The sequence below is a fragment of the Lotus japonicus genome, chromosome 1, assembly GCF_012489685.1.
Source record: "Lotus japonicus ecotype B-129 chromosome 1, LjGifu_v1.2".
In the NCBI taxonomy this organism is placed as follows: Eukaryota; Viridiplantae; Streptophyta; class Magnoliopsida; order Fabales; family Fabaceae; genus Lotus; species Lotus japonicus.
Genome location: NC_080041.1, coordinates 45,666,535 through 45,954,892, shown reverse-complemented (window position 1 = coordinate 45,954,892; position 288,358 = coordinate 45,666,535). Strand labels below are relative to the sequence as shown.

At 38.6% G+C, this 288,358-nt stretch overlaps 18 protein-coding genes, 1 long non-coding RNA gene and 1 pseudogene across 33 annotated transcripts; 10 read left to right on the top strand and 10 right to left on the bottom strand.

Annotated features, from left to right (window-relative positions):
- The first annotated feature begins 2,968 nt into the window (after positions 1 to 2,968).
- On the top strand, positions 2,969 to 4,222 carry LOC130736778 (protein BREAKING OF ASYMMETRY IN THE STOMATAL LINEAGE-like). Its single transcript, XM_057588569.1, has 5 exons — positions 2,969 to 2,999; positions 3,112 to 3,469; positions 3,551 to 3,581; positions 3,768 to 3,874; positions 4,009 to 4,222. The coding sequence occupies exons 1-5, from the start codon at positions 2,969 to 2,971 to the stop codon at positions 4,115 to 4,117; spliced, it is 636 nt and encodes a 211-aa protein (XP_057444552.1). The 3' UTR covers positions 4,118 to 4,222.
- Positions 4,223 to 4,464: 242 nt separating this feature from the next.
- LOC130736770 (uncharacterized) lies at positions 4,465 to 5,905 on the top strand. The gene is given in 5 exon segments (XM_057588561.1): positions 4,465 to 4,468; positions 4,578 to 4,879; positions 4,881 to 5,539; positions 5,541 to 5,663; positions 5,665 to 5,905. Coding segments are annotated over 5 exon segments (1,176 nt in total). The 3' UTR covers positions 5,753 to 5,905.
- Positions 5,906 to 6,030: 125 nt separating this feature from the next.
- On the bottom strand, positions 6,031 to 10,123 carry LOC130731867 (protein MICROTUBULE BINDING PROTEIN 2C-like). The gene is made up of 5 exons (XM_057584059.1): positions 9,914 to 10,123; positions 9,595 to 9,678; positions 7,663 to 7,944; positions 6,733 to 6,954; positions 6,031 to 6,310 (listed from the first exon to the last, which is right to left on the bottom strand). Exons 1-5 carry the CDS (start codon positions 10,031 to 10,033, stop codon positions 6,140 to 6,142), a joined length of 879 nt encoding a protein of 292 aa, XP_057440042.1. The 5' UTR covers positions 10,034 to 10,123; the 3' UTR covers positions 6,031 to 6,139.
- Positions 10,124 to 18,531: 8,408 nt separating this feature from the next.
- Positions 18,532 to 23,692, bottom strand: LOC130731866 (uncharacterized). The gene is made up of 11 exons (XM_057584058.1): positions 23,370 to 23,692; positions 22,672 to 22,836; positions 22,471 to 22,589; positions 21,864 to 21,938; positions 21,482 to 21,575; positions 21,335 to 21,394; positions 20,988 to 21,053; positions 20,798 to 20,896; positions 19,763 to 19,807; positions 19,230 to 19,332; positions 18,532 to 19,094 (listed from the first exon to the last, which is right to left on the bottom strand). Exons 1-11 carry the CDS (start codon positions 23,676 to 23,678, stop codon positions 19,012 to 19,014), a joined length of 1,218 nt encoding a protein of 405 aa, XP_057440041.1. The 5' UTR covers positions 23,679 to 23,692; the 3' UTR covers positions 18,532 to 19,011.
- Positions 23,693 to 46,961: 23,269 nt separating this feature from the next.
- Positions 46,962 to 48,237, top strand: LOC130736743 (uncharacterized). The gene is made up of 2 exons (XM_057588536.1): positions 46,962 to 47,138; positions 47,947 to 48,237. Exons 1-2 carry the CDS (start codon positions 46,962 to 46,964, stop codon positions 48,235 to 48,237), a joined length of 468 nt encoding a protein of 155 aa, XP_057444519.1.
- A 767-nt stretch (positions 48,238 to 49,004) lies between these two features.
- On the top strand, positions 49,005 to 52,926 carry LOC130731865 (uncharacterized). Of its 2 annotated transcripts, XM_057584056.1 has the most exons (5): positions 49,005 to 49,304; positions 49,820 to 49,977; positions 50,419 to 50,900; positions 51,841 to 52,172; positions 52,464 to 52,926. In XM_057584056.1, the coding sequence occupies exons 3-5, from the start codon at positions 50,442 to 50,444 to the stop codon at positions 52,567 to 52,569; spliced, it is 897 nt and encodes a 298-aa protein (XP_057440039.1). In that variant the 5' UTR covers positions 49,005 to 49,304; positions 49,820 to 49,977; positions 50,419 to 50,441; the 3' UTR covers positions 52,570 to 52,926. The 2 variants fall into 2 exon arrangements, with proteins under 2 accessions (XP_057440039.1, XP_057440040.1); XM_057584057.1 differs by lacking the exon at positions 49,005 to 49,304 and having other exon boundaries at positions 49,499 to 49,977.
- A 5,592-nt stretch (positions 52,927 to 58,518) lies between these two features.
- On the bottom strand, positions 58,519 to 59,537 carry LOC130732867 (dof zinc finger protein DOF5.4-like). The gene has a single exon (XM_057584903.1). The coding sequence runs from the start codon at positions 59,346 to 59,348 to the stop codon at positions 58,692 to 58,694; it is 657 nt and encodes a 218-aa protein (XP_057440886.1). The 5' UTR covers positions 59,349 to 59,537; the 3' UTR covers positions 58,519 to 58,691.
- A 20,556-nt stretch (positions 59,538 to 80,093) lies between these two features.
- Positions 80,094 to 83,403, bottom strand: LOC130732438 (uncharacterized). 13 transcript variants are annotated; one of them, XR_009017076.1, is made up of 7 exons: positions 83,044 to 83,144; positions 82,830 to 82,931; positions 82,577 to 82,685; positions 82,333 to 82,423; positions 80,999 to 82,111; positions 80,713 to 80,851; positions 80,094 to 80,591 (listed from the first exon to the last, which is right to left on the bottom strand). It is a non-coding gene; the product is annotated as an uncharacterized LOC130732438 (long non-coding RNA). The 13 variants fall into 13 exon arrangements; XR_009017154.1 differs by having other exon boundaries at positions 80,999 to 81,317; XR_009017102.1 differs by adding an exon at positions 83,229 to 83,403 and having other exon boundaries at positions 80,999 to 82,685; positions 82,830 to 82,928; positions 83,044 to 83,139.
- Positions 83,404 to 114,303: 30,900 nt separating this feature from the next.
- LOC130732335 (rhamnogalacturonan I rhamnosyltransferase 1-like) lies at positions 114,304 to 119,435 on the top strand. The gene is made up of 8 exons (XM_057584430.1): positions 114,304 to 115,166; positions 115,514 to 115,581; positions 115,690 to 115,778; positions 115,895 to 116,060; positions 117,353 to 117,642; positions 117,760 to 117,964; positions 118,060 to 118,217; positions 118,565 to 119,435. The coding sequence occupies exons 1-8, from the start codon at positions 114,851 to 114,853 to the stop codon at positions 118,812 to 118,814; spliced, it is 1,542 nt and encodes a 513-aa protein (XP_057440413.1). The 5' UTR covers positions 114,304 to 114,850; the 3' UTR covers positions 118,815 to 119,435.
- An 8,147-nt stretch (positions 119,436 to 127,582) lies between these two features.
- On the top strand, positions 127,583 to 129,873 carry LOC130732234 (pentatricopeptide repeat-containing protein At1g59720, chloroplastic/mitochondrial). Its single transcript, XM_057584355.1, has one exon. The coding sequence runs from the start codon at positions 127,696 to 127,698 to the stop codon at positions 129,517 to 129,519; it is 1,824 nt and encodes a 607-aa protein (XP_057440338.1). The 5' UTR covers positions 127,583 to 127,695; the 3' UTR covers positions 129,520 to 129,873.
- Positions 129,874 to 130,213: 340 nt separating this feature from the next.
- LOC130732134 (flavonol 3-O-glucosyltransferase UGT89B1) lies at positions 130,214 to 132,057 on the bottom strand. Its single transcript, XM_057584273.1, has one exon. The coding sequence runs from the start codon at positions 131,900 to 131,902 to the stop codon at positions 130,460 to 130,462; it is 1,443 nt and encodes a 480-aa protein (XP_057440256.1). The 5' UTR covers positions 131,903 to 132,057; the 3' UTR covers positions 130,214 to 130,459.
- Positions 132,058 to 145,509: 13,452 nt separating this feature from the next.
- On the top strand, positions 145,510 to 164,746 carry LOC130731863 (uncharacterized). The gene is made up of 5 exons (XM_057584054.1): positions 145,510 to 145,699; positions 145,784 to 146,350; positions 146,393 to 146,437; positions 164,088 to 164,116; positions 164,195 to 164,746. Exons 1-5 carry the CDS (start codon positions 145,510 to 145,512, stop codon positions 164,708 to 164,710), a joined length of 1,347 nt encoding a protein of 448 aa, XP_057440037.1. The 3' UTR covers positions 164,711 to 164,746.
- Positions 149,108 to 151,186, top strand: LOC130731864 (uncharacterized). Its single transcript, XM_057584055.1, has 2 exons — positions 149,108 to 149,201; positions 150,511 to 151,186. The coding sequence occupies exon 2, from the start codon at positions 150,511 to 150,513 to the stop codon at positions 151,174 to 151,176; it is 666 nt and encodes a 221-aa protein (XP_057440038.1). The 5' UTR covers positions 149,108 to 149,201; the 3' UTR covers positions 151,177 to 151,186.
- Positions 164,747 to 165,250: 504 nt separating the features above from the next.
- LOC130731929 (protein ENHANCER OF LHP1 1) lies at positions 165,251 to 170,664 on the top strand. Its single transcript, XM_057584115.1, has 12 exons — positions 165,251 to 165,680; positions 166,230 to 167,335; positions 167,475 to 167,651; positions 167,844 to 167,957; positions 168,197 to 168,301; positions 168,530 to 168,664; positions 168,784 to 168,839; positions 168,937 to 169,039; positions 169,128 to 169,244; positions 169,420 to 169,546; positions 169,749 to 169,879; positions 169,981 to 170,664. Exons 1-12 carry the CDS (start codon positions 165,404 to 165,406, stop codon positions 170,365 to 170,367), a joined length of 2,835 nt encoding a protein of 944 aa, XP_057440098.1. The 5' UTR covers positions 165,251 to 165,403; the 3' UTR covers positions 170,368 to 170,664.
- A 346-nt stretch (positions 170,665 to 171,010) lies between these two features.
- On the top strand, positions 171,011 to 172,872 carry LOC130732033 (uncharacterized; annotated as a pseudogene).
- Positions 172,873 to 184,862: 11,990 nt separating this feature from the next.
- On the bottom strand, positions 184,863 to 188,500 carry LOC130731827 (uncharacterized). Its single transcript, XM_057584052.1, has 5 exons — positions 188,283 to 188,500; positions 188,121 to 188,191; positions 186,018 to 186,118; positions 185,329 to 185,383; positions 184,863 to 185,228 (listed from the first exon to the last, which is right to left on the bottom strand). Exons 1-5 carry the CDS (start codon positions 188,376 to 188,378, stop codon positions 185,099 to 185,101), a joined length of 453 nt encoding a protein of 150 aa, XP_057440035.1. The 5' UTR covers positions 188,379 to 188,500; the 3' UTR covers positions 184,863 to 185,098.
- A 3,532-nt stretch (positions 188,501 to 192,032) lies between these two features.
- Positions 192,033 to 196,070, bottom strand: LOC130731547 (pentatricopeptide repeat-containing protein At1g18485). The gene is made up of 2 exons (XM_057583861.1): positions 192,564 to 196,070; positions 192,033 to 192,438 (listed from the first exon to the last, which is right to left on the bottom strand). The coding sequence occupies exon 1, from the start codon at positions 195,999 to 196,001 to the stop codon at positions 193,122 to 193,124; it is 2,880 nt and encodes a 959-aa protein (XP_057439844.1). The 5' UTR covers positions 196,002 to 196,070; the 3' UTR covers positions 192,033 to 192,438; positions 192,564 to 193,121.
- Positions 196,071 to 200,629: 4,559 nt separating this feature from the next.
- On the bottom strand, positions 200,630 to 203,044 carry LOC130731650 (probable inactive shikimate kinase like 1, chloroplastic). 2 transcript variants are annotated; one of them, XM_057583944.1, is made up of 10 exons: positions 202,781 to 203,044; positions 202,553 to 202,599; positions 202,326 to 202,380; positions 202,172 to 202,244; positions 201,995 to 202,082; positions 201,686 to 201,768; positions 201,470 to 201,569; positions 201,262 to 201,340; positions 201,081 to 201,145; positions 200,630 to 200,820 (listed from the first exon to the last, which is right to left on the bottom strand). In XM_057583944.1, the coding sequence occupies exons 1-10, from the start codon at positions 202,962 to 202,964 to the stop codon at positions 200,752 to 200,754; spliced, it is 843 nt and encodes a 280-aa protein (XP_057439927.1). In that variant the 5' UTR covers positions 202,965 to 203,044; the 3' UTR covers positions 200,630 to 200,751. The 2 variants fall into 2 exon arrangements, with proteins under 2 accessions (XP_057439927.1, XP_057439971.1); XM_057583988.1 differs by having other exon boundaries at positions 202,326 to 202,377.
- Positions 203,045 to 207,249: 4,205 nt separating this feature from the next.
- Positions 207,250 to 224,745, bottom strand: LOC130731455 (serine protease SPPA, chloroplastic-like). The gene is made up of 13 exons (XM_057583793.1): positions 224,147 to 224,745; positions 223,834 to 224,017; positions 223,118 to 223,255; positions 222,240 to 222,410; positions 222,060 to 222,163; positions 221,642 to 221,709; positions 216,120 to 216,286; positions 214,892 to 214,961; positions 213,260 to 213,414; positions 212,373 to 212,478; positions 208,493 to 208,580; positions 207,837 to 207,980; positions 207,250 to 207,739 (listed from the first exon to the last, which is right to left on the bottom strand). Exons 1-13 carry the CDS (start codon positions 224,561 to 224,563, stop codon positions 207,509 to 207,511), a joined length of 2,043 nt encoding a protein of 680 aa, XP_057439776.1. The 5' UTR covers positions 224,564 to 224,745; the 3' UTR covers positions 207,250 to 207,508.
- Positions 224,746 to 243,090: 18,345 nt separating this feature from the next.
- On the bottom strand, positions 243,091 to 243,698 carry LOC130731862 (protein SOB FIVE-LIKE 4-like). The gene has a single exon (XM_057584053.1). The coding sequence runs from the start codon at positions 243,683 to 243,685 to the stop codon at positions 243,308 to 243,310; it is 378 nt and encodes a 125-aa protein (XP_057440036.1). The 5' UTR covers positions 243,686 to 243,698; the 3' UTR covers positions 243,091 to 243,307.
- Between the last annotated feature and the right edge of the window lie 44,660 nt (positions 243,699 to 288,358).

The window sequence follows — 288,358 nt, the reverse complement described above, 5'->3', positions numbered from 1 at the left end:
ACCAAATCAATAAACACCACATAAGATAATTGAATCAAAATTATGGTAGAGATTTACACATACCCTTCCTGTTCAATTTCTAGTGTGATCCTCTTTTTCACTTTACCATGCTTCTCAAACTCCTGCTCACCAGAGGAGCCAGTCAAGATACCTATGACATCTGGAAAAAATAAAACTTTTAGAGGGCCATAACAACGTTTATATAATGTAAAAAAAAACATAATAACAACAAAATCACAACGATTCTATATATAAATATATTAACAGAAAAAACAAAAATTGAAATAACAAAAAAATTACGTATAAAGATAACAAAAAGAGCAATAATCAAATTAAGGGGTGAATAATTTATAGATTGAAAGAAGAATGAATCAAAAAATAAACAGATAAAATATCAAAAAATAAATAAACAGATAAAATCTACCTATGAGGAAGGATGTGTCAGGATCCTTGAAGACAACATCAGATAGAGGCATGAAGGTAAAAGGTTTTCCTGTGATGGGGTGTTAGCCATAAGCCTAACACTGGTATGCATTTGAAAATTAACCTTGTATGGATGAGAGGTCGTCCTGAAATCACCGCCGTTCTCACAAACACCAAAAAATGATATCTGGTATACACGACCCTCAAGCACCTGATTCTTGAATCGGTAGACTAAAGTACGCCGGATTGAAGCATGTATTTTGCAACCCTAAATAAAAATAAAAAAGGACGTTAAAAAAAGATTCTCAAAACATAAACCCATAAACATTGAGGAATATAGGGTAAAAATGAAACCTTGGAGTCCATCAAAACCATCTCCAACGATGAAGGTAGCTTAGATCCAGAGTAGCTTGGAGTTAACCACAACCTTACAACCTTCACAACAATGGCCCAAGTTTCTTTGGAAGCATCAATCTTGGACACATCATCAACTCGGAGAGACATTTCAAGAGGGGATGAAGAACAAATTATGAAGAAGATAAACTCTTAATTCAGAAGGGATTGTGGATGAGGACATCACAACACAACTACTTATATAGAAGACTCTACATGGGTTGAAACCTTTGAATTTTCATTTCAAAATAAGAATTGGAAACAACAAAATAAGGGGGGATGAACAAACAATTATTGGGCACATATAGAGAAAATCAAAACACAAAGTCTCAATATTCATTAAAGGGGCGTGAAAAAAAAATCAGGGAATGGAGAATGGAATGTTGAGCCAATAAATGGAGGATGATGAATTTGAAATATATTGTGTTAATAAGGAATAGGGGTTCATGTGTATAAACGTGAAGACATAATGGGAGAAAGAGAATAAAAGAAAGGAGATAAAATAGATGAAATTAAAATTAAATATTCTTTATTTTAATTACTTAGTGGGCGGTTTAAATAATACATAGGGAATGTAGAAATACAAATAAAGGAGGCCGAATAATTAAATCATTTTCGAATATAAATGAAAAAGGGACCGGATTCATAATCTCTTTTTCAACAACATGAGAAAAGGGAGGATAAAGAGAGATAAAATCAATGAAGATTAATGTTAATTGTACATTGAAATTTGACCAACAATAAACACTCAATGATTCTATGCTTATGCCGAGATAATGGGGGAGACCAAATTAATGGAGATAGTGGAAGAAGAAGGAAAATGAAGGTTGGAGGAATAAAAATGAATATAATATTCATGGAGGGACACGTGTCACGTTGTGATGCAAAGGGGAGGGAATAAAATATTACAAAATATTCAGGAGCTGAGGTTTTTGATAATGACATGCTTAGAGTGTTACTGCTTTAATATATATATATAGATTAATATATCAACATAATTTTTTACTTTCATGAGACAATAGAATTTCACTGAAATTTTCACCAAATTATTGGTTGATTTCAATATAAGATTTGTAGACGTTTTTCCTAGCTTTCTAATGGCGTAAAATTTGCCTCATCATTTAAATCAGTGTAGCTTTTAATAACTAGTAGGTTTTTTTTTACGGGAATATATAGTAGTTCAAAAAAAAAAACTTTTAATAAATATCTACATAATATTTCTTCAAAATTAACACGTCTTTTAATTACCGCTTTCAAATTCAAAGAAATAGAGTGAGAATGAATTTTACAAATTTTTGTTATTCTTTTTCGTTACAAAACTTTTAATTCAACCATAGAAATTTTAATGTAACAAAAAAAACATTGAAATTATAAAATTATAATTTCAATATTAAATTAAAAGTTTTGTAAAAAAAACCTAAAATCATTGAAATTATAAAATTAGTATTTATGAGAAGTTATTTTTTTGGTGCATTTTATGAGAAGTTATAATAGCACATACATATGATTTAACTTCTGAAATTATCTAGAACTTTTAATTTGTTAAATTCATGAATCAAACCAACTAGAACCGGGTCACAATAGTTAAAAGTTGTCGTTAAGTTGAGAGTTCAATTCTTAAGAACCACATTATCAAAGAGACATTTGCTCTTCACACTCCCGTGAAATTAAAAAACCATAATCAAATCACGCATAGCCTCGGAGTGATGGATTCATCGTAAGCTCTCTTCCTAATCCCAATTAATTTTTTTAATTAAAAACATTCACCTATCATGTCATGTCCCTATAATTAAAATGAACGGCCCCTTAAACAAGTTATTAAGAATGCAAGTTTTATTGAAATAGACAATAAATATTTTTCGTTCTAATAAAAAAATTAAATCTCCACAAATGTTAATTAATACTATAAGTAAACGAATTTCTAGAAAAATTTGTAGACCGTTGTCAAATTAAATCTCCACAAATTTCTCATATTTTCGATAGAATCACAAATGGACTCATTACTCATTGAGGTTGTGTAACTCCCTTAAATGCACATTTTCAAATTTAAATCCTAAATTCCCTGATTTGCTCTCTTACATTTCCTTTCTCTACCACAATATTCTCCCCCAAAGGCCAATAAAGATAATCAATCAAATAATATTACAATGACATGGCAGATCAGATGCAGTTCATGTCTTTAGGTAAACTTATTCATGTGAAGATTTGATTTCTCTCTTCTTCTTCTTCTCTTGTTGATTAACATTTTAGATTTTCAAAGTTATAATCATTTACTCTAAACAATCGTATATGCAGATGATCATGATTTGGCTTCATCGTCTCAAAACATGGCATTTGACAAGAGAAATGACAGTAGTAGCAGCACCAATCCTATCCATAACCAGAATTTGCCACTTCCAAGCCCAAAATGCAACAGTAATAGAAAGCTAAACAATACAGTGGACAACAAGGATAAAGAAGGGTTTTCTGCTGGAAATGAATCAAGTTGGTCCCTTTCAGCAGATGAAGAAGATTATATAGTGTTCAGTTTTAGAGAAGATGGAACATTAGATGTTGTCGAAGATCGTAACGATGGTGGTGTTGATAGAAAGCATAAGAACTCAAGGCCTGTGAGTAGAAAGGTACACAATTCTCAAATTTTGATCTACACATAGTTGGCTTGGTTAGATACTAAAAATGTATATAATGTTTTGAATTTTGAAATTTTATGTTTTCTTATGGGAATGAAAAGCAGCTTGAATATTGTGAGGATGCAGAACAAGTTGGTGATAACATGTTTGAGAAAAGATTAAATTCAAACCAATTGGATATTGATCAAGATTGCATGACCCCTTCAAGAGAGGCAAGCTATCACCACTAACTTTTTTTTTTCTTTTTCTGTTTTTGTGCTTGTTAGTTGCATTAGTATAGCCAAGCTATTTCTTATTTCTTTGTTTTCCACTTCCTTGTAGGCTGAGGAAAAAGAGATTGTGGATACTGAAGAACCTGAGATGGTGCCTTCAGATTTAAGGGACTCAAATAAATCTGAAGGAAGCAGAGGTTCTTTTGCATTCCCTGTGTAAGTCAATTCTGTTTTATTATCTTATAATTCTATGTTATTATTATTATTATTATTATTATTATTATTATTATTATTATTATTATTATGATTGTTATTTTTATTATTATTATTATTGTGTGTGAATATTACAGGTTAGGCTTGGAATGGATTGGAAGCCCTGTGCAAATGCCAAGGTCAGAAGATGTGCATCTAAGGAAGCAGAAGATTCGGTCTCTGAGATTTCTGTGTTGTAAATTCTGATATCTGCTGCATATTCTTTTTCCCCTAGGATCAATTATTAAGAAAAGAATTTTTTTTTTTACTTTGATTTTAAGTCCACATAGGTTGCCCATTTGAGCCTGACATCACATGTTCTTAATTAATTTTTTTTTGTCATTAAGTCATGCAAAAAATTTCTAGAAATAATAGTATTTAGATTTTACTTTCTATGTCAGGGAACTCAAATGTAACACAAAATATTATTTAGCCCACATATCCCGGGCAAAAGAAAGACGCTTATGATTGCAATAATTGGTTAGGACTAAACGTCGTACTCTTTTTTTCTTGTGGCAATGTAAAATCAAAATTATTTTAATTTTTTTTTTAACATGGGTCAAAATGTTATTAAAATGCGAGCATTGAAGCCAATAAGTCATCATGCAGTAAAGCTAAAAGACCCGGAGGCCCTTCCTCCACCCAAACAACATCATTGAGTGAGGAGGCACTCCGAGCCATATAATCTCCACAATTTATAAGGAGGAATCCCGTGATGAAATTATTTCAGGCCTTCAGAAAGATGTTAAGGGTCTGAATTCATCTGCAATACAGACAACTTCTTCATACTTTTATGGGAAATTGATTGCAAGGGCAGCGAGGTTGGCGTTGATAGCTGAAGAGGCTTGTTTCCTTGATGTGATTCAAGCTGTTAGGAAGTATTTAAAGCAAACCATTGAGCCCTGGCTGGATGGAACTTTTAATGGGAATGGATTTCTATATGATAGGAAGTGGGGAGGCATCATTACCAAAAAAAGGTTCTACTGATACTGGTGCTGATTTTGGGTTTGGACTTTATAATGACCATCATTATCATTTGGGGTACTTTGTTTATGGAATTGCAGTGCTTGCAAGGATTGACCCAGTTTGGGGTAGGAAGTACAAGCCTCAAGCCTATTCACTCATGGAAGATTTTATGACCTTGAGCAGAAATTCAAACTCGAATTACACACGTCTAAGGTGTTTTGACCTTTATAAATTGCACTCTTGGGCGGGAGGCTTAACTGAGTTTGCAGATGGAAGAAATCAAGAGAGCACGAGTGAAGCTGTGAATGCATATTATTCTGCAGCCTTGATGGGTCTGGCATATGGTGACACCCATCTTGTTGAGATTGGATCGACACTTGCAGCATTGGAAATTCATGCAGCTCAAATGTGGTGGCATGTGAGAGAGGAAGATAAGCTGTATGAAGCAGATTTTACCAAAGGGAACAAGGTAGTTGGTGTACTATGGGCTAACAAGAGAGACAGTGGACTGTGGTTTGCTCCTCCTGATTGGAGAGAATGTAGGCTTGGTATTCAAGTCTTGCCCATATTGCCTATTTCTGAAGCTCTGTTCTCAAATGTTGGTTTTGTGAAGGAGCTTGTGAAGTGGACATTACCTGCTTTGCATACGGAAAAATGGAAGGGTTGCCTATGCACTGCAAGGACTTTATGACAACAAAGGTGCATTGCAGAAGATAAGAAGGTTAAATGGTTTTGATGATGGAAACTCATTGACTAATCTCTTATGGTGGATTCACAGTAGAGGACAGAGGTGATGAATATGGTCATGAAAAACACTGCTGTTTTGGTCTGTTAAGTGGAATTTTGAATTCATTGTCTGTCTTTACTGTGTCATGATGATCTAGTGGTTTAGTTTTGTGCACTTTTGGTATCCTAAATAAAAATGTCTGTTAGTTAATGGATGGTATCCTAAAATCTGGAGATGGTAACTACAATTAATGAAGCATTTGAAAGCAGCAAAAACCTGTGGATTTACTCTTCTATAGTGAATTGTGCACTTTAAAGGGTAAATTGAGAGTTACAACTGTTGGTTGATGAAATGCCAACACATATCGAAGTTTGGTTACAAAAGGTATACGAGAGCAAATAAAATGAGAGAATAGAACCAAAGAGAGTGAAAAATTAGTGGCTCTGTGAATTTATATGTTTGCTCATGTCAAACAACAAGCATGTGTAGAGGCGTAGAGTGTAACAGTAAACAATTTATAGGCAACACAAGTAAAACTACAAAGAGGAAATTTTGGGTTTGAAAAGAATTGATTGAAGATGTAACCTAGCATTGGCAGCAGCAGCAATAGATTCTTGATCCTGTTTTTCTTTCGCATAAGCAACAGCAACATTATAAGCTTTTCTTGCTTCTTCGATTTTATGCATTTCCATCTCGTCCAAATCATCCTATTGAACAAAACAGAAAAGTTTACTATTCTGAAAATAAACATAAAGTATTTTATAATTGCGGATACACACAAGACTGTTTTGAATAATAATGGTACTCAGAAATTATACAAATGTGTAGTCTAATAAAATGCCACTGTATACTGTATATACTAATTTTACCCCGACAGAATTGTGTAATCTGTTAAGTCCTAATATTGCACCCATTACGTGCTTCTCAGGAAAAAATACACACAAATCTTCCATTATGTATGCATGGTTGCATTACTGCAAGATGTACATATTGGTTGACAAGAGATAAATCTATCTTGTTACCAAGAAGATGATCAAAATTAGTATTTTGTTGCAATCATGACAGCATATACAGAAATTTGCAAAACAAATGCAGCGCGTACTGGTCAGAGAAGTATGAATCAACTCACAATGCTAGGAAGGTGATTGGAGTGAACATAAGGCTTAATATCATAATCATCAATGTATTCAGCATTGTCTGTTATTGTCAGGCCTTCAAGTAGCAATGTAAATGATGAAAGATCTCCTTGCATGGAACCTATCTCTTCTTGAAGTTTCTCTGCTTTCTTGTTGGATATCATTGATTCCCACTGTATCTTTTCAAGAGCAGCTTGATTGTCTGCAAGCATCATCTGTGGAAAACGATACCTGTTGTGTAAGAACTGTCAAGAAATTTCAAAACAATGCTCCAAATGAGCATTTTGCTTCCCTTATAATATCACAGTTTTGAATTTTGATGCACTTTGAATTTTTGATCTCACAGGATTAAGGTTTCACAAAATCCGAAATGGACTTTCACTAACAATTTCAGTGGTGACACAGTCCAAATTCTAAACAATACTTATATGAGAATGGTACAGTAGAATGGAAAAAAGGAAAACTGTGAAACCTTCCCATGTTCATATGCCTAATAAATCCATAAAAATTTTAGATGACATTTGGTATACTAGTTAAAATACAAGGGCAAACGTGATACTATAAAGCTCCATCAATGCACAAGCTCTTGGGAGGGGTCGAACCCACTTTGTGGATCTACTCTAGGCAGCCTTACCTTGCATTTTTCCAAGAGACTGATTCTACGCCATTGAGAAGCTGGAACCCAAAAAAACTAGACTTTGCATTTTGTTTTGGCCATATGCCAAAAACTACTTTTGGATCCAATTTTCAGCACTCATCACCGCAGTTATGGTTGTCATGTTCAAGAGATGTGAAGTGGATGCATTAAGTGAAAATCTTCATGAATAGCATAAGGTATGAAGTATGAACCCTCATCACAGTCTAAAAAACTTTGCAACTAATTTTGCCAAATTATAAATCAAAGAATATAAATAGACCAGTACCTTCACATCAAAGAGTTGTTGTTGTGTAGACTTCAGCAAAGAGTCCTTTTGTGCAGCCTGGTGTTTCAGTTCATCAAGTTTCTCATTAACAGAACTCATCTGATTTCTTGAGTTTTCTGCTGACTTTAAAAGTTCATCTTTCTCCAATAACTTCATCTGCAGTTCCTCCACCTGTTCTTTCACTAAGAAGTACTCTTCTTTTATTTGTCCTTTTTCTCCATGATCTTTTTTCTTTTTAGCAGGAAAAGATTGACCTATGCTCCTGACTTTTAAATATTTCATCTAGAAGGGGATGAAAAATATTTAATATGATGATTGATGATAGTGACAAAGGAATATCAGTTGTGAATTGTAATGTGATGCTCTAAGCATAGCATATGCTTTGTGGCTTTTAAAAAATTTGTACATAAACAATCTGAATTTCTTCGTTCATAAATAATGAGATGCTGTTATATTTTGTTCTTAAATGAGTTGGTATATTTTGTTGTTAAGTTTTCATTTTCTGTATTGAAAGATCTCTCCATATCTTCCAAGTATTTTCAGCACTGCTAGATTCAAATCATTATTAGGTATGTTTTCAATTTTTGTAGGTAGAATTTACTGCCATTTTCTTAGAATGAGCTATCTCCTTCTTTTCATAGTTAATTTTCATATCTCTTATTCTAATCATTTATAATTAAGAGCACTAAGTCACTGATTATTCTCCAAGTACAGAGTACAGTGTTAGCACTCTTATGAGTAGTGAGAGTGGTAAAGCATTATGTTTTCCACAGCCAAGATTTCTGGTGGTGTTGTAGTGCTAAAGGTATGCTTGCCTGTTTTCATGATGGTTGTTAATGATTTTTTGGCTCACTTATATCTTCATTATATACTGTTATTTCAGGCTTCATCCATATGTAGCTTATGCTTTGTGGCTTTTAAAAAATTTGTTAGTGTGCAATAGCATTAGCACCTAAAGTGATAGAGAGATGTTTCAATTTTCATGTGGCAGGGAAAGTTGGCTGTGGTTGGATTTTAGATATAGCTCAGAAACCTCATGTCTGGCAGGTCAAGAAATTGGTTTGCAGTCAAAATTTGGTGGTATCCATATAATTCTTGATGGTTAAGTTGCAATTTTTAATTCCCTAAATTCACTGAATTTGTTTGATCTCCTTGCTACTATTTCACTATACCTTCATCACTTAGAAATTTTGTTGTTACTTCAGCCTATCATAGTAGAACAACATATTTCAAGCCATTTGCTGGCTACTATTTCAGTGGTGATTGCTGCACCAGGTTAGTGATCTCTTTGCTAGTATAGGATGTGTTCTATTGGTATGTTTTACTAAGCTAAGTGGTATCAATTAGTCTTTAAATAACAGGAAAGATTGGATTGAGTTTGGTCCTTGAAGGATATGTGATATCAATTTAAGGATATGTGATATTCTATGTTTTACCGAGTTAGAAACTTAGAAGTCTTCTCAAAAAAAAAATTGCAGATGGCATGAGCAGGAAAAATTATGAAAACCAAAGTAATAACATATTAAAAGTAACTACAAGATTAGTCCAAAAATCTGGTAACGTTATCCAAAAGATTATACTTAATTAACATTGGACAAATAGCATATAGCAGTCAGCCCTCACAGCGCGCCCTATGCGCTATTCGACAACCCTGGTAACAACACCCCGTACTCAATTTGCTTCTTTATCTCTCTTCATATCACAATCATTATATATCATATCAATTACTTATTTATCTTCTCTTCCTTTCTCTCTCATTATTATTTGGGTGTCCAGACACCCAGAGACGAAACATTACTCATCCGCATATAAATGCTCCGACGATTCAAAACAAAGCCATATTATATTGATGACAATCATAACAAACTTAACAAGAATGAAAAGGATAAGTGAACAAAATTCAAATCAAAGGGAGGGAACAAGAGTCTTTACTCTTTCCAACCACGACTCTTTTGAAGGTGCCTTAGTGTAGATCATCGAACCTCGACGCGCAAACGAACTGCTTGCTTTCTTATCCTAATCAAATTTCAAGAAAACTAAATCAAAATTGCTTAAAAATTTGAACTAGAAATCCATCCAAAAGAATTAAAATTGTTTTGATCCCTCATTGAACCAAAAAACTTACTAGCATTAGCATTTTGCATGAATGTATTATAATCTCTGAGCGTGTATGATTCAAAAGTATGTGGTTGGTTTTGTTAAAAAATGGAGATGCGAAATTGAAGGCGAGGGAGTGAGAGAGATTACATACAGTAGTGAGGGAGTGAACAAGAGGCACAATCTGGACGAGGTCATCGAAGAGGACACGATCGAATTTGAAGGACGAGTTGTCTAGGTCTCGCTCGGAAGAAAGACAAGTGTTCAAATCCATTTTTCCTTCCAAACGCTGCTTCTCATCGCAAACAAAGCAGGACTGGAAGGCGAGAAACGAGGGAGGGAAAGACTGGGCTTGAAATATAACTGCTCTAAGAATTTGAAAAGAAAAAAAATATAAGTCTAAAGTACTCCTTTGGTATGCCTTATATTATAAGATCCAAGGTTATTAAAACCGGACCGGTGATCAAACCGGTGAGGGCATTGGTTCAAGGTTCATTGGTTCAGCCGTATTTGAACCGTGGTCTAACCGGTATTACCGTAATAAATTAAATAATACTATTTTAAAATAAATATATAATATATGTAGTAAAAAAATATTGATTTCAATGTATAATAAGAAGGAAATATTGAATTAAAAAATATATTCATAGCTTCATAATATTTTTTTATACTTATTTTAAATTTATAAGTAACATTTACAAATTAAATATACCTTCAATTTTTTAAACTAGGCTTAATTACAACTTTGGTCCCTGACATTTACCAATTCCACAATTTTAGTCCCCCACCTAATTTAATTACACAGATGGTCCCTGACTTTGCTGGCAGTCTGCAACGTTGGTCATACCGTTTGTTTGTTAATGGAGGAGGTTTACGTGGATGGTCACTTAGCTGATGTGGAAGTTGAATTGGAGAGAGAAAGAGACCAGCAACTGTTTCAACCTTCTTCCTCGCCTCTAGGGACTCGTTCGTTCTTTATCTCTTCCCTTTTCGCTAAATCTCAAGCTTCGAAACATCTTCCTCACGGAGCTCTGTTTTTTAAGGAGGAAGAGGGTAGAAGATGACCGTTGCAGGTCTCACGTGCAACTCACGTGTTTCCCTCTCTCTTTAGTTTTTCTTTCTCTCTCCAATTGGACATCCACGTAAGCATCCTCCGTTAACAAATAAACGACAGGACCAACATTGCAGACGGGCAGCAAAGTCAGGGACCATCCATGTAATTAAATTAGGTGGGGGACTAAAATTGTGGAATTAGTAAACGTCAGGGACCAAAGTTGCAATTAAACCTTTAAATTATTATTAGAAAATTTCCTCTAATAACAAATATACTCGCATCATGGTCTTTTATTGTGAATATTAATTTTCTAAAATGAAATTGATATTGGTTTCTTTTTTTGATTAACCAAATTGATATTGGTTTAAAAGCAGCCGCACAAACACAAAACAATAAAATAAAGGAAAGTATGAAGAATTGAAGATATAACTTAAAAGGCACAAACCAGCCCACTAGCATGTTTGAAGCAAAAAAAGCCCAGGTGGAGAGTTATTTAGAAATAGAACACAAACCCTAGTATTCACCCATCCAAGTGACAATACAGCCGCACATCACATCTATGCAACCTTTTATCATTTTTTTAAACAACCTTTATCATCTTCTCATCGTAAACCAGGTAAAAAATCAGTGAAGCAGCATAGGGGAAAAAGCATGATTTCCAATACACAAAGTTGTGAACTGCATAGAAGCAGTAGTTGGTACAGTGTTGTGAACTCGTACAGATCTGAGTGGCTGCCGGCTGGTACTGGTGGATCAGAGCTCGGGACGGCGTGTAACAGTGGCGCACGATGGTTCTGTGGTGTTTCGTGGGTGCAAAGAAGTAACCGGTCTAAACCAGTGAACCACCGGTTTTACGGTTTTTAATCGGTTTTCACGGTTCTTTACCGGTTTTATTGCCATCCGGTTTTTCAAACGTTTTGTACCGGTCGGACCGTCCGGTCCGGTCCGGTTTTAACAACCATGATAAGACCTGATAGTATAAGACCTGGTTGTATTAAGTTTGATAGAATTTTAATATTATACAACATTTGGTCATACACTGTATAATTTGGTGCAGTCAGTGGTGATGGTGGTATTCAGAGGTGATGATGGTGGTAGTGGTGGAGGGTGGTGGCGATAGTGGTGGTGGAGGGTGGTGGTGGTGGTGGTGGAGGGTGGTGATGACGGTGGTGGTGGTGGTGGTAGTGGCGATAATGATGACAACATAAACAATGGTGGCAGTGGTGGAGCGTGGTGATGGTGGCGGCGAGCCGACCACGATGGTGGTAGCGGTGGATATGGTAAAGGGTAGTGGAGGGTGGCGTCGGCGGTGGAGGGTGGCGATGGAGGGTGGTGGCGACAGTGGAGGTAGCGGTGATGGAGGTGGTGGTGGAGGGTGGTGGTGACGGTGGAGGAGGTGGAGGGTGGTGGTGGTGGCGGCGGTGGTGGTAGTAGTGGTGATAACTATGACAGTATCAACGATGGTGGCAGTGGTGCAACATGGAGGTGGTGACAGCGACGGTGGTGGTGGTGGCGGCAGCAGTGGTGGTGATGGTGGTGGAAGCAGTGGTGGTGGTGGTGGCGGAGGTGGTGGTTGAGAGTGGTGGCGATGGCGGTTGATTAAATATATTCAAGTAGTTTATACATCACACTCTTATCATGCCTTATCCATCATCTATAGGGTGAATAAAATAATTCATAATTTTAATGTATAAAAGGGGATTGATGTATAAGCTTTTACAATACAATGTGAGCACCAAACAATGGATAAGTCCATAATGTATTGTATAAGCTTATATTATCATGCCTAATACAGTGTACCAAACGAGCCTAATTCACATTGGATTTATCTTTTTTTGGTTGACATATGTGTCCTCTTTCGGAGGCAATCTTGTTCGAGCCGGAACATCCACATCATGGTGGGTAGGGGTGGAAATAGGTCGGGCCGAGCCAAGCTTTGCGTGGCCCAAGCCTGGCCTGCATTCTCTTTTCATAGCCCAAGTCTGGCCTATCAATAGGCTAAACTTTAGGGCTTGGTCTGGCCTTTTATAAGGCCTGATCTGACCTACAAGCCTACTTAAAAGCTTATTTAACAGAAAATTTCACCAAAAGAAGGTCATTAGGTCAGCGGGCTAATAGGCCTTTTATATATCATTGCATTTTCTTTTCAAATAAATAAACATGTATATCATTGCATTTCAAAGAACAAAATCTCAATTATTTAAAACAAACACAACTAAAATTAAATTATATATATTTATATTATTAATGAAAATAATAGATGTGTAGGCCGGCATATTAGGCCAAATAGGCTTTTTTAATTGTTTGGGCTTGACCTTTTTAGTTAGACATGTCTTTTAAAAAGCCTAAGCCTTGCATTTTTAATAAACGAGCAGGGCCGGGCCGAGCCTCAGACGAGCCGAGCCATAGGCGCCTGACGAGCCGCCTGACCTATTTTCACCCCTAATGGTGGGGCTAACTCTCTCAGTGAAGGTTTTTCTCATCAACAAGACTCGAACCCGAGACCTTACTTAGGGAGAATCAAGCATGTACCACTTGAACCAACCACCCGTTGGTACATTGGACTTATCTGAATGGAATAAAGGCACAAAGCTTTCTTAATGTATAATTCTTTAAAAAAGAATATATATTTCTTTTATTTTTTGAACATGTTTCCTTTTCAAGAGATTACTTGAACACCTTACTTCAACAACAATCAAGTTTTTTTTTCCACTTAAATTGATAGGTGTTAGGTGTTGATATTGAGTGTAATGGTTTGATTCATTAGTTCTTGAGATGAAATAATAAGGTTGTTTTCATAAATGATTAAAATTTTAGGTGAGTTCAATTCTGGTTACCATCACAGTTAGTTGGTTAGGAATTGCCTCCAAAAACTACATGTCACTTATAAAAATTTTTACAGATCATTCATCATCACAACCCTTACATTAACAATGAAAATCAAACATACAATTTTCTGAAAAGAAATAATAAAATATATATAAACGTGAGATGAGTTTACTTATCAAGCGCCTTTGCTTATAATTTTTTTATTATCAAGCACCACTATTTTCATCGTGTATCATTTTTAAAGCACCTCTGTAAGCAAGACTAGTCAAATAAATTATAAATTAGATTATATATTACCAAACACTCTATTTTATTTTTCACCAACATAATAACCTTCAAAGATTGATTTAATTCTAATCCCTATAAACTAAAGGCCAGTTTGATTTCATAAATTATTTGGTATTATCATTTTTAATACCAAATACAATTTCTCAAGGCAAGTTTCAAAGTCTGATTTTTTCTTGGCTTAATACTCATATTAGTCCCTGTCTTTGTGTTGCCGTCTGAACCAGGTCCCTGATCGGAAAAATTTGTGGATTAAATCCCTCTCTTTTAAAAACGTATGGAGCAAGTCCTCGCCGGAGCTCGAAGCTCCGGCGAGTGATGATTTAGCGTGCTGACTATGTAAATGATGCTTACGTGGATTTTAAAAAAAATAAAAAATAAAAAACAAATTACATATCAGAAAATTAAATTAAATTAATAAAATTAAAACCCCAATTTTTTTAAAACAATTCAACCCTCTCAATTTTTTACTTCAGGGTACTTTAATTAACAAATTTTCTCCACCTTCTCATCTTTCTCCCTCTCCCATCATACCCACCCACCATATCATCTTCAACAACATATCATCTGAAATCATCCATCTTCATCTTTGTCTCATCACCCTTCATCAATTTTGGCCAGACATCATCAACTCAACCTCCACCATCAAACCCCACAACCAGATAAGGTAAAATCAATAATTAAAAATACCCTAAATTCTTCATATATCTAAAATAAAGGTACTGGCATAAGGGAAAAACCAGAAGATAAATATTCAAAGCTAGTGGGAGATGAAGGCGTAAGGGCAAAACCCAATTTTGCTAAGTTTGACTTTAAAGTTGCAAGCTTTATTTCCATGGGCATAAAAAATAGTGGGAGAGGAGATGAAGGAAACCCAGAACTAGCATTAAGAACCCAGAACAGTGCACAAACCAACAGAGGAAACCCAGAACAAGGATTCAAAACCCAGACACACATGGGTATTGCTGCAGCCTGCTCAATCTTCTACCCACCTCACTACAACCCCATCCACCGCAACCCAGAATTGTTTTGTTCTTTCCAGCCTTGCACAAATCTAGGTTCATCTTCGATGAAGACGCAGCTCACGACAGAGGTCTGGGTGTTGGTCGCGACTGTTGGCGCAGCGGTGCACAGGTCCTAGGTCTCTTCGATTTGGGTCCGAATGGTGGGGCGTGGGTGCGATGGTACCTGAAGGCGAAGGGAAGAGAAACGGGATACCACGCTTTTCTGAGGGCTCCGATCTGCCTCCATGAAACCAAACCCATAAGCTACCTCCGCCGCTCCTTGCCCAGATTTGACGATTCACCACCACCGCGAAGTCGCCAACCAACACCACTCGCCATTTCCTTTCACTTTTTCCTTTTTTCTCTCACAGACAATCAGTTGCAGTCGGTTGCAGGTATTCAGGGGTAGAAGGTGGGGGTTGCAGGTGGTGGTGGTGTCGTTTTCATGGGTCTTTGATGATGTTGATGGTGAAGAAGAAGATTAAAAAGATGAAGGAGGAGGAGATGAATTTGGGGGTTCTGGATGAATTAGGAAATTAGGTTTTTCTTTTTTTGAGAAGATGAAGGAGGAGATGAATTTCTAGGAAATGAATTGCTTAATTTTGGGTTTTTTAATTAATTCGGGATTAGATTTTTTTAATTAATTTTGGGTTTTTAAATTAATTTATTTTCCTTATGTGTAATTTTTTTATTTTTTTTAAAATCCACGTAAGCATCATTTACACAGTCAGCACGCTAAATCATAACTCGCCGGAGCTAGCTCCGGCGAGGACTTGCTCCATACGTTTTTAAAAGAGAGGGATTTAAACCACAATTTTTTCCGGTCAGGGACCTGGTTCAGACGGCGACACAAAGACAGGGACTAATATGAGGATTAAGCCTTTTTTCTTTATCAAATTGGTGCTTGTTTGTTTCTTTCTATTGTTTCCTTTTGGTTCAGAAACACCAAAATGATTAAAGAGTTCCTCATATAGCAATTTTTTTTTACAAATTCCGTAATTTAACCTTGGCAAGATTATTTGAGTCATTCCCTTATATTAAACACATCATCCCAAAAGAGCAAAGTTACATTAACCCTTATTATTAAAATAAAAAATCTGAATCTCTCTCCAAAAAAAAACAACTCCCCCACCATCTCCCTCCCTCTCTCTCTTTCACGGTTCATCTTCATCTTTCTCTCAACCCATCAAAAACAAAAACAAAAACTAACCCTTTGCATTTCTGAACAAAGAGAAAGGGAGAGGAAAGAAGGTGCAGGAAGAAGAAGCAAGGAGGAAGAAGAAGTAAAGGAAGAAGAAAGGAGGAAGATGAAGAACCAAGTTAAACTACCATTTTCCTTGTATTTGGTAAATGTGAACATTTGCATTTGTTCAAGTTTTCATATCCTTTTGACTTTGCATTGTGTTGAATCTGGTATTTGTTCTTTGAAATATTCATATTCATTGTGTCTGGTTCGATCCGCACTTTAAATTGCTACAACTAGCGCAGTTTAAACTGGTATGATATTGTCAAATTTGAAACTTGAAACATACCGTACTTTAAATTGCTACAACTAAGGAATCAGAGTCACTAACATCCCCGCTTTTTAAATTGCTACAGCTTTCAAAATCATCTTTTAAACCTACCGCAGTTAAAACTGCTATGATATTGTCAAATTTGAAACTTGAAACTTGTCGCACTTTAAATTGCTACAACTACCGCACTTTAAATTGCGGTACGAACTAGTACGTCGAAAATCACGAAAAACATAAAAATGTTCAAAATCATACCTTTTTTGAGCTTCTATTCTTCTTTTGATCTCACCAAACTGTCTTTAAGACCAAGTTGGAGCTCAAAATACCTCTAGAGTGTATGATGTTTTGATTTAGAAAGAGGAGGAAGGGATGAGGAAAGTGAGAGTGGAAGAGGAAGAAGGGATGGGTTAGGAAATTACTTTTTTTTAAGTTTTTTATGTTTTGTATGTTAGGGGTATTTTTGAAATTAAAAAGTTTGGGGATGGTGGGTTTAGTAAAAGGGGATGACTCAAATAGTCTCACCCTATAACCTTCTTTTGATTTGGACCCGAAAAAAAAAACTTCTGATTATTTTTGTTCTGCTACAAGGTTCCATTAACATGTTCTGCTCATTTGCTGGGATAAAAACAGACATGCAGCTCCAAATAGTTTTTATATATAAGTTGTTGTTTCAGTTTTTCAGATCAATGTTGCTTTTTTCAAAGAAAAAGAACAAAAATTTACATTTGTAGCTCGATCAGTTCAATGCAACATTCTTCGTTGATGCCTTCAATTTTATTTGTATTACAGACACATATTTTTCATAGACTCATGGACCTTCCAAGTTCCAACACATGTTTCTCACAAACAGCAAACATGATTCATGTAGAATACAAAATCATAGTTGTGAAAGTCTGAGATTTACATGGAATCTGAGAGGGAGTACAAAATCGTGGATCATAAAATCGTAAATTGGATCGTAAAATTCTACCATTGATGTAAAAATACACTTAAAACATTACATATTCATAAAAAATAGCATAGATAGAGAAAATATCATGTAAATCTTATCATGATACTAAAGTTGTAATAAAAATTCCTAAGGTTAACACCCTAATAAGAGTCAAACTAAATCCATAGCCATAGGATTTACGCTAACATGAAAGTAAAGCACAAAAGAAGAAAATAAAACAATAGATTTCTAGTAAGAGTCACCAAGTTTTCACCAACAGAGGGAAAAACTTCCAACTCTTGTAAAAGCTCTCTGTCCATATCCCATGAGAAAGAGATCACGCACCCGATTATGCAACCGATTCAGCTTGAAATATTTTAGAAGTCTCACATTGGTTAGAGATGTGGCCAACCAAGTGCTTATAAAGGGTAGAGCAAACCTCAACTCTTGAGCTAGCTTTTTGGTTGAGTTAGGTCTCCCTAATTCTAACATGGTATCAGAGCACGGAACCGAAAAAAAAAAAACTTGAGAAGTGCCCCCTGTGGCATTTTCAAAAACTGAAGATGCTCCATGAATGGGCTAGAGCTATGAAGAGGTCGTTGAGAGGCCAGACGGAAGTGGAGTTTCATTGATGGAACCATAGCAAAGCTCCATATCATACTTGGAAACAGTCAAGGAGATGTGGGATGATCTTGCAACCCACGAACCTGCAATCACTTGTACCTGCAGCGGGTGCAACTGTGGTGTTGCAGCGAGGCTTGAGAAACGTAAGGAAGAAGAAAGGCGTCACACTTTTTTAATGGGTCTTGACGACGCAACCTATGGACCGATTCGTTCAAATCTGCTTGCAACAGACCCATTGCCTTCATTAAACAAGGTGTATTCCATCCTTATACAGGAGGAGCGTGTTCGCAACATCACCCAAGGAAGAGACGTGCGACCCGAGGCCATGGCTCTTGCCGTTCAAGCGAGTGCAAAGGTGAGGGGCCGTGACAACAGCAAGGCGGTCTGCACTCACTGCAACCGAATTGGTCATGAAAAAGCAGGTTGCTTCCTGCTTGCACATAATGGGAGCGAAGGAGGAAGCTCAGCGTCTCGCACCTCTAAAGGACATGTCCGTGCCAACATTGTGCATAGTGCAGGGAGCAATCTTGGTGATGATATGGATCATGGAGGTTTGAGCAAGGAACAATGGAAAACTCTGGTCAAATTGCTATCACCATGGTGTGCAAATTGCGAAAATCATTGTTTAAATACACAAAGTTGTTTCTAAAAACTCTCGTGAGTTCTATCAGCTCTATCAAATAAAATAAAACTTAATCAACTCTAACAGATAACAAAACTAAATCTGCTCTATCAGATAACAAAACTAAATCTAAATTGAATAGATATAACAAACTCTAATAACAAACTCTATTAACTCAGATAGAGTTTGTTACTACGACATTAAAATAGGAATACGGAAGTGTAAAATCGTGGGATCGTACGACCTGAATCTAAGATCCTACCAGATTCCACTGGAAAAAGATTTTGCATCAGATTCAGATCGGAATGAGGGTGCTAAAGCGTAAAATAGTGGGATTTTAAGATTTTGCTATAGATTTTGCTAACAATGCATGAAAACCTAGTATCAAATTAGCTTTGGATGTACATCGATACTCTTTCGATTTCCTTGATGATAAGCTCCTTCTCCTCCTCAAATTGTTCATCTACTGAACCTGCAAGTGGCCAAGAGCTCAGACGAATGACTCAAAATATTATACTTCAATTCTTGAGTACCAGAGAATGGAAATTCAGAGCATTAATGTGTAATTGCAAGTTTTAAATCAACCCATTACTGAAAGTATAATAACCTTTTCCCGGAGACAGATTATGAAGCAACTCTAGCAGCTTCTCCTTGTTCTTCCCCAGAATAATTTTGATTTCTTGGGGCTTATTCGGATTAGCAACGAAAACCTGGATAAATGTGTGGGAGAATATTGAACAGATATAGATTATCATCTCCAATACGAAGTGTTATGTTGTAGGGTATATTTTAAAAAATAAAACCAATGAAATCCTTGAATTAGAAAGTATAGAATGTCAAGCAGTCAATATTTTGAAAGAAGTGCACAATAGCATTCAGAAAGTTTCTGCATTTCAGACTCTTTTGTAAATTAGATTATCCATTAAAAGAATTCATAATGTAACCTGCTATAACAAAATTTTCAATTAATGGTGGCCATGTAATAAGTCAAGGCAGATTAGGTCTCTTAAGGATGCTAAACTTTGCAAAGAATGAGATACTCCCAAATACTTTTGAATGGAAGGCATAATCGGGTTGAATATTTTGTGCATCCAAAAATTAATGAGCTCAATATATAAAAGCATGAAAGGGGAAATTCACCTTGAATATGTGGAAAGCTGATAACTGAATGTTTTTACTTGAATCCTGCTCAGCCCAAAATATAACAATTAAACATATGGAGTTAATAGATAGAGAAGGTAAAATAAAAGCAATACCTCTTGTCTGTGAAAACTAGAAAAAGCATGTATAACAAGAGTTTAGATGCTTATCATTGCATTAAACATTGATATTAGCAATTAGTGTTTGTGATGCCATGCAGATAGAGTACAGCAACAATAATCACCGAACCTTATCCTAATAGTATAGTGAAGTTAGCTACGTGGATCAATTGATGTCATTGAGTTCTATAAAAACCAGCATTTCAGCAAAACCATTTACAGCAAGGTCTGTTTCATTTGTTTCTCCTCATATTTTCTTAGATCTGAGTCTACCCCTTTTAACTGAACTATATTCAATTTGCATTATTGGTGATCTTCCCACACCCCTGGCAAGTTTTTATCATCTTCTCCTAAATCGGTGCTACTTCAACTTTCTCCTGTGTACATTCTCATCTCTAATCTCTATTACACTTAAGTTTTGCTTTGATTGGCACCTCATTGCCAAATATTCACAACCAAAGAGCATCCATAAGCAACGACGTTTGTGCCCTCGAGGGGCTGTGACATATATCACAAACTTCACACTAATAACATTACATGTAACTTAACTGACCAGATCATTAATTATGAAATCATCTAAAAGCCATGAAATATCTAAAGAGAATGTGTTCAAAGAGTTGCTTCGCTTCCTTACAAACCAATTAAGTTACAGAACACCATAATAAACAAGAACTTCTAAAAATAAGTGTCCTTTGCTGTTCATGTAGTGATGCAATACACAAAATTAAAACAGAGACAAGAGAAAGTAGTCCTTTATATGAAAATTTAAACAAACAGAGAAACCAAGATATACAACACTAAAAGGAAACATGAACATGTTCCGTTATGCATACTGCGTGTAATAACAGGAAAAGCAAGTCCACTAGTCAAGGGGGAAAACATAATACACAACTAACAAGATTAAGAGGAGTCATACCCTCAATAATGTCATGATGAATTTCAGATGATAAACTTCTAAGATGTAGTGCTTCATTATCTTAGAGTTGGGAGATTCCAGAAGAAATTCCGAGAGAAGCTAGAATCCATATAAATTCAATTGTTCATTAGCATGGATATCAAAAAGAAGTTCAGAAAGCAAAAACATTGAAATTGTTGCTAGTACAAACCTTCAAAGACTGGCTCCTTGTGACATAATTAGAAGATGTCAAAAGTTTCTCGTATTGATCAAAGAACTGGGAACAAGAAGTCATATTAGAAAAAGATGGACTATATATAGGAGATAAAACCACCCCAATCAATTAGTTTCTAGCATGCCCGCGCGCATGTTTAAAGATGAGGGTAGGCACACTTAACTATCCAATTAGGAAGGATAACATATATGCTTAAATTATTTCCCAAGAGATTTGATCTCCTGGGTAAATATTCAACCGACATTCATAAATTTTGCTCAAGCAGTATTTTGTGCTGGCTTGATATGCTCAAATCTGTTAAACATGCCAAAAAGGAAGCAAACCTCGTCATAGTGAGCTGTCAAAAATTCAGAGACCACATCTCCATGTTTAGTAAGAAGGTCCTGCAAGGCATATATTAAGGGGCATATAGAACTCTACAACCAGTAAGATAAGTGATGGGAATTAAAGGGGGAAAATTCAGATCTAACCTTAAACGTAGAAAATGCGTCAGATGCAACATCAAAGTTACGCAACTCTACAAATTTAAAGAAGAGCTCAAAGCTTGCAGATTCCAATATGTATCTGATAATGCCCAAAAGTAAAAAAAGAAAAAGTTAGAGAAGCATAACCGACTTGCCATCTTGATAGATTGCATGACAAGCACCAGCCACAACATGCAAGTTTATAGTGATAATAATCTGTTAGTTTTTACAATATAATAAGTCCCACTAAAGCATGAGTACAGAAGCAGATCCTTTTACAAAAATGCACATCAAAATCTTGGCAGGACCGATATGAGTCTACAATGAACATGAAAATATCAGAAAAATTAGGAAAAAGAAAAAATAGTGACAACCCAAAATAACTTACTTTGCAAGTGTCGGAAATTTGATGCAATCCCGCAACATTAAGCCACAGCTCAAGGCAATATCGCTGTTATCATAGCTGCTTGGAAATGGATACAGAAATGTTGTGAGAAACTATTTATAACTATATATAGTTGTTTACTTAAGTATATAGTGAAACTAAACATGTTTCACATTGCTGTAATATTAGATATCTGATTTTGGAAAAATCACCTTGGCAATTATTGATAGCAATATACTGTAAGACTAGTATTAATAGCAATATACTGCATGTTGAATCTTATACTCCAAATATAGAGGAAAGGTCACTCATTTATGGCATTCACAGCATTGCGGTGTATGTTCATCACTGTCATAAAACTAAAATAAATCCAAATGTCCTTCACCAACTTTTTCCCAGACCAGACAAGTTACAAGGATACAAAAGATGTTGAAATTAAGAAAAACCAAAATCTCTCATGTTTTCAATCTGGCATGGAGCATTAGTTTCATTCACCCAACTTGAATACCATCAAGAAAGATAAAGATCCCTCATTGGAAAAGGAGTGAAGGAAGGCAGCAGAAATCAGTTCAAGTTGGTGAGAGAAAAGGTGATGCAGTGAAAAACTTACCATGCAACAAGAAAGTCCAGTAACTCAGTGTGTTGTTCAATGTATTCTACACAGCAGTATTTGAAGTCAACAGTTTGTTTCAATAATATGGACCAACAGTGGACTAAATCCTTTCTAGCCTGTATCAAAATCCACACTCAAACAATGAGTATCCAATAAGTCAACTCCACATGGTAATGCTTGGTATCAATCAGAACTTACTTTCCATTGAAGTGCAGGAAGCTTGTGAATTACAAGAGTGAGAACATCCTCCTTGCAGATTTCCTCCACTAGCTGTGAAACCTGGTCCAGATTTGGTTCTGACTCTCCATCTCCAGAAAGTATTGTTCTCATTGTTACGAAATTCTTTTCAACTTTCTCAAAAGCCTACAATAAAGTGAAAGAAAGGCTTAATATCTGTGTAGATATTATTTTGCTTCTTGTCCACAATAAATATCTTCAACAAAATGGTGACAATTAGAAGCATGCAAATAAACGAATAATTATATCTGCACACCTCATTTTTTAGGTGTGGAGAGGTGGAGGGAGAAAGTTCGGAAGAAAGGAGAGAGAAAGGTAAAGAAGTGATAGGTAATTTGATTGATAGAGAAAAGATAAATAAATAAAAAATGAAGGTGCAAAATGAGTGGAGAAATGTGTATATATCATAACTCCAAAGAAACAGTGCCGGAATGACTTCTCCGACATAATCTTCTTAGGTGATTAACATGGCATACAAAATAGTTGTTTAACAAGAAACCCGGTTTGTACTTTTAATATGCATGATCTTCTTGTTTGTTTAACAAGAAACCCGGTTTAGAGAATTATAAGACACCCACGATTCAAGACCGAAAATTTAACTGAAAAAAGTACAAATACCCAGATAGAGCATTGAGGATTTGAATCAAAAGGGGTGCTACCTTCTTGAGGGATTTAACTTCAGCAACGGTTTTGGTATCGAGGGCCATGAGGCTTTCCTTGATGGACTTGGCCACCTCAGGCGGCGTTTTCGGCCTCGAACCCTTGAAGAATGAAAAACACATGATGATCGTGAATCTTCGAGATTGCTGGAAGCGGAGGAGACAGCGGAACTGGGTAGTTCTCGGCGGTGACGGCGGGGGTGTTTCCGGAACAATGCTTTCGTTCGTTCGCCTTGGCGGGAACTTGACATGGCTACACGCACACGGGCCGATCCAACTCGCTTGCTTCAGTGTTGGACTTGGACCCATGCGTTTTCCTCAGCTTCTCATGAATCAAAATATTTGTGAAGCCATCCACCCTAAAATAATATATATATATATATATATATATATATATATATATATATATTTTGAAAGATAAAGGTATAAATATTGGATTTCACAAAAAATCCCTAAGGACAGGACCCTCAGGGGGCGAAGATCACCTCACTAAAAACAAGGTACCTCGACGAACAAAAAGAAAACCCGTTAAACCGAACAGGAACTAAAACGGGCAAAAAACAAGAGCGCTATGAACCAAACTGGCCTCCAAGGGCACAAGCCACAAAGAACACCCTACAAATTCACAGACACAACCAGGATATACAAGCACGACTCAAGTCTTAAAATGATCCTCATAGACCTTTTCCAAACCACGAATAGCCTCTATGTCGCTACCCTCGAACTCTAACCCCAAGACTTTGCCAAGCAACCACGTCTTTTTCAAGCGCGTGAAGTAAGGACCACCACTACCAGTAGTAGCGCCATCTTCCTAAAAAACAACCCGCTGCTCCACACAAGCCACAGTCGGAGCACTCTGGCAAGAAGGAGGAACCTTTTTGGGACTCCCACGCCTACGTGGTAGCTGAACTTGCTTCTGCACGACGCAACCCTCCTCAAGCGTAGAACCAGCGGCAGCCGATCCCCCATCAAAAGGAACCATAGCCGAGAAAGGAGAGGACACTGGCAGAACCTCTGAGCCCACCTGCATCGGATGAACAACAGCAGCAACTGCAAAAGAACCAGAGGAGACCAAATCCAAGGACTTGGTGCTCTCCAACACCCCAGAACCACGTCTCAAACCTGCAAGGAACAAATTCAAAGGAATAAAAGTCCTCAAAGCACTCCTAACACCCACAGACACCGACAGAAGAGAGGGAGCAACAGACAGGATAAGATCCCGGTGCCAACACCCATCCGAGGACCCTTTGAGAAGAAAGGAAAAGCCGTTCATCCAAAACCCCCTCGAGGCAAACCGAGTGCCAAACGAGTTCTCACCTCCCTGCACAACCTCTGCAACCGCCGCCTCACCATCAACTAAACCGCCTCTGAAACACCGTGCCTTCCGGACCGAACCTAGGGCAAGACACCCACTGGTTTCACCACCTCTCCCTTCTGCTCCTCTCGCACCACAAGCCACATCAAGAACCGCCCTTGAAATCTCTGGAAATAGGACCTGAACCGGAACTCTCGTCCCCTCCTCAATCGAATAACCAACTCCATCAAGCATCCTAACCTCATCCTCGGAAAAATAAGGCACATCTCTGCCTTTCCTAAGTCCCACGACAACATCACGCCAGGAAGGGGAAAAAGGGGGAGAAGAATCATCCCCCCAATGAAGAACTGGAGCAGAAAATCGCTTCCCCTGAACAGAAGCGTTCTGGAGACCCAAATCAGAATTGCACGGAGAAGAAACACTAACCCGTGGGGATCTGGCCATGGCAACCGACAGTGAGGCATTTCCCAGCATAACGCCATTGAGACCCTGAATCGCCTTCACCGCCTGGTCTCGAAGCCCATACCGAACAAAACCGAATCGGAAAAGTCGCCCAATCTTTCTTTGTCTCTGGACAAAGAGATTGAGAACCTTACCAAACTTTGAACACAAGTTGCGAAGATGGAGATAATCAGCCTTCTCTTCAATTCCGTCAATGAAAACAGAGAAACACTTCCTCCCTCCGCCGTTTCTTCCACCGGACCCACCGTCTGCATCACCGTCCTTCTCACCACCTTCTGCCTCGCCGTCCACGATGCCCTCACCGCGAGCAGTCGACGAGCCCTCCTGAATTGCCACCGCCGCCCTTGGGATGTTTTGCCCAGAAACCCTAGCAGAGTGGTTACTTGGAAAACTCATTTCAATTTTTTATATATATATATATATATATATATATATATATATATTTATTTGTGAAGTAATTAAAATTTAAAAATTATACTTGCCATAAATTATTTTTTTGTGTCATGAAAATGTGATAATTATTACATGTGTTTGCTTATTATGAAATGTCATTTTAACTTAGGAACCTTCAGCTTTTGAGTGTGTATCAACACACTTCAGATGTTCATCACGTTGAAGTTCCTTGAATGCTTCTTTCTCAACGACTTCTTCAATTTTGATTTCTATGAGAACGATTTGTCTTTAGCATGAGTTTCTCCTTTAGAATTAGATGTTGTTTCCACTTTTGAGTGTAGGAAGATCTTCTTCTTTATGAGCTTTATGTCGGATCTTCTCAGCGCCATGATGACTACTTTGTAGTTGCTTTCTTCTTATGTCATTACATCTCTGCTTCTAACGAATGCTCTCTGTATCTAACCAACTTCTTTGAGATTTTAATATAGCGAGTAGTCGATTTAGATCCTTTCTCCATCAGAGTTGATTCTTCATAGAGACATGGATGTGTTAGCTTTGATTGATGTTTTTCCCTGTATGTTACAACATCTCTTTGTTTGCATATCTTCTTCTCTGTGAGCTGTAATCTGATACTCGTCTTTATGTCAGGGCCAAGTATAGACATTTTGGAGCCTAAGGTCAAAATGTTAAAGTAATTGTCTTTTGACAAGATTCTTAGAGAAACTTAATATATTATATAAATTATGTATTTTTATATTAGTCTTCTAGATCTTTTAGCTGCTAAATCATTTATCAGAGTTTCATAATCAAGCAAGTCTAACATTTCACTTTCAATAAATAAGATATCAAATTGATTCAATCTATCTTATAACATTGTTGACTTTAGATATTATTTAAGTAATGTTAATTTTGAAAATTTTCTTTCGGCAGTAGCAATCGTTAATGGATTGTCAATAAAATTCTATAAGCAATATATAAATTTGGAAAAGAATCTAAAGTTACAATACCACTCAATATTTCTATTTGATTTATTTTTTTAACACTTCTTTTTGTTAAAAGTTAAAACCATCAATGTCAAAATATTCATTAAATATTAAAAACTTTTCAAGGTTAATACAATGTTTTTTTTCAATTCATCCTCATCTACTTTAAGTTTTTTTTGAATCCAGTAAAAAACCAAAAATAACCTCATATTGTAAAACATGTTGATCTAATATATATATATATATAAAATACTCAATATGAAAACGTGCTCAGATGAATGTGTGATCTCATTACTAATATTTTCATCAAAATGAGTTTTCTTTAAACTTTACTTCTTATGAAATTTTAGCTCTCTCAAAATAGTTTCATAACCTTTCTCAAGTCTCAATAGTATATACTATATATCGATCGTATTTTAATAAAGATTTCTGCTTTCTAAATAAAATAGTATATACTATATATATATAGGTTCTAATTATTTGGGGGCCTAAGGACATTGCATATATTTCCTTAGGCAATACAAGACCCTACTTTTGTCAATTTAGGGTTGGCAACTGGCCACGTGGGTGCGGGTCTTACCATTTCCACACTCGAACCCGAACTTAACACCCAAACCCAAACCTAATATGGATGCAAAAGTTAAACCCAAACCCAAACCCTTGGGTTTCGGGTTACCCAAAACCCCCGAAAACAACATGTACAGAAGATAACAACATGAACCTAAGCTGATTAAACCTCATCATTATTCCAATACAAAGGAAAAAAATATAGTTCATGAACATAAGCAGATAAACAACATATATCATGGATTTTTTACGTTAAAGAAAATCCTACTTAGTAACTTTAATAATATATATAAGGGCTGGTAATTACATGCATAAGGCTTTAAGTTTGGGTTTGGGTGCGGGTGCGGGTTTAATCAATCTCACACCCGAACCCAAACAGGTTTTAAAATTTGGATGAAACTCAAACCCAAACCCAAAGAAATCGGGTTTCGCCTGAAATTTCTGGTTGAGTTCGGGTCGGGCCCCGCGAGTGTAAGTTTTCCTGCCATATTCTGTCAATGTGGATGAGTTTCTATAGAAATTCCTTTGGGATCTGCTTCACTGTTAGTCTTTTTCTGAAAAGGATTTCAACACTAAGTTTTCCTTTCAACAAGGACCTTATTGGGTTTTGATGGGTGATTCCTTCTGAGTTGTTTCTTTGTCAATTAATGTGATCAACTCTGAAGTGCTTCAACATCTGATGTGCTTGATATTTGAACTTCTGAACTCTAATAAGTTCTTTCGGCGAGGTCTTGTTCTGAATCTGAGAGTTTTTGTCGGTTAGATTTACTGTTTGGAGCGCACATCAAATTTCAAGCATTATATGGGTGCTATGAAGCACGGACTGTGACACGAACACCTGGACACGACACGACATCGGCACCGCGACACGACTAAAATCTAAAAAGCAAGACACGGGGACACAGTATATATAGTGTAGAGGGAGTATCTAGGGAGTTGACTTATTTCTATGTGAGAGTGAGAGGAGCTAATTTTAACCACTTGATTAAAACCAATGGTTGAGATTAAACATTTTTTTTAAAATGCTCACGTGCCTTCTTAGAACCTCTTCTCGTGATTTTTTACTTTTGAGGTATCTCCTTTTCTCTTGTTCCACCGCCATCCTCACCTTGTTCAAAGAGTTGATGAAAAATCGAAGAGGCAAATGATTAGCCAATCCCCTGTTTTGATTAATTGATTTAATCTTGCAATCGTTGCATAGTTTAGTATGGTTTATCAGAGAATTTTCCAATTGAATGGCCCTTATGGTAAATTATTGTGTTGTGTTGTTGTCCCCAATTGACCAATTGAATGTGTCCTTGACTCCTTGTGCGAAGCCGCGGCACAAAATCATAACAGAGAGTCAGAGATTTATAATACTCTCTCCGTTCTAGAAAGTTTGTTGTTTTGCACCATTTTTTAATATTCTAAAATGTTTGTTGTTTTAGAAAACCAATTATTTTTTGCTAATTTTTTCCACCTCTACCATCATTTAATACATTTTCTCTCACTTATCACCTTTCATATTAACCAACCACAACTCTTCTCTATTAATTATATTCTTCTCTATCTAAGTATAATTTAATAGTTGCACGTCATACTAGTAAAATTAAATAAGGGTAATCTAGTCAAATTATGCTATCAATAATTATTTTCTTACTTTTTGTGTCACAACCTTAAACTACAAACTTTCTAGAACGGATGGAGTAGGAGATAAGAAATCATCGTGAAGACAGGTAGAAGAATAGAAGAAGATGACATTCAAATGAAGAGAAGAACGGCAACTACAGTTTGGACCTCCACGGTGGAACAAGAGAAAACAAGGGTTCCAAAGTGGCACGTGAGCGTTTTTAAAAAATGTTTAATCTCAACCATTGGTTTTAATCAAGTGGTCAAAATTAGCTCCTCCCACTCTCATATACTCCCTCCGGTTCTATTTATAAGCAACAAAAAAAATTCACATAGTTTAAGAAATGTAGTTAAACTCAGTGTTATCAGACTCGGACCGGTGATCGACTCGGTCGAGACACTGGGTCAATGAGTCAATGGTTCAACCACTGGGTCATTAGTTCGATTGTTTGACTCGATTTATATTAAAAAATTATAATAATTTAAAATATTTAGTATATCATATATATAAAATAATATGCATTCTTCCTAACAACAAGCAAAGTGGTGTAGTGGAAATTTGGATTAGCATTCTTCCCTCCAGGTCCTGTGTTCAAGTCCTAGATATGACAATTTTTTTAAATAACTCTCAATTGAATATCATTTGACCAAATAATTAACATTAAATATAAATTAATTACAGTTTGACCATTAAAAACAGTTTTGAAAAAAAAAAGGCAAAAAAAAAAAAAAACTGACCGGTTCATAAAAAACCGGTCGAGTCGCCGGTTTATTCTCTGAACCGGCCGGTCCAAATCGGTTCATACCGGTTGAATTGCATGGCTGATCCATTAAATGGCTCGGACCGGTCAGGGGTTCGGTTCCCGGTTCAACCGGTCGAACCGGCCGGTCCGGTCCGAGTTTTATAACACTGGTTAAACTAGATAAAATGCATTAAATTTTTCTTAAATCAAAATAAACTTCCAAAATTACCCTTTGTTATTAGTGTTGGAAAGTGGGAAAGAGAGAGAATAATTAATGAGACACATTTTACAAGTTAGAATTAATAAGGGTATCATTGGAAAAAAATTAATTAATATAGCTCAAACTTTTATTTGGTTCTTATAAAAAGGACCAAGGTTTTTCTTCTCTTTCATGCTTATAAATAGGAACGGAGGGAGTAAAAACAAGCCCTCTCACTAGATACTCCATATATATATATATATATATATATATGTGTGTGTGTGTGTGTGTGTGAAACTGAAACTTTATAAAGCTTAGGAAATTGCTTTGATGTTTTCTTTATAAAAATGCTAACTTGTATGCAAAAAGAACTAATATATTTACCGGTTTTCACTTTCTTATTAATCATCATCATTGAAAATGTATTTAACTATGGTTCTTCAAGTGATAAATAAGTAATTTTTTCATGCTTTACTCTTAAAAATAATATGCTTTTTAAGCATACAAGTGCCCTAGAGGTGTCTAGCTAAGAAGAGGTGTCGGCTCAAGTGTCAGAGCCACAAAAAATACATTTTTAATTTGACACCGCAAAGAAGTGTCTGACACGTGTCGTGTAGGTGTCGTACAGGTATCGGTGTCCGACAACGGGACACTCCATATGTGAGAGGTGTCCGTGCTTCATAGAGTGTTGACTGTTGAGTATGAACTTGAAGAACTGAGCTTCCATTTGATGAGGCTTCCTTCAAATAACCTTGTTTCTGATCACCAACTTTTGATTTGTTTTACTTGTACTTTCACTTCTTTCAAAAGGCACATATTCTGAAGTCTTTGTTATTTGCTTTGCTGGATGTTATGCTTGCTCTGTAATCTTCTGATAATTATCCACATGTTAATATTTCTTTGATAAGTTAACTGGATAATGGTTAAAAACAACTTCCACAAAATCTTTTATATTACTGGGTTGTGAAACATCAAAACCTATAGGTTGATCTTTCAGGATTTAAAATTCTCCCCATTTTTGTTGATGACAACTCCATGAAACCTTTTATTATAATCTTTGAAACTCAAGAAACTGTCAATAACTTCAAATCAATGAAGCATTTTTCTTCTCCCCCTATCTGAGTGAGAAGAATAATCAATAGCACGTATAAAGTTATTATATATAGATGTAGATATGCAATAAAATAATAACAACATGAAGAATTGTGTATAGCAAACTGAAAACATACTTCATTAGAAATATGAATCATTACAAAAAAAAAACTTGTCTCTTTTCTCTCCACTTGGCATTGAAAAATAGATTAGGGTAGAGAGTTGAGAGTGGAGAACATGATTTAGGGTGAAAGGTTTTGCAGAAGGTCTTTATGAATATAAATCGTTATCTTGGTGAAGGCATCCTCGAGATATTGATGAAGGTCATCCCTAAGGCTTCGAATATTCTCATCAATTTCTTCAATAAGAGTCACATTTGACTTCTTCTTCGAATATTCTCACCAGTTTCTCAATCTTTTGATCTTCTCTTTCCAATCCATCGTTTTCCTCTCTCCTTCTTTTTCTCTTATTTTCTTTTACTTCTTCAAAGAAACTCAGTAGAATTCAGTGGAGACTAGAGACATATAGACATTCTTGTCTATCAAACTAATTCCACCTTTTGAATGGGTGAATAGACTTTTTTATTAGAAGGAGAGTGATCAGAAATCGATACGAAATGGCAGAAGTAATTACAGTAAAGATTTCAAAATGTATTTTTTGTGGTAATTGTATTGAGAGGATCAGAAGACGGTTAGGGTGGCAAGGCAACCTCTCTGCTAAGACAGGAATAAGCTCCATCAGCTAGAGGGACTTCAAGGATAAAAGCTAAAAGCATATAAAAACAAAATCAGAGCTGCATTGCCAATCCTTTTATGCGATCTGATCTTTGTATGGAGTCCCAAATTATGTGTTTGATGGACTTGATCTATTTTTAGCTTCATCAAGGCATGATAGATGATGAACGTCTAAGGACCTTTGTCTAGTAGTGGCGGCATGTGCTAAATTCTCAAGCACGGATGAACCCCAATTGTATGTGGCGGCATGTGCTAAATTCACTAGTAGTAGAAGATATCTTAGAGGCACATGAGATCCCGTGTGTTCGGGTTATAAGAAACAACCAATCAGGCGCAAAGTGAATGCTCTTGCAACAAATGTCGTTTCTGCCAGGTCAATTGCACCTAGTTGCTCAAAATTAAACTGCTCATTTAACCATTTCAAGTTTAAACTGCTTCCTTTGATAACACCTTCCGGTAGAATTACTCCTTACGCACGATGTACGAGATCGGGCCAGTCACACCATGTAACCCCGATGACAGGGTTCCCATCAATGTTTAGTCCTAGATGAACGGCAACATCTTGCAAAGTGATTGTGTCTCGGGCCGCCAACGCTCCATAGTGCTGATATCAACACTTTGTCCAGTTTAATAGAACCAGCTAAAGCGACCTCATAAAATCCGGTAAGACGAACATCTGCTTCAATTTGGGGAGGGACACCATTCAAAGTAGTTCCATACCGATCCCGACACATGTTTTTCTTGCTTGACCAACAACGTCGTATTTCTCGGGTTGGGAGTTACCACTCCTTCATCTGCCATTTATAAAACCTTCAGGGACAGTTTGAGACTTTAATTAACAATTGAGAGTGAGACAAATATAAGGAAGATATTACATGCAACAAAAAATTAAGCATTATAGAGAGTTTGAGACTTAAATACAAATGATAAACAAAAAGAATTGAAAGGTAAGATTGAGAGAGTTAGAAATAATTACCAACAATTGAGAGACTGAGACTTGAGAGAGTCTGAGGGTAGATAGAGCTTGAGAGGGAAGTATGGGAAATGAGAGTTGAAAGATGGGAATTGAGGGAAATGAACAGGTGAGGTCGTGAGTTGAAGAGGGTTGAAGAGGTGTGTTGGTTTCTGGTGGTCCATTTATAGTGGTTTAGGACCACCAGAAACCAACACACCTAGGTTTGGATTTGGGTTTGTCCACTTCTTCTCTAGGTCTCTTGCAGAGGCGGCACTGGCAAAGCTCAATAGAGCAAAGATTGGCATGTTTCACCTTTCTGTGACGGTGGCAAGGTTCCCCCAGAAGATTGATTCAAAGACTCAGAGACAAGGCTCGGCTAGGATGGTTATCAGTCAAAGGAAGGGGCTCTCTGGTTCATGAAAAAAAGAGGTTATGGGTGCTGTGAAGGCTCCTAACTTTTTTTCGTGGCGCGATGTGGTTCTTGGTAAGAGTAATGTGAGTCAGCAAGCGGTTTGTGCGTCAGTTAAAGATTGCTTGTTTTCTGCTTCCTGGAGATGTAGCGAGGAGATAGTGAGGCTTCCGGAGGTGGTCCTTTTCCCTGAAATTTTGTCTGGTTTGCGAGAGGAAGAGTGTAAGACCCCAGTTTTTAAGATAGGTTAAATAATTATTTTCTTATTTACGCTTAGGTTTCCGATGTAACGTGAAAAGAACTCGATTAAGTATCTGCTGTATTGGACGACTTTATGAAGAAGAAAGTTCAAGAAATGACTAAGGATGGTACCATAGAAAGTTTAAGTTATAGTTCGAGCCATTTCAACACCCTGCTTATGTCGAGAGTGTCAGAAAAAGGCTATTTCTGCTTCTAGAGCACTATTTACGCGAACTTCAAAATCGTTAGAAGAATAAGAACCTCCGAGTATTTTTCCCATGACCAGTGTTTCGCTACGGAACTCTGGACTGTTCACACGATAGGTTAGGCTTCCCGGAAGTCCGTCGAAGCTAGGCTTTAATCTCTCGAGGACTTTAATTAAGACCCTTAATGAAACGTTTTTCTATTCGAAGCTTTTAACGAAGTTTCCATCCGCGTGGTCACAATTCTTTCAACAATTGCGACATTTCTTCAGAAGGAAGTTTCTTCAACCGACGTCAACTGCAAAAAGTAGTTTTCCGGCGTATTTTGGCGAATTCTGCGTTTATATCATTTTCTTCAATTCTGAGAACTTCATTTTGAGTTTTGGAATTTTGTCGCCAAATATTCACTTCTTATCGTCCGACAAAGGTACTAGAACGACCGGTTTCGGAAAACCTCGAAGTTTGCTTTTTCAACGACCGCTATAAAAGGGCGGGAAATGAGAAAATATTTCATTTCCCACCATTATAGAGAGAGAGCCGCGAGTTGTAGAGAGAGAGGGAGAGGATTTCTTCGCCGATTCTTGTCCGATCGTTCCGATTTCAGTTTCTATGGATCGACAGCGAGGTATTCTTGCTATTCCATAACTTTGTTTCTACTTTCTGTAGCTTTAAACTATGTCTTTATGTGCTCAAAGTTTTGAGCATTTTCCAAAAATATCTTTTTAATCCGATTTTTTCTTTCAATCATCTTCTATACCCTTCTTGTGTTCCATATTCACCGCCGGTGCGCACGGATTTTCTCTGAGTCGTCGTAGATCTGAAATGAGATGCAATAAAGTAACACAAGAAATGGGGGTTTGAATTGTGTTCTTGAAAATTACTTTTTAAAACTTTGTTTTATGAAAAGAATATTAGTTCTTAGGCAAAACGTTTAAGAGTGACTTTTCACAAACTGTTTAGTGCAGCGGAAGTAAAACAGTAAACAGAACAGAACGATCAGCACACAGAGATTTATACTGGTTCACCCTAAACGATTGGGCTACGTCCAGTACTTGGCCACCACCAAGATTTTCACTAGCAAGTATCAAGGACTTCTCCAATACAAGTATTATCCAGGACTTCTCCAAGTATTATCACGGACTTCTCCAAGTATTATGCAGGACTCCTCCTATAAGTATTGTACAAGACTTCTCCTAAATCTTTACAAAGATTTATGATACTCTACAATGGTTCTCTTCTTTCAAGAGTGAGGGTAGAGACTTTATGGCACTGGAACTCTAAGTGTTTGGGTTCAGATTTGACTATTGAATTCACTTCAGAGTTACTACAATAGTGTGAAGAGAATAAAAGATGTGACTCTTTTAAGGTACGGGGTTTTCTCTTCCACTGGGCAGAATTTATGACTGGTGTTTGACACTTGGGAATATCTGCTCAAGCTTTGAATGCTGTTGAGAAGTTTGAATATGAATGCTTGAATGCTTGGATTCTCAGAGTTAATTCTTCTTTTCTTCAGATCTTCAAGGATCCCTTAAATACTTGCTTTCTAGTGTTGTAGCCGTTGTGAGATACAATCCAACCGTTGAGATAGCCGTTGAGTTTTGATATCGGACCGTTGATTCAATTGGCTTGGTTGGTAGCTTCATTAAATGTTACTTCTGAAGCAAGTCTATCCTTTAACTTGAAAGGTGATGTTTGTCAGCTAGTAGGTGGTGATAGACTTTGGGCTACTTTTCAGATAAGAGACAATTTGGCAATTTGATGTTGACGGCTTGTACTTTTCCTCATTGGTCAGCGTGCCTTTTGCTAAAGCAAGTTTGTCTTCATCTGATTTAGTTTGAATGAAATTCAAGTGATTGTCATAAGATTTGAATGTGAGACAACTGGTTGAAATCAAACTGAATCTTTTGTAAGATCAAGATTTGGTCATGTGGTACAACTCTATGTTTTGATGATAACAAGTATTTATTTGTGGATGAACAACTATGATACTCTAATGTTTGTCTTGAGTGTTTTGACAAACAGGTTCTGATTCTGACACCAGAAGATATATTCGTCAGAAGTTCTGAAGATCAGAGGATCAGAGGATCAGAAGATCAGAGGATCAGAAGATCTGAAGATCAGAGGATCTGAAGATCAGAGGATCTGAAGATCAGAGGATCTGAGGATCAGAGGATCAGAGGATCAGAAGATCAGAGGATCAGAAGATCTGAGGATCAGAAGATCTGAAGACCAGAAGCTCTGAGGGACCAGAGGCTCTGAAGGTCCAGAAGCAGAAGTTACGAAGGTCAGAGGATCCAAGCATCCCTCTGACTCTGATCACCAAGCTTCACAAGTTCCAACACGAAGCATAACTCTGATCAGAAGTCAATGGTTAAAGGCAAATGTCTCTATCGAGAAGTACAAGAGAAGTGTACTATTCTGAAAAGCCTACCTACCAAGGTTCAGCCACAGCAGGTTCTGGAAGTTCCAGAAATGCCCTCCAACGGTCATATTCTCTCAACAGAAATATCCTTTGCACCTTGGACTATAAAAGGCTGAAGAAAAGAAGAAAGCAGTGTGAGAGAAATCAAGAGCTGCAATACAAGAAAAGATTCAAGCCTCTACTTTCTTCATCTATTCTTATTTGGTTTACACTCAGCTTATTTAGAAGCAAACCTTTGTAAACACCAACCTCAAACAGTTGTTTGATTTTCCTTAAGGGACCGGGTAGGTCAGTATCCTTAAGAAGACTAAGAGAGTGAATCTTAGTGGTGATTCCTTTAGGAGATCAAGGTTGATCGGATCCTAGAGAAGACTAAGAGAGTGAATCTTAGTGATAGCTAAGTCAGTGTATTGTTAGTCACTTGTAGGTTTCAAGTGCAGTTGTAACAATTATCTGATTAGTGGATTGCCTTCATTCTAAGAAGGAAGAAATCACCTTAACGGGTGGACTGGATTAGCTTGAGGGATTTATCAAGTGAACCAGGATAAAATACTTGTGTGCTTCTCTCTTCTCTCTATCTTTATCCGCTGCACCATCTATCTTAGAGAAACCGAAAAGATTTACTTTAAATCTTAAGGGGAAAGTTTTTATATTAAAAACGTTATTCAACCCCCCCTTCTAGTCGTTTTTCACACCTTCATCTTTGGCGCTCAAAATATTGCTTGAAATATATGACTGATGATGTGTTATTGAACGATCAGAATTTTCAGCTAGGGTACAGTAGTTGCAAGGTTCCTTCTTTTCCTGGAGAAAAAAATTTCTTCTTAATAAGTGACAGAACGTTGAGGCGTGTGATATAGAGCCAAGTTTCTCCTGTAATTAAGAATGTTGTCAATGAATAAATTTTTCAAGGAAACTTCTATTATAAAATTGTTATGATCAAAATAAGATTTTAAAAATGTTATGATGCGTTTGAACTTAACATGAAATACTGTGGAAATACCCATATTCACCAAAGTTCCGCTTTTTGAACCAAAAATTCACGAATTAACCTAGTGCCTTTAGAATTAGTTGCTATAAATGCTACAATCTACGACCCTATGAAATTTGTTTTCAAAAGTTTTAACTTTGAGTTTTTAGCTTAAAGTTTTATCCCAAAAGCAACTAATAGCATAGCAATTTCTAAAAAAATTTCGAGCATTGATTTACCCTAGTTATACCCCTAGATTACCAGAAATTTAATTAGATCGAAGAAAAAGCGCCAAAACGCAATTTCAAGAGGGAGTGGCCGAGAGCTCTATGTGGGTTTGGGGGAGATTTTATTTTTTGTAAAAACTTGTCTTTTTTCGTAGATTCTCATACTCTGAAACTTCTAAAGTTTTGTCGGACGTTAGTTGAAATTGTTTAAGTTGTTTTGATTGATTCTGACTGAGTAATGTTTTTTTTTCTCAAAGGTTTCAGTTTGGGAACTTTTGGAGCTGCTGAGGAATCGCTTGAGGAACTCGTGGAGTGTGAAGCTGGAAGAGATAGAGGTGAGGGAAACTTACTATACTAGATAATGATTTAGGCTCGATAACTTCGACTTGTTTATTTGGCTGTTGATATTGATTGAACTGAGTTAGAAAATGTTTTCTGAGGCTTCGACCGTTGTTAAAACTTGAGACTTGTGTCTCCGATTTCTGGGGCTTCGGCCGACATATGTGTATAAGCTTTAACTTTTCTATGATTGATGTTGACTGAATCACATGCTTTATGTGCTAAGAGGCTAATTGTAGAATATGATGATATGTTTGAATATGCGTTATAGGATTGTGCTAACTGATTATGCAATTATTTATTCGTATATTGTGATATCGTCGGAGTGTGGGTAACGAGAGTTTATGCCATGCTAGTGACAGATACTGTTAAGAGAATGATCATTAGGTCGGACCAAGGTCTGAACCTTTGCTATTTTAGGAGATCGAGACCTTCTCGGGGAATTACACGGGTTTAAGGGAAACCTTAGAACTTATACAATTATAAACCATTTCATAAATAAAAATCATAACACGCTAAACAACATTCAAACACTTTAAAGTATCGATAAATTATTGAAGAAGACTTAGAGCTTGAATAAGAATTCGGGAATACGAGAAGTGTCGATGATCCTAGTTTAGGGGAAACCTTGAGTGCTTCTGCACCTTTTGCCAATCGGCAGTTAACATTTAGGCTACCTAAGGGATAAGTCTGGGAAACCAATAAGTTTCTAAGTATGATGAGTTCTTTTTCTCTAAGAGCAGTTCGACCATCCGAGTGATGAGTCAGATGATTCGAGTAATCATCAAGAGTGTTTGCACTCTATCGTTGTGGGAATTCGAGGTCGATAATTCGACAATTACCTTAGGAAATCTTAGAGACAATATTCTTAGCCAGACACTTACGTTTGTGAGGACGATTCGATGTTTGGCTAACCATATTGCACCATTCATTCATGTTTGAGGATACACGACAGAATGTTGGACCTCGGTGGAGCCGGTGGGATTGAAAGATCGGGTTTCCACGTAGATGACCAAGAGTGACTACATATTTATGTTGTAAGAGACATCGAGTCTTATGGTTAACACAAAGGCCGATGAAAAGACCGACTCGTACATACGTGTCCAGCCTGTCCGGAGCATTATTTTCGCATAACATTCCATTTCATACCATTCATTGATGAGTTGATGTTGATAAACAACGTTATGTATTTTGCTGAATCGATGATTTATGCATGCTGATGTAGTAATTGAGGATATGATAATATATGCCATGATAACATTTATCGAACGTATATATATATATATATACATACCCCTATGCTTTACTTGATCTCTGTATTATCTACCCTATTCTATGAGTTGACCCTCGCACCTTGCCTTGTTTGTATCGTTGTGTTTGGGCGGTCGGCAAACTGCCAGATGTCACTAGGAGAGTAGTTCATTTTGGTTCACTCGTCTGGGGGAATCAGGTACGAGATGATTGACAGAGTTGACCCTGCCGCTTGGGAGTTGGACCCCGCCAACCACCGAGCGACGTACCGAGGGAGAGTGATGGAGGACGTGATTGATAACCATGGAGATCTGACTACTGGAGTTCTGCAGAAGTACACTGTTGCCTTTGACCTGCCACCGATGGTTCGTTTCAGACCTGGCTCTGGATTGCGACCACCTACGCCATCATCGTCATCTGATGAGGAGGATCCTTCCAAGATCGATGTTGTTGTTGTGACACCGTCTGGACCGACACCACCTGCTACTGTGGACCCTACGGACGTGGCGTCTTCTTCTAGGCTCGTTGAGCCAAAGAAGGAACCTGTCGCCACGACTCCGACTCGTTTTGGAGTATCTGCTTTCTCTCGTGGTTACCGCATGGAACCTTTGGTTAGCATTGTTGAGGAGGAGATCGTTACAGACGTAGTCGACCTGGAGACCGGTTTGATTAGGGTGGCACGGAAGACAGTGAGGAGGGAGGTTCTAGACTTGGATGTCGATGTGCTTGCTGTGGACTCGGATACGGAGGACGACTACACGAGCGAGGAGGAGGAAGAGGGTTGGGAGACCCGCTTCTTTGCATGACTTGTGTTTAGGGTGTATATACAGCAGTAGCTCTGATTAGTCATTTGTACATTTGGGACAGGGTAGGTTCCCGACATTTTACTTTTTGTGTGATTCTCAAACTGAGAATCACAGAGAGTAGTCGGACGGTAGGAGGTCTGAGGAGGCTGTTTTGGGCTGACTCTTACATATTTTTAGGACTGTAATTATTACACTACTTTGATCATTGTTGCGTACACTTGCCTTCTGGCATACTTTCTGTTACCGTCAGGTTCTGGTGACGTTTATGGTACAGCGTGGACTGTATCTGTTTTATATATATTTAGTTCATCGGGGTATGTATGGAGTTTTTACTTATATCCTCGTTGGACAAGTCTTTCACATTATTTTATTATTATTTTAAAAAAATACCTTCATTTTTCGATGTTAGTTTTTAATTGGTTACTAAAGTGACACTCCGAGAGTCGGGGTGTTACAAAGAGTCAGGGTGCGATGGGTTCGAGAGCAATAGGCTTTCCGTGGATGCTCTGTTTCTAGAGTGGCGGTTTGAAGGTACCATAATGGTGGGTTGCGTGGCTCAGATTGATGAAGACCTGTTGATCCACCGGGATCCCGAGTTTTTCCTGAGGTTGCAGATTCCTTGATTGAAGTCTTTTCTTCCTCCGAGCGGTGGCTAGCCTAGGTGAACCCGTCCGCTATCCTAGTTTGCTCCGATCAGCGTTGTCTTGCCTTGGTCGATCTTCTTTCTGTTGGTCTCGACTGCTCTTGGAAGTTGGAGGATCCCTGCTTGTGGGGTTGTGTCCAGCAGAGTGTTTTCTTGCCCGGGTTCCCTACTGGTATTTCCGGTTCTTCCTCTATTGTTGCTGAAAGGTGCTCTGGCCCCTTGCTTTGTGAGGGGTTTGACAGACTTCTCGTATAGTATACAAGTTTTCAGAGGCCTCTGGCCCCCAGAAAATGTTTTCTGAGGCTTCCGCCGTTGTTAAAACTTGAGACTTGTGTCTCCGATTTCCAGAAATAGTCACTACTTTCAATGATAGATACACTCGTAAAAAAAGTCACTTTAGAACTTTTATTTTATATTTATATCATTTTTTATTTCAATTATTGTATATTCCTTCTCTCCTAATTAATTTATCAAAAAAAAGAAAAAAATACATATATTAAGAAATGCAATTAATTTTTTGTAATTTTCAAAGAAATATTATTTACTTTCTTTTTTATCATTTAGATTGTACTAGTATTGAACACGTGTCATCCACGTATGAAATACATAGCGCAGGACTGTATAATTTAAAGATGAATGTACACATAAAACATTCAAAATTAATTAAATCAAAGAAATCCTTAAATCAAATCCTAGTAAAAACATCTTTGTATGCCGAAATGCAGTCTAGGGGGGTGTCGCCGGTGGCGGAGGGATGGTTTTGTGGTGTTTATTGATGGCATTGAGGATGTTGTCACCTATCACCAAATAAGGAATGTATTCAGACGTTTTGGCACAGTGGTTGGCGTCTATTTGCCATCGCGACGAAAGCCAGGCCGGCGATCACGTTTTGCTTTTGTCAGATTCGAGCAGGAACGAGATGCCGTGGCAGCGGTACGGTGTATGGATGGTGCTTTCGTCTTGCAATCTGTGTTGCGGGTCAATAAGGCGAGGTATGAATCACGAAGCACTCCCAAGAAGGTGTGGCAGGCGAAGTTTCCTACGAGGTCTCCAGAATGGGAATGGCGACCTAAGCAAGGGGGAGCACATGAAGAAGTGAAGGTGGCAGGTCACACTCATAAGCCAGTGGCGACGCAGGATATGATTCATAACACCTCTCAAGAGTTAAAAGATAGGATGGATTGCTGTGCTGAGGGTATTGTGCGATAGGTTTATACCATTGAGGTGCTACAAGCATTTGTAAATGAATTCCAATCCTTTGCGATTCGTGTGAAGCTACTAGGTGCTAGAGAAGTTTTGTTAGAGTTCCAAACTGCAGATGACATGAGGGTGGTGTTGCAGGAAGGGAAGGAGTTCTTGAAACAGAAGTTCATGGTGATTACATCGTGCACACGACAGACGCGTTCGCGAAGTTCTTTAGTCTGGCTCAAGATGCATCGGGTGCCAGCCTATGCGTGGTCTTATGAGTTCTTTGATGCGGTTGTGAGCACCTTTTCAAGGCTGGTGTGCCTAGATAATCCAACATCATCTCGAGTCCGGTTTGATGTGGCACGTGTTCTCGTTGATGCTCCGAACCTCTAGTGGAGGCGCGGGAGATTTCAATTTTGCTGGATGGCGAGATGGTTACGGTGGTAGTGGAGCCTGATCATGCTCAAGGATGTTATCCAGGTTTTCATCAACAGCGGTTGAATCCGTAGACGGAGTCGGACGTTTCAGATTCCGATAGTGAAGAGACGACAGAACCAGAGCCTTATGAGGATGAGATGGTGGAGGTTTCCACGCCGGAGACAGTGCAGGAGGAAATCCCAGCGGAATTATTGGGAGCGGGCACCGATCAGCTTCCGATTGAGCAGTTACAAGGTAATGATCTTTTAGGGGAACCGTTTTAGCACTTACTGTCGCCGGTGGTGGTTTCTGGTAGTCGGCCGGAGTGTTTGATGGTGGAGGAGCCTTTCACGTTAACACCATCAGCAGAGTTTCAAAATTTGAATTCTAACGTGAATAACGAAACGTTAGGAGAGGAAGCAGGGAATCAGTTACAAGTTTTAATTGATTCAGGATATTCAGTGGAGGAAATTAAGGATTGGAAAAAATCTTTGAGGGCCCAGGAGAAATCAGAGGAGGAAATTCAAATCTTCAGTAAACAGAAACAGAATCCTGCCACGGATTGTGCTAAAAAAATATGTTGTTACAGGATATTCCTTTAATGCACAAGATTTATTTTTGAAATCAAATTATTTTTTGCAGCCTTATTATTATATATGGCACTCATGTAATTTCCATCATCAGTTAGGTGGAGGGACGTGTTTATTTTCTCCTAATCAAAACACGTTTTGCTTTAATCAGGGGGAGCCGCGTTTGGTTTTTTCTAATTTGCCAGTTAATGAGCTTCACAACCATCATCAAAGTGACGATTCTCAGGTTTTTGTTCACACTTCTCCTCATCAAATTGTTAGACAAGACACGTTTGCATATTTTTTTCCCTTCTCCTGTGAGCAATTCACGCCTTGCAACAGTGATACAACAACAACGTTTGTTCCCTGTTTGTGAAGAAACTCCTGCTTCTGGGTCACTGTCTACCCCGCTAACCAGTTCTTTATAGAAAAGCTCTCAACGGGGACGTCCTAAAGGTAGTAAGAACAAGCCAAAACCGCTGCCATATGATTTTTTGGAACCTGTTCCGGGGGAGGACGGAGTGTCGACTCGTGCACAACGAACGTGGCTTTTGGGGAAGAAGCTAGGTTTGAAGCCAAGAGGGTCTGAAGCCTTGATGCTTAGAGGTTTAGAGGCTCAAATACGACAAAATCATCCTCATCTCAGGTGACATGCTTGGTCTTTGGCTATTTGAAATAGGAGCGGGCTTATGCATATGTCTTGATTTATTAATGTTGAGATGTTGCTCATAAGGGGAGGTGTTGGGCTACTGATGCATGAATTCTTGAGGCTTTGATTTTTTTGAGTTTGAACATATGTTCTTAGATATAGTGCAGATGGTGCTTTGAGTCTTGCATCATGGTGATTTTTTGCAGCGGTTTTATGCAAGGACTTTAAGTGGATGGGTGGAGGATTTTTATACAGCATTAAAGTGGTATTGTGGATAGGCGTCGAAGATGTTATTGATTTTGGACAGCAACAGGTGTTGTATTTTATCTAATGCAACATGACCTCAAGTAGTGTGTGCTGGTTTGATATTTCATGGGTCATAGTTGAAATTGATTTTGGGTGAAGTGGAGATTTTGTTGGTACAAATATGGTATGTGAAGATAGTTATGCTTTGCTGGTGTGGTACTAATTTTTTGCTGCTGTTTGGACGTTTGGAATGTGGGTAGGAGCATAACGGGGCAATGTATTTGGTGTTTTTGTTTCTTGTTTAATCACAAATTTGGTTTCTTAGGGGTGGGGTACTCTTTTTCCTTGCTTGGTTTTTTCCCATTGGGTTTTCCTAGCAAGGTTTTAATGAGGCTCTCCCCTAAGATTTTGTTATACCATTTTGTGTGGCCTATCTCTTGGTGTCATTAGTTTCTTTTGTTTTGCTGGTTGTCTGCTGTACTTGGCCATGAGTTCTTTTTCCTCATGATTTTCATTATTAATACTATTTTCATTTTCAAAAATAAAAATCTTTGTAAACTACATTCGTTGTTGTTGAACATGTATTATCTTCATCATCAATTACAAGAGTCTTCAACCCTTGTGTAACTTTTGAAAGCGCCACATACAATTGGTCATGAAAAAAAGTAAAAGAGAGTGTCAAAACAACATTCGCATCAAGTAGAAGCACCTCTATAATATGAGACATTGGGATCCTTGAAACTTGGAATAGACCAATGATTGTTGCTATAGTTTCACATCCTTCCCAGGTGTGATGCTTTTTATATTTTCACACAAAGAAACTATTGTTAGTGTTTTTTGAAAAACCAAGTTTCAAAGAACGTTTGAGAAAATAAATACGTGAAAGAAAACTTGTTGGATGATTACCCTAATTATATGGGTGTTTATAATTTCAAAGTTTGACTTTTTATGTGTCTAAAATAGAGGCTTGAATATTAATGAAAAAATATCAACTTAATATACCTTCTCCAATACGTTTTCAAAAGAATAAACTGAACCGAATCACATTCCATACGTTAAACATTGATAGAAATTTAATATTTGAATTTTTTAATTTTTAATTCCAAAACCATTACATTAAGACCATTATTGTTTTGATGCCTTTTGAACTCAAAAAAAAATTGTCGATGAGTTTTTTTTTTATATGCAAATGTTAGTGGTTAGTTGTTAGTAAGTTAGAAAATCTCTTCAAATTTCCCTACCAGGGTTCGAACCCTGGACCTTCCCCCCCAACCCTTATGTCCCCTAGCTCTTACCACTTGAGCTAACCCATACCTCAAAAATATTTTTTGGACATTTAATACCAAAGAAAACAAGACATTATTGTTTTGTTGCCTTTTGATCTAAAAAAATAGGCATTTAAATTCAAATTAGACTTCATACTGATATTGATTCTAATATATCCTTTGAATTTTTAATTTTTTTCATTTAACTTATATTAAAGTTAATAATTAAAATGCCCAGATTTTAGGTGAAAATTTAATAATTTTCTATAATAGTAACGACTTAGATCAATTATTATTGGTTGTAACAATTTGTATCATGATTTAAGAAAAGTAATTTTGAATTTTATTATTAATTATAAATGTAAATAATATCTGAAAAATTAGAATTATTTATGAGGTAAAAAGTACTAAAAAATTCAAAAATAAAATATGACATCATCTACATACTAAGAATAATGCGAGAGAGATAGAGAGAAAAAAAGTCAAGAACGAGAACACTTATAGGAGTTACTATTTTATTCTTCTGAAAATAGTATATATTATAAGTTTCTATCTTTCCTCATTTATTGTTCTCACAAAGGAATTACTTGAAAAAATATCAAATAATGGTCTCTTAAAATTTTAAGTAGACATGTATATAGTTACATATTATTTTCTTCTACAGTTAATACTCCCTCCGTTCCTAAATATAAGACCTAATACAAAAAATTGCGCTTATTAAGAAAACATTAAATATGTCCAATTAGTGTATTGGTTTTTTAAAAATGCATACATTCCTCCATATTTACCCTTTGTCATTTTCTCTCACTAATTAATGGTAAGTGGTAATCAAAACTTGGGAATTGAAAACACACAATAAATGTGAGGGTATATATGGGAGAGTAGAATACTTTTTACTAGATTATTGTTAAAGGTCTTATATTTAGGAACATGAAAAATTTAAAACTAGGTTCTATAATTAGGAACGGAGGGAGTACAATTTTAGGAAAAACAATTATATTTAAGTTATCTAACCACATTGTTCTTGAATTCTCTAGCAATAACATACTCTTGATAATTATAACTAGAGTAAAGGTTGGTTTGGTATATTGCATCGTATAAGGACAGATAGTATAAGACTTGATAGTATTAAGCCTGATAGGATAAAATCGGATAATTTTTTTTACACTATCCAACATTTCGTCATACACTGTATAACTTACCATGTCATTTGAATTAATTCAATCAAATATTGAATAGTGACAAATAGTATAAAAATCAAATTTGGAGGTGGTTGTAGTGGTGGTGGCCGTGACAACAACAGTAGTGGTTGTGGGGACAATGGCAGTGGTTGTGGTTGTGGTTGTGGTTGTAGTTGTAGTACTAGTGATGAAGGGTGATGGTGAGTTGGTGGTGTGGTAGTAGTGGTGCCAGTGGTGGTGGAAGTTGCTATGATGGCAGTGGTGATGGTGGCGACCGTTGTGGCAGCAGCATTAGTGGTGGTGTGGTGATGGCGATTGCGGGCTAGTTATGGTGGATCGTGTGGTAGTGGTAGTGACGGTAGCGTTTTTTAAGGAAGGTGGTGGCGTTGTTGGAGGGTGGTGATGGGTGGTGATGGAAACGATGGTTGAAGTTGTGGTGGCGGCAGTGGTGGTGGTAGTTGTGTCGATAACAGTGGTGGTGTGGGGTGTTGGTAGTGGGGACCGTGATGGTAGCAGTGGTGGATGGTGGTGATTGTGGTGTTGGAGACCGTAGTGGCGGCGGCGGCGGTAGCGGTGGTGATAGCAATGGAGGGTGGTGTGGTAGTTGTTGTAGTATTGCATATGGAGGGTGATGGAGAGTTGGTGGTGTGGCAGTGGTGGTGGAAGTTACTATGATGGTAGTGGTGGCGACCGTTGTAGAGACGCCATTGGTGGTGGTGTCGATTGCGGGGTGGTTATGGTGGATCGTGTGGTAGTGGTTGTGGCAGTAGCGTTTTTGAAAGGAGGTGGTGGCGTTGTTGAAGGGTGGTGATGATGACAATAAAGGTGGTGATAGGTGGTGATGGAGGAGGGTTTGATAGTGGCGGTGTCGGTAGCATTGTTCAAGGGTGGTGATGGCGGTGGCGTTGTTGAATTGTGGTGGTGACGATGGTGGAGGTGGTGGATGGTGGTGATGGCACCGGTAGTTGAAATTGCGATAGTGCAGGGTGGTAAGGTGGTGGTGTCGTTGGTAGTAGCAATGGCGGGGATGGTGGTGGGGTGTTGGTGGTGGCGATATAGTTGATTATAACGTTTGTGGTGGTGGCGGTGTAGGATGGTGTTTGTGGTGATAGAGGCAATGGGGGAGGTGGCAACAATGGATGGTGGTGGTGATTGTGGTGTTGTCAATAGTGCTCGTGGTGCCGCTTGTGATGGTGGGTGTTGGTGGTGGCGATGGACGAAGTTATAGCGGTGGTGCTGGTGATTGTGGTGGTGGAGGTAATGGTGTTTGTCGTGATAGGGTGGTGGTTGCGATGGCTTTGGTGGTACGGAAGTAGTGGGGGTTGAGGGTGTGGTGGTGGTGTCTCTAATGGTGACAATGGCGGTGGTCAAGGGTGGTGGTGGTGGTAGTGATTGGTGGAGGGTGGCGGCAGCCGGTGGTAGTAGCAATGGCTTTTTTTGGTGGTGGCGATAAAGTTGATTAGAACGTTTGTGGTGGATGCGGTGGAAGGTGGTGTTTGTGGTGGTGGTGACAATAATGGGTGGCGGTGGTGATAGCGGTGTGTCAATAGCGTTGGGGGTACCGCTGGTGGTGGTGGGTGTTGGTGGTGGCAATGGAGATGGTTATAACGGTGGTGATGGTGGTTGTGGTGGTGGAGGCAGTGGTGCTAGTGGCGGTAGGGTGGTGGTTGCGATGGAAGTGGTGGTGGCAGAGGTGGATGGTGATGGTGATGGTGGTTGAGGGTGAGGTGGTGGTGTCGCTAATGGCGGTTGTGAAGGGTGATGGTGGTGGTGGTAATGACTAGTGGCAGTGGTGGGGGCGGCGGTAGTGTGGTGGCGTTGTTATATGTCAGTGAAACTAAAAACCTGGGTTGAAATTTTTTATATAACTTATATGTCAGAAATTTATGAGGTCATATCCCACATCCATATACCATATTAGATAATTCATCATTTTGATGTATAAGAGTGGATTGATGGACAAACATACAATACAATGTTAGCACCAAACAATGAATAAATTTGTAATGTTGTATAAACTTATACTATTATTCCTAATACGATGTACCAAATGAACCCGATTGATTCATTCATACTCATGTAACGATAAAACTACAAGTTTGAATTCTAGGGGGCCGTTTGGTAAGCTATATAGTATAAAGCCTCATAATATTAGGTCTGATAGGATAAGACTTGATATTTTACAATGTTTGGTCATACATTGTATAACTTATCATATCATTTAAAATTATACAAGTTATATATTTGATGGAGGGTGGTGATAGTGGAGACTAGTGGTGGTGTTGGCGGTGGTAAAAATGTAGGTCGTAGTGGCGGCGGTGTAATGTGGTAGTTGTGGCGGTAGTGGTTGAAGCGACAGTGGCAATGATGGGTGGTATGGTGGATGTGGTGGTAGTGGTGGTAGTGGTGAGGGTGGTGGTGGAGGGAATTGTGAGGGGATGGTGGAGATGGTTGTGGTGGTGGCGGTGGTTGTAGTGATGGTGGTGGTAGCAATGTTGTAGGGAGATGGTTGCGGCAATGATGGTGGCGTAGGGAGACGGTGGTGGTGGCAATGGGTGGTGTTGGTAGGTGGTGGCGGTAGTAGTAGCGATGGCGGTGATGGAGGTGGTGATGAGGGTGGTAGTAGAGTTGGTTGTGGTGTTCATAGTGGTGGCAGTGTTGTAGGGCAGTGGCGAAGGATGGTGGTGGCGGTGGATGATGGTGGTGTTGGAGGTGGTGGTGTTGATGATAGAAGTGGCGGTGACGACGGCACAACGACGACAGTGGTGGTGGTGGTTGTGGCAGTGTATTAAGTAATTTTAAGTAGCTTATACGTCAGAATTTTATCAGACCTTAATCATCATCTATATGCTGAATTAAATAATTCATCATTGTAATGTAGAAGAGTTGATTGATGGATAAACCTATACAATTCAACGTTAACACCAAACAATAGAAAAACTCATAATGTATTGTATAAATTTATACTATCATACTTATACAGCGTACCAAATGAACCATATGAAATACGTTTATTGGGAAATACATTTGACTGTATCCGAAAAAATTATGATATATAATTAAAGATAATTATTTGTCTATTTATATTCTAAAATAATAATTAAAATGTTAAAAAAATTGCTATAACGTGATATCCCCAAATGAAACGTTTTTTCATATATAAAATCGTACGTATTGAACGAAACCTTCCCTCTTAGACAGCAATCCTTTTCTGGAAAGCTAGTTAATGCTTTGAACTGATTTCAAATTCCTAATTGATTCTTAAGGAAATGAATATTAACTAGTAAGTCTCCTCATCTTATTAAGGTATGAGAATCAAGAAAAAAATCCAGAAAATCAATATATTACCATATATACTCAAAAAGTGAAAAATCTCATCATTATTTTTTTCATTGAAAAGATGAATTACACTCTCTAGAAATTGATGCCTAGACTTTTTCATCCTCAACTCATAAGTCAATCAACTCTGACCACTTGAGCTATCATTAGGAAATTCATTTCTTCTTCTTGTTCTCATGCAAATTTAATTTAATTTCTCCATCACAAAACAAAAAGAGTGTGTTTCAGGTTCAGGGAAATTCTCACACACAGACAGAACCATACATCAAAATTCAAAAACATGTACGGTGCATGACAGGGGAGATGCAATGCAATCAACATTTGCGTTTGCACCTGAATGTTTGGTATCTGTTTCAATGATATTAATTGGACTGAACCGTCCATTTATTGTTCTTCACTATTTGTTACTAACTGTTCCTCTCTTGCATTCTTTGAAACCACTGTTAGAGTTTCTTTCACTGGAGTTGCAAGTGATTCATAAATCAAGCAGAGCCAGTTTTGAATTTTGAATTGTGTAAAGGTAATTGGAGCTGAATTTCACTTTGTTTATGAATTACTATGACTGTTTCATTTGTTTGTGAAATTCTTCTGCTTTGTCATTTTGGTGTTTTTGTTTATTTATTTTCAAAATATCTAGGAAAACAATCTCATTAATGATTCTAATTAACTTGTAAATCTATTAAAATTTATGTCACTGTTGGTGAAAACAAAACAGCATTTTCTGCCAGCCTCTTTCCTCCCTCAACAGTGCTATGATTTCTGGGAATTTTTTCTTTCTGTCACCCAGGAAATTTTGCTTCTGAATGTTTATCACTTTATCTTGCTATATGTTAGATGCATATATTGGATCATGCAATTTGAAAATCCACATAATAATCTCTCACTCATTATCCTGTCTTGTTTGAATTCAAATGTTAGTTTTCACACCTTCATATGCCTTTGTTCAATCTGCAAATTTTCTCTTTGTTTGCTTAGATCTTCCTCTTCTTCCTATAATCAGTTCTCATTACTTTCTAACGTGTTCTAATTAAATAGGTTTTTCTCCACTCAAGTTGCTGGAATAGAAGATTAGATAAAGAGAGGAAATTAAAGTGAGTGCCTAGTTTGTTTGTACCCCAAAAAGAAAAAAGATTGCCCTGTGAACTGAAGGTGATTTCCAACCCTTTAGCCCCTTGACTTGGACAATTACAAAGGTACTAATCATTTTCCGCCTGCGTTCATATCCCCTTAAAATTATAGATAAAAGTGTTTCAGAATTTAGTTTCCAAAACATCTTGTGTATAAATTTATTCCTGAATTTTCCACCAGCATTTTTAAAGGAACACCAAACTGACACAGGGTCAATTTTCCACCTAAAATGAAGTAATTTTCTTCTTTCCTCTCCTTTTAAATGTCTACATTACTTCTTTGTTTGTAACTGGAATCTTGCATATTCTAAGTTCATTACAGCCAAATATTCAAGTGTGGTGTCACATTTTGTATATAAGTTTTCCTGATCAATAGATGACCATCATGTTTTTCAATCTTGCTTAGCACTGGGATTTCATCTTTGTACTTGTTGTGTTAAAGGTGTGAACTGTAATTTTCAACCCAATTCTAGCTTACAAACCTGATCAACATTTTTTTTTATCCAGTGACAAGTGATACTTTGGACAGGATGAGAAATTCAAAAATATGCAGCACAAAACAAACACATTTATTCTGTTGTGAAGATCATAAGAAAATTGTCCGGGATGAACTTGAGGGTAGTAATTTTGGGATAAGAGAGTTTCCAATGCAGAGGTTATTCAATGAAGGGTGCCGTAATACCAATGCTTCCGGTGGGTCGTCCGATTTTAGCAAAGGAAAGAATTGTGCGCCCGGAATGAATGTCATGGACCATGATATGCCTGAGCTGGTTGTTTTTATCCAAGAGGATCACCAGCAATTTGTGAAGGACATTTGCATTGATAAGGTAGTATCACCAGAAGGCAAGTGTCAGTCAGAAGAATATGAATTAGATCATGAAATAGTAACATGTGAAGGAGAAGAAGCGGAGGAGCTTGATTCAACAAACAATCACAAGATTTCAATTGATCACCCCATAAAAAAGACAGCATCAGAGACACTTAGAGAGGTTAGACATTTTAATCTTGAGTTTGTACATTTTATCTCTTTGGACAGAGAAATTGATTAATTTTTTTATATTGCCACCTTAGACCAAAACAAAATACTTTTATATATTAATATCTTGTATTGTCTTCTCTTTTAGCATGGCTAGTTAAACCATGTATATCATTGTATATCTTGTATGTCTTCACTTTTAGTTCATACTTTTATATATGAACTAAGTGCTTATCTGAATTTCCTTTACTTGATAATGAATAATAAGACATATTTTAGAAGTTACTGCAGATAGTTCTAGACTCTACATTAATAAGTGAACCTGGAACCTGGTGATTGTTAACCTTTAGATACTTCATTATACTAAGATATAAATAATGAACTCATGATATATACATGGATTGTAAACCTAGAAATAAACAAATAACCAGTAGATAAAATTATAGAACTAGATAGGAGACACATGAATTGTGGACCAACAAATACACAAGGACTGTTGAAATCTAATACCTCTTCATTTTCCATAGAACAAAATTGATATTTTCAGCCTGTACCGTGTAAAAATTACTGTAGTAGGCTTATGTGGAAGGATTCTGCGCCTGATTGCTTTAAGTTCATCGCAGCTGTAGTGAATGAAATATTACAAGACTTAAAGATTGGTTTCAATATAAAGAAGAGTTAGAAAGCGGATCGGTTACAATTGTGTTCATCCATGTTAAGCACATGAAATGAAGAGAATGGATCAATGGAAACCCTTATGTGCTTTTATGAAAAGAAGCAGAATGAGATATACTCTTTTTCACTCTTTTGTTGTGTTTCTGTTCTATCTCATCTTGTTCTATTTGACTTATATCTTGTCATTAACTTGCATAGAAACATGTGGGGGTTTACAGCTTTGAATGAAAATGCTACCTATGAATTTTCTGAACCATTTTTTCTTAAACATCTCTCAGGCTTTCAGAAAGGAAACAGACTTTTCTAGATCTTTCAAGAACTGGCAGATAAATTCATTTTTAGCAGCAATTGGCAGCAAAGTGGAGTTTCCACATTGTGCAGAATGTCCACAAGTTACTCAGGAAAGCATGTCCAGAACCGAGACGAGTAACGCACATAGCATAACAGGTTCAGGCAAAAGACAAGTTGATTATCCTCATGAGACATCTTCCATTGCCTTAGCCTCTCAATCTGGTCCAACACCACATACTACTCCTGCAACAACCTCTCACAATGCCTCTCACAAATCTAATGATAGCATGAGCAGCACACATTCATTTGCTTTTCCCATGTAAGTTTCAAGTTTATTCATACTTGAAGATTTTCTTTGACATCTCAAAAATCAATGGTTATAGATTGTCAGGGACAGAACCAGGTTAAGGCAAACCAGGCAGCCCCTCGCCAAGATTATTTTTTTTCTCACTAATAGAGTACTATTCAAATGTTAAATTAGCCTCCTAAATTTGTATGTTACCTCCTTCAATCCGGCATTGTTGATTTTTCTCAGTGAGTTAAATTTTCAACCCATTACCGATTTTTTCTGGTTCCATCGCTGATAGTTAGGCTTGTGCATGAATTACAGATTACCTGTAGAATGGAATGGAAGCCCAGTGAGAATGTTGGAAGCTGATAAAATTCAATCAAGGAAGCACTGGTGGGAGAAGATATTGTTTCCCTGTTGCAAATGATGATAGCTGAAATTTGCAGTTTAGCAGACACTGGGAGTAAAGAGTTTTATCAAATCCTTTTTGGCCTGGAGATTTCTTTTTGTGCAGCGTGTGACATGCAGAAACTTTACTATGCCATGTTTACTTTCATAGTGTTATAGGATACATATGGCCTCATACCAATTCTTTTGGGATTTACATGCATATTAAATATTCATTAGTTAAGGATTCTATATGTAATTGTTCATACTTGTCAGTCTATTCTGTCCTCTCTTTTTTTATTGCAATATAAACAATTGAGAAGATAACTTCTCTCCAAGATGTGATTATAGTTAGGAACATAATTTGTAGTTTGAATTAAACAGGGAAACCATATCTACTGAGTTTTAAGTTCTAGTTTGTCGTTTCTGCCTGAAATGTTTTAAATTATAACTGTTGTTATTTGATGGAGTAGCAGTATTATTGTATTAAATAGGGTTATTCCCAACTATGTGTGAAGCTGGTTTTATTCCTGGCATAAGGTATTCTCTCCTTTTTGACCATACAAAATGCACAGGGAATAGAGAGCAAGTCAAGGAGCATAAAAATATTCTCTCCTTCTCTCCTTGATAATTTTCTTAACCTTATCTCTAGTTAGTTGTTACATTAACCTAAGGGAGGTTATGAAAAGTACTTCACTATATTCGATTTTGAAAAACTCTACAAGTTGTTTGGCGTCAGTGCAATCCATCTAACTGATCTAAGATAAGAACCACAGACAATACATGGTTTTTTAACTTATCTCCATCCATAAATTCTAACAAACTGTTAAGTTCTAGTTAGCTCAGTATTTAACTATTTATTATGTGTTACACATGTGTTAGTGAGATGAAGATGAAGATGAAGATGATGAGGGAGATGAAGAGAGATATTTTTCTGGGCTTTTTTATTTTTTTTGCTTAATTACATATTTATTCTCGGAACCGTTAGTTTTTGGATGGAAAATTGGTGGGGACCAAAAGTGTTGGCGGAGTCTAACGTCGGCGTAGAAAAATGCTATTTTTAAAGTTAAGGGATCTCATTTGCACACTTCAGAAACTTGGGGGACCAAAAGTGTTAATAAGCCTTGGTAGAATAAAGAGTGGAAAGAGAGAAGATTACTTTTGTATTAAATAACAATTTTAACCCCAAAATATAAATATTTATAAATAAATATAATAATGAAAAAGGGATAAAATGAGAAAGTTTGACAAAATGTTAAACTCTCCCCGAAAACTCTTCAAATATCGAAGTGAGCAAAAAGTGGATGGACCTCCCTCTCCCTCTTCTCTTTTTCTCTTGTAACACACAAAGTGATATTGTAAATAAAATATGAGTTAGCTTAGATTCTGTTAGGCTGAGTCAACCTATGTTATGTTGAATCAACACTGTTATAACTGAAGACAAGGTTTTAGTATAAGCTTCATCTTCTATAAGTTTAACTGATGATTCATATTGTTAATACTTAATTATTTTACAGACCCTGGTTCCTCTTCTAACATGGTATCCAAAGTGTTCCGGGAAGTACTGAGACCGGTCGAGTCCGATCGATAGCTCTACCCTTATAGCTCAAGCTCCACAATCCTTGTGGATCAGAGCTAGGGGGTCTACTGTACTGGAAAGCACTGAGACTGGTCGACCCTGAAGTCGATAGCTCTACCCTTATAGCTCAAGCTCCACAATCCTTGTAGACCAAAGCTATTCACTTAACTTAGATTTTCCATAAATGGCTCATTCACTGACTTAGGCATCATATTGTCTTTACAGAGACCTCTCCCGGACTCATCGACGGTGCTCGGACCCTCTACCCACGCCCAGGCTCCTCTCCAAGGTTTCACCGCTTCCTCCTCAATCAACACCTCTCGGGGTGATTTGATCGGCTTACCCTTATCACAAAGCTTCTTGAAGCCATGAGCATGGCGTCCTATCCAAGGATTTGTGAATCCTTCTCCATGATTCACCACTCCTTCTTCAGGATTCGTCAATCTTGAACCAGTGTTTGTGCCTGAACCACCGCATCGTTCCTCATCACTGCATATGTGACCTCCTCCGGTGTTTTCTTCATCTTTTCTGGTTCATTTTGTGAAAACTCCGACTCTTGCGAGCAATGTTCAACCTTCTCTTGCGTTGATAACGGTTTTACCGTTTGTGATCTCGTAAAAGTTACACGATCAAAATTTTCTGCTCCAGAAATAACAGTCTGAACCTATTATCAAATGACATATAGCTTGCATTGTATCTTCTTAAACCCTCAATTCTACCATGATTCACGTCCGTTGTTGATATTATTTCAAAAAATAGAATCTTATTCCCGAAAATAGTCTTGATCTCATTGGCATCAATGTTTATTGCTAATATTGTTGAACAACAACCTTCTTAGTTTTCTTCTGAGGTCAATTGGTTCAACAACAATTGTCTCAAGTTTCTTCTCAAGCACATTTTTCACATCATTCGGCACCAGGTGGAGCTCCACCTTAGTTTCCTCAATATTTTGGTAATGGAGGTTTTTATTTTCGTGACTGTAATGGTCTTTTTGGTATAGGAAGATGTTGTGGTGATCACTATACTCTTCAATGTTAAGTATGTCTTAAAGTAGGTAATGAAGCCTCTTTATGTTACAATAGGTTTAATCCTAAATTTGTATCTCAGCGTGGAACTTCACAAAATTCATCATTCTCTACTTCGCTATACTATATCCTACTTCTTCTCAGCAGTACTCTCTTTACCATCATTACTCTTCACACAAAAAAAACGTATACCGGTTTCAACAAAAAAAAAACATGTACTTGTTGGACTATGAGGAACATAGGTGAATGCAGTCTTGAAAGACACATTTCACCTTAATGCTTAAAATTTGGTGTCTTGGATGCTTGTGTGGATAGTGTGAGATCTCATCAATGAGCGACATAATTTGATCATTATAGGTGAGCTCGTTAGATTAGAAGGACAACCTATTCTTTTATATATTCTTTAGTCGAATTATTCTTTATGTACTTTAGGCAATCAACAATGCTTATGAGTATTTTTATGGTTGAATGAGTCAAAACCTTGATTCAAGCACGAGGACACTTGTAGTAATGTGGTGATGAGCTCTTACATGATAATTTTAGTTTTGTTAATGTATATATAATAGAAGGAAAGTTTGGAAGAGGACTGTTGGGCCAAAGAAAGACACAAACAAAGGAGATGGTCTAAAATTGAGGAAGAAACCTTCACATTGAGCTTTGAGCAAACCGTAAGTGGATCAGACACCACATCTTTCACCCAAAACCTTAAGGCAATGGGTGTATGGGTCATCACACTTATAAACTACTCAAACTTATCCTTATCTTCCAATGTGGGACTTACTCACACTTGAATTCCCAACATTCTCCCCCTCAAGTGTGAATCCATCTCAAACGAAAGTTGGGCTTGTACTCATCCAGAACCTCAGAGGCCATTATTCTGAGCTTGTGTTCCTGAGTATCAGAGGCCCAGACCCATGGTCAAACAACCATCGGCTCTGATACCACTTGTTGGGAATTGAGTGGTGCAGCGGAAAAATTTTCACTTATGAGAACTGAACAACCTTCTTTTAATGTATCATATTTCCACCTTTTATTAGTGTAGTTTTTCCCTTTTTATTTTGGGGTTTATTTCCACCTTTTTTTGGTGAAGCTTTTGATGTCATGTTACATTATTTGTAACCATTATCTTTCTTATAGTGGATTACTTTGTGGTTGTTTACTTCTCATATTGAGAAGGTTTTTCCACGTTAAAATTCTTGTGTCTCTACTTTATTTTTATTGTCTCGGTGGTGGGGGGGTCATGATAATGTGGTGGTGACTCGCACTTGAGGGGAAGATTGTTGAGAATTCAAGTGCGGAGTTGGAGTCTCACATTGGTTAAGTTTGGGTGTGGAGAAGACTTTATAAGGAGATGGACCCATAAACCTAATGCCTTAAGGTTTTGGGTTAAGATGTGGCGTCGAGATCTCTTGGTGTCTTGCTCCTCGGCCCATGGGCTCCCCTGTCTCTCCCAACAAGGACATGTTCACTTTTTACTTTCAGAAGATTAGGCTTAAAAGTCTATCTACAATCAAACCAATCACAATCAATTTTAATCTGTTTGGTTTGATTCAAATTTGCTAAAAGAAATTTAAAGGCTTAATTGTACTTTTGGTCCCCCAATTTTACCCTTCCTGCGAAAATCGTCATCAAACTTTAAAATTAGCAAAAAAAACAAACCTGAAGTTTACATCCGGTTGCAAAATTGGTTTTCCGTTAAATTCCGTCTGAAAACTAACAGAATATTCCGTTAAAAATGAATTAAAAAATAAAGAAAAAATAAAATTGAGAAAGTAAAAGTATTTTAATTGAAATCCATAAATACCCAGAATATTACATCAATTCATGAGAGCATTCGAAGTCAAATGATCACAAACTGAAATTTTAATCCAAAAAAAATTGTTCAAATTAAAATGAAACCAAATATAGGAAAAACAAATCCTGGAAAACTGAAGAGGTGGGTTTTATCGTTTCTTGTTCGTTATCCCTTTCAACCTCAACCTGCATTTTCTCTCTTCTTCTTCAATCGAAGCCAAAATTCACCATTGCGGTCTAAGCAATTGAAGTAGAAGATCAATTGACCCCCCTTCAAATCTAGTACTCAAACCATAAACAACCATAAAACCCATAACTTGAAAATGTAAGTGTGTTGGTGTTCCAAAATTGGTGGGTTTTCTAGGTTCTGGGGTGAAGAAAGGGGGATTTTTATGAGTTTTGGAGAGGAAGGAGTCGTGGAGGGAGGAGATCTGAAATGAGAGAGACCTAGAATCAACAGAGACCAGATCTGAAGAAGAAAGGTGGTGGCTTGAATCTGCCTCCTTCACCGTCACCCACCACCGTCGCCGAACCATTGACCGAATCAGCAACCTCGACTCCGTCTGCAAGTTATGGGTATCTTCGTTCGCCTCTTTCTCCATCTCTACCACCTTTCACCGCTTCTTCTTTCGCTCCTCTTTGCAGCGATGGAACTCAAAGTTTGGATCTCTTGTTCGGTGTGGGTTTGGTGGTGGTGGTGGGTGGGTGAGGAAGAAGGTAATTGTTTGAGGGTATTGGGTTTGTTGGTTGGGGGTGGTTTAATGGGGAGCTGGGATTGGGAATGAGAATGGGTTCGGAGTGAGGGTGCGAAGGAGAAGCAATGTCATCGTCGCTTGGGCTACAGAGGGAGACACTCGAAGCTCCTTTCTCTCCCGGACCCAAACCTACGCTCTTTTGAAGCACCAAATGGAAGTTGCTGCTAGATCTTAGGTTTGTTTATTACTGCTTTTAGTTTTTTCTCCAGTAGAATTTTGAATCGGAATAGAAGAATTGAGGATGATGAGGGATGAAAATGAGAGGGATGAAAATGAAGAAGAAGATGTTTGAAGAAAATGAATAATGAATGAAGGTTGTTGGGTTTCATTTTTTATTTTTTAATTCATTTTTTAACCCAGAATCCGTTAAGTTTTGGATGGTTTTGGACAACTGACCAGTTTTGCAACGGAATGTAAACATTGAGGATGGTTTTTACTAATTTCATAGTTTGGGGATGATTTTCACCAGAAGGGCAAAGTTGAGGGACCAAAAGTGCAATTAAGTCAAATTTAAAAACTTTTACCAAACCAAACAAATTTAATTTGATATGTTTATTTTTTATTATACCTTAAACTCAAACCAACCCAACTGTTTTTGCGGATGCTGCCGCAGCGGCTCAAAAATAACTAAAGCATTTATAAAATTGATCAAGCACTCTTTCATTGACCAATTTCAACCATTGGATATTAAATCTAGTAGTTTTGGAAACATACTAATCAGCAGCAGAGGATCCAAATTGGTGATTAGAAGACCACTTACCTCAACTGGTCAGATTAACCAGCCCCGTCTGATTTGTAGAAGTAGAACTATGAATATGAATAAAAAAGACAAGAGAGAAACTAACGTGGATGTGCAACATCCACAACCACATCATTAACACTATCATTTTATCAACTTAAAAAATGCCGATAAAGGAGAAATTTATATATATCCTAATACTGATAATTATAAAATATCCTTCAAGCTTCTCTTAAAAAAGTAAAAGACAAATTTGTTGAGTAATTTCATTCAGGGAAGATGAAAGAGAGCAGGATTGTCTTGATAAGTCCAGTGAGTGTGGGTCCAGTAAAGCTGATCATCATCTTCAACACTGTAATTAGAAAGATCAATCAAACCTTGATCATCACCACTCCCTTGCCAATCCAACGATCCAAATTCTCCATCCCAAAACGACGACGTATCTGGTATGTCTGGTATGTTACTACTACTATTCCCAAACCCAAACGCCTGATCTATTGCCTCGTTGGTTGAACTCATGCTGCTCGTCGTGAAGCTCTCCGCCTCGTTGAAAACGCCACCGCCGCCGCCGCTTTGGTCCGCCGCGAACATCTTCGATGTCGATTCGGTTAGTGTGGAGCTTCCTCCGCTGCTGGATTGAGGCTCCGGTGGTGGTGGTGGTGGTGGAGCAGACGGAACAGTGTTTTTGTTGATGGAGCGCTTTGGTTTCCGGGAACCGCTGCCGACGGTGATGTTGCGGAGGAGGCCGCCTTTGGTCCAGTACCTACGGCAGCCTTTGCAGAAATGGCGCGGCTGAGAGAGGTTGTAGTTGTTGTAGTAGCAGAACTTGGTGTTCAGTGACTCACAGCGAGGGCATTTCAAGATCTGGTGGTGGTGCGGCCTTGGTACCTTCCTCTCCGTCATGGAATGATCATGTATTTCTTGCATTTCGAGGAGAGAAAACAAGAATCTAAAAATCACTTTGCACTTAGAAAAATAAATCAGGACTAGATTTGATGCAATTTGTTTGTGTTTGGGTGAAAGCCGCGGGAGGGGTTAAGAAGGTTTGTGGGATATGAGAAGGTGGGTGAGTGGAGGAGAAAAAGGACATTCTCACTGACAAATATCCTGCTCAGTGCTGATCTAACCGACCCTTCTTGAGTAGGATGTGGACCCCCGACAATTTGAAAACACGAACCATCCCCCACATAAAAATATCTTCCAACATGCTTTGCATTTGTTTACTAGATATTTTCATTATTGACCAAACAAAAAGATATTTTTATTTATATAAAAAAACAGAAGATATTTTCATTGATATAATTAGTGTCGATCACAGTGGTTAAACGTAACAGTTGCTTGTTTGAACAAATGAACCCTTTGGATCTTAGATCCATAGGATTGAATTCGATCATGGAGATGTTCTATTCAGAAGACTCAGTGTCTTTACCTCGTCGAACAAAATTGTCTCAATAAATAGTACAGATTGTTAAACCCAAAAAAGAAGAAGATATTTCAATATTTTTTATGCATAGGAGATATTTTATATAAATATCAAAAGTATATGATATTTATATAATATAATAAGTATAGTGATGTGGGAGTCGGATACGTTGTATGTTTACTTAACTCTTTTTTTAGACTTATATGTTTATTTAACTCATAACCACCAAAAACTCATAACTACAATTATATTAAAAAGTTTATATATAACTTTCAAAACAAAGTTTATTTACAATCACGGATACAAATATGAAGAGATAATATTTCTTTTAAAATTAAAAAAATTCATCATCAAATTTTAGTTTCTACTAATTTACTTTTAAGAGAAAAATGTTTACATCTGAATTTTCAATTTTAAAAGTATTTTTGAAAAAAAATATGTTAATATACATTATTTACTATTAATCAACTTTGTAAAGGTCACAATGACAAAGCCATCACAATGACAAAGCCATTGTGGGCGAAGGCACCGATGGCTGGCAAGGTCAAGGGGAGGAGGTTGTGTCTAAGCCATCTTCCAACCCGGTGTGGAAGAACTGTAACGTCTCAGTTTTCAAGGGTTACAATTGTGTAATAATGACATCGACAACGTTAATAAACAAAGAATATATTTTTTCTTTTTCCAAAATCAAAGCGTATGACAATTCTCGGTAAAAATATAGTAATTAGTACCCACACTACAACAAAAATGGCCTTTAGCAACAAATTTTTAGCGGCAGTAACATTTTTGCCAGCAATTTATTTAAAAAATTAAAAAAAAAATTGTGAGAATGAGAAGGTATTTAGTAATAAACTAATAATTTTTTATTACCGTCAATTAACGATAAAAGCCACAAAAAGATACAGTCACACACGTGACCTTTGTTCTCTCTTCAACTATGTGATGCTCGTTCTCAGTTTTGTTCCTCTCTCCCACTCATTTTCGATCTCTGGTTCTCCCTGTGACTGGCTTCACTCTCGATCTCCGATTCTAACTCTCTCTTGCATCAGGAATTCTTCTCTTCTTCGATCGTGTCACTAATGACATTACGAATCCCATTTCTTGTCCACGAAAAATTGTTAAAGCGTTTAGAGGGATTGGAGTCAGTGAAGGCTAGGCTTGAATTTTAGGCTTCTATCAAAGTTGTAGTGATGCAGAATTTCTGTGATTCAATTTGCAGTCTGAGATGGAGTTCTTGCTAACAATGAATTGACATTGCTTTTTCAATTGAACATTGTCATCCCGAGGCGAGGAAGGAACCACAACCACTTGGTCGGGAACAAGAAGCAATTGAATGGGGTTATCTTCTTCTCCCACTTCGCTTGAATTCCTAGGTTCTTGTGATTCATAGTTTTTAATTTCTATAAAGTTTTGTTTGCTAATTATTGTTGTATCTGTGGATTTGAACTAACATATGCATAATTGCATGCGCCCAAGTCAGAGTTGGTTACCCGCTTATTACTTCTTAATGATGTGCCTTCAAGGTATTTGATACATTGCTATATGGTATAGGAACATATAAAATGAAGGTTCTTCAGGTTTTTGCTTATGATGTCATCAACCTTAAGACTTGTTTGGTATGTTGTATAGTATAAGGCCTCATAGTATAATACGTTATAGTATTAGGCTTGATACGATAAAGTTTGATAAAAGTTTAATACTATACATCGTTTGATCATACACTGCATAACTTATCATATCGTTTAGATTAATATAATAATATGTTTTGTGAAATATTGAATAACAATAGATAATACAGAACTTATGATGGTGTTAGTCGGTAACGAAGTTGGTGGTGATGGACGGTGGCGGCGATGGCGATGGTGATGACAACGGTAGTACTGGTGGTGTTTGTGCTGGAGGGTGGTGGTTATAGCGGTGGCGGTAGAGGTGGCAGTCATGATGCTGAGCGATTTTGCATCGATGGAGGGATGTACTTGTGGTGGAGTTGACGATGGTGACGACCGCGGAAGGTGGTTGTGGTGGTGATGGTAGTACTAGTGGTGGTGGATGATGTTGGTCGAGAGAATTGTGGTGGTGGCAGAAATGGCAGTGACGATGGCAGTGGCGGTGTTGGAACTTGGAAGGTGGTGGTGGTTGCAGTAGTAGTGGTGGAGGGGGAGGTGGTGGCAATGATGGTGACAGTGGCAATAGAGACTGCGGCATGACGGTGGTGGTGAAGGCGACATTAGTGGTGTAACACCCCATTTTATGATTAGTAGAATATTTATTAATTTATTTTAATTATTATTAGGTTATATAGTGATTTGAATAAATAGGTGATTTTACTATATAATAAAGTGATTATGAGATTTTATGATACAATAAGGTAATTAAGTGATTTTATTAGATAATTAAGTGATTATGTGATATAGATAAATAAGGTTGTTAGGTTTTGGTGGGAGTAGTTAGGAGTGGAGCCCACTAGTATCACTATATAAGGGGTTAGGAGTGAAATAGAAAAAAGGAGAAAAGAAAAATAAGGATTTGAGGAGCGGACTCAAGAATACGTGAAAGAAGGGAAGGAGGGGAGAAAAGTGGAGAAAACCTAGAGTTGATCTACAAGAGGTAAGAGTTTGAATTGGTATGATAGTGGATAATGATAGAAAGTCTGATTTAGGAACCCTAGGATGCAATATTTTCTAAACTGAAGGTGGATAGTTGAATTTAGGGTTATGAATTGTGGGTGGAAGAGAGGGGGTAGCGCACCGCGCATGAAGGCTGCAGAAATTTACGAGCTCTTGAACCCTATTTTTAGTTGTGTTAATGACCTTATTTGAAGAAGTATTCTTCATAAAAGTTGTAGTACTTTCTGTTATAAAACTTTTACCGCTGGTTTCACATCACTCCGACGTCTGTAGCTCGAGTTAAATGCGTTTTAGTGAGGATAGGTTAAGCTGTCTCGTTTCTCACGAACTACTGCTAGTGTTAAATTTTTCCTGAATTTTGTACTTTGAATTTCGAATTGAAAATTTACAAGGATTTACAAAACGTGTATAGGGAACCATGATAAAAATATTAGATTTTTCTGAGTGTATTTGAGGTATTTAAAAATTCTCCTAGGTTGATGTACAGTTTATAAACGTTGTGAATAAAATGAGTCATTTTAGGTGCAAATGTTGTTTTCGAAAAAAGATGTGGTGCGCGCACGTGGTGATGCGCAAGGCGCAGTGGCGCGCGGCCAGGCCGAGGGTTGTGCGCGAGAGAGGTGGCGCATGTAGGTAGTGGTGCGCGCGGTAGTGCGTGCATGTGGGGTTGGTGCAGGATATGGCGAGTTTTTGGGGAAAATTAGAAAGAATACAGTTTTTGTATAATAGTTGCTGAACTTGTTATATATGAATTATATTTAAATTATATATGTTTAATAGTTCATCATATGATGTTTCTGAATTGATGTTATGTGTTAAGTTACTAAGTTACTGTAATTGCAAGTTGTGTGATTGATAACATGTAAGTGTGTGTTTTGTTAAATTGGAGATGATGGGAATTTTTGAGTTGGTTATGAATATGCTAAAATAATTAAGATTTGGAGATGGTCTGAATATGCATATGTTAGTTGAGTTTTGCACAATACACTACATAGTTGTCAAGAGGCAATGTTTGCTAGTTCTCGTGGAGGCTAGTGACTTGTCCCAAAACTAGAGTGGTTTTGAAAGCCTAGAGCGAGGGCTTTATTGGTGATTATCTGTCTGGAGTGGACACGGTGATACCGCTAAGGATAACAACTTTGGTACCAAAGGCATTTGCACGGGTCTCACTTGAGTCATATGTGTTAGGGAGTTGTTGATGCTAATTAATGATAATTGTGATATTTTTTGAGATTTGATGTTGTGGTAATTGGAGACAATAATATTTGCTTACTTGATGCTATGAATTATGAAGTATTGTCATAACGGTGAAATTGATTGATTATATTAAATTACATAATTTATTATTTGTTAGTGGAGTGTGAAGAATTTATGTGGAACATAGATAAGCTTTTACATTATTTATTATTATGCTTATCCATATGATATGAGTTCTCACCCTTCTGTTGGAATGATGTTCTATGCGACATCGCTCAGGTACCGAGGATAGTGGAGTTTCTCGCGAGATTTAGTTGGAGGAGCTAGTCTTTCATTTATGGTTTAGTTAGGGGAGTCATGTTTTGTTATGTAACACGGGGAGACGTTTAGTATTGTACCTGGATGTTAGAAGATAATTTATGAACTCTCTTTATTTATTTTTGAATTATGTTAAATTTAGGAGTTGAAATAAATCTGTTGTGTTATGCATATGATGATGAGACATCAAAGTTGAAAATTTATATATTTATTTTGAGCATGACACGTGTTTTGATTTATGTTTCTGGAGAATAAGTGTGACACTCTCTGAGTTATACATTTTACTCTAATTTAAGCTATAATATTTACGCGGGGTTTAGAGGGTGTTACAAGTGGCGGCGGTAGAAGCGATGGTGGCGGTAGAGGTAGAGCGTGGTGAGGGCGGTGGTGGTTGTAGGGGTGGCAACATTGTGACAGTGGCGATAGCGATGGGACATCAGCGGTGGTGGTAGTAGTGGAGGGCCGGCGGTGGTGGCAGAGGTGGATGTGGTGGTGGTGGAGGTGGAGAGAAGTGGTGGTTTTGTGGGTGGCAATGATGGTGGTCGTGGCGATAGGAATGGAAACATCGGCGGTGGTGGCAATGGGGGAGGGTGGTGGTGGAGGTAGTGGAGGCAGTAAAAGCGATGGTGTTGGCGGAGGTGGAGGGTGGTGGTTATGGATGTGGATTAAGTATTTTCATGTAAGTTATGCATCAAAATCTTAGTATAAGTTAGCACCAAAAAATGGATAAGTGCACAATATATTGTATAAAATTACGGTGTGCCAAACAAGCCCTAAAGACCTTTTGCTTCTTAATCCTTTAGCTTTACATTATTATAAAATTTATGTATTCATTTAAATCAAATTGTTCATCAGTTTGGGTATCTTTTGTTGCACACGACTAATTCGATGGATTGACGTATCTTGGGAGAGGAACGCATCAAAGTTCAATGTCATCAGTGTAGTTGGTGTTTTGTCTCTAAGGACAACGTTGTTCGCGTGGTTCAACCCATGATTTTCTGAACTCATTCTCTTGTTGTTTTAATTATAGACATGTATTGACTGTTAATTTTGCATTGTTTACCTACTTGCCTTGTCTGCTGGTTTTCACGTATGAAATTTTATTTGTTGCATTATTTCTATCATTCTTAGAGAGAAAGTTATCCTTGTGTTCTATTTTGTTCAAAATTTTAAGGTTATGTCCAGTAAGCCTAAAAAATTCACTAGTGAAATTTTCTATTGTTGGTAACAACAAATGAAATTTTGGCTTACTGAACTAAGTCTGTTCTCTATGATTTCTAGCTCTAAAACTGAAAAGAAAACAACTCATCCCCTAAAGAGGTTGTTGAAATTGATGGTACTAAAACCTATGCAATACTAAAGAGGATGCTAAAGATGATGCAACAAAAAGATATTATGTCATGATGGTAGTTTGAGTGCACTGTGTGATAATATTTCTAAAATATTTTTCCATACCAAAACTATTGTTAAGTGATATCGGAAAAAGTAACACAAGAAAGGGGGGTTTGAATTGTGTTCAAATAAAACTTGAGTTTTTCAAACGATTATAAGTTTATGAAATATTTTCGCAATCGTGGTGCAACGGATATAAAAGTAAGATAATAGATGATAGGCACACAACAATATATCATGGTTCACCCACAAACGATGAGGCTACATCTAGTCATTGGCTGCACTAAGATTTCACTAATCAAGTTTCAAGGACTTCTGCTAAAACAAGTATTCGACAAGACTCCTCCAACTACAAGTATTAGACATAACTTCTCCCAACCAAGTATTCTACAGGACTTCTCCTAACAAGTATTAGACAAGACTTCTCCCAACAAGTATTGTTCAAGACTTCTCCTAAGATTCTTTTCAAGATCGCTTGGTTCTACAGGATTCTCTTCTCACAGTAGGGATAGTAGAAATTGCTTAGCACGGGAACTACAAAGTGTTTGAGAGAATTTGACTTTGTGTTCTTGATCTAGAGAGATTTGAGTATGAGGATTTGACTCTTAGTTTTTCTCTCAGACGATGGGGACTTTTCTTTCTTGCTTGCTTTAAGAAGATTTTGGACTTAGATAAAAATTCTAGCTCATTTTCTTGCTTCTGAAAATCACCATGTTCTCTTTTTATGCTTCAAGAGCTTCTAGGGTTTCTTGAGAGTCGTTGGAGCGTGTAGAGCATCTTGAGTACTAGTCGTTGGATCAAACGATCTTCTCGTCTGGTGCATTGAATGCACTTTGTCCTTTGCTGAGGCAAAATGCTACAAAGTGTATCTTGTCAGTTGGTTGGTAGCATAAGCAGCAACGTCTCAGTCCTTTGGTGAGAGAAAGAGGAAATTTTGATGGTGACAACGTTGTACTTGTTTCCTTGTTCAATCTGCTTTATGAAATATCACATGATTCCTTGCACTTGACTTTCTCCTAAAAAATGTCAGAGAGCTTTCAATTTGAATATGCCCTACTTTCTCTAGACATTACTTCCATTGGTTAGCTTTCGATATAGACGATGAATGTCTTCATGAGTGTGGTCTTCTCTTCTGACGAACGATCAAATTGTTTGGACGTTTCTTGCATAGTTTGTCTTGAAGCTTTGATTGTACTTGTATAGATGATTTTTAATTCTTATCTTGTACGGACTGTCTTTTATCTTGATCGATCTTCTCTTCTCTTGCTCAGACGATCTGGCTGGTTTGACTTTCTTTTCTTGTATAGTGTATCTTGAGCGTCTTCTTGCTTTGATCTATCTAGTACATAACTAGTACGTCTTCTGTCATTGTCTTGTACATTGTCATCAGACGATGGTGATGTGAAGCATAGTTCCTGAAATATAATTTACATGAAATATTTAACCACTTCACTATACTCTTGAAAATTATTATCATTCAAAATATGATAAACGATGTATCTAGCATTTGAGCTTAACATTAAGTTATAGGAAGCTCTTGAAAAGAAATATGGTTATACTGAAAAGGGGTTAAGTCGTCATTCTTGTGAAAAAATGATTGAATTTTAAATTTTTGATAAGAAGTCTATGTCAGATCAAATCCATGAGTTTGAAAATATTGTTATGACATGAAATTGAAAGGAATTGGTTTTCCTGATTCATGCTTGAGACTTTCATGATTTCAAAATTGCCTCTTTCTTGGTATGATTTTGCTAGAATGTTGAAACATATGCCAGAAGGTTTTTACTTTGGATGATTTGCTATATGTCTACGCATAGAAGAAAAGATCGTCTTTCTCACAAGAATTTGTAAACATCTAATTTTCAAGCTAATGTCCATCTAGTTGAAGGTTCTAGTAAAGCTTTCTCAAAGTCTTTTAATAGGCATGGGCCAAACAAAAATAAGTCTTTTAGAAAATAAGCATTTTCTAAAATAAGAACAATGCTCCTAATAACAACAATAGGCCTATGGCTAAAACTCAAGGAATGAGACTTTTTACTTCGTATGTGGGCGAGCGAATTATATTACGAAAAACTGTTTTCAACATCCTCGTCAACCAATGTCTACCCAGAGTTAAACTTTGTTTTTAACTCACATGATTGGTTTTTAGACTTTGGAGCTAATGTTCATGTGTGTGCTAATAAAAAATTATTTTCTTTATACCAAGCATCAAGCACACGAATTGTGAGCATGGGAAATTGGAGTTTAGCACATTTTATTAGAGAAGGCCAAGTTAGCTTAGAGTTGTCTTCCGGAAAGTGTCTTGTTTTCAATGTTCTGAAAATCGAACTTGTCGGTTCAACTGGGAACTGGACATGAAGCCAGTCCGAAACAGTGCAGAAACCGCTGAGTGATAAGACCAAAATTGAACCGCTCAAATCGGTCTGAAACCGATAAAAATCGATCGACCGATGGTTAAACCGGTTCAGTTTTAAAACATGCTTTTCTCTCTTTTTAAATTTTGTCTCATTCAATTTCTGTGCATGTTGCCAGCTTTTAGGACTTTCCTTGCAACGTTGCTCAATGGTCATCCCACTCATTAATCTTTTTCCAAACAATTCCATTCATTATTAAACTTGAAAAGTGGGGAAATATTAAATATTTTTAAACATTCTGTACCTTTCCAATATAAAATACATGTTCAAAAAATATATAATATACATGTCATTTACCAGAGTTTTTTTTTGGGTACAAACTTAACATGGATTTGAATTTCATCCTTCCAACATATGTTTCGTTGCTTTATTTGAAATATGTACTAAAACATATATTGTTAACTTTATAAAAGTTTTTTTTTCTGTTCAAAAAAAAAACTTTATAAAAGTTTTCTTTTAAAAAAATTATTTTATAAAACATTAACATTCCGTAACATTGCCCCCGTATGATAGCTCAAGTGGTAGGAGCTGAGGACATATGGGTTGGGTAGGGGGAGATCAGGGATCGATTCCTGACGAATGTAATTTATCTTTCCGATGTACAAAAAAAAACATTCCGTAACATCATTCTATTTTCTTGATTCTCACTCTTACACTACCGCATGAAACTTAAATTTTGGTTAGATAAATATTAGTATTAAATAACATTTAGTATATTTTATTTATTAAAATATTATTTTATTAGTAATGGTTCGACCTTTAAACCAGTGTCTCGACCGATTCAATGACCGATCCAGTTTTCAGAACATTGATTGTTTTAAATGGAGTTTATCATGTTTCTAATCTTAGGAGAAATTTAATAAGTACTTCCTTGTTAGTCCAACAAGGTTACAAATTTGTATTTAAGTCCAATAGAGTTGTTATTTCTAGATTTGGTGTTTTTATTGGTAAATGATACATTTATGATGGTTTATTTAAGTTAAATGTTATGCCTTTTTTATCTCATAAAAATTCTATAAATTCTTCTTTGATTTTCTCAAATGTAGAATGCTCTAATTCTTGGCATATATGGTAGGCTTGGATGTGTTAATTTAAATTCTGTTAGAAGAATGATGCTTCTTGATTTTATTCCTATGTTGATTTAAAACAAAAATGTGATATATGTATACATGCGAAGAAATCTAGAAAGCCCTTTAATAAATGTGTTGAAAAGGATACTAACTTGCTTGAATTAATTCATAGTGATATATGTGATAGCAATGATGTTTTGAATCGCGATGGTAAAAGATATTTCATCACTTTTATATATATTTTTTCTATATATTTCTATATGTATTTAATTAATCAAAGGTTGAAAATCATTTAGGAAGAAAAATTAAAAATCTTAGATTTGATAGAGGTGGAGAATATTCTTCTACTAAAATGAGTGAATATTTCAAAATGTATGGTATTGTTCAAAATCCTCCTTATGCTCCTCAATCTAATGGTGTAGCTGAAAGAAAATATCAAACAACACTTGATGATGGTGAATGTGTTATTTTGTACTTGTATGTGGATGACATATTGATCTTTGGGAGTAACTTGCATATCATTGAATATGTGAAATCCTTCTTGTCTAGAAATTTTGATATGAAGGACCTTAGTCCTGTAGATGTTATTTTAGGCATTAAATTGATAAAGAAAGATGATGGTATTGTTTTAAATCAATCGCATTATGTTGAAAACTTGTTTAAAGAAGCTCAATTTTTTTTGAAGTAAAACCAATCTACACTTTATGACCTTGCTGTAAAACTAAAGAAAAATACAAAAGAAGGTGTTTCACAACCTATATATGCTCAAATTATTGGTTCCTTGTTGCATTTGACAAATTTCTCTAGACATGACATTGCATATGTTGTTGGTAAATTGGGGAGATATACTCACAATCCTAATGAATCTCATTGGACAGCATTAGAAAGAGTTTTTAGCTATCTCAAGGGAACTATTAATTATGACATTCATTATGCTAGTTTTCCAAGTGTTATAGAGAGATTTAGTGATGCAAATTGAATTTCTGATTCTAATGAAACTAAATCAACAAGTGGTTTTGTTCTTACTTTGGCTGCAAGGTGCAGTATCTTGAAAATATGCAAAGCAAACTATTATTTTACGTTCTACTATGGAAACTGAAATTATTAGTATAGAAACTGGTACTAATGGGACTGAATTTCTTAAAAATTTGTTATGTGATTTTCCTTTGTTAAATAATCCTATACCCCAATTTCAATGCATTGTGATGGCCAATCTGCTATAGCTAAAGTTATTAGAAAAAAGTTTCAATGAAAAGAGAAGACACCTTAGAGTGAGACACAAATCTATTAGGAATTTGATATTTCATGGTGTTATTTCTCTTGATTTTGTCAGGTCAGAGAATAGTTTTACGGATCCGCTTACAAAAGGACTGACACGTCAACAAGTAATTGAAACGTCGAGGAGAATGAGACTAAAGCCCATAAACTAGTCGCAACAAAGGACACCCGTCTCCAAATTAATGTCGATTCCATGAAAGGAGTTCAATGAGTAAGAGCGAAGTTGTTTGTTGAAAAATAACACAACACGCTTCTCTTGTTCAATTCACTCTTTTCCATTAATTTTCATTCAAAGGGGAGACAGGTGTCTGTTGTTGTGACTAATTTATGGGTTTTAATCTCATTCCCCTTGACATTTCAAGTACTTGTTGACGTTTCAGTCCTTTTGTAAGCGGATCCGCAATATTATTTTCTGACCTGACAAAATCAAGATAAATAACACTATGAGATATTAAATTTCTAATAGATTTGTGTCTCATTCTAAGGTTCTTCTCTTGTCATTAGAATTTTTGCTAGTCACTTTAGCTATAACAGATTGGCTATCACAAGACATTGAAATTTGAGGTATAGGCTTATTTAACAATGACAAATCACATAACAATTTTTTAAGAAATCCAACCTCATTAATAGCAGTATCTAAACTAATAATTTCAGCTTCCATAGTAAAACGTGAAATAATAGTTTGTTTTACATATTTTTAAGATACTACACCTCCTCGCAAAGTAAATCCATAACCAGTTGCTAATTTAGTTGATTAGAATCAGAAATCCAATTTGCATCAGTAAATCTCTCTACAAGGGAAACTAGCATAATAAATGCATAAATAATGGTTCCCTTAAGATATCTAAAAACTGAAACTCTGTCTAATGCAGTCCAATTAGATTCATTAGGATTGTGAGTCTATCTTTTAATCTACCAACAACATATGCAATGCTATCATATGGCAAGAGTTTGAGTGAAGTAGGTAAAAAGGAGAGAAGAGGGATGTTGTTAAATAGGAATGGCTGGTTGCAATAGAAGGGAGAGAGCTTATTGCTGGGAAAAATTAGAGAGCTTCTAAGAAAAGTGTTGAGGTGACTTCTTCCTTTTTGAGAGCAAGACATGGGAGAGGGGTCTTATTCAGAAACTCGCAGGATTCATCATGCAAACACTAGAAACAAGAAGAGAAGTAAGAGGAAAAGAAACAGAAATAAGAAGCAGGTTGGGAGAGTTTAGGACTGAGATTTAAGTTTCTTCAATCAAGTAAATTTTCTAACTCTTTGATCATTGTTATGTAAATCTTTGTTTATCCTGCTACTATTGAAAATTGAAAGTGAATAAAAAGGGGAGATAACCCAATCATTCACAACAGTGGAATTGAAAATCCAAAATACAAATGGTTTAATGTAAGAATTAGAACATGAGAAACAAATCAGAACCTGCATCCCCACAGAACCGAATCCATCACCATAACCAGGCTAGACCGTGTCGCTCCTCCTCTATCGTTCCATCTTCTCTTGCACTCGTGACTCGTCCTCTCTCACTCTTTTTCTCTGTTTTCCTATTGAAGCGATTCCACTTTTTCTCTGTTGCACTGAATCGTGTGTGTTTGTGGGGAAGAAATAGTATGTGTTGGTAAATTAGAATGAGGTGTGTGATTGGGCTGATTGGCCCAAGATGTGCTATGTAAATTTGTGTGTTAATTTGATATAGTTGGTTTTATTTGATTTTTTTGTTTCAATGGATAGAGATTTTCTTTGATTTTAATTTGTTTGTTATGTTTTTAGCTTTGATTTGATATATATATTGTTATTTTATTTTTATTTTTGAGAACTTAAATGGATTTCATTGAAATCAATTGGCATAGAAGTCATTACATCACGGTCTAGAAATTTCTGCAATCCCGGAGGACCCTCCTCCAACCAAACCAAATATGACAGAGAAGGAGCATTCCTTGTCAAGAAATTGGCAGCGGAATTTCCTTCTCTGCGAACAAAAGATAAGTCTACATAATCGAATAAATGCAAAAGCGAAAAACAATCCTCAATGATAGAAAATAAAGTAGAAGAGCCCCTTCTCTTCTTCCAAGCCTGGTGTAGAAGCAAGCTGTCCGTCTCAAATTGAACCTTACGGAAACCAAGCTGAGAAGTAAGAATCATAGCCCATCTCAAGCAAAGAGCTTCGCCAATAGTTGCTGTCAAAACAACCACGGGGTAGAGGGAGACTGCTGCAAGTATTTCACCATTCCTGTTGCGAGCTACATAGACATAACCTGCCATCTTCCCCCTATCCAAAGCCACATCCACGTTCACCTTTACAATACCATGTCGTGGCCTTCTCCAAACAGCAGCAACAGCTGGGATCGTGCGCTGGCCACCCGACGCTTGATGCGCTTCTTCCGGCAGGATGCGAAGAGAACGGGCACGAGCCACCATGTCGTCCCACCGTCCATGGTATTCATCAAACGCAACCTTGTTCCTCGTCTCCTATATTTCATAAATCAAGTTCTGCACCACAACAATTGTGTCACCATCATGGTCCCTCAAGACTTCCTGTAAGAAGCTATGCACCGTTTCATGATCAGCCACTCAAACACCCAGTTCAGAACCGAACCAAATTGCTCGCGCCATATCACACTTCAGGAACAAATCGGTGGTTGTCTCGTCGTCTACGCCACAAATGGGACAGCTAGGGTCCAAATCGATGCCTCGCCTTCGAATGGAATCACGAACCGGGATCGTTGAAGACCAAACTCTCCAAGTCACTTCCCTACAATGAGGTAGTGCTGGAGATTTCCAGAATTTCTTCCATTGTGCTTAAGACAAGGACAGCTCGGTAGAGGGAGAAGCAATGCTTCTATTGGCTTCCTGCTGCAAAAAAGAATAGCCTGTTTTGACACAGTAAAATCCATCTTGAGCATTTGCCCAGAACAAAGTATCATCCACAGGCTGTAAAGGGAGAGGAATTGCAAGAATTCTCTCCGCAGTCGCCGGGCAAAAGTCCACTCAATAAGCTCCTTGTTCCATAGCCTACCCGAAGGTAAGAGGAGATCTGCCACCATACGTAAGTTAAACTCATCTACCACATCATGATGAAAGTTAATGGGAGGGCCATGGGGTAGCCAATTATCCTCACATATACGAACAGTTTTCCCATTGCCAATCCTCTAGTGCCCACCTTTTTCAAACATCCAAGATGTTTTTAGAATATATACTTTGACCAAGCATAACTTGGTCTATATTCCCTTTTTGCATTCATAAGAGGGGCAGCCGGGAAGTACACAATCTTGAATACCCTACCAAGGAGGGACTCAGGATTACAATAAATTCACCACCAATTCTTTGCTACTAGAGCAAGATTAAAAGATTTAAAATCTCTAAAGCCGAGACCACCCTCTACCTTGGGCCGACAAAGTTTTTCTCATTTCATCCAATGAATTCCTCTCTTAGAGGCATCACCTCCCCAAAAGAACCTTGCTATCATACCTTCAATCTCCTGGCATAAGCCATCACGAAGAATAAAACAAGACATAACATATGCTGGTATTGCCTGAGCCACAACTTTTATAAGAACCTCACGCCCTGCCCTGGATAAAGATTTCTCTTTCCACCCTTTGAGTTTCTTCCAGACTCTTTCTTTGACAAACCTAAAAATTTGAGTCTTAGACCTACCAATGATAGTAGGAAGACCCAGGTATCTGTCATATCTACAGCCTTTATTTCTAGCAACTGTTGCAAATCATGAAAACAATTCTCTAGCACATATCGGCTAACTATTGTTATTGTTACTAGGTGAATTAAATTGAATTGTATTTTTTTTGATAATAATTGTATTTGTTTTTGGTACATTGGAAAAGAAAATGAATTGAATTTTGTTTGGTACATCGAAAATATAAATTGCACCCACCAGGAATTGATCCTGGACCTCCCCTACTCGACCTACATGTCTCCTAGCTCTTACCACTACCTTGTTTTATTTATTTTTTATTCAGTATTAATCTAAATAGTAGTAAGTATTTGTTCAACTATTTTTTTTTAACGTTTGTTTAACTATGTTAAGTATAAATATTTGTTCATTTGTTGAGATCATCTCCTAATATGCGATTCCTTGGGGTCAAAAGTCAAAACTGTATTACTGGAAAGAAAATTATTTTTTATTTTCGATTCAGTTTTGATTTAAATAGAAGTAGTAAGGGCTCTGCAGGTTCTTCGTCTTCAAGCTCGCAATTACAACCAAGCCTTTGGTCCTTATGAAACATTACTTGATTTGATTTTTCACAGATCAGAAATTTCACAAATGGATGGGAGAGGTAATAATACAAGTTAGAAGATGGAAGGATGGAGAGAAAAGAGAAAATGATAGGGAGAGACTTGAAGATGGAGGGATGGAGAAGAGGAGAAGAAGACATTGAATTTTTTTTCTCTCTAATTTGAAGATAGGGTTATAGTTTGAAGATTTAATTTAGGTTTGATTTGGATTAGGTTAATTAGTGAATTAGTGTTAGGATAGGGTTAGTTTAAAAGAATTTGGGGTTAATTTGTGGTAAAAATGTGATTTTAAGGAAAAAAGGAAAAACATTTACAACTAAGCTTTATTAAATATGTGGCATAGTCACATAGGATCGGTAAAGTCATTTCGCAAGGTCATCGGACCACCACCTCTAACAGGGACTAAAACCAAGTAGTTTCTGAAATAGTAGGGACTATATTCAAATTTTGCTCAGGGGAGAGACTATTTTCAAACTAAACGTATTATATAGGTAGTGGTGGAGGCACGATATTTACTTGAGGGTGATCAAAATTAAAGTGTTGTGATGTTTAAGAAAAATCAATTTTTACAAGCAAAATTGTGTAACTTGATAACATTTTTATGAAAAGAATAAATACATATTAGGTAAATTGAATACAAATCATACGAATCAGTATATATGTCTCACTCTCACTAGACCGAAAACAAAATATGTCAAAAGAAATTAGAAAAAGCAATAGCATTATCTTAAAAAGTAGTAGAAAAGTAACATTATATGACAAATAAAAGAGAAGAATAACAACAATTTACCTCTCCAAATAAAAATTAGCACTCTTAACTAAAAAGAGTGGGTAGAGCACCACGCAAAAACCCAAAAAGTGTGCTCAAATATGTTTCAAATATAAATGTGATAGTGAAAGAGATAAAAACTTCTAAATAAAGCTATATCTTAAAATGTCACTTTGAACTTATCTAAAAAAATTAAAATTATATTGTAAATAAAATAGTGAAAATGAGTTACCGTGACGGTAAACAATACTTCCTCTGTTTCTTTTTAAGTGTCGTTTTAGCATAAAGCTCTCCAACCAAGATAGTGAATTATTAGAGTTGTTTTTTCCATTCTACCCTCTCACATCCCAATCATAAAGTCATAAAGCTCTCCAACCAAGATAGTTGATTGTTAGTTTTTTTCCACTCTCTCATATCATTAAACCATCTACCACTCTCAACCAATCATAAAGTCATAAAGGTCTTCATAGTTATTAAGAAAGAAGAATTTTATGGGAAATGTGAAGTGAAGTTATTGAAAAAGTAAGGGTATAATTGACAAAATGGAACCTAAAACATCAAAACGACAGTTAAATAGGAACAAAAAAATTGTTCTAGAACGACACTTAAAAAGGAACGGAGGGAGTAGTTAATATTAACAATTTGACAGATATAATATCTTTATAATTTTAGAGTGGTGCATAAAATTATACATAGTATTAGTAAAGAAAACCAAGATTTTGGAGGTGACTATTGTTGGGGTTGATTGCAATGTAAGTCTCACATTGCTAATGAAGGAGGAAAAAAAGATCAAGGAATGTATCTTGGAGAAGTCCCACATTGCTTAAAATAGTGAAGAATGAGGGAGTCCAAGGCTATATATAGGGATCTCATGCTCCTTGTTTCAACACACCAAAAACACCAAAACAGTAGCACCTGAAACACACTTTAAGTTTATATTTGTGTTTTCTTTTTCTCTTATGCTCTTGTTTAAGAGTATTGTGAGATGTAGTTCAAATATTTACTTTGGAGAGTGTGGGTGTACTGGGGTCATGGGGTAGTTGAGAGCGAATTTTATGTGTTGTAACAATTTTCACATTGTGTTTATTCTCTGGTTGTCGGTTTTGACAACGGTCATGGTTTTTCTCCGGTTTTGGAGTTTCCACATTATATTCTTGTTGTTGATTGCGCTCCTAATTTATTTTACTTCTTCAATTGTGTTATTTTCTAACATTGGTAAAAGAGCTTCCGGTTTGATGGATATCACTTTGTATGGTATTGCGAAGGTGCTGAAGAAGTGTGACATTGTGAAGTGCTGTTTTGGGAGGTTTTTACTGGGAACCAACCTGGTGTTTACAGTCGGTCTATAGCTGCGATGAAGCTGTGATGGAGGAGTTGATGCAATCGTGATTACACAAGGCGTTCTGGGCATAAAATTGTCCAGGTGGCACACATACATTGGTTGATATAGATGCAAGGTGTGTGATGGTAGCGTGCGGGCATTGGTTGTCATTGATGCAAAGTACGTGGTTATGTCGATAACTGATGAACTTCCGAAGAAAGACAACATGGAAGTTGCACCATAAAGTTTCAGCAAGGTTTCGACATGTGAAAATTCTTGGAATTGTTTAGTTCCAAGTGAAGAAATTTTTTGGGATGATTTAGTTTCAAGTGTAGTGTACTCTTTATGGTGGAGTATGATAATTTAATTTGTCGGTATATAGGCAATGAAAATTGTATATGTTTGTCGGTGAAGGCAATGATTATCAGTGTAGACAATGAAGACTGAAAACCATTACAATTAAGGTGGAGATTGTTGGGGTTTATTGCAATGTATGTCTCACATTGCTAATAAAGGAGCAAAAAAGATCAAGGAATGTATCTTAGAGAAGTCTCACATTGCTTAAAATAGTGAAGAGACCAAGGTTATATATAGGGATCTCAAGCTTCTTGTTTCAACACACCAAAAACATCAAAGCAGTAGCACCTGAAAACACTTTAAGTTTATCTTTGTGTTCTTTGGTTTTCGGTTTTGACAATGGTCGTGGATTTTCTCCGATTTTGGAGTTTCGGATTTGGATTCTCTCCAACTGCTGGAGGGTCCAGCAATGTATACCACCTTTAGAAAAATTTAGTGTTTAAATTACTTTTTCACCCCAACACATCTCAACCATTAATTATTTTCATCTATGGCGATAAATGAGCCGTAGAGGCTGGACAGGATTTTGGGCCGGAGAGAATCTCAATCCTAGAGTTTCCACGTTATATTCTTGTGTTGTTGATTGCGCTCCAGATTTATTTTACTTCTTCAGCTGTGTTATTTCCTAACAACTATGGCATGGGCTAGCCACTTCCTAAATCCGCCACTGTATACTTATATACATACAGAGACCAAAATCTTATTTAACCCAATTTAATTTAATATTATAAAAACTATTTGTCTATTTTTTTCTTGGTGCGGATACAATAATCAAACTTGATACGTCAATGGAATTGTACCTTCGATCAAATTTAATAGGCTTAAATACTTTAAGGGTCCCTGAAATTGTACCCCGTATCAAAATAAGTCCCTGAAAAAAAAATTCCGATTCCGGATCCCTGGAATTGTTTTTTAAATCAGAATAAGTCCCTACGTCGGAGAAGACGGTGGTTGACGACGGCGGTCATGGCGGCGCTACGACCAGGGTGTTGGGCCGGCTTCGTCTCGTCCTCAGGAACTCAGTGGTGGTGGTCTCGTGGGCTGGGTCGTCACAGTTGAAGAGAAAAGGTCAGTCGCAAGTTGATTTCTTCTCGCCGGAATTTATGGAGCTTCTCGGTTTCTTCGTTTTAGCTTTGTTTCTTGCGATTTCTTCGCCCAGATCAGATATATGAAGGTCTAGGAGTGTTTTAAACATGTTATTTCATGGTTTGTGGAAACAATGAGGAGGCAACCACTGTCTTCTCCGGCGTAGGGACTTATTTTGATCAAACAAATTTTTCTAGGGACCCGGAATCGGAAAAAAAAATTTCAGGGACTTATTTTGATACGGGGTACAATTTCAGGGACCTACAGAGTATTTAAGCCAATTTAATAAGTCAATAGAGAAAGCGTATCTTGCTTGGTATTACTTTACTAGTACTTTTACCCGTGCGATGCACGGGGATATTAATTTTTATTTATTGGGTATGTCTTTTCTAAATTTGTGTTGTTTTTTTTATGTTTATTGAAAGAACAACGTAATTATAAGCTAACATAATTTTGTAAGGTTCTTTTCCGCGACGAATGTGTTTGTTTTTATTTTGTTCAAGTATAATTATTTTATTTATTTGTGGGTTTTTTATGAGTTTTGGTTAAAAATGAGCTCACCATTACATTACATAAGAAGTCTTTCTCTATACAAAATATCAAACAAATACTGCCCTTGGAAGCTGATATGATAAAAGAAAAATAGCAAAAAGTGTTCTAAAACTGTTTGCAGTACCCTAATGCAAAACTTCAATTTGCTCATCAATATATTCTTTATCATCTTCAAGTAAGTCATTCGTATAGTACATGTTCTAAAATGTGTCATATGCAACTTCATATGTGTGCCCTTTGGAATTCTCCAACTCATCTGGGCCAAATAATAATATTGATGTAAGGATTGAAACCGTAAATATAATTTCAAGGGGAAAATGATAGTGTAAAAGTTATTTTTTTTCATCGATATCATATTTAATATTAAAACAGTCACCTTCAAATTTTAATGATTAATATTTTTTTTCGAGAGCAAAAAGGAATGCATTGATAAGAAAGAAAAATCATGATGAGAACAATCCTCTCATGATTAATATTAATTATTATTTAATCTATAAATCAAAACTAATTATGTGTGTCCTATGTAATTCCGTAACTGATATTAGCATCATTATTTGGTGTGTAAATAATACTTAACTATGATCTTAAAAACAAAATTTGGTGAAGGTGAAAGGGTTAGTCCAATATTTTTTTTTGGCATCCATATCAAATTTAATGTTAAAACATTCTATAAATAAAAAATAATTTGCATGTCCCACATGGAGTTCTATAACTAATACTAACTTTTTTTATTTAGTGTGTAACTAATATTAAATAAACACAAAATTAAAAAAAATCATAGGTGTAAGGGCAAAGATTAATATTAATTAATATATTATATGAATACAAAATATATATTCATCCCTGCTCACTAACACAACCCTGTTTCTCTATGTTTTTGTTGTTGTTACACATATTTTGTTATTCCCCTGCGTTATTTTTTAAGACATATTTTGTTCTTTCATGTACTGCGTCTGAAATCGCACCTTTTATTGCTTCACTATATGATTATAGTATGAAATCACACTTGTGTCTTGAAATAACTTGATAATATCATTTTTTGCAACGTTGTTGTTTAATTTATAATCAAAGCATAGCGGAGAAAGTTGTATTACATAACTTACTATGCTGTTCATGGGTTATTTCAATGCATTGTTGTGGGTTTCTAGCTAGTTTGTTTGTGTGGTGTCTTGTAGGCTGGCATATTGGCTTGTCTAGCTAGTTTGTTTTTGAGAGGGGTTCACATGATGGGTATCTGGTTGTTCACGTCTGGCTTCTAGGCTCACCTTTTCCCGGTTGTTCTTTTTTTTGTTTTATTCCTCTTATCTAGCTTATTTGTAATGAGTTGAAGTACCCCTTATACTTCCATTTATTCTAATATATTTGCTTATCTAAAACAACAAACCTTACTATGTATTTAATACTATTCATATTCTTAAACTAACGACTAAAGAGAACATTATAATTACCTAATAACTAACCATTGAAAAGTTTTAAAACAATCCCATTAGTTTTTCAGTTACTCAAATAAAACTATAAATTGGCATTTCAATATATTTTCATTTTCCCTAAAATGGTCGCTATAGCATTACAACTCAATTTTTTATGCTTGGACTGATAATAACAGTTAGAAGCACAAAAGGACAACCAAAAGGGTAAAGAGTTTATTTTGGACTAAAAATTTAATGTCTATAGGACAATGCCAATTTAAAAATCCAAAATCAAAATAACAGCCAACCCCAAAAATTTACCTATGAAAGTTCCAAACACGGAGTACATACTTCTTATGTATTAAACAAAATTGACATACCAAAAATTACATAAGACTTTCTCATTTATGGATTGAGTTGTACATGTGTGCCAAATGAAAGGGAGTACTATATGAGAAATTATGAAAGCTAAAATTTTTATGCATCGAGTAATGGACCTGAGTGAATTTTGATCTTTCTCTTTAGATGCACAAACTGTCTCCATTGAAGTATGTTCTGTTATATGGGCCATATTCCTGAAGTTACCTCAAGCTCGCCAACAATAACACCCTCAACAATCCCTTTGACCCCACAGTGAAGGAAAGCATACCACCTGCTCCTGAATTGCAAAAAGCTATCCAGAACCTCATACCAAGAAGTGTCAACAGCCACTGCAAAATACAATAGAAATAGAAATTGATAACCAAAATATGATAAGAACAAACATTCCAAATATTTTAATAAAACATGTTATGCAGAATCAATGGCTTAAACATAAAGGCTGGTACAAACCTGGTTTCCATAATTCCTTGGGTTTCAACTTGAGAAAGGAGACAACTCTGAATTCAGGAGATCAACAACTCTCTGAGATTCAATGGGATCCAAAGCAGAGTAACCTCCTCAAGCAGACTATGTTGCTTTGTGGCAAAGTCTGACAATGCAAAAATGAAGTGATTATGCAAGTAAAATGCAGAAATGATGTGGAAGTACACACATCATTTTAAGTCATTAATTGTAAGAACAGTTTCATGTGAAAATAAAATAGTAGTGAAACATGTTAAAATAATCTAGCATTTACCTTTGGGACTCCACAATAAACTGGTTGATACCTGCAGCTCCATATGCCATCTATTTGTACCTTATGGGGAAGGAAGAATGAGAATAGTCACTAAGATGTAAAATAAATTTGAGCAAAAAAGAAACACAGTGCACAAAGCATCATAGGTTGATAGTTGATTAAAAGTGGATTAAAAGTGAACTGCATTATCCCTATTTTCCATCACCCCACTTTGAGATTTCTCAATCAAGCAAACCTTCTGAAAACATGAAATCAGTTAAATCGATGGCAGTAGAGGTCTCCTCTGGCAAATACCATAAGAGTCACATCCGGAGAAGTACTGGAGAAAAAAAAATTTAAAACTTTAGAAGATAGTGCATATTATCTCACTGGTAAGAGATGGGAAAAAAATGTGCAATGCACCAATTGAGTTCCACATTTCGCTGAATAACCAACCCAGAATTGAGCTCTACATTTTGCAGAATAACCAACCCAGAATTGAGCTCTACATTTTGCAGAAGAACCAACCCATAAATCTTAATTAACTACAGTAGCTTCACCACTAATGAAGGGGAAGGTAATTAGCATATTTGCTAGGATTTATGGCTTCAGAAATAACACAACAACTGTTCTAAAATAAGAATCTTAAGCAGGAGTATTTATCATCTGAAAACCCAAAATTGCAACAATGATGGTAAAAAATAATTGCAGTAGGAATTGAAAACCATGAGCTTGAATAGAAAGATGATGAAGAGTTGAATGAGGTGGGATTGTCAAACTCCCTTCCTTTCATTTCCCCTCCCTGGAATACCCTTATAACCACCAAACCTGTCACTGTCACTTCTTCGCTTCATCACTTGAACAACAAATAATCAAACCCCATTGTTCAAGAACCACAAAACCCTCATTACTCCATTTCCTGTCCATATTATTGCTTGTGCACAACCTCAATCAGTTTCAATTTTTCTAATAATATAATGGTGTTACACAACTGCTAGTCAAAACAAAACAAAGAAACACAATATGAGCTTCATAATTCCACATCTCTATTTGGTGTTGCAAGCTCTTAGATTCCATGACAACCCATTTGTTAGTTTTGAAGCGAGGGATCTGATTTGGGTTCAGAGAAAGGTGCTGCTAAGATTAAACAGCACAAAAAAAAAACAATTAGACCAAAAGTAAGATCTACTCAGTTTTTAAAATTAGGCATACATTAGAAACCAATTATGTATTTGGGACATTAGTAACAAATTAGGACAAACATCCAAAGCTATGTATTTTTTTATGGAAATTCTTTGAGATAGACTATAGAGCAATTGATGAAAAAGTACCAAACACAGAGAGAGTATTCATACCTAAAGCGTAAAAGGGAAACCAAAAACAGCAAATTACCCATATCATATAGACATTCATGAATCTGAAATTCCAGAGACAGTTTGCCTCATGCTTCAACAAAAAAAGCAAAGGAAAACCAAGAAACCAATTATGTATTTGGGAGCAAACTGCTTTTTCTACAGGAAGAGAAATTTAAGACCAAATATACAAAAAAGTCTGGCCCTTTCAGGGATAATAAAGAGAGAGGGAGAGAAATTCCAATACCATTCCTTTGATTTCTGCAAAGCTAGCGAATAACAATCAAGATCAATTAAGAACAATCACATCAATGCACACACTGGATCCCCATAATCCCAGCAAAGGCGCACCAAATCTGCAGGACGCGAATCACATACAACAATTCAAACCAAACTTGTTTTGCCAAAAATCAAAAAAAAATCCAGAAGAACAAAAACAAAGGGAACGAATGGATGCTTGGAGGAAGAACGAATCACAGTCGTGAGAAAGAGAAACAAACCTGAAAATTTGCAGGAAAACCCAAATCGAGTATGAGCACCCAGCCAGCAGCCAGCAGCCACCATTTAAGGAACAATGTCCGGTGCCAAACATCAGCCATCTTCTACATAAGGATCAGGGAAGAAAAAAACAGAAGGGTAACGATATCAGATCAGGAAAAAAGGGGAACTATATCAGTTCTGAATCCTAGAGACCAACAGAGATGAAATACATACCCAAACGGAGTAGACCACCTTCCGTAGTCTGATTCGAACCCTCCAAAAAATCCCTTGTCTCCGTTTGTTTGCATAACTACTCATGAGATCATAACCCTACTCTGATTCGAAAGATCATAATTAATTCCCCAACTCAGTAAATAAACAAAACTGAAACGAAACAAAAATTTTAAAAATAAAAAAACCTGTGAGAAACCGAGCCTACATGTAAAAAAATACCGTTCTTACGGGATGGAAGATGGTTTTCTCAAATTTCCGGTTCTTCCTCTTCTCCCTGTATCTCAGAACCCTTGCCTCCCGATCCATCCCGCAGAGCTGCGTCGCCGGCTGGCTTCCGCCGCCGCCGGAAACCACCATCCCGCTCGAATCGGAGCTGTTCAAAATGTCTGAAACCGCGTTCCCATCTGGCACCACTCCAACATCAAGCGAAGACGATGAAACCTGCAGACCCAAATCAAATCAGTACAAAATTCTTCGATCTGAGAAAATTTCAGTCAATGGAAGTTAATTTGTATGTTGAGTAATCAACGACTTACGCTTTGGCTGAGAGCGGAGACTATTTGTGCATAATGGATAGGAAGAATGAAAGACGCAATGTGTATGCGTTTTCAAGTTCGTGAAACGGCTGAGAGAAAAGGAGAAAAGAAGAAGGTAAGGTGAAAGGGAAACTGATATGAATGAACGGCTGAGATTAAACCTGAGTGAAATAAAATGACTTTTTTACAAAAATACCCATACCCAACTATTATAGATATTGGAATAAATTGCTCAAGGACGTTTTTGCCCTCAAGGCTGCAAAACTTTGCTTTTATATATATTATAGATATAGATTATAGATTATAGATAGATTAGCTCCAATACTCTGAATTAAAATGTGTATCACTTTATAGGTTAAATGTCAATCTTATTCTATCTTTCTTTTCTATTTTTCCTACGGTTGCAGCAACGGAACATCTGCATTCTGCCATCTGCAATAAAAAGAACATGGACATGCATGTATATGTGCACGGTACACAAATTTTGAATATTTAAAAATAGGCTAAAAAACACTTTTGGCCCCTGATGTTTTAAGTTTGTGTAAATTCTGCCCCTACTCTATTTTTGTCGATGTTTCTACCCCTCATGTTTTCAAACAGTGCACCGTCGGAGGGGTAGACGGTGCACTGTTGGAAAACATGAGGGGTAGAAACATCGACAAAAATAGATAGGGGCAGAATTTGCACAAACTTAAAACATCAGAGGCTAAAAATGCTTTTTAGCCTTAAAAATATTACGTATAGTCAAAATTATGTGAAGATATATAACCTTCAAAATAAACTTATACAGTTAATTTGGCTATTTTTTATTAGAAATGATGATAAAATTCAGCTTCTTAACTTATTATTTAACTTAGGTGACTGTCATTTGTCTTAATTAGTTAATTAGTTAATTTATACAAAAAAACTATTTCATAGAATTTCACTTGATTTTTTTCTGCCTACGCTTTTCAATGAAATAAGGCCAATTTTCCAATGCATATTCCATAATACATTACATGCCTAAGATTTCACGTAATTGTTAAAAGTGACCATGTACTTTGTTTTAACCAGTTGAAAGAGGTAGATAGGACAGAATTCTCTCCTGTCCATGTATTCGAATCTCCTCTTAATTGATTATCATTTGTCTCCCTCTTACGAAATAAACACGTTTGGTGATTAATTCTTTTCGTTTGTATTTTAAGAGTACAAGTGGCATGTTTTAATTCTGTTTAAAGTATGTTTGGATCACGGAAAATATGTACGATGAGATGAGATATAATGAATTGAATGGAATGTGATTGAACTCATTCCATCCAATTTCATTACCTACTATCATTTTCCATACTCCCAATTTGGATGGAAGAGAATGGAACTTAACTAAGACTATGTTTGAATTGATGGAAGAGGGAATGGGATGGAATAGAAGAAGTTGTTCTTATGATCTATTGTTTTTTTTTTTTTTTGGTCAACGGTTATGATCTATTGTTTGATTTTGTTAAATGATAATGAAATAAGTTTGGACGGGCTAAATAGCTACGGGCTCAATAACATCTTAGTCAGCCCAAATGTCTCACAATTAAGTGAATACCATGACGGTTGGTCAAGACAACTAAGATAAGGAACATCTCGTCCAAAGCGTAGCCAAGCGGACAAAGTCGACTTGATTAATCGGACATCACAAGGTTATTCGAAGCCAACCACAGTCCTGAAAGTCTTTGACTAAGACTTCATAGACCTTGATTCAAAAAAAGTAACGATCACCATGTCAACAATACATGTTTAATTTGTCATTCATTTAAGTAAGCATTACTCATTTTGCTAACTAGTTATTCTTCTATGACTTTGCTCTCTCTATGCTCTCATATTGATTCGAGCATCATAGTACTTCTGCAAGTGCCTACCCCGTCGTTTGAACACAGCTCACTGTGATGGAGGAACCTTCTAGGCTTGTGAAGCACCACCGAAGATAAAGATATTTCCTCAATCCATATTTAGAAAGAACACCTGGCACTGTCCATGGGGAAGAACAAATAATACCCAACACAATTGGTCAAACACGTAGATGAAAATCGTCTGATGAGGAATCACCGCAAAATGAGCACTCTCTCAGAATGCCTCAGAAGGAACACACTGATGATCCAACTCCAAAAATTGATGTGTTCGTCCGATGAATAGAAAAGAAAATAAACGACTCAGAGAAATTTATCAACGTATCGCAAATCCCTACTCATAATCATCAAGAAGAAAATCTCTTGAGAATTCACGAGCGGACTAAGAAACAAGAGGACCTGGAATCTAGTTGTGTGAAACTTAATTTGAAGAAGAATCAAACCAAATTGGAGGCTTGTTGGCAAACATTAAAATTCCTTTTTTAGAGATGATTATGACAATAGATATCCCTAACGGATTTTGGAAGCTGGCCAAAATAGAACCATATATAGGAGATACTGATCCAACGAAACTTTTGGACGTTTTCATCACAAAAATTTCTTTCTTGGGAGCTTCAAGCACTCTAGTCTATAATACTTTTCTCCTTTACTGTGAGGAAAGCAGCTTTACGCTGATTTGAACCGCATCCTCCTAATTCCATTAGGAATTGAGAAGAATAATCGACTACATTTATTCATCATTTCATTTCAAGCAAGAGGTTGTAGACTTCCCAACTTTGGGAAATATAAAATAAGGGGGAAAATGAGTCATTGCGTCACTTTTTGACCAAATTTATAAGGAAACAACATTAGTCTCATGTTTGGATCCAAAGGCCAAGCTTCACCCGGTTCCCAAAGTAATTAGAGCCCGAAATCCTTTCCACACTTCATTGGAGAAGTTTTTGTCGTAAGACATGGCAGAATTCCGAAGAAGAGTAGCCAAACATCTCAACATGGAAGACATCTTGGCAGGATCAGTGGGGACGACAATAGTGATAACAAAAATCAAACCATAAAAGAACATCAATTTGAAAGGAAAAATAGAATGAAAACTATTCTTTGCTTAACAACTCATTCTGCCATTTACAAAGAAGTCATGAACACTGCCTGCTCTCAAAAATATCTTGATACTTCAAAATATTGTGAGTATCACAAGAGTAATGGTCGTAATACAGATGATTGTGTTCAGCTCAATGATACAATTGAGTAGATGATTAAAGAAGGAAAATTGAACAATTATGTTAATAAATGTCATGAGACCGGAGGCAAGTGGAACAACAGAGATCATAGAAGAAGGTCTCGGAGCACACGAAGTCCGGACCATAGGCGAGATGGTAATCAAAGTAGTTCTCTAATCAAGTTGAGATGAGATTACTCATCTCGTCATGATAAAACGATGCAAAAAGGAAGTTAAAAAAGGCGAAATAGTCCCTCTTTGTCTAAGAGTGGGGATGACGATTAAGCTGAAGGAGCAGCCTAACCATTTGTCCATTCAATTGTGACGGTCAGATAAACGAACTTGTTGCTACTTTCTATGAAAAGGATTTTGCAGGCCTTCTTGCTAATCATGACGATCCAACTATCATCTCGGCAACAATTGTCAAAGCAGAGGTGCGGAGGGTATTCGTTGCGTTGGGCAACTAGGCAGATGTCTTATTCTACAAGGGGTTTAAGGCTCTAGACTTTCTATCTGACGATTTGACCTCTTTCAACACAGATTTAGTCGAATTTACTGGGGATAAAATTTCTCCAAAAGGTTGTATTGAAACAATGATGACGCTCGAGAATGAACTATTGTGCAAAACTATTAAATTTCGCTTCTTGGTTGTTAATTGCCCTTCTGCATATAACATCCTATTATGTTGCTCGTGTCAAAATGGTCTAGGGGCAATAATTTCTACTCGACATCTTCTGATGAAATTTGTAAACAAGGATGAAGTAGTAATCACGATCACAGGAAACTAGGATAAGGAGGCAACTAGAAGCTTCTACAACATGAGTTTGAGGTTTTCAAGATAAAAGCAGCGAGAAAGAAAATTTGAGTGTACACAAAAAGGAAGGAAGAATAGTTAGGCGACTAGTGAAAAGCTAGTCCCAAACTATTGGCTACAAAACCCAATTTTTCAGGATCCATGATGTCAAGCGGAACTCCACCCCACATCCTTTCAACTTTTGTGCTGGAATATCAAAATATGTCACAAACAGTTACTTTTTCACCATTGCGATAAGTACCTTTTTTTTCTGGTTACATAAGGAATTAAAAACAAGAACAAAACAGAAAACAAAGCTATCCTACTGCATCTTGAGCCAACGCGGGTACGAGAAACGACAGAGGTTGACTCCACACCCGCCGCCCCTCACCGCCTCTCTAGCCAACAAATCTGCCGCTGCGTTGCGCTCCCTGGGAGTATGAGCTACCGTCACACGCCAGTCCCAATTCAGCATCCCTCTCACGCGGGTAACCTCCTCACGAGCCCAGTAGTGATCCACTGAACTTCCTGAACTCAGAGTGGCTACCACATTCAAGCAATCTGTAGAGCACATTATGTCTCAATGCCCAAGGTCTCAGCAATAACGTAACCCAAGTTCCACCGCCTGAACATCCGCCATGAAGGTTGACCCGGATCCGAACCTCTGCGAGATGCCCGATAACCAAATAGCGGCCCTGTTTCGCATGACTGCTTCGCCTCCCATTTCCCTTGTCACCGGACTCTAACTGCCATCTACCCAAATGCTAATCGTATGAAGCTAGTGATTCTGGCTTGCCGGCGTTGGTGAACTGGTTTGTTGTTGACGCCACATCAGTGTATCAAGGAGAATTTGCCTTAGTACATAAGCAATTGGCCACATATTGTCACTAAAAACACTATCATTGCGCCATTTCCACGCCCACCATAACGCTGCAACTGCTAGAGTATGATCAGTGTAAGACCCAGGATTTTAGAATTAAATAAATAATTAATTTCCAACTCACGCATAGGATTTTGTGTCAGCGTGAGAGGAACTTGACTTTCGTTTGATGGTTGGAGTAATATTATGGAGAAGAAAGTTCAGGAAATGACTAAGAATAGTATTATAGTCAATATAGTTTATAGCACAAGCAGTATTCGATTATACCTAGGACGAGAGCGTCAGTAAACGACTAATTCGCACTTAAAGACACGATGGAAACTAATTCCAAAAATCTTCAGAGAAATGTTAGAACTTCTCTAAATCCTTCAATGACAAGCGTTTCGATACGAAACCCTGAGATGTACGAACGTCCGATTCTAATTCTCAGAGGTTTGCCGAAACTAAAACCCTGATAGCTCAAGAAACCTAGAATAAACGGTTGATGAAGACTTTTTCTATTCGGAGCTTCAAACGAAGATTCCACATGCGTACACCTATTTCTCGTGATGTTTCCCATCTTTCTTCAGAGAGAAGTTTTCTCATCCGACATTCACTGCAAAAAGTAACTTTTCGGGTAAAATAGATTTACACCGACTTTGGATTGTTTACCTTAATTCCAAGAAATCTCTTTTGAGTTTTGGAATTCTGTCGCCAAAACCTATCTTAGAATTCACAGAGGAATGGGCAGGAAAAAAAAATCAGAATCGCTCTTATATTTTTATCTTAACTCTATGAGTTAAATCCTCCGATATCTAAACTAATCTGTACCGGTTTACAAAATATCTATTCATCCTTATCTGATCTTTACAAGTATCTATCCATCCTTATCTGATTTTTACAAATATCTATCCATCCTTATCCCTCCACCAAGTCATCCTTATCTAATCTTTACAAAATATCTTCCATTTCATTCACTATATATATGTTGTTGTAACTTGAAAAATGAAAAACAAAAATCTCACCAAACACCCACCCAAACCCGCGGCTTCAAGAGGAGGAGGAGGAGAAGAGTTTTTCGCCGATTCTTGCCTGATCGTTCCATAGTTCGTTGCTACGCGTAGGCCTCAAGGTTCACAACTTCCATGCCCAACTTCTACTCACGAAGGTAAGGGTAACTCAGTTTTAGAGCGTCTTTGAGTCTTGCCTGCTTTTATCGCACTGCCTGCGTTTGAGATGAAGATGTTTATATTGATTGGCATTGGATTATGATTATTATGCTTGCAATGTTGTATGCTTGCTTATATTGACTGTTTCTGAGGCTTGTGCCAAATGTTTTCTGAAGGCTTCGGCCGAGTGAACTTATTGAGACGTGTGTCTCCGTTTTCTAAGAGGCTTCAGCCGTTTATTGGTTTCTGTCATTGAGCTGAGTTGGTATGCAATTGAATTGAGTTATGTTCGTTGATAATAGGAATAACATGTGGTTACTCCGAATAAATCATTGGTTTGGGCATTGTTGTTAATTGACTTGGCATATAAGGCTTGGTCTTGAAGTGGCAATGTGGTGGTGATTGTCCCACGTGATTGTCCCGTCTTTTAAGGCGTTATAAAGTGGCGGTGTGGTGGTGATTGTCCCACGTGATCGTCCCATCTTTCGAGATGTCCTAAAGTGGCAGTGTGGTGGTGATTGTCCCACGTGACTGTCCCGTCTTTCATGGGCGTTATTAGGTGGCAGTGGAGTGGATATTTTCACAGGACTGTCCCGTCTTTCATGGGCGTTATTAAGTGGCATTCAGGGGAGTTCGTTCTCCGTCTGTCCCGTCTTTCATGGGCGCTATTTGGTGATAGTTCAGGGGAGTCCGTTTCCCGCTCTGTCCCGTCTTGTGAGACATTATTGATCGATCCATTTTGGTAGCAGCATATAGTTGCATTATAGGGAACTAACACTTGACCCTATGTTGTTGGATTTTAGTTATTGGTTTATTGGTATTATATTGTTGAGGTTGTTGCTATCTGAATTGATGTTATATTGTTGAGAGTTTTTGATATCTGATTTGATGTTATATGTTAAGTTGTTGATATATGAGTTTAGTTATGTTACTAGTTTATTTACCATGCTAGGTAATTAAATTCGAATAGCATGATTTTCTCTTTTGTACATGGTAGTTGCATGGAGTTAACCCTTTCTGTTTGTTACTTGTTGTTTGGGCGCTTAACGCTATTAGGCGATGGTGAGCCTTCCGCTGAAGCTTAGCTTTTCGAGTTGGAGATCGTGACCGTGGGCAGTCGAGTAAAGGTGGATGAAGCAGTTGCTTCTCCCTTTTTGGAGGACTATGTCTGAGTTTCTTTCTCCATCTGAAAACTCTGTTGTTTAAACTTTATCTCCGCCACTGTTCCAGTGAGCGTACTTATTTTGGAAACCTGCTTACGATATTGTATGACACTATTATTATATGTCGGGAACGGGTTGTTGAATAAAGTCTATGTTATGTATTCAATTATGTTCATTTGTATCGAAAAGGAAAAAAAATATATTGTGTTTTCTTAGGATTACGAAATAGTCCTTAGACTTTGTTAGGTAACTAATGTGACTCCTCAGTTGAGAAACCGGGGTGTTACAATCAGACCGTGAAATAAGCTTCCTAAACCAAACTTGAAACGGTTCTGCATTAGACAAGGAGGGGAGCAGCGAACCAAACTGACATTAAAGCTGGCGCGAGCGATTGCAGCACCGGAACAGATGATCGAGGTTCTCCTCCACAGCTGCGCAACACGGGCACGCCGACGACACACACAAGTGACTGTACCTTCGCTTCGCGTTAGTCGGCAGAGCGTCCTTAGCCACCAACCAGAGGAAAAACCGCACCCTTTCCGACACTTTGCTCCTCCATATGTTCTTCCAACACGGATGATAATCCTCTGCTCCATTCACTGATATTAAGTCGTACGCTAAGCTAGTTGTGTATGACCCATCAGGTGTTGCTACCCATCGAATTCTATCCCGAGTCGCACAAGGAGAAGGAATCCGGACACCTCTAAGTTCTGCCATGATCTCAGGAGGAAGCACAGTATATAACTCATGGAAAGCCCAAGAACCATTACGCCAGATATTAGAAATAAAAAGTGCAGTATCAGAAATATGAACGAAATCAACCCGAGAGCAGAGTTTCCTTGTGCCAAGCCAATTATCATACCAAAATGATGAATTCCTGTTACCCAAAAGAGCCCCACATCCATGGGCAATGCTATTCTTAGCTTGAATAATCCCTTTCCAAATGTACGAGTCCTCTGGTCTGTATTCCCCTACTAACACTGAGTCATTCCGGAGATGCTTCTGGGAAAGTGCCTTGACTCATGCTTTCCCATCATCCTTGACAAGATTGTCCACGAGCTTACCAAGGAGAGCCACATTATTGAGGTGTGAACTCCGTAACGCGAGCCCACCCTCAGTTTTAGCACGACTCACCTCCCTCCAAGGGACCAAATTCCATCCCCTAGCTTGCCCACCTTTGGCCCAAATGCAATTACAGACCTTTTTATCAATGTACTCGCATGTTGACTCCAGTAACCATAGGGCTTGCATTGTGTGGACGGGGAGAGAGGACAACACCGACTTTGCCAAGATAAGTACCCTTTGATAAACCGTCAGTATTTAACATTTTTACTCTAAAACTAAATCTTAAAATTAAACTATTTGAGTTTCATTGAAAAAAATTTGTTTGAGTAGAATGCACTTGTAAGACCCAAGTTTTAAGCTTAGAATAAGTGGAAGAGACTTCCATTTACGATTAGGCTTGATGTATCGCGAAGGAAAAACCTGAACAAGAGTTTATCGGATGAAATAAATTTATGAAGGAGAAAGTTCAGGAAAAGTCTAAGGATTGTATCAAAATCGATAAAAAGGTATAGCACGATCGATTCGCTTAAACCTAGGATAAGAACCTTAGGAAAAGACTATGTTCCACCCTTGGAACACTATAGTAATAAAATTTCCAACAATCTTCCACCCTTGGAACACTGTAGGAATTTAGTCCAAAAATCTTCAGAGAAATGTTAGAACTTCTCTTTTTCCATATATCACAATCGTTTCGAGGCGAAACTCTAGGATCTACGAACGTCCGATTCCAATCATCGGAAGTTTGCCGAAACTGAAACCCTGGTATTTCAAAACCCTAGAATCACCCGACAATGAAGACTTTTTCTATTCGGAGCTTCAAACGAAGATTCCACACGCATAGGCCCACTTTAATCGACGTTCCAAATCTTTCTTCAGAAGGAAGTTTCTGCATCCGAGGTCAAAATCAAAAAGTGCATAAAGTGCATTTTAAGCCAGTAAACATTAAAAACAAGCCTCGAAAACAAAAAATCATACTGATATTTCTTTGAAGAATTAGAAGATTCAGCGGGAAGAATATCGTGTCTAAAATACGTTGGAATCAGTAGGAAAAATCGGAATCGCGAAATAATCATTTTCTCGCGTTTTCAATTTCCTATATATAGGACTTCAGAAACTAAGAAAAAATCACACCTTCATTTTCTTTCTTCTTCTTCTGCAGACCACGTTCTCTGGTCTTTCTTTTCTTTTTCTTTTCATTTTCTTTGTTGGTTGTGGGTGAGCTTGAGGGAGAAAGGAGGAAGAGTTTTTTTCCGGTTCTTGCCTGATCGTCGTTCTGTTCGTTGCTACGCGTAGGCCTCGAGGTACTTATGTTATTTCTTTCTTCTGATCTTAAATTCCGTCGCTTTTTGTTATGTCTTTCTGTGCTCCAAGTTTTGAGCTTTTTGTAAAACTGTCCAAATAGGTTGATTTTAGTGTCTAAATATATTCTCTTCGTACCCAAGAGTACTTCTAGCGGATTACATTTTGCCGAATGTCGCCGAAATGCTGCCGGAATTCATTTCTGTAGGAAATACCCATTTTTGGCTAAAGTTCCGTCTTTGGGCTTAAAACTCTCGACTGAGCTTAGCGTTAGTAGGATTAGTCGTCATAATCGTCGTTGGTGTCGACCCCATCTAATTTGTTTTTCGAAATTCTGATTTTGAGTTTCCGAGCTAAAAATATTGACCAAAATACCCCTGTGACAGTTTTCGATCCGATAATTTTTCTGAGAGTTTCCCTGGCCTAGATATCGCCTAAGAATACCTAGGAATCGATTTAGATCGAAGGAAAAGTTCGGGAACCCTATTTTACATAGTGGCCGAAACCTATTGCTTAGGGTACCGTGTCCAAAAATAATTTTTGGGTCTCTATGACCTGAGCCATTGCGTAGCTCTTTCAATTGTCGAAATTTTGGCGCCGGTTTCGTGTCATTCTGAGTTCTGTAGCTCGAGTTATGCTCGTTTTAGCGAACGAAGTCTCCGTTGTCAATTTGTGCCTAAATAGGAACTCTGAAGCTTTAGAGGCTTTCTTTACGATTTCGATTAGTATTAGTAGATGGTGTTGCTCCTAGTGAAGCTTGTGTTGATGATTGTGTTTTATTTGTTCTAGGTTCGCAATTTCCATGCCCAACTTCTACTCACGAAGGTAAGGGTAACTCGGTTTTAGCGTGTCCTTGAGTCTTGCCTGCTTTTATCGCACTGCATGCGTTTGAGATGAAGATGTTTATATTGATTGGCATTGGATTATGATTATTATGCTTGCAATGTTGTATGCTTGCTTATATTGACTGTTTCTGAGGCTTGTGCCAAATGTTTTCTGAAGGCTTCAGCCGAGTAAACTTATTGAGACGTGTGTCTCCGTTTTCTGAGAGGCTTCGACCGTTTACTGGTTTCTGTCATTAAACTGAGTTGGTATGCAATTGAATTGAGTTATGTTCGTTGATAATAGGAATAACATGTGGTTACTCCGAATTAATCATTGGTTTGGGGATTGTTGTTGACTGACTTGGCATATAGGCTTTGGTCCTTAAGTGGCGATGAGGTGGGTGTGGTCCCACGTGATTGTCCCGTCTTTCGAGGCGTTATAAAGTGGCAATGAGGTGGGTGTGGTCCCGCGGGATTGTCTCATCTTTCGAGATGTTCTAAAGTGGCGATGAGGTGGGTGTGGTCCCACGCGATTGTCCCGTCTGGAGTGGCGTTAAGTGGCAATGAGGTGGGTGTTGTAACACCCCGATTTCCAGGTGTCACTTTAGTAACCAAAAATAATCTTTAAGCGGAAAACAGGTAATTTTTTTTCGTTTTCTTTCCTTTAAATCAAAACGATAAGGAAGTAAAGACAAAACCCAACTACTAAACTAACCGATATACAACATATATACATGTACAGCCTCAGCTGCACTCCATGTCACGCGCACTCGCAGTGACTCCAAAGCAGTGTGCCCGTAGGCAAATATATACAGACCCAGAAGTGTAAGTGAGAAAATTATAATTACAAACCACTAGGAGAAAGTCGGCCTCAATATGGCCTAAGCAAAGACCCATATGGTCCAACTGACTCACTGTGATCCCTCAGTAAGAGAACCACACGAAAAGTCATGCGTCGGAAACCTACCCGATCCCAAAAGCAAAACGAATCAGAGCTCTACACAAAACATGACGCCTGCCCAAACCTAACCTCCCAGTGCCAAACCCACAACGATCTGAAGTCGGCAAGTTGAAGCTCAACTCCATGCGCCATAGAACTCCTTTCGTCAGACTTCCACGCTCGTCACTCCGGTCCTCCATGACCCTTCCCCGATACGTCGCCCGGTGACCAGCAACATCGATCACCCAAGCGGTGAGGCATCCCGATCCTGCAGCTCATATCTGATCCCCCCCCCCCCCGAGGGAGAGACCACCGAGAACCAGTCGGCCATCGACATCTGGCAGCAGGCCGACCGCCCAAACACAAACATACAAACAAAGTCAAGGCGCTAGGGTCAACTCACAGCAATAAGTACATATACACTCAACATGTGACAGGGTATATATATAAGTTGTTATATAAGCATATAAGTAATCCTAGCATGATATGGCTCTAACATTGCTTCAATAAACAAACAGCACACAGTCTCAGTCAGCATGAATGTATGCGTGAAATGCACAATATGAATCCGGATTTGTGACGCGTTCCCGTTCGCCACAAGTGAAGCATTCCCGTTCTTCACTATGGATGGACCATTCCCGTTATCCATCCTGGATGAAATCCATCCTGGATGAACCATTCCCGTTATTCATCCTTGGTGAACCATTCCCGTTATTCACCATATGATGAACCATTCCCGTTATTCATCATTTATGCAAGGTGAACCATTCCCGTTATTCACCATGATATGCACAGGTGAACCATTCCCGTTATTCACCCGATTGAATGCAACGTGGTTAGCCAAACAACGAATCGCCCTTACCACGAAAGTGTTTAGCTCACAACCCAATCTCAACAAACCCATGAGTTAGTGTCGGTCTATACAACACAACTCGGAGTAAGTGTCGGTCAATACAACACAGCTCCACCAACAAGAATACACAAGGGTCTAGTGTCGGTCAATACAACACAGCCCAAACAACAAGAGCGCTAAGTGTCGGTCAATACAACACCGCTCCAACAACAAGAGAACCCAAGGGATTAGTGTCGGTCAATACAACACAACCCCATCAACTAGAGTACGTAAAGTACTCGGTGACTTTCAATCATCACCATAGCTCACCTTAGTGGCTTTCCCCAATTCCAATAACTCACAACAAAGGTCGACTTTTCCCCGTCTTTCGTAAATATTTTCCCCTTCAGTTTTCCTATACTTAAACATTAATAAAAATGATTTCAATTCAGATTAGTCAGGTTATGAGTTTATTTCTCAAAATCTAGGTTTCCCAAGTCTTTAGTTTTCGAAATTCTAATCCTTCTACGTTTTCCGAAAACCAACCACCCAAAAGAAGTTTCCCGGGGAAAGTCTAAGTAAACCAACAAATACCAACCAGGCTAGGTCTCAAACCCCTCATTTGGACTTGCCTAGGGTTGCTCATCCAACCCGAAATATCAAAGATCACCAGATCAATGAATCTCCACTCTGAAATCGCGTCAAAACGCACAATCCAACAATATCACAAGTTATGGAAAAGCATCATAACATCAACTCATCATCATAAACAACATCAGATAAAGCATAAGTCGAATTTATCGACGCCTATCATGCAATCATAGCTAATATGTAAGTTGCCCTAACCTCGAGCTGTTCCAGCTTCGCAAACAAAGTTCTCCTCAAACAATTGCTCTGAGTCTTCCAAAGTTCCCTCAACTGAACCTCGGAGAAAAACAAAGCATAATCCAAACAAAATCGATTAGTTCGATTGCAAAACAATACATAAACGATAGGCAAAGCATTAAAGCTTCAGAATAGGACAATCAGGTACGAAAAGACAAGTTTTCGAAACCGAAAAACTCCCCCCTAAAGGAAATAGTCCACGACCTCAAAGGAAAAAGGGCTTCGGCTCTTTTTCTTTGATCAAATCAATTCACAAGGTAGTTTTAGGATAAAACTAAGGCAAAGAAACTGTCGGAACAATTTTCGGACAATCGGGTCGAAATATGACTATCCAGGGGCATTTTGGTCCAAAATAAAGGCTCAAAACTTCAAAGTTATCAGTTCTGAAAACAAATTTGACAACAACGATCCTCATGACATCCGTGACAACAAATCCTAAAGGCACGAAGTCAGATTAAGTCTTTTCGACAATAAAGTTTCGAAATGTGAGCAAAAAGGGTTTTGAAACAGTTTTTCAGATCCTGGACAACTGGATCACAATCAGCGTTTACTGACAGAGGTTTTAGGCTCATGGGAACCTAGAGAACATAACCCAAGCAAGAAATCGAAGAAAACGGACAATTTTAGAAAAAGCTCAAAACTGTGAGCACAGAAACGACTTCAGAAACGCAACAGAAACAACAATCAGAGGTAGGAATCGTGTTAGTTACCTCGATACCTAGAAGTAGGGACGAACTGCACGAAGATTGGTCAAGGTTTCGCGAAAATCTCCTCCCCCCTTGCTCTCCACGAAATTCGGCCACAATAGGAAGAAAATGAAGGAATTTTTGCTTTTTGAGCTATTTATAGGCAGGCGAAATCGCGGAAAAATGAAAATTTCGCGATTCCGATTTTTGCAGCACGTTCACCAAGGAATTCTAAGAGAGATTCTGGCGTCGGAATTCCAGAACTCAAAACAATTATCTAAGATTTGGGAAAAACGATATCCAAAACGCCAAAAGCGGTGTAAGTTAGTCTGTCCCGAAAAACTACTTTTTGCTGTAATGCTCAGACGACAAAACTTCCAACAGAAGAAAGATTGGAAATGTCGAAACAAGTCTGACAACGCGGACGGAATCTTCATTAGAAGTCCCGAATAGAAAAAGTCTTCATCCTTCGCTCAAAACTAGGGTTTCGAAGCAAAGAAATTAGAGTCGTCGAGCTTCCGGAAAGTGAAACCTATCGTGCGTACAGTCCAGAGTTCCGAAATGAAACGCTGGTCGATGGAAAAATAAAGAGAATCTTTAAATTTTCCGAGAGTTCGAAATCTCACTCAAAACGTTGCTTTAAGAGCGAAATAGCCTATTCTGGACACGCTCGCCATAAGGCAGGTGTGCAGACGACTCGCACTAACTCCGAAAACAACTACGCAACATTCCTCAAGCAATTCCTGAGCTTTCTTCTTCATTAATCTTTCTCAAATGTCAAACTCCTGTCACGCTTACACTGATTCTACGTGTGAGTCGGAAACTTAACTTGTTCTGAAAATCCAGGTCTTACAATGCTCCCCTCCAAAAAGAAAGTTTCGTCCTCGAAACTCAGAGTTCTGCGAAAAGTCCGGAATACAGTTCCTCGATCTTATCTTCCAATTCTCATGTAGTAGTGCCTGTGTCATTGTTCCTCATAATCTTTACTTAAGCAATCTGCTTTCCCCTTAACTGTTTCACTCTTCTATCCCCACTGCTAACTGTCGGCGTCTCAAAAGACAAAACATCATTCAACCTCATGTCGTCTGACTCGATTACTTGCGTCGGACCTCTGCTTGAAATGATACCGGTTGGCACTCCGTGCAGTCGCACAACCTTAGCCACTTACTTCTTTACTTTCGGTCGTCCGGAATTCTTCTTAAACTCGGTGCCTCTCTGTCATCTTAAGGTAAATACTCAACTCGTCCTCGTGATCTTCATCTACAGTCCAAAACTCCACTTGTCCGTTCGATAACTCCTAGACGAAATATTGCGTTGGAATCTAATAGTCCATTAACGTCACATCCAACTTCGTAACTATCATCACTCGCACCATGAAATCAATCTCCTACTTAGTCACCATTCGAATTAAAACTCGACTTATGTCCTTATTTCTTGTCCTTCACTAATCTTATCCCCTTCAACATCAATTTATCAACAACTTATAAGATAATCCTCTTCTTAATATCTAACAATCCAGTATTATCGTCTTCTTCCTTAGAACTTCCCTCACTCAAACCTATTTACACTTACTGAAATCCCTAACACTTCGCACAAATCGAGACTTATCCTCTAGAAGATTAAATCATAACTATACCTCAAGGGACTTAACTAGCCATTTTATCATCCAATCCTTCAACATTCTGAGATTTAACTGTTATCGTAACCGCTAACACCACTAAATCTCTTATGTGTACATGAATCTCAGCTCATTAGGTCAACCTTAGCCCTAAGATTCTCATTCAACTTAGTAAAATTCACTTGTTAACCGTAATATGCATCATCAAAATCCATAACAAAGTTTCATCCACTCTTAAGCTCTAAGAAACTTGTCCAAACATAACAACTTCAAGTATTCATCTTAATACTAACACTTTCCTTTTTGTCACTCAATCACCATCTTGTCAATCAACCTCTTAATCCCTCAATCAAATTCTGACAAACTTCGAGTCGTACACACCTTAGATAGACATTCATAGATTTAAAACCTAAACCTTCACCAAGTTTGGTCCTCTAATGACCTTTAATCCTTCAATACTTCTTAAATGAATATCCGTTTCTTAAAAACTATAACTCCTTCACTTACCCAAACGACCTGATAAGTGTCGTCATGCTTCCACACTCACCACTTGGTCCTGCTATCCATAATCATAACCTATTATGCTAACATCATTCAAATCTTATCACATGGTCATTATGTCCGCAATCTCATAATCAACATCAATCGATCACCGACCTTAACACTCCACACAACCCAGAATTCCCTTACTTCAAGATCTCTCTTATACTACACCTCAATGGTCTTAACCCGAAACTCACCTTCAGGTCTTCAATCTTCTAAGATTCAACTCCTATTGTCACACCTACAACCATAAGATCTCCTACTCGTACGTGATTCTCGGCTCTCAAGATTCAATCTTAACCCTAAGATTTCAATCCAACTTAGTAAATCTCACTTAGTAATCTTAGCATATTTCCTTGGAATCCATATCACCAACCTCAAGTATTCAACTTATGCTAAAACTTTCTTTCTCCAACTTAATCATTAATTCAACACTTTTCAAATGAAAATTCATCTCTTAACACTATAATGTCTCCATATATTAATCAAACGCTTAGCAAAACTTATTCCTCGAACTCGACTATAACAATCTAGTTCAGAGCTAATTCTTCTCAATCTCGCTACCATCAAGGTATCATCTAAAACATGATTAAATCCAACTTATTTAGTCTCTAACAATTCCACTCAGCAATCACATAACCTATGACTTCATAACTTCCGAGAAACTACTTAATACTTTTCCAGCACTAAATCTCTTGACTTGGTCTACCTCTACTTGGAGTAATCACACGAACTAACCAATCAATGTCTATACGACACTCATCGACTTCCACAGATTCAAATCTTAATCTTTTACAATCAAATGCTTAACACGAACTTTCCTCCCAAATCCGACTAATCCTCAATCAATTCAAATTCATCTTACCCGTCCTTCTATCAAAGTCCATAACCAGCTGTGATTCCGAATATCACCCCCTCAATATTAGGTTGATCAGGCCTAATACATCGAAGGTGGAAATTTAGAAAAACCCACTGGAACAGACAATGAGTTCCTAACATCCAGTAACCACAAATATCCTGATATCAAGTTCCTAACGATTCTGCTACGGAACCACACACCCTCAATCCATGTAAAAGGTTAATCTTTCCTCGTCAGTTGAGCCAAAGGTCCAACAATCTTGGCAAATCCCTCAATGAAGCGTCTATAATATCCAGCTAAATCCACAAAACTTCTGATCTCTGTCACCATCTTCGGTTGCTCCCAAGCCAAAACAGTCTCCACTTTCGCCGGATCCACAGCTATGCCCTCCTTCGAGATAGCATGGCCTAAGAAATTGACTTCCTCCAGCCAGAATTCACACTTGGAAGGGTTCGCATACAGCTTTTTCTCTCTCAACAATTGTAAAACTTGGCGCAAATGTCCTTCATGTTTATTCGCGTCCTTCGAATAGATCAATATGTTCTCAATAAACACCACCACACGCCGATCTAAGAACTCCTGAAAGATGCGGTTCATGTAATCCATGAAAACAGCAGGTACATTCGTCCCTCCAAACGGCATCACTAGGTACTACCCACGATCTCGACCTTCCATCCTTCTTCTTGACTAACAACACTGGCGCTCCCCACGGTGATACACTTGGTCGAATGAATCCTTTTGCCGAAAGATCCTCCATCGAATCCGCTTCAAAACTAAACGCCCTAAAATCCTACGTATCGTACCCATAAGGAATTCCCCTGAGGTCCTAGCTTCCTTATCGACGCCTCGGTAAAACAACTCCCTAGCTCCGCGTGCTATTCTAGATCTCGTGTAACCTCTATAGTTAAATCACGAGCAACTTCGAATAAGGTCCTACTAGGGATAATAATCATAGAATCATAGTCTAAGTAGTAAATACAAGTTAGGCGCGTCACACTCGCTTGAATATAAAAGAGTAAGTTATTCTAGAATACGAGAACAGTTAAAATATTACCATCGTTCCCACGTTCTTCCTCGTTCGACTCCTCAACTCTTGCTCCTTCCTTGATATGAATCCTTTCCTCTGTAGCAAGTTGTTTCCCTTTCCCAACATTCCTTGATGATTCGCCCTTGAGTGCCTTACAATCTCTGGAGAAATGTCCCGGTTGGTTGCAATTAAAGCATAGTTTTCCCTTGATCTTGCACTTACTAGCATAGTGCCCTACTTCCCTGCACCTGTAACACGTCACTGCTCTTCCCGAAGTCTTGTTTCCTGTCCCTTCGGTAGCATCATTCCCTTTCATCTTACTATCAGACGTTTCCTCCTGGGGTGTCTTGCAGTTCACAGCTAGATGCCCCTCTCGGTTACACTTGAAGCATCTCCATCCAGTCACTGAGCACTTGTTAGCAAAATGCCCAAACTTTCCACAACGAGTACATGTCACACCTTTGTCACCAACTGGCTCCCCTCCAGTATCAGCAGTCGTTGGTTTGTAGACTCTTGAGATAAGATCTCTTCCCTTGAAACGCTGATACGGTCCCCACTGATGGTAGCTCTCCCTTCTGTTGTAGCCTTGAGATCCTGACCTTATTGGTCCCCCAGCTCCTGTTCGGTTCATTCCTCTTTGTTGATACATCGTCGTCGCCATCAGTCCTTGGTGATGCTCACGTGCAGCCTCTTCAGCGCGCATATAAGCGTCTTCCGCAGCCTGGTTCATCATTGCCTCGATCAGTGTAGCTATTGCCTCCGCCATCCGGTTAAGGTCCACCATCCTATATCTCATCAAACGTCCGATTAGTACTAGCCATACGGTAGCACTAGACAAACCACTCAATCCGATTAAGTAGTAACGCAAACAATTAGAGCGAAAATCGCTCTGCAGACAATCAATTTTCACTCTTTGCAGAGTCACACAACCTAGCACAGAAGACCTATTCCCCAAAGGCTCCCAAAAGACTCGACTAAGCTCTGATACCACAATGTAACACCCCGATTTCCAGGTGTCACTTTAGTAACCAAAAATAATCTTTAAGCGGAAAACAGGTACTTTTTTTTCGTTTTCTTTCCTTTAAATCAAAACGATAAGGAAGTAAAGACAAAACCCAACTACTAAACTAATCGATATACAACATATATACATGTACAGCCTCAGCTGCACTCCATGTCACGCGCACTCGCAGTGACTCCAAAGCAGTGTGCCCGTAGGCAAATATATACAGACCCATAAGTGTAAGTGAGAAAATTATAATTACAAACCACTAGGAGAAAGTCGGCCTCAATATGGCCTAAGCAAAGACCCATATGGTCCAACTGACTCACTGTGATCCCTCAGTAAGAGAACCACACGAAAAGTCATGCGTCGGAAACCTACCCGATCCCTAAAGCAAAACGAATCAGAGCTCTACACAAAACATGACGCCTGCCCAAACCTAACCTCCCAGTGCCAAACCCACAACGATCTGAAGTCGGCAAGTTGAAGCTCAACTCCATGCGCCATAGAACTCCTTTCGTCAGACGTCCACGCTCGTCAGTCCGGTCCTCCATGACCCTTCCCCGATACGTCGCCCGGTGACCAGCAACATCGATCACCCAAGCGGTGAGGCATCCCGATCCTGCAGCTCATATCTGATCCCCCCCCCCCCCCGAGGGAGAGACCACCGAGAACCAGTCGGCCATCGACATCTGGCAGCAGGCCGACCGCCCAAACACAAACATACAAACAAAGCCAAGGCGCTAGGGTCAACTCACAGCAATAAGTACATATACACTCAACATGTGACAGGGTATATATATAAGTTGTTATATAAGCATATAAGTAATCCTAGCATGTTATGGCTCTAACATTGCTTCAATAAACAAACAACACACAGTCTCAGTCAGCATGAATGTATGCGTGAAATGCACAATATGAATCCGGATTTGTGACGCGTTCCCGTTCGCCACAAGTGAAGCATTCCTGTTCTTCACTATGGATGGACCATTCCCGTTATCCATCCTGGATGAAATCCATCCTGGATGAACCATTCCCGTTATTCATCCTTGGTGAACCATTCCCGTTATTCACCATATGATGAACCATTCCCGTTATTCATCATTTATGCAAGGTGAACCATTCCCGTTATTCACCATGATATGCACAGGTGAACCATTCCCGTTATTCACCCGATTGAATGCAACGTGGTTAGCCAAACAACGAATCGCCCTTACCACGAAAGTGTTTAGCTCACAACCCAATCTCAACAAACCCATGAGTTAGTGTCGGTCAATACAACACAACTCGGAGTAAGTGTCGGTCAATACAACACAGCTCCACCAACAAGAATACACAAGGGTCTAGTGTCGGTCAATACAACACAGCCCAAACAACAAGAGCGCTAAGTGTCGGTCAATACAACACCGCTCCAACAACAAGAGAACCCAAGGGATTAGTGTCGGTCAATACAACACAACCCCATCAACAAGAGTACGTAAAGTACTCGGTGACTTTCAATCATCACCATAGCTCACCTTAGTGGCTTTCCCCAATTCCAATAACTCACAACAAAGGTCGACTTTTCCCCGTCTTTCGTAAATATTTTCCCCTTCAGTTTTCCTATACTTAAACATTAATAAAAATGATTTCAATTCAGATTAGTCAGGTTATGAGTTTATTTCTCAAAATCTAGGTTTCCCAAGTCTTTAGTTTTCGAAATTCTAATCCTTCTACGTTTTCCGAAAACCAACCACCCAAAAGAAGTTTCCCGGGGAAAGTCTAAGTAAACCAACAAATACCAACCAGGCTAGGTCTCAAACCCCTCATTTGGACTTGCCTAGGGTTGCTCATCCAACCCGAAATATCAAAGATCACCAGATCAATGAATCTCCACTCCGAAATCGCGTCAAAACGCACAATCCAACAATATCACAATATCACAAGTTATGGAAAAGCATCATAACATCAACTCATCATCATAAACAACATCAGATAAAGCATAAGTCGAATTTATCGACGCCTATCATGCAATCATAGCTAATATGTAAGTTGCCCTAACCTCGAGCTGTTCCAGCTTCGCAAACAAAGTTCTCCTCAAACAATTGCTCTGAGTCTTCCAAAGTTCCCTCAACTGAACCTCGGAGAAAAACAAAGCATAATCCAAACAAAATCGATTAGTTCGATCGCAAAACAATACATAAACGATAGACAAAGCATTAAAGCTTCAGAATAGGACAATCAGGTACGAAAAGACAAGTTTTCGAAACCGAAAAACTCCCCCCTAAAGGAAATAGTCCACGACCTCAAAGGAAAAAGGGCTTCGGCTCTTTTTCTTTGATCAAATCAATTCACAAGGTAGTTTTAGGATAAAACTAAGGCAAAGAAACTGTCGGAACAATTTTCGGACAATCGGGTCGAAATATGACTATCCAGGGGCATTTTGGTCCAAAATAAAGGCTCAAAACTTCAAAGTTATCAGTTCTGAAAACAAATTTGACAACAACGATCCTCATGACATCCGTGACAACAAATCCTAAAGGCACGAAGTCAGATTAAGTCTTTTCGACAATAAAGTTTCGAAATGTGAGCAAAAAGGGTTTTGAAACAGTTTTCAGATCCTGGACAACTGGATCACAATCAGCGTTTACTGACAGAGGTTTTAGGCTCATGGGAACCTAGAGAACATAACCCAAGCAAGAAATCGAAGAAAACGGACAATTTTAGAAAAAGCTCAAAACTGTGAGCACAGAAACGACTTCAGAAACGCAACAGAAACAACAATCAGAGGTAGGAATCGTGTTAGTTACCTCGATACCTAGAAGTAGGGACGAACTGCACGAAGATTGGTCAAGGTTTCGCGAAAATCTCCTCCCCCCTTGCTCTCCACGAAATTCGGCCACAATAGGAAGAAAATGAAGGAATTTTTGCTTTTTGAGCTATTTATAGGCAGGCGAAATCGCGGAAAAATGAAAATTTCGCGATTCCGATTTTTGCAGCACGTTCACCAAGGAATTCTAAGAGAGATTCTGGCGTCGGAATTCCAGAACTCAAAACAATTATCTAAGATTTGGGAAAAACGATATCCAAAACGCCAAAAGCGGTGTAAGTTAGTCTGTCCCGAAAAACTACTTTTTGCTGTGATGCTCAGACGACAAAACTTCCAACAGAATAAAGATTGGAAATGTCGAAACAAGTCTGGCATCGCGGACGGAATCTTCGTTAGAAGTCCCGAATAGAAAAAGTCTTCATCCTTCGCTCAAAACTAGGGTTTCGAAGCAAAGAAATTAGAGTCGTCGAGCTTCCGGAAAGTGAAACCTATCGTGCGTACAGTCCAGAGTTCCGAAATGAAACGCTGGTCGATGGAAAAATAAAGAGAATCTTTAAATTTTCCGAGAGTTCGAAATCTCACTCAAAACGTTGCTTTAAGAGCGAAATAGCCTATTCTGGACACGCTCGCCATAAGGCAGGTGTGCAGACGACTCGCACTAACTCCGAAAACAACTACGCAACATTCCTCAAGCAATTCCTGAGCTTTCTTCTTCATTAATCTTTCTCAAATGTCAAACTCCTGTCACGCTTACACTGATTCTACGTGTGAGTCGGAAACTTAACTTGTTCTGAAAATCCAGGTCTTACAGGTGTGGTCCCGCGTGATTGTCCCGTCTTGAGAGACGTTGCTGATCGATCCATTTTGGTAGAAGCATATAGTTGCATTATAGGGAACTAACACCTAACCCTATGTTGTTGGATTTTAGTTATTAGTTTATTGATATCTGATTTGATGTTATATGTTAGGTTGTCGATATTTGAATTGATGTTATATGTTAGGTTGTCGATATCTGAATTGATGTTATATAGTTGATATATGAGTTTAGTTATGTTGTTGGTTTATTTACCATGATAGGTAGTTAAATTTGAATAGCATGATTTTCTCTTTCATACATGGTAATTGTATGGAGTTAACCCTTTCTATTTACTACTTGTTGTTTGGGCGCTTAACGCTATTAGGCGATGGAGAGCCTTCCGCTGAAGCTTAGCTGTTCAAGTTGGAGACCGTGATCGTGGGCGGTCGAGTAGAGGTGGATGAAGCAGTTGCTTCTTCCTTTTGCTGGACTATGTCTGAGTTTCTTTCCCCCCATCTGAAAACTCTGTTGTTTAAACTTTATCTCCGCCACTATTCTAGTGAGCGTACTTATTTTGGAAACCTGCTTACGATATTGTATGACACTATTATTATATGTCGGGAACGGGTTGTTGAATAAAGTATATGTTAAGTATTCAATTATGTTCAGTTGTTTCGAAAAGGAAAAAAAAATATATATATTGTGTTTTCTCAGGATTACGAAATAGTCCTTAGACTTATTAGGTTACTAATGTGACTCCTCGGTTGAGAAATTGGGGCGTTACAATTGTGGTATCAGAGCTTTGGTCTAGAAAACCAGAGCTTTTGGGTAGAGTGTCTGCTTAAGATGTTTGAACTCTGAGACCGATTAATGTGGTGTCAATCGGAGGAAGAGTGTGCTTGATTACTGTTTATATAAATTATTCTTGAAGGTTGTTCGTAGGTGAATAACCTTATGCTAGTTATCGTTAATTATACATTTGATATAAGTATATACATAGTTAGTTATTATAGAGCCTCGTGTTGTTCTGGCCTGAGTATCTGTTGTGGTCTTTGACTGTTCATGAAAACAGGAACAGGAGGTTTCCACAACTGGACGAGACTCAAGGTTCAGACAACATGAATCCGATGGAGCAATCTATTGCTAACCTGACTGCCCTTATGGCACAACAAGTTACCAACTCCGCTGCAAGGGAGGAAGCTGAAGCTCAACGTGTTGCTACTGCTGCTTTGGTGGCTGCACAAAACCATGCTGAAGAAAATGCTCGTCGTGTTCAGCGTGAGGAGCGTGAACAAGCTGCTGCTCAGACCAGGGGTCTGAACGATTTCAAGCGTCAGGATCCGCCGAAGTTCTCTGGGGGCTTCGATCCGGAGGAAGCTGACTTATGGCTCCAGGAGTTGGAGAAGATCTTCACCTTTCTGCGTACCACTGCAGAGATGAAAGTGGATTATGCGACTTACCTGCTGACTGGTGAAGCTGAGTATTGGTGGCGCGGGGCTAGAGCTATGATGGAAGCCGACCATCAAGCTATCACTTGGGAGTGCTTCCGGGGAGCTTTCCTGGACAAGTACTTTCCTAATAGTGCTAGAGCCGCTAAGGAAGCACAATTTCTGAGACTCCGTCAAGGAGGCATGACCGTAGCTGAGTATGCTTCTAAGTTGGAGTCGTTGGCGAAACATTTCCGCTACTTTCGAGGACAGATAGATGAAGGCTATATGTGCGAGCGCTTCATTGATGGGCTGAGTTATGAGCTGCAGAGGGCGGTGCAACCGCTAGGACTGAATCGCTACCAAGTGCTGGTGGAGAAGACCAAGGGGATTGAGGCCATTGATAATGCAAGGGGAAAATTCCAAGGTCAGAACAAGCCTAACCAAGGAAATGGAGGTCCGACTAGGACTAATCAAGGAAGAAATGACAAGGGTAGGCATTACCAGAAGAAGCCGTATGTTCGTCCTCAGGGTCAGGGGACAGCTTCTGGTTCTTTTTATCCCACGGGTGGGAATGCTATTGCATCGAGACCTCTAGCAGTAAGTTTGGACGGTGTGACATGCTTCAAGTGTAACCAAAAGGGACATTATGCCAGCCACTGTCCCGAGGGTCCTCTGATGTGTTGGAACTGCAACAAGCCAGGCCATCTCGCTAGGGATTGCAGGATTCCTAAGGTTGAGGATGCTGCAAATGTTGCTGGGGCTAGGAGGCCCACTGCTGGTGGAAGGGTCTACTTCATTAGTGGAACTGAAGTTGATGAAGACGAGGGTCTAATCCACGGTAACCGCGAGATCCCGGGTAATTCCCTTATCGTACTATTTAAACTATGGTGCTACACCTTCTGTTATAGACTTAGCTTGTGCGACGTGGTTAAAACTAGATGTGACAGAATTACCATTCGACCTGATAGTATCTAATCTTGTTTCATAAGGATGAAACAGTAGAAGGAATAGAAGTTAAGAGACGGATTCTGATGAGAGGTCGTATGAGTTCCAGGAGTAGGGTAGTATCTTTTGCAAGGAGGAGTGTGAGAGAGCGAAAGGATAATAGAGGTCCAAACAAAGGTATAGTAGACCTTAAGTCTGAGAATTCTTGTCCTAAGTGGATAAAACCTGGAGACTGTCAGACTTTGGATAGTAAGCTAAGGATTTGATTGACATAGGAGTGACAAGGTTAAGAACGGAAAGTTCTAGCCTTGAGTTGCAGACTGAAGGTTGTTATTTGTGAGAGAGTCACCAAGAACCTAAGGGCAAACGAGACCTAGAGGATAACTTAGAAAATGTTATGTGAGGGAATGACACTCCCGAGTTCCTCTGACACCAAGTTTCGAGGACGAAACTTTCTTTTTGGGGGGTAGTATTGTAAGACCCAAGTTTTGAGCTTAGAATAAGTGGAAGAGACTTCCATTTACGATTAGGCTTGATGTATCGCGAAGGAAAAACCTGAACAAGAGTTTATCGGATGAAATAAATTTATGAAGGAGAAAGTTCAGGAAAAGTCTAAGGATTGTATCAAAATCGATAAAAAGGTATAGCACGATCGATTCGCTTAAACCTAGGATAAGAACCTTAGGAAAAGACTATGTTCCACCCTTGGAACACTATAGTAATAAAATTTCCAACAATCTTCCACCCTTGGAACACTGTAGGAATTTAGTCCAAAAATCTTCAGAGAAATGTTAGAACTTCTCTTTTTCCATATATCACAATCGTTTCGAGGCGAAACTCTAGGATCTACGAACGTCCGATTCCAATCATCGGAAGTTTGCCGAAACTAAAACCCTGGTATTTCAAAACCCTAGAATCACCCGACAATGAAGACTTTTTCTATTCGGAGCTTCAAACGAAGATTCCACACGCGTAGGCCCACTCTAATCGACGTTCCAAATCTTTCTTCAGAAGGAAGTTTCTGCATCCGAGGTCAAAATCAAAAAGTGCATAAAGTGCATTTTAAGCCAGTAAACATTAAAAACAAGCCTCGAAAACCAAAAATCATACTGATATTTCTTTGAAGAATTAGAAGATTCAGCGGGAAGAATATCGTGTCTAAAATACGTTGGAATCAGTAGGAAAAATCGGAATCGCGAAATAATCATTTTCTCGCGTTTTCAATTTCCTATATATAGGACTTCAGAAACTAAGAAAAAATCACACCTTCATTTTCTTTCTTCTTCTTCTGCAGACCACGTTCTCTGGTCTTTCTTTTCTTTTTCTTTTTCATTTTCTTTGTTGGTTGTGGGTGAGCTTGAGGGAGAAAGGAGGAAGAGTTTTTTTCCGGTTCTTGCCTGATCGTCGTTCTGTTCGTTGCTACGCGTAGGCCTCGAGGTACTGATGTTATTTCTTTCTTCTGATCTTAAATTCCGTCGCTTTTTGTTATGTCTTTCTGTGCTCCAAGTTTTGAGCTTTTTGTAAAACTGTCCAAATAGGTTGATTTTAGTGTCTAAATATATTCTCTTCGTACCCAAGAGTACTTCTAGCGGATTACATTTTGCCGAATGTCGCCGAAATGCTGCCGGAATTCATTTCTGTAGGAAATACCCATTTTTGGCTAAAGTTCCGTCCTTTGGGCTTAAAACTCTCGACTGAGCTTAGCGTTAGTAGGATTAGTCGTCATAATCGTCGTTGGTGTCGACCCCATCTAATTTGTTTTTCGAAATTCTGATTTTGAGTTTCCGAGCTAAAAATATTGACCAAAATACCCTTGTGACAGTTTTCGATCCGATAATTTTTCTGAGAGTTTCCCTGGCCTAGATATCGCCTAAGAATACCTAGGAATCGATTTAGATCGAAGGAAAAGTTCGGGAACCCTATTTTACATAGTGGCCGAAACCTATTGCTTAGGGTACCGTGTCCAAAAATAATTTTTGGGTCTCTATGACCTGAGCCATTGCGTAGCTCTTTCAATTGTCGAAATTTTGGCGCCGGTTTCGTGTCATTCTGAGTTCTGTAGCTCGAGTTATGCTCGTTTTAGCGAACGAAGTCTCCGTTGTCAATTTGTGCCTAAATAGGAACTCTGAAGCTTTAGAGGCTTTCTTTACGATTTCGATTAGTATTAGTAGATGGTGTTGCTCCTAGTGAAGCTTGTGTTGATGATTGTGTTTTATTTGTTCTAGGTTCGCAATTTCCATGCCCAACTTCTACTCACGAAGGTAAGGGTAACTCGGTTTTAGCGTGTCCTTGAGTCTTGCCTGCTTTTATCGCACTGCATGCGTTTGAGATGAAGATGTTTATATTGATTGGCATTGGATTATGATTATTATGCTTGCAATGTTGTATGCTTGCTTATATTGACTGTTTCTGAGGCTTGTGCCAAATGTTTTCTGAAGGCTTCGGCCGAGTAAACTTATTGAGACGTGTGTCTCCGTTTTCTGAGAGGCTTCGACCGTTTACTGGTTTCTGTCATTAAACTGAGTTGGTATGCAATTGAATTGAGTTATGTTCGTTGATAATAGGAATAACATGTGGTTACTCCGAATTAATCATTGGTTTGGGGATTGTTGTTGACTGACTTGGCATATAGGCTTTGGTCCTTAAGTGGCGATGAGGTGGGTGTGGTCCCACGTGATTGTCCCGTCTTTCGAGGCGTTATAAAGTGGCAATGAGGTGGGTGTGGTCCCGCGGGATTGTCCCATCTTTCGAGATGTTCTAAAGTGGCGATGAGGTGGGTGTGGTCCCACGCGATTGTCCCGTCCGGAGTGGCGTTAAGTGGCAATGAGGTGGGTGTGGTCCCGCGTGATTGTCCCGTCTTGAGAGACGTTGCTGATCGATCCATTTTGGTAGAAGCATATAGTTGCATTATAGGGAACTAACACCTAACCCTATGTTGTTGGATTTTAGTTATTAGTTTATTGATATCTGATTTGATGTTATATGTTAGGTTGTCGATATTTGAATTGATGTTATATGTTAGGTTGTCGATATCTGAATTGATGTTATATAGTTGATATATGAGTTTAGTTATGTTGTTGGTTTATTTACCATGATAGGTAGTTAAATTTGAATAGCATGATTTTCTCTTTCATACATGGTAATTGTATGGAGTTAACCCTTTCTATTTGCTACTTGTTGTTTGGGCGCTTAACGCTATTAGGCGATGGAGAGCCTTCCGCTGAAGCTTAGCTGTTCAAGTTGGAGACCGTGATCGTGGGCGGTCGAGTAGAGGTGGATGAAGCAGTTGCTTCTTCCTTTTGCTAGACTATGTCTGAGTTTCTTTCCCCCCATCTGAAAACTCTGTTGTTTAAACTTTATCTCCGCCACTGTTCTAGTGAGCGTACTTATTTTGGAAACCTGCTTACGATATTGTATGACACTATTATTATATGTCGGGAACGGGTTGTTGAATAAAGTATATGTTAAGTATTCAATTATGTTCAGTTGTTTCGAAAAGGAAAAAAAAAAATATATTGTGTTTTCTCAGGATTACGAAATAGTCCTTAGACTTATTAGGTTACTAATGTGACTCCTCGGTTGAGAAATTGGGGCGTTACAGCACTCACCTCCCTTAAGGTTTGCCAGAATGACACTCCACCCCATTCTTGTTTTAAATCTACACTTCACCTCACCTTCCTCTAACAAGTTAACATCATCTAAAAAGATGCTAACGAAATATTCTTTTCCTCATAAGAATAATAATAATAATTTAAAAAGTAATAAGTAAAATAACAAAATCATTTTTTAAAGTAACAACATTTTAACAATAAATATAAAGAACTTCAAATTAACTTATAGTAAAAATATTTTTAAAATGGTAAACTTCATTCGTTAAAAAATATAACTTATTTAGAACCCAAAAATGTATTCTCTTTTTAACTCAATTAATTATTTTAAATATTTAAAATAAAAATCATTTTTATTTTTTTATTTAGAGAATTTAAATACTATAAAAAATTATCAATAAATATAAAGAAATTTCAAATTAATTTATGATGAAAATATTTTTGTACTATTTTATGAATCTATGTTTTTGTAGTATATTGCTCTAAATAAGTTATATTTTACAGTAATGGATGCACTGGATCTCAAAGTTACTATAATAAAGAAGATATCCCGAAGAAGAAAAAAAAGTTTACAGACCCTATTAGACACTAGATAATTTGAAGATTAATTAAGATTAATTTATAGTTAGTCATATTTATTCTTAAAATCTGAAAAGTTTAGGACTATTCCATACATTTCACCCTTAATTTAAACTATAACAAAAATAAATTATTTTTCACTTTTTTAACGGATGAACAATAAGTTTTTTTTTTAACTTAACAATAACTTAATTTGAAGTTTCTTTGTTGAAAAGTTTTGTTACTCTAAATAAAAAATAAAAAAATGATTTTGTTAGTTTATTCATTAATTTTTTATTATTATTATGAGAAAAAGAATATTCTGTTAGCATCTTTTTAGATTGTGTTAACTTGTTAGATAGAGGTGGGGTGGAGTGTAGATTTAGGGCTCGTTTGGCACGCCGTATTAGGCATGATAGTATAAGCTTATACAATACATTATGAGTTTATCCATTGTTTGGTGATGACATTGTATTGTATAAGCTTATCCATCAAAGTCCCCTTATACGTTAAAATGACGTATTATTTAATCCATCATGTGAGTGATGGATAAGGCATAATAAGGTTGTGACGTATAAGTCACCATCACCACCACCCTCTATTGCTGCCAACTTACACCACTATTGGCACCACCACCACCACCACCATCCGATCACCGCCGCCGCCGCCACCACCGCCCTACCGTCACCACTGGTGTTGCCACCACCACCACCGTCGCCGCCCTACCGCCACCACCACCATAATCGCCGCCACCACAACCCTATCGCCACCACCACCATAATCGCCGCCACCACCGACACCACAACCACCACCCTATTGCCACCACCACCACCACCACCACCATTGCCTCCACCCTCCACCGTCACCACCACCCTACTAAGCCGCCACCGCCTTACTACCACCACCACACCCTATCGTCGCCAACACCACAACCACCATCGCTGCCACCACCGCCACCACCGATGTTGCCGCCACCCCCACCACCGCCGCCCTACCGCCACCACAACCACCACCCTATCGCCACCACCACCATAATCGTCGCCACCACTCTATTGCCACCACCGACACCACAACCACCACCCTATCGCCACCACCACCACCATTGCCTCCACCCTCCACTGTAGCCGCCACCGCCTTACCACCACCACCACTACCCTATCATCACCACCACCACAACCACCATCGCTGCCACCACCACCACCAACCTATCTCCACTGTCACCACCACCGCCACCAACACCAACCTACCACCATTGCCACCACCACCACCAACCTACCACTACTTCCATCACCACCGCCACCACCGTTATAATCACCTTCATATTTGATTTTTATTTTATATCATTATTCAATACTTTATTAAACATAAAATTGCATTAATTTAAACGATATGATAAATTATACAGTGTATGTCCAAACGCTGGATAGTATAAGAAAGTTATCAGGGCTTATACTATCAGGCCTAATACTATCAGGCCTTATACTATCAGGCCTTATACTATACGTCGCACCAAACGGACCCTTAAAAGAAGAATATGGTGGAGTGTCATTCTGACAAACCTTGAGGAGGTGAGTGTATTTTACTCAATTTGTTTTATTAAAGTGAGTAAGCGAGATCAAAAGGACAACACCACGAGTAATCATCGTTGTGAAAATCTCGCGATATAATGTCGGCGCGAGCTCCCGAAATGAAATGAAGCTAAGGGCTATAGCTAATGGCAATGCTACGGAGAAAAGCCCACAATCAAGGGTCGCCACGTATAGCATCTGCACACCTCCTCGATGGAGGACACGTACGTGGGTCCCACCCACCCACCCATCTTCTTCTTTTATTATTCTATTATTCTATTATTATATTATTATTACTCGCACTCGCACCCATTAGAATGAAGAAAATAAATTGAACTGAACCACCCCTTCCCTCTCTCTCTCTCTCTCTCTCTCTCTCTCTCTCACTACACCACGGTTCGGTTGTGACCAGCGGTGTACGGCTCGTGCTCTTTCACATTACACACTTTCTTTCTTCATCTCTCTCTCTCTCTCCTATTCTCGCATGTGTCACCAACCGTGAATGCGTTCATTGTTTGTGACTCTCTCTCTCTGGATTCTGCAACGCGTTTTATTTCATTATTCTCCTCTCTTTTTGTGTCCCCACTCCCTCCATATTAATAATTCTCTTCTTCTCCCGCTCCGTTACTCGCCGGCGACACCGTTCCGATTCTCTCATTCTCCGCCGGCACGGCGGGCGTGGCAGGAGATCTCGCCGTATCGGCTCCGATTCGAATTACTGCGCCGGTGGTGGTAATGCGCTTCAGAATTTGAGGTTTTCGAACTCGTTTCCACGGTGGTTTGCTTGAGGTTTGAATCTGCCGCCTTCTGTTGGCGTTTTGCGGATCGAGACGGAGGCGCAATTGAAGTGCCTGCGATTCTGAATCAGTGCGTTTGTTAGGGTTTGGAAGTGGGTGCATTGGGGAATGAAGAGAGGGAAGGTGGTTTGGGAAGGGTTGATGATGATGGGTTTGAAGGGGGAGAGTAACAACAACAGCAGCAAGGTTGAGAAGCTCAAGAACACGGTGGTGTCGGTGTCGTCGAAGTCGTCAAGGATGAAGCTGTGGATCATACGCGCCACCACATCGGTGTTACTGTGGACCTGCATCGTTCAGTTAACTGCTTTGGGTGACATGTGGGGGCCGAGAGTTTTGAAAGGATGGCCTTCTTGTTTCAACCATGAAACCGAATCCGCACTCCTCGAGTTGCCTTCTGTGCGCCCCAGAGTTCTACCACCTAAGAGTCAGTAGTTACTCCTTCTGTTTGGATCACTCTGTTTATTGCTTTCCGTGTTTGTGTTTTATGAATTTAATGCTTGTTTTTATCTAATCTAATTAGTAATTACAAATGGGTTCTCATCAAATAACGGTTTTATTACTCCTATTAATTTGTTCTATGTCTAATACTACTGATGCTGGAGGATTTTTAATGGATAGATAGGATAGAGTTTTTGCATTCTTAGGCATATGTTAATCCCTACCATTTTTTTAGGTACCCATTTGGGAGTTTCTTTGCTTAATTTGGTGAGTTTGTGTTTGGACTTTGGATTGTGTTGCTAGTGGGGTGATCTTTTTTGTGATTGTTGGCAGGGGTTTATAAAAACAACGGTTACCTGATGGTGTCGTGTAATGGAGGGTTGAACCAAATGAGATCAGCAGTAAGTGGTTGGCACATGTGTATGGCGTTTGCTTTTTGTGCAACTTGGCAGTGGTGTGTGTAGTCTATCATTTTGATTTGCTGATTCTGTGATGTAATAATGGTGCAGATATGTGACATGGTGGCCATTGCAAGATATTTAAATGTCACGCTTATAGTCCCTGAACTGGATAAAGCATCCTTTTGGGCTGACCCCAGGTTGGTTTTTCATTCCATCTGGTGTTTTGTGTTTTGATTGTGCGGAGAGATTTCTGCCCCTGTATTTGATTTTTCTTAACTAGGATCTCTTTGTCTGTTTATTGTTTTTGTGCCAGTGAGTTCCAAGACATATTTGATGTGGCTCATTTTATTACATCCTTGAGAGATGAGGTGCGGATACTGAAAGAGTTGCCTCCTAGACTCAAGCTGAAAATGGAAAGCGGGTTACTTTACAGCATGCCGCCTATTAGTTGGTCTGACATGTCTTACTATAAGAACCAGGTCAGTTTAGTTTTATAATCCTTGGGTTTACATGTTCAAGAGCTTAAAATCTGTGAAGCAAATGGACTCCAAACACTGTCCTGACACACCTACATGTGAATGCCTAAAATATATGACACCAGGACACCACATATTACCATTGTGCGTAATGCACATGTATACATAAATACATATGTGTATGTGCATGTGCATGTGCATGTGCATGTATGGGGAGCGTATTAGTTGAGAGTATGAGAGGAGTTCATCTTAGCCATTCAATACATGATAGATGGTCAAGATTAGCTCTTCTCATTTCTCTTGTTCCATAGTAGTCAATAGCGGCGCTATAGCGGCGTAGCGGAGCGGAGCGGCTCCCTGCCGCTATTGAGATGAAATAGCGGCCAACTTCACAATAGCGGTCGTAGCGGCGCGAATAGCGGCCAAAATAGCGGCAGATCGCGGCCAATAGCGGGAAATAGCGGCGCTATATGAACGAAGGAGAAAATGACTCAAGCCTCTTTGTTTTAAATCGTTGGGGAACCTTTTTATGGGCATGTTAGGACTTCTCAGGGCCATTATAGGTCAAAATTGAAAGAATTAAGCTTCATTCTTCATTCAGATTTGCAAATTCGACTTCTTTACCTTGCTTTTGAGAAGTTATTAGTTGTGTGTTATTGTTCAAGACTTATGATTTTTATTTCTATTATGAATGTTATGAATTTTAGGCAATATTTGACATTGTTTGCTATTTATATGTATATAGTATTAAACTATTAATGATATAAAATTACATAAAAAAATTCAGAATAGCGGCCATCCCGCTATGCGCTATCACGCTATCCCACTTTTGGGGCCGGCCGCTACGCGCCGCTATCCGGGATTGACTACTATGTCTTGTTCGCACTTGATATGCCCCCTATAGATATACATTATGTGGGTTGGAAGGGTGAACATATGAAGAAGGGACATTTCCAAATGAGTGTATGTGATGAGGACCTATTGCAACATTTTGCAGGTTTTAACCCCCCCCCCCCCCTGTTTTATAATTTAAGTTGTTTTTTTTCTTACAAGTTATTTTGAAACAATGAAATTTTTTAAGAGTTGTGTGATTCAAGTGTCATGCGTTTTTTGAATGTTGGCTAAGTGTCTAAGCCATGTCAAGTAGTGTCCTTACAGTGTTGGCTAAGCTTTAGTATTTCATAGACTTAAACAAGCTTTATCCTCCTATCAGCCCTTAGATATTAGCCTGTAATGTCAAGTCGCTTATGATGTCCATTAATAATGTTGTTTCTGTTCTCTGGTTATTCTTTCAGATTCTACCTTTGATACAAAAGCACAAAGTTCTCCATTTAAATCGAACAGATGCTCGGCTGGCCAATAACGGCCAATCTTTAGAGATTCAGAAGCTGCGTTGCCGAGTCAATTTCAGTGCTCTTAGATTTACTCCTCAGATTGAGGAGCTAGGCAGAAAGGTGATCGAGCTTCTGAGGCAAAATGGGCCGTTTCTTGTGCTTCATCTGAGGTATGAGATGGACATGTTGGCCTTTTCTGGCTGTACTCAAGGCTGCAACACTGACGAGGTTGATGAATTGACAAGGATGAGGTGAGTAATCTGCTTAGTTCAGCTGTTCAATAGTTTTCATAATTTTCAATCATGGTAGAGTTTGAAAGGAAATTAGATATGAATCTTTCTCAAATTTCCATTTCCTGTAATTGGCAGATATGCTTATCCATGGTGGAAAGAAAAAATAATCAATTCTGATTTGAAAAGAAAAGATGGTTTATGTCCTTTAACGCCCGAGGAGACTGCCCTCACGCTTAGGGCCCTTGACATTGATCAAAGCATTCAAATCTACATTGCAGCCGGGGAAATATATGGTGGGGACCGGAGAATGGCCAGTCTTGTGAAGAACTATCCAAATTTGGTAACTAGCTAATGGCTTAAGGAAACCTGTGAATTTTGATGCTTCCTGCTGATTAATTTCGTCTTACTGTTTGCCTTTGTGATTTTGTGGAACAGGTCAGAAAAGAAACGCTGTTGGAACCTTCTGACCTTCAGTTCTTCCAAAATCATTCCTCCCAGATGGCAGCATTGGATTATCTTGTCTCATTAGAGAGTGATATCTTTGTCCCTACATATGATGGCAATATGGCCAAAGTAGTTGAGGGCCATCGCAGGTAATGTATGGTTTTTAAGATATTAAAAAGTTTTGTCTACCTGATTTTCTGCCCTTCCCCTCCCGTGATTATCGATTTTTTCAAATTTTAATTTATCTCTACCAATAGTAATAATAAACTCGTTTTAATATATTTATTTGGTAGAAATTTTTGGCTGCACTTCTAAATAATTTGTGTAACCATTTTCTGAGAAAGGGTCTGGTTGTTGTTGATAAGAGATGTCGACCAGACATACAAATAGCAGTTTATGGCATTACTTAGAAGTCTAGGCCAGTTTTATTTGACTTTGAATTGTTATGGAATTCAGCGCCAAGTGATATGACTTGTACCTTTCAATGCTTCTGCAGATATCTTGGCTTCAAGAAGACAATTTTATTGAACAGAAAGGTCCTAGTTGATTTGATAGACCAATACAATTACGGGGTATTGAACTGGGATGAATTCTCTTCAGCTGTGAAGGAAGCTCATGCTGATCGCATGGGTAACCCAACTAAAAGATCAGTAATCCCAGACAGGCCGAAAGAAGAGGATTATTTCTATGCCAATCCAGAGGAGTGTTTAGGACTATCAGATGATCTGTTGAGTAGTGCAGAGTAATGTGTTTGGAAATAATGAAATTTTACCTGTGTTCTCTCCTGGCGCACTTGGTTTTCTACCACAGATACTAAGATAGGTCTCTATACAGTTTAAGAAAAGATGACAGCTTTTTGTATCAAAGAGGCAGTCGCAGCAGTGATTGTTAGATGAAATGGGAAGGGGGGATAGAGTTTTCGTCAAAGCTCGAGAGAAGGTCAAGCAAAAGTAGCCGGGGATACGTGTTATATATAAGATATGCAAAGTTGCAAACAACCTATCTCATTCATGTATAGAAGTTACCCTGCCATTGCAGGGTGAGAGACTGATAGCAGATCAAACTGCATTGTACACGGAGGGATTCATATACAAATTTGGATTTCTTGAACTGCAATTCTTGGAAGCACCTTTGATTTTTTTTCCCCCTTATCTTCTAAATATAAATATATCATAAATTGTTCTTTTCTTTGCCCTTTTTATCCATCATGAGCATTGTGACTTTCTGGACTACTCTCACTGTAAAATTTGTTTTTCATGTAGATTTCTTAGTCTTCTTGTTTCTTAGCTTGTGGCTATGATTCAGGGGCTTAGGATTTTTTTTCTTGTATTTTCTCTAATTATATTTATATTTTACTCTGAGCGCCATTTTTTCTTGATTGTTAATTGCTTATGCTATGCATCAACCCGTCCCCCAAATAGATCAGAACCAATAAACCTAATTGAACAAGGAGTTCGTCTTAGCGTGTTATATTGATTGGAGTTCTTATTTATAATAATTTAGGCAAATTGGAGTTGGTGTGGGTTTTCTCTTACAGAGAGAGTCTTTGTTCTGGAGCAAGACTGATGACAAACAGAGCCAATCAAAGCCAGTCAAAAGTGGTCCGTTGGGTTCTTTGGCCTATTCCTTCAGCAATGATTGTTCATATGATTATATTTACATGGTCGTTGGAGAACAGATATCATTTTCGTTTTTTTAATTGTTAATCCCTCTTGATGTTTGGCTGGTGTCAGTCTGTCAAGTTGGGGGTTCATTGCTAAGGATCATGCATTAAGATAATGGCAACCTTAATTGAATTTGAAAAATAAGATATGTCCCAATCTTCTCTCTCAAGTCTCAAGTCTTAACTAGAAACTGTAATCCCTACAGGGCCTTAAACATATTATCAAATAAAAAATTCTATTGATTGATTCTTTGACTAATATGCTTAAAATAAACTCATTGGCAATACTGAAATTGTAATAACACGAGTGAAAAAAAAGCTAAAACTTTTTATTATTTAAAATGAACTCAATAGTGTCAAATATTAATCATGCACTTTATTTATGGGCCATTAATCATAATGTCAAATAGTATCAAATGTTAATCATGTACTTTATCAATAATGATGATTATCATGATGGTGACTGACTAAGGGCCCTATAAATCTTGTGATTGATACTCCCTCCATCTTAAAATAGTTATTGTGTAAAGTTATACACACAATTTAAAAGCTCATTAAATTAATATATAATTTTTTTAATACATCAGAAAAATAAATTACACCCATCAGGGATTGATTTGAACCTTTCCCTTCTCAACCTATATGCCACTCAGCTCTAACGTCATTATTTAAAGTTGAGTTACATTAAGGAGAGTGAATGACAGTTATTGGTTAAGTAATTGGTGATAACTGTGATAGATGGAAATAAAATGTGATAGGTGAGAGATATGAGGATATAATGAAAGAAAATGAGATAAATAATCATGAATTTCTAAAACAACAACCATGTTGAAAATATGTAAAAGCTAAAACAATAACCAAAATAATAATAATAATAAAATACTAACTACTTGAATTGAACTCGTCCCATGCAAGGCTGGTTTATGAAAAGTATGAATTTTTAGTATAAAGATAAATAATTGAACACACATCTACGTCATAAAAATTATCAAATTTTAGTAAAAACATCCTTATAACATGTATTTATAATGAAAATTGAGGACATTTTTTGAATTTCAAAATCAAAACCGAAGATTTTTTGAAATTTCAAAATACTCTAAAGCAAGAAATTATGTAATTGCTTACAAAAATTATGAGCAAGAAAATAATATGGCTTAAATATGTTTTTGGTCCCTCTAAAATCAGGTTCTTTGGTTTAGGTCCCTCTAAATTTTTTTTCGGTAAACACCTCTAAATGAAAAATAATAATGAGGCTTCAGCCCTCGCCGTTACCTTCCGTCTTAGAAGGACCTAAACCAAATAACTATGATTTTAGAGGGACCTAAGACCAACGGTATAAATTGGGTTTTAGGTCCCTCTTAAATCATGGTTATTTGGTTTAGTCCCTCTAAAATTATGATTCTTTGGTTTAAGTTTCTCTGAAATCATGCCACATCAGCGTCTGTCAGGTGATTCAGTAGATAATGGACAGAAGGTGACGACAAAGTCTGAAACCTCATTATTATTTTCCATTTAGGATTGTGTTTTCAAAAAAAAAATAAAAAAAAAAATAGAGGGGCCTAAACCACATAACCCTGAATGAGGGACCAAAACATATTTAAGCCAAATAATATTAATGTTGATCTCAGACTATTACGTTTTGAATATCTAACTTATCACGATTTTTCCCAAACAATATTCACTATCTTTTGACATGTGTATTTCACTCATCAATAGACCATAATAATTTAAGAAATCAAATGTGAATTTTTCTTAATTTATAAATGAAATTGAATGATATTAGGAAACTTAATAATTGTAATGACCAATTTTTAGTATCGAATTTATTAAGTTTTTATAATAATAAATATTGAGATCAATGACTTTGTAATTGTATCAATCTATATCAACTTGTCGTCATCATTTTAGAAAAACATCATTTTCAAAAAAAAATTGAATTTATCTTAATTTATAAATGAGATTGAATAATGTTAGGAAACTTAATAATTGTAATGACCAAATTCTGAGACCAAATTTATTAATTTTCCATAATAATAAATATTGAGATCAATGATTTTGTAATGCATCTATTTATATCAATTTGTTATTATCATTTTAGGATATCATTATTTTCAAAAAAAAAATTGAATCATCTTAATAAATGTAATGGCCAAATTTTGAGACCAAACTTATTACTAAGTTTTTATTATAATAAATATTGAGATCAATGATTTTTTATTTGTATCAATTTATATCAATTTTTTATCGTCATTTTAGGAAATCACCATTTTCAAAATTTGAAATATTTATGACATTAAATAATATCTTCAAATATTTACATCATGTAAAAAATAGGCATAAAATTATATATGACATCATAAGGTTACTAATTATAGTATGAAAAAAGAGTAAAGTCAAACCAGACAAAGGTTAAGAGAGTGCAACCTAGAGGAGTTTTCACATTTTGGTTTTGAAAATAGATTATAGTATAAGATATATTTGAGTATTTTAACTAAGCTAGTTAGCCAATTTATTTAGTATTTTTACAAGCTTTCTTATTATGGTTAAGTCTTTAAATACGGTAACAAGCCAACATGACTTCCAAGAAGGTCAATGCATGCGTACAAAAACGCATATGATAGATAATAAGTCAGACTTAGACTGTAAGTTTTTAATTATGTAAGGTTCAGCTCAACTCAGTCTATTCGAACTTAATGATACATGTGATATATGATATGGTGCGATAAGAAAAGATAAAGCTAATAAGATTTTGAAAAAAAGTGTCAAATCAATCAAATAAATTGAATAAAAATGTTTTTTTTTCTCATATTTTTTAAATTTCATTAATTGGCTTATTTTTACTATTATCATTTATCATAGATATAGACCATAATAAGGGAAGAGAAGTTATGAATAATAATTGACAATAAATCAAACTATTGATTATTTATAATACATAAACAGAAATGCTTAAATTTTCCTGGATGGACAGTGGCGGAGCCACTTCATATTCAGGGGTTCATCTGAACCCCTGAGTTCAGATAAATCCCCTAAAAAAATAGAATCGCACTTAATCCTTTATATAAATTTTATTTCGAATCCTCTGAAAATTTTAAATTATACTAGGAGACTAAATTTTGCACTGATTTGTACCAAAGACCTACACTCACTTACTCCTCTCACTCTCTCACACACACGTGCACTCAGCCACTCACCCTCTTTCTCTTGCTACCCTACCCAACTGAGAAGTGAGAACTGACCCAGGCCAAGCACGTACGCAACGCAACGTACCCACCGGCGCCGGCCACCACCACGCCACCACCATTCCACCACACACCACTTGTGCAGCTGTGCCTGAAGAATTTGAACCCCTGACCCTGGGTCTTGAATCCGCCACTGATGAGGATGGATATAACATAAGAAAAATGATATTCCATAAATTCACTATCATTACAAGAATTTCTATAATCATAAGTGAACAATAATCAATTTAGTGGTTTTTCTCAGTACCTTTGAAAGTTTTGTCAGAATGACTGAAAGAATATCTAAAACAGAAGGTGAATACTTTGAAAGAAACCATTTTAACAAATATATTTTGAAAAATACCCATTTTATTAAATTAGTCACAGTATACCACAAACCTTCAACCTTCAAGAGTTTAAAATTAAAATACATGTCATCTCCTTAAAGCGAAATTTGGAGATGTTCCATCAAGCACCGCAAATTGTTGTCGGAACTGCCACCCTCTCTAATGGCGTCAACCGCCTTGGCCTGCAGTTGCAAGATCTTCTTCCTCATTTCCTCACCGGTTCCGCTAACCAACTCAGCCAGAACTCGACTCAGCAAGTTCGAGTTAGGAACGATTTTGTCACCTTCGCACACCTTCTTGGCCACCTTCAACTCCACCACGAGCAGCGTGGCATCCACAAACTGGTCCGCAGACATCGGCCACACAAGCACCGGCACACTAGCAACCACCGAGTTCCACCCGCAGTGAATCAAGAACGCGCCCACCGCCCTATGCCTCAATATCACCACCTGCGGGGCCCACCCCTAATCATGAGGCCACGGCTCTCATCAAACCTAAAATTATGGTTCTTGCCGAGGACAGATATCGAACGCGATGCTGGGACAACCGGTTCGACAACTGACTAACAGTAACAACTGATGTGCAGCACAGTATTAAATCAACAAAACTAATAAAGAACACAGAGAATTGTTAACCCAGTTCGGTGCAACATCACCTACATCTGGAGGGTTTCGCCCAAAGAAAGGAAATCCACTATATCAAGATTTAGGAACTACAGACACTCATGAACACCTCAGTTCATAGTTATTTTCCTAATCTACCCAGTGTTTTTCTACTTAGTATATCGACCTAAGTATGAGAGCTCCTCTCACTTTCTCTCAATCACTGCCACAGTGATTGGTAACAACAATCAACACATGTTTGAAGAGATTACAACTCAACTAAAACAAACCAACTCTATGCCATATGAAGATCAATGGAGGCAGTAGAGTGGTGTACAAAATAACAGAACAAGGACTCACAAAATACAATCCTAAAACCCAATCCTTGGGTGCCCAAGGCACACTTTGCAACTAGGGTTAAGCCTCCTTAAATAGCCATTCTTCTGGTCTTGATCTTCAATGGGCTTCCACGAAAATAGAGTCCATAAAACAGATCTGGAACAAATCTTTTAAACCAGTAACAAATCTTATCAAACAAGATTTGAACAAAAGATAACATCTTTCACAATTTAAACCAAATCAAATCTTCTTCAACAGATTTGATTCCACTATATTATATTCCAGATAACAAATAGAAGCTTTTTCAATAACCCTAACTTGATTATCACGAAATCAATCCAAAGCTTCTAGAAAAACCAGTCAAACACACAGCAGATCCGCATGGACAAATGTCACAGCACGATGTTACAACATCTGCTTCGACATCAGGTTGTTTTTGAAAAAATGCAGACAACCAAAAGTAACAACAAAACCCCGTTGCCCAATCATCGTCTTTGTTGTCCACGCGCTCCTGTATCGACCACACAAAGTGGACCCCACTCTTCACCAGCCCCGATGCAATCGTCGTCGTCTGTTCATCGCTGAGATACGTTTGGCTCCCGAAATAGACATACACCACTTCCCGTTCCCGTCGTTGGTCAAGCCACGAAACGACGTCGTCGGCGGAGAGAGTTGGATCCACCTCTCCCGACGGCGAACGAGTCGTTCAAAGGGAGCAAGGGTCCCACTACCCACACACGATCGTGACCCGGGGCCTTCTAATCAAAACTAAGGACTTGTTTTTAAAATTCAAAATCAAAACTGAAGACTTTTTAAATTTCAAAATACTCTAAAACAAGAAATTATGTGATTACTTACAAAAATTATGAGCACAAAAATAATATTAATGTTAATCCCAGACTATTAAGTTTTGAATATTTGACTTATCACAATCTTTTCCAAACAATATTTACTATCCTTTGACATGTGTATTTGACTCATCAATAGACACTAATAGTTTAAGAAATCAAATTTGAGTCTTTCTTAATTTATAAATGAAATTGAATGATTAGAGGAAACTTAATAATTGTAATGACTAATTTTTGGGATCGAATTTATCAAGTTTCTATGATAATAAAGATTGAGATCAATGATTTTGTAATTGCATCAATTTATATCAATTTGTTATCATCATTTTAGAAAATCATCATTTTCAAAAAAAATTAAATTTGTCTTAATTTATAAATGAGATTGAATAATGTTAGGAAACCCAAGAGGGGTAGCTCAGTTGGCAACACAGGTTGAGTGTGTGGGCAGAGTTCTCGGGTTCGATCCCCACACAATACACTTTGGGGAGGCATGCAGAGCCTTATCTGTGACTAAATCTCGAATCTGGCGGCATACAAAGGGTGACCGACATCAAATGTTTATACCGAAAAAAAATAATGTTAGGAAACTTGATAATTGTAATGACCAAATTTTGAGACCATACTTATTAAGTTTCTATAATAATAAATATTGAGATCAATGATTTTATAATTGTACCAATTTATTTCAATTTTTTATTATCATTTTAGAATATCATAATTTTCAAAAAAAAATTGAATTGCCTTAATAAATGTAATGACCAAATTTTGAGACCAAACTTATTAAGTTTCTATAATAATAAATATTGAGATTAATGATTTTGTAATTGTAGTATCAATTTACATCAATGTGTTATTATCATTTTAGGACATCATCATTTTAAAAAAAGTTGAATTGTCTTGATAAATGTAATGGACAAATTTTGAGATAGACTTATTAAGTTTCTATTATAATAAATATTGAGATGAATGATTTTATATTTGTATCAATTTATATCAATTTTTTATCATCATTTTATGAAATCATCATTTTCAAAACAAAATTGAGTTTGTCTTAATAATTGTAATGAATAAATTTTAAGACCAAAATTATTCAGTTTCTATAATAATAAAGATTGAGATCAATAATTTTATAATTGTATCAATTTATAATCCCCTCTCCATAGAAGTGGGGTGACACCAATAACAACTCCCAAATGTTACGGTGTGTTTGGTAGGAGAGAGGTTGAGAAGAGATTGAGGGAAGAGAGAGAGATAGGAGAGAGGTTGATGATGTACCTTTGTTTGGTAAGCATGTACCGTAGACAAGAGAGAGATAAAGAGAGAGATAGAGGGTGGGATTTTTTACCTTTTTGAGTTCTTCGCGTTTTGCGAAGAGAAAGTGACTATCTGCTTTTTTTTTTCTATTCTGTGCAGTTAATGGCGGTCGGCAATCTCTAACCAAATTTTATTTTCTTTGTATTTAAAAATGAATTTTTAATCAAAAGTTAACTTTTTCTCACTCTTCCACCTCATTATTACTCATCTCTCTCTTTTTTATCTCTACCATACCAAATAACTTACAAATCAACTATATTTCTCACCTATTTCTCTCTACTCAACTTCTCTCTTCTTTTCTCTACTCTCTCTTCTCTATCTCTCTCTTCCCTACCAAAGACAGCGTTAATGTCCTCTCTTCTTTAACCAAGCCTTCCTCGCAGAGACGGATGCAAGTAGATGGGGATGAGGGCAAATGCCCTCACTTGAATTTGTTAAAATACATTAGAAAAAAATTTGAGTAGTAAAAGTATATGGTTTTTTATGATTTCTTTGATAAAAATTGTCCTCACTAAATTTAAGTAGTAAAAGTATGTGATTTTTGATGACTCATTTGAAAAAAAATCGCCCTCACTTATGTGCCACATTGCTTAAAGTTGAAACTTTTGTACTTCGAGTATTTTTTTATTTGGTGTTTCTTGAATCTTGAGTAATGTCCATCAGATATTACACCATTCTTTCATTCTCATTTCTTTTGTCCAATGGTTATATCATGGCTCTTAAAATAACCCAAATCCTCAACCATTCTCCTTCTTTCATTCAACACTCGACATCATACAACAAACTGAACAAAGTAGAGAAAGAAGGAACCCTAACATTTTCTTTTTTTCTTCCACTCATCCTGCAATTAAAGGTATTGAGCTTCTACTTCCATTTATATTTGATGAATTACTGGATAACAGTTGAAAGAGCTTTCTCCGCTATTAATATGATCAAGAATCAGATAGGAAATTGTATGGGAGATGAATGGCTAAATGATTGCTTAGTTACTTATATAGAGAAAGATGTATTTGATAGTGTTGAGAATGAAAAATTTATGCAGAGTTTTCAAAATATGAAAACTTGTAGGGAACAATTATGATGTGCTTTAAAACTTCTAATAGTATATGTTAATTTTTTTTTGTTATGTATTTATATGTATATACCGTCTTCATAAGATCAAATTTCTAGATCCGTCGTCACTGCTTCCTCGGTTGCTCCTTATCCGCTTCACATGTGATGATTAACATGAATACAGGGTGTGTCTTCTTCACAGTTGATCCCATCCATTATTCTGAATAAATTCCTCATATAATGACTTTGGCCATTGCAGCAGCAACCCCACCTCCTCTAACCAATAACCATAACAACAGCCTTATCCACTTGTTGAATAACAACTCCACTGGCATCATCACCATGTCTCACCTTAAGCAAATACACGCCCAAACGCTACGCACCATTGACACCACCAACCATCCACAAGCTCTCTTCCTCTACAGCAGAATTCTCCACTATTACTCCTCTTTGGCTGATCTTAACTATGCTACTCGGCTATTTCACCACTTTGGGAAACCCAATTCCTTTATGTGGAACACTCTCATACGAGCCTACGCGCGTAGCGCCAACCACAAACACCAGGCCATTGAGCTTTACAAAGCTATGATGTTGATGATGGAAGAAGAAGTTGTACCTGATCACTACACATTCCCCTTTGTTCTGAAAGCGTGTGCTCACACTTTTTCTCTGTGTGAAGGAAAACAGGTTCATGCTCAGCTTCTGAAACTTGGGTATGAGTCAGATACTCGTATTTGCAACAGTTTGATTCATTTTTATGCCACGTGCGGGTGTTTGGACATGGCACTGAAAATATTTCAGAACATGTCTGAAAAGAGTGAGGTTTCGTGGAATGTCATGGTTGATTCTTATGTAAGGGCTGGAGAGTTTGACACTGCCCTGAAGGTGTTTGGTGAAATGCTCAAGTTACATGACCCTGATGGTTATACAATGCAGAGTGTTATCAGTGCTTGTGCTGGTTTGGGTGCTCTGTCTTTGGGTATGTGGGCTCACGCTTATGTTATGAAAAAGTGTGACAAGAATGTGGCTGCTGATGTTTTAGTCAACACTTGCTTGGTGGATATGTATTGCAAATGTGGATCATTGGAAATTGCTCAGCAGGTGTTCGAAAGAATGCCATATAGAGATGTAAACTCATGGAATTCAATAATCTTGGGATTTTCCATGCACGGGAAGGCTGAGGCAGCTTTGGATTATTTTTTCCGGATGGTGAAGATAGAGAAATTTGTGCCGAATTCTATCACTTTTGTTGGGGTCTTGAGTGCATGTAATCACAGGGGCATGGTTAATGAGGGGCTTATGTATTTTGACATGATGACTAAAGAGTACAATGTTGAGCCAAGATTAGAGCATTATGGGTGTCTTGTTGATCTTTTTGCTCGAGCTGGGCGCATCCAAGAGGCTCTGAACTTGGTTTCAGAAATGCCCATCAAACCAGATGCTGTAATCTGGAGGAGTCTTTTGGATGCTTGTTGCAAGCAAGATGCAAGTGTTGAGCTAGGTGAAGAAATGGCAAAACAAGTTTTTGAGATAGAGGGGAGTGTTTGTAGCGGTGCTTACGTGCTTTTGTCAAAACTCTATGCATCAGCTAGCAGGTGGAATGAAGTTGGTTTACTTAGGAAGCTAATGAGTGATAAGGGTGTGACTAAAAAACCTGGCTGTAGTTTAATAGAGATAGATGGAGTTGCTCATGAATTTTTTGCTGGGGACACAACTCATCCAAAAAGTGAAGATATATACAAGTTTTTGAATGAAATTGATGAGAAGCTAGAATCAATGGGGTATTTACCTGACTACTCAGGGGCACATTTGGTTGATGAGACTATAGATGGAAAGAAGAGCACTCTGAGGTTGCACAGTGAGAGATTGGCCATAGCTTTTGGGCTCTTGAACTCAAGACCGGGCATGCCAATAAGAGTATTTAAGAATCTAAGAGTGTGTAGTGATTGCCATAAGGTTACTAAATTAATATCCTCAATTTACAATGTGGAGATAATTGTAAGAGATCGTGCTCGATTCCATCACTTTAAAGATGGAACCTGTTCTTGTATGGATTATTGGTGATAGATGCTCATGCAATGGGTCATGAAATGTATAGTGGAAAATCTCTGGAGAACTTCATCGAAATGATATTCTGGGTGCAGTTGACCAATGGAAATCCATGTTTATGTATTACTATCTATTCTCTTTGCAAATCCTTGGATAAAAAGGAAGACATACTGCTTACTGTAGCAGACTAATGTTTCTACACCATGAGTCCTTGGATCTATAACTCATTTCCAATTACAATATTTCTGTAAATAGATTGTTAAAGATAATGAACAATTTTTCTTGCAGTTGCAAAAAAATTGTATCAATTTATTATCATCATTTTAGGAAATCATCCTTTCCTTGCAGACTACCAAGTGACAGATGCATTACTCAAACTCCTTCCTACAACTAGATTTCTAGAATTTAAAAGCAAGCTCATTGTGTGTGATATCTTTCTTTCTGTCTCTCCTCTCTTTATCACTCTGTTATGAGACATTGTGTTCAATAATTTTTTATGAACAAAAATAATTTGAACCGTAATGATCAAATGTGAATTTAATTTTGATGTAATGACAATGTAATTTTCTTACATAATCAACTAATAAGATTTTAAAAGTGTCAAATCATTCAAATAAACTAAATAAAAATGTATTTTTCTCATATTTTTTAAAATTTCATTGGCTAATTTTTACTATTATCATAGATATTGACCATAATAAGGGAAGAGAAGTTATGAATAATAGTTGACAATAAATCAAAATATTGATTTTTTTTTTGTCAACAGTGCAAATTAACATTTAAAAAATGTCCAACGGCAGGGTACATAAACAGTAATATGGTTAAACTTCCAGCATGACTGAAAGAATATCTAGAACAGAAGGTGAATATACTTTGAAAGAGACCATTTTAACAAATATATTTGGAGAAAGACCCATTTTATTAAATTAGTCAAACCTTCAACCTTCAAGTCTTTCTACGACACGTCATACTTAAGGGAAATCTGAAGATGTTCCATCAAGCACCCCAAATCTTTGTCGGAACTGCCACCCTCTCCAATGGCGTCAACGGCCTTGGCCTGCAGTTCCAACATCTTCTTCCTCGTTTCCTCACCGGTTCCGCCAACCGACTCAGCTAGAACTCGACTCAGCAGGTCCGAGTCAGGAACGGTTTTTTCACCTTCGCACACCTTCTCAGCCACCTTCAACTCCTCCACAAGCAACGTTGCATCCACAAACTGGTCCGCAGACATCGGCCACGCAAGCACCGGCACCCCAGCAACCACCGATTCCACCACCGAGTTCCACCCGCAGTGAGTCAAAAACGCGCCCACCGCCTTATGCCTCAGTATCATCACCTGCGGGGCCCACCCCCTAATCACCAGGCCGCGACTTTCATCTAACCCCGCCGACCAATCATCGCAACCGTCGTCGTCGCCGTCGTCTCCGTTGTTCACGTTCACGCGCTCCTTTATCGACCAGACAAAGTGAACCCCACTCTTCACCAGCCCCGATGCAATCGCCGCCGTCTGTTCATCCGTGAGAAACGTTTGGCTCCCGAAACAGACATACACCACTTCCCGTTCCCGTCGTTGGTCAAGCCACGAAACGACGTCGTCGACGGAGAGAGAGCTGGACCCACCTCTCCCGGCGGCGAACGTGTCGTTCACCGGGAGCAACGGTCCCACCGCCCACACACGATCATGCCCGAGCTCTTTCTTGAGGTAATCGAGATAAGGCTTCTCGAACTCCGAGAACGAGTTTACGACGAGTCCCCAACTCTTCATGTTACCGAGGTACCAATCCTTGACTAGCTTGGAGTCATGATCGCCGTCGACGTAACTTCGGAACAACGGCGAGACTTGCCACCAGGGATACTTAGGGGAATTCGGGAGGCCTTGATACGAAACGACCTCGTTTTCGTCTGTGGGGTTTACGCGTTTGGGGAGGTGGTTCCAGAGGTAGTAGAAGGTGGAGTAGGCGAAGGCGCCGGAAGGGGAGAAGACGATTCTGTGAATGTTTAGTTGTTCGGCGAGGTTTTGGGTCCAACCGCAGAACATGTCGGAGATGATGAATTGGGGAGGGGAAGGGTGGGAATTGAACCAGTGGAGGAGGGGTTGGTGGAGATTTGAGAAGGAGAGGAGGATGGTGCGTAAGGAGTTTGGCATGTCTTTGGCGTTTTCGATGCCGGGAGGGAGGGAGGGGTGGGAGGGGAAGGGGAGGAGCAAGGAGTGGATGGTGGAAGGGTGAGCTGAGAGGAGTGGGGTGAGGAAGGTTTGGTTCTTTGGGGTGGTGAGCACCGTGATGGTGAGGTTGCTGTCGGCGGCGGCGGCGAGCTTGTGGGTGAGGTCGAGGAGGGGTATCATGTGGCCTTGTGCTGGGAACGGAATCACCAGCACGTGTGGCCGAACCACCGTCATCGTGGGTGGTGTGGTGGCACTGAAAGGTTTGTTTGGGAATGGTCCAACGGAGGAGCCAAGATGGTTTTGAAAACCAATTAGAATAGGAAGGTTGGTGGGATACTTGGATGTGAATGAAGTAGGTGCGGTGGCGCACTGTTTTATTATATCTTTTTAACAACCCAGAATCGGTAATAATAATATACTTAATTTTATTCCTAACTATTTTTTAAATAATTTAATTTATTTTTTACCTTAATTCATTTGTTCTTCATTTGTCCAGTGGCTTAGAAGGTGTGGATGAATTTATAGAGATGGCTGAAGGTAGTTGTGGTAATGCCAAAAAGTGCTGAAGAACATTTACTGCAGCATGATTCAATTTTACAGGGAGGAAGGAAAATGATAAGGGTGCTGTCCATGATCTGGATTGCAACAGTGGGTGCCTTGTGGGTTGTAAGAAATGAAATGATCTTCAGGGGAAAGGAGGTGGATGTGGTTCGAATAACTGATGAGGTTCAATACAAAGTCTGGTTGTGGCTAAAGAGTAAAGGAGAGGAGGTTTAATGCTTCAATCTTTGAATGGATTAGGAATCCAAGGATCTGTGTTAATTCTCTTTAAAGTTGCTGCTGCTGGGCTTGGGTACGAGAATTGATGGATTGATTTAGCTCTAGCTAATAATGGATTGGACTATTGGAGGGTGGCTTTAAATATTTACTCTTGGGTGAGTGCTTCAGGCTTTTTTAGGGAATGTATTGTCTTGTTGATGATTACTGGAAGTGAATGGCTCCTGTCACAAGTGTGCAGCATTAGCCATTCTGCTGCATAATATATTCTATCCTTGCTCTTCCTATGTCTGTTGCAATTTGTGTAATATTTGTTCCCACGCATCCAGAAACTTTAAGGTGTGGGGGCAATAATATATATATTTCAAAATACATATTAATAATATAAAATATAAAATAATACCATGTAAATTAGAAAAATTTCACCAAATACAATATATGGTTTCAAAAATATATTACGGTTAATGGTCAAATTAGTTCTTGAGTTTGTAAGCGATTTTGATTTTAGTCCCTCTAAGGAAAAATTACGTTTAGCAACGGTCAAAAACCGTCAGTAATTGTAAAATGACCGCCACTAAACATCACTTTTTCTCAAAGGGACTAAAATCAAATTCGTTTACAAACTCAGAGACTAATTATTATTATTATTATTATTATTATTATTATTATTATTATTATTATTGATATTCACTCAAATGGACAATGTGCCCTAAAAATGGTTAATTTTACTAATTAATAGTTCTTTTTAAAACATAAGTATTCATGTAATATATGACTTCAAAATATATAATTTCTTTCAACATTTAACAACTTATTTGGACCATATGCAGTATATAATGAGATCAAGAAATATATTGAATTACTGTCAAAGAATAAAGAGAAGAAATAAAATATGGTTTTTGTTATGAATATTTGGATGCCCATCAGAGCTAAGAGTCAATGGGTCAGACCCACATGTATTCTTGTTCAACACTCTAAACCTAATATTATAAATACAATGGAGTCTGCACCTAGCAGTGCATCCTTATCACACTATTTCAGTATTTCTCTATCTCTTGTTCCTCTATTCTCTCACCTTATTCACTTGCTTACTCTTTATTCATAACACATTATCAGCACGATTCAAACTCATATATTTTACCAATTATTAATTGGTCATGAGAACAATATATATGAATTCATTATATTGAAGAATCTCCAGGCTCTTCGATTGGTACTCATATAAATTCATATACTTACGCATCATAAGACTCGGGATGATCTAACCGGTCGTGCCAATCACATTCAATTTGTTCCATATATAGGACTTTCTCATTCAAAATAGTACTTCAATGTTTGAAGTAAAATTTTCTGGCATTTTAAATCCTTCAAGGATTTTGATATTTTTCAACCCTTAGTTTATCGTTACATCAATTAGATGTAAATAAAGTCCTTCAAGACTTTCCAATTAATAAGGAATATGTGTACATGAAAGTTGTGTCACAAGATGAGTATTACATCTCATAATTTCCTTTAACTCATATCCATCGCAAGGAAAACGCAATAGGTTTGTCATCTTTACATGTCTGGATTACTACTGATCCAAGCAACATCTAACAATAGTGTTTATACTGCTCCTTATTTTCTATACTTTGATACCAACTTAGGGGGGATAAGGGGAGTAGAAAGCATGAGATCATGCGCCAATGTGAGACTATAACTCACACTTCAATTCTCAACATTCTCCCCCTAAGTGTGAGTCACAAACATATTATTATGCTCTCCCTTAGCAAGCTATTAGCAATTGCACTGCAATTCACTTCATCATCGTGCCAATAGGACACGTCGCATGACCACCACATTGTGTCAAGAAGACTTCCGATATAAGGAGTCATTATCGTGGTTAATACCATTTATAGGATTGCAACCACATCTTGGGTTGTTTCTTGAAAAAATATAAGATTATTGATCTATGGATCTTTTCAAGATTGTCAATGATCCCTTTTAAAATATTGCTTTGAAATTTCTTAGGCTTCTTCTAGAGAGCCACCACAAAATTTCATTTCATGAAGCAAATGAAACAATTTCAAATATACCATTTGATGTCCTTCAGGGACAATTACTCCTGTCTTAAAAGGATCACAACTTTTGTCATGTTTGTTGAAATATTCACTTTAGATAATATCTCAATCATTCCTTAATATAGCTACTTCAGTAGCTTACATCAACTTGATCATTTATAATGGTAACGATATAGTTCTTCAGGAACTATAATGAAGATATTGACAAAAGACTATAGGGTCTTCTTCTTTTGTTTATTTCAAATAGCTAAGTTTGTTTAAATATTCCTTTATGATACAAGAAGGAAGTCCAAATACATGTAAATAAATTTATTTATCATAAATAAAAGAATTATTCCTAAATATATTTTCTTCATGATCTCATGAATATTTACACAAATTAAAAAAATCTTTTAAGATTTAATAAAAATTTATGTACTAATTAAAATAAGCACATCAACATACAAATGTTTCTACGTGTATTTAAAATCAGTAATTAGTAATTACCTTTTAATTCTAATTTTACTAAGAGCCATAAAATTAATTGATATTAGATTACCTATTCCCCAAATTATCTAGCTATAAAAACAAGCGTTGCCATGTTTTGAACCTTTACTAAAAAAAATCAATTATTATAATGAAAAAGAACTGAAAAAAAGCTAATATATTGAAATAACACGGCCCAATATTTTGTTTAACAAACCAAAACAACTAGTTTTATACCCGTGCAAATGCACGGGGAAGTATGTTATATGTGAATATTTATTTATTATGCTTAAAAATGATCATTCAATAAACTAATGACAATGATAGTACAATTTTAACATGAAATTATTGGTAGGATGACCTCATTGGAACTTGATGGATCAAAACTTCCCAAGTCCATGATTCAAATTCTACTGGTAACAAATCTTTCAAAAAAAACACATGAAATTAAATTTTAAAAGTTGTGAATTTTTTTTTAAAAAATCTATTACTTTTATATGAAAGTATTTTCATGTAAAATATTTTTTTATGTGAGAAATTTTAACATATAATTTAAACATAAATAAATGTATACTACAAAATTATTAATGTTTTCTAATTTATGAACCTTCATTATCGAATTATCATACTTTTATATGTAATAACTTCTTAAATTCTTCAGTTCAAAAAGAAAACTTCTTAAATTCTTTAATTTTTTTCAAAAAAGCACTTATGTCATATTAATTTTATTTCTAAATTAACATAAATGATTTCGTCTAAAATATTTTGACTTATTGTGTTTTATTTAAATGGTTTACAGTATAATTGAAAAAAATTGTAACTATATTAATGTTTTTTGAACCACGTTAGAGACTATTTTACTATTAACTTTCATTCATGTATTTACTTATACAATTATAAATAAAAAAAATCAATGTCATGTTAATAATAACATGAAAGTATGTTCATGTAAAATATCTATCCTATCAGATAGTGAATCCAATTGCAGGATAAGGAAAAGCAGAGGAAGAATGGACATAAGCAATTGACAAAGAATAGTATAGTAAGGGAAGAAAATATCTCTCCCCGTAATAATTTTTTCTTTGTAATTTGCACAAATATGAAAATAGGCTATATTATTTTATAGTACACTTTTAACATAAAATTATGTAGTGTAATGATCCCCCGTGAGAGCTTTAACCTTGTAATTTAAACATAAATAAATATATACTATATTAATATTATATATATATATATAAAGATAAATAGTTATTTACAAATTCCAATTGCAAAAAGTCAATATATCGTATAGAAAATAACCCCAAAAAAGGTGCAAATTTTCATAATTTAATTTCCTTCTAAGCAAATTTTCATCAGTTAATATCCTTTTGTGGGACCATGAAGCATCGCCTAACAAATCCAACCTCATTGAGTGTCTCATCAAGCTGCGAATACATAAAAATATAGAACATAGGCACCAATTTGCTCATAGTTGGAAGTGTCCACTCTCACCATTCTCCTTGCATTTGTTTTTCTTTCTCTTCTCTGCTGAAAGTGAAGGAAGAGCTTCTCATCTCAATCAAACTCAATATATGATGCAGTAGAAGAATATGAAAAAGAAACAAAAGTCGAAGCAGCAGTTCAAAGAAAATAAAATGTAGTATATGACTTTTCAAAGAAATGTCTAATGAGTAATGACAGCTTGAAGAAAATAAAATGAGGAATACTCAAGTGTATAAACTTCTCTTCTTAAATTCTAATTGACCTTTTTTTTGTTTCTCTTATAAGTACTCTGAGGTTACTTTCTACAATGCTAGAACTTGAATTATCATAGAACACATAAATGAAACCCTTAACAAAGAATACTTCACGACACCATAGATTAGGTGCCTTTGTGTACCAAATATATTTGAATTTTAAAATTGAAGCAATCACTTCTTTGGTTTGAGGAAAAAAATATGTTTTGTGTGTTTTCTCCCTTTTTAATTTAAAACTAAACTTACACTTAAATTAATAATTCTAATTGAACTTGAGACTAATTAATCTACTACATGTTTAACATTCATTGAACGAAAAGCAATGTGAAAAAGCACCATAATTGCACCTTTTACCCTTAAACAATACTTATCATATTATAACCACACCAAACAATGTTGCTAACCTTTAAACAGTATAGAGGGAAAGGATCATTAGACAATATCGATGTAAGAGAAAATGGTAAGATCCAGAAGCTTGAGGTGATAGAGCTCAGAATCAAGAGAATTAACATTTACATGAATCAAATATTCCTATCCAATAGCAATATAATTATTCAATTTCAAATAATTTGACAGGTTAACAATGAATGAACAATATTGAGCTTTGAATTCAAGCCTGTATTTATTCAAAGTAATAAAAAATGAAGACCATAGCTCATCGAAAAAGATAAGGGAAGTGATTGAAACTTGAAAGCTCATGTCATGGATGTTTAAACTTTAAACTAATATTAGAAATCAAAGGACATGGTATGTCAAGCAAAACATTGGAGAGATGTCTTCAATCAGAAGCTATCAGTTTAAAAAGGTCAGAAAAAATCTTACCTCCAGCATGGCACCCTACAGGTACCAAACTGCTGCTAGTTTAAGTTCTATCCACCCTACAGTACAGTATAGTCCAATAAGTATAGTTGTTTAGTTGAATTGGAATATCCAGAGTAATTATCTTAACCCTCAGTCAAGTAAATTTATAGCTTCTCAAACTATTAAACTATCAAGAGCGAAAACCTGAAAGTACCTTAGATTTGATCCCTCCCAAATTTCTTGAACATGTCCTTTATTTTATATCTTCTGCGATTACATTTTTTACAACCATTTCCAAACTCCTCCCGATCAAGACACTTCAGAGAAGCTGATACTGAAATAGAATAAAAAACATAGATAGTCACCATGAAAATCAACATATAGAAGGTGAAACTGACAATACAATTCAAGTATTCAGTTATTTAGTTAGGTGGCTGACACTAATATTCAAAGAAGCATTTCCTTTCCATGTCCGTAATTGTTTATGACTAATAGATTTACAACTGCACTGATATTTAACTTTTATTTTCTATCCTGGGTATTCAGTTAACATATTTTTAGTAATTATATTTTATTCCTAGTATCTTATTTTAGTCCCTTTCTTCTAGATACATGAGAATCTTTAGTTTTAAAAATAAAACCCCTTCATAGTTATGTGTATCATGTATGTGTAGAGACAGATACCTGTTTATCAAAGTTCATGTCATCTTCATCACCACAATCTTCAGATTCTTGAAGCAACTGAGCATTTCTTTTTTATCCGTTTTCCTTTTCACTTCCAGAATTTTTTTTATACCTTAAAGCAACATAGGAAAAAATTAACAAAGCGCCCAAATATAATGAAAACATCTAAATCAGTATGAAATTTCAAAAGAAATAAAGAGCCTATAAAACTGGAACACACATTATACAGGAAAACTGGCAGTGGCCACAACAAACAGAGAAAGCAACATTTCTGCATTAGAGATAATGAAACAACAAACATACCATAAGCCAGATCAGCAAGCCACCGCCTTGCTAGATTCCTCTTCCACAAAATCTCTTTCTTTTCGATCATATGAACAATAGTCTCATCGTGTCCCTAACGTCAATGAATCCAATTCCCTGAAACAAAACATCACTAACAATAAAAGCAATGCCATTTTCCAACAAACTAACAACAACAAAACACAATCCCATTAGATTACAAACATGGCTATATGTCTATTATTAGCTCTTCAACGAAAGGAACTCTAAAATCTGACTTGGGGTCAGGTTGGCATTCAATACTGTAGCTGATATGTCTGTCTCTTTATAGTCAGTGTTTTACTGTTGCCACCATCACCACAAGAGATATGTAGGATTATATGTTAGAAAACACTATTGAGAAAGCCTCTATTTGGTTCACCAGTAAAGTAAATCCATTATAATTCTAGTGATGAATAATTTGGTTGATCCTATTTTGAAGCTTTAACATATTTGATTTTGATTTTATGCTTAGTAATTATTCAATCTTGTATTCAAATTTGAGCTTGAATTGTGTAGAACTGTTATACTAAGTTTGAATTTGAATTCAATAACGACATGTAACAACTGTGTGCCTATCTTAGATAACAACCATTTAAATATGCATTCCTTCCTATTAATTAGGATTTAGTTGTTTAGTGTTGTGTATATGTATAAGTGATGTAATGTAACACTCTGATTCAATCAAATTCAACACCATTACTCTTATAAATTGCAGGTCACAAATATCTTGGCTGATCACACTCCAATGCATAAGTGAGAAATTTAAGGAATAAATTAATTACATAAATTGAAGAGAAATTGAAGGGATAAATTAGTAAGACAAATTTAAGGGAGAAATTACCTAATTTAAAGAGAAATTTAAGGGATTATGGAGAAATTTGAGTTACATGAAGGAGTGAGTAAAAATATAGAAGGGAACGTATATTGGCCATTGTTAATCAAAAATCAAAATCATCAAAGCAAGAATTTTTATAAAAAAAAAGGAATGAATAGATTTAGCATGATCGTAATAAAAAATCAACTCATGTATGAAGCTTCAGCATGTATATTGGCCATTGATAATCAAAAATCCCTAAATGCTACCTGAGTGTCTTCATCCAGCAGTGCATTGGTGTGAAGACTAAAATTGAAGCAAGCATCTGAAGATGTGGACATCAGTGAACAAAACGACGATTGGAAAAACACGACGCTACGCTGTCAGAAAAATCGTAACTAAACAAAAGGGGTTTTAGAGTGCTCATAGAGAGAAAAAAAGCATCGAAGCAGTAAGAGAAGAGAGAAGAAAGCAAACCACAGTGTGACTTACAAACAAATATGGAATGAACCATGGTGAAATGGGAGATTACTGCAGAAAAAAAAAAACGCAGATTCGCGTGCTTGGAGATGTGTTCTATCTGGATCTGCTTTTTCTATCAGATTGGGGTTGAAGGAGAAAAGAAATTGTGGAGTTTGGGAGAAAGAGAGAGAAAAGCCTGATATATCGTTTGAAGGAGAGACGGGAATCACGGGATAGTTTGAGCAAAGAGAGAAAAAAATTAGAAAATGCTATGAAAATGCCACGTGGATTATGATGAAGAATGGGTAGTGAAATGCCACCTGGAATAGTGAGACCCTGAACTATTCCTGTTTCTATATATTATGGATATCCAATCATGATCATCTCTATATATCTACAATTTGAATTTAAACTGATTAGCAATAACAAAAAGAAACATGATGATCATATAAGTATAACATTTTATCTGGTTATTGTGAAGATAGACAAAAAAAAAATTGACATTGACACTAAACAAGAAAAAAAAAGTGATCTATTTAATTTAAAATATAAGTTATCACAATTTAACTTAATCAATTATCATAAAAAGATTTATGTAACAAACTATATAAAAAGTACTCAATTCAATAAAGAGATCAATTCAATTTAAATAATTTAAATATATTCTATTTTATGAATTTCATTCACGTCAAGAAATGAATGAAGAATGATCAATATTTCATAATATCTCGTTCTTCTAAAAATTTTCTTTGTTTATTCATGCTATGGTACTTCTGAACTCATAGCTCAAAGAGAATATATCTCAATACAATTCTTATGGACTTGTAGGATATGAATCTTCATGATAATAAAGAGTAAGCAAGTGAATAAGGTAGAAGAATAGAGGAACAAGAGGTAGAGAAATACTGAAATAGTGTGATGGGGATGCACTGCTAGGTGCAGACTCCCTTGCATTTATAATATTAGGTTTAGAGTGTTGAACAAGTATACATGTGGGTCTGGCCCATTGACTCTTAGCTCTGATGGGCATCCAAATATTCATAACAGTTTCCTCATGGATTGGAGTTTAATCAATTTTTCTATCACGAGCTCAAGTTGTTTCTAGTTTCTACCATTGGGCTAATGTTATTTGCTTCTTTACTACCCTAATTAACATCTTGTGGGCCTCTTTGAAAAAAGAATCACAACGTAACGAAACATTTTTTTCACAATGTAACAATGCAATTGGGCTAATGTTATTTGCTTCTTTACTACCCTAATAGTACACTTTTTTCAAACCAAATTCACTATGAAATATATCAGTGTGGCTGAAGATGATTATTGTAACATGGGGGCACGTGGGGACAATGGAATACAATGGTGTACTCCCATTCAGTGATATCTTCTATCCTTAATTTCTAAATCCTGGTTACTGTTCACGGACCCTTTTTTTTTGGGACAACTTCTTTTTTCCATTGTTCTCACACTAGTATCTAAACCCGTGCTTTGCACGGTGAGTATGTTACCAAATTTTTTTTCAAACAACATGTTTCCTATATATATAATATCACAACTCATTATTGTGAAATTATGGACAACAAACCGGATGATAAAGGAAATTGTCCAACACATGCCATCGCAACTTAATTAAAATAGCAACACTTGTCCAATACATGATAGAAAGCAAGAAATACAATCCAGGTCGTGAAAGAAAAACATGCATGCCATTCTATCACGGCTTAAGGTGGATTAAAACATTAATAACAACAAATTTTTCACTGGTAAAGAAAAAGTCAACACATCCCCTGCCTTCAATCCATGTGACGTGCAAAAGGCCCTCCAACCCCTACCAATCTCGAGAGCCTGAAAGATTACTTAATGTCTTGTCATGAATCAAGTCCAATGATACTTCATTTAAATATAAATCTCTCTTAATGGTTTGACTTCTAGTTTTCCCTATCTCCCTCTACCACCAAATATTGGATATCCATTTAGTCTACCATCTTTATTGGTGCTTCTATAAACCATATAGATCTTCTCAACACATGTCCAGACCATCTTCTCTCTAAGAAACATCATATGAAGAGGACATACTCCTAAAGCAGCAACATTGGTTGAGTATATTAGCTTTTCGGGCCAAAATGATCAGACTAACCTTGACATTACTATTTATTTCTTCATGAACATCTGTAGAGACCTCATCTTCATTATTAGAATCATGCCTACCACTGTAGTCTTCGTCACATTCAGGTCCAATGTGCTCTCTAACATTTCAAGAAGAATTGTCTTTACAATATACTAAGTCTCCTAAAACTACTTGTTCAGTTCCTGCACGTGGTAGAATCAAATTCAACTGAATAAATGAATATTTTGGCTTCAACTACCATAATAATAATTCAAGGTAAGGAGAGTGTATTGAATGAAGTAAGGATGTAAGGAGATGTAAGTTCATTAGAAGTTAATTGCCACACAAAGCAAGCAGATCTTGAAAACTATTGAAGATCACATTACCATATTTTTGCACCCTTGTACTTGCTGCATGGTTCCACAAATAGCTTTGGTAACTATGTACATACCTAAAAATACAGAAGCAATGGAATTATAAGATGAAGAAGATCAATATTATCCTTCAAATATTCCATCTCAAATAACATCTCTATTTGTTTTTATAGCACACTTGCCTTTGCACATCACAATAAAAGATCACCAGATAGACAACCTATATAGCCCACTATGAAACTCCATAGGAATTTCTTTCGTATTTTCCTAGCTTTCAAATTTTATTTATTCATTTGTGTGTTGACTTCACTGTTTTGTATTAACACACTAAAACATTTTATCATAAAGAAAAATAACCTAATGTAAGCAAGCTCAATGAATTTACTGTGAACTCAGATGTCTACCAAGATTTCAAATTTCAAATAAAATTATGTCAAATTCAAATTCAGTATGGTGGGGCATGGGTAGGGCCGCCTCCTCAGCCACAACATTCAATTATATCTTTAGTTTGAAATGGAAAGAAAAAAAAAAGATCAATATAAAAGAGAAGTTAAATATGCGAAAGAAAACATTTGTGATTCCTTAAGTAAGAAACAACTGAAATATAAGCACATAATTCAGTACCCAAATAAAAGATATTCATTACACAACAACAGATGATGCTAGAAACTGATGAGAGAAATGAACTTTGGCATCACAATTTACAAATATAATTACTCCAACTAAGAAAAATTACTACCAGTCACAATATAAACCCACTTTACCCAAATATTTACTACACAACATATTAACCTCTTCAGATAATTATAACTCACATCATTCTCAAACTTCGTGGAATAGCTTTCAGAGCCTGCAAGCAGTTTCCAGGACACTTTTTTAAACTTTGCAGCTGCAGAGGATGTCAATAAAAAACTTGGTTATGCATCATACATGGATGAATGGTAAACAATATATTAACGTCACTCTCACATCAACTGAAAGGAAACACAATGCAGAAATAATTTTCATTTGAAACTCACCACAGCCCTTTCAGCAACTAAGTAGCCAAGCAAGCAACAGAGTCTTTCTGCAGCCTCCATTTCTCGATACTTTCTTCGCTATTAGACGCTGCATTGATGCTAAGCCTAACAAATTTGCTTTTGTAGTTTATCGTCTTCCGGCTTCAAGCTCTTTTCTCTCTGTTGTTCTGATCTCTGTAGTTGGAGATAGAATAGAATGATTGGAATTATATCTGTCTGTCTACAAACCACTTATTATTGTCAATTTGTCATGCATGATGTGTAGTTCAAGAGCTTTGCTTGATATGAATCTCATTGTATGCTTCCTCTTCCCACGTCTTCTTGAAGGAAACTATAAATTTTTTTTCTTCTTCATTATCCTGATTGAGGTAAAAAGTCCACACAATACCAAACTGAAGAAGCACGAGGCAGTTTTTTAGGAAATTTTGCGGGTATTTGCCTAGATTTGATGAGTTAGATGAGGTTCAAAAGAATCTGTCTGACCTCAAATAAATCTTCCAAGGTCCTCTTAGATCATTAAATGCTCAAGTCCTAAACTACTTGTAATGCATTGTCAACTTGAAATCTTTCCAATATCTATGCAAAATTCTCAACCTGTTTTATCTTGATACATACATATATACTTTTTGATTCCTGCGTTTTATGCGGAGCAAGATCTTTTAATAGATCTTTTTCATCTGACACCAAATGGATTTGCTCATGATCCTAACTAAAATGTCTTAAATCTCAAGATATACGTCATGAGTGACTCTTTTTGGAACAAAATCTTATCTAATCCTACCAAAAAAAAAATCATCTTCAAGATAAGTGATGAGCAAATGGATGTGAAGAAGGTCACCCACCTGGATTCTTCAGTGTGGATATCCTTCCAATATCTCCAATCATCAATCCCGGTTATGGATAGTCCCTTGAATGATATGCACATGCAAATTTTCCCCGTGCTTTTATCCAACCAAACTTTCTGCAATAAAAAAAACCCAGATATTCAAACATTAATTCTTCCTCTTAAAAATGATTTAATCAAATAATTAATCAACCAAACCATTAACTAATTACCTTGGATTAAGAGCGGCGTAAGTGGCTCTTTTGCTCGAATCGGAGGGAAAATCGGTGAAGATTTCCCTGACAATCGCACGGTAATTGGCGGGGGAGCTTGGATTCCCAGACAAAATCGGCGGAGGAAGCATTGATTCAAGATCGCTAGCTGGCAGATCTGAGGAGGATCAAAGCGACGCAGCTCCCCGGCAATTCACCAAATGACGGCGAGACTTGGTGTGCGTGGCGGCGAGAGAAGACGATACCCATGACCATCAAACGGAGATCGGAAACGCGATTCAGTGTGGCAACTATCCATTTTTCTGCTCGATTTATAGACTCAGAATTCCCAATTACAACGGTGAAGGACTTTATAAATCGGAAATGGGTTGTTTGTGGATGGTTGTGGTTGATATGCATGTTTGGTGTTCAATTTATAGACCGGAAATTCGAACATTCATCCCGCCAAAGGATCCAGCGAATACGGGGATGGACAACCATCAATTATGTGGTTCAGCCAGTGCAAAATTATCAGAAACATGGGCTGATAACACATTGCGTTAAAAATTGACACTGGAGCAATGCTTACAGAGTGACAGAAGCAACTATGTGCCCTCCCCAAGAGAAAATGATACCGACCTATCTACCCTACTGAAGAGATAACGGGGAGATAACGGGTCCAGCTATTTGATCTTTTAAACTTACTACCTATAAGACCATACAATGGATGGTTTAATTGGTTGTTGAATTTTGTTGAGTGGTTTTAGTGGTTGTTGAAGTGTGTTGAAAGGGAGGAGAGAGAAGAAAATTGTTGAAGTTTTTCAACAAAATTTAAGTGTCTGCGGTGTGTCACGTGGCGCGAGGCCAGTGGCCACCGCTGGCGCGTGCGTCCCACGCGCAGACAAGGCGCATGACTGCAGGAAAGAGAAAGACTTTTTTTTTCCTTGCCACGTGTCAGCTTCTGATTCGTGGCTCCAGATTTCTTTTACCTTTATCTTTTGAACTCAATTATTTCATTAAAAAAAAATTCTGAAAAAAAAAATTATACCAAAATTCATGATTTTTTTTCCTCTATAAATAGAGACTTGGTTCGTTTGATTTGGACACAAAAAAAAAATCAAGTTTTTCACCCTCTTATTATCTCTCTCACCATCTTATTTATCTATCTATTAGCATTTGTTTTGAAATGGATCCCAACAATCACCATTTCAACACCCAGAATTCTTCAAACAACCCATTTTACAACCAAAATCACAACAACTATGAAGATCCAAATCAAATCTCTTACCAACGTCCTCAAAATCCCACCAATTATCAAGTCCCACATCAATTCTTCAACCAACATCCTCAAAATCCAAACTATTATCAAGTCCCACATCAAATCTTCAACCAACGTCCTCGAAATCCAAACTATTATCCAGATCCAAATCAATATTCGTACCAACCTCCTCAAAACATACAAAATTTTAACCAGTCATCAATTGTTCCAAACTCTCATCCATCTTATGGATCTGTGAGATATTCATCTCAAACACCCCAGTCTAGTGGGTATATGCCAGTGGTTCCTGAAAATTTTCCGAGTGTTGATGTACCGGAATTTCCGGAATTTTCAACACAAGTCAATCTTGGTGGCGGGTCAGCTGGTAATAAAGTCAATGAAATCACTCATAAGAGCAAAAAAGCCCATTCACCCGCATGGAACACTGCACAAAATCTAGTGCTAATTAGTGGGTGGATTAATTGTGGAACAAGCAGTGTTGTCGGAAGAAACCAGAAAGGAGAAACATTTTGGAGAGATATTGCTGAGTATTGTAATGAGCATTGCTCATTCGATCCTCCGCGTGATTGGGTTGCCTGCCGAAACCGTTGGAATTATATGAACACAAGACCGGGTAAATGGATTGGCGCTTATGATAGCGCTAAGCGTGAGCAACGAAGCGGTTGGTCGGAGGATGATGTTATCGCAAGAGCGCAGGAATTATTCGCAAGTGGGAAGATTGGTCAATTTACTTTGATGGAAGAATGGCGCGTTCTCCGTGATCAACCACGTTTTTGTAGTCAGGTAGGAGGAAATACTGGCTCGAGAAGTAGTGGATCTAAGAGATCACACGACAGTGATGCAAGTGGCTCAAACTCTATAGGATCAATTCCTCGTCCAATGGGTAGGGAGGCAGCTAAAAAAAAGAGTAAAAAGAAAATTAGAGAAGATGCCGACGAGGAGGTGGACAAAGAGTGGGATTCTTATATCCAATTCAAGGAGAAAGAGCTTGAACGATTGGACAAGATAGCATCGGTGCAAGCAGAGACTAACGAATTGATTAAAGAGAAGACTAATGCGATGAAAGAGAAGACTAATGCTAAGAAAATTAGTATGTATCTAAAGCTAACTTCGGAAGAGCATCTCAATGACCGTAAGAAAGAGCTGTTAGAGCAGTTGTCCAAAGAGCTATTTGGAAATTAATTTCAAGCGAGTCTTTGTCTGTATTCGGTCAAACTTGTCAGTGATGTGAAGTCTGTAGTGTTTGCTTTAATAATTTTCAAGTGGTGACAACTATGTAATGTTTGCTTTAATGTATGGGTAACTGTGTTTGAATATGTACCACTCAATTCGAATCTTGTCCTTTTCCGATAATTAACTCTGGTTGATAACTTATTTCAAATCCACCAGTGGTGTCAAGTCTGTAGTGTTTGCTTTAATAATTTGCCCGTGGTGTCAAGTCAGTAGTGTTTGGCTTTAATAATTCTCGGGTAACTGTGTTTGAATATGTACCACTCAATTCGAATCTTGTCCTTTTCCGATAATTAACTCTGGTTGATAACTTATTTCAAATCCGGCACTCAACCACCATTCAATGTACCTATATATATGGACTCATAGATCCATTGATGTACCAATATCCCAAATCTCTTCCAATCTACTTCAAATTTCACAAAAAATGGATCCATTTGATTGTCCTTTTGATCTTGCAGCATACATTCAAAATAGTCAAATTGAAGAAGCTTATGTACTCAACCGATTTAGAGAGCGTCGAAGAAAAATTCGAGAAGATACTGCACCTCGTAGTAGAAAATATCTCGGTAGAGATCATACAGCGGCAAACCAGAGGCTAATTGGCGACTACTTTGCCAATGAGCCTACATATGACGATGCAATGTTTCGTCGTCGGTACCGGATGCAAAAACATATTTTCCTTCGAATCGTTGATGACCTTTCAAGTAGTGATAACTACTTCACCCAACGCGTTGATGCAGCCAATAAACAAGGTATATCACCCTTAGCAAAATGTACCACAACAATGCTGTAAGACCTGGATTTTTAGAACAAGTTAATTTCCGACTCACGCGTAGAATCAGTGTAAGCGTGACAGGAGTTTGATATTTGAGAAAGATTAATGAAGAAGAAAGTTCAGGAATTGCTTGAGGAATGTTGCGTAGTTGCTTTCGGAGTTAGTGCGAGTCGTCTGCACACCTGCCTTATGGCGAGCGTGTCCAGAATAGGCTAATTTCGCTTTAAAGCAACGTTTTAAGTGAGATTTCGAATCCTTGGAAAATTTAAAGATTCTCTTTATTTTTCCTTCGACCAGCGTTTCATTTCGGAACTCTGGACTGTATGCACGATAGTATTCACTTTTCGGAAGTCCGCCGACGCTAATTTCTTTGCTTCGAAACCCTAGATTCGAGCAATGGATGAAGACTTTTTCTATTCGGGACTTCTAACGAAGTTTCCCTCCGCGTTGCCAGATTTGTTTCGACATTTCCAATCTTTTTCCAGTACAAAGTTTTGTCGTTTGAGCATCACAGCAAAAAGTAGTTTTTCGGGACAGATTAACTTACACCGCTTTTGGGATTTTAGATATCGTTTTTCCCAAATGTCAGAGATATGTTTTGAGTTCTGGAATTCTGACGCCAGAATCTCTCTTAGAATTCCTCGGTGAACGTGCTGCAAAAATCGGAATTGCGAAATTTTCATTTTCCCACGATTTCGCCTGCCTATAAATAGCCAAAGTTTCAAAAATATCTTCATTTTCATCCTCAAGGGCCGCGAGTTTCAAGGGAGCAAGGGAGAAGAAGATTTTCGCGAAAACTTGACCAATCTTCGTGCAGTTCGTCCCTACTTCTAGGTATTGAGGTAACTAGCATGATTCATACCTCTGATTACTGTTTCTGTTGCGTTTCTGAAGTCGTTTATGTGCTCACAGTTTTGAGCTTTTTCTAAAATTGTCCGATTTCTCTGATTTCTTGGTTGGGGTTTGTTCCCTAGGTTCCCAAGAGCCTAAAACCTCTGTCAGTAATCGCCGATTGTGATCCAGTTGACAGGGATCTGAAAAACTGATTCAAAACCCTTTTTGTCTCACATTTCGAAACTTTATTGTCGAAAAGCTGTAATCTGACTTCGTGCCTTTAGGATTTGTTGTCACGGATGTCGTTAGGATCAATGCTGTCAAATTTGTTTTCCGAACTGATAACTTTGAAGTTTTGAGCCCTTATTTTGTACCAAAATGCCCCTGGATAGCCGTATTTCGACCCGATTGTCCGAAAATTGTTCTGACAGTTTCTTTGCCTTATTTTTACCCTAAAACTATCTTGTAAACAGATTTGATCGAAGAAAAAGAGCCAAAGCCCTTTTTCCTTTGAGGCCGTGGGCTATTCCTTTAGGGGGGAAGTTTTTCGTTTTCGAAAACTTTTCTTTTCGTACCCGGATGTCGTATTCTGAAGCTTTAATGCTTTGTCTATCGTTTATGTATTGTATTGCGATCGAACTAATCGATTTTGTGTGGATTCTGCTTTGTTTTCTCCGAGGTTCAGTTGAAGGAACTTTGGAAGGTTCAGAGCACTTGAGTGAAGGTGCTTGTGATTTCGAAGCTGGATCAGCTCGAGGTTAGGGCAACTTACATATTTAGCTATGATTGCATGATAGGTGTCGATAAATTCGACTTATGATTTATCTGATATTGTTTATGATGATGAGTTGATGTTATGATGCTTTTCCATAACCTGTGATGTTGTGCTTTTGTTGGATTGAGCGTTTTGACGCGACTTCGGAGTGGAGATTCATTGATCTGGTGATCTTTGATATTTCGGGTTGGATGAACAACCCTAGGAAAGTTCAGATGTGGGGTCTGAGACTTAGCCATTTGTTGGTATTCGTTGGTTTACTTAGACTTTCCCCGGGAAACTTCTTTTGGGTGGTTGGTTTTCGGAAAACCTAGAATGAATAGAATTTCGAAAACTAGAGACTTTGGGAGACTTAGACTTTGAGAAATAAACTCATAACCTGACTAATTCAATTCAAAACGTTTTTACTAAACGAATAATTATAGGGAACCTAAAGGAGAAAATGATTGCGAAAGACGGGGAAAAGTCGACTTTGTTGTGGGTTTGGAGAGTTATTGGAATTGGGAAAGCCACTAAGGTGATCTATGGTGATGATTGAAAGTCACCGAGTACTCTAGTACTCTTGGGAGTGTTGTTCGAGCCGTGTTGTATTGACCGACACTTAGTGCTCTTGTTGTTTGGGCTGTGTTGTATTGACCGACACTAGACCCTTGTGTATTCTTGTTGGTGGAGTTGTGTTGTATTGACCGACACTTACTCCGAGTTGTGTTGTATTGACCGACACTAACTCTTGGGTTGTTGAGATTGGGTTGTGAGCTAAACACTTTCGTGGTAAGGACGATTCGTTGTTTGACTAACCATATTGCATCAATCGGGTGAATAACGGGAATGGTTCACCTGTGCATATCATGGTGAATAACGGGAATGGTTCACTTTGCATTTATGATGAATAACGGGAATGGTTCATCATATGGTGAATAATGGGAATGGTTCACCAAGGATGAATAACGAGAATGGTTCATCCAGGATGAATAACGGGAATGGTTCATCCATAGTGAAGAACGGGAATGCTTCACTTGTGGCGAACGGGAACGCGTCACAAATCCGGATCATGATTGCATTTCACGCATACATTCATTCTGACTTGAACTGTGTGCTGTTTGGTTATTGAAGCAATGTTAGAGCCATAACATGCTAGGATTGTTTATATATATATATATATATATATATATCAACATATATCTATACCCCATATCACATGTTGAGTGTATATCTACGTATTTCTGTGAGTTGACCCTAGCGCCTTGGCTTTGGTTGCATGTCTGTGTTTGGGCGGTCGGCCTGCTGCCAGATGTCGATGGCCGACTGGTTTTCGATGGTCTCTCCCTCGGGGGGGATCAGGTATGAGCTCGTCGATCGTGCTGCCCCCACCGCTTGGGTGATTGATGTCCCTGGTCACCGAGCGACGTACAGGGGAAGGGTCATGGAGGACCGGACGGATGAGCGGGGACGCCTGACGAGAGGAGTGCTACGGCGTATGGAGCTGAGTTCTGACTTGCCGCCCTCAGTTCATTGTGGACCAGGCACTGGTCATGGACCACCTGCACCACCTCCGACTTCACTTTCTGTTGAGGAGGACCCGGCGGAGACCGAGCCTGCTGTTGCTGCACCTGATGCGCCACCTCCTGCTACTGCCATCGATCCTACCGACGTGGCGTCGTCCTCTAGGCTTGTGCGGCCGAAGAGGGAGTCCGTCGTCCCATCTGCCTCACGTATATTTTCTTTCTCTTCACCGCACGGCTACCGTGTGGACCCCTTGATGAGGGTGGTGGAGGAGGATGTTCTTACAGGAGAGGTGGATGTGGAGACCGGCTCGACTAGGGCGGTGCGCAGGACAGTTAGGAGAGAGGTCGTGGATTTGGACACCGAGATGATTACGGTGGATTCCGATTCTGACTCCGAGAGCAGTGGGGAGAGCTACTCGCCGAGCAGCGATGAGGAGGAGGAGGAGCTATGAGCTGAGCTGGGAGGGTAGGTTAGGCTAGCGTCATTTTTGTGTAGAGCTCTGATCGTCAGTTTTTTTGGGACAGGGTAGGTTCCGATGTGGTGGCTTTTTGTGTGGTTCTTTTGAGGAGGATCATAGAGAGTCTGTCGGAGTATAGGGGTCTTTCTTTCAGGCCATTTTTGGGTGCCGACTTTCTCTGGATAACTGTATATTTGATACTTTTACTTACAGTTCTGGTTTGTATATATTTGCCTGCGGGTATACTACTTTGGAGTCACTGCGGGTTCGCGTGACGTGGAGTGCAGCTGAGGCTGTACATGTGTATATATTGTATATCGGTTAGTTTAGTTGTTGGGTTTTGTCTTTATTTCCTTTATCGCTTTTATTTAAAGGAATCAAACGAAAAAAAATTACCTGTTTTCCGCTTAAAGTTTATTTTTGGTTACTAAAGTGACACCTGGAAATCGGGGTGTTACAAATGCGAATGTTAGCATATGGTGTGGCAGCAGATGCGGTCGATGAGTACATCAAAATTGGAGGTACTACAGCATTGGAGTGTTTACGTAGATTCTGTAAAGGAATCATACGATTGTATGAGCAACAGCACCTGAGAGCACCAACCCAAGAAGACCTGCAAAGAATACTACATGCTAATGACATGCGGGGGTTCCCAGGCATGATCGGGAGTATTGACTGTAAGATCAAGTTTTAATCAGTGGTTGCATCTCTATGTTTTGACGATTACAATTAAGGTTTGTGATGATGAACAATTGTGGTACCCTAACGTTTGTCTTCTTAGTTGTGACAAACAGGTTCTGAATCTGACCCAAGACTATCTATTTAGAAGAAGAAGAACCAAGGGATACTAAAAAGAGAGCTCTAAAGCGTACCATGTTCGTTCAGAACAGTGGCAAATCCTTCAGAAGTTCTGAAGATACAAGCTCTCAAGAGGATCCGAAGAACCAGAGTCAGAAGTTCTGAAGACCAGATGTTCCAGTGGAACGGTCCAGAAGCAGAAGACTCAAGTTCTGAAGACCGGCAAGAAGTTGGTTCTGAAGACCCAAGCTATTCTAGCTCTGACGTTCAGAAGTTCTGAGGAACTTGTTCAGAAGCAGAAGTTGCAAGGTCAGAAGAATCGTAGCTTCAATCTGACGATGATCAGAAGCTTCACCAACGCTCATCTGAAGCTCCTTGATCACAACTCAACTGGTGAAAGGACAGGTCGCTGTCACCGTACAAGTCTCAGTCTGTCCGCCACCTACCTTGTACAGCCTAGCAGTCTGATATTACATAATTGCCACTCCAACGGATAAAACCCTAGCAACGGCTACATCACAAGTCTTGGAGTATATAAAGGCTGAAGAAAGAAGAAAGAAGTTAAGAAACTTTGCTGAAATCATTCAACATTTACAAGCCATTCTCTTAGCATTATTTCTTCACTGTTCTTAAACATCTGAGTTTACTATCAGCTTTTTAGAAGCACTCTTTGTAAACCCGAAACCTTTTACATCACATTGTAAAGTTCCTTAAGAGACCAAGGTTGGTCGGATCTTGAGAGGACTGAATCAAGGTTGATTCAGTGTTTAGCTAGTCTTAAGAGGATCGGTAGATCAGCTTCTTAAGAGGATACTAGTGAGAAAATCAGTGTATTGTTAGTCACTTAGCAGGTAGCAAAGTGCAGTTGTAACACTCATTGATTTTAGTGAATTACCTTCATCAGAAGAAGGAAGAAATCACCTTCACGGGTGGACTGGATTAGCTTGAGCTTTTATCTCAAGTGAACCAGGATAAAATACTTGTGTGCTTCACTTCTTATCCTTCAGCACCTAGTTCTTATCTTTGTGAGTTTGAAAAAGCTTTAAAAGTTTACCCTTTATTCAAAAACTCTATTCAAACCCCTCCTTTCTAGTGTTTTTCGCACCTTCAATTGGCATCAGAGCTCCGGTTCTGATTTAAACACCTAACAGTGTTCAGTGATCCAGAACCTTGTGTGAAAAACAAACGATGGCCCAAGCCAATACTTCCGCTGACAACAACAACAACAACAATCAACTCAGAGCACCAATCTTTGATGGTGAAAAGTTTGAGTACTGGTAAGATAGAATAGAATGTTATTTCCTTGGCACTGGCCCAGATCTCTGAGATATGGTCATTGAAGGCTATACTGATCCAGTAGATGCTTCAGGAGTGAAGATCCCTCGTTCTGAAATGACTGACGCTCAGAAGAAGCGGTTCAAGGATCATCACAAGTCGAAGTCTATGCTATTCAGCTCAATATCATATATTGAGTATGAGAAGAACTCTGACAAAGAAACAGCAAAATCCATCTTTGACTCCTTGGTCATGACGCATGAAGGAAATGAAGAGGTCAAGGAAACCAAGGATCTTGCTCTCATAAAACAATATGAGCAGTTTAAGATGGAATCTGGTGAAACCATTGAGGAGATGTACTCAAGGTTTCAAACTCTGATTGCTGGAATCAGAGTGCTAAACAAGGGCTACTCTACTGGTGATCATGTCAAGAAGATCATCAAAAGTTTGCCTAAGGAGTGGAGAGCTTTTGTCACTGCACTGAAACTCTCCAGGAATCTGAACTCATTGAAGTTAGAAGAACTCGTGAGTCATCTCAGAAGTCATGAGATTGAACTCAAAGAGGACAAGCCTCAGAAGAAAGACAAATCTATTGCTCTTAAGTCAAAGTCTGACAAAGCAAAAGCCTATCAGGCAGAAGAGGAAGATTCCTCTGAAGAGCTATCAGATGCGTCTGGTGATGAAGAGCTATCTCTTTTCACAAAGAGATTAAGCAAACTCTGGAAGAACAGACATAGCAAAGGCAAAGGACCAAAGAAGAGTTCAGGAAAATATGAATCTTCATCTGGTCAGAAGAAATCATCTGGGAAGGAAGTCACTTGCTTCGAGTGCAAGGAATCTGGGCACTACAAGAGTGACTGTCCCAAGCTAAAGAAGGACAAGAGACCAAGAAAAGTCTTCAAGAAGAAAGCTCTCATAACCTTTGATGCAACTGATTCTGATGAAGCTGAGTCAGAAGAAGATGAAGTTGTGGAGGCTCTGATGGCTACCACCAGCAGAGGTACTGAAGCTTCAAAAGATGACTCAGACTCTGAGAATGATGATGAGGTATTCTCTAATTTCTCTCCATCTGAACTAAGAACTGCTTTATCTGAAATAATGGAGAAACATGATGTTTTAGTAAGTAAATATAAAGAGCTTAAGAGAAAATATGCTGCCAAAAACAGTTCTTCAGAAGTTCATGAGAAGTCAGTCTCTGAACTCATGGAGGAAAACTATACTCTTGTTAATGACAACGCTGTTCTTCGTGCTAAAAATGATGTGTTAGAAGACCAACTTGCATCGTCTGATGTTAAGTATGAGACAAAGTATGAGAAAGCGTTTCAAAAGTTCCTTGCAAAGGGCATAGACAGAAGTCTTATGGCTTCAATGATCTATGGCATGAGCAGAAATGGGAACAGTGGCCTTGGCTACTTTCAATCCATGAGAGATGAGTCATCTGAGCCCAAATGCGAACCATTGCATAAACATTTCGTTCCCGCTGGCACTGTCATTCCAGAGAAGGTTACACCAAAGGTGGTGAAACCAAAGGGAAAGTTCAAACTTGACATGTCTAAATACTATAATCAAGTTCCTTTGCATTATCCTTCTGTTGGACCCAAAGTTCCAAGAACTTCTGGGAAAACTAACAAGAAAGGACCCAAGATATGGGTACCTAAGGCAAAAATTATTCCTGTTACAGATATCTTATGCAGCTCAGTTAAGACACCTATCATGGTACCTGGACAGTGGATGCTCGCGACACATGACGGGCACAAGGTCTATATTCCAAGAACTAACACCGCTTAAGTCAGGAGGGGACGTTGGCTTTGGAGGAAACCAGAAGGGAAAATCATTGGAAAAGGTTCTATAGGAGATGGAAAAATTCCAGTTATCAATGATGTACTTCTGGTGGAAGGACTATTTCACAACTTGCTCTCCATAAGCCAAATTGCTGACAAAGGATACGACGTAATCTTCAATCAAACAGGCTGCAAAGCTGTCAGTCAAACAAATGGATCCGTTCTGTTCTCTGGAAAAAGGAAAAATGATATTTACAAAATCAAATCTTCTGAACTGCTATCTCAGAAGGTTAAGTGTCTCATGTCAGTGAATAATGAGCAATGGATCTGGCACAGACGCCTAGGGCATGCCAGCCTCAGGAAAATTTCTCAACTTAGCAAGCTAAATCTCGTCAGAGGATTGCCTCGTCTGAAGTACTCATCAGAGGCTCTATGTGAAGCTTGTCAGAAGGGAAAATTCACCAAGAAGCCCTTTAAAGCAAAGAATGTGGTATCTACAACAAGACCCCTTGAGCTACTTCACATTGATCTCTTTGGACCAGTGAAAACTGAATCCATTGGAGGAAAGAAGTATGGGTTAGTCATTGTGGATGACTACAGCAGGTGGACATGGGTAAAGTTCTTAAGGCACAAGGATGAAACACACACTATGTTCACAAACTTCATTACCCAAGTTCAGAAGGAGTTCCAAACGTCAGTGATTACTGTCAGAAGTGATCATGGTGGAGAATTTGAGAACAAAGCTTTTGAAGAATTGTTCAACTCTCAAGGAATCTCACACAACTTCTCCTGTCCTCGCACTCCCCAACAAAATGGAGTTGTTGAAAGAAAGAACAGAACTCTTCAGGAGATGGCTCGCACCATGATGCAAGAATCAAGTATGGCCAAGCACTTCTGGGCAGAAGCAATCAACACTGCTTGCTATATCCAGAACAGAATCTCCATCAGACCTATTCTGGAGAAAACCCCTTATGAGCTATGCAAAGGAAGACAACCTGATATCTCTTACTTCCATCCATTCGGAAGTACTTGCTACATGCTCAACACTAAGGAGCAATTGGGTAAATTCGACTCTAAAGCCTTAAAATGCTATTTTCTTGGTTATTCTGAAAGATCTAAAGGTTTCAGAATTTATAATATTATTCATCAAACTGTTGAGGAGTCTATTCAAATTAGATTTGATGATAAGCTTGGCTCAGAAAAGTCAAAGCTGTTTGAAAGATTTGCAGATTTAAGCATTGATTGTTCAGAAGCAAATCAACCAAAGAACAGCTCAGAGGATGTTGCTCCAGAGGCAGAAGCATCTGAAGCTGCTCCAACAATTTCTGATCAGCTTCAGAAGAAGAAAAGAATAGTTGTCTCTCATCCAGAAGAACTGATTATTGGCAACAAAGATGCCCCCGTCAGAACCAGGTCAATGCTCAAACCTTCAGAAGAAACTCTTCTGAGTCTGAAGGGACTTGTTTCTCTCATTGAGCCCAAATCAGTTGATGAAGCTCTTGAAGACAAAGGCTGGATTCTGGCAATGCAAGAAGAGCTAGATCAGTTCACCAAGAATGATGTATGGACCTTAATGCCTAAACCCAAAGGGTTCCATGTCATAGGAACCAAGTAGGTGTTCAGAAACATGCTGAATGAAAAAGGAGAAGTAACAAGAAACAAGGCAAGACTGGTGGCTCAAGGCTACAGTCAACAAGAGGGAATTGATTACACTGAGACCTTTGCTCCTGTGGCAAGGCTTGAAGCTATAAGGCTACTGATCTCCTTTTCAGTAAATCACAACATCATTCTCCATCAGATGGATGTCAAGAGTGCCTTCCTGAATGGCTACATTTTTGAAGAAGTGTATGTCAAGCAACCTCCTGGCTTTGAAGATGACAAATATCCAGATCATGTCTACAAGCTCAAGAAGTCACTCTATGGACTGAAACAAGCTCCCAGAGCGTGGTACGAAAGGCTCAGCTCCTTTCTTCTACAGAATGAGTTTGTAAGGGGTAAAGGTGACAATACTCTTTTCTGCAGAACCTATAAGAATGATATTCTTATAGTTCAGATTTATGTTGATGACATCATTTTTGGTTCTGCTAATCCATCCTTGTGCAAGGAATTTTCTAAGTTGATGCAGGCTGAATTCGAAATGAGCATGATGGGAGAACTCAAATACTTCTTGGGAATTCAAATAGATCAACGACCAGGAGTCACCTATATCCATCAGAAGAAGTATACCTTGGAACTTCTGAAGAAGTTCAACATGAGTGACTGCAACATTTCTAAGACTCCAATGCACCCAACATGCATTCTTGAGAAAGAGGAAGTTTCCTCTAAGGTTTGTCAGAAGCTCTATCGTGGAATGATAGGCTCACTTCTTTACTTAACTGCCTCCAGACCTGATATATTATTTAGTGTGCATCTCTGTGCTAGATTCCAATCAGATCCTAGAGAGACTCACTTAACTGCTGTTAAGAGGATCCTCAAATATCTGAAAGGAACCACTAACCTTGGCTTGATGTATAGAAAAACATCAGAGTATACACTTTCAGGTTTTTGTGATGCTGACTTTGCTGGAGACAGAGTGGAAAGGAAAAGCACCTCTGGAAGCTGTCATTTTCTTGGAGCAAATCTTGTCACTTGGTCAAGCAAGAGACAGAACACAATTGCTCTATCAACTGCTGAAGCAGAATATGTCTCAGCTGCCACATGCTGTACACAAACCATATGGATCATCTGGAGGATTATGGCTTGTCTCTGAAGAAGGTTCCTATTTACTGTGACAACACAGCTGCTATCTCACTCAGCAAGAACCCTATCCTACACTCAAGAGCAAAGCATATAAAGGTAAAGTATCATTATATTCGTGATCATGTTCAGAAGGGCACTCTATCATTAGAGTATGTTGATACTGACCATCAGTGGGCAGATATTTTCACTAAGCCCTTAGCAGAAGATAGGTTTTTATTTATTCTTGAAAACCTGAACATGGACTTCTGTCCAGAGTAAGGTTCTCTTCAGAACTTCTGACCGTGGTACATCTGAAGTCATCAGATGCTACCCCCTTCAGAAGTTACCCGATCAGAAGCACTTAACCCACTGGTTAAACTTCTGTGGTTGGCAACAATACACGTGTCACTTCATTTGTGCCACAGTTCCTTGAGTCGCGTGGTATATCTGCTATAATTATGATGCCTACTCTCCTCTACTATGCTATTTTCAGACTATCTATTTTAAAACCGTTGATCTTGCTTTTAACTCTTTTATCTTCTTAAAATCTCAACGGATACCACTTAACCCACTATACGCACTCTTCACACACGATCTCCCATACACTTACACATACGGTTTTCAAACTCTTTGTGTGCATTGCATTCATCACTCTTCTCCTTCCATTTTTCTCTCCCTCTCTCTGAACCCTAAACCTCACTACCGGAGAATCATGGTGAAATCGAGGAAATCAAGAGCAAGTGCTACCTCTTCTTCTAAACAAACCACCACAGACCAAGAAACTCAGAGATTTGAAGAAGCTCAGAAGATTCTGGACACACCCAATGTGGTCACCTGTGTCAAGAATGCTGGAGATTTGGTTGTGTGCCACGAAGCAAGAGTGGACTTCAACAATCTGGCTGATCATGGGTTTGATATCAGGGATCAAGTCAATTTGCAAGGATGGTCTGGCTACTTCAACAGGCTCTGTGGACCGATTTACACCAAGCTGGTAATAGAATTCTGGAAAAATGCTGTTTGCAACAACTACTACGTCGTTTCCCATGTGCTGGATAGGAAGATAGTAATTTCAGAAGAATCCATTGCCAAGCTACTGGGTATGGAGTTTCAACAGGGAAAAAGGATCAAGAATGTTGATGCGAATATTGCTGGGATGAAGACTAAAGTGAATAAGGAAATTTATGACAATTGGTCGCAGACAAAGACCAAGTATGGGATAAAGGATCTGAAGCCATTAATGAAAATCTGGCAGAAGATCTTCATCTACTGCATTCACCCAAGAACTGGAGGAACTGATTACCTGAATGCAACTCAGAAGGTAATTATGTACTATATCTCTACGGGTGAACCCATATGTCTGCCATTTCTGCTATTCAACTATCTGAAGGAATGCATTGAAAAGTCATGGACTACAGCTTCTGAGAACAAGAGGTCCATCTCTTACATTCCTTATGGAAGGTTGCTATCTGACATCTTTGTTCAGAACAAACTTATCAAGACACTATCAGACCTTGGACTTCATGAAGATCTGACCATGTCAATTGGTGATGCTCTCAATGGAACCAAGCTGAAAAGGATGCAAATCATTGAGAAAGTCCAAGTTGAGCCCTCTGAAGATACATCTGAAGAGGTTCGTTAGAGGAACTATCCTGTTGATGATTTTCCTCTCTGGTCCAAGAAGGATAATCCTGCAAGCATTATGGAGTATGTAAGAATGCTCAGAAGAAATGGAGATAAAATCACTCTTGAAGAATTTGTCAGAACTCTTCCTGAGAGTCCTCCTGAGATGCCAACAAGGAGATCAAAGAAAGCAACCAGCAAGCCTTCAGATCCCAAGGGCAAAGAGATTCTGATAGAGGAACCTAAGAGGAAGAAAGCTGCATCCAAGTCAGTAGTCATCAGGGAATCAGCTCCAGAACCCTCTCCTGAAAGAACTCCAGAAGAGTCATATGAGGAGTCTCAATCTGCTGTCTCTGAAAGCTCTGAGAACTCCTTGGAAGAATCCTCAAGTGAGGAGACTGAAGATGATGATGTTCCTCTTGCCAAAAGGCGAAAAGTTATTTTTGAGGAAGAAGATGAGCAGGATGACCATGAGATCATCCAGAATGTGCTTCAGGTTATAAGGGAATCTTCAGAAGCTGAGGAATCCACAGATTCTGATGAAGTACCCTTAGTCAAGAGAAGGAAACTGCCTCTGAAGGGTCCACTTCAGCAGAAAGAGGCAGAATCACAGCAGGCATCTGACCCTGCTTCAGAAGCACAAAGGGAAAGAAGATCCAAAGGCACTTCTGATCCTGTAAGGGCTGCACAACTCACCAGAACCACTTCCATCAGAAGTCCAAGTAAGGTAATTACTGAAAGCATTAACTCTGATTCTGCTTTAGTAGTTATACCTGAACAACCCCTGCCTATATCTACCTCCATGCCTACCTTAACCCAAACAGCACCCTCACAACCTGAAACACAAGCTGAAACACAAGCTGCAACTATCCAAACAGCTACCACTACAATCCCTTCCTTTCCAATTCACACCTCCTCCACATCTACCACAACTGCACCTGTACATCCTTTCAATCCCTTCATCCAAGGTATTGTTCAAAATGAGGCTACTCTCAGAACCTTGGTTCAACACTTTACTCCCAAGCCTTCCTCCACTTCACACACCCTCCTCATAAACCAAACTGGTGAGATCCCTGCTGAGGCAGAAAAAGAGGATGATGATGTTCAAATTCTTGAACCGCCCTTCAATGTGAAGCCTCTTCAACAAGTGGCTTCCAACTCTGAGTCTTCCTATGTGTCTTTGTCCAACTATTCAGCAGTCAACTCACGAGATCTGAGTTTTACTTCACCTGAGAAGACTGCTACCTCAAGGCAAAGACAAGTGACAATCTCTGAAGCTGAGCACATGGATGATTCAGATCACTCAGGCATAGAGAAGGATCATGAGATTGATTCCATTCATTCTGAACAACCCAGACCTGTTCTGACCTTGGCCACCTCCTTCAGACCTCAAAATCTTACTCAACTCATTTAGGAGTTCTCTGAAGAGGCAACCCGAAGACTGAAATGGTTATATCAGGTGACTGATAACCAATTTGATGCCTCTTTTGTTGATGATCTATGGTCTGCCTTTGAAAGATGGTCAGAAGGCAAAGCTCATGAGCTTCGGAAGCAGCTTAGCAGAGAGAAACGACTAAGAGTTCATGATGCTTCTGAGAGAGCCTATGAGCAGAGGCAGAGAGTGCTGCAAAGAGTCTGTGCACCTCTGAGAAGAGCTATGGCTGAAAGACAATATGTTGTCTCTGAATGCACCTCAGAAGATGCTGAGATGATCCCAGCAGAGGTTGCTGAAGATAGTTCTGACGGTATAGTCATTCTGGAAGATGCAGATGCTAATGAAGTTGAGAAGCAAGGGCCAATTCAAATTGATAATGCAATGCCTTCAGAGGCTGAAGTTGCTACTCATACTCAAGCTCCAGAAGTTCCTACCTCAGCTCCAGCTCCAGAAGTTGAAATTCTTGCTGCCCGGATTGACAGAATTCAGGATGATCAGCTGCGGTTATTTCAGATGGTTGAGCAACAAGGCCGTGTTCAGAATGAGCAAAGCAAGCAAATTCAGGAGTCCTCAAGCAAAATGGAAGCAATCATGAAGTATCTGATGGAAAACCTTCCCTCCACTTCCAAGCCTTGAATCCCTCATTTCTATCCTGCATGCATTTATTTGTTATGACTGAATTTATTTTATGTTGACTGTGTTAATTTCTTATCCTATGATTCATGCACCGTCCTCTTCGTAACTCACATGCTTTTATGATTTGTTAAGTTTTATGCATGTTTTTCTGTTACTTTTCCTCCTTATAATCTCTGCAATCCTTCTTCTCCATCACACCGCAATTCACCTCACCCTCTATTCACTTCAATCTTCCCTTACTTCTAGTTCAAGAATGACTTCTGTCGACTTAATTTCTGAACTCAAGACTATGGTATTTGACCAAGTCTTTCCATGGAGCGTTAATCTATCTTCTTCTCAGATCTCTCAAGCTCTTGAGAAGATTGAGAATCTCCTGAAATGTTGGCTCACTTCTCATCAGACTCACTGTCTTCAGAACCTTCAAGAAGTTCTGAATGACCTCCTCCGTCTGACCAATCGCCGGAAGGACGTTGAAGATCAGCTCCAGGGCATTTGTATGCTTCTGGAATATGAAGAAGATCACAATGAAGCGGATCAAGAGGCTGTCCAGGAGAATGTTGCTTTGAAGGAAAAACTTGCTACTCAGTTAGCCTCAATTGATCTGGACATACGTCCCCTACAACTTCAACTTCTCTCCATGAAGAATTCTCGAGCCTTCCTATTTATCTAGGATTAGTCTTCTTCATTCCTCACAATCCTCTGTACTTTTTCTCCGTTCAGTAATAATAACATCTCTTATTTGCATCACCTTCTTGTTATTGTTATTGTTGGTTTTGTTTTTCACTCTTTTTGATTATGACAAAAAGGGGGAGTACATAAAATGGTTTTTGATAAACTTTTATATTATATAAAACCAGTAGAGGAGAACAAGTATCAAATACTTATAGCACATAGATATTGTCAAGCGTCTCAAATAAGGAATACATTTTGTTCATATCCTGAACCAATCTTGCCTCTGACGCCTTATTCCAATTATATCTGGACAAGACTCTATGTTATTGTGTGATATACGCTAAGTTCTGAACCATCACTTCTGATGAGTATACATCTCTTCAAGCGTAAATTCTGATCACATAACCAGACTCCAAATCTAGACTATTCACCAATTCATCAAGTCATAGATTCAGGGGGAGTCAGGGGGAGACCCTAGCTCAGAATCAGGTGTTATCCCAGATTCAGAAAGAGCAATGCAAACTGTTACACAAGGATAAGTTTAATCTCTGATCTTTTCTTTCCTGTGTATTCAGTTTATTGTGTAAAAATTGTTCATCAAAATACTTGTTTTGTCATCATCAAAAAGGGGGAGATTGTAAGATCAAGTTTTGATCAGTGGTAGCATCTCTATGTTTTGATGATTACAATTAAGGTTTGTGATGATGAACAATTGTGGTACCCTAACGTTTGTCTTCTTAGTTGTGACAAACAGGTTCTGAATCTGACCCAAGACTATCTATTCAGAAGAAGAAGAACCAAGGGATACTAAAAAGAGAGCTCTAAAGCGTACCATGTTCGTTCAGAACAGTGGCAAATCGTTCAGAAGTTCTGAAGATACAAGCTCTCAAGAGGATCTGAAGAACCAGAGTCAGAAGTTCTGAAGACCAAATGTTCCAGTGGAACGGTCCAGAAGCAGAAGACTCAAGTTCTGAAGACCGGCAAGAAGTTGGTTCTGAAGACCCAAGCTATTCTAGCTCTGACGTTCAGAAGTTCTGAGGAACTTGTTCAGAAGCAGAAGTTGCAAGGTCAGAAGAATCGTAGCTTCAATCTGAAGATGATCAGAAGCTTCACCAACGTTCATCTGAAGCTCCTTGATCACAAGTCAACTGGTGAAAGGACAGGTCGCTATCACCGTACAAGTCTCAGTCTGTCCGCCACCTACCTTGTACAGCCTAGCAGTCTGATATTACAGAATTGCCACTCCAACGGATAAAACCCTAGCAACGGCTACATCACAAGTCTTGGAGTATATAAAGGCTGAAGAAAGAAGAAAGAAGTTAAGAAACTTTGCTGAAATCATTCAACATTTACAAGCCATTCTCTTAGCATTATTTCTTCACTGTTCTTAAACATCTGAGTTTACTATCAGCTTTTTAGAAGCACTCTTTGTAAACCCGAAACCTTTTACATCACATTGTAAAGTTCCTTAAGAGACCAAGTTTGGTCGGATCTTGAGAGGACTGAATCAAGGTTGATTCAGTGTTTAGCTAGTCTTAAGAGGATCAGTAGATCAGCTTCTTAAGAGGATACTAGTGAGAAAATCAGTGTATTGTTAGTCACTTAGCAGGTAGCAAAGTGCAGTTGTAACACTCATTGATTTTAGTGAATTACCTTCATCAGAAGAAGGAAGAAATCACTTTCACGGGTGGACTGGATTAGCTTGAGCTTTTATCTCAAGTGAACCAGGATAAAATACTTGTGTGCTTCACTTCTTATCCTTCAGCACCTAGTTCTTATCTTTGTGAGTTTGAAAAAGCTTTAACAGTTTACCCTTTATTCAAAAACTCTATTCAAACCCCCCCCCCTTTCTAGTGTTTTTCGCACCTTCATTGACTGCATGCACTGGGAGTGAAAAAATTGTCCTAAAGCATGGGAAGGTCAATTTACTAGAGGGGATAAGGGAACCACAACAGTTATTCTTGAAGCAGTTGCAACTTATGACCTATGGATCTGGCATGCCTTTTTTGGATGTCCTGGAACGTTGAACGACATAAACGTTCTAGATCGGTCACCAGTGTTTGATGACGTGGAACAGGGAAAGACTCCAGCTGTGAATTTCTTTGTGAATCAACGTCCCTATAATATGGCATACTATCTAGCCGATGGTATCTATCCTTCTTATCCAACTTTCGTCAAAACGATTAGACTTCCTCAAAGTGAACCCGATAAGTTATTTGCAAAAGTTCAGGAGGGATGTCGGAAGGACATCAAACGTGCATTTGGAGTTCTTCAAGCTCGTTTTAAAATCATCCGTGAACCAGCTCACTTGTGGGACATAGATGACTTGAGTATCATTATGAGGTCATGCATCATATTACATAATATGATTGTTGAGGATGAACGAGATTCATATGCTCAACGTTGGACCGATTTTGAGCAATCTAGGGAAGGTGGATCTAGTACACAGCAACCATACTCGACCGAGGTGTTACCTGCTTTTGCAAATCATGTGCGTGCTAGATCCGAGTTGCGTGATTCAAATGTTCATCACGAACTGCAAGCAGATCTAGTGAAGCACATCTGGGCAAAGTTTGGAATGTCTCAGGATTGAAGATGATTTGTATCGTACTAATTACGTTATTTGTGTGTTGTGTGCTTAGTTTGTTGTCTTGCATTTTAAGATATTGTGTGCTTAGTTTGTTGTCTTGCATTTTATTTTAAGAAAATAAAATAAATTCTTGTATGCTTAGTTTGTTGTCTTGCATTTTAAGTTAAGAAAAAAAAATTATAGTCTATATTTTAAAAAAAAAATAAATTGTTAAGTGTTTATTGTTTTAATTTAATTTAAATCGATGATTGTAATTTTATGTAATTATAAAAACAAAAATATAAAATTAAATAAAAATGTGAAATAAAAAAGTGGTGGGGTAGGGTGAGTGGTGGGGTAGGGTGTTGAGAGTTAAGTAAAACCATTGGAGTGGGTAATTGTTGAAAGAGTGTTAAATTGGAGAGAGAAGATGATGTGGAGTGTTGGAAAGAGAAAAAGTGGGGTAGGAAAAGGGTAAACAAAACATTTTTTGCTTAAAAATCTAAAAATAAAAAAGAAAACCAAACATGAGGATCTCCCATCCATCCCCTCCCTAATCCCGCCAACTCCCGAAAACACAAACCCTCATTTGGCGCCCAAAACAATTGAGTTTCAAGTCTCAGATTTATAATTTTCCTCCACTATCGTTCACTCATTTCATCTCTTCAAAATCAAACCTCACTCCCATCCACTCTTCCCATTTTGGAAGCAGCCGCCATGAAAGCTCGGTCGCTCAAACTCAGGGAGGTCCACGCCCCCAAGGATGGCAGCCCCTCCTTCTGCTCCGTCGTGTGGGACCACCAAGCCCACCGTCTCGTCACGGCCTCCTCTTCCCACTCCGCTGTCTCCATTCACGACCCTCTTTTCCCCTCCGTCTCTCCCAAGATCCTCCGCCACCACCGTGAGGGTGTCACCGCCTTGGCTCTCAGCCCTAACTCCACTTGCCTCGCTTCCGGATCTGTCGATCACTCTGTCAAGCTCTACAAATTTCCCAGTATATTCATTTCTCTTTCTCTTACTCTTCAATGTTTACTTGAAAAACTTGAACAAAATTGGTGTTTTCTTGTTTTCATTTCTAATTACCTTATCTAATAGCATGTTAGGGTTTGAAACCCAAAATCAATTTTGAGAAAAACCTAGGTGATTAGCTTCTATGCTTGAGAATTGATTATGAGAGAAAGAGGACCGGATCCAAATATGCCATAAGGGATTTTATGCAGTTTCACACCCCTAATATGCTGCTTTTTATCTATATTTTTTTTCCTTCTGTAAGATGTAAATATTAGCTATGCCAAGTGGAATTGGCTAAAGGTTTTTCCAGAGTCCTGATTGTTTACTTTTCATTGAAGTGTTTTGGACTAGTACCTTGCCAATTTACTCTACCTCAAGTGAATACTTTTTAATTTTAACCATTTTTTTAAATCAATTTTCATCAAGAATGAGTTTGTCATTTTGATTTAAGCAGCAGTCTATAGCCAATTACATCTAGTGGGTATTAGTGTTTGTTTCGATTTGATTTGATTTTGGATTGATTCTTTTTCAGGTGGAGAGTTTGAGACAAATATTACCCGGTTTACACTTCCAATACGCTCACTAGCATTTAACAAGTCAGGGAGCATGTTGGGAGCGGCAGGTGATGATGAGGGTATCAAGCTCATAAACACGGTTGATGGTTCCATCGCGAGGGTCCTCAAGGGGCATAAAGGGACTGTCACATGCTTAGCTTTCGACCCGAATGGTGAATACTTAGCATCACTGGATTCAACTGGAACTGTTATTATCTGGGAACTCCACTCTGGGAGGATCATTCACAACCTCAAAGGCATCGCTCCTGACACTGGGGCGGATGTTTCAACCATGAATGTTCTTTGTTGGAGTCCTGATGGTGAGACCTTAGCTGTTCCCGGGTTGAGAAATGATGTGGTTATGTATGACAGGGACACGGCTGAGAAGTTGTTTTCTCTGAGAGGGGATCACACTAAGCCCATATGTTTCTTGTGTTGGTCACCCAATGGAAAGTACATGGCTACCTCTAGTTTAGACAAGCAGCTTCTGATATGGGATGTTAACAAGAAGCTGGACATTGATAGGCAGAAGTTTGATGAAAAAGTTTGTTGCATGGCGTGGAAGCCAATTGAGAATGCCTTAGCTGTTATTGATGTTATGGGAAAGTATGGTATCTGGGAGAATGTTATACCTTCATCCATGAAGTCTCCAACTGAGGATATACCTAAGCAGAACAGGACAAGCAATGGGCTTCTTTTGTTTGATGAGGAGGATCCAGAGAATAGTGCAAGTGGGAGCTTGAGTGATATTGGTGAAAATAGCAATGATGAGTCTGAGCCACCTTCCAGAAAAAGATTGCGTAAACAGTCTTTGAGCGAGGAGAATTTAGATGAGGATGGAGGTGATGAATTGGATTTGTTTCCCAAGGTTGAGTCTCACAAGAAGCGAAATCGCACAGACAAGGAAAATTTGGATAATGGGAATCTGGGAATTACAAGCACGATGGTAACAGCTAAGACAAAGATGCAGGAGGCATTTCAACCAGGGTCCACTCCTGTGCAGCCGGGGAAAGGGCGCTTCTTATGCTACAATATGCTTGGAAGTATAACAACTTTTGAACGTGATGGATACTCTCATATTGAGGTAATGTACTAGAACTACAGATAATTTAAGCTTAAATTTCATCCCGATTTACCACTTACCCATGTGGGTTTAAGTTAGTTCATAATTTATAGCATATAATGTTTCAATGAGTTGACATGTCACATGTTCACTGTTACAGATTGATTTTCATGATACTGGAAGCTGTCCACGAGTTCCATCAATGACTGACCATTTTGGATTTTCAATGGCCGCATTGAATGAGGAGGGGAGCGTCTTTGCGAATTCATGCAAAGGGGAGAAGAACATGAGCACCGTCATGTATCGCCCATTTAAGAGTTGGGCCAGTAATAGCGAGGTTAGATTGTGCGCTAATCCAACGTTGTTACAACGTTGTTAAAAAGCTCGATGCATTTTCTATAGAATTAAGGAGATATGTAATTCAACTGTTGTCCACCTTCATAAGGAAATGCAATATTTCAGTTCTTGTGGTTAAGATCTCATGATATAGAATGTTTGTGTATGCTCACTTAGTTAAAAAAAATTGCAGTGGTCTATGCGCTTTGAAGGAGAAGAAGTGAAGGCTGTTGCACTTGGTACTGCTTGGGTGGCTGCAATAACTAGTTTTAACTATCTTCGCATCTTTACCGAAGGTGGTTTGCAGGTTTGTCATATACTCGTAGGTTATTACATGTTTTTCCTTTTTTAATCCCTGAATCCTGGGCATCAGATACTTCTCCAAAGGTAAAATAACTATGGGTTTTAAAGGGTAGATAAGTGTGTACTTGCTACCTTCCATTTAAGTTTTAGACTATTTTGTGTTAATGTATGTGACAGAATCTGTTGATGTTAATGGTAGTTATCCTGAAGCATTTACACAGTTCTAAATCTATGTCATTGCAGAGGCATATTATTTCGCTAGATGGGCCAGTGGTGACTGCATCAGGTTTCAATGATAAGCTTGCAGTTGTGACTCATGCTTCTGATTGCCTCTCTACAAATGATCAGGTGGGTTCTTCATGGGTGGCTGTTGCTCCAGAGATTGGCAGCTCCAGCATGATTTTATTTAATATTAGTATTTAGGATAATGGATTCCTTCAAATATTCAAAATTTTCATTGTATTATTGCTACTTAATTTTTGACCATATTGAAAAAGGTTATCTTAGTTGAAAAGCATAATCATCTGGTTGAAAAACTATTCATGAAAAATGATGTGTTTCTTCTTAAGCATGCAGGTCTTGAAGTTTAGAGTATTTAATATACCTCATGGGACCCAACCCCTTCAGGGTAGCTTGCCATTAACCCCTGGTTCTACACTAAGTTGGTTTGGGTTTAGTGAAGAAGGGCAATTGTGTTCGTACGATTCCAAGGTATTAATTGTGTTTACAATTAAGGTTGACATTTGTGATTTATTTCAGTTTGTTACCAATGCATCTACACATACTAGACTAGCTAGCTGATTTGGTAAGTCTAAATGTCTAATATGTAGGGTGTGCTCAGATTATATACAAGCCAATTTGGTGGTAGCTGGCTCCCAGTATTCAGGTTCATTATTCGCTTTAACCATGTGTGCTTGTTTAAAGTGTCTTGTATTTCTCTTATGCCTGATCTTTGGTGATTTGTCTTATGTTAATTTCACTAGTGCTATGAAAGAGAAGAAGCCAGATGAAAACTATTGGGTGGTGGGGTTGAATTTAAGCAAGTTGTTTTGTGTGGTATGCAAGAAGCCTGACACCTTTCCAGAGGTATGAGTAAAGACAGTTTGATGCATTCAACTTTTCTCCTTTGTCTATGAATGACTAAACACCAATGGATTTTCACTTTCTTTATCAGGTGATGCCTAGACCAGTTTTTACTCTGCTGAATCTTTCATTTCCTCTTGCTTCCTCTGATTTGGGGTCCGAAGCCCTTGAAAATGAGTTTATCATGAACAGCATGTATCTCTATGAGGTTTGTTCTCGCACACATTTTAAATTTAATGGTCATTGTTCTTGATTCACAACAATCTAATTCATCACAGGAACCAAGAGTTTTATTTCTCTTATCAGTTGTTTTAGCTAGAACTTGAGTTTGAATTGATTTTTTCATTGCTGTTCAATAGCTGAGTGAAATATTTAACCTTCAGGTTCAGAAAAGAATGGAAGAAACGGCTATTGCTGGTTTGGACACGTCTTCGCTTGATGATGATGCTTTCAATTTAGAAGCAGCACAAGATAAATGCGTACTTAGGCTTATAGCATCCTGTTGTAACAGTGAGTTCTTACGCATTTCTATCTGAATCTCTCTCCTCACATTGTATAACTAAAGGGCAAACCTGATCTATAAAACTCGCAAGGTCCACAGATTGAACTTGTGACCACAAAGTCACACGGTTGAGGCTCGTCCTCTCCCACATTGTATAACTAAATTGTAGTAATGAATTCAGTCATGCCTCACACATAATGGATGTTTCAGGTGATAAGCTTGCTCGGGCTACTGAACTCATGAAGCTTTTGTCACTGGAAAAATCAATGAAAGGAGCAATAAAACTTGTTACTGCTCTGAAGCTTCCAAACTTGGCAGAAAAGTTCAGCAACATATTGGAGGTAAGCCTCCTATTACAAATTCTAACCAAGTATTACAGAGTACATAAAGGGTATCAAGTCACTGTCATATTTACCGTGCGATACCTGTGTGCTTTAAACAGGAAAGGTTACTAATTGAAGAGAAAAAAACTGTGGAAACCAACGTCAAAGAAAAGTGTCTTGCACCGATTACACCTGATGCTCAATTTAGCGGAAGCAAGTCCTCAACTCAGAATGAAACATTAAAACCAGTTACTCTGCAATCATCTCCAAAATTATCTGCTCCGTTGTTCACAAAGAAAGACAAAACACTAGAGGGGGCTAAAGCTGGAAAAAATAAAACAGCAACGGTGAATGAAGGTCTGAAGTTAAAGCCTATGCAAGCTCCTCAGCCACAGGATCCTTCTATAAAATTACCAAATAAACCTGGAGTTAACAAGTCATCAGAGGCTAGTTTGGAACCACCAAAAAGACCGTCCAATCCATTTTTGAAGTCTTCTATCAAGTGAAGAAATTGATTTACAACCATGATATAGACATGAAGTTTAGTTGAAATTCTAGATAGGGTGTTTGTTTTACATGAAAGAGGCTTGCTTCTCATTTACGATGGTGATCAATGTAAAAAAGCAAAAAAAAAAGCCTTGACGAAATGGAAAATCCTTTGTATATTCCCAAAAGGTCTTAATTGTAAGTCACAAATAATTGAATCTTCCTTCTTGATTGGATTGACATGCATGACCTCGTGTCAAACAGAAAATGCCCCATTTTGCTCCAATGCGTATTAATTATTTAATAAGGCAAACGCTTATTTTGCATATATTTTTCCTATTTTTATTCATATTTCTTATCTAATGATACGTGTACTATAAAATATACTATAAAATAGTGCACAGACGTTGGGATATCCCATTTTTTCTTTATTTCTCTTTTCCGTTCATATCATACTACACTCAAAAGGTATACACGAAACATTATTGTTTATCGTCTCATTTGTACCGGGAAGAAATTTTGTGAACATTCTTAATATTGTCTCCTCTTGTAAATATCAATGCTGTTTATTTTTTTAAGTTTCTTGTAAATATCATTGATTGTAGTTGGAAATTAGAACTTCACACTCTTGTGTATATATTCTCACGACTATTGTCCAAAATTAAACCATCTCTATTCTTCGTTGTTAGTATATCAGTTCATGAACAACTTGGTGCTAGCCAGTTAGCTAGCTTTCTGCTGAAAAATAGGGGTTGAGAAAAATGGTATTTTCCACAAATCATGGTGGAAGTGCTTGGCAAAACAGCAAAGGCTTCACCCTCCAAGTCCTCACAGGAAGATGATTCATGGTGTTTTCCTCACTCATGGTCATGTCAGTATCTGGAGCAAGCTACATGTTTGGCCTCTACTCCAGAGAAATCAAGTCAGTTTCGGGCTATGACCAATCCACCCTCAATCTCTAAAGCTTCTTCAAAGACTTAGGTGCCCACATAGGCATTCTCTCAGGCCTAGTCAATGAAATCACACCCTTTGGGTTGTCCTAACAATTGGTGGTGTTCTCAATTTCTTTGGCTTCTTCATGATCTGGCTTGCTGTGACAAAACAAATCACCAAACCCCAAGTGTGGAACATGTGCTTGTACATCTTCATTGGAGCCAATTCACACTGCTCAACCAACACTGGAGCTTTAGTAACTAGTGTGAAGAATTTCCCTGGAAGCAGAGGAATTGTCATAGGCCTTTTGAGTGGTTACCTGGGTCTAAGTGCAGCAATCATCACTCAACTTTACTATGCCTTCTATGGAAATGACTCAAAATCTTTGATTTTACTCATGGCTTGGCTTCCAACTGCAACAGCCTTTGTATTTTTGCCAGTTATCAAGCACGACAAGGGAGTACAAAAGGCAAATGATTCAAAAAATTTCTATAATTTCCTCTACTTGACTCTAGTCCTTGCAGGGTTCCTCTTGGTAATGATCATAGAGCAAAAAGTTTTCAACTTTACAAAAAATGGATACTATGTCACTTCCATTGTGATGCTTCTCTTGCTAATCCTGCCACTTACTGTTGTTATCATTGAAGAACAAAAGATTTGGAAGATGAAGCAAGAAAGCATCTATAGTGAAAATCCTCCTAACTTCAGAGATGCCAAATCTTCAGAAGCCAAATGCTTCCCAAGAGGAGAAACTACCCAAAACCAAAAGCAAGTTTCATGTTGGAGAGACATGCCTCACTGTGGTAAACAACTTGAGCCAAATTGGGTTATCTTTAGGGTACCCTGCACATAGCATAACAACATTTGTGTCCCTCTTGGCAATTTGGATCTACATGGGTAAAATTGTGCAAGGTGTTGTCTCAGAGTACATCATAGCCAAGTATAAAGTCCCTAGGCCTTCATACTCACATTAATCCTTGTGTTATCTTGTTTTGGTCATCTTCTAATTGCTTTTAATGTCCCCAGTGGTCTCTATGCAGCCTCAATTATTATTGTGTTCTGCTGTGGGGCAAATTGGCCATTGTTGTTTTCCATCATATCTGAACTTTTTGGGCTTAAATATTACTCAACTTTGTACAATGTTGGGTCAATTGTAAGCCCAGTTTGGTCATACTTGTTTAGTTTGAGGGTTGCAGGGTATTTGTATGACAAGGAAGGTAGAAGGCAATTAGAAGCATTGGGGTTGAAGAGGAAGCCAGGGGAAGAGTTGAATTGCAATGGGAGTGAGTGTTACAGAAAGGCTTTCATTATAATCACTGCAGTGACCTTGCTTGGGGCACTTGTGTCTCTCATTTAGGTGCACAGGACTAGAGAGTTTTATAAAAGTGAGTAAGTGACATATATACAAGAAGTTCAGAGAAGAAGCTAAAAGTGTTGAAACTGATATGAATGTGACTCAGTTTGAGGGCCTTCGATTCTTCAATAGCCTTCGATTCAACCTTAGCGTTCTTTGATTCAACCATGGCTTTCTTTGATGGCTTGCGATCAATCTCGCCCTCTTCCGCACTTCTGGTTCGCGTTCGTGTTCTATGGCTAAGAAAGAGAAAGAGATCAATCAATTTGGGGCAAGATTGAATCACATGTGCATCAAGTGATGTTTTTAAAAACTTACAGGGGTAAATTTTATTTTTATTAAGACATTGTGGCGGTAAAGTTGCAAAAATATTAGATACACATGTTTAATGAATGCCACATAATCCAACTCCATTACTTGTTGGATGGTAGATTAACATAAGCGTCCAACTTTCACATCTTGCGTCCAACTTTCACATCTTAAGACATGAGAGACAAAAGTCGCTCATTTAAAACATAGGGGAGCCAAATTGCACAATTGTGATTGATCAGGGACCTAAAGTACAATTTAGTCTATTTTAAAACACCTAATTTTCATCCATAAAACATGGTCATAGAGTAACTTTGGTCACTCACGTTGCATCCGTTTGCAGAAAGTATGACATGACTCATAGAGTTTCACCTGACACTTTAACATGTAATCAGGATTTGCAAAAAAAAAATCATACATGCTCATTTTCATCTTATGTGACTCTAGTTACAATAAAAATTTTAAAATCTAAATTTTCATCTCTAAACCCTTCATCCAACGAGATACTTTTTTCCCTCATCTTTTTATGCAGAACCCGCTCACTTCTCTGAACAACCCACTCCTTCCACCACCACCAACATTAATTACCTTTCTAACTCCACACTTAGTAGTGCCCCTGTCCACTATCGTATCACTTATCCATCTCATATTATTTCCCAGAACCATAACATACTATTCTTTCTCCACATTCCATGCCCAAGCAATCCAATTATCTGCAGTAAACTCCAAATTCCTCCTCTATTTTACCAAATCTAGAGAAATAATTGGCCCACCATGGCTCTTAGTCTTAGACCAAGTTACCAGCTCATGAAATTTCTCAGCATTAGCCAATGCCTGACATCTTAGACCAAGTAAGCAAATCATATGACACTCCAGCATCTTAGACCAATTATAAACTCATTTGATTTGCTTGCTTGGTCTATGATGTTAGGCACAAGATGATGCTGAGGAAGGTCATGAGCTGGTGACTGGGTCTAAGACTAAGCCATGGTGGTTCAATTATTTCTCTAGATATGGTAAAGTAGGGGAGGATTATGAAGTTTATTGTATATGATGGGAGTGTTTGGGCATGGAATGTGGAGAAAGCATAATATGTTATGGTTCTGGGAAATAACATGAGAAGGATAAGTGATATGATAGTGAACAGAGGCATTACTGAGTGTGGAGTTAAAAGGGAATTAATGTTGTTGGTGGTGGAAAGTGTGGGTTGTGCAGAAGTGATGGTGTTGTGCATAAAAGATGAGGAAAAAAAAGATCTTACTAGATGAAGGTCTTAGAGAAGAAAATTTAGGTTTTAGATTTTTTATTTTAACTAGAGTCACATATGATGAAAATGAACATGTATGATGCTTCATTATAAATCCTAATTGCGTGTAAAAGTGTTAGATGAAACTCTGCGGGCAATGTTAGATTTTTTGTAAACATGGTCAACACGAGTGACCAAAGTTCCTCTATTTTCTGTGTTTTATCACTGAATTCATGACATCAATTGCTTCAAACAGCGAGGAAAGAAGAAAGGGGATAAGATAAATGAGAATGAAGAGAAGGGAGGGACACCCAGACAGACACACACACACACACACACACACACACACACACACACACACACACACACCATGATAGAGAGAAATAGACTGAATGAAGTTGACAAGCAAGAGCGACGGTGCTCATGGCGACAATAGAGGCGTGACTTGATGGTTTTGGCGCTTTAGGGAGATTCAACGGCATCTTAGTGTTGGATCTACTCTGATTGGTGTGGGTACAACAATTTGTGGCTAAGGAGGGGTGGGTCTCAAATTTGGACATATAATACGAGGTGAAGTGCGAGAGTCTGGTGGCTGGATATCTAGTGCAATGGTTGTTGGTTTTCTTGTGGTGTGGAGGGTGTTGGTGTTGGTGTTGGTTTGGGTTTGGGGTGTTGGCAGCTTCGCGTATTAGAGGAGATATAGAATGACATCACAATGGATGAGAGGGCTGGTGCATAGAAGATATCACTCGTTATATTTATAGATTCTAAAAAATCCACATATATTCCTCATATTAATACACTTGGAAAAAAATTTATTTATAATATTAGTTACCTATAAAATATTCAGTCAACAAAAAATAACTAATTTTCCTTTTTGATAATATCTAAATTTCTACCCATAATATTATAAAAATTAAATTACTTATCAATTGTTTAAATATATATAAATAATAAATAATAATATTTGACTATTTTAAAAATTTTATCAACTTGTGATTTATAACAAAACTATATTAATATTAACCTAAATTTTAATATATGAAAAATTGATATAATTATTTATAAATATAAATATTAAAAAGTAGTAATTAAAATTGTTTTTAATGTACTGGTCCAGTCAATTTTACTTATTTTTAATATTATTTATACCATTCTTATTATTCTTATTATTAAATATTTAACTTTTGATTAATAATTAAGATTCAAATAATATTAATATGTAATATAAAAAATTGATTTTTTTTACCAATTAGTAATTAATAAAATTAAAAATATAAAAGGTTTTAATAAGCAATTAATATTTTGACTATTTTAAAAAGTTTATCAACTTGTGATTTATAATAAAATTAAGGGTTAATCCTCTACTTGGTCCCTGTGGTTGTGTCGCCGTCTGAAATTAGTCCCTCCCCGGAAAATTTAAAAATCTAAGTCCTCGCGTTTGGAAAGTGTGTGGAGCAGGTCCTCGCCGGAGTTGGAAGCTCCGGCGAGTGATGATTAGGCTTGCTGACTGGATAAATTTTTCTGACGTGGCATTAAAAAAAATTAAACAAAAAAAATTAAAACCTATTACTAATTCTAACCTAATCTAATATACAAAATTAATTTCTCCCCTAAATTAATCCAATTCTTTTTGAACTGTCCTTAGCTTCACCAATCTTCAGACCCAGAAATCATCAATCTTCATCAATCTTTTTGAAGTAAACTAAAATCATCAATCTTCATCTTCTACACTAAAAACCTCCAACTTCAAGGAAGAGGCATATAATCATCGTGTGGAATGCTAATTCTGCAGAGATGATGTTGTCCAATCTAATGACACTAGTCCAGAGATTCTCAATCGTACAACTTGGAATGCAGGATGTAGATTTGAACCTTGTATTATGCTAATTCCTATGAGTTGTCTATAAATTGCGTAACTGAAGTTATGTACAGAGGAAAAACCCAGATATCATTAATCTCCATCAATCTTCAGACCCATAAATCATCAATTTTCAAACCCAGAACCCCACATTCGAGTGAACAACTTCCTCAGCTTCCTCTTCTTCAACTCGATTGCTCCCCCCCTTACCCTCACCCACCTGCAACCTCACCCTCAAACTCTCACCCGCAAACCCCAAATCCCAACCTGCAACCTCACCCCCAAACCCCAAACCCCAAACCCTCACCCACCTGAAACCTGACCCTCAAACCCTCACCTGCAAACCCCAACCCGCAACCTCACCCATGGCCGCAGCAGCACTGTCAGATCCCGCAACCTCACCCATGGCCGCAGCAACACTGTCAATTCTGCAACCTCACCCCCACCCCTACCCGAAACGTGAATCTCAAAAACCCCAAATCCATACCAAACGAAAACCCCAACCTCCATAAGGAGAAGGCGAGCTCAGATCGAAATCGAAGAAAGAAGGCGAGTTGATGGTGGAAAGCGGTCGGTGATGGCGGCGAAACAGGAGCTTGGAAAACGCCGCCATCACCGGCATAACAGGAGCTTGGCGGTGTAACGAAGAAGAAGAGGGCATGGCCCAATTGAAGAAGTTGGAACATAAAGAAGAAGGTGATGCTGGAACAGGAAGAAGAAGAAGCTCCATGGTTGGTTATGATTTGGGGATTTTGGGGGTTGATTTTAATTTTGGGGTTTATTTTGATTTAGGGGTTAATTTCGGATTAAGGGTTGGTATTTTTATTTTAATTTCAGATTATAAGGGGTTAGTTTTATTAATTGGGTTTATTTTTACTAATTAAATTAAAAAATCTGATATGTTATTTACTTTTTATTTTTTATTTTGTTAATTTTTTTTAATGCCACGTCAGAAAAATTTATCTAGTCAGCAAGCCTAATCATCACTCGCCGGAGCTCCCAACTCCGGCGAGGACCTGCTCCACACACTTTCCAAACGCGAGGACTTAGATTTTTAAATTTTCCGAGGAGGGACTAATTTCAGACGGCGACACAACCACAGGGACCAAGTAGAGGATTAACCCTAAAATTAAATTAATATTAACCTTAATTTTAATTATGGCATCTTTGAGACTTGAGTACTCTTTTTCCTTCCCTAGGCTTTTTCCCATTGGATTTTTCCTAGGAAGGTTTTAATGAGGCTTAGTCTCAAGGTTTTCCTTGGCCATAAGGTGGGTTTTGTCTTCCCTTTTTGAATTAGACTTGTACTCTCTTTTTGCTGTGCTTTTGTAGCAATTTATTAATAATATCTATTCAGCTTCAAAAAAAAAACTTTAATTTCAATATATGAAAAATTGATATAATTATTTATAAATATAAATATTAAAAGTTAGTAATTAATATTGTTATTAATGTCAGGTCTAGTCAATTTTACTTATTTTTAATGTTATTTCTACCATTCTTATTATTATTATTATTAAATATTTAACTTTTAATTAATAATTAATATTTAAATAATATTAATATGTAATATAAAAAATTGATTGTTTTTACCAATTAGTAATTAATATAATTAGTAATATAAAAGGTTTTAATAACAAATTAATATTTTGATTATTCTCATTAATAATTTTACTATTTTTCCTCGAATTGTAATTAATGATTGATAAACTGAATGTACTTATATGCATTGATTGATGATTGGTATTGATATTGATTGATTTAATAAATATTTTAATTATTATACTATAATGGATAGAAATTTAAATATTATTTAAAAAGAAAAACTATTTATTTTATGTTGACTGAATAATTGATATTAATGTTGGTGTTGGTGGTGGAAGGAAAATGGTGTGCATCACGTGATGTTTTTAAAAACTTACAGGAGTATATTTTATTTTTATTAAGATATTATGGCGGTAAAGTTGCAAAAATATTAGATACACGTGTTTAATGAATGCCCCACATAATCCAGCTCCGTTACTTGTTGGATGACAGTAACAGAAGCGTCCAACTTTCACATCTTAAGATATGAGAGACAAAAGTCGTTCATTTAAAACATAGGGGAGCCAAATTGCACAATCGTGATTGATCAGGGACCTAAAGTGCAATTTAATCTATTTTAAAACACCTAATTTTCATCCATACAACATGGTCATAGAGTAACTTTGGTCACTCACGTTGGCTCTGTTTGCAAAAAAGTATGACATGGCTCATAGAATTTCACCTAACACTTTAACATGTAATCAGGATTTATAAAAAACCATCTTACATGCTCATTTTCATCTTATGTGACTCTAGTTACAATAAAAAATATAAAATCTAAATTTTCATCTCTAAACCCTTCATCGAACGATATACTTTTTTCCCTCATCTTTTTATGCATAACCCGCTCACTTCTGTACAACCTACTCCTTCCACCACCACCAACATTAATTAGCTTTCTAACCAGGGCCGGTCCTGACATTTTGGAGGCCCTGGGCAAATAATAAAAATGGACCCTTAATAATTTTTTTTTAAGGAACATTATCTATTTAAATTATTTAGTAAAGTAGGGTAGTTTTTTGAGAAAAGGCAACGAACGTGTGCCCCAGTCAAAAAACCGTGGCCAAAAATCTAAAAAGGCAACGGTTTCTAAGCTGTTGCATAAAAACTTTAGGCCACACTTTAGGAAGAAACTCAAGACAAAGCTGGAGAGTGGAGAATCAGGCTATAAGGTGCATCTTCTTCGGTTATGATCAGCAGAAGAAAAGGCAACAGTTTCAAAGCTGTTGCATAAAAACTTTAGGCCACACTTTAGAAACCGTAGCCTTTGGGAATTTTTTTTTGAGGCCCCTTTCTTTTTGGAGGCCCTGGGCTGTGGGCCTGCTTGCACAGGCCCAAGGCCGGCCCTGTTTCTAACTCCACACTCAGTAGTGTCTCTGTTCACTATCGTATCACTTATCCATCTCATATTATTTCCCAGAACCATATCATACTATTCTTTCTCCACATTCCATGCCCAAGCAATCCAATCATCTGCGGTAAACTCTAAATTCCTACCTTACTTTACCAAATTCAGAGAAATTATTGGCCTACCATGGCTCTTAGTCTAAGACAAAGTGACCAGCTCAAGAACTTTTTCAGGATTAGCCTATGCCTGTCTTCTTAGATCAAGCAAGCAAATCATATGACTCTCCAACATCTTAGACTAGTAATAAACTCATTTGATTTTCTTGCTTGGTCTATGATGTTAGGCACATGATGATGCTGAGAAAGGTCATGTGTTGGTGATTGGGTCTAAGACTAAGCCATGGTTGTTCAATTATTTCTCTACATTTGGTAAAGTAGGGGAGGATTATGGAGTTTATTGTATATGATGAGAGTGTTTGGGCATGGAATGTGGAGAAAAAAGAGTATGTTATATATGGTTCTGGGAAATAACATGAGAATGATAAGTGTTATGATAGTGAATAGAGGCATTACTGAGTGTGGAGTTAAAAGGGACTTAATGTTGGTGGTGGTGGAAAGAGTGGGTTGTGCAGAAGTGATGGTATTGTGCATAAAAGATGAGGAAAAAAAAAGATCTTGCTAGATGAAGGTCTTAGAGAAGAAAATTTAGGTTTTAGATTTTTTATTTTAACTAGAGTCACATATGATGAAAATGAACATGTATGATGCTTCATTATAAATCCTAATTGCGTGTAAAAGTGTTAGATGAAACTCTGCGGGCAATGTCAGATTTTTTGTAAACATGGTCAACACGAGTGACTTAAGTTCCTCTATTTTCTGTGTTTAATCACTGAATTCATGGCATCAATTGCTTCAAACAGCGAGGAAAGAAGGAAGGGGATAAGATAAATGAGAATGAAGAGAAGGGAGGGACACCCAGACACACACACACACACACACACCCATACACACACCCTGATAGAGAGAAATAGGCTGAATGAAGTTGACAAGTAAGAGCGACGGTGCTCATGGCGACAATAGAGGCGTGACTTGATGGTTTTGGCGCTTTAGGGAGATTCAATGGCATCATAGTGTTGGATCTACTGTGATTGGTGTGGGTTCAACAATTTGTGGCTAAGGAGGGGTGGGTCTCAAATTTGGACATATGATACGAGGTGAAGTGCGAGAGTCTGGTGGCTGGATATCTAGTGCAATGGTTGTTGGTTTTCTTGTGGTGTGGAGGGTGGTGGTGTTGGTTTGGGTTTGGGGTGTTGGCAACTTCGCGTATTAGAGGAGATATAGAATGACATCACAATGGATGAGAGGGCTGGTGCATAGAAGATATCACTCGTTATATATATAGATTCTAAAAATCCACATATATTCCTCATATTAATACACTTGGAAAAAAATTTATTTATAATATTAGTTACCTATAAAATATTCAGTCAACAAAAAATAACTAATTTTCCTTTTTGATAATATCTAAATTTCTACCCATAATATTATAAAAATTAAATTACTTATCAATTGTTTAAATATATATAAATAATATATAATAATATTTGACTATCTTAAAAAGTTTATCAACTTGTGATTTATAACAAAACTAAATTAATATTAACCTTAATTTGAATATATGAAAAATTGATATAATTATTTATAAATATAAATATTAAAAATTAGTAATTAATATTGTTTTTAATGCATTGGTCCAGTCAATTTTACTTATTTTTAATATTATTTCTACCATTCTTATTATTATTATTATTATTATTATTATTATTAAATATTTAACTTTTGATTACATTCTTGTTAAATATTTAACTTTTGATCAACGTAAGTGGAAAAAGTTACCACATTCTTAAGTTTTGGCCTTGAAAAATAGGTGTTTTGAAATATGAAGAACCGAACCAAATGACATTATACTTAAAGGATACCAAAAATATATTTGTTCTAGTTTGCTCAAAAGGCTATTAGGCGCAATATCGTCCAAGGCGGCTCAGAGGATCCACAACTAAATGAACTTCATGTTGGCTAGCAGAGACGACAAGAAGCGATTTCATCTTACCCAACTTACGGTCGAGCAAATTTAAGTCGACATGTTTATAACACTATTTCAAGGTTGCTTACAAGCAACCATTGTCTTGAAAAACTCACATAAAGACTTTATCAAGGCATAAAACCTCGTGTATGACCCATACGTCGCCTATGAATATAGGTTTGATAATTCATTTACATAAGCATTACTTATTTTGTCATTTTGAAATTTTGGCACACGTGGACATATATTCTACCAGATGTCTAAGACATCTTGTACAACATAACACAAAATACAATGTTCATATATGCAAGTCTAAGAACAAAAATAACAAACAAGACACAGAAGATTGTTAACCCAATTCGGTGTAATGTCACCTATGTCTGGAGGGTTTTCACCCGAGAAAGTTAATCCATTATTATAGAGAAATTGTGCACAAAAAGTCTTAGCTGAACTGCCCCAGTGCACTGCCTTTTCTACCTATCTCTACCCGTAGCTTATTACTTAGTTCTCCTCCTAAGTATGAGAACCCCTCTCACTTTCTCACACACAATCACTGCCATAGTCATTGATCTCTTTCTACAAGATTAAAGACTATCTCAAGATCAAACAACTCACAAAACAACTCTCAGCTTAGAACAATAACATAAAGTTGTTGAGAGAACAATACAAGTGTGAACTAACAAGAGTAAACCTAATTCACTCAACACGAAGCACACCTAACAACTAGGTTTTTGTCTTCATAAGTAGCAGTCGACCAGGTCTGTCTTCAATGGGCTTGAGCGAGCAAAATAGTCTACACTAAAATAGGAAGTTACTAAAAAATAAATCTGCAGAAGATCTTCAACAAACGCGTTTCAGTTGCAGATAACAACTTCCAAAAATACCTCAAATCAAATCTCTCAAAGTTGATTTGATCACACTAACAATACTCAATGAGCGACGCACATAAGCTTCCAACAAACCCTAACTTTCACATCACGTGATCAGTTCAAAGCTCCACAAATAACTTAGCCAACCATACATCACTTTCTCAGGAACACATGTCATAGTCAAGATGTTATGACATCGTGTCTGACATGTTGGCACACGACACACATTAGCTAAAATGCAGACAACCATAACAAAGGAACAACGCATCTCAGCGAAATACAAACAACTCTCAGCTAAACACAAGCGACTCTCAGCTAAACACAAGTGATTAAAGCTGCTGAGAGAGTTAGAAACACAGTGTGAACTCACAAGAATGAAACCCTAATCATACAACACGAAGCACACCTAGCAACTGGGTTTAGGTCTTCATAAATAGGAGTTGTTTAGGCCTTGTCTTCGATGGGCTTGAACGAACAAAGAGTCCACAACAGACACAAAGTTAATCTTTAACAAATCTGCAACAAATCTTATCACATAAGATTTGAACAAAAGATAAAAACTTCCACAGAATATCTTCAAATCAAATCCTCTGAAACAAATTTGATCACACTTATTCCTTGAGCGGCGCACAGAAGATTCTTCAACAACCCTAACTTGTTGATTACGTAAACAATTCAAAGCTTCTAGAATAAATCACCCAAACACACAACACGTTCTCAGGGACAAATGTCACAGTCACGATGTTACAACATCTGGTCCTACATCTTGTCATAGACAAATATACCTTAGCTGAAATGTAGACAATCATGATCAAAGGAACAATAATCTCCCCCTTTGTCAAATTTTAGTTAATACAAACATACTACCATAAATACTCTTCAGAGTAGAGCTGCTTGGACCATCACATCAAAGTAGTTAGAATATATCAAGGTAGCATAAACACAATCTTCCAGAAACATAGTTATTTTCAGCAGCTATGTACATATCCAATCGACACACACATACTTCATACACAACATACTTATGCAATAACACCACTAAGATCATCACAACAACCACCGTCATCAATAGCAGCAAGATGCTACTAACTTCAATCCAAATATACAAGCACAAAAACAACTACCAACAAATCGATCTAGTAACTTCATCACGATTGTAGCCAACCAAAGTGCAAGGGAAACATTGTCATAACTATTACAGACCAAGAGAGTAACAGTCAAAAGCCCACATGCTTGATCAAATACATCCAAAAGAAAAAGAACAAATTAAAGAGATTTACTGTGAGCAGCAGAGCTCTCAGAGCCACCCACATCTACATCTTCAGCTTCCTCCTCTCCTTCACTTTCAACATCTTCTTCTTCTTCTCCTTCAACTTCCTCAGCCTCCTCATCAACCTCTACAGTAGGAACATCAGTCATCATCTTGATGAGCTGATCCACATTGTGCTTCCTCACCTTGCTCTCCTGAATGGTGTCTTGCAAGGTCTTGAAAATCTCAATCAATTCAGCAAAAATATCCTCCTTGCTAGAACCAGGTGCTTTGGTCCCACTAGCACTTGCAGTTCCCTTAGTAGCAGACAACATAATGTCTGGAACATGTGTCCCAACAAACAAGCGATAATCAAACTTGAGAGGTAAAAGCTTCTTACCTTGAGGCTCATCAGCCTTCACAATGTCAGGATGTTGTTGCACATTCAGCTCAATCAGAAGGCAAGGAAACATAATAGGAAGCTTCACAGCAAACGAACCAGCATGCTTGGTAGTCTGCTCAAACACATGAATATTGATCTTTTACAAATAGATGAATTGTTCCTTTCAAGGAATGATGTTTCTAAAGAAACATGTCCATTGTCTCCTTTGGGATATGGTGATGTTTTCTTGAGAAAAACAATAGTCTTTCAATTGAAATATGTTACTTTCCTTTATGGAATTGATGTTATATGTGAAATGTGAAACATGCTTATGATCTTGTAGAGATTGATTGTGTTTTCTTGAGAATACACAATGTGGATCCCACACAGTAGCATGGAAAGGATTAAATATTGTGGTATGATTTGTACTGCACTTGCACAGTTACGTTTGTGATGATGCTGATAAAGTTGTTAGTTATATGGTCATTAGTGAACTAAACTTTAAATGGTTTGTCTTCACTCATGGCTCTTAGTTGATGACTTTGTTATGTGTATTGATTATGTTTTTGTGGTGATTGTTATTTAGTTATGTTAGTGGTCACATAATTGTTCAACCCAAGATTCGTTTTTAAAATGTTTTTTCAAAACAATGACACTCAATCAATATCGCTCAAGTGAGAGGATGTTAGAATTTTCTTTTGACTTCTATTGCTTGTGAATTTTTGATTTAAAATAAAACTGGTTGAAGGATTATTTGATATTTTCCCTAAAAGTTCATGCAATTATTTGATCTATTATGAGTTTAGGAATCATGTTTGTTGGGCTCAAACATAAATGTGTTGGATTGTGATGTAGGCCCAAAGTAACCTATGGTCCATGATAAATGGAAACTAGGGTTATTGTTTATTATAAATATATGGGCAAGATCCCCACTTGTCTCTAACGTTATTTAACAGCTCGGTGCTCCATCAAATAGTCCGTTTGTATGAGATGAGAGATCAAGTGAAAGATCATGTTGTGTGCGTCTACAAATCAAAACGGACTATGTATTCAAGAGGTAAGCAATTTATCCTAATTCTATCGGTGTTCTAAGTCCTAGAATAGATTCGATTAAATTATTCCTACAGAACCCATCCAAAGTTTTTATTTAACTGGAAAAAAAACTAAACGGTGCGAGGATTTCCGTTTGACACTAGAAAATATAAGCTGTGAGGCGCGTTCCACTCCAGCTGGTCTTCACTGATGATCGCAGCCACTGAGATTACGAAAGAATTTGGAAATTGAAAATGGATCAAGAATGGAAAATAAAACAATGGGTGTTATTTACTTTGTGATTAGTACAAACAGAATCATATGAATCGCAGAATCATATGAATCGCAAGATTTTACACATGATTACAACCAGATAAAAATCACGACCAGGAAATCCTTTTTAGGCAAATTGATGGTTTTGAGCCCATAACCATCTTTTCAGAGGTGTGGGTTCCAGAATTCCTGAAAATAGTTCCTTGATGCTTCTCCATGTAAAAAAAATTCAATTGTTCTTCACCATGTGTTTGCCATTAGGAATGTTAGCTTGTGTGTCCACTGGTGGGGATGATCCATTGCTGAATTGGTCTTCAAAACCTACAACAGGATCCGCATATGACCTTAAACAAGGCAACCTACAAAGATGTCCGTGCACGGATTAGTTTCTGGCATGTTAGAGAAAATTATTCACATTATTGGATGGAACATGCAAGATGGTTCATCCCCTATGCTTACCTGCTTGTCTTTATAATTTCACCACGTACTGTTATTTGCTCATAAATTATGTTGCCTGCGAAAAGTGATAATTACTATCAATTGAAACTGGATTTTTTTGTCTAAGTTAAAACTTATATCTCAACATACAAAACAAAGATTTAAACTCAATGTCAAGTGGGCAAGAAACAAAGCAAGAACTTATGCATCTCGTTTCTATCTGGACTCTGTAGCCAACAGTACAACACTACTCCATTAATTTTATGAGTTGTTGTCATGCACTTGTGTCAAAGAAGGGAGACAAATGCTAAACAAAATAGTCTAGACACTTGTTTTGTTAACCTTCAGCACTTTATATTCATTTTGATATTTTAAAAACATGAATGCTTTAATTAAATTCTGATGTTTAGGAAATAAGCACAAAACCAGTTGCAGTAGAGATCATGCAGTGCAGAATTATATTCTAATACATATAGGTTAATTATGTAGTGATGCTAAAATAATACTCCACAACTTAATGCAAGACATTATATGTATATCTTCATCCCTATATCAAAGAAACTGTAATACTAGTCACAAAATCTAGCATTGAAAGCAGCAACCATATAGTGCACAGAGAGAGAGAGAGAGAGAGAGAGAGAGAGAGAGAGAGAGAGAGAGAGAGAGAAAGAGAGACCAAACATATCCTATTAAATGGCTATTGTGCATACCTCCATTAATTTTTCCAGAGAAATATTTTTCCAACAGACGTCTACGGTATTCGTCATCATATTTACTGAACCTCTCAATGTACCGTGTGCCGTCCAGGTGACTGTAAAATGCATATGGTATTATGGTTAATCTTCACAAATAATTTGCAGCAAACAACACGTTGCATCCAAAGATTTTAGAGTTCTGTCATATAAAATGAGGTACATATTTTCTGAGCATTCCAGAATAGCTTCTTTCATACTGGAATATAAACAAATGAAAGGGAAGTTTAATTCTGTTGGAATGAATAGCTTCAAAGGGAGGTGGTGATTGCGATTGTGCATATTGTACAAACTATTGGCGCCGTAACCGACACTTTCAGATGAACATTTGCATTAATGTAAAGACATCCATGGGAGATTTCATTCTGTGCGATATGAGATACATAAATGACACAAGTTTCTCCAACCATTATGGTAAGGAGGAATTAGAATTAGACAATACAGGCAGGATAAACAGATAATAGAGAAATAAAAAAAATTGTATTTTCAGTTTAGAAACTAATACTCAGTGGAGGAAACTAAACTAGCAATTATATAAAACAAAACCAACCAAGAAGAGTCACTGCAAATTTTACTAAGAATAAGCCCACATGCACCAAAGACTAGAGTGTGACTAAGTTATAACCACAACATAAAAGGCAAACAGCTTAGTCACATGAACTAATATCATCAAAAGTATTTTGTTCCTATGTTTCATCATGGTCAAATCACAAATGGGCCTCCAACATAGTGCAATAAAGTTTTGGGTTGGCATCTGATGCGTTGGAATGCGTTTTTCCACGTTTGTGCGAACTGAAACGCTTATCCAAACAGCTTAGGAGTGTTATGCTTTCATTTAAGCTCACAGACTGCTAAAAAAAATAATGGGTTCCAATTAGATTTTCATTCTGCAGAAAGGAAGAAATGGAGTATATACATGAACTGTTTTGGTATACAGATAGCAGTGCCAGTTCCAACAGCAGGACTGTAATTTTGCATTTCATCAACACCTCAAAATTGGTTTGAACTACATCTACCATTGATCACACTATCACCATAGATAAGATAAAGTCATAAAGCCCTAGGAAAGAGAGGAAAAGTTGAGTCTCCTAAACTTGAGTAATTGACCTACAAGAACATTGCAGAACTGGAAATGAGGCAGTATGCAATTTCCCTGAATTCCTACTCTTATCTCCTGGTTATTCTCATTGGTATGCTCTTACATACCCTAATTTATATTACAAGGAGGTTACAAGTTTGAGTTGTGGAATCAGCCTGCCTCATGTAAATGCAACATAAGGCTGTCTACAATAGACCCACGATGGGTCCAACCCTTTTCAGAATCCTGCCGCAGCAGGAGCTATATAGCACCAGGTTGCTGTTTCTTACTTTTCGCATCTTTGTAATATTTGTTACAAGTATTGATACTTGTTCGGGTGCATCTATGTTGTTTAATTTCATCTTCTAAGGTCATGGTGTTAAGATCCTCTATAAAGGAACCACACAAGACAAACATGCTGTTAATATATATCCATTCTACATAAACTCTGAGAAATTCAGCCAGGGGATTCTGTTTTCTAGTTTATGATAAAAAGTCAACACTGCCCTCATAGAATGGCATTTTAGTCAAACCAACATGTATATATTTCTACTCTTAAATACTTTCCATATTGCATTTTGCATCACTGAAGGTCAGAAGAGAGTGCACTGTTTTCTTGACCAACCAACACCTACTATTAACAAATTACAGTAGTGCCTAGCCCTGTGTTCAAAAAACACACAGAAGACATCAAATACACAGATCCATTAACTGATGAACACAATATATATATAATGTGTGATTTGAAGCATGCCCATTGTAAAAACAGCTGTTGTCATTGCTGAAATACAAGTACCACTAGGTATTCAAGCTACTTAGAATTTCTAACAGCTATGAATTTTTTTTAATAAAAAAGATTTTTTCAGTTCATGATCTTCACAAAATTTGAAGCCAATAAACTTCTTAATATCTACAGTTACATAAGGGCAAGAGAGAGAGAGTGAAAAAAAAACAGCAGCAGAAGAAGAAGAAGAAGGAGTTACTCAAGAGCATCTGCAAAGTCAGGTTTCTTTTCATCTCCATGGAAAGCTCCATTGTTGGGAGCTACTTCCACCTGAGAAAACCCTCGAAACAATTAGTGAAGAAGAAGAAGAAGCATATAGAGAGAGAGAAAAGAAGAGAAGAGAAGGGTGAAGTAACCTCACCTGGTTCTTAGGGGAGTGAGCGGCGGTGGAGGTGGCGGAATCGGAGGCAGGTGGAGGCGCGCGGCGAGGTGGGGAAGGTGAAGGCACGCTTGCCATTTTCTTCTTCTTCTTCTTGTTTGATCACAATTGAATTGAATTTCCGAAACTCAACAACTTTGGAATCTGCTTTTAAGCTTTTGCATTTTTCCAATTGCCAATGCAATCACTCAATTTCAACCAACAACAACAAAATAAATAAGAGTTTATCACGATTTTCAGTTCCCACGTTATTTATTATTTAAAAATACCCCATATGTTACAAATTTGCTCATGTAGTAATTAGCTCAAGTAGTTTACATATTTCACTTCTCTTTCCTCTCATTTCCACACTTTTTTTATCGGTATTTTTTGTCATATCACAAATCATGTCATCAATTTCTCTTTTTTCTCTTTATCTTTAACTAAGAGAATCTTCAACCATGAGTTGCTAGTTTGATTCCTTAAAAATTATTCTGGTAGGCTCAAACTGCAACATAGGATCTAAGAAACTCATAAGCAACTTATGCATATTTCGCTTCAACCACGGTTTTTTATTTTACTTTTGGTTGGATTTTTCTATTACTCATATATTTGTATTATTTTAAGATGATAAAATATAATTTTTTTAGTAAAAAAACAAGTAGAAAATGGATCGTTAAGAAAGATTATTAAGATAAAAGGGGAAATAATGGTAAAGACGAGGGAAATAAATAAAATATAAAAGGATGTGGAGAAGAGTGCCAGCTGATAATCACAATGGTCTGGTTTAGAAAAATTAAACAAAAAATTAATCATTTAGTAAGAGTTAGAAGAAAAGGTTAAAAAGAGAAGAGGTAGGGTTTTCTTACTTCAATTGAGATGACTGATTATATTTGGATGGAAAAAATTTAAATAGAAATTTTAAGATAGGTTTGATTATGCATAAAAACAAATAAAGAACTTTCAGATGAGAGAAAATGCTACCAAAGGTGGAGTCAATATATAATTATAAGAGACCAAACAGTGCTTATAATTATTAGTGGTAAGTATTGTATAGCTCATTTTCATAAAATTCGGAATCTAAAAGATAGATAAGAGTGTAGTCAAGATATGGAATATATATGATGCTGTAAAAATATGGAACAGATAGCCTTAATTCTAAAAATCTAAGCTAAATCTTTTTTTTTTGGTACTAAGCTTAATCTAAACATGTGAATATTTAAATAAAATTATACCCCAAAAAACAATATTTACGTAAATTCACAAGAAAAAATACTACTTGAAATTCTGGTTCTCGCACAGGACAGATGTCGAACGCGATGCTGGGACAACCGGTTCGACAACTGACTAACAGTAACAACTGATGTGCAGCACAGCATTAAATCAACAAAAACAATAAAGAACACAGAGAATTGTTAACCCAGTTCGGTGCAACATCACCTACATCTGGAGGGCTTCGCCCAAAGAAAGGAAATCCACTATATAAGATTTAGGAACTACAGACACTCATGAACACCTCAGTTCATAGTTCTTTTCCTAATCTACCCAGTGTTTTTCTACTTAGTATATCGACCTAAGTATGAGAGCCCCTCTCACTTTCTCTCAATCACTGCCACAGTGATTGGTAACAACAATCAACACATGTTAGATTATGAGAGCCCCTCTCACTTTCTCTCAATCACTGCCACAGTGATGGGTAACAACAATCAACACATGTTTGAAGAGATTACAACTCAACTAAAACAAACCAACTCTATGCTATATGAAGATCAATGGAGGCAGTGGAGTGGTGTACAAAATAACATAACAAGGACTCACAAAATACGTTCTTCTGGTCTTGATCTTCAATGGGCTTGCACGAAAATAGAGTCCATAAAACAGATCTGGAACAAATCTTTTAAACCAGTAACAAATCTTATCAAATAAGATTTGAACAAAAGATAACATCTTTCACAATTTAAACCAAATCAAATCTTTTTCAACAGATTTGATTCCACTATATTATATTCCAGATAACAAATAGAAGCTTCTTCAATAACCCTAACTTGATTATCACGAAATCAATCCAAAGCTTCTAGAAAAACCGGTCAAACACACAGCAGATCCGCAGGGACAAATGTCACAGCACGATGTTACAACATCTGCTTCGACATCAGATTGTTTTTGAAAAAATGCAGACAACCAAAAGTAACAACACTACTTAGTACTACCGTCCAAAACAAAAATCATAAACATACGAAATGCATATAATAATAATTATAATATAAGTTTTATTTAAAAAAAATTATCTTAATTATATTCTTATGTTATGGAATTATTCATTTTTAAGGGAACATCTTTTCAAACGATGTGAACCAATTCCACAACTGGTAATTATGAGACTAATCACCGCCTTACAGTTACTGCACAATTATCGCACTAAGTAGTATGGGGCTGGTCAATGAGTTTTATCCATTCACAAGAATTAAAATTCAAACACCCAACTAATTATTTAAGGAATAAAGTATTGAACCACTGTGCAACAATTGTCATTAATTGACTGTTATAATTTCTTTTATTCTCTCATAGTAATATTATCTATATTGCATAATAGACCAAAATCAAATTCTTATATTCAAATTAAATGGGTTTATCACCTTTGAAAAAATGGGGTTATTTACATCACCTATAGGAAAAAAAATCACTCGGTCTAAGGTGGTTTAGTAACATTTTAACATGTATTGCGAATTAAATTTTTTTTAAGACATATGTCAAAATATTATTTCACTACCTAATATAGAGTGATTTTATCCAAAGTAAACCTTGAATGATTTAACAACCCATTGAAAAATTACACAATTTTTCTCTTCATTGAAATTAAGTATGTTTTGCGGGGAAAAAAAGTACGGATGTGAGGTTCTACCAACATGAATAAATAATTAAATGAGTTGTCAAAATCACCGAAGGTAAACATGGAGTAAAATCATCCTATCTTAGGTGATCAATAATATGTTAATATGTGCCTTAGGAAATTCTAGCTCATACTTATGACACATGTCAAAATATTATTGAATCACCTAAGACTAGGGTAATTTTACCCAATGTTTACTTTGGATGATTTAGACAGCTCCATATTATTTATTTATTTTACATTTAAACTGGAATTATCATCGAACTGAAAATTGAGGAAAAATTACGGTTAGCTAAGAAAATCGATCCTCTGAGGTTGAGTTTAAGGAAAATGAATCAAAATAAGTTGAAAAAAGTGTAAAATAAAGCTAGACCAAGTATCCAAATCAAATGTGTGAGAAAAGAATACTCTTACTTTGTTCGTGAGATGTGTAGTAGCCTTAGTGAGAAAAATTGGTTTTACCTCAGATCAAATGTCAATAAAGCAGAATAAAATATTAACAATTCTTAAACACTCTTTCACAGATATATCATTCAGTTTATATTATTTTAAATAATGAATTCACTTTTAATATTTTTATTTTACCTAACATGAAAAAACATTTTAAATGCTTATAGAGAGAGAGATTGATAAACTCAAAATTTCAATATGAAAGAACATGAGAATATCATAATCTGGTGTCAACATGTTTCATGAAAACCCAATAGAGTAGTTGATTGGTTTGCTGAAAGTCTCAAAAGCTAGATTTTGGTTTGCATGTATTGGATGAGATTTTGGTTTGCATGTATTGGATGATTCTTTTCGAGATGATATGTTCAAGAGTTTCATTCACAGACATTAACAATTAGGGATTTAGATTTGCTGCAAGTAGAAGTCTTGGAAACATATCGATAATTTTTAATAGTCAGTAATCAACCTATATGTAAGATCCTGAAAAAGATACCTCAAATGCAGAAAATTAACTCTGATCTTCAGTTACATCCCTAGCCACAATGTCTAGAGGCACATCTATCTAAAATTAAAGTTCTTAGGTCAAATAAGTTTGGCATATTATTTAATAAAAATAAGAGAAGTGTGCTCAAAGAGCATGCAATTATAAATCCATACAAATTAGTTGAACTCTGAACAGCACCATTTCCAACATAAACTACCAGTCAACCCATGGATGACAATTGCTTCAGTACTTCAGTCTGCAGCATTTGACATGTAAAACATAAGTACTTCATATTCTCATTCATCAGATAAGTAGTGGATATGAGCAACTTTATCCTGAAATTTAAGTGAAAAGAGCATGTCAAACCCAGGAAACTAAAAGCAATTAGCTTGTTATGCTCAAACTGTTCTGATACACAGACAATCTACCAATAGGAACTGCTACTAGAAAAATCACCCACCTCAGCTACTTTTCAATCTCATGGATATCATGTGAAATATTCAAGAGTATCCCAGTCTATGCATATGAACTCAACAAGAAGCTCACCTTCACAACAAGAGATAAATCCGTGGCAGATTTACCTGGACGTGACCATCATGAGCTTAAGGAAGAGGGAATTGGATCCCCTGCTCCTGCAATTTTAATTCAATGGTTGAAAAATTCTACAGATTTACCTCGATTGAAATTCTGGAGCCTTTTCTTTCCTTCTCCAGAAAAGGCTGTTCATATACAAAATCCAGTCACATGCTATTTAACATTGGAAAAAATTATTCAACAAGTTGACATTGGGGGTACTTGTTTGCATGTCAGAGACTGGGTCTTTTTTGTTTGGTTCATCTTTTATGTCACTAACAGCACAGAATATCTTGTTTGAAAGAATTAGATTGTATGTACAAAGTGTACAATGGGGAAGATAAGCAGAAGTGATTCGCTAGAATTCCATCGATTGATGTTTTATGGAATCCTTCACTAGTGCAAATTAATGATAAAATCATTAAAGACTAACATAAACCCTCAACTACCAGTAATCTCCACAGGTACAAGATCCATTTTTGAAATGATGAAAGCGCTTGTTGTCCCTTACAATAATCTCCCTTCCAACAACCCTTGATACTAATTTAATGGCATTGTGACAGTCTACACAAATACGTAGATTTTTGCAAACCCTCAGTGTAGTACCCTCAGCCGTATTTAATAAACCAAAAGAAATTGCAAGCTTCTCACTATGGTTCTTCAGTATCTTAATCTTTTCCTCTTCCTCCAGTTCATGAAGCACGCAACTAGTGTCTGGTTTATATCCAAACTTTCTTATTTTCTTCTCCAGTTTAATCCAACTCAGCTGAATTTTATTTGATTCCAAAAGAGATCCATCACCAACATGAAATCTATAAACCTTTCCTCCTATTTCAATCCAACTGCATCCAGCATCTTTCTGAAGGCCAATATCCTTCATCCTCTGCCGCACCTTTCTGACCTCATCCCATTTTCCTAATCCAGCATATAAGTTTGATATCAATACATAATTCTCAGCTTTGTCAGGCCCCAACTCTAATAACTTCTTGGAAACTTCCTCACCAATATCCAGATCCCCATAATTCCTACAGGAACTGAGCAATGAACTCCATATCCCTGAATCTGGTTCATCTGGTAGCTCATTTATAAGCTTCAAAGCTTCCTTCAGTTGTCCTGCCCGACCAAGCATATCGACAACGCAAGCATAATGCTCCAGTTTTGGCTTTAAACCATATAAACTTTGCATCTGACCAAGATAATTCAACCCTTCTGATACTAAGCCAGAATGGTTACAGGCTATTAGCAATCCTATAAACGTAAAAGAATCTGGTCTGCAGCCAGCACTTTGCATTAATTTAAACATCTCTATAGCCTTCTCTCCATGCCCATGAATTCCATATCCCGCAATTATAACATTCCATGATGCTTCATCTTTCACATTCAGCCCGTCAAAAATGTTCTGAGATTGTTCCATGCATCCACATTTCGCATACATGTCTATCAATGAACAAGTAACAAATGTGTCCTTCGTGAGATGAGCTTTTATTGCAAAGGAGTGAACTTCCTTCCCAAGCCGCAATGCCGACACCTGTGAACAAGCCCCCAAAACACCCATTATGGCGATCTCATGAGGCTGAGTTCCACTTGAAAGCATTTGACGAAATGTATCAAGGGCCTCAGAAGGAAACTCATTCTGGGAAAAGCCACTAATCATTGTATTCCAGCAAACTGAGCTTTTGTCTTTCATCTTATCAAAAAATAACTTGGCTGCGAATATTTTCCCGCAGTGAACATAAAGTGACAGCAATGATATCCCAATAAATTCGTCCAATTCTAAACCGTTTCGCAACATAAAACCATGAATCGCTTTCCCCTGGCGCAGGAATTTCAGGTGGGCACAAGCCAAAAGAAGGCTACCAATTGTAAAGCAATCAGGATCCAAGCCAGAATCTTTCATCACAAGATACAAGTCCAAAGCCTTTTCAGGTAAACCATTCTGCGCATGGGCACCAATCAGTGCATTCCAAGAACTCACTGTTTTTGCCTCTATACCATGGAACGCACGCTCAGCGTAATCCAATGAACCACACTTGGCATATCCAGCAACAAAAGCATTTGCCACTAATTCATCTCTCTGAATAAATCCATTCCTAAAAGCATAACCATGAAGCTCCTTCAAGGTCAACAACTGAACCTCTTCCGCACAAGCCGGCAAAACATTTAACAGTGTCACCCCATCCACCCTTATCTTCTCATCCATCTGCATCCTCCGCAGCAGCTCAAACGTTCCAAGAGAATCTCCCTTCTTAGAGTATGCCCCGATCATAGAATTCCAAGTAACAACATTCTTATCACCATTCATATCAAACAGAACCCGTGCTTCACGTAAGTAACCACATTTGGCATACATGTCCATGAGGGAATTATTCACCATTAGCTCTCCACAAAGCCCCAGTTTCAACGCCAAACCATGAAGCACCATCCCTATTTCCAATTCACCATGTGCTGCACACGCAGGCACCACCGTCACCACAGTAGCAACATCAGGTACAAAACCTTCTTCACCATTCAAGAGCCCCTTCAGCAAACCATAACTCGATTCAAAAATCCTATTCTCCGAATAAACACACATCATCGAGTTCCACGAAACCAAATTCTTCACCGGCATAGTCTCAAACACCTTGAGTGCACTATCCACAAACCCGAACTTCCCGTACATGGCAATCAACGCGTTACCCACAAACACGTCAAGGAAAAGACCCGTCTTCAAGGCAAAAGCGTGAACAGCTCCTCCAACCTCCGCCGCGTCGGAGAGCCCAGAACACGCCTTAATCACGCACGGCAGCGTGAAATTGTCCGGCGCGAGCTCCGCGGCGGAGAGAAGCTCGACGAAGAGGGAAACCGCGTCGAAGAAAAGCGTGTTCTTGGCGTAACCGCTGATAAGCGCGTTCCAGAGGAAGAGATTCTTCCTCTGCAGCGCGTCGAAGACGGAACGAGACTCCGACGGCGAACCGCACGTGGAGTACATGGTGACTATGCGGGTGTTGAGAACGACGTCGTTTCTGAACAGCGATGAGGCGGAGACCAATGCGTGCACTCTTCGGCCAACCTCGAGGTTTTTCTGGCGGCCGCAGGATTGTAGCAAGAGGCCGAAAGCTTCTTTGAGGTCGGAGGAGGAAACGGTGTCGCGGTGGAGCATGTTGAGGGCTTCATTGAGGTTGCCGGAGTCGCAGAGGCGTTGGAAGTGTTGTTGTGGTGAGAATGTGATTGAGGGAGTTATCGTGGTGGTGGCGTTCGTTGTCGTAGTGGTTGTTCTTTTATGAATGGCGAGTGTGTGGTGGAGGTGGTGATGGCATGATAGAGGTTGAAGCACAAGAGAAGCCATTGCTACCACACCAGACTTGAGTTTCAGGATAGAAATTCATTGATTCACATTAAGGAGGGAAGAAATAACTAACGGTTGCTTCTTAGAGCTTGTCATGTTTCTTTCTGTTGATTAAATTTTAATGTTCTTTTTTTGTTGAAATGGAATTTTTTTGTCATTTATCTAATAATAATTAGGAGTAACATTTGCCTATTAAAAAAAGTTTTATTTTCAATAATGCTAGCTATCATTTTTTGGATTAAATCACTCTGTGAACCTATGATATTTAAGATAAGTGAAATGAATGGTATTTTACACAAATTTTATTTAAAATAAATTTTTACGTTAAAATATGTTTTTTTGAATCATATTTTATCATTTACATTAAATATTGTTGGTCACTTATGACTAGGATGATTTAATCCAATTTTTGCTTATAATCAGTACACTTGGGCGTTTGGTAGAAGTTATGAAATTATATTCACAGGAATGCTATATTCTTAGTTATAATTTACACCTCGGTTAGTCGTGTAAATGTGTTTGGTAGTTTTTTTTTTACATTCCCGGGAAAATTTTTACATTTTGTTTAATTCAAAAAAATCTACAATTAAAAAAAATTGAAAACATGTGATGAAATTGTAGAAATGGGAAGTTATTTTCAAATGTAACTTTCATTCAATATAACATACCCATCTTTTACCTTAGGAATAGAAATGAGACAAAGTGTGTGTAATGAATTTGAAATAAGACCATATACAATGGTTGTTGGAAAATGATGTTGAGGATTGTTGAGAGAGTTTAATGGTTGTTGAGGATTGTTGAGAGGAGAAAGGGATGGCCGGTTTGTTGAAGGATTTCAACATTGTTGAGAGGAGAGAGGGACGCCACGTGGCGCCCTCTGAAAGGCCAAAACAGGCGCGTGCATTACACGCGCAGACAAGGCGCGTGAGAGAGAAACTGCATTTTCTCCTCCCCTGCCACGTGGCGTCCTCTGATTGGTGGCTCCAGATTTCGTTTTCTCTTATCTTTTGAACTCAATTATTTCATCAAAAAAAAATTTTTCTGGAAAAAAAATTTATACCAAAATTCATGATTTTTTTCCCTCTATAAATAGAGACTTGGTTCGTTTGATTTGGACACAGAAAAAAAAACCAAGTTTTTTCACTCTCTTATTATCTCTCTCACCATCTTATTTATCTATCTATTAGCATTTGTTTTGAAATGGATCCCAACAATCACCATTTCAACACCCAGAATTCTTCAAACAACCCATTTTACAACCAAAATCACAACAACTCTGAAGATCCAAATCAAATTTCTTACCAACGTCCTCAAAATCCCACCAATTATCAAGTCCCACATCAATTCTTCAACCAACGTCCTCAAAATCCAAACTATTATCAAGTCCCACATCAAATCTCCAACCAACGTCCTCGAAATCCAAACTATTATCCAGATCCAAATCAATATTCGAACCAACCTCCTCAAAACATACAAAATTTTAACCAGTCATCATTTGTTCCAAACTCTCATCCATCTTATGGATCTGTGAGATATTCATCTCAAACACCCCAGTCTAGTGGTTATATGCCAGTGGTTCCTGAAAATTTTCCGAGTGTTGATGTACCGGAATTTCCGGAATTTTCAACACAAGTCAATCTTGGTGGCGGGTCAGCTGATAATGAAGTAAATGAAGTCACTCCTAAGAGCAAAAAAGCCTCTTCACCCGCATGGAACACTGCACAAAATCTAGTGCTAATTAATGGGTGGATTAATTGTGGAACAAGCAGTGTTGTCGGAAGAAACTAGAAAGGAGAAACATTTTGGAGAGATATTGCTGAGTATTGTAATGAGCATTGCTCATTCGATCCTACGTGCGATTGGGTTGCCTGCCGAAACCGTTGGAATTATATGAACACAAGATGGTAAATGGATTGGCGCTTATGATAGCGCTAAGCGTGAGCAACGAAGCGGTTGGTCGGAGGATGATGTTATCGCAAGAGCGCAGGAATTAAACGTTCTAGATCGGTCACCAGTGTTTGATGACGTGGAACAGGGAAAGGCTCCAGCTGTGAATTTCTTTGTGAATCAACGTCCCTATAATATGGCATACTATCTAGCCGATGGTATCTATCCTTCTTATCCAACTTTCGTCAAAACGATTAGACTTCCTCAAAGTGAACCCGATAAGTTATTTGCAAAAGTTCAGGAGGGATGTCGGAAGGACATCGAACGTGCATTTGGAGTTCTTCAAGCTCGTTTTAAAATCATCCGTGAACCAGCTCGCTTGTGGGACATAGATGATTTGAGTATCATTATGAGATCATGCATCATATTACATAATATGATTGTTGAGGATGAACGAGATTCATATGCTCAACGTTGGACCGATTTTGAGCAATCTAGGGAAGGTGGATCTAGTACACAGCAACCATACTCGACCGAGGTGTTACCTGCTTTTGCAAATCATGTGCGTGCTAGATCCGAGTTGCGTGATTCAAATGTTCATCACGAACTGCAAGCAGATCTAGTGAAGCACATCTGGGCAAAGTTTGGAATGTCTCAGGATTGAAGATGATTTGTATCGTACTAATTACGTTATTTGTGTGTTGTGTGCTTAGTTTGTTGTCTTGCATTTTAAGTTATTGTGTGCTTAGTTTGTTGTCTTGCATTTTAAGTTAAGAAAAAAAATTATAGTCTATATTTAAAAAATAATTAAATTGTTATTGTTTTAATTTAATTTAAATCGATAATTGTAATTTTATGTAATCATAAAAACAAAAATATAAAATTAAATAAAAATGTGAAATAAAAAAGTGGTGGGATAGGGTGAGTGGTGAGTGGTGGGGTAGGGTGTTGAGAGTTAAGTAAAATCATTGGAGTGGGTAATTGTTGAGAGAGTGTTGAATTGGAGAGAGAAGATGATGTGGAGTGTTGGGAAGAGAAAAAGTGAGGTAGGAAAGGGGTAAACAAAACATTTTTTGTTGAACCATTGCTCATGGTCTAAATTATGCCCGGGAATATTTTTACAAAACATCTACCAAATACAAGAATACGACCTTCTCACATATACTTTCCCATAAATGTTATTAATACCTTCTACCAAACAACTTCTTAGGATGTTAAAATTATCCACACCCGCAAATATTTGTGGATAAAAACCCATTATGGGTAAAATTATCCGCAACCATGAATATCCATGTATTTCGACACACGCTCTTTGATCGTATGTATTATTTGGTGTTGTGTAATTGTAAGAGAGATAGGAAATCAAACTGAATGAAAATGAGAAGGAAGAGAAAGTAAGTGTATGTATATTAAAGTTGGAGGTAAATCATCCAGTCTCATTATAGACAACAGTAGGAGAAGCTGTAAAATGGAGTACTAGAGACAGTGGCGGAGCCAGGATTATTTTGAAGCCTGGGCAAAAAAAATTGAACCGCGAATAATTTATTCGATTATTTTTTTTAGAAAAAAGAATAATATATTAGATAAAAAGCAACCAAGAGAACAACCATCACAGGGTAGGGAAAAGGAAACTAGAGTCATCAACAAAAGATAAGTCTTCAACAGAAAAACAAGAGACAACTAGACAAACTAACAACAAAGCTTAAGGATAAAAGAACAAGAAAAAGAGGTAAACGAGGCACATAGTGATATACATTTAGATATATAATCTATAATGCAACATCTAAAATTGTTCTATAAGACACAACCAATAGACAATTAAATGTAAGGTTTGTGACTATAACACAATTATTAGCACTGAATGTTACAATTGCAAATAAGTTCCACCGGAAACAAGCTCATATCCCCTCTCACTCAAAGCTTGAAACATATTTAGTGTTAAAATACATGGAGTTATTCTCTTTTGTTATGCAAGGAGACCAACCCTTGTGTTGTATTCAAATACATGGAGTTAAAATACAAGGAGTTAATATGCAATACAAGGCTGATTCACTCTGCAACTATTAATCTGTAAAGCAACGCTAATTCATTTTTGACAATTAAATTAGCTCAAAATTCACATGCTTAACAATTTCCACTATTGAAATAGGCACATAGTATATTGAAATTGGATAGAACAACAACAAAAACACAAAAATCAGAATCACCAATGAAACACAGTAAATGAATGACAATACCCAATTAAGAATAAATGCTGAAAACTTCCTTATCATATAAAGCAAGTGAAATAGAACTAGGAAGAGACAAATCCAGAGAGAGGGGAAGAAGCAGAATCAATAGAGGAGACAAATCCAAAGACAGGGGAAGAAGAAAAATCAACATACCTAATAGAACAACTGAACAAGATAGAGAGAGAGGAAGAAGCAGGCACAAACAGGCACAACTGCAAGGCACAAATCAGGAACAAGCGACGAAGAAGAAGTAGGCACAAGGGAAGATTCAAGCCGTTTCAAAATTTCAGAGAAGGTTTTCCATGTGCGTGAGCGTGAGACTAAGAGAAGAGAGGAAAACTGTTGTGTGCAAGGGCCAAGGGCAGTGTCAATCAAATTTGTTTTTGCCCATCTGAAATTCTTTTTTTTTAAAAAAAGGGCCTATGGCCCAAGTAAAAAATTTTTTTTTTGGCAAGAAGCCTGGGCATGTGCCCAGCCTTGCCGGAGCCTAGCTCCGCCCCTGACTAGAGATACACACAAGAGTTTTTTTTTTTTTTTTTCAGAAATAACAGTCTAGTACGTTCAGCGGAATAAATAAGTAAAAAAGGAAACAAACTAGTTAATACAAAAATAACAGAGCATGCCATGGTTGCTTAAAATGGTCTTGCAGCCTCTTCCATCATCTTCTTTACTCTGGTCAACTTTTCAATCTCCCTAAGAGCCTGAAATTTGTTCAAAGTTATTAGAACAATAGTAATAAGAAGCCAAAAGAAAATGACAGAATTCAGTTAAAATTTGTCCAGATGATAATAGTTGGACAAGTCAACATGGTAGGAACTACTCCTCCATCCAAGAGTCAATAAAAATGCTACTAACTCAGTTTTTGCAAAACAATTATGCTTATCTGGCACTTTGCTAATATAAAAAATTAGTATACATGATTCAAATTAAAGCTACAAATTGCTTGACTAAAAATTATAACCTCCAAAGCCATATCTTCCTTTGTAATGTCATCTAAGTTATCATAACCCAGCCGAGAAGCAACCTCTGTAAAAAGAATCAAGCTGTTAGGACTAGAGGCAAAGGTGGTAAACCCACCCCACCCCCGGTTCCCCTTACTGGTGAAAAAAGTAAATAAAACAGCCAGGAAAGGTGAAATATACTTTGAAGTGAAATAATTGCATCAGCTGTAGCATATCCATCTTTGTATTTATTGTATAGAGCACCTAGTTCATTCACCTCCTAATATCATTGATCAGAGACATTAACAATTAGGGATTTAGATTTGCTGCAAGTAGAAGTCTTGGAAACATATCGATAAATTTTTAATAGTCAGTAATCAACCTATATGTAAGATCCTGAAAAAGATACCTCAAATGCAGCAAATTGACTCTGATCTTCAATTACATCCCTAGCCACAATGTCTAGAGGCACATCTATCCACAATGAAATCCCATGTCTCAGAAGTGCCCTAAGTGAATTTAAGAGAAAGTCAAAACAATATTAACGTTAACATGGAGTTTGGCATATTATTTAATAAAATATAAGAAAAGTGAGCTGCAAAAGCATGCAATTATAAATCCATACAAATTAGTTTTACTTTGAACAGCACCATTTCCAGCACAAACTACTAGTCGGCCCATGGAGGACAATTGCTTCAGTACTTCAGTCTGCAGCATTTGACATGTAAAACATAAGTACTTCATATTCTAATTCATAAAAAAGTGGTGGATATGAAGCAACTTTGTCCTGGAAATTTATGTGGAAAGAGCATTCCAGCTGAGAAAACTAAAAGAAATTAGCTTGTTATTCTCACATTGTTCTGATACACAGACAATGTACAAATATGCATCCAATGAAACACAGAGAAGCATGAAGCAAGTCTAAAACGATCACCTCAGACTCGGAGAAGCCCTTTTCATCACTCTGTCTAACAGAATTTGCGGCTGATACACCGCCTAAAGCTTCTTCCACCAAGCTATCGCTGAATAGAGTACATAAACATCAAGTTTAGCTAAAAATTAAAAGCTACTTTTTTCTCTTCGAACCTTTTATCTGAGAATAAACAGATACCTGTCAAAATAATAATACCGCAAAGCTTCAGCCAGCAGCTTTCCCAAACTGGTTTTAAGAGAGCCTTTCATACCTTCATCAAATAAATAAGCGGTTGACTCACGATAAGCCACAAACATCTAAAGCCATTAATTGCATTACAAGCTATTCTTACCAACCAGAAATATGGAGGTCCCTCTCAGCTCAGGGGACACATCTGCTGCTTTCTTCTGAGTCAAAACTTAAGAGTTAGAATAAGCAGTTTCTGGTTTCAGCTATTAGAAAAATCACTTTTCAATCTCATTGATATCATGTGAAACATTCAAGAAAGTCAATTATTTACAAGCATTAGTAACCCAATGTATTCATTCATATGAATTCAACAAGGGAATTGGATGTCACCTTCACCGCAAGAGATAAATCCGTGGCACCAACATTAGACACTGAAGCTATATGGGGCAGGAAGAAAAAACAACAAAAATTACAGAGTAAGAACATTAACTGCCAAAGATTAAATTTTGACAGCACCATTTGTTATTATTCAATCCAATTTGGATGCATTTTAAGCTTGAAAATTCAATTAAGAAACAAGAGATAAATAGAAACAAACTATAAATTCGAAAGGCTTACAGGGAATTGAGCAATTGGTAATGGGTGGTGGCCGGCGAAATTGAAGGGGGTTTGGACGAGCGTGCAGGGTAGGGAAGGTGAGGGTGGAAGTGTGGAGCTGAAATTGAAGGGGGCAACTGGGAGAGAGAAATGGTAGAAGAGGAGTGGAGGATGTATTGTTCAACCTTGTGCTTGCCCTCTCCATGGGATTGGGAAACCTCTATTCACTCTCACACTTCAAGTCAGATTATCTCTTTCTTCTACTCTTCTGCACACTTTCAACTATTCTATAATCCAAAATAATATTATTATTTTCATACTATTTTATTGACATTGTTTTTTGTTCTTTATTATCTTTTTCTTTTAAGGTGAGGACAAACCCTACAAGTATGAAAAGAGATAAAAACACCACAAAAACCACATGATACAAAAAATACTAACCCACCAAAAGAAAACAAGATGATGTGAAAATCACCCTAACAACGATTGAAACTTCGAAATACCTACCACAACCAATCTACCAAAGTGACGATCCTCAATTCTCCTTTAATTCCTCCTCAAGGCTAGGAATGGCTTCCTCATAAATGTCGAGGAATTCTAGCCCCACCATTTTTTCAACAAGTCATGCCTTCTTAGCGCGCTTAAAATAACCAGACAAAGGACCACCCAGAAACTTCCTTGCACGTGAAAATGGATCCCCAATAAAATCAACAAACGATGAAGAAGGATAAACAAGAGAGTAGACGCTCGTACTTTCCTACCAACAACACTCTTCAATTTCTTTGAACGCCCATAGGGTCTTCGAAGATTCTCGTTTAAACCCCGCTTTAACCGCTTGCTTTTTCTTGAGACGACCACTGGGTCATAGAGGAGAAAGCTCTAAAAAAAAGACTACCTAGAATTGTTATCCTCAATGACCCATGGAGATGACAAAGTTGAACTAGCCACCACACCACCAGGCTACTAGAGACAAGACACACCGTAAAAAACCAAGGAGGATAAGACAGACCAACAACTCCATCAACTTCTTCTTCACCATTCACACCCTATGGAATAAGCCCCAGGAGGGCATTGCGCATTGATCGAATGGAGGAAGAAGAAAAGCATAATGTAGGGTGCACACCGTAGTAAAAAGAAAAGCCCGAAAAATAAGGAGAAAATGCACAAAAGTTGGACGAACACTGCTCACCAAAACCACCTGTTCTTATGAGAATCTGGACTAGCCATTCTCCTTAAACTCTGCGGCGGTGCTCATCATTGATAAGCTTGAGACTGTAGTGGTGCTGGCTTCAAGCGTAGGGGTACGTGCAAAAGAGACTCTAACACTCAAGTCTATGTGTGAGCAAGGAGAGAATCATTAGTCTTAGAAGAACTCAAATAATGCTAAGAATGAATAATGTGTTATGTAAATGAATGATATAACTTGTATTTATAAGGTCGGTGTTTGTGTTTAGTGTCGTTGCAGATTTTTTTTGATAGGCAAATGTTAGTTGTTAGTAATGTTAGTAAATTAGTCATCCTCAGGGTTCGAACCCTGGACCCTTCACCCTTCATCTCACCCAACCCTTATGTCCCTAGCTCTTACCACTTGAGCTATCACTTCCAAGCACAAGGTTGGCTTAGTATCATCATGCTTTAAAAAGCCTCAACATTTTGTATCTCCTTTGTTCTTTGAGTAGGACAAAATTTTAACTGGATTTATACTAGGATTTAGAACATCAACGAAATCAATATGAATTATGTACCTCTTGAAGACACAATGAGAATAATCAAGGTAGCTTCAGGCTTCTACGTAGAATAAGATGTCATGCACAAATGTGCACTCCCGGGTTAGGATCTTTGTAACATCCCAGACTTTCATCTGCTTGAGAGCACGTCACGTGAACATCAAATAATTCAATTAGGTTTGTTTGGTTAACTTTTGATTTATGCTCTTTGGAGGTTGTGTGTCCCTTTTTTTCGTTGGTTTTTCATTCCCTCTCTTTTCATTGCGAAAGGTTACTCAGTTTTTTTATAATGTATAATATATAATCTTTATCTTTCAGAACAAAAATTCTAAACCATATATATTCTTATTAATCGATTAATTGTTATCCACATAATGTAAATAAAATATCTAACAATCTCTCACTTGGGTAACATTACTCAATTAACAGAAGTGTGAGAATTATTAAAATTGGAATATCAGTAATGAGCAAAGCGCATATCAATCAAAAGTAAAAATAAAGTTTTACACAAGAGGAGATAATATCCTATAGGGATATTTATCAAATATGTTAAGCAGCTCATATTTCATAAAAGAATAATGGATGTGGAAAAACATTGTGAAATTTAAGAGAAAAAAATGTAATTCCGAAGAATGGTCCAAGAATCTTAAAATGACTTTAATAATATTGATATATAGTTTAGTTAGGCTCCAATAAATTTTTTTCTATCAAATGAACTACAATCATTAATAATGTATTCAATTAGAGCCTGGAATTTTAGAATTTTTTCTCTCAAGCAAACCAGTGTTTTTAATGCATACAATTTGTTATTTTGAGAGAAAATGTATCACAAGGACAAGTTCTATATGTAGCACCAACCCACATAGATCTAAGTGCACTTAATAGCCCACTAGAACTAATTACACGTGGGTTAAACAAATATGCTCAATTGGGTTTGCCATATAATTAATTCAAGACTTAATAAATAAGTGACTATATATAAATCCATGTGAAAGAAGAATTTGGTAATAACATGGACAATGAACACTTGTTTAGTCAAAATATAATTATGTATTTGACCAACTTTGTAGTGATGAGAGGAAATTTAACGTGATTCTCAATATTTGGACCCAAAAGATATTGGCGCCGCGAAGGTTACAAGGAACCAACAATAAGGGCTGAGAAGCACCTGTCGTTCCTCTATAACCATGAGCTTTTCTAGCTACACCGACATCATCACTTGCAGAAGGAGAAGCACAACTCTAGAAATAGTCGGAGGAAGACATGACGAGAGGATTTTTTTAGCATTTCGACTTGGATGAGAGAATTGAAAGTGAGAAGAGCAAAGAAGGGCGTAGGTATATAGTGAAGCATTTGATTCAAATTGTACCTATGTTCTCGGAAGAAGGGTCTGAATGATTGCACTCTAGTGTTACCATATTATAGCCAAAATCGAGAATGCAGGAAGGCAATGTGTTGGCACGCAAAAATTCGTAATGACTACTTTAGAAGTCGAAAAGACAAGCTAGCTGTAGTATAGGAACTAGTTGTTGGATGAACAACCGAGGACCCTAGATTAGTCGTTGACACAACTGGTTGAGACGACTGAATGAAGGTAATCGTGTACTTGGACAAGGCTTGTGGACAAATTCAAAGGCTTGGCAAAAAAGGAAAAGATATTTCGGAGCTTCTAGAATATCTTCACATGCATAATAGCAATAGGTTCAGTTTGGAAGAGTAGTTCTTCCACTATTGAACTAGCCGATGTAAGGAAGATCAGTTTAGAATAACCTTCCAGAATGACTAGGTTCACTACACTTCAAACACAAACCAAATCAGTAGCAATTAGCTTAGTTCAAGTTCATATACTTTTAAACTATTGTATTATATCTCTTTTCTATTTTTCTATTATTTAAATCAATGTTAACTTTGTCGTCTAGGGTTATAAGTGTCTTTATTTATATTAATTTATTTTTATACCATATTTTAGGTAAATTTAATAAGTTAAATCAAATTTTAATTATAAAAAATTTAGTTCAAAGTAACATTAACATTTGCAAGGATTATTATTGTATAGAATTATTAGATTACAAGAACCTCTTTTTACTCAAAATTCAAAGTTTATATATATCATAAATAAAAACACATGTGCATAAGGTCCTTTTTTTTATTTGAAAGGATGAACTCTTTAAAAAGTTCTGAAGGTTAGATTAAGTGGTAAGAGTTAGGGGCATAAGGGTTTGGGAGGGTGAAGGGTGTAGGGTCCAGGGTTCGAACCTGAGGAGAATTAATTTACTAACATTACTAACAACTAACAACTAACATTTGCATATTAAAAAAAACCTTTGGCTGAACCGATACTCTTCAAATCGATTCAGATTTGGCTGAAATAGTTTCAAAAAACTAACCCAAACAAATCCAATTAAATATGATAAGATTTGGACTCTTATTTTACGCTAGACCGGAAACAAACCAACCATCAACACCTCCCCTACTATAAAATATAAAATAATACTCCTCTTGCTCATATTTTTCTTCTCTCACACATAACTAATCCTCTAATCTAAGGAGAACTCCTCTTGCTCTCCCACCACAGCAAATGGCTGAAAGAAAAATATTTCGATGTGTGACATTGGAGCATAAAATGTAATGGGGCAGAAAAAAAAAGGAAAAATGAAATCTAAAAACTAATCATTCCAAAGTACAGGAAAATTATACTACGGGAAAGTTTGGTTCAAGCACACTATATGGGATGTGACCCAAAAAAAAAAGCACACTATAGGATCCTCCGAAAAAACTCGAGACAACTGTAAAACATAATTTACAAATATATGTTTTAAACTATGCATAGCTGATGTGTAGAACTATGATTTCAGTGACGCTTTAACTTTCCACTTTACATTATGCATGTACAAGGATTGTGAGGGAGACATCTATGAAGACGACCCTCATCGTCTATTATACCTTTAGACACGCTCAAAAAAGAAAAATATAAGGAAAACTATATAAATAGGATAAAATGATTGTAATGAATTATAAACAACTACAGTGAACTAAGGTAATCTTTTATTATGGAAAAAATGGGATTGGTGTAAGGACTTCCTTCCAATGTCTGAAACATGATTCCATCCATTCGGGCTTGAACTCCATCTGAAAACGTCAAGCCCTGTAGCAATTCCTTCAATGTTCTATCCACTCCTACGAGGGAACTCCCTACGCCTAACAAAATCCCAGGTAGGGAAGGGCTGGTTCTGGAGATCTCCACCACAGTGACCTGGAAGAACTCGAGCACAGTCATTAATTTCACAACTGAACTTCTCAAGAACAAAATTGGTATTGCCAAACTAATAGAGGTGATCTAAGAAAAAAACCTGACTGTCTTGAGGAATATTGGCCTTCAATTTCGCTATGGCAATAGCACGTGAAAGCCCACCAAGAGCATCAACCAAACCATGTGAAGCTGCATCTTTACCAGTCCAAACCCTCCCTTGGGCCACCTCCTCCATCTTATCAACCTAGTTACAGAATAATAATCGTAAGCAAGGTTGTTAGACTCGCGAGTCTACATAGGAAAAACGAGTCGACTCGCTGTCAGACTCGTTTTCTGGCCTGACTCGGTCTGACTCGGTCTGACTCGGCCTGACTCGGCCTGACTCGGTCTGACTCGGTGACCGAGTCAAGTTTTTTTTTTTTTTAAGTTAAAAAATCCCAAATTTATTAAAAATCCCTAAAACTAAACCTATTTTCAACCTCTATCGCGTTCCTCTTGCTTCTTTGCTTCAAAAAATCTTGGATGCTCTTATAATTAGATTATATGTTTGTATTTATTCTTCATGTGACAAGGTTATACTTAGTAAATTTTCATTTCTGGTAGACTCGAGTCTCGTCGAGTCTACGAGTCGAGTCTACCTACCCAAAACGAGTCTGCTTAGACTCACGAGTCTGACAACCTTGATCGTAAGTAACAAAGATCTACAAGAAGAATGAACAAAAAGCACGGAATTGGCATATAAAATTTAAAACATACAGCCATTGATCTGGATAAAGCTGCCTTGTCTCGAAATTGTTTATAAGCATGTTGTGCAGATTTGGCAAATAGTGCTGCTTCATCTGGTCTACATCCAAAAATGAAGAAAGAAATTAAAAAATATTCACATTTGTCTGTCCCGCAAGTCAAATATGTACGGATAGTGTGAGACAATAGATACCAACCCTGTAAAGGGCAACTACTGAAAGATTTAATGCATAGATGGGTGCCGAAACTCTGGGATTCCTTATGTTATTCTTATGGTTCCTAGAGGGTCAAATAGATTGTTCATTGTTCATTGCTTAGTGGACTTACTTGCCACAGTCAGCTTTCATATATTGAGGAACTTTAAGTGATATTTGTGAAGAAGTACTCCAACATGGACTCTGGCTAAGTTTTTATGATAACACCGACAAAGAAGAAAAAGGAATAAGAATCTCAAGCTTGAAGTTGTAATAATTAGTTTAATTCTTGCAATTTTATGCTTTCTAGCATAGGTTTTCATTTAGCATAGAACACATCAAAATTTCATGGTAATAGCTCTCTAATCTCTATTTAAGTGTCTCTTAATATAGTGGAATGTTTTCAAACTTAAAAGAATTAGAAACCCTTAGGAAAAATGCTTTAAAAATTGAGTTTTAAAGGTTTTTTCATAGAAAAGACAGCAAGTTTGGTTAATAGATTAACAGGTTCTGGTATCCTGTTAACTCAACTTTAGTAAATCGATTAACACGGGCTGTGAATCAATTTACCCATACTGCTGTGTTCTTAAAACATGTGTTTTCAGCACTTGTGCGCGAAAGGGTTGTTTGTATGTTTTTTCTCAAACTTGGGTCTTTGATCTCAAATTTCATGGGCTTTCTAACACTCTTTAGAAGGTTTTCCACTAGTGCAAAGAGCAAAACAATATACAAACTTTTATTTTCAGATTGAGAGCAAGAGTTATCATGAGTCTATGTATTTTTTCATATGGTTTTCTACTCTCAAGTTTTTGGGAATTAGATCACCTTTGCTGCGAAAATTATTCTTCATCTTGATTCAATTCGTGGAATTGGGTTCACCAAAGGGTGTGGTGAGTGGTGTAAGTAGGGTTCTTGCATGGTTTGTATTGGGTTAGGAAATTCAAGAGTACTCGGTGTGAGCTGTGTATTTGAATTCTTATCATAGTGAACTCTAACCGCCATGACAGGGACTGGATGTAGCCTCCTACCAAACTGTTGGAGGTGAACCAGTATAAATCTCTGGCGTGATCTTCTTCAACCCTATCTCTTATATTCTTGCATGTTCCTGTTTTAGGGTTTGATCAATTTGGGGCTTTTTATTGAATTGGGGTAATTGGTACATAGTACTTGTTCTATAGCATTTGTATCATATTGTGGAATATGTTGCATGATTTCTGAGTTTTCTTGAAGTTTTTGTTTCTGGTTAGTAAATTAACTGGCTGGAACGATATTGTGATACCATTCTTATTTGGGTATGCCGGAGGAGGGGAGTGCTCCGTCTGTGGCCACTCCATTGCTTACAGGTGTGGATTCCACTGTGGCTATTTTACTAGAGCTAAAAAGGCTTGGCTAGTTGATAAGTTTTTGGGACTTGAGTATGCGCCATGATGATTAAAGGGCTGAAAGGGATCGTCTAGGAATTGGTCTTTGCCAGAAAAACTCAGAAAAGAAAGGAAGCTTTTGGTCCTGAAACGTGCTACTGCTGGAATTGGAAAGGAAGGTGTAGGTCTTGATGAAATGGAAGGTATAGCTGTCACACAAGAGATGGCAATCCTTTGCTAAGTCAGTTTTCTTGAATCACTCAAGAACCAAGAAAATTACTCTCAAGAATTGAATTTGAAAACTCAGAAAAACAATATTATTCATGAACAACGGTCACATGTGCCATTTAAAGCAGAATTTCCAGCCTAGAGCAAAATATGACTGAGTCTCACAAAGAGAGAATCCTAGGCTGTGTTATTAACACAAAATAAAAGAAAATTATGGCCCATTGGCAAGCTCTTGGGTGTGTGGAGGCTGAAAGCTTTTCATGTTGAATGCTCTTCATGACTAGGGAACCACACATTTAATGCTCTCCATGCCCTTTATTCCCTTTGTCTCTTGTAACTCCTCCTTTAGCCTTAAAAGCTCTTATTTCCTTTGTCTATTGCTGATTCAAATTCAACCTTTCAGCAATTGTTCAGCTTCAATCCTTCTTGGCAGCCATTGTTGATTTATTCAAACCCCAAGAGTTTTTAGAGAGGAATGACCCCTTGGCTTTTATGCGCCCCAAAAACCACTTAAAGTGAATTAAACACACCAAAAGAAAAACAATTCAGAAACTTAGTGCTTTTGAACCCAGCTAAATCAATTGGTCACCTGCACTTTTATTCAATTCAAATAAACTAAAAAACATGGAAGCCCTTAGACGTTGAATGGGGTTGGGGCCCATTCTTGTGCTTGAATGATCATCATGGGCTTTGGTACCGTCACATCTTCCAAATTGACTCCAACTTCAAGAATTGTTGCCAGCACTCGCTAAAGGGCCTTTTGGGCTTTTTGGTTCTAGCCCTCGTATTTTCAGTTTATTTGAACTGAATAAAAGTGCAGGTGACCAATGGATTTAGTTGGGTCCAAAAGCACTAAGTTTCTGAATTGTTTTTCTTTTGGTGTGTTTAATATACTCTAGTGGTGTTTGGGGAGCATAAGAGCCAAGGGGGGCCCATTTCTCACTAAAAACTCTTTGTGTGGTTTGAATTAGTCAACAATGACCGCCAAGAAGGATTGAAGGTGAACAACTGCTGAAGGTTTGAATTTGAATCAACAATAGACAAAGGAAATAAGAGCTTTCAAGGCTAAAGGAGGAGTTACAAGAGACAAAGGGAATAACGGGCATGAAGAGTGTGGTTCCCTAGTCATGAAGAACATTCAACATGGAAAGCTTTCAGCCTCCACACGTCCAAGAGCTGGTCAAAGGGCCATAATTTTCTTTTATTTTGTGTTAACACAGCCTAGGATTCTCTCTTTGTAAGACTTAATCATATTTTGCTCTAGGCTGGAAATTCTCCTGTAAAAGGCAAATGTGACCATTGTAATAATCAGTTTATAAATAATAGTTTTTCTGAGTTTTCAAATTCAATTCTTGAGAGTGATTCTCTTGGTTCTTGAGTGATTCAAGAAAACTGATTTACAAAGGATTGTCATCTCTTTTGTGTGACGTCTTCACCTTCCATTTCATCAAGACCTACACCTTCCTTTCCAATTCCAGCCTTAGCATGTTTCAGGACCAACACCTTCCTTTCTTTACTGAGTTTTTCTAGCAAAGACCAATTCCTAGACGATTCCTTTCAGCCCTTTAATCATCTTGGGGCATATTAGATTTAGAAGCTATTCATGGGTTGGAGGAAGAATTTAGGGAGGCTTTTACCTGCTAGCATCATGAGTTATTTGTGGGATGGAGTTTTGTGGTGATATTTCTTGGGGGTAATTTTAGAAAGTTGGTTTGTTTTGTCTGCTTTTTGGTTTTTGGTTCCCTTTTGTATTATATCTTGGTGGGACTTGTCTTTTTCTCTGATCCTGTTTGTTATCTGGTACTTTTTTGCTGGTTGGTTCTTTCTGGGGTGGTTTTCTGGTGCTCCGTTTTGTAATCAGGTGAGGTTGTGTCTTTTGATCTCTCATCTGGGGATTTGTCCCCAGCTTCTTTGAATAATAATTCAACTTTTGCTTTAAAAAAAAGGCATGCATTGCACGAAACTTACTAGTTAGAAAGTGACAGCAATGCCTTCTTTCTAAAAAGGGAGTGCCTAGAAACTGAGATATTCATTGGCATACTACACTGCCTAATATTCTCTCTTGATCTACTAGAATCTTTATACCTGAAAATAAAGAAATAGTATTACCTAAAAGGGCGTTGTTCAGCAGCAAGAACCTCAGCATATCTTCCTCTTGATATGATTTCTTTGTTAAAGCCAATCTTCTCATACAGTTTCTCTAGGTTAAATTTTCCTACAAGAAGAGATGTTATGTTATAAATTAACAAACTACAAAATCGAAGAACAAAACATTAAGAACCGACGGTTCACGGTTAATGTCTTGCCTAATTATTTCAACTATAATAAATAATTTTGATTTCAGCTACAATTTCCTTTGATTGCATACAATTTCCCATTTAATCTATAACACAAAGTCATACACTGTTATATCTTTCTTCATCATAACAACTTCAAAATACTATAGTATTATGTTGAAAATTAGAGTAAAAGTAGTAAAATAATTCCATTTACGCCTATCGACTTTTGTGTTATATAACAATTTCACTAGAATTAACTCCATTGTGTCGTTTCTTTGAGATTATGAATTTCAATGAGCTCAAATAAAATTTTGAACTCGAGAGGAAGTTATATATGAATTTTTCATGTGTCGCATAACTAATTGAGTTTTAGAAATCATGTCCTTAATTTCAGAAATTTTTGAAATTTCTACCAAGGGCATTGGGAATTAACGATTCACTAATACAAGTTTCTTACCTTATTCTATCAAACTCTACTCTAAGTCTATGCTAGTTCTGTCATTTTTTGCTTGGGGGCCTGCTTAGGAGTTTCCTAATTATTGAATTGAGCACTACCAATTAGATTGGCACATGGAACAGATGAGAACAGCTGTTTCAAATATTCCAACATGTGCATTCTTGTTATCAATAAATCTATATTTTTAGTTTCAGATATATTATCGTATCCACATGCTCTCCTCTTTTCGCCTAATGAAAAAGTAAAACACCTTGGTTTACCTGTGACAACTCCAATTGAACCAGTTAAGGTAAGACTTTCAGCGACAATAGCTTGAGCTCCCATTGCCATGTAGTATCCTCCACTTGCTGCCACGTCAGCCATTGAAGCAATGACTGGTTTTGACGCAGCCAAAAGTCGAATTTCTCTCCACATCCTGCAGACCATGAGCATGACATCAGATAATGACCATGATTCATGATACCAGAAAGTGATCAGGTAAACATGCAAACTCACCAAAATACGCATTACAATTCCATCCATCACAACAATTATGATGTAATCAAACTTACCTAGACCATAAAGGATATGATTCAGTCCTCTCAAGTCTTAAAGAATAATCTTAAAAAAATGCTTCACTTATGGATAAATCAATGACAAGATTCTAAATTGCAGTCACTATTGCAATCACATTACAGTTTCAGCACTTAAGGGTGTTTCCAAATTTGTGAAGTGGATTGTGGTGGCTGTTGGGTGATATATTTACAACAATGCTCAAATTATATTATCACACGAGATTAATCATGCCACACAATTTAAACTTATATCCTTTTTTTTTGAAAGCAAACTTCATTAATGAAATATGCCTCTCACTTCTCTTGCCTTCCTCCTTGCCTCTGACCTGTCTTGGCTTCATCAAAGTATGCCAATAGCCACCACCCAACTCAGCTGCAACCACAACCACCCACTAACCGGTACCATAGCCACCCATTTGAGAGTGGCATATGAAACAACTTAGACCGACCATGGGAGTGAGATTATGGGTCACCTTGCATTAGCTGATGAATAAAAGATTTGGAGAGGCTAAATCATGAATGGTAAATGATAAGAACCTTGGGAGAACCACACCACAAAACCTAGCTATTGTAGTTGGAGAGCCCAGGGTCTTATAAACCCCGCATTAGAATCTCATACTTCCAATTTGGGACTCAAGTCCCATACCTTGCAATTGGGACCCTAACATCCCACCATGCTTCGCAACCCCGGCACCCATGCAAAATGGCTGTGCACTAGCCCTTTGACTAGTCCCGGGCGAACACTGCAATGCCGGCGTCACCACCCGCGCCGCTCGTTTGCAGCTGAGAGACATGGTGGAAGGCTCTGTGGCGACCATGTTCTGTGATTTTCATTACTCCATTATTGTGGTATGTGTGGTTTTGTGGTTATGGTGCTTGGAGCTTGTGGTTTTCATGGAAGTATGATGAGGATGATGATGATGAATAAAAGAAAATCTGGATTTTGGTTGTTCTTGGAGGATGAAGATTAAGATGGTGAAGATGAAGACGAGAGATTATAAATTAATATTTCTTATTATTTTAATTTTTAATAATTAATAATTTGTTTATATGGAATTGAAAAAAATAAAAGGGAAAAGAGAAAAATTCCACATGTCTTCATTAAATGATGTGGCACTGCCATGTAGGCGTTGCTATGACACACAAGCACGGTGGTCAGCGCCACCCCTCCGAGAGGGACGAAAACCAAACGACGGCCATAGTCTGAGGCCCTAATCCGGAAGTTACATCGGCGAGGGACGAAAACCGGAATCCGGCCAAAGTTCAGGGACGAAAAACATATTTAACCCTTGTATTTTTAAGCATTTAATTCACAGACAGAAAATTACCAGAACTTACAGATCAGAAGCAAGAGCATCACCTCCAGGACTGTCAATTCTGATGATAGCAGCCTTAAATTTTTTTGACTCTGGAGAAACAAAACCATTGTGGTCAGTAAACAAACTGACATAAATATAACAAGTGAATCAAAATAGTAATCAATAAAAGTGTCAAGGTAGCAGGTTTGGCAAACAGCAACATAGATGAACATACAAATATGTCTCTGCTATGTTCTGAAAAGTGAATAGAAAAGTTATCTTGTCGTTACATACATAGCCAAATTAATCCCTTCTATTTACATCCTGGAATACATGAATTCAGCAAGTCATATGTTGACAGAACTGGCACCGGAAAAAAGAGAGATTTGTTTTGTTCCTTCGATGGAAATATCTCGGCACATACCCAGTGCAAGTAGCCTCAGACAACCCTCGATGATACAAGAAATGGTTGAGTGTCCAAGAGACATAGAAGCTCTCCTCAATTCCCATTCAGTACAAGTGATGCCTCTCACTTACTTCCTCTCATGTATTTATTCTATACTAAAGAACTGTAATGCTTTACAACTAACTCTACAATTGACTCTGTTAGGGTTCTAAATAATAGGGGTTTAGGTTTATTTTATTTCTATCTTTCATTTAAGATTCTATCTATTATTATAGGAATCTATCTTTTATTTAAGTAGTTTAACTTTTATTCTTGGTAGTTTATCTTTATTTCTTAGGGGTTAAGTCTATCTTTATTAGGATTAGTTTATTACAAATAAAAGCTTGGTCATTAGGTTAAGTCCGTTAGGAGTAGGATTTGATGTGTTGATGTGTTCGTCCATGTAGACTTGGGTTCGGCCATGAACTTGGATTTTACCATGTTAGCGAGGATGATGCTATGGGCCTTTACCATGTTGCCCAAGAGACCTCCTCCAATGTCGCCGGGCATGAACACTTGTGCATTTGCTGAGTTGAGCATTTACCCTGTTTTCCGCCTACAATGGGATCCTGAAGAGATTATTTTGTCCACAATGAAGCGTGCCAAATTTTATTAGCTTCCAACCTTGAGGACAAGGTCAGTTTTTTGAGGGTAGCGTTGTTAGGGTTCTAAATATTAGGGGTTTAGATTTATTTTATTTCTATCTTTTAGCTTAAGTGTCTATCTTTTATTTTAGAAGTCTATCTTTTTATTTAAGGAGTTTATCTTTTATTTTTGATGGTCTACATATAAATTTAAAACGGAAACTGAAGATCAAGTGTACCTCTGACTTTACGAATCTGCTCAATGAACTTCTCTGCAACGATGCCTGAGCTAGAGGCACTAAATTGACTCTCAACACGACTAATGCTTCCTGAGGCTCGGATGATGGCTATCAGATCTTTACCACCTGAAATACCAACTGTCCATTTCCTAACACGAGAGTATTTCCTGTATTTAATCAATGAAAGAAAATATCTTGATATTTTTAATATGGATTCTTTTGCACATGTTAGAAATAAAAGTCAGGTAAAAAGGAAGCAATAGTAAGTCATGTGAAAACTTAATTCATGTACATAAGCCACATAAAGATCCATGACAACAACAGTGAGGGGAGAGATTTAAAACAAAAAATAAATCAAATAATAATCTGTAATACATTACATATTCGTTGAAGTTGCCTCTTATGTTTGCATAAAATAACCGATATTTGTGTTCAAAAGTTTAACATTAAAATTAATCAATATAGTTAATACTTTGTATTTATGTGAAACTTGAGTTATTAAGTTAACTACATTTATGTATTTGGCATGTTAGTAATTAACAGGAAATTGTTACTTTCATTAATGAGCACTTGGCCTATGCCAAAGGAAATCCAAGGATTGAGAGGATTTCTAGGACTCACGGGATATTACTGAAGGTTTGTCCAAGGGTATGGCAAAATAGCCAAACCTCTAACTGAGTTGTTAAAAAAAGATGGCTTTCATTGGACTGAAGAGGCCACTGAAGCTTTTCTGCATTTGAAGAGAGCAATGACTGAACTACCATTGTTGGCAGTACCTGATTTCTATAAGGTTTTTGTAATAGAGACTGATGCTTCAAGTAAAGGGCTGGGGGCAATATTGATGCAAGATGGGAGACCCCTAGCTTATTGGAGTCAAGGTCTATCTCAAAGGGCTCAACAAAAATCAGTTTATGAGAGGGAATTAATGGCATTAGTGCAAGCTGTGCAAAGGTGGAAGCATTATTTGATGGGACATCACTTCATTATCAAAACAGATCAAAAGAGTCTTATATTCTTGACTGATCAAGGACTATTCAGTGAGGAACAATTTAAGTGGGCTGTCAAGTTGAATGGCTTAGATTTTGAGATTCAATTCAAACCTGGCAAGGAAAATTCAGTGGCAGATGCCCTCTCAAGGAGAGAAATGTATTTTGCCCTCTCTATAGTGAATTTGGCAGATGGGGAAGACTGGCTTCAGGAGGTCCAGGCAGATCCTAAGTGGCAACAAGTCATTCAAGACCTGCTACTTAATCCAGCAACACATTCTGCCTGATATTATGGCCCATATCAAGTGCTGGAGAAGATAGGAGAGGTATCAGTTGGATTTACCTGCCACTTCTAGCAGCCACCCTGTTTTCCATGTTTCTTTACTGAAGAAAGCTCTCAAGCCTCATGTCCAACCACAGCCTCTGCCTCCAATGCTGAGTGAGGAATTGGAATTGCAAGTCACACCAGCGGCCATCTTGCAGTGGAGGGAAGATCAGAAGGGTAACTTGGAGGTTTTGGTACACTGGGACAAGCTTCCTACTTGTGAAGACTCATGGGAGTTTGCTGCTCAACTTCAAGAAAGTTTTCCTAGTTTCCACTTGAGGACAAGTTAGCTCCCATAGGGGGGAGTATTGATAGAGCTGCTACTTTATCAAGGCCAGAGAAACCTCCTATTAAGCATGTGTATGTGAGGCGCCAAGCTGGCACTAGTGTGGTTAACTAACCGCAGTTGACAGTTAGTGTTAAATACAAGGGATTAGCTAACTGCACTTGACAGTTAGAGTTAGGATACACTATAAACAAGAGGATTAACTCCTCAGTTAGAATGATTCTGGTAGCTAGAGGTTGGTTAGAACCGATTGTGGAATCAGTTAGGGTTTTCTTCTTCCAGAAGTTTCTTGTCATTCTCTGTTATCTGTTCTCTCTCAAAACCAGAATCACCATTGTTACTGGTTGAGAGCTTTGAGTCAATTGTACAGTGTTTTTGTGAGAAATTGAAATACCAGTTCTAACTGTTAGATCATAAGGCCCAAGGCAAAACACTGAACAAAGGAAAAGGGCCTTACAAAAGTTAGTGGCAAGATATTTATTTTTCTGTTATTGTGGTAAGTCAATTTCTTAATTCTCTGTGTGAAGGGCATTGGGATGCTGTGATTCAACTACTGAAATATATTAAATGAGCTCCAGGAAAAGGTTTACTGTATGAAGACAAGGTCATACATGAGTTGTAGGGTACTCAGATGCAGATTGGGTAGGTTCTCCCTCTGATAGGAGATCCACTTCAGGTATTGTGTTTTCCTTGGTGATAACTTAATCTATTGGAAGATTAAGAAACAAAGTGTAGTGGCAAGATCAAGTGAAGAAGCAGAATATCGAGTCATGGATAAAGCTACTTGTGAACTTACATGGCTCAAACAGCTGCTTCAAGACCTGAGATTTGGGGATGTTTCACATAGGACACTTATTTGTTACAACCAGGCAGCAGCCTTACATATTGCCTCAAATCCAGTGTCCCATGAGAGGACCAACCATATTCAGATTGAGTGCCATTTTATAGGGAGAAGATTTTATCTAGAGATATCAACACTAGATTTGTCAATTCAAATGATCAATTGGCTGATGACTTCACTATGTCTTTGAGAGGTCCCTGAGTTAATTATACTTGAATTTGATAAAATATTACTTGTATTTCATTGATAATACTTGACTCAAAAACTACAATATATATAGACTAACAAAGAGATAAGAAGAAACTAAATCTATCTAAACTTATCTCTATTTAAATAGATATCATCTCTATTTAAATAGATACTAATCTAAGATATACTAATCTAAGATAGAGAAACAAATCTAAACTATATCTCAATGAGATAAGACTAATAATAAACTAAATCTTAACAGATATTCAACACTCCCCCTCAAGCTAAAGCTTACTTAGCTTTAAGCTTGTAACAAATCTAACCCAAGAAGAAAATTATCTTAATAGATATCCCTTGATAATGACAGTCTTGGCGAATCTCTGAATTGAATAACCTTTCAAACTTCTAGTAAATCCATGGCGGCAAAAACCAATTCTTCTGGAGTGTCGTAGGGTAGCTGAGCCAGCAAACAAGGGCGAAAAACCAGCAACAATACACCCGAAAACAAAACAAGGCTGAAGCAACAACTCACCAACAACAACCACACAGAAATAAAACATACTTGAGGTCGATCGATTGATGGCTTCTAAGACAAACAATGGTGTCAACTTTGACACAGACAACTCTCAAACATTAGAGAGTGGGCCAGCGCAACTCGCAGCTGAAGCCCTAAAACCAGAACCAATAACTCTCAACTAGAGAGTGGGCCAGATAGAACAAAGCAGCGGAGAGAGCCGTGCGTGGACTTCACATGCAGAGAGATGGGAGGCACGTGAGGGCGCGTGGCTTGAAATCCGACGGTGGTGGCTGACCGTAGTCTCTAATAACACTTCCCCTCAAGCTAGAGCATATATATCATATGCATAGCTTGTAACAAATATAATTAACTCGAGAAGAGAAGCTACTGCCACACAATGCAATGCGGTAATCAGAAATTGTAGATACTTGAAATTGCCCTTCACCGCTTACTCTGGTCGAATACTTCATCAATGTGAACACATGAATTATGGAAAACTGATTTTGAGAAATCACCACAGATGTAAGGATCGTTTTGTGGTTTCCACACCGAAAATTCAGCATCTGAAATCACACATTCCAACCCAACAAACAAGGACAACAACCAGGGGCTCAAATAAGAGCAGAAAAACAGCACCAAGCAAGACGAACAAACGTACAACTCTAATTGCAGTAATCGGAGAGCAGAAACAGAAATCTGAGGTGCAACTTCTTTCAATTCAGAAGCCACACATGCTTTAAATATATCTTCAATGGCATTACTCATGTAGGGCCGGAGTACATTTGATTCTTCTAGATCTTGAAAAACGTTAGTAACCTTAACTCCATACAGTGATATGGTGCTGCATATCATTGAGGCAACTTCATCACGGGAATAACTAGAATATTTTCCTTCTCCAGCTTTTTCTTCAATTTTATTTGAAGAAGTAACAAAAGAGATAACCTGAAATCACACGCTAAAGAGCAAGGGGCTCCAAAAACATCTAACAATATTCTGAATCTGGGCAAGGGCGGTGAAACAGACAAAATCACAGTGAGTGTGGCTGATAAGAACGCAAGAACCAAGAGAACATGACAAACCTTTATGTGGAAGCAGCGTCACGAACGACGGCTGGGAAGGCAGCACGTGGAAGGACGTTGATTTGATGGTTGAACATTACTAGGGTTCCAAGGCAAAGGGGACCATAACGAAACGAGGGAAACGAGGCCGTAAGAAAACGGCTAGAACTAACAAGCGCGGAAGCAAAGTACAGGGAAAATTAAATCCAAAGAGATTTGGAAAAGTCACCATGAGGGGGCTCACGGGGGAGGAGCCCCCTCACAGCTGTAGGATCGAAACTTGCTCTGATACCAACTTGAATTTGATAAAATATTACTTGTATTTCATTGATAATACTTGACTCAAAAACTACAATATATATAGACTAACAAAGAGATAAGAAGAAACTAAATCTATCTAAACCTATCTCTATTTAAATAGATATCATCTCTATTTAAATAGATACTAATCTAAGATATACTAATCTAAGATAGAGAAACAAATCTAAACTATATCTCAATGAGATAAGACTAATAATAAACTAAATCTTAACAGTATTGTGTTTTCCTTGGTGATAACTTAATCTATTGGAAGATTAAGAAACAAAGTGTAGTGGCAAGATCAAGTGAAGAAGCAGAATATCTAGTCATGGATAAAGCTACTTGTGAACTTACATGGCTCAAACAGTTGCTTCAAGACCTGAGATTTGGGGATGTTTCACATAGGACACTTATTTGTTACAACCAGGCAGCAGCCTTACATATTGCCTCAAATCCAGTGTCCCATGAGAGGACCAACCATATTCAGATTGAGTGCCATTTTATTAGGGAGAAGATTTTATCTAGAGATATCAACACTAGATTTGTCAATTCAAATGATCAATTGGCTGATGACTTCACTATGTCTTTGAGAGGTCCCTGAGTCAATTATATTTGTAACAAGCTTGGTGCATCTGACATATATGCTCCAGTTTGAGGGGGAGACTAATCTTGTACTTATTGCCATTAGGTAACGTTGTCATGTAAATAGGGAAACTAGGATATTATGAATTTATGATGCCTATTATATATAATGCACCCCATTGTGTAGTTGAGACAAACGAATTCAGTCCCATTTTTTGATAAGCGAATTCAGTCCCAATGCCTCTTGTTGTTTACTCATTTAACAAACATTAAATAAAGATTGGGATCTAAACTTTAAGCAGATAGATGGGTAGTTTTATGAGACAACGGATTTGAGAATTTCCCTAGTTAGACATTTCTAGAGTTGACTTTTATCTACTCTAAATAATTAGTAAAAACCATATAACTATCTTAAAAGCCTCAAGAATAAATTTCTACCTGTAATCTACCATAGGCAGATCTTTATCTGTTTTCACTCCAAGTCTCTCCTTCAACATGGCTATAACCTGCAAAACATTTAATGTTTCTTATCCTTTAACCCTCTTTGGTTGCAATGTATTTACATCTTCAAAACAATCAATTATAGTATTATACACATGAATACAACCTACTGTGAAATTTCAAAAAAAAACCTACTGTGAAGAATAGAGTACACAATTTAGTTAAATGAAGAAGCAACAGAAACAGCACTCTTTTTGAGCAGGACAAATTTCTATACCAGGAATTTTCCATTCAAACACATCCACCTAGCCACTACTGGAGATTCCTTCTTACTGTCGATATGATTTTATTAATAAAGTTGACAAACTACGCATGCATCTAGTATTTCATATAACACTGGCAAGTAATTATATACCTCATCATCATAAATTACATTTGATATGAGGCCCTCTTCTTTGAGCTTGTCAACTTGATAAACACCTTCATTTATGAAGCTCTCAATATCTTCTCTCCTCTTTCCTTCAGTGAATTTGCAGAAGACCTGAAGTAATTTTGTTGATTCAAGTATCAACTAAAACTTGAAATGCAAGTGTACCTTTGACAGAAGAGACTTTATCCAGCCAATTTGTATAGATGTTATCAAGCAATGCAGTCAACATCTCATAATTTTCTTCAGATATGCTTCTTCGAGCTAGTTGATCTCCTGCACTTTTGTATTTGCCAATCCTTTCCACTTGAGGTTCAATTCCTATGTTATCTAAAACTCCTGAAATGGATTAATAAATGATGTCAAAAACATTGTAGGTATATTTATAGCCATTCAATAAATTCCTGACATTCATCGGTAAAGTAACATCTGAGAATGACTCAAGACTTTCCCAGAAAAAGTTTGGCACTGATTTAACACATTAGCATAAGAATAATATCTGAGAAATTAACATATATCTCCATTGATATACTGGAAAGGTGTATCAGTACCAGACAATAATTCAGGTGTTATGTAAGTATCTTACAAGTATCGATCTGCATATCTAAAGGAACTGCAACTAGAAAAACCACCTTATACTTTCTTGGAGGTTTAATTCCCCTTCTATAGCCCCCCCCCCCCCCCGAATCCCCAGTTCGCCTCTGAAAAAAGAGAGAATGTCCAGTGGTCCTCCAAAAATGTGACTTATTCTCCATTTAATAGCCAATAACTAATGCCATCAATTTTGTCTTTTTAAGCGCCAATTTGACGTTACTTTAATAACCAATCGGATGAAAAAATATGACAAGAAGATTAAATGAAACTAATGACATTGATCATCATTGAGGACCAATATGACATTGCTGATAAATGTAGGACTGATGTGACGTTGAACATATGTTTGAGAGACCTAATTGAAGATTTACAACCAAACCGGAAAATAAATAAATTATAGGACAACTACTGTCAGGAAAATGCATAAAATTGCAAGAGAAAAATCAGCTCACCTCTGAGAAATGAGGCTTGAACAGACAATCCGAACAAAGAAAAGTAAGCACTTGGAGGGGCATATATCTCTTCACATGCACACGCAAGGTAATATTCTTTTTCTTGACAAAGAGGGACATAAGCCACAACAAATTTTCCTACAAGCACAATCAACTATCAAAGCATGTCATTCATAAGTAGAACAGACAGGCCATCAATATAGGACAACATATATGTGAAGAAGAGGAACATTATATGTCACATCACAAGCTCAGGAAATTACATGCAACAGTGCTCCTCTAATAACAAGAGAAGATACATTGACTTCAGCAAAAGAAGCCTGCTGCAACAGGTCATCTTAATTCTTAATACAGATGCAAAACCATATTCGATTAATATTTCTCTTGAATGTTGCCTACAAGATATAAGAGAAAAAAGCACTGAAACTTTATGGTTTACTGCACTGGCAGCCATGTAACCAAAGTGACCAAGAAGCACATGTAACTAACTAGGCATTTTCAAGGGGTATAACCATGGAACCCATCAGTTACTACATTTGCACATAACTTGGATATGTAATTTCTTGGTGAATTCCTGACCAGTTTATTTGACCCTAATACAAGTTTCTACTACAAACAGCATTATACCATGGACAATTGTTTCAGCTTTGATACCACATGTTTCAACGTTCCTCTTTCTTCCACATATAAAGTTGCAACTAAGTCCAGATTTTTACCTGATTTTTTGAAATTCAAAATGTGTCTTCGAATTTCTTCAACTTTACCCCAGCCACAGTTCAAACTCTCTATATGAAGATATATTCCGGAAATTCGAGGATCGTAGGCTGCTTTCACGAAATTCTCACAGATTTGGGGCAGAGAAAGTCCCGGAGAGAATCTACTCTTCACTTGATCAGATATCTGAATACATCAATCAATCAATCAATCAACATGAAAATTGAAAACATCCAAGTCAACACATCAACCAACACATATATCATCATATACTGAAACAAAACATGAGGATTGGAAACTCGATCAATGGAAAACCTGGCCACGAAGCTTCATGGTGAGGACGCTGCCTTTGCGAACACGCTCCCAGGGGTAGGCGAAGAGCATCTTAACCTTAACGAGGAAGTTTCTCCATCCAGTAATGGCTTCGAATTCGAACTCGCCACTGGGATAATCCTCGTCGGCGAGCCGAACAGTTTCACTGTTGACGGAACCTTCATCTTGTTCTGCTGCTTCTTCGGTTTTAGGGTCGGAGAAGGAGGAAGAATCGACGGCACGACGAAGAAGGGAAAGGTTACCTCTGCGCGCGGTGGAATGGAAGCGTGGGAGAGTGAGAGGGTGGTGATGAGAGGGAAGAAGAGAAAGGGAAGCAGAGGATGATGATGATAATGTGGTGTTGCTGCGGCGGTGTATGGAGGTGAAGGGAGGAGTGGGTAGAAGAAGCAGTGTCGACATTTCTAATTCTGAGAGTGTGGCAGTGCCAACAAGAAAGAATGAAATGAAACTGGATGGAAGCGGGGAAGGCTTTGAAGTTTGAAGTGATTGTTTACTTGACAAGGTCTGCCATCCTCCACGTCGTCGCTCACTGTCAAGCTGCCATTGCCATTCCTTCTCTATCTATGCTTGGTAAATGGTTAGGAATATCTTTTTTTTTTCTTAATTTTGTTAAGATATTTTTGTGAACTTTAATTTTAGGAAGTCTTCAATATGTTCTTACTTAGGCTATGTTTGTTTTTCTGTTTGACCTTTTGGATGTGCTTTTGGTTTGCATGTAACAGTGTGTCATCATGTTTGGATAATTTGAACTCACTTTTACCTTAACTTACTTTTACCTTCAAACTCACATTCAGCCAACTTGACACAACCCTCACTTCTACTTTTAGTTGGCACCGTTGGGGCATTAATTAAATACAACCCTCACTATATTAGTTTATCCAACTCTGTTTTGAAATAAAAGTATCCAAACATAAATCACATCACACTCAACATACTTTTGCTCAAACTCTGTTTTGCAAACCCACATTCATTTAAACCCTGTTTTGTCAACTGAAATTCAAACACACACTTAACCCATAATGGTTCAGTACCTCATTCCTTAAACATTCTTTGAAGGGAATAAGGAGGCGGTTGGGGGTTCGAATCACACTTCTTGTGAATGGAAATAACTTTTTGGTGAGTTTTCTACATTTTAGTGCACTGACCGTAACGTGACTACACTTATTTCACTAATCCAGCATGTTATTCTTATTCCAATGTGTATTAATTTTTTTTTACTTACTTTTGTCACCCTTCTCTCCCTTTCCCCCCTCTTCCTCCTTCCACCCACCACCGCACCCCTCTAATTAGGGTGACATAAAAAAGGGGATTGAATTGTGTTCATCAAATTCTTTTCATGTTCTCAAAGAATTCTCATCCCAGGTTACCTTATCAACAACAAATGCTAAAACTTAGAATCATTTTAGATCAAATTCTAAAGATCAGCACATGTTGAATCGGTTTAGCACTTCAGTTGAGATTTCAAAAGATAGGCAGTGGATTATATCTTCTTCACTCTAGCATTCATTCCCTATTGAAATGAAAATATGAAAGATAAATAACAGAGATAAAAGATAGAAGATTACACGAGCAATTTTATCCTGGTTCACCCCAACTTAGGGCTACGCTCAGTCCCTTGACGACTTAAGGAATTTTCTACTTTCTTCACAAGATACAAAGAGTTTTGACTTCGTCTCTCCAGGCTGAGTAGGCTTGTCCTAACCTCTCCAAGTTACAAGTTTTGACTCCACCTCTTAAGGCTAAGTAGTCTTTCCTTAGCCTCTTCAAATTAACAAGAGTATAATTTTCCATCAACCTCTCCAAGCTGATATGTTTTTTTAACAAGTTGCAGATTTAAACTTCTGCTCAAGTCTATTCTCTCCAAACTGTCTCAAGGTAGCTACTCAATATGAGAATTCTTTTTTAAGATTAGCTTTGAGCAGTTGTACGAAGTTTCCTAAGATTATATATTACATGATGGACACTTGAGAACTTTTAGCAAACAAAGAGAAAATAAATTTAAAATATGAGCATGTCTCTCTAAGCGACGTCTGTAAAGTACTGTAACACCCCGATTTCCGGTGTCACTTTAGTAACTCAAAAATAAACCTTAAGTGGAAAACAAGTATTTTTTTTTTTCGTTTGATTCTTTTTCTCTTTTTAATTAGAGTGATAGAAAAATAAAGACATAACCCAGCAACTAAACTAACCGATGTACATCATATAAACATGTACAGCCTCAGCTGCACTCCAACGTCACGCGCACTCGCAGTGACTCCAAAGTAGTGTGCCCGTAGGAAAATATATACAGTTCCAGAAGTGTGAGTGAGAAAGTTATAATTACAGGCCACTAGGAGAAAGTCGGCCTCAAAATGGCCTAAGCAAAGACCCCTACAGTCCGACTGACTCTCTGTGATCCTCCAGCAAGAGAACCACACAAAAAGCCATGCGTCGGGAACCTACCCTGTCCCAAAAGCAAAACGAATCAGAGCTCTACACAAAATATGACGCCTGCCTAAACCTACCCTCCCAGTACCGCTCAGAGCTCCTCCTCCTCCTCCTCGTCGCTCCCGACGTAGTAGTTGACATCAGTGTCAGAGTCAGAGTCCAAGTCCACAGCGAACTGAAGTCGGCAAGTTGAAGCTCAGCTCCATGCGTCGTAGAACTCCCTTCGTCAGACGTCCACGCTCGTCAGTCCGGTCCTCCATGACCCTTCCCCGATACGTCGCCCGATGATCCACAGGATCGATCACCCAAGCGGTGGGGGCATGTCGGTCAACCAGCTCAAACCTGATCCCCCCGAGGGAGAGACCATCGAAACCCAAACCGCCGTCGACATCTGGCAGCAGGCCGACCGCCCAAACACAAACATGAAACCAAAGCCAAGGCGCTAGGGTCAACTCACGGAATAGAGTAATTATACAAACAACATGTGATTGGGGGATATTTATATATGTTATTATATATATAAATATATTCCTAGCATGTTATCGGCTCTAACAATAAATCGATAATGCAAACAACATACAATTCCAATCAGGGTGAATGTATGCGTGAAATGCAGTTCAATATGATCCGGATAGTTGTTTGGGATGGGCACCACGAGTCTGCCCTACACCGGCCTAGTGTCGACAACTCTGCTTGTAAGGCCCAAGTTTTTCAGTTTATACCAAGTGAATAAATTCTTATTCACCAGTAGGTTTGATGCATGGCGAAGGGAAACCTGAACAAGAGTTTAGTAAATGAAATAAATGTATGAAGGAGAAAGTTCAGGAAAAGTCTGAGGTTCGTATTGAAGTCGATAAAAGTTATAGCACGATCGTTTTACGCTTAAACCTAGGTCAGAAACCCTAGTATATAGCTAATTTTCACTTTTAGGCACGACGGAAGTTAATTCCAAAAATCTTCAGAGAAATGTTAGAACTTCTCTTTTTTCCATATATCACAATCGTTTCGAGGCGAAACTCTAGGATCTACGAACGTCCGATTCCAATCATCGGAAGTTTGCCGAAACCGAATCCCTGGTATTTCAAAACCCTAGAATTTCTCGACGATGAAGACTTTTTCTATTCAGAGCTTCAAATGAATATTCTACACGCGTACACCCATTTCTCTTGATGATTTCAATCTTTCTTCAGAAGGAAGTTTTCCATTCCGACATCCGATGCAAAAAGCAACTTATCGGGTAAAATAGTTTTATACCGACTATGCTTTAGTTGCCAAAAATACAAAGAGACCTCATTTTAGTTTTGGAATTCTTTCGCCAAAACATATCTATTAATTCACGGAGAATGACGCCGGAAAAATCAGATTCGCGAAACTTTCATTTTCCCGCGAATTTCCAACCTTTATATATAGCAAAGAAAGGAAGAAAAACTCAAATTTTCCTCCATTTTCTCTCCTCAAACCCGCGGCCAAGAACAAGGAAGAAGGAAGAAGAATTTTGTTCATCGCTTGCTTGATCGTCGATCAATCAGTTGCTACTTCAAGGCTTCGAGGTATAGTCGCTAATCCTTACCTCTGATCGCTTTTTCCATAGCTTTTCTGTAGAGTTTTCTGAGCGGATAGTTTATGGGTTTTTGCAAAACTATCCTGAATCTTTCATTTCTGATTCTAAACCTCTTCCTTATGCGCCCAAGATCACTTCTGCCGGGTTAGATTTTCCGTTATGTCGCCGGAATTCCGCCGGAATCAATTTGAACCTAAAATACCCATTTTTGGAGTTTTTGGTGTTAAGCTTCAACCTTTAGGCTGAAAACTATCGCCTTAGCTTAGTGCTAGTAGGATTAGTTGTCATAAACGTCGTTGGTGACGTCCCTGCAAAATTTTATTTTTGGGATTTCAGTTTTGAAAATCCTAAGTTAAAAATCATGACCAAAATACCCCTGCGACAGTTTTTGATCCGATAATTTTTCCGAGTTCAGAATACCCTTAGTTACGGCTTATGAAAGCATAGGAACCAAGTTTGATCGAAGAAAAATCGAGCCCCATAATTGCACAAAGTGGCCGAGCCCTATTAGGGGGGAGGAGGAAAATTTCCTTTTCCGAAAACTTGTCTTTTCGCGCTAGATTATCGTACCTTAGAGTATAGATTACTTCGAGTAACCTTAGTAAGTATCGATAGCTTAGTTTTCGATAGATTCTGATAGTATTTCTGTGGTTTTGCTCTAAAGGTGATTTTGAGGAATTCCCAGAGGAGCAAGCCTTTGATTGTGAACAAGTGTTAGGAGATCGTCCTGGAGAATCTACAGGTGAGGGCTTCTCACTGAATCTCTAGTTAATGCCTAGGGTCGATGTTTCGACATTGTTTACTGTTTATGCACTGGATTGTGTGTGATTGGAAAATGTTTTCTGAGGCTTCGGCTGACAATGTAGATGATTCATCTACTGAATGTTTTTGAGATTGTCTTACATGCTATGTGCTATGTGGGTAATCTAGGATGTGTGGTGCATGCTTTATATGCTAAGTGCTAAGTGTTTATGATGCGATTTATTGATATATGACATGTTGTTTGATTGTGATGATTTAAAAATGCTCTGTACTGGAATCTGAGATTCTGAATGGTGAGAATAGCGGGCAGGTCATGCCGATTTTATTTTGAGAGTTTTGAGAAAGTTTGATAGGACGAACGAGGTTCGGGCCTTAATTTTGTTTAGTGGATCGAGACATCCTCTGGAAGCGACTTGGGATTGGGAGATCCTGAAAATGTATAAGACTTGCGATAAGACAAAATGGAATCTATTTTATAAAGAAAAATTCATAAGACCTTAAATAACCTCAAAATCTTTAAGTAATGATAACAACCTCGAAGGAAGGCATTGGAAGTCAAATCATAGTTTTGGAAAAACGAGGAGTGTCGTCGGATCCAAGTGTAGCGTTTGTTGTTGTGCTGTTGGAGCAGCGTTTGTTTGTTGTGCTGTTGGAGCAGCGTTTGTTTGTTGTGCTGTTGGAGCAGCGTTTGTTGTCGTGCTGTTGGAGCAGCGTTTGTTGTTGTGCTGTTGGAGCAGCGTTTGTTTGTTGTGCTGTTGGAGCAGCGTTTGTTGTTGTGCTGTTGGAGCAGCGTTTGTTGTTGTGAAGTGTGTCTTTTGTCGCAGAATCGACTTTACCTTAGGGTAAGCTTTTAGAGACATTAATTTAGCTAGAACACGTGGCGACGTGTCGAGTGAGATCGGAGACGTTGATTGACTAATCATCTTGCATTCATGCAACATTAATGAGGTATTAACACAGGACGTACTCTGGACCTCGTCGGTTTCCAAAATGGTCATAAGACCCGGAATGCCGTGGAAGAGCGTTTGTAGACGTCTCTTGTAGCAGACCGAAATGGCAGACCTACGGGTTTACTGCTGATCTGGCTACCTTTGTGTGGTGTAAGAGGCACGCGGGCCGAAATGGTTCCACCGTGGCTGGTGTTAGGGCTGATCCGTTTGATGTCCATCCCTTTCCGGAATGCATGTGGTTAACTGGGTTAACCTGCATATCATTTCATGCAACATGCATACTGACTTAGTGATGAGTGTGTTTGATACTTGTTAATTCTATTTGAGGCATGTTAACTGTGATTTATCGTCGTTTATATTCATCATGAGATATGCAACCCTAGGATGTTATCCCTAGCTAAAAGCCTAAGTGGCTATCCTATTATCTGTATCTATCCTTGCTATTATTTACATAATTCTTTGGAGTTGACCCTCGCGTCTTCTGTGTGTGCTTTGGCGAACAAACGCCCTTTGTCAGATGTCTTTGGCGGGCTGATTCATGATGGTTCATCCTTCGGGAGGAACTAGGGTTGAGATGCAGGAACTGGAGCGTATCGCGGTTGCGAGAGGAGGACGAATGGTGTATGTAGACTAGGTCGTTATGGATTTCGAATTCGGACGACGATCATGCTAGCATGTAGGATTGAGTGTTAGTGTGAGCTCCTCGAGATGGGATTAGTGTAGGAGTAGAGTCCTAGCTCTGAACATCATTTGTTCCTTTGGGAACAGGGTAGTTTCCCACCTATAGCTTTTTGTGTGGTTTCTTTACGGGAATCACAGGGAGTTGGTTGGACTTAGGAGGTCTTGTTTTAGGCCATCTGGGCTGACTTATTCTCAGTTTTGAGGGATGGTGTTGCAGACACTTCACCTTTTTATTTGGTTGTCCATATTGCCTACGGGCGTTACAGTTTTCTTTCCGTCACTGGAGGTTACTCGTGACGATGTTGTTACTTACAGCGAGGGCTGTTTATATATTGTATATTAGTTCTATTGCTTTTCGCATTCGGGTTTTATTCAATTCGGTCTTGTCTTAGTTATTATCAAAAAAAAAATATATTCACGTTTTTCCGCATTAAGTTTACTTTTGGTTACTAAAGTGACGCCACCGAAATCGGGGTGTTACACTGTGGTATCAGAGCTTGTCGAGTCTTTCGGGAGTTGTTGGGGAATAGGTCTTCTGTGCTAGGTTGTGTGACTCTGCAAGGAGTGAAAATTGATTGTCTGCAAGCGATTTTTCGCTTAAAAAATTGATTGAAGTTATTGCTTACTCATATTGTATAGTGATGCCAGAGACTATCTTGTGATGAGTACTAACTGTTTGTCTAACTTAACAGAACATGGTGAACACTAACCAGTTAGCGGAGATGATGGCCACTATGGCCCAAGCTGTGACGGCGCAAGCAAACGATAATGCCATGAGGCGTGCTGCTGAAGAAGCACGTGAACAACATCAGCGCCAGAGGGAAGTAACTCTGGACCAGAATAAAGGCCTCAATGATTTCAGGAGGCAAAACCCACCCAAGTTCTCTGGTGGTACTGACCCAGACAAAGCGGATCTCTGGATCCAGGAGGTTGAAAAGATATTCGGCGTACTACAAACTGCTGAGGGTGCCAAAGTGGGCATGACGACTTATCTGCTACTCGGGGATGCTGAGTACTGGTGGAAGGGCACCAGAGGAATTATGGAAGACAATCACGAGGAGATTAGCTGGAACTTATTCCGGACCGCATTCTTGGAAAAGTATTTTCCAACAAGTGCTCGGGATGAGCGGGAGTCACAATTTCTGACACTCCGTCAGGAAGGTATGTCAGTGCCGGAATTTGCTTCGAAGCTGGAATCCTTGGCGAAGCATTTCCAATTCTTCCATGACCATGTGAACGAGCGCTACATGTGCAAGCGTTTCGTTAATGGACTGAGGCCGGATATTGAGGACTCAGTGAGGCCACTGGGAATCATGCGATTCCAGTCGTTGGTGGAGAAGGCCACGGAAGTGGAACTGATGAAGGACCGGAGGCTAAACTGGGCTGGAACTGGAGGGCCGATGAGGTCGGGCTCTCAAAATTTTCAGAGCAGAGAGAAATTTCAGAGCAGGGGGCCATATCAGCGTCCTGCTGGAAGAGGATTTACTTCCGGATCTTACAGACCCATGACGGGTGCTGCTGGAGGTTCCGGAGATCAGACTTTGAAGAAGGAGACGACCTGTTTCAGATGTGGGGAGCCGGGGCACTATGCCAATGCTTGTCCCGACACGAGGTCCAAATGCTACAATTGTAACAAAATGGGGCACACTGCCGATCAGTGCAGAGCACTCAAGACAGAGCCAACCGTGAACACTGCTCGTGGAAAGCGTCCAGCTGCTAAAGCAAGAGTTTACACCATGGACGGTGAGAGAGCTGAGGGGTTTGTCAGAGGAGAGCGTAAGAACGATGGTAACCTTCTAACCATTTCTTCTCATTTCAGTATAATATATTCCATTACTCTCGTAGCGTGTGCAAACACACCTATCTTACGTATATGGTTTACGCTTTGACCTTATAGTTACTACGCCTATTATGACTTTACTTTACTGTTACTCGTATTTTAGCTATAGAAGTTATACGAGGTTTAGAATGACACGCTAAGCCTAGGAAGTAGTCTTCTACCGTTGTGTTTAAAAGGAAGCTAGAAGCTGAAGAATGAATCTCATAGAGATTTCTTATGGATAGTATACGTATGATGTTGAGGGCGTGTAGTTCCGTAGCGGAATCGTTGAGGATGTGATGTCAGGATATTGTGATTACTGGATGATAGGAACTCATTGACTGCTCCAGTGGGTTTTTCTAGATTTTCACCTTCGATGTATTAGGCCTGATCAACTTAATATTGAGGGGGTGATATTCGGAATCACAGCTGGTAATGGACTTTGATAGAAGGTTATGTAAGATGAACTTGAATTGATCGAGGATTAGTCGGATTTGAGAGAAAAGCCCGTGTTAAGTAATTGATTTTCTTAGGGAAGGAGTTATGATTTTAAGAAATGAATATTCATTTAAGAAGTGTTGGAGAGTTAAGGGATAGTAGAGGCCCAAACTTAGTGAAGGTTTAGATTTTAAGCCAATTGATTTTACCCCAAACGCGGGAGACAGGAAGTCTTGTTAGTTTTGATCAAGAGACCAAGTATTGGATTGATTGGAGGATGATCAAGTTACGGAAAGGAAAGTGTTAGTAGTAAGATGAATACTTGAGGTTTTTACAATTGGATAAGTTTCGTAGAGTTTAAGAGGGAATGAAACTTGTTATGGATTTCGGTGATGCATGCTAGAGTTAGCAAGTGAATTTTGCTCAGTTGAATAAGAATCCTATGATTAAGATTGACTTGGGGAGTTGGAAATCGTGTGTGAGTAAGGGATGTAGTGGTGATAGCAGTTACGATAGTAGTTAAACCTCAGAAGGTTGGAGGATCGGATGACGAAATGACTAGTTAAGTCCCTTGAGGTATAGTTATGATTTGATCTTCTAGAGGATAAATCTCGATTGATGCGAAGCGTTAGGGATTTCAGTAAGTGTAAACTGGTTTGAGTGAGGAAGGTTTTGAGGACAAAGACGACAATAATGGATTGTTGGATATCAAGAGGATGATTAGCTTATGAGGGGTTGATGAATTTATGATTAAGGAGAATGAGTCTTGTCATGCACAAGGTAGTAAGACTCAAGTTGAGCATTCAATCCGGAACATAGAGATGTACCGAGTTCCTAATCAGTATTTTGGACGAACAAGGGCAGAGGAGCAAGTGGTTAAGGTTGTGCGATTGCACGAATGCCAACAAATATTATTTCCAAAGGAGAACCGATTCAAGTGGTCGAACCGGACAACAGAGAGTTAGAGGACGATATGTCTTTTAAGACGCCGTGGGTCAGCATTGGGACTAGAAGAGTGAAACAATCGAGGGGAAAGCAGAGTGCTTTAGTGCAAGTTATTTGGAACAAAGACACAGACGGTGCTATATGGGAGTTAGAGGAAAAGACCAAGGGACAATATTTAGAATTTTTTTACTAACCCTTAAGTTTCGAGGACGAAACTTTCTTTTTGGAGGGTAGTAATGTAAGGCCCAAGTTTTTCAGTTTATACCAAGTGAATAAATTCTTATTCACCAGTAGGTTTGATGCATGGCGAAGGGAAACCTGAACAAGAGTTTAGTAAATGAAATAAATGTATGAAGGAGAAAGTTCAGGAAAAGTCTGAGGTTCGTATTGAAGTCGATAAAAGTTATAGCACGATCGTTTTACGCTTAAACCTAGGTCAGAAACCCTAGTATATAGCTAATTTTCACTTTTAGGCACGACGGAAGTTAATTCCAAAAATCTTCAGAGAAATGTTAGAACTTCTCTTTTTTCCATATATCACAATCGTTTCGAGGCGAAACTCTAGGATCTACGAACGTCCGATTCCAATCATCGGAAGTTTGCCGAAACCGAATCCCTGGTATTTCAAAACCCTAGAATTTCTCGACGATGAAGACTTTTTCTATTCAGAGCTTCAAATGAATATTCTACACGCGTACACCCATTTCTCTTGATGATTTCAATCTTTCTTCAGAAGGAAGTTTTCCATTCCGACATCCGATGCAAAAAGCAACTTATCGGGTAAAATAGTTTTATACCGACTATGCTTTAGTTGCCAAAAATACAAAGAGACCTCATTTTAGTTTTGGAATTCTTTCGCCAAAACATATCTATTAATTCACGGAGAATGACGCCGGAAAAATCAGATTCGCGAAACTTTCATTTTCCCGCGAATTTCCAACCTTTATATATAGCAAAGAAAGGAAGAAAAACTCAAATTTTCCTCCATTTTCTCTCCTCAAACCCGCGGCCAAGAACAAGGAAGAAGGAAGAAGAATTTTGTTCATCGCTTGCTTGATCGTCGATCAATCAGTTGCTACTTCAAGGCTTCGAGGTATAGTCGCTAATCCTTACCTCTGATCGCTTTTTCCATAGCTTTTCTGTAGAGTTTTCTGAGCGGATAGTTTATGGGTTTTTGCAAAACTATCCTGAATCTTTCATTTCTGATTCTAAACCTCTTCCTTATGCGCCCAAGATCACTTCTGCCGGGTTAGATTTTCCGTTATGTCGCCGGAATTCCGCCGGAATCAATTTGAACCTAAAATACCCATTTTTGGAGTTTTTGGTGTTAAGCTTCAACCTTTAGGCTGAAAACTATCGCCTTAGCTTAGTGTTAGTAGGATTAGTTGTCATAAACGTCGTTGGTGACGTCCCTGCAAAATTTTATTTTTGGGATTTCAGTTTTGAAAATCCTAAGTTAAAAATCATGACCAAAATACCCCTGCGACAGTTTTTGATCCGATAATTTTTCCGAGTTCAGAATACCCTTAGTTACGGCTTATGAAAGCATAGGAACCAAGTTTGATCGAAGAAAAATCGAGCCCCATAATTGCACAAAGTGGCCGAGCCCTATTAGGGGGGAGGAGGAAAATTTCCTTTTCCGAAAACTTGTCTTTTCGCGCTAGATTATCGTACCTTAGAGTATAGATTACTTCGAGTAACCTTAGTAAGTATCGATAGCTTAGTTTTCGATAGATTCTGATAGTATTTCTGTGGTTTTGCTCTAAAGGTGATTTTGAGGAATTCCCAGAGGAGTAAGCCTTTGATTGTGAACAAGTGTTAGGAGATCGTCCTGGAGAATCTACAGGTGAGGGCTTCTCACTGAATCTCTAGTTAATGCCTAGGGTCGATGTTTCGACATTGTTTACTGTTTATGCACTGGATTGTGTGTGATTGGAAAATGTTTTCTGAGGCTTCGGCTGACAATGTAGATGATTCATCTACTGAATGTTTTTGAGATTGTCTTACATGCTATGTGCTATGTGGGTAATCTAGGATGTGTGGTGCATGCTTTATATGCTAAGTTCTAAGTGTTTATGATGCGATTTATTGATATATGACATGTTGTTTGATTGTGATGATTTAAATATGCTCTGTACTGGAATCTGAGATTCTGAATGGTGAGAATAGCGGGCAGGTCATGCCGATTTTATTTTGAGAGTTTTGAGAAAGTTTGATAGGACGAACGAGGTTCGGGCCTTAATTTTGTTTAGTGGATCGAGACATCCTCTGGAAGCGACTTGGGATTGGGAGATCCTGAAAATGTATAAGACTTGCGATAAGACAAAATGGAATCTATTTTATAAAGAAAAATTCATAAGACCTTAAATAACCTCAAAATCTTTAAGTAATGATAACAACCTCGAAGGAAGGCATTGGAAGTCAAATCATAGTTTTGGAAAAACGAGGAGTGTCGTCGGATCCAAGTGTAGCGTTTGTTGTTGTGCTGTTGGAGCAGCGTTTGTTTGTTGTGCTGTTGGAGCAGCGTTTGTTGTCGTGCTGTTGGAGCAGCGTTTGTTGTTGTGCTGTTGGAGCAGCGTTTGTTTGTTGTGCTGTTGGAGCAGCGTTTGTTGTTGTGCTGTTGGAGCAGCGTTTGTTGTTGTGCTGTTGGAGCAGCTATGTGTTGTTGTGAAGTGTGTCTTTTGTCGCAGAATCGACTTTACCTTAGGGTAAGCTTTTAGAGACATTAATTTAGCTAGAACACGTGGCGACGTGTCGAGTGAGATCGGAGACGTTGATTGACTAATCATCTTGCATTCATGCAACATTAATGAGGTATTAACACAGGACGTACTCTGGACCTCGTCGGTTTCCAAAATGGTCATAAGACCCGGAATGCCGTGGAAGAGCGTTTGTAGACGTCTCTTGTAGCAGACCGAAATGGCAGACCTACGGGTTTACTGCTGATCTGGCTACCTTTGTGTGGTGTAAGAGGCACGCGGGCCGAAATGGTTCCACCGTGGCTGGTGTTAGGGCTGATCCGTTTGATGTCCATCCCTTTCCGGAATGCATGTGGTTAACTGGGTTAACCTGCATATCATTTCATGCAACATGCATACTGACTTAGTGATGAGTGTGTTTGATACTTGTTAATTCTATTTGAGGCATGTTAACTGTGATTTATCGTCGTTTATATTCATCATGAGATATGCAACCCTAGGATGTTATCCCTAGCTAAAAGCCTAAGTGGCTATCCTATTATCTGTATCTATCCTTGCTATTATTTACATAATTCTTTGGAGTTGACCCTCGCGTCTTCTGTGTGTGCTTTGGCGAACAAACGCCCTTTGTCAGATGTCTTTGGCGGGCTGATTCATGATGGTTCATCCTTCGGGAGGAACTAGGGTTGAGATGCAGGAACTGGAGCGTATCGCGGTTGCGAGAGGAGGACGGATGGTGTATGTAGACTAGGTCGTTCTGGATTTCGAATTCGGACGACGATCTTGCTAGCATGTAGGATTGAGTGTTAGTGTGAGCTCCTCGAGATGGGATTAGTGTAGGAGTAGAGTCCTAGCTCTGAACATCATTTGTTCCTTTGGGAACAGGGTAGTTTCCCACCTATAGCTTTTTGTGTGGTTTCTTTACGGGAATCATAGGGAGTTGGTTGGACTTAGGAGGTCTTGTTTTAGGCCATCTGGGCTGACTTATTCTCAGTTTTGAGGGATGGTGTTGCGGACACTTCACCTTTTTATTTGGTTGTCCATATTGCCTACGGGCGTTACAGTTTTCTTTCCGTCACTGGAGGTTACTCGTGACGAGGTTGTTACTTACAGCGATGGCTGTTTATATATTGTATATTAGTTCTATTGCTTTTCGCATTCGGGTTTTATTCAATTCGGTCTTGTCTTAGTTATTATCAAAAAAAAAAAATATATTCACGTTTTTCCGCATTAAGTTTACTTTTGGTTACTAAAGTGACGCCACCGAAATCGGGGTGTTACACTGCTCGGGTGTCGCTTACAACCCATGCATAGTCAGATCAGTCCCAACCACCCTAGGTCGTACCACTCTGCCCGCTATGCCGAAGATACATCCAAGTGTTCTTCGATGAAGGCCGTCCCAACCTTCGTGAAGCCGTCCCAACTTCACCGAGGCCCAATCTTTCGATCGTACAAACCTCGAATGTATGCATGATGCAATATGGTTAGCCAAACATCGAATCGTCCTCACAACGCAAGTGTTTAGCTTAAAGAAGATCCCCATGTGTAAACCCAAGTGTTTATTGATGATCAAGACGACATAAACCCCAACATCAAGAGTATCAAAGTACTCGACAACCTCCTCCCGTCACCGTGACTCTCCTCCGTGGCGTCCGCCAATTCCCAGTAACTTCAAGACTTGTCGACTTTTCCCCGTCTTTCGCAATCATTTTCCCTTTTAGATTCCCTATGGTTTATTCGTTAATGAAAACGTTTCGAATTTAATTAGTCAAGTTATGAGTTTCATTTTCGAAAACTAAGTTCCCTAAGGTCTCTATTTTCCAAGATTCTAATCCTTCTAAGTTTGCCAAAATCCCCCCAAATGTAACCCCCGGGGAAAGTCTAAGTATACAAACGATGGCTAGGTCTCAAACCTCGGGTTTGGACTTGCCTAGGGTTGTTCATCCAACCCGAAAGATCAAAAGGAATCAATTCAGTGATTCTTCGCTCCGAAAATGCGTCAAAGCGCACAGTTTAATACAACATCAATCTCATAAGTTATGAAAACAACATAACAATATATCATCATCATAACCAATATCAAAATCGTACATAAGTCGAATTTATCGACGCCTATCATGCAATCTTAGCTAATATGTAAGTTGCCCTAACCTCGAGTTGTTCCAGCCTCGCGGTATAGGTTCTCCTCACAAAGTTGCTCTGTAGGACCCAAAGTTCCTTCAACTGAACCTCGGAGAAAACAAAGCAGAAATCCATACAAAATCGATTAGCTCGATCACAACACAGCTAATTAACGATAGACAAAGCGTTTGAAGCTTCAGAGTACAACAATCGAGCACGAGAGGACGAGTTATCGAAAAAAAACGAAAACCTCCCCCCCCCAAAACATGCTCACGGCCACTTTGGAGAAAAGGGTTCCGGCGCTTTTTCTTCGATCTAAATTAATTCCTAGGTAGTTTTAGGGTAAAACTAAGGTAAAGAAACTGTCGGAAAAATTTTAGAACGACCGGGTCGAAATACGACTAGTTAGGGGCATTTTGGTCCAAAATTAAAGCTCAAAAACTCAAAGTTAAAACTTCGAAAAACAAATTTGATGGGAACGTTCACAACGACATTTGTAGCAACTAATCCTAAAGGCACTAAGTCGGATTATGACTTTTCGACATTAAAGTTTAAATATGTGCGCAAAAAGGGTTTTTACACAGTTTTTCAGATCTTTCACAACTCGATTGAAATCGGCGAACAACGGCGAGTGTTCTAGGTTGTTGGGCAAGCATAGAAGGTAGTTCAACAGAAAAATCAGGAAAATCTGACAGTTTTACGAAAAGCTCGAAACTTTGAGCACAGAAATAGCTAAAGAAACGCGACAAAAAGAATGATCAGAGGTAAGAATCAAGCAACTTACCTCGATGCCGTGAAATAGAGACAAACTGCTCGAAGATCGGTCGAGAAACGACAAAGTTCTTCTCCTCTCCTTTCTCCTCCTTGCTCGCGGCCTCAAAATGGGAATGGGTGGGATATTTTGATTTTTTTACTATTTATAGGAGAGTGAAATCGCGGGAAAATGAAAATTTCGCGATTCCGATTTTTGCAGCACGTTCATTGGTGAATTCTAAGCGAGATTCTGGCGACAGAATTCCAGAACTCAAAACAGGTTTCTTGAATTTGGGAAAAACGATCCAAAAGCGGTGTAAGTTAATTTGCCCCGAAAAACTACTTTTTGCTGTGAAAGTCAGATGACAAAACTTCGTTCTAAAGAAAGATTGGAAACGTCGAAAGAAATCTGGCCACGCGGATGGAAACTTCGTTAAAAGCTCCGAATAGAAAAAGTCTTCATTCAGTGATTGAATTTTGGGTTTTTAAAGCAAAGAAATTAGAGTCGTCGGACTTCCGAGAAGTGAATCCTATCGTGCGTACAGTCCAGGGTTCCGAAATGAAACACTGGTCGAAGGAAAAATAAAGAGAACTTCTTATTTCTCCAAGGATTTGAAATTTCACTTAAACGTTGCTTTAAGAGCGGAATTAGCCTATTCTGGACACTCTCGCCATAAAGCGGGTGTGCAGACGACTCGCACTAACTCCTAATACGACTATGGTACTATCCTCAAGCAATTCCTGAGCTTTCTTCTTCATTAAACTTTCCCAAACTGTAAACTCCTGTCACGCTTACACCGGTCCTACACGTGAGTCGGAAATTAAACATTAAATCCAGTTCTGCAAATCCGGGTCTTACAAGTACAATCTTAAGTTCTGCGGATGTTTGCTTATATACACATTGGCATATAGTCATTACTCTTCTACTCGTTTGAGAAGCTTGCGTGTCCGTTGAGATTTGTCTGTTGAGAGTGAGCTTATATCCTTGTTGAGCACAAGCTTGGGTATATTTGAATGTAAAAGGTGATGAGAGTTATACGAAAAAGTTGAATAGTTTGTTGTACCGGCATGGCCCCACTGATTTGTTTTCGATCGGTGCATCAAGTAGTGCAGCCCGGTTCTACTTGACTAAACCTCGTGCTCGTCCAAGGAGGGAGTTTGCTTTACCCTTTGTCTCTTAACAACTCTATTTGTAAAACATCTAAACATAGCACACATTGTAGTATTGTACTATTATTTTTTTGTATAGTAGAAGACTTTAGAATACTTACTGGAGCCTTTATCTAAAGGTTCATAAGTTACCAGTGATTTGTTAGTAGTGATTTGTAGACACCTCGGTAATTTAGCCTCTGTAAATGCTTTCCTTGCCGAATTGTGGGTTGTGTATACAGTGGTGGACATGGTTCTTAGCTTGGATATCTCTCAAGTTGTTATTGAAAGTGTCTCACTTGAGGTCATGGAGCTTATCATATCTAACAAGGATGAGTCACACCCGTACTTTAAGTTGGTTTAGCCTATCCGTCAAAAGTGTGAAGATCATGGGTCCATGAGATTTCAATATGTGTTTAGGGAGGCGAATGCTCTTACAGACTATTTAGCCTACGTTGGGCACCACTTTTCTTTTGGTACTCATTTAGTTAGCTTTTCGATGAGAGATTATCTTAGGTTAATGATTCAGAATAGTCTGGAGACCATGTCCTCTTATCCTATTTCAATTATTACTTAGCTATTTTTTTTCCAGGTTAGCCTTAAAAATATATATAGAATTAATTTAATTATTGTCTAAAATCTATGCATGTTTTTCCAAAAATAAAAAGTGAAAATACATTGATAAAATTGTAAATTTAATTATTTATTTTTTATATACTAACTTGATGATCAGATCAAACCAACCCTTCGAATTTGTTGAATTTTATTCACAAAATTGAACCAAACCATTATGTTTGATCGGTTTATGTTATAATTTACCCCAAATCTGAACCAACCTGACTCGTGAACACCCCTAACTTGAGTTGCTTAACACTATTCATATAAGCCCAAAATGTTATATAGGACTAAGCAATCCATAAATAACTCATGTTGATTTTACTGCAAAGATGGTTTCTTATTTTTTTATAAGCAAATCATATATTTATATACTATATTATTTTCATTTAATGTATACTAGAGTCGTCTAGAGAAGATTATCTAAATCAAGCATGAGAATAACTTTACCACACCTTAAATTCTATTCGTTCATTAGGTGATGTAAAATAAAATTACTTTCATGGATGATTTAGACATGTCTATAAGAGCATCTCCAATGCTAGTTCTTAATTCTTAATTCTTAGCATTATTCATGTGGGTCCGTATTGCCACATGTGCTTAAGCACTCTCAAGCAATTTTGCTCCAACCATGAGTTCTTAGTTCTTAGTTCTTACCACTATTCATTTGGTCCCACCAACCACATTATTTATACTTTTTATTTTCATAAAGTAAAAAACAATACTCATAAAGTAATAAAGTAATCTGGATGAGAGAGAAATAATTAATATTTTAAGCTTAGAACTCAAAAAGTAAAACTCGTTATATAAGAACTGAGTTCTTATTTTTAAGAACTAAGAGCTCCATGTCAGCACCTCCAATGGGATTTTTTTTCTAAATAATGTAAAAAAAATATTTATTTAGCAAAAAAGGGTGGGAAAAAAATTATTTAGCGAAGTGGGGTAGTTTTTGGAGAAAAGGCCACGGGCGCGGGGCCTATCACTAAACCGTGGCCAAAAGTCTGAAAAGGCAACGGTTCTCCGTTTTTGTTGCCATAACCCCGGTTTCTGGAAAGGCTACGGTTTTACTGGTGTTGCCTTAAGTTTCTATACATTGACATCAATTTTTTTCTCTAAAAATTCGTATAAATTATTTTAACTTATGAAAAATAAATTATTATATGTTTTTAGAATTTCATTTGAGTTTACTATCTTCCCAATGTACCAAAAAAGAATTTCATATAAGTTTACTATATTTATTTGTGTTATTTAGAAATATTTATTTTAAAAAACTAAAATAAATATGGACATTTTTCTTTATTTAGACATTTTCAACAAAATTTTTATATATTTATAAATTTCAGAGTTTTTTTTAACTCAAATTTCATGAGTTTATTAGAGTAATTTGTGTTCTTTATAAATATTTAAATAGATAAAAAGCCTCATATTTATTTTTATTCTTTAAAATAATTATCTATTTCTGTTGTTTAAAATAAATATATATATTTTTCTTTAAAATAAATATCTATAAAGAACACAAATAAATACGTTAAATTCATATAAAATTATAAAAAAAATTAAGAATTTGTTTTTCATAAGTAAAGATAATTTATATGAATTTTCTATGTAAAGAAACTTTAGGCAACGGTTGTGAAACCGTAGCCTTTATGAAACCTGGGTTCTACCCACATTTAGAGTGAACCGTTGCCTTTTGACACTTATGGCCACGGTTTATTGACGGGGTCACACATCCGTGGCTTTTTCTCCAAAAACTACCCCACTTTGCTAAATAATTTTTTTCCCACCCTTTTTTGCTAAATAAATATTTTTTTTACATTATTTAGAAAAAAAAATCCCTCCAATGGTAAAGTTCTTAGTTCTTAATTCTTAACTCAAAAATAAGAACTAAGAACCTTACATTAGAGATGCTCTAAGAGAGAATGTATTGTTGATTCAAGCGACATAATAAATTTCATTTTAATCCCTAACCAACCAACTTTCTACATAAACATGCTCCAATGAAAAGTAATTACTAATGGCTAAACAAAAGGCTAATTAAGCAACCTGCATTGACCTTGATTTCTTGATTCAACTCATAACAGTACAATATAATGAGTGTGGAAATGAAGCTTATATGGCACCGTAATTGCAACTATTGTTACAAAAAAAAAAAAAATTCTACTACAAGTGAAAGCCAAAAGGCGCTGCTGAAAATACATCTATTTCCTTGTTCCAATCCGGATACTATTCCTCCTGAGCCTCACCATTGCTGTTGAGAAAAATCATCTCTTTCTTTTCTCCCCTCTTTTCTGCTACTTGTTTGTTTTCACTTGCTTTCTCGTGATGACGATGATGGTTAACTAAACAATACTCATCATGATCCTCATCATATTCCTCTTCCTCCTTCTGCAACCCACAGGCATGAATTCCATAATGGCTTGGCCCAGAAGAAGCATCAGAAGCCATGGAATCATCACTTTCAAATCCAGGATCACCTTGATAATTTCCTTCAAAATCCTCCTCCTCCTCATGATCATTCTCTTCTTCAATTGGGGACCCAATGTACATGGTCCATCCAGACTCACTGCTGTGACATTCCTCTGTAGTACTAGCTCCCATCATGATTTGAGGTGGCTCCATCCTAAGACCAAGAGAAGAAGAAGAAGTAGAAGGAAATGTTATTAGTTTGAGAACAAATGGTTATTGGTAAGTAATAAACACCAAAGCAGGTATATAGAACTGTAGAGAGATTGAAGGGAGCTAAATAGGGGGCAAGAAATAAATGAAGTGCTGTTTCTGGACACCTGAAAATACTCTCTGACCCCAAACAGTTTTCCATACACAGAAAAGATACAGCCAGATTGCAGCCTCAAATTGAAAGCACTTAAAAGAAGAGAAAGTTAATAATTAACAATGTCTCTCTTTAATGGCATGGATATGAGCCCTATCCCACTGCAGGCTCATATCTCTCTTCCCTGCAGTCGCATATCTCCCGCGTTCATGCATTCACGAAATTTAGATCAAAGGATTAAAATTCAACCGGCTCATATTTTTGATTTTTTGAAATAATTATGTAGATATTTTACAATTTAAGCCGTGTGATCTTTGACTGCGTGAATTTAGGGACTAATAGTGAATCTAAATTCCACCCTACCACACCACCTTGTAATCTACATGCTCACTAATTGTTATCTGACTTACCTAGCAGCAGAAACAGGTAGAAGCTGTCAATGAAAGTGAAACAAAAAGCATAAATATGTATCACAGTTCCTTCAATTTGAAAGGACATGGGTAGTTCACCTGGTCATTGGGTAGGTTACATAACAGGAGATGCAATCATCATTATTTCTCTGCATTGATCTTTAATAATGAAAACATAGCTTTAAATGCAAAGGGCCAGAGAGATTGGCACAGGCTACAAAACTGGAGAGAATAAGTCTAAATAGGAGCATAGGACCTCTTCATTACCTGATTTAGCTTTAAGGCCTTTAAATAGTTTGTCTCTTCATGAGAAACAAACAGGCTTTTTATCCTTTTTCCCCACTTTCACTTCTGAACACCTGCTTAATACAACTGGAGTTTCAGATTTTTAGATAAAGCCCACACTATGTTGGAGTTGGAGTTGGAGCTCTTGGATGTAAAGTTTGGTTCAGAACTCCTCTGCCTCTCTGCAGGCTTCTTGAATCGTGATGATGAGAGAAGAAGAAAGATATTCTGATGTCAAAAATTTATTTTTCCTTGCTAGAAAATTGAAAATAACTATAACAATAATTAATAATGATCTTTTTTTTTTTAAAAAAGAACTAGTCATATATATATATATATATATATATATATATATATATATATATATATATGAGTTTTTAATGATAATATTAAATTACTTCAATGTGATATATATATATCTACTGGAAATCGCATGATTGAACAAACTAAATCATATTCCCTATCATGATGAAACCACGTATCCCACTCTTTTCCTTTTTGTATTCCACAAAATTGATTCGCAAAAATCAAACTATAGTATTTTCTAAGAGATATATTATGGTTAGGTGGTGAAGTAAAAGTAATCAGGCAGTGATCGGGGGGACCAAGCTACCCGGTGTGAGTGGGGCATGTAAGGCCCAAGTTTTTAAACTTATGCCAAGTAAATAGAATCCTATACACGATTAGGGTTGATGTATCGTGAAAGGAAACCTGAACTAGAGTTTACCAAATGAAATAAATTTATGAAGGAGAAAGTTCAGGAAAAGTCAAAGGATTGTATCAAAATCGATAAAAGTTATAGCACGATCGTTATACGCTTAAACCTAGGTCAGAAACCCTAGTATATAGCTAGTTTTCACTTTTAGGCACGATGGAAGTTAATTTCCAAAAATCTTCAGAGAAATGTTAGAACTTCTCTTTTTCCATATATCACAATCGTTTCGAGACAAAACTCTAGGATCTACGAACGTCCGATTCCAATCATCGGAAGTTTGCCGAAACTGAAACCCTGGTATTTCAAAACCCTAGAATCACCCGACAATGAAGACTTTTTCTATTCAGAGCTTCGAATGAAGATTCCACACGCGTACACCCATTTCTCTTGATGATCTCAATCTTTCTTCAGAAGGAAGTTTTCCATTCCGACATTCGATGCAAAAAGCAACTTATCGGGTAAAATAGTTTTACACCGACTTTGCATTAGTTGCCAAAAATATAAGGAGACCTTATTTTAGTTTTGGAATTCTTTCGCCAAAACACATCTTAGAATTCATGGAGAATGAAGCCGGAAAAATCAGATTCGCGAAACTTTCATTTTACCGCGTTTTGCCAACCTCTATATATAGCAAGAAAGATGAGAAAATGACAAAAATCTTACCCATTTCTTCCCAAGAGGCCGCGAGTTTGCTAGAGGAGGGAGAAGAAGAGATTTTGTTCAATCCTTGCTTGATCGTTGATTAATCAGTTGCTGCTTCAAGGTTTCGAGGTATAGTCGCTAATCCTTACCTCTGATCGCTTTTTCCATAGCTTTTCTATAGACTTTTCTGAGCTGATAGTTTTGAGGTTTTTGCAAAACTATCCTGAATATTTCATTTTTGATTCTAAATATCTTCCTTACGTGCCCAAGATCACTTCTGCCGGATTAGTTTTTCCGTTATGTCGCCGAAATTCCGCCGGAATCAATTTATGCCTTAAATACCCATTTTTGGAGTAAAGCTTCAACCTTTAGGCTGAAAACTATCGCCTTGGCTTAGTGCTAGTAGGATTAGTTGTCATAAACGTCGTTGGTGACGTCCCTGTCAAATTTGCTTTTTGGGATTTCAGTTTTGAAATTCTAAGTTAAAAATCATGACCAAAATACCCCTGCGACAGTTTTTGATCCGATAATTTTTCCGAGTTTAGAATACCCTTAGTTACGGCTAATGATAGCATAGGAACCAAGTTTGATCGAAGAAAAATCGAACCCTACAATTACCAAAAGTGGCCGAGCCCTATAGGGGAGGAGGAGGAAAATTTCATTTTTCGAAAACTTGTCCTTTCGCGCTAGATTATCGTACCTCGGAGTATGAACTACTTCGTGTAACCTTAGTAAGTATTGATAGCTTAGTTTCCGATAGATTCTGATAGTATTTCTGTGGTTTTGCTCTAAAGGTGATTTTGAGGAATTCCCAGAGGAGCAAGGCTTTGATTGTGAAGGAGTGATAGAAGATAATCCTGGAGAATCTACAGGTGAGGGCTACTCACTGAATCTCTAGTTAATGCTTAGGGTCGATGCTTTCGACATTGTTTACTGTTTATGCACTTGTTTGTGTTTGATTGGAAAAATGTTTTCTGAGGCTTCGGCTGACAATGTAGATGATTCATCTACTGAATGTTTTTGAGATTGACTTACATGCTATGTGCTATGTGGGTAATTTAGGATGTGTGATGCATGCCTTATATGCTAAGTGCTACGTGGTTATTGCATAATATGTTGATATATGATATGTTGGTTGATTGTGCTGAGTTAATTATGCTTTTGCAATGAAGTCTGTGATTCTGAATGGTGAGAATAGCGGGCAGGTCATGCCGATTTTATTTTGAGAGTTTTGAGAAAGTTTGATAGGACGAATTAGATTCGGACCTTGTTATGGTTATGATGGATCGAGACATTCTCGGGGAGTTAATTGGGATTTTGGTGGATGTTGAAGACTCATAAGATTTGCGATAAGACTAAAATGATATTATTTTATAAGGAAAATTCATAAGACATTAAACAACCTCTAAACCTTTAAATAATGATAACAATCTCGAGTGCAAGTTGAGGATTGAATCTTAGTTGTGGAAAGCGAGAAGTGTCATCGGATCCAAGGGTTGAGAAAGATTGTGAGTTCTGAGTATGTTGATACTCATTCGCTCTGGGAGCAGTTTGTTTAGCCATCCAAGGGATGTGCCGAGAAGCTTCACTGAAGCGTGAGACCTTGTGAATGCGTGATACTCCACTGAGGCATGAGACCTTGTGGAAAGCATGGATCTTCACTGAGGCGTGAGACCTCGTGAACAGCATGAAGCTTCACTGAGGCGTGAGACCTTGTGAATGCGGGATACTCCATTGAGGCGTGAGACCTTGTGGAAAGCGTGGATCTTCACTGAGGCGTGAGACCTCGTGAATAGCATGGAACTTCACTGAAGCGTGAGACTTCGTGCAAGTGTGTAAATTCACTGGGGCGTGAGACCCCGTGAAAGCATAAAACTTCACTGAAGCGTGAGACTTTGTGAATTTGTGAGACTCCACTGAAGCGTGAGACTTCGTGAGAGCATTGTTGACTCGAAGAGTTATCGTGAGTGTTTGCACTCATTTTATGATTATCGTATTTTGTCGCAGAATCGACTGTTACCATAGGGTAAGCTTTTAGAGACATAAATTTAGCTAGAACACGTGGCGACGTGTCGAGTGAGGTCGGAGACATTGTTTGGCTAATCGCATTGCATTCATGCACACATAGGAGGTTAATACACGGCGTGATTACCGGACCTTCGTCGGTTTCCAAAATGGTCATAAGACCCGGAATGCCGTGTAAGAGCGTTTGTAGACGTCTCTTGTAGCAGACCGAAATGGAAGACCTTAGGGTTTACTGCTGATCTGGCTACCTTTGTTTGGTGTAAGAGGCACGCGGGCAGAAATGGTCCCACCGTTGCTGGTGCTAGGATTGATCCGTTTGATGTCCATCCGTTTCCGGAATGCATTGGTTAACTGGGTTAACCGCCATATCATATCATGCAACATGCATACTGACTTAGTTGCTGGGTGTGATTGTTACTTGTTAATCCTATTTGTAACATGTTAATTGTTATTACTGCCATTTATGTTCGTTATGGAATATGCAACCCTAGGATGTTATCCCTAGCTATAAGCCTAAGTGGCTATTCTATTATCTGTATCTATCGGTGCTATTATTTACGTAATTCTTTGGAGTTGACCCTCGCGTCTTCTGTGTGTGCTTTGGCGGACAAACGCCCATTGTCAGATGTTTTTGGCGGGCTAGTTCATGATGGTTCACCCTTCGGGAGGAACTAGGGGAGAAGCTGGAACAGGAGCGCATCGCGGTAGCGAGAGGAGGACGGAGGATGTACATAGACTAGGTCGTTCTGGATTTCGAATTCGGACGACGATCATGCTAGCATGTAGGTCTTAGTGCTGGTGTGAGCTCCTAGAGATGGGATTAGTGTAGGAGTAGAGTCTTAGCTCTGAACATCATTTGTTTCTTTGGGGACAGGGTAGTTTCCCACCTATAGCTTTTTGTGTGGTTTCTTTACGGGAATCACAGAGAGTTGGTTGGACTTAGGAGGTCTTGTTTCAGGCCGATTGGGCTAACTTATTCTCGTTTTTGAGGTTTGTGTTGCAGACACCTCACCTCTACTTTGGTGTGTACCTTTTGCCTACGGGCGCTACTTTTCTCATTACCCGTCACTGGAGGTTTACTCGTGACGAGGCTAGCTACTTACAGCGGGGGCTGTAATTATTAATGCATATTAGTCATATTGTTTTTCGCACTTGGGTTTTATTTAATTCAGTCTTGTCTTAGTTATTATCAAAAAAAATATATTCACGTTTTCCGCATTAAGTTTCTTTTCGGTTACTAAAGTGACGCCACCGAAATCGGGGTGTCACAGGGCAGCGGAGAGAAGCAGGGGAGGTGGTGAGCCTTCGAGCTGGACGTTCCCGGGAGGGGCTCCTACAAGGGACTCCAATGCTAAAGTAAGTAAAGGTTTGAGAGGGGATAAGATGTTGAGTGAAGAGGGTAAGTTACCTTAGTAGGGGGGGGGGAATCCCCCCTTATATACACGTAGTGAAGCTAGGGTTGGAGCCGTGCAACGTCATGCATGGCTCGTACTTGGTTCGTCCTGGGCTGTTGGATTCTCTACTTCTCCTGTCGCAAAGCAGCGATCTAACGGTCCAGGGTACCTCGGGATACGCGCCCAACCATTCTAGTTATGTAGGGTGGTTGGCCCAGGTCAACACCTATGCAGTGGGGACCAGCTGTAGTTATGTACTATGGGGCGAGCCTGGTCGCCAGCTCCGGGAGGGGTGCGGGAAAAGGCGTGGTCGTCCCTTCTTGTGATCGCCTATGATCCCATCACCGTCCATGTTGTCGTCCCACCAGTGGTGCTCGTCTCTTCTTGTGATCGTCCATGATCTAATCACCGTCCGGGTGGTTACCCCCAGGTGGTATCCGTCCTGGTCGTCCGTACTCGGGGATTCCCAGAACAGTAGTCCCCCAGCTCTGGTCCACTGCTTTGAGTGGAGCGTGAGCTTAAGGGCGGACATCCGTCCCCGTGAAGCTAGGGTTGTCCATACTCAGGGATTCCCAGAACAATAGCCCCCCAGCTCTGGTCCACTGTCTGAGTGGAGCGTGAGCTTAAGGGTGGGCATCCGTCCCGGGGTAAGGGTGGTAATACCCTCATCAGGTCATTGGGCGGCGTTCCCGAAACAGTGGAGTTATTGACGAAGTAGACGCCGCTGGGGACTCGTTTTCTGCCAGTCTTGCTGGGTAGGTGCCGACGCTCTCCTATGTGAGTTGGCACTTCAGACGAGTGGGTCTGCATTTCCAGGGACGATCTGGCACCTATGACGAGCGGGGTTCCCGTCTTCTTTGGCGATCTGGTGCCTTAGACGATCGATGCTGTGCGGGTCGAGGTGTGGCCGATTAGGGACTGAAGCGCCGAGGGCAGCACGGAGGGGTTTGTTCTCAAACGGTGGGAAGTTGAAAGGTGAAAAGACTTGTGACTAAAAGGTGAAAAGACGCGGTGCAGGCGCATTTAATGTGACTGAAAAGGTAGGGCACGCGTCGCGCCGTTCCATTATCCTGCCTCCCCACGCGTTCTAGAAGGCACCATCCCTGTTATCCCCTATGACGTGGCGGGAGCGGATTGGAGGGGTCTTTCCCGCTCCCCCAAGCGTTACCACTAGGGTCGCTAGGGTTGGTGAAGCGTCGTTTCCCTTTCCCCTAGTTTCCTATATAAGGGGAAGGAGGGGGTTCATTCGTGTTCCTTACCTTTTGAATTCTCTTTTTCTCTGCTTGTGAGTTCGATTCCTCTCCTCCGGTAGGCGCTCCTTTCGCGGTGGTCGTCTCGCTCATACGCTGCCCGTCTCGTTCCTTGCGGTGGTCGTCCTTCGTCTCCTGCCTTTTTCTTTGTATGTTTTCGTAGCTCCTTCGTGCTACGCTAACGAAGACAAGGGGCATTTCCGCAATCAGTATTATCTGTCGCAGATGCAGATCGGGCCCGACCACGACGTCTATGCCCTTGGGCTCGCCGAGAGGCTCCCTCAGACCCCCCCCGCTTTGGCATATACATGCATATATATATACGATGAAGAAGGTGAAGGTGCGAATGCCCCTGACCAACTTCCAAATTGACGTGCTCCATCACATGATGGTGGCCCCTTGTAACACCCCGATTTCCAGGTGTCACTTTAGTAACTCAAAAATAAACTTTACGCGGAAAACAGGTATTTTTTTTTCTTTTTAATAAAGCGATAGAAAATAAAGACATAACCCAGCAAACTAAACTAACCGATGTACAACATATATACACATGCACAGCCTCAGCTGCACCCCAACGTCACGCGCACTCGCAGTGACTCCAAAGTAGTGTGCCCGTAGGCAAATATGTACAGATCCAGAAGTGTGAGTAAAAGTTATAATTACAATCCACCAAGAGAAAGTCAGCCTCAAAATGGCCTAAACAAAGACCCCTACAGTCCGACTGACTCACTGTGATCCCTCAGTAAGAGAACCACACAAAAAGCCATGCGTCGGGAACCTACCCTGTCCCAAAAGCAAAACGAATCAGAGCTCTACACAAAATATGACGCCTGCCTAAACCTACCCTCCCAGTACCGCTCAAAGCTCCTCCTCCTCCTCCTCGTCGCTCGGCGAGTAGCTGTCGACGTCGGTGTCGGAGTCAGAGTCCACCGTGATCATCTCGGTATCCAAGTCCACGACCTCCTTCCTAACTATCCTGCGAACAACCCTAGTCGAGCCCATCTCAACATCTACCTCCTCAGAAAGGATATCCTCCTCCACCACATGAACCAGGGGTTCCAAACGGTAGCCGCGTGATGGAGTAAACAGAAAACGGCGAGAGGCAGATGGAACAACAGGCTCCCTCTTCGGCAACACGAGCCTCGAGGACGACCCAACGTCGGTAGGATCGACAGCAGTAGCAGGAAGTGGTGCGACAGGTGCGTCAACATCAGCCTCGATCTCGGATGGGTCCTCATCATAAGTTGAAGATGAAGGTGGTGCAGGTGGTCCTCGACCAGTGCCTGGTCCACAGCGAACTGAAGGCGGCAAGTTGAAGCTCAGCTCCATGCGTCGTAGAACTCCCCTCGTCAGACGTCCACACTCGTCAGTACGGTCCTCCATGACCCTTCCCCGGTACGTCGCCCGATGATCCACAGGATCGATCACCCAAACGGTGGGGGCATGTCGATCAACCAACTCAAACCTGATCCCCCCCGAGGGAAAGACCATCGAAAACCAGTCCGCCATCGACATCTGGCAGTAGGCCGACCGCCCAAACACAAACATGAAACCAAAGCCAATGCGCTAGGGGCAACTCACGGAATAAAGTAATTTATACATACAACATGTGATTGTGGTATAGATATATATGTTTATATATATATATATATAAATAATCCTAGCATGTTATCGGCTTTAACAAATGCTTTGATAATTCAGATAACATACAATTCCAGTTAGGGTGAATATATGCGTGAAATGCAATTCAAAATGATCCGGATAATTCAATCGGGATGGGCACCATCGAGTCAGTCCTAACACCGGCCTAGTGTTTAACCATTTCCGCTCGGGTATCACTTACAAACCCATGCATAGTCAGATCAGTCCCAACCACCCTAGGTCGTACCACTCTGCCCGCTATGCCGAAGATACATCCATGTGTTCTTCGATGAAGGCCGTCCCAACCTTCGTGAAGCCGTCCCAACTTCACCGAGGCCCAATCTTTCGATCGTACAAACCTCGAATGTATGCATGATGCAATATGGTTAGCCAAACATCGAATCGTCCTCACAACGCAAGTGTTTAGCTTAATTCTCAAATTCAAACCTCAAGAGTTTAATGCCGACCCTACGACATAACTCCAACAACAAGAGTACCCAAGTACTCGGTGACTTCCTCTAGTCACCGTGGCTCACCCCCGTGGTGTCCACCAATTCTCCAGAACCCACGACAAAGTCGACTTTTCCCCGTCTTTCGCAATCATTTTCCCATTTAGATTCCCTATGGTTTATTCGTTAATGAAAACGTTTCGAATTGAATTAGTCAAGTTATGAGTTTAATTCTTGAAGTCTAAGTTTCCTAAAGTCTCTAGTTTCCAAAATTCTATCCTTTCTAAGTTTGCCAAAAATCCCACCAATTGTAAACCCTGGGGAAAGTCTAAGTATACAAACGAATGGCTAGGTCTCAAACCCCATGTTTGAACTTGCCTAGGGTTGTTCCTCCAACCCGAAAGATCAAAAGGAATCAATTCTGTGATTCTTCGCTCCGAAAACGCGTCAATGCGCACAATTTAATAAAACATCAATATCATAAGTCATGGTAGCAACATAACAATAATTCATCATCATAACCAATATCAAAATAATATTCAAGTCGAATTTATCGACGCCTATCATGCAATCTTAGCTAATAGGTAAGTTGCCTTAACCTCGAGTTGTTCCAGCCTCGCGGTATAGGTTCTCCTCACAAAGTTGCTCCGTAGAACCCAAAGTTCCTTCAACTGAACCTCGGAGAAAACAAAGCAGAAATCCACACAAAATCGATTAGCTCGATCACAACACAACTAATTAACGATAGACAAAGCATTTAAAGCTTCAGAGTACAACAATCGAGCACGAGAGGACGAGTTATCGCAAAAACGAAAACCTCCCCCCCTAAACATGCTCACGACCCTAAAGAGAAAAGGGTTCCGGCGCTTTTTCTTCGATCTAAATTAATTCCTAGGTAGTTTTAGGGTAAAAATAGAGTAAAGAAACTGTCGGAAAAATTTTAGAACGACCGGGTCGAAATACGACTAGTTAGGGGGGCATTTTGGTCCAAAATTAAAGCTCAAAAACTCAAAGTTAAAACTTCGGAAAACAAATTTGATGGGAACGTTCACAACGACATTTGTAGCAACAAATCCTAAAGGCACTAAGTCAGATTGCGACTTTTCGACATTAAAGTTTCAATATGTGCGCAAAAGGGTTTTTATACAGTTTTTCAGATCTTTGACAACTCGATCGAAATCGGCGAACAACGGCGAGTGTTCTAGGTTGTTGGGCAAGTATAAAAGGTATTTCAAAAGAAAAATCGGGAAAATCGGACAGTTTTACGAAAAGCTCGAAACTTTGAGCACAGAAATAGCTAAAGAAACGCGACAAAAAGAATGATCAAAGGTAAGAATCAAGCAAGTTACCTCGATGCCGTGAAATAGAGACAAACTGCTCGAAGATCGGTCGAGAAACGACAAAGTTCTTCTCCTCTCCTTGCTCCTCCAAACCCGCGGCCTCCAATGGGTGAAATGGTGAGATATTTTGATTTTTCTACTATTTATAGGAGAGTGAAATCGCGGGAAAATGAATATTTCGCGATTCCGATTTTTGCAGCACGTTCATCGGTGAATTCTAAGCGAGATTCTGGCGACAGAATTCCAGAACTCAAAACAGGTTTCTTGAATTTGAGGAAAACGATCCAAAAGCGGTGTAAGTTAATTTGCCCCGAAAAACTACTTTTTGCTGTGAAGGTCAGATGACAAAACTTCATTCTGAAGAAAGATTGGAAACGTCGAAAGAAATCTAGCATCGCGGATGGAAACTTCGTTAAAAGCTCCGAATAGAAAAAGTCTTCATTCAGTGATTGAATTTAGAGTTTTTAAAGCAAAGAAATTAGCGTCGTCGGACTTCCGAGAAGTGAATCCTATCGTGCGTACAGTCCAGGGTTCCGAAATGAAACACTGGTCGAAGGAAAAATAAAGAGAACTTCTTATTTTTCCAAGGATTTGAAATTCCGCGTAAACATTGCTTTAAGAACGGAATTAGCCTATTCTGGACACTCTCGCCATAAGGCGGGTGTGCAGACGACTCGCACTAACTCCTAAAACGACTATGGTACTATCCTCAAGCAATTCCTGAACTTTCTTCTTCATTAAACTTTCCCAAACAGCAAAGTCCTGTCACGCTTACACTGATTCTACGCGTGAGTCGGAAATTAAACTTTAAATCCAGTTCTGCAAATCCGGGTCTTACAATACTCCCCTCCAAAAAGAAAGTTTCGTCCTCGAAACTCAGGGTTCCGTGAAAAGTTCGGGATACTGTTCCTTGATCTTGTCTTCCAATTCCCATGTAACGTCTCCCGTATCGTTGTTCCATATCAATTTCACTAATGCAATCTGCTTCCCTCTCAGCTGTTTCACTCTTCTGTCCCCAATACTGACCGGCGGTGCCTCAAAAGTCAAATCATCCTTCAGTTCAACGTTGTCTGGCTCGATTACATGTGTCGGGTCTGAAATGTACTTCCTTAACTGCGACACGTGAAATACATCGTGTATGTTGGAAAGAAACGGTGGTAGCGCAATCTGATACGCAACTGGCCCAACACGGCGAGTGATCTGGTAAGGTCCAATGAACTTTGGCGTGAGCTTCCTTGACTTAATAGCCCGGCCAACTCCGGTAGTCTGAGTAACTCGTAGAAACACATGGTCGCCCTCTTCAAACTCTAGGGTTCTGCGTCGCTGATCGGCATAACTCTTCTGTCTGCTCTACGAAGCTCTCATCTTTTCTCTGATCTGCTTAACCTTCTCAGTCGTCTGTTGCAGAAGTTCTGGCCCAATCAACAAACTCTCCCCATCTTGATACCAACACAACGGTGTCCTACACTTTCGACCATACAAGGCTTCATACGGTGCCATCCCAATGCTCGCATGAAAACTATTGTTGTATGTGAATTCGATCAATGGTAGGAGATCATCCCAGCTTCCTCTGTTGTCTAACACACAAGCACGTAGTAGATCCTCTAACGACTAAATAGTTCTCTCTGTTTGCCCGTCAGTTTGTGGATGATACGCCGAACTCAATCTCAGCTTGGTTCCTAACGCCTCATGAAGAGCTCCCCAAAAGTGCGAAGTAAACTTTGGATCACGTCAGACACAATACTCTTCGGAACTCCGTGTAGTCGCACAATCTCAGCCACATAAATCTCAGCCAACTTTTCCACGTTGTAAGTAGTTCTCACTAGTAGAAAATGCGCTGACTTGGTCAAACGGTCCACGATTACCCAAATCGAATCGTGTCTCTTCTGTGTTCTTGGCAATGCCACCACAAAATCCATGGAGATGCTATCCCATTTCCATTCTGGCACGTCTAAACTCTGTAACATACCGACAGGTCTCTGATGCTCTACTTTAGCCTTCTGACAAGTCAAACATGCAGCTACATACTCCGCCACTTGTTTCTTCATTCCCGACCACCAGAAATTCAGTTTCAAGTCTCGAGGATTAGTCGAGTTTGGGAGGAAAAGTTCGCATTAAGTATTAGTTTTCATGCGAAGGAGGTGTAGTTTTAAGAAATGGATATTCATTTAAGAGGTATGGAAGAATTAAATGACATTAGAGGTCCAAACTTGGAAAAGGGTTAGGTTTTAAGTCTATGAAATCTTGTCTTAAGTGCGTAGGACTCAAAGTTTGTCAGGTTTTGATCGAGAGACTAAGTATTGGATTGATTGGAGGATGATCAAGTTACAGAAAGGAAAGTGTTAGTATTAAGATGAATACTTGAAGTTGTTATATTTGGACGAGTTTCGTAGAGTTTAAGAGTGAATGGAACCTTGTTATGGAGTTCGGTGATGCATACTAGAGTTAACAAATGAATTCTACTAAGTTGAATGAGAATCCTAGGGCTAAGGTTGACCTAGTAAGCTGAGACTCATGTACACTTAAGAGATTTAGTGGTTACGATAACCGTTAAATCTCGGGAGGATGAAGGATCGGATGATAAAATAACTAGTTAGGTCCCTTGAGATATAGTATAAGTTGATCTTCAAGGGGATGAGTCTAGTGATGTACTAGGTATTAAGGCTCAAGTCGAGATTTAATTTGAATGGTGACTAAGTAGAAGATTGATTTCATGGTGCTATATGGGAGTTAGAGTAAGAGACCAAGGAATAATATTCGGAGTTTTTGCTGAACCCTAAGTTTCGAGGACGAAACTTTCTTTTTGGAGGGTAGTAATGTGAGACCCAAGTTTTTAAGTTTGGAATAAACCGAATAAAATTCCTTTTCACGATTAATTTGAGGTAACGTGAAGGAAAACCTGAACAAGTGTCTATTGAATGGAATAAATTTGTGAATGAGAAAGTTCAGGAAAAAGCTAAGGATGGTATCCAAGTCGATAAAAGTTATAGCACGATTAGTATTCGCTTAAACCTAGGTCAAAAACGCTAGTAAATAGCTAATTTACGTTTTAGGACACGATGGGACTTAATTCCAAAAGTCTTTAGAGGAATGTTAGAATTTCTCTTATTCCTTTCCATGACAAGCCTTTCGATACGAAACCCTAGAATGTAAGAACGTCAAATTCCAATACTCGGAAGTTTGCCGAAACCGAATCACTGATAGTTCAAAACCCTAAAATCGACGGACGATGAAGACTTTTTCTATTCGGAGCTTCAAATAAAGATATCATCCGCGTGCGCCCACTCTAATCGAAGTTCTAGATCTTTCTTCAGAAGGAAGTTTCTGCATCCGAGGTCAAAACCATAAAGTGCATAAAGTGCATTTTAAGCCGGTACACATTAAAAACAAGCCTCGAAAACCAAAAATCATACTGATATTTCTTTGAAGAATTAGAAGATTCAGCGGGAAGAATATCATGTCTAAAATACGTTGGAATCAGTAGGAAAAATCGGAATCGCGAAATTTTCATTTTTTCGCGTTTTCCATTTCTTATATATAGCTTGAAATGAAAAAAAAACACAAAAAAATCACAAACACACACACACGGCCGTGGGCTTCCAAGGGGGAAGGAGGAAAAGTGATTTTTTTTCAATTCTTGACCGATCGTCTTTCCGTTCGTTGCTACGCGTAGACATCGAGGTACTGATGCTATTCCTTACTTCTGATCGTCAATTCTGTCGCTTTTCTCTATGTCTTTCTGTGCTCAAAGTTTTGAGCTTTTTGTAAAACTGTCCAAATAAGCTGATTTTGGTGTCTAAACTTATTGCCTACGTGTTCTAGAGCGTGAATATCCGGTTGTTTTCTGCTGAATGTCGCCGAAATGCCGCCGGGATCAATTTCTGTTGGAAAAACCCATTTCTGGGTAAAGTTCCGTTCTTTAAGCTGAAAATTCACGACTGAGCTTAGCTTTAAAAGGATTAGTTGTTATAAATGTCATTAGGGTCGACCCCATCTAATTTGTTTTTCGAAATTCTGATTTTGAGTTTCCGAGCTAAAAATATTGACCAAAATACCCCTGCGACAATTTTTGACCCGATAATTTTTCTGAGAGTTTCCCTGGCCTAGATATCGCCTAAGAATACCTAGGAATTGACTTAGATCGAAGAAAAAGTTCGAAAACCCTATTTTCCATAGTGGCCAAAACCTATTTGCTTTGGTACCGTGTCCAAAAATAATTTTTGGGTCTCTATGACCTAAGCCATTGCGTAGCTCTTTCAATTGTCGAAATTTTGGCTCCGGTTTTGTGTTATTCCGAGTTCTGTAGCTCGAGTTATGCACGTTTTAGCGAATAAAGTGTTTTTGTACAAAACTTGAATCGAGTCAAAACTCATCCACTCGGGGAAAGCCCTTCCATTCGTGCCTAAATGTTGTACTCTGAAGCTTCTTGAGCTTTGTCGAACATTAGTTAGGATTGTTTCGACTGTATCGACTTGGTTTGATTCATTATTGCTTTGTTGCTCAAAGGTTCGATTGTGGAAACTTTGGGATTGACTGAACAAGCTTGTGAGCGAGACCTACACCGCGAGACTGGAACAACTCGAGGTGAGGGCAACTTACTTACTAGCTATTTGTATTTTAGGCGTCGATGAATTCGACTTGATTTATTGTTATGCACTTGATTGTGTTTGACTGGGAAAAATGTTTTCTGAGGCTACGGCTGACAATTGATAATCATTTATCGCTTGAATTGTTTTTGAGATTGATTCACATGCTATGTGCTAAATGGTTAATCTAGGACGTGTTGATATATGTGCCATGACTGTTGGATTGTGTTACTTTGATTATGAAATTACACATATATCTGTTGTACGTCAGAGAGGATAACGGGCAGTTATGCCAAATTTATCATGAGATTTTGGAAAAGTTTGATGGGACGAATCGAGGTTCAGACCCTTATTATTTTAGTGGATCGAGACCTTCTCTGGGAGTTACTTGGGATGATGGGCTTTTAAACTCATAAGATTAGAGATAAAACTAAATGGAAACTATTTTACAAGGAAAATTCATAATACATTAAACAACATCTGAACCCTTTAAATAATGATAACAATGTCAGATGAAAGCTTAGGGCTTGGATGTTAGTTTTGGAAAATAAGAAGTGTCGCCGAATCCAAGGTTTGGGGAAACCAATAAGTTTCCAAGTACATTGGTACTCCTTCGCTCTTTGAGCAGTTTATTTAGCCAACCAAAGGATGAGCCGGGAATCTTCACTGAGGCGTGAGACTTCGTGAAAGCATGGAACTTCACTGAGGCGTGAGACTTCGTGAAAGGGTGCAAATTCACTGAAGCGTGAGACTTCGTGAAAGCAAAAACTTCACTAAGGCGGGAGACCTTGTGGAGACGGGAACCTTCGCTGAAGCGGGGGACTTTGCGGAGGCGTGCAGACTCACTGAAGCGTGAGACTTCGTGAATGCGCGAAAATTCACTGAAGCGTGAGACTTCGTGTATGCGTGAAAATTCACTAAAGCGTGAGACTTCGTGAAAGCGTAAGACTCTATGAAAGCGTGAGATTTCATCGTCGTTTACCTTAGGGCAAACGACAGGGAACATTTGTTTAGTTAGACACTTGTGCGTTGGGAGGGCGATACATTGTTTGAATAACCTTATCATCTAACCTCATATGTTGAGATTTTGATGATTTGATATTGGTGAACATTGTCATGTTATTTGTTGAATTGTTGAGATATTGAATATTGTGTTGTTACTAGAGATCTGATAACATGTTATGTATATACCTTAGGGTAGACGATACAGAACTTATATGTATATATACAACCTATATATATGTACCCCTTAATTCATCACATGTTGCTTGTATTATCTATTATATCCTGTGAGTTGACCCGCGCACCTTGGCTTTGTTTGTATGTTTGTGTTTGGGCGGTCGGCCTGCTGCCAGGCGTCCGTCAGCCGGTTCGTGATGATTCGTTGTGCGGGAAAGATCCGGAGTGAAATGACTATTACTGAAGCCTTCGACGAGGACCCGGACTTCATGCCTGATCGAGGAAGGGTCGATGATAGTAGTGTGGGTTATGGGTGGTTAGAGTCTTTTGAGCTGGTTGTTGCTGTCATAGTTCTGATTCGTCATTTGTACTTTTGGGACCGGGTAGTTTCCGACAGGTTGCTTTCGGTGTGGTTCTCCATAGATGGGGATCGCATGGAGTAGTCGGACGTAGGAAGTCTTTTTGGAAGCCGTTTTGGGCTGACTTACTTTTCGGAGGACTGTATTTATAAAACTTATGACTCTATCTGTGAGTCGCACTTGTTTGCCGATGGGCAATACTTCTAGTTATCTGAGGTTACTTACCGTCACTTGAGGACACTCGTGACGATGTTTTTAGTTGCAGCGAGGGATGTGCTTGTATTGTATATTGATCGCTGTTAATCGCGATTGGGTTGAGTCTTTATTTCGACAAGTCTTTTTATTTATACAAATCAAAAAAAAAATACCTGCTTTTCCGCTTTATTTTATCCTTGAGTTACTAAAGTGACGCCACCGAAATCGGGGTGTTACACCATCCATCTCCGTTGTCTCATGTTCAGCTCCTTCTGATCGAACAAGTATTTAAGACTCTTGTGATCACTAAATATCGTGAAAGTACAACCATAGAGGTAATTCCTCCAGATTTTGAGCGAAAACACAATGGCAGCTAACTCCAAATCGTGAGTCGGGTAGTTCTTCTCGTGAGTCTTCAACTGTCTTGAAGCATAAGCCACCACTTTCCGATGTTGCATCAGTACACATCCCAAGCCTTGATGTGAAGCATCACAGTAGACCTCATAAGGTTCCTCCGGTTTTGGCAAAATAAGCACAGGTGACGTCGTCAAACGTTCCTTCATGGTCTGAAAACTGGTCTCACACGCTTCAGTCCATGCAAAAGGTTGATCCTTCCTCGAAAGTTGAGTCAAAGGTCCAACAATCTTGGCAAATCCCTCAATGAAGCGTCTATAATATCCAGCTAAGCCCACAAAACTTCTCACTGTCTTCGGTTGTTCCCAAGCCAAAACAGTCTCCACTTTAGCTGGATCCACAGCTATGCCTTCCCTTGAGATAACATGGCCCAAGAAGTTGACTTCCTCAAGCCAGAATTCACACTTGGAAGGGTTCGCGTACAACTTTTTCTCTCGCAACACTTGTAAAACTTGGCGCAAATGTTCTTCATGTTCCTTAGCGTCCTTCGAATAGATCAGAATGTCGTCAATAAAAACCACTACAAACCTATCCAAGAACTCATGAAAAATGCGGTTCATGTAGTCCATGAAAACAGCAGGTGCATTCGTCACCCCAAACGGCATCACTAGGTACTCGTAGTGTCCGTAGCGAGTTCTGAAAGCAGTCTTCGGTATATCCTCAGTCTTCACTCTGATCTGATGATAGCTCGACTTCAAGTCTATCTTGGAGAATACGGCAGCCCCTCGTAGTTGATCCATCAAATCATCTATCCTCGGTAACGGGTATCTGTTCTTGACCGTCGCCTTGTTGAGTTGTCGATAGTCCACACCTAATCTAGACTTTCCGTCTTTCTTCTTGACTAAAAGCACTGGCGCTCCCCACGGTGAGACACTTGGTCAAATGAATCCTTTTGCCGAAAGATCCTCTAACTGAGACTTCAACTCCACTAGCTTTGCAGGTGCCATACGGTAAGGTGCGATCGAAATCGGTCCGGTTCCGGGTGATATGTAAATAAGTAACACAAGAAAGGGGGGGTTTGAATTGTGTTCTTAAAAATTACTTGTTAAAACTTTAGTTTATGAAAAGAAGATAAGTTCTTAAGAAAATTGTTCTGGTGACTTTTCAAAAACTGTTTAGTGCAGCGGAAGTAAGTAAATAAAGCAGAACGATCAGCACACAGGAATTTATACTGGTTCACCCTAAACGATTGGGCTACGTCCAGTACTTGGCCACCACCAAGATTTTCACTAGCAAGTATCAAGGACTTCTCCAATACAAGTATTAGACAGGACTTCTCCAAGTATTATCACGGACTTCTCCAAGTATTGTACAGGACTCCTCCTAGTATTATCACGGACTTCTCCAAGTATTGTACAGGACTCCTCCTACAATCAACAAGATTGTTTGGCTCTACAAGAAATCTCTTCTCAAAAGAGTTGGTGTAGACAATTTATGGCACTGGAACTCTCAAGTGTTTTGGGTTCTGAAAGGACGTTGGAACACACAAGAGTTCAGAATCTAAGAGAGAAGTAAGAGAAGAGGTTTGACTCTTTTAAGGTTTGGTATTCTCTCTTGATTTAGCAGAGGTATGAGATCGGATTTGACTCTTAGGAAATCTGCTGTGAGCTTTTAATGCTTTGAAGAATGTTTGGAGTAACTGCTCTGAGTTCTTTCTTTTCTTGCAATAAATTTTTCTCTTCTTTTCTTTTCTTCAATCTTCAGATATGTCCTTTATATATGATCTTGCTAGTTGTGTAGCCGTTGAGACACAAAATCTGGCCGTTGTTAGTAGCCGTTGTGAGTGTCATCTAACCATTGATTCAAATCTCCGGTTGGTAGCTTCATTAAATGCATGCTGCTGTTCAAAGCTATCCTTTAGCCAAAAAGGTGTACTTTGTCAGCTAGTAGGTGGTGATAGCTTTGGGCTACTTTGCAGAAGAGAGACATTTTGGAAAAGTGATGTTGACGTGTTGTCCTTTTTCCTCTTCATTGGTCATCGAGACTTCTCTCTTCAAAGGTAAATCAGTTTGCACGTGACCAGATTAGTTTCCTTCTGACTAAAGCATGGGGCAAATAGTTGAGATACAATTTTGACTTTCCCGCTCAAAGGCTTCTTCTGAAATTCTGAGGTATGACGTGGCATGAAACGATACAGAATAAGTGTCTTCCTTGTTTACTGGACGATGCGGTCATATCTTGCGTAAACTTCTTTTTCCTTATAAGGCTTAGACATATTCGTTGAAGCATGCGACCTTATAGTATATATTTCCTGAAAAATGTCATTAACATCTGTAATTAGATTTTAGTAGAGAAAAATATTTATAAAAATTGTTAGGATCAAAATAAGATTGAAACACGTTGTAACACGTTTGAACTTAACAATCTCCCCCTTTTTGATAATGACAATTTTTATTGAAAAGGATAATGATCAAGAGTAAAAAGAATTTATGCTCCCCCTAAATTGGGTAAGATAAAAGTTTTTAAAAAAAACTTATTCAAATCATATTACTCCCCCTGAGTTGTATAAAACTTTGGTGTTAGGTTAAGGAAACAACCTTGAACTTGATCTTAAACTTTTCTATATTTCCTAATTCCTATTTTCTCCCCCTTTGGCATTATTAAAAAGAAAGGGAAAAGAAATTAGTAGAAAGGTATAATATGCATAGTAAACATGGCAAACGTTAGTTATAAAACGATAAGCATGATGGAACGATAAAATATGCATAATCAGTGAGCAATTGTCTGAAAACATAAAAGTAAATGCGAATTGTTCAGGATAGAGAGTTGGCCATTAGCCAAAGCGTGTCAGCAGCTGATCGATTTTCTGGGCAAGAGTCATGAACTGCTGGTTGATGTGGTCACGGTGGTCTTCAAAGTCTTCTCTGGTGACAAATTGAGTCGCCAAGACTTGAGCACTTGAGCTTCCACCTTCAGTCTTGAAATCAGCTTGAAGTCCCTCAGATTCATCTTCTTCTTTTCCATCAGCAGAACTGTTCAGTTGTGACTCTGTATCACCTGCTTCTTCAAGCATCTTCTCCTTTCCTTTTTCAGTGTTGGCTTTCTCAGAATGAGAAACAACTTCAGGAATGTGAGTGGATAGGAGTACAAACACCCAAGTTCCAAATTTCAGTGAGAGCGCGGAGGTCCGATTCATGAGAGAATATGGCAGAGTACCAACATATCCCTCAGAGACACTCAATTTCCAGAACTCTGGATCAGGAACTTTGCAAGCGTGAAGTTGGAACAAGTAGTTGTCACCCTCTTGTCGTTTCCATGTAGCGGTGAGCTGATTGCTTGAAGACTTGTCAATCTTTCTTGCCAGAAGGTTCAGGTAGCTTTTGAACGATCCCTTGGTAGTCCTCAAGGTGCGTCTGCGTTGGATAGCAGAGGACACTAGCGTCTGAAGGCGCCTCTTTCTTGCTTGAGAAAAATAGAGAACAGTACCGGATCTGCTTGCCTTCTTAGTGCTTGCTTTCGTGAACGGTTTGAGAGTAGAAGTCATATGCTCATCGGCAATCAATGACTTAGGCAAAGATTGAACAAGTTGGAATGCAGAGGCATTCTCTTGTGCAACGGCAGTTTGGTCAGTGATGAAAGCAGTGTTCATGGTAGAGTTTGGTTGAGATGTGAGTGGTTCATTTGTTGTTTCAGTCAAGGGTTCATTGAGGTTTGTGTTTGGTGGGAGTTTTGGCAATGGTTCAGTGTGGTGTTGTGAATGTGTTGGAGAGGAGTGTGGTGTTTGAGTATTGTCAACAAACAGTGAATCCAGAAATTCTTTGTTGGACATTTCAGAAGGAATTTCTTGATAAGGTAAGAGAGAGTTTGCTAACCTTTTGTGAAGAACAATGTCCTCATCAAAGAAGGGCTCCTCAGGTTCAGCAGAGAAAATCTTCCTTTTCTGACATGCAGGTTGTGGTTCAACAGTAACTTGAGATTCTTCAAATTGCTTCCTCAATCTCTTTAGCTTTTTGGGTTCAGCATTCTTGACAGACGGAGAACCTTTTCCTGATCTGGTTCTTGAAGCGATGGGGTTGGATTGAGAATGCAATGGTTCACCACTCTTCACAATCTTGATTCGAACAGACTGTTCTTCCTCGTCCTCAGGGAACGGTGCGATGCGGAGAGCTGCAGGAACGATTCTCTTGGACGGTTCCTTCTTTGACACATCGGACAGTTCTGTCAGATTTTTCTTCCTTGTCTGGACAGTCTGTTCATCAGATACCTTTTCTTTTCCTCTGGTGTTTTTCCTTGTTCTGGGCAAGTATTCTTCAGGAACATCAGAGGCATCAAAGGGAATGTTCATTTTGCTCACATCTCCCAGTTTGATCGGTGAAGGAAAGATCACATCTTCATTCAAGCGATCCTCTGATTCCAGAAACTCTTTGATAACACCTTTCTTTTCGAAAATAACGGTCAGCAGCGAGCCAAAAGGAAGGTATCCTTGGCTTTTCTCCAGATAGTTGATCAAGTAGTTCCACATCAAGTGTGCAGGGTTAATTTTCACTCTTTTCAAGATCTTGTACAATGCGTACCTTGCATGCGCATTTACATAATTTCTTGCACCATCCTTTGGTAAGACAACCTTGCTAATCACAGCATTGTTGAACTTTACATCATCAATGAGATTGCCCACTTCCACAGTCAGTGGTTCCTCTTGGTTCTTCCAAATGCACTTCCAGTCATTAACTTTCGCAAACCAATTTGGGGAATATTTTTCACCAACTTCCAACTTCACATTCAGTGCTTCAGCCATGTCGTTGAGAGTCACTGAGATGATCTTGTCATTTACTTTGGACTTAATGACTTGTCTGTGATTTATCACAACGACACAGTCATAAAATTCCTTTACCAAAGGCACATACACTTCGCGCTGAGCCATGGTGTACACCGTCTCCCAGTCCTGATGAAGTAAGTCTGCAAGCCCAGCCATCTTCACGAAGGCAAACACCTTCAGATCAAAGTACCTTGGGGACACAAGAGAGTTGTCACCCAGTTTCTCAGTTTTCACGGCTCCAACCTCCTTGAGTTGAACAGAGCGTTGGCGGTTGATCCTCTCTGATCTCCTCTGGATGATCTCCATTTCTTCAGCAGAGTAAGGTGTTTTACCACCTTTCTTGGATGGGGCCTTAGATTTGGAAGGGGCTTTGGAAGAGGTAGCAAGAACTCCGGCCATTTGGGAATGAGAGGAAGTTTCAGAGAAGGCTTAAGGTTTCTTTACTTGGAAGAGAGAGAGAGAGAGTAAATGTCAAATGAAGTGAGGTGAAAGAGAGAGAAGGAAATCTTTTGGATATATTTGATTTGGAATAAGGAATGGTAGTTTTGGGTGGTGTGCAGATGGCGGTTTTCTTTTCATGAGAGGGAAACTATTAAACAATTGAGCAGTTGAGACCACGCGCGTTAAAAGTAAGAGAGATAACTGCTTCGCATTTAATGTGATGAGACCTTTCAAAGTTCACTGTTGTAGCACGTGCAAGAGTAATGATGCATTGAACTAAACAATGTCTTTGCCAGCTGTTAACCAAACGATATAGATTTCCTGAGAGCAACTTCATTGAACGGAGAGTTGTTGAACGATTTGATCTACTGGTTGAACAGTGAGGAGACAGAACAGTGCGGATGTTCTTCGAAGAACGAAACCTGCAAAATAGAAACCTTTGTTTCCATACCTTTTATTGAGCAGAGTGCATATTTATCCTTGTTCTTAGATCTGAGAATCTGCCTTCTAAAAGAGGTTTCGTGAGTATGTCAGCAAGTTGATCTTCTGTGTGTATATGAGATATATCAATGTTTCCCTTTGCCACAAGATCTCTAATGAAATGATGTTTGATCTCAATGTGCTTTGTTCTTGAATGCTGAACTGGATTCTTGGCAATATTGATGGCACTTGTGTTATCACATAAAAGAGGTATCTTGTTTTCATGAATGTTGTAATCCTCAAGTTGATGCTTTATCCATAGGAGTTGTGTACAACAAGAACTTGCTGCCACATATTCAGCTTCAGCAGTGGATAAGGAAATAGTGCTTTGACGTTTACTTGTCCAGGATACTAAACAGTTTCCCAGAAAGTGACATCCTCCACTAGTGCTTTTCCGTTCAACTCGATCACCAGCATAATCCGCATCACAAAATCCTTTCAACCTGAAATCTTCACCTTTCTCATATAATAGACCAAGATTAGCAGTACCAATTAAATATCTAAAGATTCGCTTAACAGCACTAAGATGAGATTGCTGTGGGTTTACCTGAAACCTTGCACATAGACAAACACTAAACATTATGTCTGGTCTGCTGGACGTTAAATAAAGAAGTGAACCAATCATCCCTCTGTACGATGTTGGGTCAACTGGTGAGCTTTCATCACTTTTGTCCAGAACAGTGTTGGGATACATAGGAGTACTCATCTCATTTGACTTGTGCATGTTGTATTTCTTGAGCATATCCTTTATGTACTTGGACTGATGTATGAAGATCTTGTCTTTCTCTTGCTTGATTTGAAGTCCCAGAAAGAATTTCAGTTCTCCCATCATACTCATTTCAAATTCACTTTGCATGAGAGTAAAAAATTCTTTACACAGTTTATCGCTAGTTGCACCGAAGATGATATCATCAACATACAATTGTACAAGGATGTAGTCGTCCTTCAATTGCTTCCTGAAGAGGGTGTTGTCAATCTTTCCTCTTGAAAAACCATTCTTCATGAGAAAGTTGCTTAGACGATCATACCAAGCCCTTGGGGCTTGTTTTAAACCGTACAGAGCTTTCTTCAACCTGTACACGTAGTCTGGAGTGGATGGTTCTTCAAAGCCTGGAGGTTGCTTCACATAGACTTCCTCTTCAATTACTCCGTTCAGAAAGGCGCTTTTGACATCCATTTGATATAGCTTGATGGAATGTTGACATGCAAAAGCTAGGAGTATCCTTATTGCTTCAATTCTTGCAACTGGTGCGAACGTTTCAGTGTAGTCAATTCCTTCTTGTTGGTTGTAACCTTGTGCTACTAGTCTCGCTTTGTTTCTAGTGACTTTCCCATTTTCATCCATCTTGTTTCTGAAGACCCATTTAGTACCAATGATAGATTTTCCAGTTGGTCTTGGAACTAGGGTCCATACTTGACTTCTTTCAAATTGATTTAGTTCTTCTTGCATAGCCAGAATCCATCCTTCATCTTGTAGAGCCTCTTCAACGTTCTTTGGTTCAATCTCTGAGATGAATGCGCTGTTTGATTCTTCTCTGAATGCTGATCTGGTCTTTACTCTTTCTGATACACTTCCAATGATTTGCTCTGGTGCATGATCACTTCTGTACTTCCACTCCTTTGGAAGTGAGATTCCGCTTGAAGTCATGACTTGGTCGGACTGTTCAGGAATAGTACCAGGAGGTGACGGAGATTGATCTTCATGAACTGATTCTGATGGTTGAGCTCTTGTTGTGTCGTCATCTGCTTCATCATGATCTGATAGGTCTAGATTGAGAAAATCTCTTTCTAAACGATCAACGGCCTTGATTGAACTATCATCGAACTTGACATTGATAGATTCTTCAACAACTTTTGTTCTTGAGTTGTAAACTCTATAGGCTTTGGAGTGAGAAGAATATCCAAGGAGAATTCCTTGATCAGACTTATTGTCAAATTTTCCGATGTTGTCCTTGGTGTTGAGAATGTAACACTTGCATCCAAATGGATGAAAGTACGATACAGTTGGCTTTCTATCTTTCCATAGTTCATATGGAGTCTTTTTCAACATGGGTCGCATAGATATTCTATTCTGAATGTAGCATGCAGTTTCAATAGCTTCAGCCCAGAAATACTTTGGTAGGGAAGTTTCACTGAGCATTGTCCTTGCCATTTCTTGAAGTGATCTGTTCTTCCGTTCAGCTACACCGTTTTGCTGTGGTGTCCTTGGAGCTGAGAACTGATGGCTGATACCTTCTTGTGCACAGAATTTTTCAAAATCTTCATTCACAAACTCTCCTCCTCTGTCACTGCGAATGGCTGTGATGCAGTAGCTCTTTTCATTTTGAACTCTTTTGCTGAAGATCTTGAATGCTTGGAATGTTTCATCCTTGCTTCTTAGGAAGTAGACCCAACAGAATCTTGTGTAGTCATCGATAATGACAAAACAAAATCTTTTTCCAGAAACACTAGCTACCCTAGTGGGACCAAACAAATCCATATGTAAGAGGTCCAGAGGTTTGCTAGTACTGACAAAGTTTTTAGCACGACAGGAGGTACGATGCTGTTTGCTTTGAGTACATGCAGAACATGTAGCATCAGATTTAATAGATAGTTTTGGCAAACCACGTACTAAGTCATTACTTATGATTTTAGTAATGGTCCTTAAGGATGCATGCCCTAGCTTCCTATGCCAAAGCCATGTATTATCCTCTGATGATACTAGACAAGTTACATTTTGATTTGCTAGGTTTTCCAAGTTCGTCTTATATAGATTCCCTTGTCTCTGAGCTTCAAAGATGATTTTGTCATCGGAATCAGTAACACTACACTTCACTTTATTAAAGGAAACAGTGAACCCACTATCACATAATTGACTTATGCTAAGTAGATTATGTTTTAACCCTTCAACTAATAAGACATTATTAATTACTGGAAGAGGTTCCTTACCAACAGTACCTTCTCCAACAATGAATCCTTTTTGATTTCCACCAAAGGTTACAAATCCACCATCAGATCTAACTTGAATCTTGGGGAACATAGACTTTTCTCCCGTCATATGACGCGAGCATCCACTGTCCAGGTACCATTGTTGGCGTTTCCTTCGTTCTGTTAAGTAAATCTGCAACAAGAATTATTGATTTCTTAGGTACCCAGATTTTCTTGGGTCCTATAGGGTTAGTTGCACGCTTGGGAGGAATCTTCTTCTCATAGAAGATTTTCTTTCCTTCCCTTTCTATTGAACAGTTCACAACAAATTTAGATTCACTATCAATAGAAGAAGTAAACGATATATCAGACATAGTTTCATTAGACGGTTCACTGCTGTCAAAACCCAGACCACTTTTATCATATAAGTCTCTACTGTTTCCACATAGTTTAACTAAGTTGTCATGCCCTATTGTGAAAGTAGATAAATCATCAATCAAAACTTTGATTCTTTTCTTTAAAGCAGATACTTCCATTGTGGAGTCTTGTTTCTTTAAAAACTCATTTTCATGAATAATGGAATCTTTTTCTTTTAAAACTTTCTCATGTTCTTTTTGCAACTTGGAAAACTGTTTCTTCAGGTTCTTGTATTTTTCAGATAAAGTGTAAGAATGTTCAAGCAGTTCATTAAACTCTTCTTCAAGGTTTTCAGATCTTACCTCATTGTAACACCCCGATTTCGGTGGCGTCACTTTAGTAACCAAAAGAAACTTAATGCGGAAAAACGTGAATTTTTTTTTTTTTCCGATAATAATAAGGACAAGACTGAATTAAACAAACGCAAATGCGAAAGATGACAGAACTAATATACAATATATATTACAGCCCCCCCGCTGTAAGTAGCAACCTCGTCACGAGTAACCTCCAGTGACGGAAAAGAGAAAGATGTAACGCCCGTAGGCAAAAGGTACAGACCAAAAGAAAGGTCAAGTGTTCGCAACACTATCTCTCAAAAATGAGGATAAGCTGGCCCATCGGCCTAAAACGAGACCTCCTAAGTCCAACCAACTCTCTGTGATTCCCGTAAAGAAACCACACAAAAAGCTATAGGTGGGAAACTACCCTGTCCCCAAAGAAACAAATGATGTTCAGAGCTAAGACTCTACTCCTACTCTAATCCCATCTCATGGAGCTCACACCAGCACTAAAACCTACATGCTAGTATGATCGTCGTCCGAATTCGAAATCCAGAACGACCTAGTCTATATACACCATCCGTCCTCCTCTTGCTACCGCGATGCGCTCCGGTTCCAGCATCTCAACCCTAGTCCCCCCCGAAGGGTGAACCATCGTGAACCAGCCCGCCAAAGACATCTGACAAAGGGCGTAGTCCGCCAAAGCACACACAGAAGACGCGAGGGTCAACTCCAAAGAATTATGTAAATAATACCACCAATAGATATAGATAAGAGAATAGCCACTTAGGCTTATAGCTAGGGATAACATCCTAGGGTTGTATATTTCACAATGAATATAAACGCAGTAATAACAGATAGCATGCATCAAATAGGATTAACAATTATCAATCACACTCAACAACTAAGTCAGTATGCATGTTGCATGAAATGCAAATGACGGTTAACCCAGTTAACCAAATGCATTCCGGAAACGGATGGACATCAAACGGATCAATCCTAGCACCAGCAACGGTGGGACCATTCTGCCCGCGTGCCTCTTACACCAAACATAGGTATGGACATCAACGAGTCAATCCTAGCACCAGCAACGGTGGGACCATTTCTGCTCGCGTGCCTCTGGGATGGACATCAAACGGATCAATCCTAGCACCAGCAACGGTGGGACCATTCTGCCCGCGTGTCTCTTACACCAAACCAAGGTAGCCAGATCAGCCGTAACCCGTAGGTCTGCCATTTCGGTCTGCTACAAGAGACGTATATAAACGCTCTTACACGGCATTCCGGGTCTTATGACCATTTTGGAAACCGACAACATTTGGAATTCTCCGAGGTCCGGTATCACGCCGTGTATTAACCTCCTATGTATGCATGAATGCAATATGATTAACCAAACAACGTCTCCGACCTCACTCGACACGTCGCCACGTGTTCTAGGTAAATTAATGTCTCTAAAAGCTTACCCTAAGGTAAAAGTCGATTCTGCGACAAAATACAATAATCATAAAATGAGTGCAACCACTCACGATAACTCTTCGAGTCATCAATGCTCTCACGAAGTCTCCCGCTTCAGTGGAGTTTCACACATTCACAAAGTCTCACGCTTCAGTGAAGTTTTATGCTTTCAAAAGGTCTCACGCCTCAGTGAATTTACACACTTGCACGAAGTCTCACGCTTCAGTGAAGTTTTACGCTCTCACAAGGTCTCACGCCTCAGTGAAGATCACGCATTCACAAGGTCTCACGCCTCAGTGAAGCTCCATGCTGTTCACGAGGTCTCACGCCTCAGTGAAGATCCATGCTTTCCACAAGGTCTCACGCCTCAGTGGAGTATCCCGCATTCACAAGGTCTCACGCCTCAGTGAAGCTTCTCGGCTCATCCCGTGGATGGCTAAACCAACTGCTCCCAGAGCACAGGAGTATCAACATACTCACAACTTCTTAACATTCTCATTACTTGGGATCCGACGACACTTCTCGCTTTCCACAACTAAGATTTGCATCCAAAGCTTCCTTTCGAGGTTAACGCCATTACTTAAAGATTTAGAGGTTGTTTAATGTCTTATGAGTTTTCTTTTCAAAATAATATCCTTTTAGTCTTATCGCAAATCCTGTAAGTTCTCGGGATCTCCAAATCCCCAAATGACTCCAGAGAATGTCTCGATCCATAAATGTCATAACAAGGCCCGACTCTCATTCGTCCTATCAAGCTTCCTCCAAAACTCTCAAAATAAAATCGGCATGACTTGCCCGCTATCCTCACCATTCAGAATCTCAGTTTCTAGTGCAAAGCATATTTAAATCATCACAATCAACAACATGTCATATATCCATAAATCTCATAATAAACACTTAACACTTAGCGTATAAAGCATGCACCACACATCCTAGATTACCCACATAGCACATAACATGTAAGTCAATCTCAAAAACATTCAGTAGATGAATCATCTACATTGTCAGCCGAAGCCTCAGAAAACATTTTCCAATCACACACAATTCCAGTGCATAAACAGTAAACAATGTCGAAACATCGACCCTAAGCATTAACTAGAGATTCAGTGAGAAGCCCTCACCTGTAGATTCTCCAGGACGATCTCCTAACACTTGTTCACAATCAAAGGCTTGCTCCTCTGGGAATTCCTCATAATCACCTTTAGAGCAAAACCACAGAAATACTATCAGAATCTATCGAAAACTAAGCTATCGATACTTACTAAGGTTACTCGAAGTAATCTATACTCTAAGGTACGATAATCTAGCGCGAAAAGACAAGTTTTCGGAAAAGGAAATTTCCTCCTCCCCCTTTAATAGGTTCGGCCACTTTAGGTAATTAGGAGACTCGATTTTTCTTCGATCAAACTTGGTTCCTATACTATCATTAGCCGTAACTAAGGGTATTCTGAACTCGGAAAAATTATCGGATCAAAAACTGTCGCAGGGGTATTTTGGTCATGATTTTTAACTTAGGATTTTCAAAACTGAAATCCCAAAAATAAAATTTTGCAGGGACGTCACCAATGACGTTTATGACAACTAATCCTACTAGCACTAAGCTAAGGCGATAGTTTTCAGCCTAAAGGTTGAAGCTTTACTCCAAAAACTCCAAAAATGGGTATTTTAGGCTAAAATTGATTCCGGCGACATAACGGAAAATCTAACCCGGCAGAAGTGATCTTGGGCACATAAGGAAGAGGTTTAGAATCAGAAATGAAAGATTCAGGATAGTTTTGCAAAAACCCATAAACTATCCGCTCAGAAAAGTCTACAGAAAAGCTATGGAAAAAGCGATCAGAGGTAAGGATTAGCGACTATACCTCGAAACCTTGAAGCAGCAACTAACGGATCAACGATCAAGCAAGTAATGAAGAAAATTCTTCTTCCTTCTTCCTTGGATGAACTCGCGACCTTGAGGAGAGAAAATGGAGGAGTTTTGTGTTTTTTTCTCACTTGTTTGCTATATATAGAAGATGGAAATTCGCGGGAAAATGAAAGTTTCGCGAATCTGATTTTTCCGGCGTCATTCTCCGTGAATTCTAAGATAGGTTTTGGCGAAAGAATTCCAAAACTAAAATGAGGTCTCCTTATATTTTTGGCAACTAAAGCATAGTCGGTGTAAAACTATTTTACCCGATAAGTTGCTTTTTGCATCGAATGTCGGAATGGAAAACTTCCTTCTGAAGAAAGATTGACATCATCAAGAGAAATGGGTGTACGCGTGTAGAATCTTCATTTGAAGCTCTGAATAGAAAAAGTCTTCATTGTCGAGAAATTCTAGGGTTTTGAAATACCAGGGTTTCGGTTTCGGCAAACTTCCGATGATTGGAATCGGACGTTCGTAGATCCTAGAGTTTCGCCTCGAAACGATTTTGATACATGGAAAAAGAGAAGTTCTAACATTTCTCTGAAGATTTTTGGAATTAACTTCCATCGTGCCTAAAAGTGAAAATTAGCTACATACTAGGGTTTCTGACCTAGGTTTAAACGTATAACGATCGTGCTAAAACTTTTATCGATCATGATACAATCCTTTGACTTTTCCTGAACTTTCTCCTTCATAAATTTATTTCATTTGATAAACTTTTGTTCAGGTTTCCCTTCACATTACATCAACCCTAATCGTGAATAAGAAGTTTATTCACTTAGCATAAGCTTAAAAACTTGGGTCTCACACTCATCATCTTCATCATCATCTGATCCATCTACTGAAGCCATGAGAGCGAATAGAGATTCTTCATCTTCTTCTTCCTCGTCATCTTCAGAGTTGTTTTCAGAATCATCCCAGCCAGTTACTAGAGCTTTCTTCTTCTTGTAGAATGGTTTCCTGACAGGCTTTTTAGCTAGTCTAGGACAGTCTGGTTTGATGTGACCTGGCTTTTTGCATTCGAAACATGTAATGTTGCTTTTGTCTGCAGTTGAGGTGCTTTCACCTTTGTGTGGAAAGGATTTCTTTTTATGACTTGATTCTCTTTTGTTGTCCTTCTTCAGGCCTTTTCCTCTTTGTTGTTTGATCCACATCTTTTTGAACTTTCTGTTGAACAGTGCTTGCTCATCATCGGACAAATCTTCTGAGGAATCTTCTTCATCAGACATTTCTTTCGTCTGACTGTTTTTGGAGATGTTAGCTTTGAAGGCGATGCTTTTCTGCTTCTTTAGGCTTTCATCTTGAGAAAGTTCAATCTCATGAACCTTCAGAGATCCCAGGAGATCTTCAAGTTTTAGTGTGCTAAGATCTCTTGCTTCTTGGATAGCAGTAACTTTGGGTCTCCATCTTTTAGGAAGGCACCTCAGTATTTTTGTGATTTGATCAATGTGTGCGTATGTGCGATCGAGATTTCGAAGACCATTGATAATGGTTTGAAATCTTGCGAACATTTCATCAATGGTTTCATTTTCCTTCATTTTGAAGGTTTCATATTCAGCCACTAGTAAACTTACTTTGGCTTGACGTACATTTGCTGTACCTTCATAGGCAAGCCCTAGAGCTTCCCATACTTCTTTGGCAGTTGCGAGTCCATCAACTTTGTCCAACTGAGCTTTGCTTAAGGCACATAAGAGAAATAGTTTTGCCTTTGAATTGAGTTGATAGTCTTTGCGTTGAGCTTCTGTCAGCTGATCTTTCTTGATGGGTTCACCAGCGTCATCTTTATAGACGATGTTGCCATTTTCAATGATATCCCACAACTTGTAGCTTGAGGATTCTATGAAAAGTTGCATGTGCGTCTTCCAGTAGGGATATTCGGTTCCATCAAAGAAAGGAGGCTTGTTGGTGGATGAGCCCGTAGCGATAGCTTGATCTTCTGCCATGGATCTTTACTCTACACCTGTTAAGATGTTAGTTCTAGAGCCTAAGCTCTGATGCCAATTGATATGTAAATAAGTAACACAAGAAAGGGGGGGTTTGAATTGTGTTCTTAAAAATTACTTGTTAAAACTTTAGTTTATGAAAAGAAGATAAGTTCTTAAGAAAATTGTTCTGGTGACTTTTCAAAAACTGTTTAGTGCAGCGGAAGTAAGTAAATAAAGCAGAACGATCAGCACACAGGAATTTATACTGGTTCACCCTAAACGATTGGGCTACGTCCAGTACTTGGCCACCACCAAGATTTTCACTAGCAAGTATCAAGGACTTCTCCAATACAAGTATTAGACAGGACTTCTCCAAGTATTATGACGGACTTCTCCAAGTATTGTACAGGACTCCTCCTAGTATTATCACGGACTTCTCCAAGTATTGTACAGGACTCCTCCTACAATCAACAAGATTGTTTGGCTCTACAAGAAATCTCTTCTCAAAAGAGTTGGTGTAGACAATTTATGGCACTGGAACTCTCAAGTGTTTTGGGTTCTGAAAGGACGTTGGAACACACAAGAGTTCAGAATCTAAGAGAGAAGTAAGAGAAGAGGTTTGACTCTTTTAAGGTTTGGTATTCTCTCTTGATTTAGCAGAGGTATGAGATCGGATTTGACTCTTAGGAAATCTGCTGTGAGCTTTTAATGCTTTGAAGAATGTTTGGAGTAACTGCTCTGAGTTCTTTCTTTTCTTGCAATAAATTTTTCTCTTCTTTTCTTTTCTTCAATCTTCAGATATGTCCTTTATATATGATCTTGCTAGTTGTGTAGCCGTTGAGACACAAAATCTGGCCGTTGTTAGTAGCCGTTGTGAGTGTCATCTAACCATTGATTCAAATCTCCGGTTGGTAGCTTCATTAAATGCATGCTGCTGTTCAAAGCTATCCTTTAGCCAAAAAGGTGTACTTTGTCAGCTAGTAGGTGGTGATAGCTTTGGGCTACTTTGCAGAAGAGAGACATTTTGGAAAAGTGATGTTGACGTGTTGTCCTTTTTCCTCTTCATTGGTCATCGAGACTTCTCTCTTCAAAGGTAAATCAGTTTGCACGTGACCAGATTAGTTTCCTTCTGACTAAAGCATGGGGCAAATAGTTGAGATACAATTTTGACTTTCCCGCTCAAAGGCTTCTTCTGAAATTCTGAGGTATGACGTGGCATGAAACGATACAGAATAAGTGTCTTCCTTGTTTACTGGACGATGCGGTCATATCTTGCGTAAACTTCTTTTTCCTTATAAGGCTTAGACATATTCGTTGAAGCATGCGACCTTATAGTATATATTTCCTGAAAAATGTCATTAACATCTGGAATTAGATTTTAGTAGAGAAAAGTATTTATAAAAATTGTTAGGATCAAAATAAGATTGAAACACGTTGTAACACGTTTGAACTTAACACCGGGTACAATGTCGATCACGAACTCTACGTCGCGTACTGGCGGTAATCCAGGTACGTCTCCAGGAAAAACATCAGCGAAGCCTTGAACCACCGGGATACCATGAACATCTGAGTCCTTCCTTCCCTCCAGACTTAGCAATGAAGAGTACTTCTGAGTGCCCTCGCTCAACGATGCACTAATGTGGTTAGTAGAAAGGTACTCGAAAAGATCCGAGTCGGGGAACACCACTTTCTTTCGACTACAGTCCAAAAGACAATGGTAGTGGGATAACCAATCCATCCCTAGGATTACATCTAGGTTTTTAAGGGGTAAGCATACTAGATTGGCATGAAAAGTTCTATCTCTATATACTACTGAACAGTGCATGCATGCGGCATTAGCAAGTAGGGTCCTAGTAGGTGTAGTTACCATAAGATCAAAACTCAAAGCAGTAATAGGCAGATTCAATCTTGATACGCAATCCTTAGAGACAAAAGAATGAGTTGGACCAGAATCAAAGAGTACAGTTAGAAGGTTACCGTCGATTTCACATTCCCCTCTGATCAAGCCATCCACTCCTTCAGCATCTTCGCCATCCATTGTGTAAACTCTTCCCCTCGCAGCTGGGCGCTTTCCACTAGCAGTATTCACAGACGGTTCAGCCTTAGGTGCCTTGCAGTCCACAGCCAGATGCCCGGGTCGATTGCAGTTGAAGCATCTTGGTGGCGTTGTGCAACTGCTTGCATAGTGCCCGACTGCTCCACACCTGAAACAGGTCACGTCACGGTTTGGGGTACGGTTTCCCGACCCTCCAGAAGCAGCAGCAGTAGCCATCGGCTAGTAAGATCCTGGGGTAAACCCTCTCCCCGCAGGACGTTGATAAGGTTTCTTCGCCTGAAATCTTCCTCTTCCTTGAGAACTCTGAGGTGTCGACCTCACTGGTCCTCCAACTCCAGCCCTGTTCAATCTCCTGTTCTTCATTAACTCTACCTCTGTAGCCTTCTCAACCAATGCCTGAAACCGCACGATCCCTAACGGTCTCACTGAGTCCTCAATATCAGCCCTCAGTCCCCTCACAAAGCGCTTGCAGATATAATGTTCATCAACATGATCACGGAAAAATCGGAAGTGTTTGGCCAAGGATTCCAACTTAGCAGCATACTCCGGAATAGTCATGCTCCCTTGACGAAGAGTCAGAAACTGCGCTTCACGCTCGTCACGAGCACTATCAGGAAAATACTTCTCCAGAAAAGCAGCACGAAATGAATTCCAGTTCACCTCCACATGGTTTGCCTCCATAATCCCTCTAGCGCCCATCCACCAGTACTCAGCATCACCCAATAGCAGAAAGGTTGCCATGCCCACCTTGGCTTCCTCAGTAGTCTGTAGCACACCAAAGATCTTCTCTATTTCCTCGATCCAGAGATCCGCTTTGTCCGGGTCAGTGCCGCCCGAGAACTTAGGTGGATCCTGTCTCCTGAAGTCATTCAGCCCCTTGTTCTGATCCAGAGTCACCTCCCTCTGACGCTGGTGTTGATCACGCGCTTCCTCCGCAGCACGCCTCTGAGCGTTGTCATTTGCCTGATTAGTCATTGCCTGGGCCATAGTGGCCATCATCTCAGCTAGCTGATTCGTGTTCACCATCGTCTGTTACCCCATGAAAATTGTTAGTCCTAATCGTACGATAGCACCAGAAGACTATTCCATATGATCAAGTAACAATGCAATCAATTAGAACGAAGATCGCTCTGCAGACAATCAATTTTCACTCTTTGCAGAGTCACACATCCTAACACAGAAGACCTATTCCCCAAAGACTCCCAAAAGACTCAACTAAGCTCTGATACCACAATGTAACACCCCGATTTCCAGGTGTCACTTTAGTAACTCAAAAATAAACTTTACGCGGAAAACAGGTATTTTTTTTTCTTTTTAATAAAGCGATAGAAAATAAAGACATAACCCAACAAACTAAACTAACCGATGTACAACATATATACACATGCACAGCCTCAGCTGCACCCCAACGTCACGCGCACTCGCAGTGACTCCAAAGTAGTGTGCCCGTAGGCAAATATGTACAGATCCAGAAGTGTGAGTAAAAGTTATAATTACAATCCACCAAGAAAAAGTCAGCCTCAAAATGGCCTAAACAAAGACCCCTACAGTCCGACTGACTCACTGTGATCCCTCAGTAAGAGAACCACACAAAAAGCCATGCGTCGGGAACCTACCCTGTCCCAAAAGCAAAACGAATCAGAGCTCTACACAAAATATGACGCCTGCCTAAACCCACCCTCCCAGTACCGCTCAAAGCTCCTCTTCCTCCTCCTCGTCGCTCGGCGAGTAGCTGTTGACGTCGGTGTCGGAGTCAGGGTCCACCGTGATAATATCGGTATCCAAGTCCACGACCTCCTTCCTAACTGTCCTGCGAACAACCCTAGTCGAGCCCATCTCAACATCTACCTCCTCAGAAAGGATATCCTCCTCCACCACACGAACCAGGGGTTCCACACGGTAGCCGCGTGATGGAGTAAACGGAAAACGGCGAGAGGCAGATGGAACAACAGGCTCCCTCTTCGGCTCCACGAGCCTCGAGGACGACGCAACGTCGGTAGGATCGACAGCAGTAGCAGGAAGTGGCGCGACAAGTGCGTCAACATCAGCCTCGATCTCGGATGGGTCCTCGTCATCAGATGAAGATGAAGGTGGTGTAGGTGGTCCTCGACCATTGCTTGGTCCACAACGAACTGAAGGCGGCAAGTTGAAGCTCAGCTCCATGCGTCGTAGAACTCCCCTCGTCAGACGTCCATGCTCGTCAGTACGATCCTCCATGACCCTTCCCCGGTACGTCGCCCGATGATCCACAGGATCGATCACCCAAGCGGTGGGGGCATGTCGATCAACCAACTCAAACCTGATCCCCCCCGAGGGAGAGACCATCGAAAACCAGTCCGCCATCGACATCTGGCAGTAGGCCGACCGCCCAAACACAAACATGAAACCAAAGCCAATGCGCTAGGGTCAACTCACGGAATAAAGTAATTTATACATACAACATGTGATTGGGGTATAGATATATATGTTTATATATATATATATAAATAATCCTAGCATGTTATCGGCTCTAACAAATGCTTCGATAATTCAGATAACATACAATTCCAGTTAGGGTGAATTTATGCGTGAAATGCAATTCAAAATGATCCGGATAATTCAATCAGGATGGGCACCATCGAGTCAGTCCTAACACCGGCTTAGTGTTTAACCATTTCCGCTCGGGTGTCACTTACAAACCCATGCATAGTTAGATCAGTCCCAACCACCCTAGGTCGTACCACTCTGCCCGCTATGCTGAAGATACATCCATGTGTTCTTCGATGAAGGCCGTCCCAATCTTCGTGAAGCCGTCCCAACTTCACCGAGGCCCAATCTTTCGATCGTACAAACCTCGAATGTATGCATGATGCAATATGGTTAGCCAAACATCGAATCGTCCTCACAACGCAAGTGTTTAGCTTAATTCTCAAATTCAAACCTCAAGAGTTTAATGCCGACCCTACGACATAACTCCAACAACAAGAGTACCCAAGTACTCGGTGACTTCCTCTAGTCACCGTGGCTCACCCCCGTGGTGTCCACCAATTCTCCAGAACCCACGACAAAGTCGACTTTTCCCCGTCTTTCGCAATCATTTTCCCATTTAGATTCCCTACGGTTTATTCGTTAATGAAAACGTTTTGAATTGAATTAGTCAAGTTATGAGTTTAATTCTTGAAGTCTAAGTTTCCTAAAGTCTCTAGTTTCCAAAATTCTATCCTTTCTAAGTTTGCCAAAAATCCCACAAATTGTAAACCCCGGGGAAAGTCTAAGTATACAAACGAATGGCTAGGTCTCAAACCCCATGTTTGAACTTGCCTAGGGTTGTTCCTCCAACCCGAAAGATCAAAAGGAATCAATTCTGTGATTCTTCGCTCCGAAAACGCGTCAATGCGCACAATTTAATAAAACATCAATATCATAAGTCATGGTAGCAACATAACAATAATTCATCATCATAACCAATATCAAAATAATATACAAGTCGAATTTATCGACGCCTATCATGCAATCTTAGCAAATAGGTAAGTTGCCCTAACCTCGAGTTGTTCCAGCCTCGCGGTATAGGTTCTCCTCACAAAGTTGCTCCGTAGAACCCAAAGTTCATTCAACTGAACCTCGGAGAAAACAAAGCAAAAATCCACACAAAATCGATTAGCTCGATCACAACACAACTAATTAACGATAGACAAAGCATTTAAAGCTTAAGAGTACAACAATCGAGCACGAGAGGACGAGTTATCGCAAAAACGAAAACCTCCCCCCCTAAACATGCTCACGACCCTAAAGAGAAAAGGGTTTCGGCGCTTTTTCTTCGATCTAAATTAATTCCTAGGTAGTTTTAGGGTAAAACTAGAGTAAAGAAACTGTCGGAAAATTTTTAGAACGACCGGGTCGAAATACGACTAGTTAGGGGCATTTTGGTCCAAAATTAAAGCTCAAAAACTCAAAGTTAAAACTTCGGAAAACAAATTTGATGGGAACGTTCACAACGACATTTGTAGCAACAAATCCTAAAGGCACAAAGTCGGATTGCGACTTTTCGACATTAAAGTTTCAATATGTGCGCAAAAGGGTTTTTATACAGTTTTTCAGATCTTTGACAACTCGATCGAAATCGGCGAACAACAGCGAGTGTTCTAGGTTGTTGGGCAAGTATAAAAGGTATTTCAAAAGAAAAATCGGGAAAATCGGACAGTTTTACGAAAAGCTCGAAACTTTGAGCACAGAAATAGCTAAAGAAACGCGACAAAAAGAATGATCAAAGGTAAGAATCAAGCAAGTTACCTCGATGCCGTGAAATAGAGACAAACTGCTCGAAGATCGGTCGAGAAACGACAAAGTTCTTCTCCTCTCCTTGCTCCTCCAAACCCGCGGCCTCCAATGGGTGAAATGGTGAGATATTTTGATTTTTCTACTATTTATAGGAGAGTGAAATCGCGGGAAAATGAATATTTCGCGATTCCAATTTTTGCAGCACGTTCATCGGTGAATTCTAAGCGAGATTCTGGCGACAGAATTCCAGAACTCAAAACAGGTTTCTTGAATTTGAGGAAAACGATCCAAAAGCGGTGTAAGTTAATTTGCCCCGAAAAACTACTTTTTGCTGTGAAGGTCAGATGACAAAACTTCGTTCTAAAGAAAGATTGGAAACGTCGAAAGAAATCTGGCAACGCGGATGGAAACTTCTTTTAAAGCTCCGAATAGAAAAAGTCTTCATTCAGTGATTGAATTTAGAGTTTTTAAAGCAAAGAAATTAGCATCGTCGGACTTCCGAGAAGTGAATCCTATCGTGCGTACAGTCCAGGGTTCCGAAATGAAACACTGGTCGAAGGAAAAATAAAGAGAACTTCTTATTTTTCCAAGGATTTGAAATTCCGCGTAAACATTGCTTTAAGAACGGAATTAGCCTATTCTGGACACTCTCGCCATAAGGCGGGTGTGCAGACGACTCGCACTAACTCCTAAAACGACTATGGTACTATCCTCAAGCAATTCCTGAACTTTCTTCTTCATTAAACTTTCCCAAACAGCAAACTCTTGTCACGCTTACACTGATTCTACGCGTGAGTCGGAAATTAAACTTTAAATCCAGTTTTGCAAAAATCCGGGTCTTACACCCCTTCTGAGCTTTACCCAGGCAGATGGGGCTTTGTGCGCGGTTATGAAGTGGCGTGCGCCCTCTTTGGGCGGACGCCTTCTATACCTCTATTCTTCCATCTCTTCGCGGTTGCTCATACTCAGGGGCACGGAGGGCACGAAATGACGACCTTGAGGACGGCATTTCCGGTCTTCAAGGCGTTTGCGGACTCCTACAAGGATTTCAAGGACCAATTCTTCTGCGTGGCTCGAACTACACGCCCGCCGTATTGGTGGTTTGAAGTTGGGCCGACTAGGGGTGCGCGAGCACGTTTCCCGTTGGCTTGGAATGCCGCTCATTACGCCGACAAGGTGACTTCGTTTAGTTTTGCGAACGAAGGTGCTCTATCGGAGGCCGATGTGGCTTTCAAGCGTCTTTAGACGGGGGCGATCCGCTTCATTCCTGAGGGTGAAAAGAAAATCGCTGTCCGTCCCCTTCGCTGTTATGATTTATGTTCTTTTAGCATTCGGAGGAACGCTAAGCTATTACGTAAGTTGGTGTTTATTTTCCCTTGTCTCTTTTTGCAGATTTCCTCACGTCCTTCGTTCATAACTTTTATTTTTATGGTGGCGCAGGTGCTATGGCGGACATTGACAGGGACCTGCTGGAAGCGCTCCAAATTGCTGATGGGGAGTCTACGGACGAGGAGGGGGATCAAGAAAACGCGGTTCCCGGCGAGGAAGGGCAGGCAGAAGACGGTCAGCCAGGCCCCAACAGGAAGGATCAGGCTCGACCCCCCGACCTAAGGGTGATCCCGCCGGAACCTCCCCGAGGGCCATTGGGGGTGATGGTTCCCCTCCCAAGGGTTCCGCTTCGGGGAACCGCGAGACCATCTCGGTCTGTCCGGAGGAAGGTTCAACCGAGGAGGAGGTACCCCGAGACCCTACTCTGAAAAGGCGTCGCGTCAACTCTGACCAAACCGGTCACCAGGGCGGCGTTCAGAGTTCTGAGGCTGAGAGGGTGGTGCCGGTGAGTATGGTGGCTCCCCGGAGGGTCATACCAATGTGGGGCCCCGATGCGGCGGACTGTGAGGATCATATGGAGCAGATAGATGACCTAGTGCTCACTGAGAGTGATCAGAAGTACTTGGGTGATTAAGAGCCATACGATATCCTAAACTACGCCCTACGGGGTTCGCTCAAGATCGCGTCCGTCGTCCGTTATGTTCAGCAGTCTGTGCTGCCCGAGCTGGAGGACTAGAGAGTGAAGGAGGAGCAGTCCGAGCAGCTGATCAAAACCATGAACGAGGAGCTGGAGGGGGGTGCCTCAGCGATTGAAAATCGAAGCAAGGCTTTGGACGACGCGAACGCCAAGAAGGAGGAGTTGGAGAAGAAAGTGTTGACCGAGGAGACCGCTGTTAAGGACTTGGGGGGAAGGCTAGAGCTTGCCGAGAAGGAGATGGCGAAGGGGGCCGAGCACCTGAAGAAGGTGGCGCAAGATCTGGCGAGAGAGAAGGCTGCCCGCCTGCTGGAGCTTGATCAGATTGCCGCTCTGAAGAAGGAGAAAAGCAAGCTTGAAGCCAAGACCGCCTCGCTGGAGTCTGATAAGAAAAAGTTGGCGGCCACTGTGTCAAAGATCAACAAGGTCTCTTTCAATAATGCGGTGAGCCAGCTCTCGGTTGTCAATCCGGGCTTGAATGTAGGCCCGGTTAGCTACCGAAAGGCGGTCTCGGGGGGAAAGATCGGAACTGTGGATTCCAAGGGGAACTTTATCCCGACTTATCCGGCGGAGGAGGCTCCTTGAAGGAACTTCTATGATTTCTCTTTTCTTTTGCTTAAGTGTTTTGTGTCTTTTGGAACAGTTGTAATAGCTTAGTCTTGTGAACGATTGTAATGATAACTATCTTTGTTCGTAATGTCAACAATTTGCCTGTTGAGTTTATTTTACAATTGTTATGTGCTATTTAGTGTGCCCGGTTGGGTCTTTTAATTATCGCGACTGGTTGGTTTCTTAATTATCTTGCCCAGTGGGTCTTTTTAGTGCCCGGTGGGTGTTTTAATGTTCGTGCCCGATGGGTCTTTTAATTATCGTGCTCGGTGGGTCTTTTAATTTTCGTGCTCGGTGGGTCTTTTTGTTATCGTGCCCGATGGGTCTTTTAGTCGTTTGTGTCACCTGTGCTCGTAAGAAGACATTTAAACAAAACATTCCTTCTCGTTTCTTCATTAAAAAGCACAAGTTTTTCTTTTGCGTACAAGAAGAAGAATGAGAGCAGACCCGTGATTCGAATTGAAAAGAAAGCTTAAAAAACACCAACAGGTGTTCGGAAGTGTAAGACGTTTGGGCGGTCTTCACTTGGTCAGACGGAGTTTGCTGTAGTAACGACTCAGGTCGGCATTCCAAGTGCGAGTGATTTCCTCCCCGGAGAGTTTTTCCAGCTTGTAGGCTCCAGTGCCTGTAGCTTCGGTGACTCGGTATGGGCCTTCCCAGTTGGCAGCTAGCTTTCCTCTTTCGGTCGCGCAGGCCTTGATGCTGGCCTTGCGGAGGACTTAGTCCCCGGGCAAGAATGCACGGGTGACGACCTTCTTGTTGTAGCGGACGGCCGCGTGTTGTTTTGCAATCAGTTCCCTGCAATTAGCAATTGCTTTCTTTTCTGCGAGGAGGTCGAGGTCTTCTTGTATGAGTTGGTCGTTCGCTTCAGGGTCAAAGCCGAGGGTGCGGGCGCTCGGCTCCCCTATTTCCGCTGGTATGACCGCCTCCGTTCCGAATGTCAGGCGGAAGGGGCTTTCCCCGGTAGTCGAGTGCGGGGTGGTGCGGTACGCCCACAGGACGTGATCGAGCTATTTTGCCCAGTTCCCCTTAGCGCGGTCCAGCCTCTTTCTGAGTCCTCTGGGTATGACGCGGTTTGCGGCCTCCGCGTGTCCGTTCGTTTGGGGGTGCTCGACCGAGGTGAAGTGTTGTTTGATGTGCAGCCCACTCACCAACTCTTTGAATCCCTTAGAGGAAAACTGGGTGCCATTGTCGGTAATCAGGACCCTAGGCACTCCGAATCTGCTGATGAGGTTCTTGTAAAAGAAGCGTTGAATGCGGGCAGAGGTGATTGTGGCGAAGGGATCCACCTCAATCCACTTGGTGAAGTAATCTACCGCGACTACCAAGTGCTTTAGTTGTCCCGGAGCGGTGTCGAAGGGTCCGAGGAGATCCATTCCCCATTGGTGGAAGTGCCAAGGGGACACCAGAGATGAAAGGCGCTCATGGGGAGCCAACCGGAGGTTGGCGTGCCTTTCGCACGGGTCGCACTGTTTGACATGCTCGGTGGCGTCCTTCTCCATCGTGGGACAGAAGTATCCGGCTCGGAGCACCTTCCTTGCCAGTGAACGTCCCCCGGGGTGATGTCCACAGCTACCCTCGTGGATCTCTACGAGGACGTAGTTCGCGCTCTCCTTAGATAGACATTTGAGGAACGGGGTGGAGAACCTTCTTTTGAAGAGGTCATCGTTGATTATAGTGTACCAAGACGCGCATCTCGTTAGTTTCTTGGCCTTGGGCTCACTAGATGGTAACCAAACCGTTGTGAGGTACTTGATGATAGGGGTCCTCCAGTCTTCGTCAGCGCTAATGCTCAGGATCGTCTGCTCAGTCGGACGATTGGGATTCGCCACGAAAGGTAGTGCTAAGGTCTCCTGGATGACCATCCAATTCAGTCCAGGTTTCCCGGTGCTGGCGAGTTTTGCCAAGGTGTCCGCTCGGTCGTTCTGAGCTCTTGGGACGTGCGGAATTCCACCTTGCTGAAGGCTGTAGCAAGCCGCTTTAGGTGAGAGAGATACTGCTCCAGAATGGGGTCTTTGGCTTGGGCCTCACCATTGGCCTGGGAGACGACCAAGAGGGAATCGCAACAAACGAGTGTGTTCTTCGCTCCCAGGTCACGAGCAATTTCTAAGCCGGCGATGCAGGCCTCGTACTCGGCTTGGTTGTTGGTGGTCGGGAAATTGAACCGTAGCGACTGTTCCACTATCATCCCTGTATTGCTTTGGAGGACGATCCCAGCGCCGCCCCTTCTTTGTTGCTCGAGTCGTCGACATGGATCACCCAGGAGATCTCGGGAGGGGGGTCCTCGTCGTCCGTGAGCTCCACTAGAAAATCTGCCAGAACTTGGGCCTTGATAGCGTGTCTGGGTTCGTACCAAATGTCATGTTCGGAAAGCTCGATGGACTAGCTTACCATGCGCCCGACCAGGTCTGGTTTTTGCAGTACTTGCCTGACTGGTTGGTCTGTGCGGACAATGATGCGGTGGGACTGAAAGTACCTTCTGAGGCGTCTGGCCGTGGTCAAGAGGGTGAGAGCCACCTTTTCGAGCGTTTGGTATCGAAGTTCCGCCCCTTTTAGTGATCGGCTGACGAAGTAGACCGGTAGTTGGACTCCGGACTCTTCCCTTACCAGGACGGAGCTCACACCTTTGTCTCTTACTGCCAAATACAGGTACAGGGGCTCTCCCTGTTTTGGGCTTGGCAGGATCGACAGTGAGGTGAGGATTTCCTTTAGTCGGGAGAAGGCTTTTTCGGCCTCCTCGGTCCAGTCAAAGTTCGCCCCCTTCTTCAGCAGGGTGTAAAGGGGCAGGGCCCACAGGGCAGCTTTGGGGAGGAACCTGCCGATCGCGGCCATGCGTGTAAGATCAAGTTTTGATCGAGCAGTACAACTCTATGTTTTGATGATTACAAGTTAACATTTGAGTATGAACAATTATGGTACTCTAACGTGTTTTTCTGAGTGTGCTATTTACAGGCTCTGACCTCAATTCAGTCTCACACAAATCAGAAGCACTGTGCATAAAGAGTGATCCAAGCAACGCTTTCGCAACATCTATGTTCACTCTGAACAGTAGAAACGCTTCAGAAGATCTGAAGTTATACAAGCTCTGATATGGACTCAGTCACTTGAAGTTCTGAAGATCCAGAAGTTCTGACAACCAAGAAACCCTGAAGGTTCAGACGTTCTGATGGTGTTGAAGACTCTGAAGATCCAGAAGCTGAATAGTGGAAACTCTGATGTCCAGAAGCAAGAAACTCTGAAGACCATGTACTTCCCTCTGAGTTCAGAATCAGAAGATACAACGGTCAGAGGATCTGTGCTTTCCCTCTGACTCTGATCAACCGGTTTCACAAGTTCCAACATGAAGCATTCCCCTGATCAGAAGTCTCCTAGGTTTAAAGGTCAAGTCGCTATCCAAGTACAAAAGCATATGTACTATCCTGACAACCTACCTAACGTTCTCAGCCACAACAGAAGCTGGAATTTCCAGAACTGCTCTCCAACAGTAGCATTTCCATGCAGTGTTCAAACCCTAATCCTTGGAGTATAAATAGAGGCTGAAGATTGAAAGATGCGGTTGGAAGAATTACACACGCGCAAGCTATATTCAAAAACCTTCTAAGCATTCTTTCATCTGAATTCATTGTGTTTACTATTAGCTTTTTAGAAGCAAATCTCTTGTAAACATTCTTTCTAAAACAGTTTGTTTAGTTACCTTTAGGAGATCAAGGTTGATCGGATCCTAGAGAAGACTAAGAGAGTGAATCTTAGTGTGAGCTAAGTCAGTGTAATTGTTAGTCACTTGTAGATTTCAAGTGTAGTTGTAACACTTTACCTGATTAGTGGATTGCCTTCATTCTAAGAAGGAAGAAATCACCTTAACGGGTGGACTGGACTAGCTTGAGGGATTTATCAAGTGAACCAGGATAAAAATCCTTGTGTGCTTTTCTATCTCTTATCTTTAGCACTTAGTTCTCGAAAAGATTTGTCAAAATCTTTAAGGTGGAAGTTTTATCTTGAAAACGTTATTCAAACCCCCCCCCTTTCTACCGTTTTTCACACCTTCAATTGGTATCAGAGCGCAAGTTCTGATTACCACACCTAACAGTGTTCAGTGATCCGGGCCGG

Excerpts from the sequence above, each read along its gene's own strand:
- LOC130736778 (XM_057588569.1), top strand. The coding sequence starts at position 2,969 with ATGGCAGATCAGATGCAGTTCATGTCTTTAG. Across the intron at positions 3,470-3,550 it reads CAAATTTTGATCTACACATA|CTTGAATATTGTGAGGATGC; the intron begins GTTGGCTTGGTT and ends AATGAAAAGCAG. Across the intron at positions 3,875-4,008 it reads GGTTCTTTTGCATTCCCTGT|GTTAGGCTTGGAATGGATTG; the intron begins GTAAGTCAATTC and ends TGAATATTACAG.
- LOC130731867 (XM_057584059.1), bottom strand. The coding sequence starts at position 10,033 with ATGGATTTGAACACTTGTCTTTCTTCCGAGCGAGACCTAGACAACTCG. Across the intron at positions 9,679-9,913 it reads TTGTTCACTCCCTCACTACT|GATAAGAAAGCAAGCAGTTC; the intron begins GTATGTAATCTC and ends AAATTTGATTAG. Across the intron at positions 7,945-9,594 it reads AAGAGTCGTGGTTGGAAAGA|ATGAAATATTTAAAAGTCAG; the intron begins GTAAAGACTCTT and ends ATCCCCTTCTAG.
- LOC130731866 (XM_057584058.1), bottom strand. The coding sequence starts at position 23,678 with ATGGGTCCAAGTCCAACACTGAAGCAAGCGAGTTGGATCGGCCCGTGT. Across the intron at positions 22,590-22,671 it reads TTCCTGCACTTCAATGGAAA|GCTAGAAAGGATTTAGTCCA; the intron begins GTAAGTTCTGAT and ends ATTTTGATACAG. Across the intron at positions 21,395-21,481 it reads ACGCATTTTCTACGTTTAAG|GACCTTCTTACTAAACATGG; the intron begins GTTAGATCTGAA and ends TATGCCTTGCAG.
- LOC130736743 (XM_057588536.1), top strand. The coding sequence starts at position 46,962 with ATGGGTGGCGGTGGTGATAGCGGTGTGTCAATAGCGTTGGGGGTACCG. Across the intron at positions 47,139-47,946 it reads TGGAAGTGGTGGTGGCAGAG|GGAGATGGTTGCGGCAATGA; the intron begins GTGGATGGTGAT and ends GCAATGTTGTAG.
- LOC130731865 (XM_057584056.1), top strand. The coding sequence starts at position 50,442 with ATGAGAAATTCAAAAATATGCAGCACAAAACAAACACATTTATTCTGT. Across the intron at positions 50,901-51,840 it reads CATCAGAGACACTTAGAGAG|GCTTTCAGAAAGGAAACAGA; the intron begins GTTAGACATTTT and ends AACATCTCTCAG. Across the intron at positions 52,173-52,463 it reads CATTCATTTGCTTTTCCCAT|ATTACCTGTAGAATGGAATG; the intron begins GTAAGTTTCAAG and ends CATGAATTACAG.
- LOC130732867 (XM_057584903.1), bottom strand. The coding sequence starts at position 59,348 with ATGCAAGAAATACATGATCATTCCATGACGGAGAGGAAGGTACCAAGG.
- LOC130732335 (XM_057584430.1), top strand. The coding sequence starts at position 114,851 with ATGAAGAGAGGGAAGGTGGTTTGGGAAGGGTTGATGATGATGGGTTTG. Across the intron at positions 117,643-117,759 it reads GATGAATTGACAAGGATGAG|ATATGCTTATCCATGGTGGA; the intron begins GTGAGTAATCTG and ends TGTAATTGGCAG. Across the intron at positions 117,965-118,059 it reads TGAAGAACTATCCAAATTTG|GTCAGAAAAGAAACGCTGTT; the intron begins GTAACTAGCTAA and ends TTTGTGGAACAG.
- LOC130732234 (XM_057584355.1), top strand. The coding sequence starts at position 127,696 with ATGACTTTGGCCATTGCAGCAGCAACCCCACCTCCTCTAACCAATAAC.
- LOC130732134 (XM_057584273.1), bottom strand. The coding sequence starts at position 131,902 with ATGACGGTGGTTCGGCCACACGTGCTGGTGATTCCGTTCCCAGCACAA.
- LOC130731863 (XM_057584054.1), top strand. The coding sequence starts at position 145,510 with ATGGATCCCAACAATCACCATTTCAACACCCAGAATTCTTCAAACAAC. Across the intron at positions 145,700-145,783 it reads AAACTATTATCAAGTCCCAC|AAAATTTTAACCAGTCATCA; the intron begins ATCAAATCTTCA and ends CTCAAAACATAC. Across the intron at positions 164,117-164,194 it reads ATGACCTATGGATCTGGCAT|GGAAAGACTCCAGCTGTGAA; the intron begins GCCTTTTTTGGA and ends GACGTGGAACAG.
- LOC130731864 (XM_057584055.1), top strand. The coding sequence starts at position 150,511 with ATGTCGATGGCCGACTGGTTTTCGATGGTCTCTCCCTCGGGGGGGATC.
- LOC130731929 (XM_057584115.1), top strand. The coding sequence starts at position 165,404 with ATGAAAGCTCGGTCGCTCAAACTCAGGGAGGTCCACGCCCCCAAGGAT. Across the intron at positions 168,665-168,783 it reads TGTGTTCGTACGATTCCAAG|GGTGTGCTCAGATTATATAC; the intron begins GTATTAATTGTG and ends TCTAATATGTAG. Across the intron at positions 169,040-169,127 it reads AGCCTGACACCTTTCCAGAG|GTGATGCCTAGACCAGTTTT; the intron begins GTATGAGTAAAG and ends TTTCTTTATCAG.
- LOC130731827 (XM_057584052.1), bottom strand. The coding sequence starts at position 188,378 with ATGGCAAGCGTGCCTTCACCTTCCCCACCTCGCCGCGCGCCTCCACCT. Across the intron at positions 186,119-188,120 it reads GACTTTGCAGATGCTCTTGA|TCACCTGGACGGCACACGGT; the intron begins GTAACTCCTTCT and ends TGCATTTTACAG. Across the intron at positions 185,384-186,017 it reads CTCTGGAAAAATTAATGGAG|GCAACATAATTTATGAGCAA; the intron begins GTATGCACAATA and ends CACTTTTCGCAG.
- LOC130731547 (XM_057583861.1), bottom strand. The coding sequence starts at position 196,001 with ATGGCTTCTCTTGTGCTTCAACCTCTATCATGCCATCACCACCTCCAC.
- LOC130731650 (XM_057583944.1), bottom strand. The coding sequence starts at position 202,964 with ATGGAGAGGGCAAGCACAAGGTTGAACAATACATCCTCCACTCCTCTT. Across the intron at positions 202,600-202,780 it reads TACCAATTGCTCAATTCCCT|CTTCAGTGTCTAATGTTGGT; the intron begins GTAAGCCTTTCG and ends TGCCCCATATAG. Across the intron at positions 201,146-201,261 it reads TGCAATTATTTCACTTCAAA|AGGTTGCTTCTCGGCTGGGT; the intron begins GTATATTTCACC and ends TTCTTTTTACAG.
- LOC130731455 (XM_057583793.1), bottom strand. The coding sequence starts at position 224,563 with ATGTCGACACTGCTTCTTCTACCCACTCCTCCCTTCACCTCCATACAC. Across the intron at positions 223,256-223,833 it reads TTTGAATTTCAAAAAATCAG|GAAAATTTGTTGTGGCTTAT; the intron begins GTAAAAATCTGG and ends TTGTGCTTGTAG. Across the intron at positions 208,581-212,372 it reads GCTGAACAACGCCCTTTTAG|ACCAGATGAAGCAGCACTAT; the intron begins GTAATACTATTT and ends TTTTGGATGTAG.
- LOC130731862 (XM_057584053.1), bottom strand. The coding sequence starts at position 243,685 with ATGATGGGAGCTAGTACTACAGAGGAATGTCACAGCAGTGAGTCTGGA.